Below are 288,358 nucleotides of genomic sequence, written 5' to 3'. Positions count from 1 at the left end.
GCTCAATGTAACATCCAAGTGTCAAGTAACCGGCTCCCATTGGAACAAAAGTCAAATTCCAGACGAGCAAACAAAGCTCAAAATCCTCATGTGAGTGAAATCCAAACATCCAAGTTACATTAAGTACATAGCCAAGAGCATAAAACCCAATAAAAGCTTCAAGCCGATAAGGTCATAGACCTCTGAAGCATCCAATGAAGTAGTTGATAACCAATGTCAAATGTTCTAAGCTCAAATCAAAGCTCAAATGCATTCAATAATATAATCAAGCATAGAGCTTCAATGTCATGCACCAATACATCTAATAGAATGCTCGAATAGCATGAAAGAGCATTAGGCATTTTCTATCCCTGTTAAAAGCTTACTATCCACTATATGTATAATAGTAAAATGATAGTCAAGTCTGAGCAAAAGTGAGCTCAATTGAAGCCCAAAAGCATTTCGAGAGCATAGCCAAGCATGTGGCATCAACCATAGACATCAATGTATCATCCCAAGTAGCCGGGAAGCATCAACAAGCAATAGGCATATGCTTTCATTGATAAAATAGCATTTAGTCCTACTTATTATAGCAATAAAAATGATAGTAAAGTTGAGCCAAATATGGGCTCAGATCAGTCCAAAAGCATTACAATACATTGGCTAAACATTCCCCAAATGTCCAACATCAAATGACCATCCTAGGAGCATCACATAAGCCAAGAGCATGACATTTCCCAGATAACTAGCATTCAACCCTATTATGATAGTAGTGATATCTATGAGAAAACTGAGCTAAAAGAGTGCTCGGATTAGTCTAATAGTATCTCAAACCAATGACATATAATCTCCCAAGTATCTAGCAACAAAACATATGCATATGAGCATCTCGAGAAGCATATACGAGCTCCAAACATTGAAGATATGGTTGCCCTTGTTTTATGACAACATGATGCCATGTTTGCACAATTAATAATTGAAGCTCAGTGACTCAAAACCAATGCTCAATATTAATGGTCAATGCCGAGAGGAATGGTAAACAATGCCAAAGCCTTTGTACAATGGCGGGGAGTGGTTGAGCAAGCGCAAGTGTTTGAAAATGGCCACATCTGAAAAAACGTTTTTGTATTTCTAGCCTTGAATATTAAGCTGAATACTCCCTAAAATAAGTTTAATGTAGGCTCAAGAATGCCTTGAGATAGTCCCAATAGGTCCTGAGAAGTCCTAGAGCAATGAGAGCTCAATATAAACCGTAAGAGGTGGAGCTATGGCTACCAATTGTGAAACCCTACTATAGGTAACTCGAATGAGAGCTGAAGCAATGTTGAATTCAGCTCAAACTCATGGAGAAGAAGGATTTGATACTAGCTGAAGGAAGAAGCCCAAGTGGAAGCATGAGCAAGCAAAAGCAAGAGAGGTGTGAGCTATGGTGGATGGATCAAGAGAGTAAGAGAGAGAGACTCAAGATGTGAGAACTCCAACAGCCAAAAATGTGTGATCAGTTTTTTTATTTATTCAAATATCACTGAAATAATAAAGAATGAAATGATAGTGATGGGTGCTTGTCACCTGCAGTGTGTAGGTGTGGGTACTGTAAGTGCAGTAATACACGAATGGCTAGGCATAGGCGTCTTTACCCCCAATAAACACAGCTATAACAACAACGTAGCGAGTCGAGTCAAGAATTTAGGTTGCCTATGTAGTAAGAGGGTAAGCCCTCTCAATGACAATTGTCCCAATGTCCGTAAGTGGCAAATTGTCCCAATGTTAAATTTGTAACCAAGTTGTCAACACTTTCCTTGAAATTGTCCCAATGTTAAATTTGTTGGGGGTAGAGGCGCCTCCGCCTATCCATTCGTGTATTACTACACTGACAATACTCATGCCTGCACATTGTAGGCTGCAGGCGCCCATCACCGTCACTTTATTCTTTATTCTTTTAGTGATAGATGAATAAAGGGAAGGCCGGTCACACATTGTGACTATTGGAGTTTCCACATTGTGAGTCTCTCTCTCTCTCTTGCTCTTGCTCTCCCGTCGTAGCTCTCCTGTGCAAGCTTCGATCCTTTTCACCTTTCAACTAGTATTAGAGCATGGTTTCTTGAGCATTCGAGATTGGTTCAACATTCATTCGAATCCCTACACCATTGGTTCTAAATCTTGGGGCATCTTAAAATATGTGGGATCTAGAGCATGGCAGATGCGGAAGCTATGGAGGTTGAAAGAGGAAGAAGAAATTCATGAAGACATTGACCTTGACAAATACAAATTGTCACACAAGTGAATTAGGTTTCAAGATTGAGACTTAGACTCATAAACACAATCTTGTGTGTGGACAGTGATATAGACACTTTACTGGAAAGAAAAGAGTACTATCATTGCATTAGAAAAAGAGTGCAAGTACAATGCTTTATAGGAATTGAGTGGTGGCACTTTCTCTTGCTGTGCATATCGAATTCTAGTCCTAAGCCCTCACTGCTCCTTACAAAGGGACCAAAGTAGGTGTGATTGCAAATATCTCAACACCCCTCCTCAATCACAACCAGAAGTACAAAGTGTGTAGAGGCTTTAGTGAGAGCAACACCTGCAAAGTGTGGGCACACCATAAATATGGCAAAAAAAAAAAAACTCTAGAGGCAATCGCAGAAAGGCTAAGTGTGGGTATCACAAACATAATAAACATCCAGAGGCTATAGCAGGGGCCTCACAAAGTGTACAAAGGCTGTAGTATAAGGCTACAAAAGGAGTTTATAAGTTTATATCCGAAGCATTAGGGCTAGGAAATACAAGGCTAAAACAATCTATCCGAATAGAAGGACTGATGAGGTTTGTTCTTCTCTTGGTGGTCTTCTTCTTCTTCTTTCTTTGCTCCATTTTCTTCTTCTTCTTTGATTGCAACTAGATAGGCCTTTTGGGACCTTTTTCTGGTGTGGCAGAACTTCTCGGTGTGTCTGATCCCTCTTACCTTTGTACTTGTTGCCAACATATAATGCATGTTCATCTCTAGAGGTACTTGTAGCTTCTTTTCCTCCTCTAACAGTGATGCCTGGATATCAACAAGTTCAGGATTTGGCATGTTGATTAAGGTTGTTGATACATTATTATATTCAAGAGGCAAACTCTTAAGTAGAACATCGATGCAAACATCTTCTTCCATTTTAATGTTGATTCCTGCAAGTTGGGTTAGAAGTCCTTCCATGCAATTTAGATGTGTGGCAAGTGATGTGCTGGACTTCATTTCAAGCCTGAAAAACTCAATCAAGAGACCATACTTTGATGACTTAGACTGTGCACCAAACAAAGTGTCAAGTCTCTTCCATGTATCCTGTGAAGTGTCACAATTATCCACATGGTGGATATAGCTATCATCTAGCTCCAGTTTGATAATGGCCTGAGCCTTATCATCGTTCTTTTGCCAAGTGACTGCAAGGTCCACATCACGAGGCTTCTTTTCTTTTCCAGTGGTGATGGCCTAGAGGCCCTTCTTCATCAGGATGAGTTTGGTGCGGGTTTGTCGGTGTGAAATTCGACTCCTTTGAAGCGAGCAGTTGGAGAGTATTTTCACATGCCAGAAGGCTAGAGCAAAAACAAATCAGCACTAGATTTCAGCAACAGAAGAGTTGAGCACAAGTGCCAAGAAGCACTAGGTGAGTGTCAATGGACACTATGTCTGTAGCTTCTTCCTTGAATCTTCAACCTTTCAAAAATCCTTCAAGATCTTTCAAACCTAAGTCTTCATAGTTTCCATCGAGAATCAATCTGAAACTTTTTAGCAGTAGAGTTGAATTTTAATGTGTCACAAGACACAAACATGATAGTGTGAAAACACACTATGTAGGTACTATGCTTGAACTTGATGTTAAGCTTAAATGTCTTGTTGCTTGCTTCAAGTCTGCAAGACTTTCCCTCCTTATTGATTTGTTGGTTTGGTTAGGCAGTAGTCTTGAGTGACAGGAGCTCTAGTTTGCTTGAGAAAGTGTAAAGGATGAAATTTGGAGCTTTGGCTATGGAGTCTGGATAAGGGTTTTTGAGAGGTGGCTATTATTTTGCTCTATGTGATCAGCATGAAAGGAATTATCATGAGTGACTTGATTAGGTACAATTTGAAACACCTTCAAGCTTGCCTTCATGGCTACCATAGCCAGCAGCACCCTGTCAGATTGAAGCTTTCATATCTCTCTCCATAGGTCAAATCTCTATGAAAATCATTCTATGGACTTTCTCCCCAACTCAAGATGCCGCTGGCTAGCACATTAAACCACGAGATTAGTGCTTCACAGGTCCAACATTGTCGTTTTTACAGGTTAAGTGGAGATAGAAAGTGAGTTCATAGGCTGAGACTGAGCTGAGTAGAGATGGACTAGAGGTGAAGAGTGACTAAAACGACCTAAGCCATGCTCAGCTGGGCTCTGATACCATGTTAAAATATGTGGGATCTAGAGCATGGAAAATGTGGAAGCTATGGAGGTTGAAAGAGGAAGAATAAATTCATGAAGACATTGACCCTGACAAATACAAATTGTCACACAAGTGAATTAGGTTCCAAGATTGAGACTTGGACTCATAAACACAATCTTGTATGTGGATAGTTATATAGACACTTTATTGGAAAGAAAAGAGTACTATCATTGCATTAGAAAAAGAGTGCAAGTACAATGTTTTATAGGAATTGAGAGTTGCACTTTCTCCTGCTGTGCATATGGGATTCTGGTCCTAAGCCCTCACTGCTCCTTACAAAGGGATTGAAGTAGGTGTGATTGCAAATATCTCAATAGGGCAGCCATATCTGACTCCTTTGAGCTCCCGGCTTCTCGAGCACCTACCGGGGCCCATTTGGGCACCCTCAGGGCATTCCTTCAGAGGTATTGAAACATTCTTTTGAGTGTTTATTTCAGTTTGCAGGGTACAACAGGAAGGGGTAGCCATAGCTCCAACCATTGGAGCTCCCCCATTTCATATATTGGCTCTTGCCTGATTAGGCTTGACGAGGCTTTGTGTAGGCCTTCTTTAGGCCCTAATTGAGCCTCCCTTCCACCCCATTAATGCCACGTGGACCAGTAGCATACCTAGCAACATCAACTCTATTTGGGCCAGCTTGAAGACCTGCAAAATTCATTTTTTACTTCAGCCCTCCCTTGGCACTCATTGGTAGCTTAAAAACACTTCATTTGGCACTTGGGAGCATCCCCTTAATGCTTGAAATTGGTGGTTTATCATTGGCATTGATTCGTGGGCCGATTTACCTCAGTCCAAGACTGTTTTCTATAGTCCATAGGTAGCCACAAACAGTGTTACATCAGCACTTTATGTTTATGCTTGGATAGCATTGACATTTGATTCCTGGTTGGTCCCTGAATGTTAGGGGAATGTATGTCTATTGATTGGACATAAGTTGGGGAGCTGATTTAGTGGCTTGAAATACCCAGTTTTACACAGTAAATCACTACTATACACTCCAGGGCTGAAGCTTATTTAGTCACCTTATACTTTGTCTATTAGTCATCACGGGTGCTTCCCGGGTGTTTCATATGACTATTGGGATGCAAATGAAGGTTGGAAAATTCTTTGGATGATTTCAGAATGCATTTTGTGCCTTGTTTGAGCTTCGTATTGGTTGGCATTTACTTGACATTGGTCTACATTGGCATGCTTTGTGACAGAGGTTATACCTATGGTATATGCATGACCCGTTTGGTACATGCTTGATGCTTACACATGCTAGTTACATTGTTTGGACTTGAATGCTACTGGAGCTTCATTTGGGCTTGACTTTGGATATTTTGGAGCTTATTTGGGTCTTGCTTTGGCTCATCAAAGATTGATTGGGATTGTCTTCATGACATTGGATGCTATCATTGGATACTTGACTGCTCATATTCTATGGATATCTTACTGATGTATGATCTTGGATACTCCATCACTGGTGCTTTTACATGCTTTGTTTGAGATTATTTTCTTGACACTTACGGCTTTTGTGCCAGTGGGAGTGTCTTTGTACGCTTATCAGACATTGAGCCGTGCGGGCTATGCATATTGAGCTTTGGATACTTGAGACTCAGATCTCCTTGTGGATGATGTATGGTTGATATGCCTTGGTCCTTGTAGATGTACTTAGGGTGATTCGGCTTTGTATTCACTGAGTAGACACCGACTTGGCAACAGTATGTACATTTTACCTTGTTGATTGGGGGGTGTATTGGCTTTACTGGCGATAGACTTTGTCTGACATGCTTGGGTGTTGGCTCATGTTAGTTTGATTGTTACATGCTTGTTGATGCTACCCGCTTGATGCTAGTTTTGCATTGACAGTCAGTGGTTGACTTGGAATATTATTTTTTGCCTACTATCAGCTCTAATTGTTCACTACTGCAAATTATTACGGCAAGCATATATCTCCGTACTGTGATTTATTTTTCATGCTGAATCATCCTCGATAGCCTCCGAGGTCAAGAAGCAGACCCCTAGACCCTCCCCTCAGAGCCAATCCTTTTCTCGAAGTTACGGATCGGTTTTGCCAACTTCCCTTACCTACATTGTTCTATCGACTAGAGGCTATTCTCCTTGGAGACATGATGTGGTTATGAGTATGACTAGGCGTGATCGGCATTCACTCCTCTAGATTTTCACGGGCCGTCGGGGGCGCATTGGACACCACGAGACGTGCAATGATTTACCAGCCATTGGACCCTATCTCTAGGTGATCTGATTTCAGGGTGGGCAGGCTATTAAAAAGAAATGAGAACTCTTCCTGGGCCCCCGCCAGCGTCTCCAGATTAAGCTATGTGAAAGTATCCCATGACTCGAGTAGAGTACCAAGTAGAAATAAATGATGCAAAGTATCCTTGAACTCAATCTCTTGTGAAGTTAAATGGTTGATGATGGAGTGAAATTCATTCAAGTATGCAAACATAGAAGTCCCTTCCTTCATGGGAAGGTTCATCAACTATTTCAGCTAATACATTTGAGATGTAGGACAACATGCTTGGTAGAAGATGGGATGGAACCATGAAGTATCGAGAAAGCGGGATAAGATAGAGGTGGAGGGTAAGAAAGCAAAAAAAGTTGAAAAGCGCAAGTTGAGACCTAAGAGAGGTGGTCCAGGAGGAAATCTGACACAATGGAAGAGGCAGGAAGGAGAATGACTAATAGAGCAAGGGCGGCCTAAAAAATCAAGTCAAAGGCAAAAGTGCATTTTTACATACAAGGCACCCCTAAAACTGTGTAAAAGAGCACTAGGCTCCCTATTGTGTAAATTGTAAAGGTAGATGGGTGGTATGAAGGAAGTTAGGAAGATATGAGGACAATGGGAAAAGGGGCCTGGCCGACCATGTGAAAAAGGGGACAATGGGATGACCCTCCAAAAGGGATTTAGGGTTTTGTATATAAAGGTGAAAAGTGGAGAGATCATTCTTTGGTATGTGGCAAAGTGGACTCTTCTTCTTCTCTCCTTCTCTTCTCTTGCTTGCTTGCTTGTGAGTGCTTGAGGGAGGGAGTGTGTGAGGGTGAGGGATCTTGGAGGTGAAGCCCTCCACCATCTCCTCTCTTCTTCTTCTTCTTCTTCTTCTATTCTCTTCTCTTCTCTCATCTCATGCGTGGCTATGGAGGATGGAGCTTGGAGGAAGAGGCTTGAGGATGCTTGAGCTTGCATCATGAATCGTGGAGCTATCGGAGTGCTTGATAGAGGAAGCAACTCAATCGAGCATCAAGGTAAGCTCACTACACTCATAGAGAGGGATAGCACGTCGGCCATGTGAGAGGTAGCCGTTAGTGCTCGCTTGAAATGCTTGAAGGAATAAGCGGTCTGTGGGTCTTGGCGGTTGAGCGAGAGCTCCCTTTACATTTTGGTTTCGTTTTGTCAGGAACAAGGATTCAAGATTGAGTGTCTACATGCTTCAAATCGAGCATCGAAGTAAGGGTCTGGAGCTTGAGATAGATATGAGATTTGTTGAGAAATCAAATGATGTATGCCTAGAAGAGGCTTTGTATAAGAGAGATGACAAAAGTTGTATGCTCCAGAAGAGATGTCCAAAATCCCATAAGCATAGAGAGGAAGAGTGGTACTATCCAAAAAGGCTATATAAGCATGTATTTGACACTCATTTCAATGTAATGGCACTATCAATTTGATTCACTCAAGATTGTGTTTATGAGTCCAAGCTAATCTATCTTGGAACCTAATTCACTTGAGTTACAATCTCTCATTTTGATAATGTATAGTGTGTTTGATTTGCGTCCACCATAGCTAACTAGCTCTAGATCCGTGTTTCTCAACATGGTATCAGAGCCATGGCTGAGCTAGGAAGCTAGTAGGTGGAATCTCTTCTTCTGTGCATGCTCTAGGATTTTCCCTCCTTCATTCTTCTCCTTTTACAAGCTCATTCCAATCCCAATCTTTCAAACCATCCAACATCCATTGTGTGTATGAGGAGAAGAAGCTTAAGGAAGGAGGTGCTACCAAAGGAGCTCAAGGAAGAAAGTGCTACTACTCAAGAAGATCAGTTTAGAGTTTATATTGAAGGGGCTGTTTTTTTTTAACAGAGAAATAGAGAGGAAGGAAGAGAGCTCAAGTTGAGAAGACTTGGTGTTTGGGTTGTTAGGTGGAGAGTCTGGAGCTACCTCAGATCGGACTGATCTATCTTGCTGCAGAGCAGGGCTGCTCTCAATGTCCCTAAAATCATCTTTAGGGAAAGCAAACATGATGGGGTAGACCTCTTCTTCTACTCCTTAGTTGTGATTGAGGAAGACAAAACAATCAAGACCAAGACCAGGTCACCAACACCAAGACCAGGTGTGCCTACACCCATAACTGCTCCCCCTCCTAATCCTGGTATTTCTGAGCCTGTTGCATATGCAACCCCATTTCTGTTGATATCCACTGCAGTCCCAAGAGGCTCCGGCTCTCTCCATGAGAAACACTCACCATAATGAAGCTCTTCACAAGGATAGAACGCAGCTCCATGTGGTGATGCATCTTCAAAATTCGCCTCTTGGACGCTTGACAGAGACTAGCAGGAAAGCAAGTTCTCTCTCTGGAAAGCACCAGTAATCAGCCATGTTGCAAGCTACAGGCAGAGGAGGATCTAATAGAGTGCCCCTTTGATTCCTGTTGGTCCAGCAAGAGATCGTTCGGCTAATCTACAGCCTGGCATTTCACGGCAACGTGTGCAGATGTGGGAGCTTTCACTCAACCGCCAAGACCCACGGACCGCTTATTGTTTCAAGCGTTCCAAGCCGAGCACTAATGGCTACCTCTCACATAGCCGATGCGCCATCCATATCTATGGGTGTAGTGAGCTTACCTTGATGCCGTTCGAGTTACCTCCTCTCTTGCACACTCCGGTAGCTCCACGATCCAAGTGCAAGCTTCAAGCAAGCTCCATCCCCAAGCTCCACGCTCCAAGCTCCATTGCCGCGAGCAAGACAAGAGAAGAGAAGAGAAGAGAAGAAGAGAGGAGAAGATGGAGAGCTTCTCCTCCTCGGTCCCTCACCCTCACACACTCACTCCCTCACACTCTCACACTCCCTCTCTCAAGCACAAGCTCAAGCAAGCAAGAACAAGAAGAAGAAGAAGAAGAAGAGAGCTACTTTTGGCCACACACAAGAATGAGCTTCTCATTCACTTTTCAACTTTATATACAAAACCCTAAATCCCTTTTGGGCGGTCATCCCCTTTTCCCCTTTTTACATGGCCAGCCGTAGCCTTGGCCCTTTTTCCCATTGTCCTTCTATCTTCCTAGCTTCCTTTCCACCGCCCATCTACATTTACAAATTGCACGGGTGAGAGCCCGGCGCTCTTTTACAAGATTTCAGGGTGCGCCTTTTTATTTTAAAATGCGCCTTTCCCCTTTTGCCTTTGCCTTGGACTTTTAAGGTTGCCCTTGCGATTTTGGCCTTTTCTCCTTTTCTTTCTTCAGTCGGGCTACCTTTTTTCCGCCTTTTCCCTGCGTCTTTTCCACTTCCTTTTGCTTTCTTCGTGTTGGGGTTAACATTACCCCCTCCTAGACGAGTGCTAGTCCCATGGCACTCACCGTCATAGGTAGCAGGCTGTAGCATGCACCGAAGACGTGGGTGACAAGGTCGCTTGTGGTTTCCGTGGAGGCGTGTTGGTGGTGGTGTGGCAGAAGGTCCTGGGGGCGTGTTGGTGGTCAAGGTGGCTGGTGGAAGGTTGTTGGAGGTGGTAGTAGGGCTATGCTGTGTTGGGGATTGCATTGATGGTCAACACACATGTTGGTTTGTTGGGGATTCTGCACATGTCGATTCTTTGCGGGCTTGTCGGATGGTAAGGGATAAGCATTCAGAGTTGGGTGTTGATGAAGATCGAGCGACACTTTCTGTGGAGTCTTCAACACCTGCAATTTGAAAACCTCTCGTGTGGTCTCTCCCTAAGGGGTAGTGCTAGTCTTCTCATCTTGCACAAGACATAGTTTGACTAGACAGGTCGAACTCTAAGCAAGCCTAGAGTATTGTCCTGCACTTGAGGACCCAAACTATGGATATACGTTGGTGCAGATATTATGTGAGTGCTTGTGCATACTTAGATATTACATAGTTAGAAGACCATGGGCTAGTTTCTCCTAACAATGCGTGGATGAAGCAAAGTTGTCCATGTGGAGAAGGAGTACATGTGAAGGTATATGAGACATCCTTTGCATTGTGACTGCACGATGTAGCATAATTGAATACAAGGACACTGCACTTTCAGTAGCTGGAACTATTAGACTTGCTTAATGAGTACGGTGTACTTTTCATGGGCAATCGTGCGGTGCTTATCACCACTGATTGCAATGGTACTAAGGCAGAGTGCAAAAGAAAATTGTGCAAGTGGGTCAGGGTGACAGGTCTAACCCTAGGCGAGACAAGGTCCCCAGGTATGTCCTGCCCTTGATGTGCCCTGAACAATTGTGGGTGAGTGTAAGGGGCTAGGGGACTAGGGACGAAGCCGGTCGACCAAGGTCACCAGACGTACCTAATTTGAGGACCCCTAGGTGCTGTGCTGTGATCGTGGGTGTTTTTTTTTTTGATTTGTCTGAGTACAACCATTGCAATATGTTGAGGCTATCAGCCTTTCAATGGGTTGGAGAATGTCAAGCTTCGAAGGCTCAGATAATGACTAGTACAATGATGATGGTGCCCTAGCCTCGTTGTTAGAGAAGCAGTTGGCGAAAGGGGGAGATACACTTGAGATATTGCAACCCTCCTTGCGGCACATGCAATGTGGGTACAATTGAGGTAACGACTGCCGTGAGCCAACTATAGAGCATGACCCAGAAAGGGGCGTGGCCCTGGAATGTTTGTTTTTGGGCCATGCAATGTGGCCGGTTGGCAAGGGTGCTTTCGACAGCATGGCTTTGCCGGCTCGTTGTGGGGTTGTGGGTGTTGCGATGATTGGGCATTGAACATTTTCGCACAAGGACCTGTATTATCCTGCATCCACTTGTCACTTCATGAGAGCATATGCACTGTGTATGCCGCAACTATAATAAACCTGTGCAATGCAAGGAGACAGCACTTATTTGAATTCTATGGTGTTGACTAGACATTTCACCTGCGCTTGATTAGCTTTTTCTTTTGCTCAAGGCATAGCATATATTAAACACAGATATGATAAGTTCATACAAGTCAGGAACATGTCAACATTTAACAAGTCGGGAACACTCAACCATTTAAAACAAAAAGTCCTGGCCAGTTATTATTTGATAAGTCCCTTATGCATTATGGGCTACTCGATTTGTACGAGGCGGGGCGAGTCTGGATGGCCGGGTGATTGGGGCTCTGCTGGTGTGGGACTCCCGTGGGGGTGAGCAGGGAACATGTCGGCCGGGATATGAATGGTGTAATCTCGGCTCGCTACCGTCTCCAGAATTTCTTTAAATAATTCATTAAATTATTCTCGTTCCCGAGCTGCCCTTTCTGCCTTTGAGCGTCTGGGGCCCGAGCAGGAGCTGGGAGTGCGCACCACTAGTGCTGTGGCCTGTTGCAGGTTTCGGGTCTCGACCTTCTGAACTCGAGGGTTCTTCGGCCTTCACCCTGGGCAATGTCGCTTAGGGCCCCGCTTCTTGGCATACCTCTTGATGGTGGGCACATAGCGCTCTGGTGGAGGGGCGCGTGCCACATGCTCCCGCCTTTTGCGAAGAGCGTCTTTGCAAGCCAACTCTTCATGATTCTCCATGCGTTCCGCCAAAAAAGGAAACCTACAAGGTGCGAACCAAGGGTTAGACCTTGATACAGGAGACCACTGTTTGCATGGAAGGGATTTTAGTGTGGTTTATGAAGCGCATATGACAAAAAAGGGAGGAGTGAGGCATGCGGTGTTTGTTGTAGGGGAATGGTCCCCATGCTGATGTTCACATAGCCTCCAGTCATTTGCGGACATTAGTTTATGCTAAGTCGTGTGGACTGGTTGTCATGGAGTGGGACAGGGTACTTCCTCGGGAGGATAGACCAAAAGGGAAGAAGGTGTATAGGAAGAGACTCCACCCTGTCTACACCATCAGAGTTGTTGGTCAAGGCCTCCTATGGCGGCAATATGGGTTGCATGCCCTTCACTTGGAGGTGGGGCTGGTCACCCGACTTTTAAAAGTGTGATATGAGGAGGACCTGAGGAGCTTAGCCTGTCAAACCCGACTCCTCTCCCTGCGCTTGACTATCATTGCTTGTGTGTGTTGATATTGTTTATACATGGTGACACAAAAATCGGTGTTTATTTATATACATATCTATGAATCCATGTCACATCACGAGGATAAGAACCAAGTGTAGAACTCGGGGTTGTACCGGAGCATGGCACACGCATCTAGTATTCGTGGCAGCTGACTTAATACTGATAGATATTTTGCCACGTCGAGTAGCATGGAACCTTGACCGAGTCTACTGGCAATATGTAACTCCTCTTCGGTGAGAACCTTATCAATCAAAGGGCCCTGTAGCCTAGTCCCAGCCAAGTCTGCACCCCGAATGTCAGTGAGCACTCGAAGGGAAGTTGGTGCCACGTAGGTTGGGTCTCTTTGAGACCGCCATTTGGCCAATCGCTCTTCTGAGACCGTCATGATCTGAGCCCCTAGTTCGGCCATTACGACGTGGCTTTCGCACCAATGCTGCTCAAATTGACTCTGGCCTGCTGACAGTCGCTTTAGTAGCTCTAGGTCTACGAGATTCGGTCGGCAGAGCACTTCATTGAACGTGACGGTTAAGCGTAGTTCATCAGCCTCCTCGTCAGGGATGAGTCGCATCTATTCATGCAGGAGCCTGTCGTAGTGCCCGTTAAGATGTTCTTGTTCTTCCCATGATAGAGGAAAGGTCAAGTACTCTCCGAGCTGCTCCTTGGGGATCGTGCCCACATTCGCAAGGACGTAGACACGTGCGACTACTTTGAGCTTAGCCTCCAACTCAGTTAAGCATTCTGCGACATTTCTATGTTCAGCGAGGGCTTGCTCGGTTGCTATTTCATGCACCGTTCTAAGAGTTTCCTTAGGCTTCAGCATGGCTGGGGGCTCAGGCCTAGATGAGCAAGATTGGTCAACGCTAGGATTCCTTGTGCCCTTGGGGTTCTCACGTTTCTCCTGAGGTTTTGTTGTTATTTCATCATGGTTCTTCTCGGATGTGACTGGTATAGATTTGTCACCCTGTTGTGACAGCGTTGTATCCACTCTTGATTGATCAATGTGAGTTCTATTGTCAGTGGATAGAGTGTTGCAAGCAACTGTTGATGGCAACGGTTGCTTTGGTTTCTCAGAACACACGGATGTGTCTGGGGTTTCACCGATATTCGGAGAGGCATCAATGAGTTCATTGGTGGATGGACTTGAGGCTTTATTCATCGGCTCTTCGGCGCTCTTCGTCTCAATGTTCTTGGGGTCCACAACCACCTGCAACAACTGTTGCTGTTTTCTCTGCTTTCTCCTATTTTTCTTGGTCAATGAAGGTGCCTCTCTCGACGACTCAGGACCCTGGGCTATATCGACCGTTGATGTGCTTGGTCGGGCCTCAGCATTTCCCTTCTCTAGTGTGTCCTTATGGGACATAGCCGCGGTTTGCTGAATAGCCTTGCCCGATTGTGAGGGCACAACTGCTGCCCTTTTCAGAGAGTCTAGCTCTTCAACCAACTCCCTTGCGTTTGACTCCTCCGTCCTAGGCTTTAGGCACTTTGAAAGCGCTGGAGTTGTTTAGGGATTTGGTTGCGACACCTCCTTCATAGGTAAACTACTAAGGACACGTTCCACAAGGGGCATTGTCACAGCTAAGGGCTGTGACTGCTGTGATCTCGGATTGGAAGCAGTAGCAACCAGTTCAGTGGGCTGGCTACCCTTGGTGGATTGTGGTGTCAAGTCCCTAGGGCAATCAGAAGTGGTTGTGTCTTTCGTTGGCCTTTGAGCACTCATTTGTGTAGATCGAACATGAGCTGATCTAGTCGCATTAGGTGGCTCAAGCATATCCTTGGGTCGAGAGCTACAGATGGCATCATGCCCCACCTCTTTGACGGTTGGAAGCTTAGATGGAGGTAGAGATTGGAATTGAGCAGTCGCCCTTGACAGCTGCTGTAGTGCTTCCTGTGTCTGTTTGGGAGAAGAGGGCGTAGGAGATCTAGGACTCCTAGGTGGATGTGGCACTAGCTGAATGATTTTCTCAAGGCTACTAGATGATTGTGCCTTTTGCTTTGTTGAGCGAATAGCCTTGCCATGAGCAATGTTGTGCCTATGATGTTTGTTCTCCCCTTGGGAAATCAAAGGCTCCTTGGGCACTAATGATTTTTGTGCACGCTCAGTGGCTGCATCTGATGTTCGCTTGTCAAGCACACTAGGCTGAGAATCTACTTTTTGATAGGCCATGTTTGGTTTCTTGATTTCAGTAGTGATGGGCTCAATCACTCCAATATTTTTGGTTTGACACTTGGCCGTTCGTTTAGTTTTCCTCCTACGCCTCTTTGCTTTGGACATAGTTTGGGCTTCTGATAGAGGTGGCCTAGCAGGGAGTTTGGGCACCCAAATCCATTGGTTACCTGCGGAGTATCCTTGAGCACGTAGCAACGCTTTGGATATCCATCGCGGTGTTGTGCTGACTCTCCATTGATGCCTCCGTCTATAAGGCTTGGGCTTCTTTCGTGGTCTTCTACGATATTTGTGAGTCCAAACCCTGTCCTTGGCCTTGTCTCTTGACCTTCTTGTTTCCGGCATGGCCTCACTCACTGGTTCTCGTTGTTCGATCTGTGCTTGTATCAACTCTTCCAACAAGTCCTTGCCCTCATTAGTAGGCTTGACTGTTACGACAGCACCTTCCTTGCCTTTCCCTCGAGGTTTGATGAGGTCACCCTTGCTAAAGGTTGTGACTATCCTCACACCCGGTAGTGTCAGGTGTATCCTCTGTGCTACATAGTCAGCCTCACACTTGGTCGCCCTTTTGAAAGGTCTTCCTAGGAGGGTTTCTTTCCCGCAGTCAGCACTATTTGGAGGAACATGAAATAGAATAGGCAAGCTTTCTGTTTCAATTGTCGCAAGGATTTTGCACTTCCCTATGAGTGCTTGTGGGTGTCCCCCATAAGGGCTAAGAGTTGCACTAGTCGGTGTCAGCTCTGGTTGGCCTAGTAGTGTCCATGATTCATAGGTCAAGATATTAAAATCTGCTCCTTCATCAAGTAGAGCATCAATAGTATGCTCTCTTTTTGCGGTGAGTTTGACCCTAAGATAAGCAGGTGGTACTATGTCTTCATCTTCCGGGTCCTGGCTTGTAAATTTAAGCCTTCTGACAGATGCCCTTGAGTTCTCGACTGCACGACCAGATGTGGATTCTCCACTGCTGTCTTGGATCGTCAGTGCAGTGCTATTCAAGGTGCATCTCTCGTCAAGAGTGTTATGTCTAGTCATATTCGCATTTGTAGCTTGCTGAAGTTGCATTTTGCTCTGACTAGACACAGTCTGAACACAATGTCTTTGTGTTCTCGTGGTGTGGCCTTTTCGCCCTTGATGGGGCTAGATTGGCCCATTGATGTTCTAGGGTCTCTGTTTCTCTCTGTTCGGGTATGGGCTTTTGGTTGCTCTATTACAAGTGAGACTCCATGCTGGTGTAGAGCCATTACTTCACTAGGGTCCAATTTGGAAGGCCTGTCACGGCGCGCGTTTTCTCTCCAACCTACTCGGGGGAGGTGCGGAGGGCCCCCTCTGCGGGGGTCTGGGGGGCAGTCCCCCCCGGCCCGCAGGGCCGTTACGGTAGACGCCATATGCAATTTGGAGAACCGTTTATAGCCAAATTTTGAACTACGTGCTCTAAATTTTAGCCCGGTTATGGATCTGTGATGTGCCTTTAGCTCTACGTAGCCTTAGGGATCAATCTCGGGGTTTAAATGTATCAGAATTTGTGTTCTAGACACGTGTCCGATTTTGACAGTTTTTTGTCCGATTCTCAGATGTCCGATTTTCAGGAGTCCGATTTTCAGGAGTCCGATTATCAGAATCGGACGTCCGATTTTGGGTGGGTCCGATCGGACCAGTGGTCCGATTTTGGTCACATCTGATCGGATCAAAAAGTGGTCCGATTTTCAAGTGGTCCGATTCTGGGAATCGGATCGGACAGGGTGGTCTGATTCTGGCTGGTCCGATTCTGGGAATCGGACCAGACTGGTCCGATTGTCAGTGGTCCGATTATGGACTCGTCCGAGTGTTCAAGTGTCCGAGTCGGACCGGTTGGTCCGAGCGTCCGATTCTCAAAATCGGACGGGTTGGTCCGAGTGCCACGTGGCACGTCCGATCGGGCTGGTCCGATTCTGGGAATCGGACCACAGCGAGTTGGTCCGAGTGCGTCGGCGGGCGGATGCGATTCCCGCTTGTTTGTTCCCTCCTCACTGTCTGGTGCACAAAATCACCACAGACTTTCTAAATCTGATCAGGGCACTTATTGGAAAACATCAGACTCACCTGGAACAGCACGAATCACCGATGCCTAGGAATCGGGGCAGCGCTTCCTCGTCCTGTGAACCAGAAGTTCTCTCTCTCTCTCTCTCTCTCTCTCACAAGGCAAACCAAGGAAATGAGGTCTGTCCTAGCCTCCCAGGCCTCTTAAGGTCCTTTCCGAGCACTGCAGAACCTCACAGCTAGTTCCTTGTCCCTATCTTACCCAGAAACTTGAATCTGGTCCCCTGTTTTCCTGTTTCAGCCTGTTATATAGCAACAGAAAACCCCACTCTTTGCCTATTTTTTTCTTCTTTTTCTTTGTTTTTTCCTACCCTAAATGCATCCAAATCACAAAATAAATACCTACACTACTCCATTCCACAATATAAATCTCAGAAAGCAACAAACCTACTTGCCAAGGAGATCGAATACCATCTTCAACCCCCTCGCTTCCTACCTATCTACCTCAAGCACCGGTTTGGGGGAAACCCCTTACTTTGATGCTCGATTCGAAGCGTGCAAGCGCTCAAGGCTTGAATCCATTGGTCCCGGCAACGGAACCAAAATGTGGGAGCTTTCACTCAACCGCCAAGACCCAGGGACCGCTTATTGTTTCAAGCATTCCAAGCCGAGCACTAATGGCTACCTCTCACATAGCCGACGCGCCATCCATATCTATGGGTGTAGTGAGCTTACCTTGATGCCGTTCCAGTTACCTCCTCTCTCACACACTCCGGTAGCTCCACGATCCAAGTGCAAGCTTCAAGCAAGCTCCATCCCCAAGCTCCACGCTCCAAGCTCCATTGCCGCGAGCAAGACAAGAGAAGAGAAGAGAAGAGAAGAAGAGAGGAGAAGATGGAGAGCTTCTCCTCCTCGGTCCCTCACCCTCACACACTCACTCCCTCACACTCTCACACTCCCTCTCTCAAGCACAAGCTCAAGCAAGCAAGAAGAAGAAGAAGAAGAAGAAGAAGAGAGCTACTTTTGGACACACACAAGAATGAGCTTCTCATTCACTTTTCAACTTTATATACAAAACCCTAAATCCCTTTTGGGCGGTCATCCCCTTTTCCCCTTTTTACATGGCCGGCCGTAGCCTTGGCCCTTTTTCCTATTGTCCTTCTATCTTCCTAGCTTCCTTTCCATCGCCCATCTACATTTACAAATTGCACGAGTGAGAGCCCGGAGCTCTTTTACAAGATTTCAGGGTGCGCCTTTTTATTTTAAAATGCGCCTTTCCCCTTTTGCCTTTGCCTTGGACTTTTAAGGTTGCCCTTGCGATTTTGGCCTTTTCTCCTTTTCTTTCTTCAGTCGGGCTACATTTTTTCCGCCTTTGCCCTGCGTCTTTTCCACTTCCTTTTGCTTTCTTCGTGTTGGGGTTAACAGCAGAATCGGCGGGCTCTTCCAGCACTTCACGACTAAATTTTTAAAGGCTTTAAAGAGCCTTATCTCTAAGGCTTCAATAAGCCTTTTTCAAATACCCTTGTTCACACTCTCTTGTTTCAAACCAACTCTCCCACACTCTAAGCTATTCACGGTGATCTTAGTTTCTTTAGACACTAGCATTTTGTGCCATTTCTTCAATATCTGAAGCACTTGTATGGGATTAGACACTGCCATTGAGCAAGATTGCCAATTGATAAGACCTTCCTGCATGAAATTATTTGCTTGCACAATTATCGAATCCCTTATCTTCTTGTAAAAAGGATAGACACTGCCCGAGAGTTCTCGTGGTAAGACCTCCTACTAAACATGACTGAAATGGAACATATAGCAAAATTTAATGGTGAAGGCTTCCATGCCTGGAAGGAGAAGACCATGTACCATCTTATGCGGAAAGACTTATGGGACTTGTTTGAAGATGATGCAGATAACAAGAAGGAAGATGATGAAGACTGGTTCGTTGAAGAAGACCAGTTCAAATCCAGAGAATGGAAGAAGATGAATAATAAGGCACTAGGCATCATTGCCTGGGGACTAAGTGATGATGTGCTACATCATATATCTGGCATAAGAAATGCTAGAACCGCCTGGGACAAACTGGATAGAATGTTTAGTACCCAAGTAAAGAATTCAAAGGTAAAACTTCTCATGCAGTTTTATAAACTGGATATCAAAGACAATGCTTCTATGACCATACACATGAATAAGTTTAAGAGTTTAAAAACTCAGCTTGCAACTCTTAAAAAGAATATTGATGAAGATGAAGCAATAGCCGTACTGCTTGCAAGTGTAAAGAAGGATCATATGAGAACCTTGTGTCCACTCTAAGTAATGTTCCGAGTCTCTCGCTCAAAGATATTGAGCACTCACTGCTTGATGGAGAAAGCAAATTTAAAAACAAAGATGTAAAAGAGACCAGCTCAAGGGAAAACCTCTTATACACTAGAGGAGCTACTGGACCCAAGGGAAGAGATCGAGGATTCAACACCGACAACAGGAATCGGGTGACATGTCATTATTGTGGTAAAACTGGCCATATTGCCAGTGAATGCTTTCACAAGAAAAGAGCACAGCAGATGCAGAATAACCACCACCAAAATCAATTCATGAATGAAGAAGAAGAAAAAGATACTTCTGCTACCATCAACAACTATGACAAACTGTTTTAAGGAATTTGTTCCATAGTGGATATTGTAAAAACTCTACCAAAGATGTAAAGTTTCAAGCCTTAACTTGACTAGGCTACCAAAGAGCTAGTCTCCTAGTCCATGTTTTCATGCAGGGGGCAAAAGCCAGCAAGGGTAGAGACTCATCATTTGAGGGGGGGTGTTGAGAAATCAAATGATGTATGTCTAGAAGAGGCTTTGTATAAGAGAGATGACAAAATTTGTATGCTCCAGAAGAGATGTCCAAAATCCCATAAGCACAGAGAGGAAGAGTGGTACTATCCAAAAAGGCTATATAAGCATGTACTTGACACTCATTTCAATGTAATGGCACTATCAATTTGATTCACTCAAGATTGTGTTTATGAGTCCAAGCTAATCTATCTTGGAACCTAATTCATTTGAGTTACAATCTCTCATTTTGATAATGTATCGTGTGTTTGATTTGCGTCCACCATAGCTAACTAGCTCTAGATCCGTATTTCTCAACAAGATTTTAGGTTTTTAATCCGTGCTACAAGTAAGTATTTTTTATTTTTGATGATTAGTTGAGTAGGAGAAATCATTTCAGTACTTTGCTTTTTGATTTTTGTTGCATTTAGAGTAGGTTAGGATCGAGAAATCGAATTAGAAAGCTTAGGGTTTGCTGCTATAAAACAGGCCTAAATAGGAAAAAAATGGAAAAAATGAGTAATTCGATGTGTTGGAATAGCAAGGGGAGTGATCGATGAGATTAAGGTTGTGCCTAGCAAGGGTTTAAGACCCCGAGAGGCAAGGGAAAGCCTCATTTGTGACCAGACATTGAGAGAGAGAGAGAGAGAGAGAGAGAGAGAGAGAGAGAGAGAGAGAGAGAGAGAGAGAGAGAGAGAGAGAGAGAGGGAGTGAGGGAGTGAGGGAGGGAGGGAGGGAGGGAGGGAGGGAGGGAGGGAGGGAGGGAGAGGGGGAGAGAGAGCTTGGAGGCCCCTACTTGGCAATGGATCGATCAACCTAGATTGGAGGTTTTTGTGACATCAAGGTATATGAGACCCTTCCTTTGCTTCCCTAGTTGTGTTATGGAAAATCTAGAGTGCTAGCTTTGCTCGTACCAGTAGCTTTTGGTTGAATCGTGCTCGAGTTGTCGTTTTGGCCACCGAAATCGGACGGCTGTAACAGTGTCCAATTTCAAGAATCAAACCTTCGATTCTAAGAATCGGACACTTGGATCACCTTTTTTGATTTTGAAAATCGGATACTTAGGATTAGACCTGCCACATCACCACTCGAACAACCCACCCCTGTCGTTCGATTATGAGAATCGGATAGGAGGGAATCAAACACACCACCTCATTCGATTGGACACTTGATCTGTCTGATCGTGACAATCGGACCATAGAATCGGACCTAGTGACCTATTCGAATCAGACACCAACCCAAATCCAACTGAGCGTCCCTATCCAATTCCTAGAATTGGACATATTCAAATCAGACCCACCCATGCTACCCGATTAGACATACCCTGTCCGAGCGTGACAATCGGGCTTGAGATTGTCAGATTCCTAGAATCGGACACATCCTAAATCAGACGTCCGATTCTCAAAATTAGACTCTGGTAAATCGGGCACAACCTGAGAGACAAAATCTAGAAATTTGACAAGCCCCACCTGACGAAGACTGTAACCCGCACAAGGAGAACTCACTGAACGCCTTATAGACAGTTACAGACGTAGAAATTGTAGTCGAACATCCACGAATCATGCGGCAACATATTTTTACAAACTTAACATGCTTAGTACTGAAGACTGATTGTAAGACCCCAAATTGGCCCTGAACAAGCTGAATGACACAACGTAGACCCTAACAAGTGGTAAGGAAGGCTAGGGACCGAGCTTAGCATCCCATCAGGCCACAAGCACAAGCGGGAGTGCGGAAGCTAAATAGCCATCTTGTCTTATTGTTTTCCAGCACACTTGAAGTTCAGTTATTGTTTTCCAGCACACTTGAAGTTCACGTGGTAAGAGTTGAAAGCTTGAATGTGCATAGTGCGCACAGAAAAGAGTACATCCACACACACTGAGTGACTGTAAGTTGAGAACTGCTTATAAATAACAAGGAACTTGCCCAGTAGAACCCAAGAACGAACCCACTAGTAGGAGGAGATCTGCAGACATAGTCGGGTGATCGAAACCCCAAGCATAGGACCAAGCAGAAGATGCAACAGGGAATCCAGGAGGAATAGTTACCATTGGAGGGGTGGATCTACCCGATCTAATCAATCTCATCAACAACTTGGCAGAAAGAGAGACTGCGGACATGGCAAAGACAAGCACAACCACGAACGGAATGAGAAGCTTGATCTAGGAAGTCTCCCGACCGAAATCTAGCGACGGCCTGGTCGCCAATTACGACCTACAGGCCCGGACAGACCACCATGGTAGGACATCCGAGGATGTTATAGCAGACCTAGGAGAGGAGAGGAGACTAGCACGCAAAGCTTTGCAAAGCCTAGTGACGTAAAATTAGGAATAGCAAGCTAGGAGCTTGTGGCAAAACATGGAAGTGCGTGAAATTCAGCAGAGGTGCAAGCGGTAGCAAGCAGAAATAGGATGGGTCCTAGTGCCGAGAAGAAAAGAGCGCTATAGGGAGATCTTACATTGAGTGAGCTTCTCATGAAGTGACTGTTAGACAATGCTTCTGCCGAGTAAAGTTCCATTGCAATGGCAACCTCGTTGCTTGCAGGATTAGGAGTTACTTAGGGCTCCAAGAGCCAGTCTAAAATCCCTCTAGTCGCAAAGCAGCTAGATAAGTACTAGCCTAACGATGACCCATATAGCATTGTAGAGCAGTTTGAGTAAGTCTGTGAGGCCAATGGCCTTACCGATCTTACTTTGTGCTTGTAAGCTTTTGGTATGTGCTTAGGAGGACTTGATACACGAGTCTAGATACTACCAAGGGAACTGACTTTAACAACCTCAAGAGTCTCTTCATTAAGAGATTCTTTGGGTACTTTGACAACCTGGTAATGCGACTGATGAATGCTAAGAAGAGGGATAAGGAGGATATTCAGGATTACGTGACTCGTGTGAGGAGTTTCTTCAAGAGAATCCCTACTCGAAAGCGACCAACCGAGAGAGCAGTGTCCACAGTATTCATTAATGGAATACGAAGCGAATAGCTCTACAAGGCCTTGGCTGGCAACTCGAGTTTATAGCAAGACATGTTGACAAGGTCTTTGAAGAGACCATTAGAGTAGAAGACTAGCTCAAGGAGAGAAATTCTAGGAGCTCGAATCAAGAAGAGACTACATCTAGGAATCCTGAGAGAGCTTCAATTCGACAAGCAAAAGATGAGGCCCAAGTACTCATGATAAAGGCAAGGGCATTGTAGGAGCTAGCGGAGATGAGGATGGAGCTAGCTAGATTACAAGAAATAATGAGACAACCGACACGCCCTCACGTCCAATGCGTATATTGTGGCGGAAACCACCTGCCAGTTGAGTATCAGGATCCTCGGTCCTGACCTTGTGCCAATTGTGGTAGGTTTAGCCATGATGCCATGCACTGCAGACTGTCGCCCGAGGAGACTCCTGTACTTGCAAACCATATAATCAACCATACCTAGCAAATAGACTGCCAAATTTCTTCAGAAGGGGAGCCCCATTGGCTCTCTTGGCACCCAATGATGCCAAGCCAGCCATTCTTAGGATGGAGATAAACCCTACGGGCATACCTAGACCACTTGGACCCTATGTGACCCATCCACCAAGCGATGCTTCAATTCACTACGTGGAAGAGCTGAACGATGAAGAGCCTTATGCACACCCTTATGTCTTGTATGACGAAGAGGCAATGTAGTCCTTATGGACTATCAACCAGTACCAGTGATGGCATTAGGTAGAGGGAGAGGTAGAGGCTTAGGAGGATAGACCCAAGAACCAATCACATGCTGGTGGACCCAAGACATATTTCTTCACATTGCCTTGAACGAGAGTAGGAAAATTGAGACAAGACCGATCAGAGATGCGCTCAATGTGGAATCACACACCTCTTTGTTGATTGCCCTAGATGAAAGTCCTCCTCTAACTTGGCAAACAAGCCATCAGTCCCATTGGGGTTGTTTGGTGTCGAGACACTCGACAGGGAGGCCACGCCCATCCCGTTGTATGTCATGGCCTGCACATAGACAAAGCATGCTGGCAAATCATTGTTAAGGCCTAGCAACTTAGACACAACCTCAATCGGAAAGAGAAACCTAGAAGAAGGAGAAAGAAATTGGATGCAAAGGTCACATTGAAAACAGAAAGTGCCACAACACTGCCTACGGGAAAGAAAGTGATGAATATAGAAGCAAAAACGTCAGCCCCAAGGATGACTGAGAAAGGAAGTGCAAGGGTCGGGGAGTACCCCAACCCAAAGTGCCAACTCAAAGCCATCGAAAAGGTGAAGGAGTGGGTGAAAGAAGCCCATGAACACCTAAGAGATGCTAAGCCCATATTGGAGGATGAGATTGATGATTTCTCAAGCGTAAGCATGTCGATGTCACCTCCACGACCAAAATCGAGAGATATGGCAGGACCACAAATAGTGCTGCATAAACAAAGCCTAAACGTTATAGGCGAATGAATCAACCAAGGCCATTGGCTAGGAAGCACATGGATAGGAGCACATCAAGGAGCTAGCAATCTCCTCATCTCATTGGTAAACACCCTTTGTGATGCCAAGCCTAGGAGATCTGCTTAGGCAGCATCGACCATTGTGGTAGGAGCTAAAACTATGGGTTGAAGGACCAACGAGGCAAGGTGCCATTGACTTGAATGAACACGATGCAAAAACGTAGATACCGAGTTTGACGTTGCATTCAGTGCCAAAATCCTTACACGTCAATGCTTTTTGGGAGGGCATTGAAATGCATGCTATTTTGCCGCTGGTGCTAGCTCTAGGAGACACCACAAGGAAAGGAATCATAGCCATGCAGTGCTCCAGACTTGGGGTAACCCACTAGTTGAGACAACCAGGTTTAACGTCACTCTGGCTAATGGAATAAAAGTGAAGCCATTTGGTGTGTTAAAGAATTGGCTAGTAAAAATCATAGGAGTCCAATTCTTGGTTGATTTGATAGTCATGAAGGGAGTGGACTATGATATCTTGCTAGGTCGACCCTAGATGTACAATGCAAGAGTCATAGAAGACTAGGGCAACGGGTTAATCTTCCTAGGTAATCGAACGGAAGCCATAAGAGTAGAGATGGACACCTGGAAGACCACGATGGTTGACCTAGACACCATCTCCTCTATGCTGAAGGGTGATGCTAGGCTAGGACATCTTACGGGCCATTGACTAACTATATCCCTTGCCCTGAGGATGAGAAAGACTGGATGCATGTCCTTGCTATAATCGACCTGTTGGATGATGAGGAATACGAGCAAGCTGTTAAAGTAGTTGGTGAGACCCAAGAAGAGCCCTTAGTGGCAATCCACATGATGGCTCGGAGTGTGCAGAGAGGACCCAACCTAATCTTATCCCAAGTATCGAACAACAGACGAGAGCTCCATGTGATCTTAGAGCACATGGCTGACAAGTTAGCTGGTAACTCATAAGCAAATCTTAAACCACTCGAAGATCTCTTGAATGAACCTGAGTGGTGATGGACCAAAGTGCACGAATTAAACTTGATTGTATAATTGGGCCTTAGTCACTGATGAGAAGAAGCCTAAGTATCGAGACTTAGGAGATGATGGGCAGTCAGAGATGAGGGTGATTCTGACGACGAGTATGAGGACTGCTACTCCTTCAGTGACAAGAGTGAAGGGGAGATTGATACGATAGAATATGACACTGAGGGATGCATAATCGAGCAAATATGAGGAGACTCCAAATCACACATGAAAAATGCCTTTAGAGTCGAAAAAAGAGTCATGCGCATGGATTTGATCAGACTTGGTTAGAGCATGTAGGAACAATGGACTATGAGCAAGCAAGACTAGTTCATCCAAGTGATGCGTCCATATATAGGATGGATTCACCTTTCGACCTACGACCACTAGGAGAGACTCTTTCTTCTAGCGAAGACCGAGAGTTTGATTCTGAATCAGAAGTGAGCTTAGATAGCGATCCCAAGATACCTCTACCTTCTAAGACGAGATGCACCAAAGGGGACTTACTTGTCCACCTTAGGCATCGAAGGTTAAAGGAGGAAAGAAGGGAGCAACCTAAGGACATGTAGGTAGAGGAGCAAAGAACACCGCAAGACCTGCCAAGAGATTCTCCAAGTTCAAGAAAGGCGATAGGGTAGTGATCTTACTGGGAGCCAAATGCTAGGGGAAAGCAAGTGAACTAGTAGAAGGACCCACCAAGGTCAAGGATCCTGAAATATGACCCTGTGGATCTCAACAACTCTCTTAGGTTGCCTATGCATTTTGTCTTCATGCAAGACTACATCATGACTGCGGATGACTTTTCATGCTTGCGGATCCCAGAGACGGTAACCCATCTTGCCTGCATCCCCATAACCAAGGAAAATGCATTTGACACTCTTGGGATCCAGCTTACTTCTCTTGTCCCTTGGCACACGGCAAAATGCCTCACATCCAAATACACAGAGATGCGCATAAGAGGGAGGTTTTCCAGTCCATACCTCCTCTGTAACCTGGAAATCCAAACCACTAGAAGATGATATGTTGATGACATGCATAGCTGTACTAACTGCCTCAGCCCAAAAGCTCTGTGGTAGGCCTGCATGACTAAGCATACTGCGTACACGCTCCTGCATGGTTCTATTCATCTGCTCAGCCAAACCATTCTATGGGGGGTGTAGGGGGCAGTCAACTGACGCTTAATACCCCTCTCATTACATAACTGCTCAAAAGTACGTGAGACATACTCACCCCCATTATCTGTCCTTAGGCATTTTAGCCTATACCCAGATTGGTTCTCGAACAATGCAAGCCATCTCTGAAACACAGCCAAGACATCGGATTTCAGCTTAATGGGATAAGCCCAAACTTTCCGTGAAAAATCATCTATGAACGTAACAAAATACTTTGCACCACCCATAGACTGACAAGGCATGGGCTCACAGACATCCGAATGTACCAATGCAAAGGCTCACTCATGCGTGGCCTATCAGACTTCTTATGCATAGACCTAGTTTGCCTGCCATAAAGACAATGCTCACATGAATCAAAACATGCATAATCAAGGGGCAGTAAGTACTGCAAACCAAAAAGCATTTTCATTCCCTTCAAAGACATATGGCCCAAACGGGCATGCCAAAGAGATACATGTGGGATAGAACCCACAGAAAAAACATGATCAAGGGAAGAAGCTAATACAATCAAGGGGTAGAGACTGCCAGCCTTGGCACTTCTCGCAATCACAAGTCTGCCACGAGTGATCTTCCATGTAGAGTCTCCAAAACATACATGATGACTTGCGTCATCAAGCTGTCCAGCTGACATGAGACTACGTGTCAAAGCAGGTACATGACATACATCCTACATAACAAAACTGCTGCCAGAGAAGGAAACTATAGCCTAACATCACCAATGCCCATAATATCAAGAGAGCTTTCATCACCTAAGCACCCAGAACCTGAAACAGTAAGGTATGAATGAAACCACTCTCGGCAAGGTGTCACATGAAAGGACACACCTAAGTCCAAGAGCCAACACTGTGCATACATAGAGTGTATCTCTGTCATCTGCGAAGCACTAGAAGAAGCTGCTAGGATATAATCATCATCATCAACATTCTTAGGCTGCATAACATTGATCTCTTCAATTTTAACACTGGACTTTGCAGGTACTATACTGCGATCAGAAGACTTATCCTGCACTTTGTCTTTCCCCTTATCTTTGCACCTTTCATTACGCGATTCATGGCATTGTGGCCTAATATGGGCCTTTTTCCCACAATGGTGACAAGTAACATCTGCATTTCTGCCACGGGATTTGCTACGTGACTTCCCACGAGAGTTGGATTGAGATTTTTGAGAATCCCATCCACGGCCACTACCACTGCCATGCTTTCCATATCCATCATTCCTGCCTCTAACTGTCATAGCATGAGACACACGAGAGGCATCCAAATTCTTACGGTTAACCTCATCCTGCAGAAGAGCACTCTGAACATTAGATAATTTCAAGGTAGCAGTAGAGGCATATAATGTAGTGCGGAATACATCCCATGACTCATTAAGAGTACCAAGCAAGAAAAGAGGAGTGACATCCTCTGTAAAAGTGATGTCCTGCGAAGTCAAGTTCTTGAGTATAGCATGGAACTAGCTCAAGTGAGCAGACATAGTCACATTCTCCTTCATGCGCAGATCCATAAGCTGCTTCAACCAATACATCTGACTCGCTGGACTTTTCTTGTCATAGAGATTTTTGATATTTTTCCACAACTGCCATGCACTCTGTTCTTCCTCAAAGACATTATAGTGAACCTGTTTTGTGAGAGACAATACAATTGTGGACTTGAATAACTCATCAAGCTCAAGCCATTCCTCATCTGGCATAGTTGCAGGCGGATGCCCGCTTAACCTCAAAGGTTTGATCTACGATTTTTGCACCAACACCTGCCAAATCTGGCTCTTCCAATAAGAGTAATTCATACCATCAAGCTTAGTGATGTTGAAAATAGCTGGACGAACTCGCCATAATGCAGGTTGGAAGACTGTAGACAGTTCAAAACTGCTTGTTGTTTACTACAGAAAATGACCAAAAAATCACCAAAATCGAGGGAAAATGGCAAGAAAACTGGAACCAAAGCTGCTGCCCACGAAGTACTAGTGAAAGTACATCATTTCAGAGTGTTTGAGCATGAAAAATCCATGTCAGTCCATGCATATATGCTTATTGTAATAAATTTCAGATTTCAGTAAAAGAGAGCTAACAATGCCAAAATAGGATCCCAAGGCAATCAGATACTGCCAAGACCAAAGCCGGCATCATGCAGGCATAGCATAAGCATATGATGTCGATAAGCATGAATCCAACACCCAAGTATGTCATACAAACATCTGCCAGTGAGTAGGCACACCCCCCAAGCAACGGGGCAAAGTGTTCCTGCCACTACCAAAACTTGACACAAGTAGATGTCAGTTCACAAAGATACGGATCCAAAACTGAGACTTAGCTCATAAGCATACAGTGAACCAAGACATATGATGTATCATCCCAAAAGGTAAGAAGTCCCAAAGTCTTAAGTGTCTGTAACTGCTCAATAGCATGTAATGGTTCAATGCATAAAAGTACCACCTGCTCAATGTCTAATAAGCATTCAAGAATGCTCGCACTGGCACAAAAGCCGTATGTACGAGCTCAAGAGCTCAAGCCAAGGCAAGACACAGTGCCAATGACATGAGTCCAAGACAATACATCAATAGTACATCCCCAACATGTAGGCGGTAGAGCATTCGTATGTAGCATTCATAAGCATGTAAGACATCAAATACATCCCAATCCAAACTCTGACAAGACAAGTAACATCTAAGACTACTCCAGATAATCCAAAATTCATCCAAGGTGGAGCTTCAATGAGCACTCAAGCTCAACGTATGCATAGGGTAATCAACCGTGACATGAGCATCAAGCCATAGGCAACGGGTATGCATAAACCCAAGAAGCATCACTGTCAAAGCATATACCAATGTCAATAAGTGTGGGCTGAAATAAGCTCAAGCTTCCAAAAGCATCCAGATTCGATGACAAGCTCAAAGTCGTCCCTCGATGATCAATACATCATAGCATAACCCAAGACATGCATCTGGAACCAATAGGCATATGTCAAAGCATGAAAGATAGCTTCATCCCAAGAGTATTCAGCATGCATTTACTGTTATAAACTGTGTATTTCCAGCCCCAAAATCAAGCCAAAATCATAGCATTACATGTAGCTTCAATCTCCCAATCAATCGGGATGCAATAGACATCAAACCGGTTATGTAGTCATGCCCAAACAAGCATAGGCATATAAATACATGTTGTCTCAGACGTGAAATCTGTTGTAGAAGATTCTGCCATTAGAATTTGGAAAATCCGACATCACCATTGTGTCCAAAGCATGCCAAAACCCCAACTTAGACTCTTACCTTGCTTGAATCAGGTTCCGAATGCCCGAAAAAGAGTGATTTTTGGGCCAGATTTTGAAATAGGTGCAAAAAAAACGTGAGCTGGCTGGGGGGGTTTGCTATCCCACATGTCAACAATGGGGCCCAAAGGGGGCACAAATGAGGGCCAAAGAAGGTCTACACCAAGCCTCAGCAAGCCTTGATAGGCTGGAAGCAAGATCCAGGTGAAGGAAGCTCCAAGAGGTGTGAGCTATGGCTGCCCACAACTTGTTTACAGCTTGTGAGACCTGAGAACTGAAGTAAACCCTAAATAAAATGATCAAATACCTCTGATGTAATGCCTTGAAGGTGCCCAACAATGTCGGGAAGGTGCTCGGGAAGTCGGGGAGTGACGGGAGCTCGAAGGAGTCGGATATGGCTGCCGGGAAGGAGACCCAATGCAAGTAGGGAGTCGACTGGATGCTGAGAATGCCACGAACCAAGCTCAAGAGTCGGAAAGAAAAGCTCTGATACCAATTGAAAGGGAGCGATGGATCGAAGGTTGGACTTGAGAGCTATGGCGGGAGAGCAAGAGCAAGAAAGGGAGAGACTAGAAATGGGAACTCCAATAGTCACAATGTGTGATCAGGCCTTCCTTTATTCAAACTGTCACTAAAAGAATAAAGAATAAAGTGACGGTGACGGGCGCCCGCCACCTGCAGTGTGCAGTGGTGGTGACTTTCAGTGTAGTAATACACGGGCGACTAGGCAGAGGCGCCTTTACCCCCCAACACACTCTCATTTGAAGCTAGACATCATAGGCTTAAAATAGAGCTATCATTTGTTCCATTTGGACTTGTATTCATCAAGTTATGGCCAAAACTGTGTCTATGGATAGTTGGGACAGCATGCATGTAGAGAATAATTTGGCAAGTGTGGCAAGCGATATTATGGAAATGAAGATGGGCATTGACAAACTCATTAATCTCTTTGATGTATGGCTACCACCTACAACAGTTTTCAATGTCTCAACTCCTTCCACTTGTGAGAACTATGGTCAGCAATGTCATGATACTTCAATGAATGAGTATGTATCTTATGGCAACTCAGCATATGAACCATGTGGCACTTCTTCCTCATATGAGCAACATTTTGGGAGATGTCTTGAACAAAATGGATGCTATACTTCATGTCATGATGAGAAAAATGGGTATCATTCAAACCATTTTGGTCAGCAACAAGATGATGTTTCTTATGAGATTTGATCAAGAATATCACGCATGTATTCCTTACCAAAGCAATGACTATCATGGCTACTTTGAGCAAGGATATAATGCTTGTGAAGATTCTTTTGCTTATAATCAGCATGTACATACATTTAGACATCAGCATGATGTATTTGATCAGCCTTCTCATCATGATTATCATGTTTCTCCTTCAAGGTTTCATCCACATGACTTTGGACAACATGCCTATAAAGATGCCTATGGTAATGTCTATGAGAATGTTAGCCATTATGATAAGCATGACATGGATGAATGTAGTAGTTATGATCATTTTTATGGATAGCATTATGGGAATGAGAGCTATGACAGTTACTATCAGCCCAACCACATGGGTTATGTACCACATGAGCCACCTAAAGCATTACAAGTTGAAGATTTCTATGAAGAAGAGCAAGTACATGCAGATGTGGACAACATAGATGGTAATGATGATAATGAAGAAGAGAAAATGGAGAACAATGATGAAGAATATGAGGACAATGAGGAGGACCTTCATGAGAACCTCACTAAGGGTAGCATGCAACATAAGGAGGACTTTCATGAGACCTCTATCCTTCAAGAGGGACATGATTATGCAAATTTTGGTTTCTATGGTGATTCTATTGATGATGCATATTAGCCCATAGGTGATTGGGATATGTATATGCTGGAAAATGAAGATCCTTTACATCCATTTGACCATGATGACTATGAGGCAGATTATGAGAATGTTCATTACCCTTTTGATCTAGGGGATCATTGGGATGATTATTCTTTTCCATTTGACCCGGGCATAGTCATTGATAGTTTTGGCAATTGTTTTCATGATGATGATCACTTTGATGGATTCCCATTTGATCAAGGAGGATTGCTATGGAAGAATGGATGGACTTTTTGATCCCTTGACCCGCAAATAAGATTGACATCTTGTCTTCATTGATTTTTATTTGGTTTATGGGAGAAATAGTTGAAGAAGCATGAGTTCACTGTTTAATAAAGCTTGCTGTATGTCATAAAAATAAATGGTCCAACATCATCAAAGTCAAGGATTTATGCTTGGATGTGATGCTCCTAGGTGTATTCTTCAAAATGACATCTCATTTGTTTGATTTGGAGCTATATTTCAGAAGTTATGACTCTTTTACTATAACAACCCTTTCTTGGATAGTGTGAGTAGTATGAAGATAGTCATGAACTTCTTGGACCATGGATTCTTCTTCAACTTGTGCCTTTGAACTTTTATGCTACATCCATTGTAGTATCTTCCCATTTATAGCTTTGAGGACAAAGCTAATTGAAGCAAGGAGGGTTTGTAATGAAGTAAATAAGGCCAATGATAGGCTAAAAGCCTTTGTAATAAGATTAGAGGTCTAGGGCTTAGGGTTTGCTATAAATAGGTAGCCCTAGCCAAAGTTAGGGGGCTTTTGTCATTATGAACTTGGAAGTCATGTAAGTTTTCTTGGTAGTCATGGAGGTGAGTTTCCATGGCACCAGCTTGTTTCAAGCATTTCTTTCATGTTTCCTTATAGGTTAATACATTTCAGCTTCTTTTCCATGTCAATTCCTTGTTGATTCCATTAGATTAGGCAAGTTTGATTCAGTTAGAAGATCCCTTCATTTCAAAGAGAGACAATTATCCATTTCCATATACTAAACACATGCTCAAAAGTGTAGCTAGTAAAGAAGCCTACAACTTCTTGGATGGCTTCTTAGGGTACAATCAGGTGCAAGTGCACCCTAACTCCACCTTTGCCACTGAGTGGGGAATCTTTGCCTACATAGTCATGACCTTTGGGTTTACTAATGCACCAGCTACCTTCCAAAGGCTCATGTGTGCTATATTCAAGGACAGGAAGGAGCACGTAGACAAGCTTTGATCTGTCTTTGAACAGTGGCGACTATATCATCTCTCGCTGAACCCTATAAAGTGCTAGTTCTGTGTGAAGCACAGATGCATCCTAGGGCATGTGGTGTCGAAGAACGACATCGCCACCGACTTCTCAAAAGTGAGGGTCATCATCGATCTCTCACCACCAATTGATTATAGGGAAGTTCAGTGCTTCTTGGTCCATACAGGGTATTATCAGCAGTTTGCGTTGAACTATGCATTGATCACTAGACCTCTATACAAGCTGCTGATCATATTCGAATGGACCGAGGAATGCCAGCGTACATATGAGCAACTGAAAAAGGCTCTCACCACTACACCAATCCTATGGGCCCCAGATTGGATAATCACCTTTCATGTTCACTTTGATGCATCTAAATTCACTTAGGAGCGGTGTTGTGCTAGCCTGGTGAACACGGCTTAGACTATCCTATGAGTTTCGCCAGTAGACAACTCACGGATACAAAAATGAATTATTCGACAATGGAAAGAGAGGGGCTAGCCATGGTATTTGCTGTGAAGAAGTTTCAGCACTATCCTTTGGCTATGCCCTTTACCTTCTTTGTTGACTATTAAGCCCTGCTTTACCTTGTTAATAAACTGTGCTCTATAGGACACATAGCTCGATGGCTACTTTTGCTTTTAGAATTTGACTTCTTTGTGGTTGTACGTAAAGGAAAGCAACATTATATGGTCGACCACATGTCTTGCATCTCCACAAGAGAGTCGTTGGGCAAGGCATTGCAGACAAACTACATGATGCAGATCTATTCAATCTATCTAGCGAAAGAGATTTGTTTAAAGATGATTTGATGCCTTATTGGGCAGAAGACATAGTCCAAGTGCTTGAGCACAAACTCCCTAATGACCAATAGAAAAACCCCGACTTAGACAACTCATTCTCAAAGTCCAACCTTATCAGTTTGATAGGAGGCCAACTCTATCGGCTAGGGCAAGACAGATTGCTGCGTAGATGTGTGTGCGAGCATGAAATGCATGATGGGCTAGAAGAGGCACACGGTGGAATAGCAGGAGGGCATTTCAATGGAGACACAATAGCCCGCAAGATGCTACAATCTCACCTATGGTGGCCTACTCTTTTCTGAGATGCAACATGATTTGTAAAGCACTGTGATGAGTGCCAAAGGACCAAGGTACCAGTTTACAAGGACAAAATGGAGTTAAGTCCAATCATTGCAAGGCAACCATTCGAGAAATGGGGAACCAAATTCATTGGGCCAATAAGTCTTGTAGCACAATACTCACAAGCAAAATACATCATTGTTGCCATAAACTATCTCACGAAGTGGGTAGAAGCACGAGCTATGAGAAAGAATGACGCTAGAACCATTGCTAAGTTCTTATGGAAGCATGTGATCTCACAATTCGACTGCCTCATCAAACTTGTTAGTGGCCAAGGCACACACTTCATCAATGAAGTGATAGCTCATTTCCTATCCACCTTTCTAATCATCCATCAGAAACCCTCACCATACTACCCTGAGGCAAATGGCTAGTACGAATAAAATCCTTGTAAATGTCCTGACCAAGGTGGTCTGTGCTTAGCGTAGCAATTGGGATAACAAACTCATGGCAGCCTTGTGGGCCTATCGTACGGCTTATAAAATGGTAGTTGATCATCCATCAGAAACCCTCACCATACTACCCTGAGGCAAATAGCCAGTACGAATAAAATCCTTGTAAATGTCCTGACCAAGGTGGTCTCTGCTTCGCGTAGCAATTGGGATAACAAACTCATGGCAGCCTTGTGGGCCTATCATACGGCTTATAAAATGGTAGTTGGTCAGACTCCCTTCAGGTTGACCTACAGAATTGAAGCAATTCTACCTGAGAATTGCTCATCAAGAAAGATGGGATGGAAAGGAGGCATGGATAGAGTGCTTAGTTGAGCTAGAATGCCTATCAAAAACTCAACTCCTAGCCACCCACACACTAATATGCCAGAAGGCAAGACACAAAAGCTGGTTTGACAAGCATGTCAAATAGCGAGATTTTGAACAGGGAGACTTGGTACTCTTGTATTCAGGCAAGGGTCATAAACAGAAGATGAAGTTTCGAGGGCTAGGGCCTTTCAGGGTCCGTGCCATCAACAGAACCAATAATGTGGAACTCAAAACCCTGGAAGGAGAGGGAATATGCTTCTTCAATGGCAGTCTCATTAAGAAGTATTACCTTCCCACGCACCTGTTACATGAGCCTCCAATGCTGGAGCCCCCTGTCACAACATACGAGTGGCCACTATCACTGAGATAGACGACAAGGATGAGGAAGCTGTGGAACCAACTTACCTAAGCATAATGGTCACTGCCAAGCAAGCACACATCTTCAATGCATTGATCGATGAGGGAGTTGACTTTAATGTCCTGACTCATGATCATTGGCTTCAAATCGACAAACCATAGCTATAGCCCACTAATACCAAACTCAGCCCCGTATGGGGGCCGATCATACGCACTCTTGGGGAAGTGCAAGGTTGCCATCTCTATTGAGTTTGAAAGCATGCCCATGATCTTCTATGTGTTCCCAAACACTAAAGATGCGGGTACGGAATCGCTGTTAGGATGCATGTTTAAAAATCAAACTCATTGCAATGTCGATTATGAGTCCTTGCGAATTCACCTCGCCATAGGCAACATATGTATTGTCATAACTTTCAGTAAGGGTTGCATAACTCCATCAAAGTCCACAAACCCATCGGTAGAGAAACCCAGTCAAGTCTGAGGGGGGTCGTGACTCGTCACAACCCACCAAGCCTCAATGCCATTAATTCACTAAACCCAAAGCTGATGCCCATGAACCCCAGTTTAAATTAGTACCTAAATAGCGAGGACCATTGCCTAGCAGCAGATACCTACGCCCTCGCAAGGCTAAGGACCCACACTTAAAACCTAGGAGTCATAGAAGAAGCTACCGGTATCAATGAACAATCAAGCCACGATGGGTCCTAAAGACCTTATTGCAAGTGCAAGGCTGCTATGAGGGTAACATCCGTATCTATGTGCCTAAGGCCAAGATGGCCAAAGGCACTCCTCAAATGCCACCCTCAAACTTTACCACACAAAAAATCCAGATAAGTTAGGCACTCAGGCTACAAGCGAACCAGGATGCTAAGTCCATAGAACCTTCAAAGCTTGGATTAGCAGGACTTAAACCAATCTATCAACCAAAACCGCAACTGGCTACTAACAAATTGCCCAAATTGAGTCCTGCTAGTGCCCCTTAGATCTCAAAAGCACCTAGTAGCATGACACCCGCAACTCCAACCAAACCCATCGAATAGGAGGCCAAGCCACAACCTCAGGAGCAAACCATAAGTAGCAACCATCAGCTTTGCTGAACTCTCTAGTTCTGTTAAACCTCAATCGCCTGCTGGCCTTAGACCCTCTTATGAGCAGCAATCAATTCTAACCTTACCTGTGGACTTAACTAAAAATACGAGGGATGACTTGGTTGCTTGCCTTAGATGCTTGGACACCACTTTCATGACCTTGGCTAAAAGTTATGATCGACTAGACTTAGGTCTTTTGGAAGAGCCTATAGCAACGGAAGTGCACACACTCCCTTGCTCTTGGGAGGAGTCGAAATTCGTATTCGTTAAAAACCTTCCGTAGTAGCTGAGGAGTTAATCGCCATTGAGATATCTAGAGAACAGGCAATCAAACAGCGTCTCATTACTTCGTATAACAAGAACACGACAATGGCCCACAGAGACTAAGAAATCGAGGAGTTGAAATAGCTTGTTGGCAATGACTCCTCTTTCTTGCAAAAATGGTACGCTCTTCGATTACAATGGGAGCTAAAGGGATGCCAAATAATGACCAATGCTGAGTACCGACATGCAATCAAGGTATTGAAATATGACTCGACCTATGTAGCTCTAACTTCCTATAGGGTGTTGACTACCATCCGTAATCAATCCCTAGAAGAACACATTAGGGACATCCCTATCTAGATCACATCCTCATCGAGGAGGAGCTGCATACTGCTAGTAGAGTGGACTCCAATGACTTCTTGCTTGATGTCCTTACTTACATTACGCATGTAGGCATCCACCCTTTTGACACGGACAGCTATGCTAATTTAGAATATAATCCAAATATCTATGCTTGGCTCATGTGAAAGTAAAACACTAAGATTATGTGCTGAAGGCCTTTCATCCTCTAGCCTGTAATCCTAGGAAGGATTCTTCTCATTTCAGAGGGGGGAGGGGGTAAGGTGGTGAATCAAACCAAACACATAAGGAAAACAATAAAGGAAAGTATACATTAGAAACCTCAAATCAATGCCTGAAAACAAAAATGGAAGGATGAAACAACTTGTGATTGAGGAAAATGTCAATAAAGTTTGAAATCAATAGACTACTCGAAGGAAAAAGTATATTTCTAGCAATTCAGTTTAGCAACAAGTATGTAATCGTTTCCTTCTATCTGTAATTATTTTGAAAAGCACTAATGGTGAATATGGCTTCATGACATGCACCCATCATGGCAGGCCAAGAAAAGGCTGGCAAATTTCTTTTTTCAAAAGAAGATTATAGCCTTTCGGTGGAAACACGGGCCTTTAACCAGTTTAAGTTCTGGCATGTCTTCAACCTAGAGGATGTAGCCATTGAGGAACACGCTGTGAGGCAAATCATAGACTGATACCAATTGAAGAAATACATGGAAGTAGTGAGCCAAGGAGTCGATTATATCCACTGTGCGAAATTTCTAATAACTTTTAATAGGAACTGTGGCACCGTCACCGTGGGAGAGGGGGAAGCAACTTGCTAAGTACAGATTGAGCTATCCCCAAACCTGGTGGAAAGGGCCCTGGGATTGGCCAATGAGGTGGAATGGAAGCCAAAGAGAGATGTGTACACCATGCTGGGAGTGGACAAGATAAAGGTCCATACCAATGATGGCATTAGCTTGGCAGATATCCCCGACCCTGAGATTCAACTCCAAGCAAAAATGATACACACGTTGCTCTCTAGTCAGAGATACAACACCATCATGAGCTGCATTAATGTCCCTTTGCTAGAGAGCATTGCAACACGATCACTGGATGAGGTGAATCTCAATGGTTTCATGAGAAAGACCATCGAGACCTCGTCTAAGGCCCTGGCAATAGGAGGAGGGCCAACAGGAGGAGAGTCCCCAGCTACCAAGGCCAAAAGGAAAGCCTCATCTTCTAAGGCCTCAACCATTGGATTCAGTGGGGTCCTTATGGCCATTATTAGAGAAGCCTTGGGGCAAAGGTAGAGAGAAGGAGAAGAAGAAGGAGTTGGAGAGACACCACTTAGATCACCTCCTCAACAAGAGTAGTAGACGCAAACAAGTGAAGAGACAAAGACTAATGATGAAGGGGAAGGAGAGCTGCAAACTAGTCGACAGAGGTGCAAGGAGCAAAGGGTGAAAGCTTCACAAGGAATAAGGGAAGAAGAAAGGAGAAAAAAAGAAAAAGTAGATTTGTAGAGGGCTCGCAGGGAGTCTAAAAAGACCAAATAAGAAAGGAAGAAGAAAGCATAAGAAGAGGCAGAAAGGTTGAGAGAAGAATCGAGAAGGTCGAAGAAGGAGAGAAAAAGGAAGGAAACCGAAGAAGAGGTGGAGCTAAAAAGAAAGGAGGATGAGGATATGGCTCTAGCTACGCGTCGATCAATAGAGCAGTAGAGCAGGAGAGATGAGTTGAACACCATGAGCCCGCCAAGAGAGGAAGGGCCAAGCTCGAGCACCCTTGTGCCGAAAATCACACCGCCTCCTCTAAAAGAAGGCAAGGGCAAGGAACCAATCATGCCCATTCCTACCCTCCTAGTGCCAACCATGCCCATAGTCACAACCACCTCTGTATCCATGACCCAAGGGATTAGAGAGGGTACCCCTAGTGCCAACCATGACGCAAGGGATTAGAGAGGGTACCCCAGTGACAGGGACCAAGAGACCGTGCCGAGTCCAATCAAGATCCGAAGAGGCAGAAGGTGGAAGCCTCTACCACCTCTATATCCATGAGAGAGCTACCAGCTAAGGAATACGATGAATACGTAAAACAGCTACTGTCGCAGTTGGAAAAAGCCAAGGAAGAAAAGAAAATAGCAGGCAGAGCTTGAAGTCGAAAAGGAGGCCATGGCTGCATTCCAGTTGGAGAAAACATGCCAAATAGCCATGGCCCAAAGGGAAATTAATGAGTTGAAGGAGCAGCTATGGGGGCTAAAGAGGAGATGGAAGCTGAATGGCAGCTAAGACACTGGATGAAGAAACAGAGGCCATACGGCACCTACGAAGACACAACAAAGAGATTGTGGGGCTTTATGAAAATTTGCAAGATACAAATAAGAGGTGGAAAAATTGACACAAGAGGTAGCCTTGGCATAGGAAGATCAGAAAAAACTGAGAGGAGAAATGGAAGATCAAGAACGGAGGATGACAATGCTAGCTCAGAGCCAGGGGGAAAGCCTTGAGGACATGAAGAGGAGAGCATAAGAATGGGCCAATCAGAACAAAATAAGAGTTAAAACCTTGGCGCACCGTCTAGCTCAGGTGGAGAAAGACAAAGTATTGGTTGAAAGCAAAGCAGTGGCCATCCACATGAGTTTCGAGGCCCAGCAATGTGCCTTCCTCAATATGCTAACGTCACTTAGATAGAGGAAAGGGAGGCTGTTGAGACATCTAAAAAACAAGTGTAAATATCCATCCATCCTTAATGTGTTGTTGCCAAGATAGTTGGATCCTAAATAGTAGCTCAATATGTTTAAAATATCTATGAAGGATGCTTAAAGTGGACTAGATTTGGTGCATAGAATAAGATCTATTGGGAATCTAGTGCAGAAAACTTGTAATTCCTTACTATCTGGCATAATTGTCTTGTTTCATCTTGAATATGAAGTTAGTTGCAACAGGTCGCTGGAGGTAGCAAAAATAGTATAGGTTGCCAGGCTAAAGGATTGGTTCAATTTTTTTTTCAAGCCAATAAACTTATTTTTAGTGAAACTATTCATAATTCTGCGACTGGAGAGCAACCAACAAAGAAAGATGGAGATCCGGTGTGATGCTTAGGGTGACAGGTCTAACCATAGGAGAGTGCTACCTCCCTATGTATGTCCTACCCTTGATGTTCCCTAAGCGTGAAGTGGGGGATCAAAATGAGGCTAGGGGGTTAGGGATGGAGCGGTTGACTGAAGCCAATGGATGTACCTAACTTGAGAACCCCTAGGTGATAGTGGCTTATGTGGGGTAAACTGCTGCTCGTTGTGATTTTTGCTTTTCATCTTTGCTTTCTTTTCCTTTCTTTATTTCTTTCTCTTTCTCATTCTTTTTCTTTTCTTCACACCTCCCTTATGTACAAACTGGGTCCTCAAGTGTGGGACAACACCTAGGCTTACTGACCCAACTCCTAGTCCCACTTGCATAAGCTTAATGCACCACATGGCAAAGCAGGCACACCCCCAAGTAGTGCACCTTCTTTTCTTTTTAGGTACAAACAAGGCTTCAATCCTCCAACTTTGGAGGCTCCATCATCCATGCAATGCGCTCTCGGCCTCCACCACCTTAATTGGGCAATCCGTTTCTTCCCAATACCAATTTCCTTGAGACCCCGTCATCATCGACTTACATGTCAGCCCTTTCTCATCGAACCTTCATCAGATCAAAACCACAAGTGTCTTGGAACTAGCACTCACCTAAGATGGGGGTCATCTTATGCGACAATGTCACCATGTAGGCAAATCCCAGTCAAAAAGTGAATGAAGAAGCTCATTTGGAACAGTACAGGAGACGAAAAGCTTAGAAAAAGAGGGAGCTCTAACTACGTTGGCAAGGTCCTCTCAAGAATGAGGGAGGCCCTGTCAAGGATGAAGAATTCTCTCTTGAGGAAGGAGATAAGCACCGAATATTCTAGCAAAGCTCTCTCAAGGATGAGGGAGGCCCTCCAAATGCTCTCGCAATCAAGGAAAGTGTGAGGCACAATGTAATTCATTTTATAAGGCATGCATGTTTCCTTCGGTGCAAGTGGTGAACTCTACATGGACAAAGCTAAAGGGATAAGGAAACTTGAAGGGAGTAGGGAAAGCCATGTTCAGATCACATCATAGCAGCCGCGAAGGACAAGAAGACAGATCCGTCCAACACCATCTTAAATTTCAAAGACAGATCCCTTCGTCCGCCAATCTCCTAGAGGGATCCGTCCAACACCATATTCAATTTTAAAAGACAGATCCATGCAAGGCTAGCATCAAAGAGAGACCTTCCCCAACTACATCTTCAATTTCAAGGGTTGGTCCATCCAACACCATCCCCCGTAAGGGCTTGTATACCAACTCAAAAAAGCCATCTGGCTACACACATCCCATCTTCCAACTACTAGACATCAGTGCCATGGGACTGGCACTAAACTAGGAGGGGGGGTAATATTAACCTCAGCACAAGAGGAAAGCAAAAAAGTGGAAAAGTGCAAGTGACCTAAGAGAGGTAGCTCAGGAGGAAATCAAACACAATGGAAGAGATAGGAAGGAGGACGACTAAAAGCCTAAGGGTAGCCTAAAAAATCAAGTCAAAGGAAAAAGTGCATTTTTAAATACAAGGCACCCCGAAAACTGTGTAAAAGAGTGCAAAGCTCCCTCTTGTGCAAATTATAAAGGTAGATGGGTGGTAGGAAGGAAGTTAGGAAGATAGGAGGACAATGGGAAAAAGGGCCTAGGCCATGTAAAAAAGGGGATAAGGAGATGACCACCCAAAAGGGATTTAGGGTTTTGTATATAAAGTTGAAAAGTAAATGGAGAGATCATTCTTTGGTGTGTGGCAAAGCGGACTCTTCTTCTTCTCTCCTTCTCTTCTCTTACTTGCTTGCTTGTGAGTGCTTAAGGGAGGGAGTGTGAGGGAGTGAGTGTGTGAGGGTGAGGGATCTTGGAGGTGAAGCCCTCCACCATCTCCTCTCTTCTTCTTCTCTTCTATTCTCTTCTCTCATCTCGTGCATGGCTATGGAAGATGGAGCTTGGAGGAAGAGGCTTGAGGATGCTTGAGCTTGCATCACGAATTGTGGAGCTATCAGAGTGTTTGAGAGAGGAAGAAACTCAATCAGGCATCAAGGTAAGCTCACTACACTCATAGAGAGGGATAGCGCGTTGGCTATGTGAGAGGTAGCCATTAGTGCTCACTTGAAGGAATAAGAAGTCTATGGGTCTTGGCAGTTGAGCGAGAGCTCCCTTTACACCCGCAAAGCAGACCGACATATCATTGCCTAGACCCAACAACTTAGATGCAGCCTCAATTGGAAAGAAGAGCCGTAGTTGAAGAAGAAAGAGAGCTGGTGCAAAGGTCACACTAAAAACCAAGAGTGTCAAGACACTACCTGCTGGAAAAAAGGTGACAGACATAGAAGTAGAAACATCAGCTCCAAAGATGGCCGAGAAGGGGAGTGCAAAGATCGAGGAGTACCCCAATCCGAAGTGCCAACTCCAGGCTATCAAAAAGGTCAAGGAGTGGGTAAAAGAAGCCCAGGAGTACTTAATGCTGAGCCCATATTGTTTGATGAGATTGATGATCTCTCAAGCATAAGCATCCTAGCCTTGTCTCCACGACCAAAGTCAAGGAATGTGGCTATACCATAAGCTGTATGGCTTAAAAAAAGCCTACATGCTATGAGCCAACAAACTAGTCAGTGCCATTGGCCAAGAAACACAAAGTTAGGAGAGAGGCAAACAATCAATGACCTCCTCACCACACTAGTGACTACCTCAATGACTCTAAGCCTAGGAGATTTGCTTAGGCAACATCGGATGCTATGGCAAGAATTGAAGCAGTGGGTTGAAGGACCAATGGATCAAGGGGCAGCTGATCTACATGATAATGATGCGGTAACTCAAATACCCAGCCGGATGCTACACTCAGTGCCAAAGTCCTTACACGTTAATGCTTTTTGGGAAGGCATTGAAATGCATGTAGTCTTACGGGTCCTAGCTCTAGGAGACACCATAAGAAAGGGAATTGTGGATACATGAGCAAGAGTTAGTGTGTTGAGCCATGCAATACTCCAGGATTGGGGTAACCCACCTATTGAGAATGCTAGGTTCAATGTCACCCTAGCCGATGGAATGAAAGTGGAGCCATTTGGAGTATTAAAGGACTAGCCCTTGAAGATCGCAGAAATCCAATTCTTTGTTGACTTTATAGTCATCTTCAAGTCTCACAGAATGTATTATAAGATGATGAGTATAGAACTAAGCATGATGCAGGGTCACATGAAAGGAAGCCCTTGAATCAAGTAGCCAACATTGAGAGAAGAATGGCTGAGTGTTAGTCAACTGGACATCATGGGAAGAAACAACCAAAATATATTCATTAAGACTATACTCCAATGCATTAATCTCAATCTTGACAGTAGACTTTGTGATGCTATGATAATCCAAAGTCTTATCATTATTTTGCAATTTTCCCTTTCCTTTATCTTTCCTATCTTGGTGAATTTTATGGTACTATGATCGAATATGATCGGAGGTCACATGTTTAGTGTGATCCTGCCCACGAGATCTAGAATTTGATGTCCCTTGTTGTGCATCTTTACAATGGTAGTCATTACCATATCTGCCATCATTATGGCCTTTAACAATGAGTGCATGAGAGGCGAGGGTTGCATCAATATTTTTCTATTTACCTCCTTAGTAAGCAAGACACCCTCTAAGTCCTTGAGGCTAAAACCATATGCAAGAGCATTTGTAGGTATGGTAGTGTAGAAAGTATCCCAAGATTCAGGGAGGGTAACAAGCAAGAATATAGCCTCGACATTTTCCTTAAAGGTGATCCTACGAGGTAAGTTGGCTGGAAATTGCATATTTTTTTCCATAACCCCCAAGCACCACAATCTCAATGACATTAAAGTAAACCTACTTTGACAAAGACAATATAGTAGTGAACTTTCATAAGTCATCAATATTAGCCCAAGTCTCTATCAAACTCTTTGGGCTTTATCTCTTTAGTCTTCAATGGTCTAACTTGCTTCTTTTGAACCAAAACTTGCCATATATGGGTCTTCCAATAATTGAAATTGTTGCCATCCAACTTGTTTGAAAATGACGCTATCCCTAGAAGCACTTGAAATAGATGCCATTGTAACTACAAAGCAAAGAGTGAATGGGCTATTGTAATAATAATGACGGTTGCAAAATCGGCCCAAAATTGAATATAAGAGGTGGGGTGCAATAGAATCTATGGTTGTCCACAAAATGAATGCACTATGGTGCTTAAACCAAGTGTCGGCTCTCAATAAATTGACTCAAAAACTAAATTTCAACATGGATGTCCAAAAAATTGTAGTAAAAGTGTATGCAATTGTAAGCAAAAGACCAAAATGACAAGCTTCCATTGCCACAAAAAATCTAGGTAGTAGTTGGGATATAAAATGCAACTAGCAGTGTCAAGAAGGAGCATACTACCAATGCATCGAATACTATCAAAGACCTAAGATGTTAGATACATAGATGCATTCCCAAGCAAAGAGTAACATGTACATAAGCTAATTTACATAAGAGATCTCCAAAAGCAACAGAGATCCACCAATTTGCAACTAACTCACTACACATGAATAATGAAGCTCAAGTACATAGCCAAGCTTGCATCCAAAGCTAACAAACTTGTTTGATAGGAGGAAGTACTAGGTTTAGAAATCAAATATAGATCAACCCACATTGATCAAGTCTACAAGGACAATGTATGCATAAACCAGCTAAGCATATAGACATAGGCAAGAGACTTCCACTACCTCTAATAAGCCAAGCTCTACAATGAAAATGCCAATGTACTCCCACTAGAATAAAATCTGGAATATCAAAGAACAATGCAAGATCAAGACATAAGTGCCATAGCATTTGGGAACCCAAAAAGCATCAAATGCACATTTAGGAGCATATACAAAACATAAGTGGCCAAGTTCATAATTAATAAAGCTCCAAAGCAAGTAGCCACTTAAAATATGCAAATATCCAAGTTCAACATCAAAGCTGAAGGCTCAACATAGGCATATCCATGCCTATGTATCAGTGGTGGCAAGCATCAATACAATGATGTGGCATACCTTGAAAGCATATAGACATCAAGTGCATAAGCATTCACTATGTATGCTTATTGCCCATAGGGTATTATAGTAGTAAACCTTCCAAATGTTGAGCTGAACAAGTTCTAATTGATCAAATAAGCTTTTCTTTGTATCAATACCTTATTTGGGCATCATAAACTTGATCCATAAGCATCTGTGCAACATTAAACAATCGAATGTATGATGTTCCAACTAAATAATAGTTTGTCCTAAGCTATGTATCAACAATTGACTTATAAATTCTCAAATGGTGCTCAAGATGGGGTCAAAGAAGCTGGGAAGAACTCCTGAATACCGAGCAAGAAGTAGGAGAAGGACCAGGGAGCAATGGCCGATGAAGGCAGAGCAGGAACAAACCCTAAAATTGCAATGCCGATTGTGGGGCTATTCCTGGGAGGGTTTCCCTATTGCGCTTGACCTTTGGGGTCACTTGACAATTGGAAAAGGTGCTCCAAATGCTAGAAACAAGTTGGGAAGGAAGGGGAGTTGACGTTTACCTCAAATAGATTGAAGTGAGGCTACCATGAAAGATTAGTTGAAGCTCTATTCTCAGGCTAAAATGAAGGTCAATGAAGCTCCTTGAATGCCTACTCTAATACCGGTTGAAAAATGGAAGGATTGAGCAATAATGAGAGCACAAGTAGAAGCAAGAAGCAAGAGCTATGGAGGTTGGAGCAAGAAGAGAAAGCAACATGATATGTGGGAACTCCAACAATCAGAAGGTGTGACATGCCTTCTCTTATTCTATTGTCATAAAAAGAATAAGGAATAAAGTGATAGTGATGGGCAATCACCACTTGCAATATACAAGTGCACTGGCAGTAAGTACAAGATCAATGCAAGCAGCCAGACACATGTGGCCTTTAGCCCCTCCACAGACTGCTACTAGTACTAGTCATAGATACAAACATTAGGGGAGTTTTGAGGTCTCAAAACATCCTTGTAAGAAATCCTAGAAGAGAATTTTTTTGGCAATTTTTTTTTGGTGGTTTTTCAAATGCCTATTTTTTAATAAATAAGCACATCTAAAATTGTGAAATATCATAATTGTAACATTCTTGTGGCTTCTATCAAGCCTAAAATCTAGGCCTCCATAAAAGTGATAATTGACAAAATAAAGATCCAAATTGTTTTATCATATACGTGACAATGAATATTTAATCTAAAAAATTTTCAACTTTTGATTGTCTCCATTCTCATTGCCCTCTTCTTTTCTTCTTCTCCTTGCTTAATGTCTTCCTCATGATTTTTTCTTTTTCAAATTCACAATTTTTTTCAAAAGTGATATTCAAGTCACATCCTTACTATGGATCAATCATCCAATGGTCTTTATATTTTTGGTAAAAGAGCTCTTTATTATCTTCATAATTAGCTCCAAAGTAAATGTGAATCTATTAGGAATCCAACACTGTTTTGAAGTCCATGAAGCATACATTGAGAGTCCATGAAAAGAAACATCTTTGATCTTTGGTCAGATGGGAGGTTATATCTCAAAGATCCTATCAAAATGAGCACACTTGCATTTTACAATTTCTTACTATTGATGAGGTTTCTTGGTAATGATTATAATGGTTCTTAAGGGTATACACTCAACCTTGTTTTAGAGAGAGATGTTCTAAGATTGGAGAATCACTTACTAACAAAACATAAAGATGAGTTGCAGATACTACATGATTGTCAATAAAAGATGCATTCATTGGAGAAATACATCAAAGTTTATCAATGAAGAAAAAACATTTTAGGTCTTTAAAAATGATAAAAAACTCCCAAGAACATTAAAAATCTCAAATGAGGAGGAGATGACTTCAATAAAAAGAACTTGAGTAATAATATACTCTTTTTTATACGAAAACTGTTCAATAAGGCTTTGTTTAACGTTATATTTGATTTGTGATACTGATACTTGTTTAGGTTTCTTGTTCAACCAAATATCTATGAGAGAGAGAGAGACTTCAAAAGCTTCTTACTTTTATTATGATATTGTGCCTTTAGCAGTTCCAAAGGTTATTTTGAAGGGAAGAAATTGACAAAAGTAAAGAGACAATGCTTAAATTCCTTTGCAAACATAATTTTTTGGGTAAAACTTAGGTGCAAAAGACTTTGGAGAGTATTGGTATTAATTGAGATGGATATACACAAAACTTTAAGCTAATGCAATGAAATATGAAACAAGGTCAAGTACACAATTGTTTTCTTCTAAGACCATCTTTGGTAAAGACTATCTGACAAAGAATCAATGGTAAAGTGATGGAGCTTTCAGATGATCCTTTTCATATGAGAGCCAATTTGAAGGATAAGAAAAAAGAGATTCTTTTCAATGAACTGAACAAGATTTTTTTAAACTTGAATACTATGCAATGCTGTTGCTTGATGATCAAATTCTATAATCTATCTTTAGAAGAGGCATAAGGAGTAGCCAAGTTTATATTAAGCTAGATGAAAGTGAGATATTGAAGTGTAAACTTTAAGGATGGAATTCATGTCTCCAAAAAACCATCTATTGGTGGGCTAAAAGCTAGGAGTTTTTTGGGCTTTCATGGAAACTTGGTAAAATAAACTCTAAAGAAAGTGTCTGAATTATTACTTACAATCAATAGAGACCTTTGCATAATGTTGTTAAAGATCATATTGATAATGGACATGCTCAAAATAGAAAAGATAGAGTTTAAAAACATTGGATAAATATTTTTTGATTGGGACAAAACTATATGGCAAGATGATGATATGAAACTCTTCAAAAAGACTAATCAAAACTTTTCAAAAGGCAATGATAGAAGCTTGGGGTGATCAACGCTTCACTTAAGATATGGTAAGAAACTTACATTGTTATGTGTCTTTATTGACTAACTCATGTAAGATTTCCAATTAAATTTAATTTTTGGTCAATTGTGTATCAAATTTTATACAGCTATGCTCCATGTTTCATTAAGCAATATGGAAGTCTCTCTATATGCTCAACTCAATGCATGAAAAATTAACATTGTCAGATAATAATAAAATATTTTAGACACACAAGACATGGAGGTGGAAAAGTCAAAGCAAAAAACTTGTTGGAGATCTTTCAATGGTTTTATAGATAAATCTAGCATAAACTTAAGCTTAAGGACATAACCAGATCATGTAGTACACCCTCTTTAACAAGAACTACACAAATAGTAACATAAAAAAGAAAAGAGGGATATGTAAACTCTTGTGCAATACATGGATTTTTACTTTGGCTACAAAAAGGTAGAGAGAAGACAAAAGATGGGTTTCAAGGAAACCCTGAATTCTTGATGGGTCTTAATCTAAATTTGTTGCTAAGGGGTCTTTAGTTTTATCCTACTAAATAAGGTCCCTACACTAAAACATTTTTGGTTTTCTATAGCCTTGTCATGATCTTTTATCTAATGTGGAATAAAGCTATGGAAAATTGAATCCTTCCACCTGACAATGACCTCTAATACCACAATTTGCAATCCTCATTACAAACATAATGATGAATAAACCATACAATTATAAATTCAACTTGTAAAAAAAAAAATCAAATGTACATGCCAAAGGATACATATGCATGCGTAGATAAGGTGTACAAATTGTCACATAGTCATCTTGGGCCACATATGTATATAGTTATCTTGGGCCATTGATCATGTGCAATCACATAGATGATGATGTACTTGACTTCCATATTAGAATATGCAAATGAAATGCACATGTGGCTTCTCTTTGCTCTTCCAATGGTAGGCTCTAATAATAAATTCTTCTCACTATCTTTCATTCTTGAAAACATAATGCCATTTTGTAATGGCTTGAGGGGGCATGGCCAATGAAATACAAAATATTTCTTTTCAATTTGGTTTTCATGTTTTGGATATATCATAGATTAGTTGCAAACATGCTCGATATTATTACATCAATCTTTGCCCTAGAATATATAAATCAAATGTTACACACAAGTTGTGTGTGTACATGATCTTAATTATTGTAACATTCTTCCCAACATGATGGCTAGAGGTTATGAGTTCAATCCCCATAAGGTGCATCATGGGCAGGAGTTCACATGGAATGTTTGTGCAATTGGGACTCATGTTCACTGAACACTCAAGGAAACCCTCCTCTTTGGCGGGTAGCCTAAGAAGGAGGATCAAACTCCAATCAAGCTTTGTTGTTTGTTTGGATCATGAATTATCCTTGGTGCCCATAGGAGATGCTCTCATTGTTTCATGCCTAATATTTGGAGGGGATGCTCCCTCTTGAGGGTGTTTGGGTGTGTAAATCCAAAGAAAACATTGCAACATTAACTAACAAAATGGACTTACACCTTCAAAAAGTTTCAAAAAAATTATGTCTTAATAACTACAATTGTAATGCAAATAAGCTAAATTCATTGTTTGGAAGTGTGAGGTACACTAACCATGTTTCAAAGAAAACCAAGCAATAATATGGGCAACCAAGCTCTTAACAAAATAAGTAATAAACTCTTCATTGTTGTACAACACATGAGTCAACAAAACATATCCTTTTCAAATGTCCAAGTAATTATTAACTAATAGTAATATAAAAAATCCCTGTAAGCATGTATATGTAAAATGATCATTTAATATACACTTTGTTGCTCAATTTTACGAATGGTTGGTACCATTCTTGAGTATGGGAGTTTTTTCCTAAGGTAAGACATAAAAAATTTCTTTAAAGAGTAGCCACACTAACATTATTTCTATAAACATAAAGGATAATTGGTGAGCCAAATGAAAACTAGACCTTCCTCCTTGGTAACCCTACAAAGGGGACCAATTGAAAATTCAAGTGGGCTCGGCATAGCACAAACACATCATATTGAGTTGATTTACAAACAAGGCTATTGATAAAAAAGTTAGGACTTAAGCTCTCACCCCCAAAATTGGTGTTAACAACAAGACTTTAGCCCATCCCCCCAAATTTGAATCAAGATTGCATACAATATGCCTACAAGCTTGTAAATACTCATATTTACAACTTCCATGCCCCAAAACTTTTAAGCGGCACAACTAACCAAGCATGTAGAATATAATGCCTTACTCAATGCCTCAAAATAGCTTTGATATGAGGCTAATTGTATGCAAGAGACCCCTTAGATCATAGGTATGGGTCGAGTGCTATATAGATACACACTACCCTTATACATTATCATCTTTCATGCTAATGCATAAATGAGCTTCTTAACTTGTGAAACCAATGTATTCTTTTAAGCTCATATATGAGAGAGAGAGAGAGAGAGAGAGAGAGAGAGAGAGAGAGAGAGAGAGAGAGAGAGAGAGAGAGAGAGAGAGAGTAGTTTATTATCGTCCACGGAAGGCCAAATTATGACCCATGGGGCCTTTCCACATATACAATAATTCTCCTCCCTTGTGGTAGGAAAGGGTAGCTATGGTGAAAGAACGATCAATGCAGCGTGGTTCTCCCAAAAACGTAACATGCGGGTGATGAGAGCCCCTAACTTTGATATAGGAGTAGTGGTCAAAAATTGGTGAAGTGGCCTCTGTAAAGGGATATCAAAGTCAGCTCGTATGTGTGCATATACTAGGCATGTCATAATCATGTGCTCCTCTGATTCTACACTATGTAGTCCACACAGCTTGCATAACCTCGTCTCTCTTGCCTGTCCACTCCATGCACCTGTCTCAATCAATAAAGTGTGTGATCGAGTTCGAAGTCGTGCAATACTCCATCTAAATACCATTGAGAGCGAATTGGCTATGTATGGCTACGCGTGTGCCTCTGCTTGCATGTAGGATTCCCAACATGAAGGATAGATATGCATACTGTAATAAGCAAGTTTGCCATTTGGTCCCTTGCTTTGATGTTTTGCTTGGTACGCTCGTAAGAGGTCTGATTGAAATGTGTCCATGCATATATCTTCGGATGCCATATCTAGATATCTATCCACTCCCCACCCTTTAAACCATTTTTGCATATCTAGCGCCCATCTTGTTGAAAGCACTTTACTTTTCCATGTTTTTTGTAGGCATTGCTAGCATCCCATGCCTGTTTGGGGAGCCTACTATCATCCATTTGACGTACTCGGGTGGCAGATCTAAGTACTCAGATCATAGCATGTACCTCAATTGGTCGACAACCAATTTCCAAAAGCATAAGTACATATGGTGTGGTGCTTTTGATGCCCAAATGTCTACGAATAAAAGCTTTCTGCAGCTTCTCAATGTCGTTCCATGCAGATGAAGAGATGCTCCCTCCCCATACTTCCACTCCATTTAATACCATCTGTAGAACATTTTGTAGAACATATGCATTAAAAATCATACAACGTATTTTCTAGCATTTAGTATCTATATGACTACAATCATTTTCAAAGTGATAATACTTGCTTTTCTCTGCCGCTAATCGCCACTCCACATATGTATGCCATCTGTAGTCTGCAGGTATCTCAATCCCCAAGTATTTGAAAGTAGATACTACCTCTATAGACTGTCCCGCATAGTGTACTTTTGGTGGGGTCTTTGATTGCTTGGTGCACACAACCATTAGCTTTGTTTTTGTTACATTCACCATCAAACCACTATCTTGACAAAACCATTCAAGAATCCCCATGAACTGATGCATACATTCCCTGGTATATGTAAAGAAGACCACATCATCTACATAAAGCAGGAGCAAGATGGCAAACATACCAATATGCGGGCTTTTGGCTTCCTCTTCATTCATAGCTGTGAGAAGTATTTCCTCTAGCTTATCAATGCATAAACCAAATAATGTAGGGGAGAGTGGGCAACCTTGTTTGACTCCCATATTACTCTCAAATACTTGTGACAGCCCATTGCAACCTCTGAGGTGGCACACCACTCATTGATATATCCTCTAAATTCCCATGCATAGATCATTTGGGACCCCTAATTCTTGCATTCGTTGCCATAAGCCAACCCTTGGTACGGTGTCAAAAGCCTTCTTAAAATCCACAAAACATCAATACAAGGTTGCTCCCTCAAGCGGACTCTCATCCACAAGCATAGGTAAAGTAACCAAATGGTTTATGGTGTTATGACTAGGGCGAAAACCTACTTGTTTTGTTATTACTTTCTGCCCATTTACTCAATTGCATTTTCGAGATAGTGCTGAATAGCTTTGCCATGGCTGAACTGACCATAATCGTGTGGTAGTTTGTGAGCAAATTGCGATCTCCTCCGTTATACAACGGTTGTATCCAATTCTCTTGCCATTCTTAGGAGAGAGAGAGAGAGAGAGCGAGAGAGCGAGAGAGAGAGAGAGAGAGAGAGAGAGAGAGAGAGAGAGAGAGAGAGAGAGAGAGAGAGAGAGAGAGAGAGAGAGAGAGAGAGAGAGAGAGAGAGAGAGAGAGAGAGAGAGTTCTCCTCCCATTCCTCCTCTTCTCTTCAACATTTTCTCACCATTAGAGCATGAAGTATACATGATTCAATAGTTAGAGTCCTTAGGATCATCCCCTTAGAGAAGGTCCACTTCTTTCTTAGGATCATTGCTGGCTTTTGAGTCCAACCCATGTGTTTCATGACTAACCAATGAAAATTCGGACCTTCAACCTTTGTGGTTATCATGGATGTCAAATGAAGCCACTGTTGATCCATGGATAAGATAGGGTTTCTCATTGCATAATTAGGAGCTTACAAGATCCTATGATAAAGTAGAGAGACTCCAATCAAAATCGACCTTTTGACATGGAAGATCTTGTCCTTATTATGGCATCAAACTATGGGTAAATTTGAGACTAGAGGTCATTCATGAATAACAATCAGTAAAAGGAAAAAGGGCCTCTAGATGTGTGTTCTAGCCTATTACTTCCCTAATCTGGATGAAGATGATAGGGAGTTCTCAAATATAGAGAAGGCCATCATCCATGATATGAAAAAAGCTTAAAGATAACTATATATGATCTCCACAATGACCTTGATCATATGATCTCCATGATAGCCTTGACCAGATGCTCATGCATTGTAAATCTACCATACTAAAGGACAAGACATAACTTTAATGAGTCATCAACATGTCATCAACTAGTTTGATTGTCAAATAATGTGAGAGAACAAGAAAACTTCACCCTCGAATAGAAATCCATGAGAGGCAATGACATGATGTTAAGACACATGATTGCATGAAATAAATGAGACAAGTGGTTGAGGTTAGAAGCATTCTTGAAACACAAAGCTTTAAAGACATTGACATTGTTCCACTACATGCCCATGAAGAAATCATTGATGATACAAAATCTGCCTTTTGGGATGAGAACACCTAAGCTAACTCAACTTTTATTCATTATCTTTATTGCAAAGTAGGCAAGAGGTTATAACTGTTCATACAAAATAAGAAACTTTAAAGATAGTGGCATCATTCTACTATGTGTCAAAACTGAAGAAATTGTTGACAAGGGAAACTCTCACCTTTTGAGACAAGCTTGACTTGTCAACAATTAACCATTGGTCTTGTGAATGAAATTAGTTGAGATGGGTTATAAATTATTATTGTATAATAGGCAAGATTCAACCCTTAACACAATCATTAGGACATAACACTTGGTCATTGACAAGACAAACCAACAAAGTTTGATATATAACATCCTAGCCCTCCACTAGCATACATATGAGCTACACCTCTTTGGCTACCATTGATGATTCACCACTTATGGGATATTTCATTATGGAGTATGGTTCTGAAGGAATGATGAGAGTTTTCAAAGAGATCAACTAAATTACATAAGAGCTATCATGTATGAACTCTCCATTACAACACTTGTGGGGCCAAGTAAAAAAGAAGCATCCTAAACCAAAACTACAAGTAGCTCCATTTGACAATGCTTAAGAGGCCAGGGAGCTCCTCTACATGTAAAGAACTTTGATCCATGTGGTTATCCCTCACCAACATCTTGCTTTTGTTCACTTCTTTTCCTCAATGAGAACAAGGTGTCACAATATCTTTGTCACATTCCTTTAAAAATAATAAAACTTTATTAGTTTATTTTTGGCATTCTTCAACAAGGCCTTAGTGTTGGGAGAAAGGAGGGGGACAAAATATTTATTATTAACTACAAAAAGAAAGAATATTTTCAAAAATAAAGAAAAAACTTTGTATTGGTTACAACTCTAAGTGTAATAAGTGGTCATAGGACCATAGTCTTTCTTCTAGTTATATGGGATCATCTTTCTTTGTCTCTTCATTGAACAATACTAGGTGCTCCATGCCTAGTTTCCTCTTGGCGCTTTGTGTTGAGGCTGTTGCTACTATATGCTAGCTTAAGTTTGCCACTTCACACCAAAGTTTGAAGCACCATTGTTACAATTAGTTAACTCATGGAGGCTAAGCACTTTTTGCTTCCAACAAAATGAATGTGTATCATATACTTGCTTTCTCTAAACATTTAAGGGGGCATAGGATTGTGATTGATGGCCTAAGTGCCAACATAGCCCACACCCATGTTACATAGATCCCTCGAGGGCACCCCTAAACTTTTGGCAAGGGGTGGATTTGCTAAATCTAGGTGATGGGGGAGAGGCAAGGAGGAAAGGCACATAATTTGTGATATTAGTCTAACACAACTAAGAGTGGATCATTCCGGATTATTATTGGAGTAGAGAGAGACTCATTTTATCAATTCAAAAATCAATCAATTCGTTTATAGTGAGCTAAAAGCATCGATTCTTGGATGGTATTGATTTTTTTTCAAGGGAGCTTGTGTTGGCCTTCGAATGCAAAGCTTTCTTTTTGAGAAAAAATCATGTTGTAGTGGAGGAGCTTGCTTGATGCCGCATCGCTAGCATGCCTTCAATATTAGCATAATATTCTAGTTTTGTGGTTCACACACCAAATCAATTTTATGGCACACTCTAAATCACACAAAAAGCTATCATAAGAAATCATATGTGTAATAAAAACTATATCATGCATGTTATATAATGTGTGTATGTGTATGCGTGATGCACATTTGTAACACTTAATTAATCTCTCATCTACTCTTTCTTCCATCTATTTATTCTTCCAACCATATACTCTTATTCTCTCATTCCCCCTTCCATGTGTGAAGAATTGGGAGAATGGCCATGGTTTGCATTGGTTTTAGTAACATTTAGGGCACTTTGCATTGTAATGTATATTTCATGTGGCAAACCTCTATGTGTGAGTATGTGTGATCGCTACAAACTTTTCAATACTTCTTTGTGAACGTTCGCAAGAGTAATGGGTGGTACAAGCACAAAGAAACCAAACTTAAGAGACCCCAAAGGTTTTCTCTAATTATTTCTATTAAAAAAACTTTGATGCCCTATGTATAGAGTACTGAGTTTTGTAGCTTTGAACCCCGACACATAAATATCAAGTTGTTGTACCAATTTAAGGAGGGGTTGGGATTTTTGGAAGGGCAAAGGTCAAAAAGCTTTTATATGGGAAAGGGGGTTGTGGGGGGAGGGGTGTGGGGAGAGAGGGTTTGTTGTAATTTGGGATTACAATTTCGGACATTAAGAGGTTTTTAGCTTAAGAGGGGAGGGGTTTGAGCTTTAAGGGAGAGAATGAGGATTTAGGAAATTATGGCTTTTCAAAGGAGATTTTGAGGTGCCAAGGGGTTTTTAGGCTCTCTCTCTCTCTCTCTCTCTCTCTCTCTCTCTCTCTCTCTCTCTCTCTCTCTCTCTCTCTCTCTCTCTCTCTCTCTCTCTCTCTCTCTCTCTCTCTCTCTCTCTCTCTCTCTCTCTCTCTCTCTCTCTCTCTCCAACATGCCTAGTCTACACACATCAACTTGTTGAAAGTGTTGATGCAAGCCACGCTTAGGAAAACTTTTATCACTTTGATTGCTTCAATCCTATAGTTATAATTTAATCGAATTTAAGGATTCTTGGATATTTCACCATGGATAACTATGCAACTTAAACATTGTCCAATTTAAGAATGTCCTTGATCCAACAATCTCTACATATTTCAACTTACTCAAACCATCAAAATTAAACACTAATTTGAATTGTAGGGGAGAGAGATAGTCACATTTAGATTATAATACCAAAGCACAATGGTAAGCAATGCATATATTTGCATCATTTCAATAGAATAGCAAGAGTAGGTGCCACACTTAAATACTCAAAGCACATGCTTAAGAGATTCTAAGTGCGCACTGGTGCATATTATATCTCTTAGCATAGCAAAGTGGTTCTATAAACTCTCTTGATGAAGAGGTAGATGGAAAAGCTAATGTATATGAACCAGGTAGAAGTGTCTCCAAAAATGCCATTACACATATAGGCATCATGTTTTGGTTGGTCCAACTATTACAATTGTCTTTGCGGCAAGAACATACCAAGGAGAGAGAGAGAGAGAGAGAGAGAGAGAGAGAGAGAGACTTGAAAGTGGTAGACCAAATAAATGTTACATATCTCATACACACACTTTTGAGAAATGATATACATTCATTTTAAATGTACAATGCTTCCAACTCACTTTCCTATTCTTTTCCTATGAGACTCTTGTCCTTCCAAATTATTTTTTAAAGGGATTAAGGTTCAGATAGTTGGGGGTCATAGTAGGCCCTATCTCCACTGAGAACTGCCTACATCCAACACGTCTTCTTGGAGATGGGCTTGAATTGTGTTCTTCAAGAATTTTTGATGGTACTTAAGTGGCAAGAAGATGGCAAAACCTTTTCACTCTCTCAATTGAAAACATGGATACTTCTATCGTTCCTTATCAACTCTTATTGAATATTTCTACTAACCTTCAATGTCACTCCCTCATTAGGTACATTGCTTCCACTTCCCTTGCATCACTAAATACTATCATATTTCCTTACAGTTATCACTTCACATTTGCTTACTATCTAACTCCACTTTGATATCAAGATTATATCTTGGTCATATCTTGCAGTCTCTTGATGGGCTCAATATCCTCATATTCTTATGGTCACGCACACACTCCACTTCAATTGTGTGTCACAATCTCTTGAACAAATGGAATTAGATACACTCTTGGCTTCCTCCTACATATTTGGGATTCTCACAGTGATTCTAAATTCACATCAAAATCCTATCTCCTTGAGGTCCTCATTGTCACATCACTACTTCTCAATCTACAAACCTCAATCCCTATACATGATCTTATCCTACCATGACATTCCATCCACACTATGTCTATTTATCTCCCAATCCATCAAATCATCATTTCTATCTATCCTACCCTATCCAATGATTCACACAGTTATCTTCCTCCTAAAATAATATTGCTCTAATTGTATACCTAAATCTCAATCATCCACCTACCTTACATGGCAATAACCTCATCAACAATCACAAGTATTCTCTCTTCCAATTTTCTCTTAGTATCATCATGAAATGGTCAACCACCTATCTTACTCAAATCATCATCTACAAATTGTATCTTTCTCAAATTGGCCAACTATCTTGGCCTTCCAAAGGAGGGAAAGGAATGGATAAAGTACAAAAAAATGCATGAGCACATTGGTACAAACTACTTTGTATGGAATAAAGAGCACACTGACACTAAGTATGCTCTTATTCAAGATGTTATGCCCAACTCTTGGAGTCCTCTCAAAGACAATATGCTTGAAATTCCTTATCAATCATTAGTTATTCATCAGAAATCTTCAAAAAGATCAAGTTTGTAGCACCTTATCAATCTCTCTCTTACTATGATATCTAGTCACATTGGGATCATATCTCCATCTACAAACATGATCTCACCATTGTTTGACTCCACCACTATCAAGTTCCAATTGCAATTTATAATCTATCTACAAGACACACTTATCTCTTATCAAGTCTATCATGAATCAAACTATGATGATCAACCTTCATCAATGTATCCATTAGCCAAAGCCCAAAGATCTTCACCATCAACTTATATCCCTTAAATGATTGCAAGAAAAGCTTGATGTATATCTTTTGCAACAACAAGGAAAATGTCTCATGCTATAGTCATCATTATAATCTTCTCTTGTAGCCAAGATGATTGGCAGAAAGTTTTTGTATTGCAAAAGAAAATCCTATTTTCTTTTGAGAAGGGAGGAAAAATGTTAGAAGATATTGTTGACATTTTCTAGAGAGGGGGAATGTTAGAATGTACTCATATGAACATGTATTTAGAGAATATCTAGGAAGACAATATATAGATATTTAGGAGAACCGGATAAGATAGATCTAGTACATGTGGATGATACTTCACTAAGAAGATCTACCATATCCACACCTTTATTGTCTATATATGTGTACTCTCACCTATTCCAATGAGAAGTCGAACTCTAGGAGCAAGAGGAGCCATCGAGCTATGCATCCTGTAGCACAAGGTTTGTTCACTAAATAGAGCAGGGCTTGATGGTCCACAAAGGAGATGAAAGGAGTGGCTAATAGATAATGCCGGAATTTCTTCACGGCGAACACCATGGTTAATCCCTCCCTTTCTATTTTGTCGAATAATTCATCTCCATCTCAGTGAGTTGTCTGCTAGCAAAGCTCACTGGGTAATCTAAGTTATGCTCACGAGGTTGGCACAACATTGCCCCCACAGCAAACTTAGAAGCATCGATGTGTACGTGGAAGGTAATGGTCCAATCTGGGGCCCGTAGAATTGGTGCTGTTGTTAAAGCCTTTTTCAATTCTTCGTATGCCCGTTGGCATGCTTTGGTCCACTCGAAGACAATTAGCAGCTTGTACAATGGCCTGGCGATCAACGTGTAGTTCAGCACAAACCGCCGATAGTATCTTGTGTGACCTAAGAAGCATTGAACTCCCTTGTAATTAATTGGGGGTGGAAGGTCAACAATAAGCCTAACCTTCGAGAAGTTAATGGCAATGCCGTTCTTCGACACCACGTCTCCTAAGATGCATCCGTGCTTCACCCAAAATTGACACTTCAAGGGGTTCAAGGAGAGACGATATAAGCGGCACCGTTCAAAGAGTGCGCGGAGTTTGTCTAAGTGTTCGATCCAGGTCGAATGGACACACAGATCGTCGACAAAGACCTCTAACTCCTTACAAAGCATGTCTTTAAAGATGGTGCACATGAGGCATTGGAAAGTGGCAGGGGCATTGGTCAACCTGAAGGGCATGACTATGTATGCCAAAACGCCCCATTGTGGCAAAGGCAGTCTTATGCCTGTCTGCAGGATGCACTTGCACATGGTTGTACCCTGAGAAGCCATCCAGAAAACTGTAGGCTTCCTTGCCTGCCACCCTCTCAAGCATGTGCTCGGTGTACGGCAAGGGATAGTTGTCTCTCTTCATAGCAGCGTTCACCTTCTTGTAATTGACGCACACTCGAATTTTGCTGTTCTTCTTCATCACAATGACGATGGGTGATACCTAGTCTGTGTGCTCAATTTCGTAAATGAATCCAGCTCTCATCTGCTTGTCAATCTCCTCTTTGATAGCATGAGCGTGTTTTGGATTCATGGGGTACGGTCATTGCTTGACCGGTGTTGCATCCGATGTCATGGGTATGTTGTGAGTCACAACACTCGGATCTACCCCCTGTAGCTCTTCTAAGGACCAGGAAAATACGTCTATATACTCCCGCAAGAGAGCGACAAGACTCAGCTCTTCTTCACCAGTCAAGTCATCGGCAATGAACATTGGTCGGGGTATCTCCCCTTCCAGGGCTAGGTTTACCTCCTTGACCTTGGCTAGTCCTTTGATTGGTTCGCTCATCTACCCTTGACGCTTGGCACCTAGCAACACCACTACCCTATCCCCTTTTTTCAATTTAGTGAAGCGTTTAGGGAGGTCTTGTGGCTTTCACTGCTCTTCTGATCGTGTATCCCTGGGGTGCTTTGCCTTATCCTGTCTTAACCGTCTGCGCCTCAGGTGGACGGGTAAGTCCCCCTTAGTACGTCTAGTCATGGGCGGCCTAGGGATCTCTGGGTCGCTATCTGAAGTAACTTCCGATTCAAAGTCAAACCCTCCATCTTTGCTAGAAGAGGTGGTCTCCCCTGGTGGCCACAGTTCGGATGGCGATTCGGTTCTAAGTATTGACATCGTTCCTGGTTGGACTAGGCCTGCTTACTCAAGGTCTACGGCTCCTATGCATTCCATCCAAGCACGATCACATTTCATGCGCATGACTCCTTGCTCCATTTTAAGGGCCTGCCTTTTCTGCGGCTTGGCGTCTGCTCGTATCTGCTCAATTTCTCGTCCTTCAGTGTCGTATTCTATGGTATCTACTTCACCCTTGCTCTCATCACTGAAGGATTGGCAGTCTTCGTATTCATCACAGGAATCTTTGTCATTCGACTGCTCGTCGTCTCCTAGGGCTTGGTATGCCTCGTGTCGCTGGTCAAGAACCAGGGCCCAGTTATACATGAGGTTCAATTCGTGCACCCTGGTCCATTGCCACTTGGAATCCTCTAAGAGGTCTTGGAGTGGTTTGAAGTTGGCAGTTGAATTGCCAGCTAGCTGGTCCGTTAGGTATTCCAGTACCCCCTGGAGTTCCCTTTTGTTGGATGGCACTTGGAAGGTAACAGGCTTAGGCTTTCCATGGAGACTTGCTGCCATCATGTAGACTGGTGTAGAGAGTGCTTCATTGGTCTTGCCGATCGTTTTGATGGCCTGCTCATATGCCTCATGGACTTTAAACACAACACAAATCGAAAGCAAAATACTGAACTAATTTCTCCATGTTTCCCAATCATTAAACAACCAGAATATCCCAAAATACTTACCTGTTTTGAAGATCAAAAACACCCAACTTCCTACCTATCTTAAGCTCCGTTTCGGGGATGAATACTTCAATGCTCGATATGAGACGCGCAAGTGCTCAAGCTTGAATCCATTGTCCCGGCAAAACGGAACCAAAATGTGGGAGCTTTCGCTCTACCGCCAAGACCCACGGACCGCTTATTCTTTCAAGCATGTCAAGCGAGCTCTAATGGCTATCTCTCACCTAGCTGACGCGCCGTCAATCCTACGAGTGTAGTGAGCTTACTTTGATGCTCGATCGAGTACCCTCCTCTCTCTAACACTCCGATAGCTCCACGATTCTTGATGCTAGCTCAAGCATCCTCAAGCCTCCTCCATCTCCAAGCTCCATCCTCCATAGCCGCATGCGCAAGAGAAGAGAAGAGAAGAGAAGAGAAGAGAAGAAAAGGGGAGGAGATGGTAAAGAGCTTCACCCTCTTGATCCCTCACTCCACACACACTCACTCCCTCACACTCTCACACTCCCTCTCTCAAGAGCACACACAAGCAAGAAGGAGAGAAGAAGAGAGGAAGAAGAAGAATCTTTTTGCCACACACCAAAGAATGAGCTTCTCATTCACTTTTCAACTTTATATACAAAGCCCTAAATCCTTCTTGGGCGGTCATCCCCTTTTTCCTCTTTTACATGGCCGGCCGTAGCCTATGCCCTTTTTCCCATTTCCCACCATTCTAATTTATCCTATTCCCAACTATTGCGTACACTTTGCACATGAGCGAGCCTGGCACTCTTTTACAAAGATTCGAGAATGCTCCCATATTTTAATAGTGCGCCGTTTTTCTCTTTTGTTGTCTCGGCCGACACCGAGGCTTTCTGAGGGTCGTGCCCCAACATTTGAATTTTTTAGGGACTGGTTACCAGTCAAGGTGCCTTTTTCTGCTTTTATCCTGTGCCTTTTTTGCTATTTCCATTTTTTCCATTTTTCGCTCCTCTATGCTGCGGGAAACACGGCTCCTCTGTGCTGCGGGAAACACGGTAACAGAGAAGTACCAAGCCCTATGGGACGTCGAACCGATTAGTGTAGAGGACTCTGATGACAAGTACGAAGACTGCCAACCCCTTGAGGATGAGAGTGGGGGGGAGCTAGATTCGATAGAGTATGATACTGAGGGACATGTAATAGAACAAATACGGGTAGATTCCAAGCCGCAAAAAAGAAGTGCCTACCAGACAAAGTGAGGGCTCATGCATGTGAATTGTGACCGTGCCAGGTTAGAACACATAGCAGCCATAAACCTTGAGCAAGCAGGCCTAGCTCAACAGGAATGACACAAGTACTTAGAGCAGAATCACTGTCTGAACTGCGACCACCTAGGGAGACCCCCTTCTCTAGCGAAGACGGCGAGTTTGACTCTGAGTCAGAAGTGAGCTCGAATAGCAACCCAAAGATACCTAGGCCGCCCAAGACCCGACGCACCATCAGGGACTTACTTGTCCACCTAAGGTGCAAACGATTGAAGCAAGAAAAGGCGAAACAACCCAGGGACACCCGAACAGATGAGCAACAAAAACCATGGGACCTTCCAAAACAATTTACGCAATTCAAGAAAGGTGATAAGGTAGTGATCTTGATGGGTGCCAAACGGCAAGGTCAAACGAGCAAACCAATCGACGGACCAGGCAGAGTCAAAGAGGTGAACATAGCCCGAGAAGGGGAGACACCCCAACCAGTCTTTGTTGCCGATGACTTGGCCGAGGATGAGGAGGCAAGTTTGGTCGCCCTCTTGCAAGAGTATGTGGACGTGTTCGCATGGTCTTTGGAAGAGGTTAAAGGGGTAGATCCGAGTGTGGTGACTCATAACATACCCATGATACCAGACGCAGCACCAGTAAAGCAAGGACCGTACCCAATGAATCCTAAGCATGCTCACACTATCAAGGAAGAAATTGATAAGCTGATGAAAGCAGGACTCATTTACAAAATTGAGCACACGGACTAGGTATCACCCATAATCATTGTGATGAAGAAAAACGAAAAAATTAGAGTGTGCGTCAATTATAAAAAGGTGAATGCTACTACTGAGAGGGATAATTATCCATTACCATACACCAAGCACATGCTTGAAAGAGTGGAAGGCAAAGAGGCCTACAGTTTCCTGGACGGCTTCTCAGGATACAACCAAGTGTAATTGCATCTTGCCGACAAGCATAAGACTACCTTCGGCAACGAGTTGGGCATCTTTGCATACATAGTCATGCCTTCGGGTTGACTAATGCCCCTACCACCTTCCAACGTCTCATGTGCACCATATTTAAAGACATGCTTCGCAAGGAGTTAGAAGTCTTTGTCGACAACCTCTGCGTTCACTCGAACTGGATGGAACACTTGAACAAACTCCAAGCAGTCTCTGATCGGTGTTGCCTATATCATCTCTCCCTGAACCCCTTGAAATGCTAGTTTTGGGTGAAACATGGATGCATCCTCAGCCATGTGGTGTCAAAGAACGGCATTGCCACTAACTTCTCGAAGGTCAGGGCTATTGTCGACCTTTCACCACCAACCAACTACAAGGGAGTTCGATGCTTCTTAGGCCATACGAGATACTATCGACAGTTTGTGTTGAATTATGCATTGATAGCAAGACCTTTGTACAAATTGTTGATTGTTTTCAGATGGATTGAAGCCTGCCAACATGCATATGAAGAGCTGAAGAAGGCTCTAACCACAACACCAATTCTACGAGTCCCAGACTGGACCATAACCTTCCACGTGCATATTGATGCTTCTAAAATCACGGTGGGGGCAGTGTTGTGCCAACCTGGCAAGCACAAACTAGACTATCCAATAAGCTTTGCAAGCTGACAACTAACAGAGACAAAAATGAATTACTCAACAACCGAAAGAGAGGGCTTGGCCATGGTGTTTGCTGTGAAGAAGTTCCGGCATTATCTATTGGCTACACCCTTTACCTTCTTTGTAGACCACCAAGCCTTGCTATACCTAGTGAACAAACTTGCGCTACGAGACGCATCGCTTGGTGGCTCCTTTTGCTCTTGGAGTTTGACTTCTCGGTGGTTGTACGGAAAGGAAAACAGCACTACATGGCTGATCATATGTCAGGCATCCCCACACCGGAACCTGCTGGAGAAGGCATCACAAATGAATTGCCAAACGCCCACCTCTTTAATCTCTCCAATGGGAGGGATTTATTCAAAGCCGATTTAACACCGTATTGGGCAGATGATGTAGTCCAACTGTTGGAGCACGGACTACTGGAACGACCAATGGAAAAGGCAAGACTAAGGCGACTTATTCTCAAAATCCAACCCTACCAGTTGATAACAAGCGAGCTGTATCGCTTAAGGCAAGATGGATTGATGTGCAGATGCGTGTGTGAGCATGAGATGCACGACATGCTCTCAGAGGCACACAGTGGGATTGCGGGAGGATACTTTTGCGGAGACATAATAGCCCGCAAGGTGTTGCAATCTCAACTATGGTGGTTGACGATGTTCCATGATGCCGCACGATTTGTTAAGCATTGTGATGAATGTCAGTGGTGGACAAAGGTCCCGATTCTCAAGGATCAAATGGAGTTGACCCCAGTCATTGCACGACAACCCTTCGAAAAATGGAGAATCGACTTTATAGGATCCATCAACCCTGCTGCATAGTATTCACAGGCTAAATACATCATTGTGGCCACAAACTACCTAACAAAGTGGGCAGAAGCGAGAGCGACCCGAAAGAACAATGCTCGAACGACTGCTAAGTTCTTATGGGAGCAGGTGATCTCACGATTTGGATGCCCCATCGAACTAGTAAGTGACCAGGGGAAGGGACACACTTCATCAATGAAGTGATAACTCATCTCCTATCCACCTTCCTGATTATCCATCGAAAATCCTCCCCATACTACCCTCAAGCAAACGGCCAGGTAGAATCCACAAATAAGATTCTTGTCAACGTCCTAACCAAGGTAGTCTCGGCCTCATGCAATGATTGGGATAACAAGCTAATGGCAACCTTGTGGGCTTACCGCACATCTTACAAAACAGCCGTCGGACAGACCCCCTTTAGGCTCACCTACGAAATCGAAGCAATTCTCCCCGTAGAATTCTTCGTGCCTAGCCTATGAATTGCGCTTCAGGAGCGATGGGAAGGAAAGGAAGCATGGATGCAACGACTAGTAGAACTCAAATGCCTCTCGGAGACCCGCCTTCTAGCCACTCACGCACTCATATGCGAGAAGGCATGACGCAAGATCTGGTTTGACAAACATGTCAAGCAACGTGACTTCAAACAAGGCGACCTAGTGCTCCTATACTTAGTCAAGGGGGCACAAGCAAAAAATGATGTTTTGGGGACTTGGACCTTTCAGGGTCCGTGCAATCAGCCGAACAGGCAACGTCGAGCTTGAAACTCTAGCTGGCAACGGAATTGGCTTCTTCAATGGTAGCCGTGTCAAGAAATAAGGTATCCCCCCACACATTCTTTGCATGAACCACCAATGTTGAAACCACCAGTCAACATCCGTGTAGCCACCATCACCGAAATCGACAATGCGGAGGAGGAAGTCGTAGAACCTATGTACCTGCACATCACGGTCACTACCAAGCGGACATGCATCCTCAATGCCTTAATTGATGAGGGAGCAGACTTCAATGTCCTAACTCACAATCATTGGACCCAACCTGGTAAACCACCACTACAACCCACTAATGCCAGGTTGAACCCATATGGAAACCGCTCCTATGCACTCCTCGGCAAGTGCAGGGCCGCCATTTCTATCGAGATCGAAACTATACCAATGATCTTCTGTGCTGCCAAGCACCAAGGATGCAGGCATGGAGACATTGCTAGGGAAAACCTTCAAGAAGTAAACTTGTTGCCACGTCGATTATGAGTCGCAATGCATTCACCTCACCATAGGCAACATGCTTATTGATGCACCTTTCAGCAAGGGTGGCGCGATGGAACAGTCCACACGACCATCGGTAAAACTATTTTAGCAAGGGTGGTGCAATGGAACAGTCCACACAACCACTGGTAAAACTATTAGCATCTGAATCTAAGGAGAGGGGTAGTGACCAGCCGCCTCCCACCATTACTGAAGAACCACTACTCGTGGCGACAAAATCTAAGGCTCAATATCATAGTTTCCAATGGAGGCCTAAACAACCACAACCGTCCTAGGAGTCACCACGCATGACTACATAAGACCCATGGCGCTAAAACTAGGACACCAAAGCGTAGTTACAAAAATCTGGGCATGATTTGGCACAGGTGGGTCCCCAAAGCTCTCCTGCTCGTGCAAGGCTACTATGAGGGAAACACCTGGTTGTATATCCCTAAAGCCCACCTGGCCAAGACCGCCATTCATATGCTACCCCCGAGCTTGATCGCCCCTAGCCTCATCAAACCTCAACACAACGAGCCGCAGTGCTCCCCAGGACCACGTTCAGCAAGCCCATCTACACATATGCTCAAGAGACTCGAACAAGCCTACTGGCCCAAATGACAGACACAATTACATGACCCAGCATGCACTAGAGTCCATCCGACGACAATGATCCACGCTGAAGGCAACAATCCATCCAAAGTAGCTGCCGCTCCACAGCCCTAAGCCAGGACGCCCAACTGCAACCTCTGGCACACCCGCAATCACAACTATTCGCTGTCAAAGGCTCTTGGGCCATCAAACCCCAACCACTGGCAGGTCTTAAGACCCCCTATGAGCGAAAGTCATTTTTGACACTGGCCTCAGATCTAGACGTAGATACAGGGGATGACATGGTTGATTGCGTTAGACGGCTCGATGCCACCTTTAGAGACCTGGCTCTAAGCTATGACCGCTTGGACTTAGGCTTGTTGCCCAAACCTTTCGCAATCGAAATTCACACGATGCCTTGTTCTTGGGAGATGTTTGAACTTGCCTTTGCAAAGGCAACAAACTCCGCGGATGTATTACTCGACAGCGAGGTTTCCAAAGAGCAAGCACTCAAACAGTGTCTCATAACATCATATGATCAGCGAACCACTTCTGCCATCACCAACCAAGAAATCGCACAATTATCCCAACTTGCTGGGATGGAATCCCCATTTTTACTGCATTGGTACACTCTTAGGTTGCAATGGGAAGTAGAGGACTGCCGAGTTATGACCAACGCGGAGCAGTGCCGTGCAATCAAAACAGCGGAGTATGACCCCACTTATATCGCGCCAACCTCGTACAGAGTGTTGACCACTCTTCGCAATCACCCCTTGGAGGAGAACATCAAGGGACATCCTTGCCTCCATTGCCTATTGACTGAGGAGGAGCTACACATTGCTAGCCGCAATGCCTTCGGTGACTTCCTAACAGATGTTCTCACTTATATAACGCATGTGGATACTCGCCTGGTTGATCTCGATCGCACAGCTCAGTTAGAGTACAACCCTGACTTTTACACTTGGTTCCTACATCGATGACTCCTAAGACCCATTCCAAAGTCCTCAACCCCCCACACCTTCAATCCTAGTAAGGATTCTTCTCAAGCTGGGAGGGACAGGGGAGTAAGGAGCATCAAGAGATCAATTAAAATCAGAATCAAGAGATCAATTAAAATTCGCGGAAGTCAAGCAAAACGCTAAGCATGTAGGCAACAAGAAAAGTAGAAAAATGACAAGAGAACTTTAATATAAAAGGCAAAAAGTTAAAGCTGAAAAGGGGGGCTTCACGTTGGATAGGATTTTAAGGCTTCCATTCAATAAATACGTAAATCTTTCCTTTTAAGTCTAGGATGTTTTTGTATTGTCAATTTGGAAGAACGAAAAATGTCACAACAAGACCATGCCCACCGAAGAGGAGATAACACAGTACAGCATCACCCTGGAGAGCCGCGCCTACAACCGACTAAAATTCCAAACTATTCACAACATAGAAGGATTGATGGCCAAGGAAGAGGCAGCCAAGAGAGTCGTTGAAAACTGCAACTTCAGCAGGTACCTGGAAAGATTCGTACAAGAACCCGACCACACAAGGTGTGTGGAATTTCTCAGGTCTTATGACCCCGACAATGAATGCGGCACCGTCACAATGGGAAGGGGGCAAAACCCCAAGCAAGGTACTGGTTGGCTTAACCCCCACCTTGGTGGAAAAGGCGCTGGGACTAGAACCCAAAATAGAAAAGAAGTAGAAGAGAGATCTGTATGCCATGCTGGGGATGAGAAAGGAGGACGTGCTGACAAACGATGGCATCAGCATTCAAGATATCCCTGATTCAGAAACCGGATTGCAGGCAAAACTGGTACACGCGCTCTTTTCCAGCCAGTGCTACAACGAATTGATGCACCGAATCAGTGTGTCGGTACTGGAGAACGTGGCGGCTCATACCCTGCATGAAGTCGATTGGAATAGCTATGTGCGTAAAACTATCGCGGCTAAGGCGCTGGCTTTAGGGAGCATGCTTGCAGGAGGAGAGTCTCCGGCATCTAAGGCTGCAAAAAGAAAAAAGGCCTCGTCCAAGGCCTTGTTTATCGCCTATGGAAGCATCTTAACAACAATCATCCAGGAGGCCGTGAAAGAGACGCAGGATGCAGAAGAGGGGGAAGGGGAAACACCCGACAAGTCACCCCCTCAGCAGTACCAGGAGAGGTCCAACGACAGGAATGAGACCGATAAGGAAGGACACGGGCAAGAAGAACGATCAAGCAAAAAGCAGGTCAAGGAAACCAAGAAGAAGACATCGCAAAAGAAAAAGAAACCTCATGAAGGCCGCAGGAAGGAAAATGAAGATTTGGAAAAAGCAAAAAGACAATCCCTCAGGGAGGCCGAGGAGAGGGAGAAGAAGAGAAAGTAGGAAGAAGAAGAAGCAACAAAGCAAGTCAAGTGGGATAAAAAGGCATCGAAGCAGGAGGCTGAAAAGAGAAAAAGAGAGGAGCAGGAAGAAAATGATAAATTGGAGGAAGAATATAGAAAGGCCGAAAAAGAAAGGCAAAGAAGAGCTACAAAGAAAGAAGAGGAATTAAGAACAAAGGAAGAGGAGGACTTGGCCGAGGCCACACACCGGTCCATCGAGCAACAATGCAAGGCGGATGATCCAGAAGCCTGGAGCCAGCTGTGGGGAGAAGGGCCTAGCTCTAGCGCCCAGGCACCAGAAGCCGCGCCGCTCGCAGTCTCAGAAGGCAAAGGCAAAGCACCCCTCCATCCTATTCCCACCCTCATGACACCCTCCACTGAACCCGCTATGCTCACCCCTAGCATCCCCACTAGCATGGAGGTTTCAAACATTGTGGCCTGGATGCAATACTTCATCAATAAACAAATGGCCCAAGCGAAGAGCACAGAAACCATGGCCACGGGGCAAAAAAGGCCAGCCGCGGATGCAGAATCGAGGCATGATCGGAAGCGCCTGCATGTGGAGGCCTTAACCATCCCCACCCACACAACAATGACGCCACCAGCCAGTTACGACGAATACGTTGCCGAGCTACTCTCCCAATTGGAGAGGGTGAAGGAGGAAAGGAGAATGGCGGTGGCTGAATTGGTGCCATAGAAAGAGTCAGTGGGGCCGCCTTCCAATTGGAGAAAACCCGCATCATAGCCATGCAACAATGTCAAATACTTGACCTCAAGCAAGAATTGAAAGCAAAAGAAGACATGGAAGAAAGCTAAAAACAAAAGCTTGAGGACAAGAATCAAGAACTTGTGCAGATGCAGCAAGAATACAAGCTCCTCCTGATGCAACATGGGGAACTGGAGGCGAAAACCACCAACATTGAGCAGTTGAAGGAGGAACTAAACGCCAAAGAAGAGGAGAGAAGATAAGAGAAGGAGCAACAACGAAAAGAGATCGAGTCCATGACCGATCAACTACACCTCGGAAGGAAAGAGTACGAGAGTATGAGCAAAGAACTCAAAGCCCAGGAGCAAAAGCTCGTAACCCTAGCACGGCGCCTCGCTTTGGTGGAAAAAGAAAAAATCTTGGCAGGAAGCAAAGCGGACGCTGCCCAGATAGCCTTCACTGCCCAGCAACAGGCCTTCCTCAACACATTACTGGACACAACCCGGTCGGAGGGAAAGGAGTCGTTGGAGGTGGTGCAAAAGAAACTGAGCATCGCATGCAGAGCCCTGCATGGGGAGCTACAGATGCCACCCCAACCTGCGGAGGTTAGGCTAGGCTTAGAAGAACAACGAAAGTACCTGCTATTGGTCAGCCTAACCCCCCAGAAGGCGGATGCACTCGGCTTTGAGGAAGGAGCACAGCTAGACGACTGGTAGGGGGAGGACACTGACATTGAATTTGTCATAGGAAGAACCAACGAAGAAATAATCCCACAACCCCCCTCGCCGCATGATCAGGAACAGCAACAACTCGACTCGCCCCCGGACAGACAAACCACGCTCAAGGAGCGAAGGAGAAAATCAGTGGAAAAACCAAAAGGCAGTTGCGAGCCAAACCAGTTGTGCGGCCATCCGCATCCCTCCCACCATGCCCTGATAACCTCCCAACGCAATTCCACGCGGAGCTGGTAATTTGGGAACAGCAGGAAAACGAAAAGGACCCTTTTACTTTCAGTTTCCTCATGCCTAACAGCCTGAGAAGGGTCCTGCCAATTAAGGTAATGGAGGAGGTGATCGCAGCTGACAGCCGCCTGGGGCCAAAAAAGGCTGGAAGACAAGGCAAAGACCCCCACTCTGTGGGGCACGGAGGAAGCAGAGTTTTGGCAAGACAAGGTGTTCGAGGTACCATACACTGTAAGGGGCTACAACTGCCAACCTCTCTGGAGAAGGCGAGTATGCGATATTAACATGCTCGCCTGGATGGCATTTTGCAACACCCTACCCTACGAGAGGAATGACCCCACATTCATGGCGTATCCTCATAGGGTAGGCATGGATTTTGTTGCCACCCTCCACGGGCGGCATGACTTCCCCATCATCTACAACTCCAATGCCACCTCCTTTGAGCATGCCCTTCTTTTTTATTTAGGAAGCCTCAGTGACTCCACGACGCGCTTTCTCGCAGACTTCTCCTCCTGTCCAAATCCCACCTTTATAACTACATGTAATTACCTTAGGCTTCTTAAGCTATTACTCAAGCAAGATCCAACACCACAAGAGAGTGGCTTGCCCCCCCTCTTTTTTGACCCCAATGCTATTGATAGCTACGGTATGGCACGCCTGATGATGAGAGCTAGCATACTTTCCTCCTTTTGCCTAGCTCTCCTAGAAGACATGAATGATAGCTAGTTTACTAGGTGCAACCACCCCTTCTAACTCGATCGGCATGGAGGTAAGCTCATTACACCCGTAGATATGGATGGTGCGTCGACTATGTGAGAGGTAGCCATTAGTGCTCGGCTTGAAACGCTTGAAGCAATAAGCGGTCCGTGGGTCTTGGTGATTGAGTGAAAGCTCCCACAATCTCTTATACATCTACAATGGGCAGTTTGATGTTTGCCATGATAGCCACTCATCCTGACATAGCATTTGCAGTGGCAGTTATGGCACGCTATGAACCTCAAAGCGTATATGCAAACCCGTCAATTTTTTAACAAATCCATTCGACCCCCTTCTCCGCCTCCATCAGACAAGGAAGATTAGGTACTGGCTGTCATTCTCCTAGTAATGGCCAAAAAAAAAAACTCTCCCTACACATGGAATACCTGTGCATCCTTACGCATGGAATAAGCCAAACAACTCACTTCCACAACCACTAAGCACCACATAAAGCACAATCTTTGCACCTAGGGATCCTCAAGCTAGGCGTGCCTGGTGGCTTCGATCGGTCGGCTCCACTCCTAACCCCCTAGCCCTTTTTTTCCCCCCCACTACATGCTTAGGGCCCAACAAGGGTAGGACATACCTAGGGAGGCCACTCGCCTATGGTTAGACCTATCACCCTGAGCCACTCACACTGCACACTAAGATAAACATCCCCCTCCTTACGGGGCGCACCACCCCCTGTTCTTCCAAGCACCACCACCGTGCCCACCCACCAACTTCGGAGGCCCCCATCAACATCCGTTACTTCTCCACCCAACCTTCCTCCCACACTTCCACGAGCACCTGAGTCTACATGCTGCCCTGCCCCCACATCATTGCTCCGCCGACTGCCTCTTCAACCACCAATAGTCTCGGAGTGGGGTAATGTTAACCCCAAGCCGAAAAGAAGGAAAGATGAATGAAAAAGCAGAAAGAAGATGGAAAAGGAGCAAGGACACGCAGGCGGACTCTAAAGCTAAGCCGAGGCCAAAAGCGTAGTTTTAAATAAAAGGCACCTCAAAAGCTCCAAAAGACTTTTGTAAAAGACCACCAGGCTCCCTCTTGTGCCACCTGTAAAAGAATACCCAAATATAGGCCTAGGGCACAAAGCAAAAAGAGGGAATTAGAAAAAGGGACCTTGCCACAATGGCCGGTCATGTAAAAAAGGATGGGTGCCCATGGGGTTTTAGGGTTTGTATATATAAAGTTCAAAAAGTGAATGGAAGCTCATTCTTTGGTGTGTACCCAACAAGAGCTCTTCTCTTCTCCTCTTCTTCTCCTCTCCTTACTTGTGTGTGTGCCCTTGTGAGAGTGAGGGAGGGAGTGAGAGGGAGTGAGTGAGGGATCAAGGGGGTGAAGCTCTTCATCATCTTCTCTTCCCTTTCCTTCTTTTGCGTGCACGGCTATGGAGGTTGGAGCTTGGAGAAGGAGGAGGCTTGAGCATGCTTGAGCTAGCATCTAGGATCGTGGAGCTACCGGAGTGTAGAAGGGAGGAGGTAACTCATATCGGCATCAAGGTAAGCTCACTACACTCTTAGGATCGAGGGTGCGTCGACTATGTGAGAGGTAGCCATTAGAGCTCGCTTGGAACGCTTGAAACAATAAGCGGTCCGTGGGTCTTGGTGGTTGAGCAAAAGCTCCCACACTTGCCATGTATGCATCGCAATAACCCTGCAGTCTAAGTGCACTCGGCCCATAGCAAATACACTTTCTTTGTGTACCCTTTAGATATCAAAGAATACACTTGACAGCCTCCCAATGTGGTTTGCCATGATTTGACATAAACATGTTGATAATTCCCACTGCATGAGCAATCTCACCATAGCATACATAAGAGACCCACAAGCTACTGCATAAGGGACTCCCTTCATATCATTGGCTTCCATGTCATCTTTTGGGCTGTTGGCTTTACTAAGCTTAAGATATGGAGGTAAGGGCATCCTAAGAGGCTTAGATTCAGTCATGTTAAATTTGTCTAGTACATTTTCAATGTACTTCTCTTGAGATAAGAATAGCAATTTTTGTATTCTATCCCTGCGAATCCTCATGCCCAATATATGCTTTGCATTCTCCAAATATTTCATGGAGAAAGTTGATTTTAGCTGATCTTTGAGAGCATCCAAACTAGTCTTTATTTTCCCAGCTAGCAACATATCATCCACATACAAAACAAGTATGATGGGGTTGCCATCTGTATCCTTTTTCATGTACAAACAATGATTTGCATGGCTACATGTAAACCCATGAGAGAGCATAAAAGTGTCAAACTTTTTGTACCACTACCATGGTGCTTGCTTCAGCCCATACAAGCTGCATTTTAGTTTACACACCAACTGCTCTTTTCTAGGAACTATTAAGCCCTTGGGCTGTTTCATGTAGATTTCCTCATCAATGTCACCATGCCAAAAAGTTTTTTTCACATCCCTTTGGTACAACTCTAATCCAATACAGCAGCAGTGAGAGCAAAAAGTACATGTAGAGTGGTCATCTTCACAACATGTGAGAAGACCACTTGGAAGTCAATCCCTTCCTTCTGTGGATACCCTTTGGCAACCAATCTTGCCTTGTACTTGGGTTTCCCATCAATTGCCTTTACTTTGTAAACCCATTTGTTTGGAAGAGGCTTTCTTCCTTTGGGCAATGACACAAGATCCCAAGTATCATTAGCATACAGAGATTTAATCTCTTCCTACATAGCTAGCTCCCACTTACTGCTGAATTTGCATGACTTGGCCTCTTTATATGTAAAAGGCTCACCCTCATCTGTATGCATCACATAGTGCAAAGAGGGACTTATGTGGCTGCCTTCTTAAGCATGTAGACCTACGTACCCAATGATCTACATTCTCAACAATCGGGTCTACATAAGGAGGTATGTTATTTTCAGCATTTATTGGCTGGTGTAAGCCATTTTCATCATGTTGTTCATGATACACATCACCTTCATTTTCATTACCAACACCTACATTTTCATATCGGCAAGTCTATCTTACTATCCATGGCATCCTTGTGCTTCTATTTGCTGTCCATCATCATCTGGCTAAAAAATAATCGGTTGTTTATTAGTTTCAGCATATGGTACAACATCATGAGGCTCATCATTGGAAGCAATAGGTGGTTGCAAATTTTAAAATTTGGCATTTTTCATGTCTTCATCAGAGGCCAAAGTACTTTTCAGCAACTTTGCCTCATTAAACACAACATTATGGCTATGAACAATTTTCTTGGAGTGTGGTAGCCAAACTCTATAGCCAAATTCACCCTCATCACCATAGCCCATGAAAATGCATTTGGTGGATATTTTGGGTCAAATTTACTCAGCTCATCTCTAACATGCAAAAAAGCATCACAACCGAATATCTGTAAATGGTCATATGAGGCCAATTTGCTAGAACAAACCTTCTCAGGGATGCCATTATTTAAGGACCGGTTTGGAGAGTGATTACAAATGTGAACTGTGGTTTTAAGTGCCTCTCCCCAAAATTCACGAGGGAGATTGGTAGTGGACAGCATGCACTACATTCTTTCACATAAAGTCCTATTGTATCTTTCAACCACCCCATTTAAAGAAGGGTTGTAAGGAGCTATAAGCTCCCTCTTTATTCCATGCAAGTCACAAAAAGACTTAAACTTAATAGATGTAAACTCACCCCCATTATCAATTCTCAAGCATTTCAGCTTTCTACCTGTTTGAGTGGTCACAAATGCATGAAAAGTTTTAAAATAGCAAACACTTCACTTTTCTTTTTCAACAGATAAACCCAAATCTTCCTAGAACAATCATCAATAAAAGAGACAAAATATGCAGCACCACCCAACGATTTCATGAGCATACTACGTACATCAAAATGCACTAAGTCCAAGACATTGGACTTACGAGAGACACCAGAGTAAAATGAATTTTTCATTTCCTTTCCAAACTGACAGTCATTACAAAAATCAAGTTTAGAGCCTTTTCCATCAACCCTCTTCAAAGAGATAAGGATATCAAGTCCTTTTTGGCTCATATGACCTAATCTCTTGTGCCACAACTCCAGATGATAGCCAATTTCAACAATTGCAAGAAACTTGCCATTCAAAGCTTTACAGTGCTATAGACAATACAAAGTGCCCTTCTTGGTTCCTTTTGCAATCAGCATGGAACCCTCTTTCAATTTCCACAAACCACCATCAAACATTGTAGTGTAACCATGCAAGTCAAGCTGTCCAACAGATAGTAAACTGTTCTTGATGCCAAGCACATATCTGACATCTTTCAACACAAGCTCTTGCCCATTATCCAAAGACAAGTGTACAGTGCCAATCCCATAAGTGCTGCAAGTATGGTTATTTCCAAGATATACTTTTCCATAGCTACTTGCATTGAACATAGCAAAACACTCGAAGCAAGGAGTTACATGGAAAGAGGCACCAGAGTCTACAATCCAAGTCTGAGTGACACCATCATCAACAGACAAAAGTGCATCAATCACATCAGCCTTGGTAATCTACATATCCTACATGTGACATACAAGGGCATCATAATCTACTACATATAGTACAACAGTCTCTACATCCGAGAGCTCCTCTATGACTACATTGGAGGCCACATTGGCCTTTTTCTTACCTTTGGCTACCTCAGATACATCTGTCTTATCCTCTTTCTTCTTTTTGTCTCCTACGTTCTTCTTTCTCTCTTGCGCCTTCTTGTAGTACCTGCAATCAAGCTTCTTGTGGCCCTTCTGACCACACCGATAGCAAGTAATATCACTCTTTTCCTTTCCTTTGCTCTTGCTTCTGCTTCTTCGTTCAGCATTTGCATTTTTCTTTTCAGCCCTACCTCTAACATTGTAAGCTGAGTTGTTGTCTTCTCCACTAGACTTACGTCTAATTTCTTCATTCAGGATTGAACCCGTCACACCATCATATGAGAGATTGAGGTTATTAATGAGAGAAACCACCAAGTTCTCCCAGGAATCAGCTAGTGTCATGATCAGAAAGATCGCCCTCAACTTATCATCAAAATTCAAATTAGCATCCTTGAGTTGATTTAAATACTAGTAAATGCACTCAAGTGCTCAGCTACAGGCTTGGACTCTTCTGGTTGCATATTCACCAACTTGCGTATTAAATGCACCTGATTAATAGATGTGGTGATCTCATATGTAGTTTTTAATGTCTCCCATATTGCATGACCAGTATCTAAGCCCTTAATGCCTATCAAAATGTCATCAGTGACACCCATCTTTATATAAGCCATAGGTTTTTTGTTGACTCTGGCCCAATCTGCATTAGACATTTGTGTGGGTTTATCTTCTTGCAAAGCATCCTCACAATCCTTTAAGAATAGTATGCCCTGCACATGGTCTTTCTAAAGGTCAAAACCCTAACCATCAAACTCTTGATGTTAGAATTGGAAGAAGTTGCAGCCATTTTTATCACAATTACAAGTGTAAATGCACTAAACTGCAAGAGCACAAGTTGAACAAGCAAATACATTGTTGTTCTTGCCCATCCAAAAATAAACCTCTTTTGTTTTTACATAAACCAACCAACACCACATGGGCAAATACTGCAGAAATTTACCAAAATCTGCACAAAATCCCAAATTTCCAGGTCCAACAATGCGTAAATGTCAGCCAATGTGACCCAGCTAAGTAAAATTTCATCAATATATAAAAAACCCCAAATTTTCTAAGTCCAATCTCAATAAATTTTACTTAGATGGCAAAATTCCAACAAATTTGGCAAAATGCCCAATTTAATTGAGGTCAACATGCACAATGTTTGCAATTTCTGACACAAATATCACTGTCAAGCATAAATAGCTTCGAATTTGGGAAAAGCCCTAAATTTTCGAAGCAAATTTGCACATATTTGTAATCTATGCTATGCGTGTGAACGTCAGGAAGAGGAAAAATAAAAATAAATGGACATTTCTGATTTTTTTTTTAATGGGGGGGGAGGGGGGATCGTTGACCTTGCCCATCACATCGTGACCTATCACGAGCACCTCCGTCACTCATGCCTCTTACGTTGCTTGTTACTGTTGGGGTAAAGGTGCCTCCGCTGTGCCGCCCCGTGCATTACTACACTGACAGTACCCGCCACTGCACATTGCAGGTGGCGGGCGCTCGTCACGTCACTTTATTCTTTACATTCATTTTAGTGACTAGTAAATAAAGGAAGGCCCCGTCACACATTGTGACTGTTGGAATTCCCATTTCTTGTATCTCTCTTTCTTGCTCTTGCTCTCCCGCCATAGCTCGCATGCAAGCTTCGATCCTTCTCACCTTTCAACTGGTATCAGAGCTTGGCTTCCTCTTGCTCGAGCTCAACTCGGTGCTTCTCTACCTTTGCATCGACTCCCTTCACGCATTGGGTCTCCATCCCGGCAGCCATAGCCAATCTCCCAAGCTTCCGACACTCCCCGACTTCCCGAGCTCCCTCCCGGCATTGTTGGGCTTCTTCAGGGCCTTGCCCTTGAGGTATTGCATCAGAGTTTGAAGGGTTTTACTTCAGTTCTCGGTTTTAAACAAGTGGAAGAAGAGGGGCAGCCATCATTTGAAGCTTCAAAGCTCCATATCTCCCTTGCCCTTTGCTTTAGGCATTCATGGCTTTGTTGTATGCCCTCTTTGGGGCCTCTTTGAGCCTCCCATCCACACCAACATTGCCACATGGAGCAGCCACTTCCCAGGACAGCCTGCGCTGAATTTGTGCCAGATTTTTGCCTGCCTACTCATCAAGTTTTCAGCCTATATGCCTTGGCTCCTAAATGAGCACTTAAACAATGGTTTCTAGAAGGCATTTGAGCTACTTTGAAAGCCTCTTTAGGCCTTGTGCTTGGCATTGAAGCTTTGGGGCTGACATTCTCTGATTTGGGACTGCCATTTACTATTATACAGTGGTGGAAACAGGGCAGCCACACTTGGCATTGGCATTTGATGCTTATACTCTACTCCGGTTACCTTGTTTGATGCCCGTATGCGGCCTACATGATGCTTAGTGCCTTGGGAATGTATGCACATGATTATGCCATGATTTTGGCCTGAAATATTGGCTGAAATTTCTCATTTTTGATAGTCAAACCTGGCTGTAATAATAGTGGGCTGAAGGTACTTTGGATGCTTTGTCACTTACCTATTGGTACCGGATGTATGCTTTGGGATTTGCCATCATGTATCTGACATTTGGGGACGACTTTGAGCTCATGTTTGAATCTATGGAATGTATTTGAGCTACACATAAGCTCCGTCTTGGTTCGTATTCACTGGCATTTGGACCGACTTGGCATGCTCTTGGACCGCTTATGCCTCATGTCTATGCTTGACAGTTAGGCTTCATACATTACATGCTTTGGTTCGTGATATATGCCGCTTGGTTCGTGTATGCTTTACCGACATTGGGAGCTTTGCCTTGGATGTATTTGAGCATTTCCGACTCAGTTTGATCATTTACTTGGTTGCTATCGGATGCCATTGAGTTGACAGATATCTTATTTTGGGATTATGTATTGCTCGTTGGTTGCTTCCATCAGTTGCTTCATGTATGTCATGCTCTTGGGATGCGTATGACGCATTGACTTGGTCACTTGTCACTGGTACTTTGTCTTGGGTTGCTTGAGCCCTTAACTCGTTTGTACGCCTTTTGTGCCAGTGGGAGCATCTTGCATGCTTACTTGACCTTGAGCAGGGATTACATGCTATTGGAGCAGTTACATGTATTGGAGCAGTCTATGTCATTGAGCAGTTACAGATGTATTGAGACTTTGGGATTATACTCCGACAATTGGATGTTGCATTGAGTATATGTCTTGGTTCATAGGATGCTTATGAGCTGAGTCTCAGTTTTGGATCCGCTTTCTTTTGAGCAGACACCTATTTATGTCAGGTTTTGGCAGTTGGTTCTACATTTTACCTAGATTGTCTGGCGGTGTGCCTCTTACTGGCAGATGCTATTTGACATCTCTCGATGTTATGCTCATGTATTTTCACTGTCATTTGGCTTTGCTTTGTCCTCTTTATGCGGGCTTTGGACCTAGCATGTTTAGTTGACATTAGATCCAGTTTTGGGACAGTTTGCTCTCATTATTGCAGTTCTAAAATTTATTACATTAAGCATTTATTGGTGGACTGAGCAGTATTTTTTATGTTGAAATATCCTAATTTGGTGTACCGCACCTAGTACTAAGTGGGCAGCATCTTTTGGCACACTTTTCTTGCCATTTGGAGCTCATTTCAGCAGATTTTGAGCATTTTCTGCAGTAAAACAGCCAACAGTTTTACATTGTCTGTGCATTTCCAGCCTGCATTATGGCATCCTCTTCGACTGATAATGCCATATTTAACATCACAAAGTTGGATGGTACCAACTACTCTTATTAGAAGAGTCAAATTTGGCAGGTCTTGGTGTAGAAATCTCAGATTAAACCACTTCGGTTGAGCGGGGAGCAGCCTGAAACTATGGACAATGACAACTGGCTTGAACTTGATGAGCTATGCAAGTCCACGATTGTATTGTCTCTCACTGAACAGGTACATTATAATGTATTTGAGGAAGCACAGAGTGCATGGGATCTATGGAATAAGATCAAGAATCTTTATGATAAGAAAAGTCTGGTGAGTCAGATGTACTGGTTGAAGCAGCTTATGGATCTGCGCATGAAGGATAATGCGACTATGTCTGCTCACTTGAGCCAGTTCCATGCTATACTGAAGAACCTGACTTCGCAGGATATCACCTTTGGAGAGGAAGTAACTCCTCTTTTCTTGCTTGGGACTCTGAAAGAGTCATGGGATGTATTCCGCACTGCCCTATGTGCATCTAGTACTACTCTGAAACTGAATGATGTTGAGAGTGCTCTTCTGCAGAAAGAGGTTAATCGCAAAAACTTGGATGCCTCTCGTGTTTCACATGCTTTGACAGTTAGAGGCAGGAATGACAGGAATGATCGTGGTCATGGCCGTGACTCGTAGAAGGGTCGGTCTAAATCTCGTGGAAAGTCGCGTGGGCGCAATGCTAATGTCACTTGTCATCATTGTGGGAAAAAGGGCAATATCAGACCACAGTGTCATGAGTTGCGCAATGAGAAGCGCAAGGATAAGGGGAAAGAGAAAGTGCAGGAGAAGTCCTCTGATCGCAGCATAGTACCTGCGAAGTCCAGCATCAAGATTGAGGAAATTAATGTCACGCAGACTGAGGATTCCGATGGTGGTGATGAGTTCATACTTGCAGCTAGTTCTTCTAATGCCTCACACTTGACTGAGACACCTAGTATGTATGCGCAGTGCTAGTTATTGGATTCAGGTGCGTCCTTCCATGTGACGCCTTACCGTGAGTGGTTTCACTCTTACCGTACTGTATCTGGATCAATTAGATTTGGAGATGACAGGTCTCTTGATATTGTGGGCTGTGGAGATATTCAGTTGCAGTTTTCCACTGGCAGTTCCTTTTTGCTCAGGGATGTACGTCATGTACCTACGCTTACGCGCAGTCTTATGTCTGCAGGACAGTTGGATGATGCAGGGTTTCATGTTTGTTTTGGGGATTCTGCCTGGAAGATTACCAGAGGCAGACTTGTGCTTGCTAGAGGCGCCAAGGCTGGCAGCCTCTATCCTCTTGTTGTATCTGGGTCTTTTGTAGACTATGTTTTGGCAGTGGGCTCTATCCCACATGTATCACTTTGGCATGCCCGTTTGGGGCATATGTCTTTGAAGGGAATGAAAATGTTATCTGGTTTGCAGTATCTTCCTCCTTTGGACTATGCATGTTTTGACTCGTGTGATCATTGTCTTTATGGTAAGCAGAATAGGTCTACGCATAAGAAATCGGGTAGGCCATGCATGAGTGAGCCCTTGGCTTTGGTGCATTCAGATGTTTGTGGGCCCATGCCATGTATGTCTATGGGTGATGCGAAGTACTTTGTTACCTTCATTGATGATTTTTCTAGGAAAGTGTGGGCTTATCCCATAAAGCAAAAGTCCGATGTCTTGGTAGTCTTTCAGCGTTGGCTTGCTCTTGTTGAGAACCAGACTGGGTATAGGCTGAAATGCCTTAGGACTGACAATGGGGGAGAATATGTCTCACGTGCTTTTGAGCAGTTTTGTGATGACAGGGGTATTAAGCGTCAGTTGACCGCCCCTTACACCCTCGCCCAGAATGGTTTGGCTAAGCGCATGAATAGGACTATTCAGGAGCGTGTCCGCTCTATGCTTAGCCATGCAGGCCTATCACAGAGCTTTTGGGCTGAGGCAGTTAGTACGGCAGTGCATGCCATAAACCGATTGCCTTCTAGTGGATTGGATTTCCAGGTTGCAGAGGAAGTTTGGGCTGGTAAGCCACCCTCTTATGCGCATCTCCGTGTCTTTGGATGTGAGGCATTCTGCCACGTGCCCAAGGACAAGAGGAGTAAGTTGGATCCAAAGAGCATTAAATGCATCTTTCTTGGTTATGGTGATTCAGGAGAGATGGGCTATCGCCTATGGGATCCGCAAGCGCGGAAAATAGTACGCAGCCATGATGTAGTCTTCCATGAAGACAAGATGCACAGGCAGCCTGAGAAGATGGTTGAGATTCGCAGAGTGATCTTTCAGGAGGAGCCTAGAGCTCCTGCACAACCAGTTGGACAGCCTATAGCTGCAGCAGATGCTCATGGTCAAGGTGTTGGACAGGCAGCTGGGCAGGCAGCAGAGCCTGCAGTGAGACGGTCTGCTAGAGACAGACGTCCACCTGATAGATTTCAGCCCTCTATGCATTATGTTTTGGTTACAGATACAGGAGAGCCTTTCACTTATGATGAGGCTATGCGCAGGGGTGACAGTCACTCCTAGGAGAGGGCTATGCAGTCTAAGATTGACTCCTTGCATAAAAATGAGACTTGGGATTTGGTTGCCTTGCCTAAGGGCAAGAAGGCTTTGCCATGCAAGTGGGTGTACAAGCTGAAAAGTACCCCTGGACACCCAAGCCGGCATACAAGGCTAGATTGGTAGCAAAGGGTTTTAAGCAGGAGCATGGTGTAGACTTTGAGAGGTCTTTTCTCCTGTGGTTAAGATGACCTCCCTGCGCTTGGTCTTGGCTTTGGTTGCTCAGCTTAGATCTATATCAGATGGATGTCAAGACGGCTTTCTTACATGGGGACTTGCATGATGAGATCTATATGGAGCAGCCTAAGGGCTTTGTAGAACCTGGCAGGGAGTACCTAGTGTGCAACTTGAAGAAAAGTTTTTATGGCTTGAAGCAGGCACCTAGGGAATGGTATCATAAGTTTGATGCCTTTATGCAGTCACAGGGCTACAGCAAGAGTGCTATGGATCCGTGTCTTTACAGAAGAAAGCCCGTGATGGTTCATTGCTTATTTTGGTACTCTATGTGGATGATATGCTGATAGCAGGGAAAGCTCATGATGAGCTAGATGCTCTTAAATCTCAGCTGAAGAAGAGCTTTGAGATGAAGGATTTGGGACAGGCCTCTCACATACTTGGTATGCGCATTAGACGCGACAGGCATCAGGGACTCCTCTACTTGTCACAGAGGGAGTATATTCATAAAGTCCTTGAGCGCTTCCGCATGGAGGACGTAAAGCCTATTGGCTGTCCATTGCCTTCTTATGTGAAGGTATCACAGGCCGATTGTCCGCAGACAGATGAGCAGAGGGCCGAGATGGCCCAGATCCCTTATGCTTTAGCCGTGGGCAATTTGATGTATGCCATGATAGCCACTCGTCCAGATATTGCCTTTGCAGTTGGTGTTGTGGCATGCTATATGGCTACACCTGGCAGGAAACATTGGGATGCCGTGAAGGGTATCATGAGGTACCTGAAGGGCACAACAGATATGTATATTTGCTATGGCAGCCAGGATACAGGGGTCGTGGGGTACACTGACTCCGATTATGCAGGACATGCAGATAGTAGGAAGTCCACTTGTGGCTATGTATTCATCTATGCTGGAGGTGTTATCTCTTGGATGTCCAGGGTTTAGAAGTGTATGGCTTTGTCTACTACTGAGGCCGAGTATGTTGCATCCACTGAGGCTTGCAAGGAGGCCATATGGCTAGGCCATCTAGTTGCTGACCTTGGGATTGATGTTATACCTACACTGCATTCGAATTCTATGAGTGCCATTTAGTTGGCTAAGAATCCGGTCTTCCATGCGAAGACGAAACACATTGAGGTGAGGTATCACTTCATACGTGGTGTCGTGGAGGACAAGTCTGTTGACCTTATCAAGATCTCCATTGACGAGAATCCTGCAAATCTGCTCACGAAAAGCCTCACTACCGAGCGCTTTGCTTTCCTCAGGAGATTGATGGGCGTTGGCTGAGATGTTGCCTTTCCTCATCCCTTGTATCTATGTACAGTTGTACTGTCTTTTTCTTTTCTTTTCTCTCTCATTGGGGCAGATTCGCCTTTAAGTGGGAGGTTGTTAGGGTAAAGACGCCTCCACCGTGCCGCCCCGTGTATTACTACACTGACAGTACCCGCCATTGCATACTGCAGGTGGCGGGCGCCCGTCACGTCACTTTATTCTTTACATTCATTTTAGTGACTAGTAAATAAAGGAAGGCCCGGTCACACATTGTGACTGTTGGAGTTTCCATTTCTTGTCTCTCTCTTTCTTGCTCTTGCTCTCCCGCCATAGCTCGTGTGCAAGCTTCGATCCTTCTCACCTTTCAGTTACTAGTCCACCCGTCGACTTGCCGTTGACCACCAATCCTCGTCACATCGCATTAGTCATGCAATGCCTCGCGTCGACTAGTTGTTGCAAGTAGTCCACCTTTGTGTGCTGGCTTGGAGTCACCGTTGACTAGCCATGCACAGCCTCCTCTGTCGCTTGCACATTGGTCGTTAGCCAGTAGACTCTGTCGCGTGTTGGTCTTGGTTTGGTCATGTGTGCCGGTCTGGTCACGCGTGCTGGTCTTGGTCTGGTCACGAGTGTTGTTCACTCCCCGCTGGTCCCATCAACCCCCATCGGCCCTATCGTTGTACCTGGTCACATGTTAGTCGCATGTGCCTTGGTCTCGGGAAGCGTTCATAACCTTCACTCTGATACAAGTTGTTGTTGTGAGTGGTGCTAATCTAAGCGTGAAGATTTGCAGAGCAGAGGAAGTGTGCAAGTGAGTGAGAGTGACAAAGAGAGAATACAATATGATTTGGGTGTACCAACAATGTGTTGGTACACAAAGAATAAAATGTATTTATACTTAGGGCATGTAAGGGTGCATTCACATGTACAACATAATAATATACGTGTATGATACACGAAGGTGAATAAAGGACCTTTACATCCCAACACTCGCACACCTGTACACTGCACGAGGTGATTGCCTATCACATTGACACTTTAGTTTTTATTTTTTACATGATAATAAAATAAGAGAAGGTAGGTCACACATTATGACTGTTGGAGTTCCCACATACAATCTTGCTCTCTCTTGCTTAAACCTCCATAGCTCTTGCTTCATTCTTGCTTTCACTTGTGGTTCCACTCTTGCTCCACCTTTCAGTAATCTATTCTTCTGACCAAGGCTATGTTTACATAAAGTATACACATTCCTTGGCTTGCTAAGATCTCCAAACTCTTTTAATATATTAGCTGCATTACATTGCCAAGCATTATGTCGGTTGTTGATTGGGACTTGTTGACACCAAGATTGCTGACAATTCCACTTTTCCTACAACCTTATCACCCGAATGTCAGCTAATCCAACTGTGTGCTAGAATAGCTTTGACACATCTTACTCTTGTAGCATCTTCTCAGATGAATCAAAGAAAGACAATTGATGGGAGATTGTCCTAACATTAAAGTCTCTTAGTAAGATAACATCTCCCTGCTTCGAAAACTCCCAAATATCCTCATCCAATGTTACATATCGTGATTGCCCCTTAGGTGGGCGTATCATGATGTCATAGGGGGGGAAATAGCATATGGCAACATGTAAAGTGCATTCCTCACCATACACTCTCACCCATATGTATCTGACCTGCTCATCTCTGCGGACTACTTGGATCATTTGCTGTAGCTTCTCTCTTTGAATAATACTGCCACTCCTCCCTCAACCCCCAATTACTGTTGTGTGTGCATGTCTCCTTCTTGCAAGCTGACTCCCACCTATAGTCTATTACTAGTGGAAGTGTAGTATGTGGTCCTTGATATGTCTCTAAGTAGAACACTATTATCTCTCCCTTTGAATGTCTCCTCAAAAGCTTCCACATCCAGTCAGAGGGCTCCGTTATAGTTCCAAACTGCCACTGCAAGGCTGGTCCCATAGGTCTCACACCGTCATTTGTGGCGCCTCTACATCACCACTCTTCCTCCTTTATAAAAGGTGAGTTTTCCCTCCTCCCTGGCTGCCTTAATTTTGGCATTCACTCCCTCATATGGGCTAGTTGGGTTGGTGTGAGGTCGACACCCAAGAACACACCGGTCCCCTTTAATATATGACATTGAGCTAAGAATCTCTCCTAGCTTCCATGGTGGGGAAGTTGAGAATGAGTGCACGCTCTTTAGAGCTCTCCCCTTCTGTGCTTTTCTTGCCCACTTTCCAAGTGGAGATATGTATGTCTTTCTTAATATTCATTAACGTGTATAGCTCCTTGGTGTCTTTATCCACTTTTTCATGCATCTTTAACCCCATCATCCAAACATGGTGTGCTCTTATTTTCCTTTTTTGTTCCTCCTCTAATGTGTCATTGATGAGAGAGAGAGAGAGAGAGAGAGAGAGAGAGAGAGAGAGAGAATTAAAAATCGAAGGGAGAGAGGTAAGAAAATGTGTATATATAGAGGTGAGAGAAGAGAGATGAAAATAAAAAAAATTACGAGAGAAAGAGAGGAAAAGAGTGAGGGAGGTTGAGAGAAGGAAGAAATTGAGAGAGAGAGAGAGAAGAAAATAGTTAGAAGCAAAAAGGGAAAAGAAGAGAGAGAAAGAGGAGAAATGGATTGTTGAGCGAAATTAACTTCGCTTACTGCTTTGCAAAGCACGAGATGCTAATATTATAAAATGTGATTTGACTCCATTTAGCTACTAAGTAAGATGGACGCCCCAAATGGGACCACATGTAAGAGTGGATAATCTTAACGGGAATCGATGTCATTTCGCGTCCAAAAATTTTGAATGTAAAGAAAGTTTAACTCGATAGTTGTAAGGTTGGTTCTGATATGGAAGGGGATTGACGCGGGCGTCGAGTGGGGAGGAGGAGGAAGGAGATCGATCAGCACGTGATCGACAACAACGACGACAGAATTCCAGAGGAGCGTCGGAGGTTTTCAATTGCAGGAGAGAAGAAGATCATGCAAGGATATGGAAGTGCGCGGACGGAAGAGAGAAGGTGAGGTCTTGGACTTGTGAAAGATCGGACTGATAGGTTCGCAGAAAGAAAGAGCAGTGAGGCACGTCGGTTCCACCAACAGAGATGTGAAATGCTGAGACTGAGAAACACACTGTATCTTCTCTTTGATTTCATTGCTCCTCATAACACCTTACCGTTCTCTTCCAAGGCCTCTTGATGCAATCCGCGACTGTTTCTTTTTCTTACAGTCGATGGCCATGAGGAGGATCAAAGTATTGGCAGAATAAGAGTTCTCAACTGGCCTTCTGAGTGGCCCGATTTTTTTTGGGGGGTTCGTCTTAGTCTGGACCTTCATTCCACAGTACTTGTGAATGCACAAAATCTGAGACGTGTATGTCTCAGTGTCGTCGCTAGAAGCGCATTGTCACAACCGCAAAGCGTGACCATAGTACACAACATTCAAACCATCATAATGCGTGCCCTTGGACAGGCAAACAGCCTGAGGATGGCGATGCACAGCACCAAGCAAGCAACACGCAAGTTGCAAGGCCTTTATTTATAGCATTCTCCACCAGTGTGAACGACGTTTTGATAATTTTCTCTCTTATTGTTTGACTTTGCATTGTTTTCTGTGTTGGGGGATTTCTCATTAGTTTGCCTTTTCTCACACCCCCAATCAAGAAGAATCATCATAATGATAGGAATGACGATTGCATCTGTAACTCACAGTGAAGATCAGGAGTCAGACTACATACGTAGGCAGGGTTGACCCTCTCTAAAGCTCACCAGTGTATCACACGGAAGTTGATCAGAAAGCAAGACGATTGCTGGGCGTCCTCTCCCTTCCCAAAATAAAAAAAATGCAAATAACAAATCAAATCACAGCCAACACAAAGTTTGCAGCCACCAGAGACGAAAACCAGCCTGAAAACATTGTCGCCTAGCTTTGCACAGGAGCAGAAAGTCAAAACACAGATGCTGAGCACAAAAACACAGGCAGGGACAACATCGAATGCGGTTGACCTGCATGAAAACTGGTCGCCTCAGCCTGCAAACACAAAATGCAGATTGCTGTAGCCAAAACACAGGTTGAGCAGTGTTAAACAGGCTGAAAGTCGGCAGCAAGGGCTGAAGAACACTGGCAGCAGTTCTAAGACAGGTCCAATCAGCAGCGGACAGTGTAAAACACAGGCTTGTAGTAGACGATATTGGCACCATAGGACGTAACATGGACGTCCAATACCATGTCAGAAGTGGGTGCAGTGATGGAAGTCTATAAACTTGCTGCGTAGACTGCACAAAACAAGAGAGAAGAGAAACACTACAAAGAAAAAAGTGTGAGAATGTGCAATGGAAGAGAGACACGAACATAGGGAGAAAAGGAGAAGAGAAAAGACAATAGGAAGAGAAGAGAAATTTGTACTGAATCTAAAATGAATGCTGAATACGAGGGTGGACTGATCAGCCCTTGCATGCAGCCCAAAGCATTAGTGAGGGCACCGGATCAGGCTGGAAAATGATGACAACATTGGAGATGGTGACAGCAACGGAGATGAAGAGTGTGCAGCCAGCAGTCCTTGACAAAGAAGGATAAGAATGTTGCAATATGTTAAAGCACTTGCAGAAGATAGAAAGGAATGATCTACCGAAAGCTTGATTGGCCATAAATAGTCAAATAATGCCAAAACTAGCTGACTGCATAAATGCAGTCTGATTGCATGTAATGGAAGGTGCAATGATGACATGGTAGATCTAGGGTTGATTGTAGCCAATCTAGGGCAAATCAATGATAGATAGGTTGCATAGTCTCTGGTAGGGCATAGGAAATGACTATAGATAGTGACTAGAAAAGGAAACGCACACAAAAGTGAAGGGGAAACATAGTCATAGCTCCAATGTTCTTCTTAGACTCTGACTAGGGCTCACAACTAGGAGATGACAAATTGATAGAAGAAAATGGTAGGCTAAGATCCCCTCTCAGATCTTGGGAGTATTTGAAGACCCAACCACCTCATGCGATGAAGCATGAAAGCCTTGGGCAAAGGCCGCTGGTAACTTAAAATCCACAATCCACTTGTAATGTGTCTTATTGAGGAACCCTCAGCGGCACAATTTAGTGGTCCATCAAGAGATTTCCTAAGTGACGCCGCTCGGTACTCCTTAAAATATCATGGGGTTTGTCACCTAGGCTTCTTTTGAGTCCACTCCACAACAGAAGTGTTTTGGCTGAATCCACTAGGATCCACTTGAATTTGGGTTTCAAAATTTGATACTAAGGTCATCTAACACCTTATTTGGCTTCGATCCTTGAGCCACTGCATTTGCAAGTCAACTTGAACTGAAGTGGATCAATGTCGCACTTAGTTCATAGTGAGTGAGAAACGAGGGGAAGCGATGTGTGTTGATCCCTTTACCTATAGGATGTAGTCTCAACTCTGGTTTCTTCACGGCATTGTTCGGGATCTAAGACACACTAGACAATCACACATTCGGTCACTTTCTAAATCTAGCATCTTGAAGTAAAACTCTTAGCTTATCGAGACCACCCATTCGTAGGACGGATCTGTTGGGGATCTTGTCCTCTTGCTTTCCTTGAGGGTGTGTTTTAGTTGTTTAATTATCCTAACACATCTATGTTTGACATGCAAAAATAACTTCGTTAATTAGCCATTAACATTGGTTCTTTTACATAATTTAATTGTCACAAACACAAAGACAATGCCAAACAATCCTTTGAAAACACTTGCAAAGCAATATATTTTTATCCCGCATCTTCTTTAAGGTGCAATGCCAACCCAGCATTCCATCCCTTAATTTGGAACTCTGTTCAAATCTCAAGCACACGATCTTCTAATCCGTCCTTATCTAGCATCAAGGCCTTCTAGAAAGTCCATTTGGGCTAGTAGGGGTTAGGTTGGTCTTGGATAGACCCAAGGGATTTACAACAAAACCCCCCTTGGTACCCTTGTTGCCTCCTAGCCTAAAGTCCTCTCTACGGAGAGACCTTTTGCATTTGGGGCTAGTCTTAGTCTCCAGTGCGGTCAAAACAGGCCCTTAGTGAAGGGCTTCTGCCACTAACATTGGGGGAGGTTTAGTACGTAACTAGAAATCTGTCCGTGAGGGTACAAGAACTTTGTATAAATACACAATCAAGCAATTAGCCTATCATCATTAGCTAGGAAAACATTCCTTTTTCATATTATCAATCCAGACAACCATTTTGAATATTCCATATGAATCAACCAACTTATCTTGGTTAGGAAGACAATCTCTTTTTTCCAAAATAACAAGTCTAAAAAAAAAAGGTAAATCAATAACTAAAACAATAACCTTCGGATACTTACAAAAGAAGATGTAATTTTGCAACAACTTATTCTTCCTTAGAGTGCAGTTACAAAGTGACACATGCTATTTTCATGAGACTTAGATCCGATATCAAAATAACACATCTCTAGCCTTTCTTTCACTTCACAAGCTTCTTTCTCGATGATTCTACACTTTACTTTATCATGCACAATCCGTGCGTACTCTCTTCATTTCTTACTTTATCATGCACAATCCATGCGTACTCTCTTCATTTCGGTTTCATGAATAGTCTTTATTTAAACAAGTGATTATTTCATCATTGCTATGCGAAAGCAAGCTAGCTTAAGTAAAATAAGATCAAACTAGCACCTCGACTTGCGTTACAATTGGAAAGTTATTATATTGATAGTTTGATACCTTGGATCTGAAGCACTTCTCTGGCTTGGATCAATAGTCCTGTCTTCGAAAGCTTTGATTCTTAATTGATGGTTTGAAACTGAAATGACATAATTAAGACTCTCTCTCTCTCTTTCTCTCTCGCTCTTTCTATCTCTCTCTTTTTGTCTTCCTCTACTTCTATCTCTCCTTTTCACTTCCTGTTCTCCTTCCCTTTTTCTTTCTCTAATTTCCCTTTTCTCCTCTTTCTTTCCTCTTTTTTACTATCTCCTCCTCTTCTTCTTTTACTTCTATCTCTTCCCCTCTTTTCTCTTTTTATTTTCTCTTCTACTTCTCTACTTCTACCTCTCACTTCCTCTTCTCTAACTCTCCTTCTCTATGTTACCCTCTTTCTCTTTTTTCCTTCTCTTGCCCTATTGCCATAAGAATGTGAAATTTTATTCCTTTGCTTAGCATTTGATTGAAAGTAATCAAATGTGCAAATGTGACATGTACATGTGAGACTTACGTCAATTATTTCACAATATGAGACTCAGGACCTTGAAATATAAGTTGGTGCCAAAGGCAAAAGTTGTAATAAGTTATGTCTGATAGATACTTGGTGATACCTAGTATTAGATTTTGGCCTGGATCAATTTATTAGCCATTAATGTCAGTGTGGTGACATTAGAGACTATGTATTAATTAACTAATTAATGTTGGTCTAAGGACTAATAATTACTTAGGGATACTTGAAACACAAATTGACCTAGCTTATTTAATTATTGATTGGTGGAAATTTTTTGAGCATTAGAATAACTATTAAATTAATTTTTAAAATTAATATTTTAAAAATTAAATTAATAAGTTGGATAATACTGAAAAATGGGATTAGAAGGTTGCTAGTTGGCAAAATTTGCCCACATAAGGGGAAATTATGTCTTTAGGGGCTAGTGGAAGTCTATTCTAGCCATTGTGAGAGAGGAGGTTATTAGAGAGTAAGGAGAGGTTGCTGATGTGATTTGCAACCACTTGGGATTAGTCCTACAGCACGTGACAACAGTTTGGAGCCCTCTAGGAGTAGATGACAGCAGCCCAAGGTCTTGGTGCACAATATATAGGGGATGACATTAGTCTTTTTGGTGGTCCTAAGTTGTAGATGACAGCTTCCATGGTGATTTGAGCATAGTAGCAGTAGCTTTTTAGTGTTTCTCGTGATGAAATTTTGAAAGTTCTCTCTCTACAACATTCTCTCTCATCCACCAGCCATCTCTCAAGTTATCTCAACATTTTCCAACATTTTAATCAATCTCTACTGTAAAGGCTAATTTATAGCAAAAATTATTAGGGTTTTGATAGTTACTTGGGGATGCGTGCTTAGGATTGAGGGCCTAGGACTTAAATTCTAGCAGTTGAATTTGAGGAATTTTAGGGAGATTTTAAGGCCAGTCAACTAGTATCAGATTTGGGGTTGATTTTGTCTTTCAAGGAGCAAGGTGTGTTAAAAGATGATGTACCAGCGAGACAGTAGGGTTTGCGGGGAGGAACACGGAGTGAACTCGGCAAACATGGAGAAGAGAAGAGAAGAGAGAAGAAACTCTGATGAATGAAATGATGAAGTTCCGAATCATGGAGTGAATGTGATACAAGGGACCAAGGGTGCCGTAGCACAAGGAAGATGATGAAGACAGCCACGAGCCACGAACCGCAATGTTCTCCTGAAGGGGTGTGAGGGTAGTGGAGAGGCTGGAGAGAAGAGGTGACGAACTGAATGAATTAGCCGTAAGGAATGAATGAGAGAGTGGCCTATAAATAGACACAGTCAGTCTAGGATGGCGCCCCTTTTTGGGGCTGCAAACCCTAAACGCAAAACGTAGAAACGCAAAAACGCAAATAGCAAGAGGACTTGGATTAATGGAGGAGATCAAGGGATCTTAGTTGTACTCCTTCCATTTGGTATATAAGATAAAGAATTATGGCAAGGGGCGCCAATTTTGGGGTCAACAAGCTGTCCAATGTTCAAGATTAAGTGGGAACACTTGCATTTTCAGTTTATGTGAATTTTATGCTTACTGTAATTAGTGTTAAATCAGGTTATTTACCATCCTATCTAAGGAGAAAGGTTGGTTTCAAGGTTTCATTGTTGGGATACCATCAATTTTCTCAAATTGATGGGCATGAGGCACCTGATTGAAGGTTAGAAGCTTTGCTCTAGTAGAGCAGGAATGTCTTCAGATAGTGAGATGGGATGAACAATGTAGTTACTATCTTGATCTATAGTGAATCTACTAATTTGGTCATCACGTCAAGAGAGATGCCTAAACAAGCACCCCCACTTCTATTGTTGTATCTGATAGTGTACCATGCATAATCTTTTGAGATTAGGTTCAAGTTTTACAAAAGCACTTGATCAATAGAATTCAATTCTTGTAGGCATATGACATTGGGGTTGATGGCATAAACTTTCAACAATTCCTTGATTGTCTTTGCCCTTTTTGGATCAATCAAGCAAGTTGTGTTGTAATTGATTATAGTAATTTTTGCATATTCATTTATTCTTTTTTTTCTTCATCCCTTTCTTCTGTGCATCTTTCCCCTACAAGAAGGGGTTGCTATCATTATGGCCTACCTCAGAATACCTTGTTTTGATCTGCTGAGAGTTTCCTCCATCTTTTTAAGGGCTAACTATTAGGATTGGGCTAAGTGGAAAATTCAGTCCCCCCTAGGAGCTCTTCTTCTTCAGTTGTGTGAACTCTACATCCTCATTCGGTTGGTCTATGTTAATATTTTCATGATTCTTGGGAGACTACCCCCTATTTTTTGGCTGAGTCTCCTCTACAATAACCTCATCACAGTCTGACTCTTCCTAGACTTTGTTTTTCCCCCTTGCTATCACCCTCTTCCCTCTGAAAGTTGTTCAGATCTCCCTCTACGCTCATCAAGAGGGCTATGTATCTATTATTGTTTTTTCCTTTAGTGTTATTACTATTTTTATTCCATAACTAAACCTTGTTTTAATTATTCCCCCTCCTAGTCACTATTTGGAACCCATCTTCTTGGGGTTTTTTAGTTTTGGGAGCAATGTCATTTCTTGGACAGTCGTCAGCAGTCGGACAACAGGCAGGTATAGGTGCCACGTGGGACAGCAGGTACAGGCATCCCAATTTGATGCAGTCGGACAGATTTTGCAGTATTTTATGTGCAGTCGGTTGCATTTAATGCAGTCGACCTGCTGCTGTGATTGCTATTCTTTTTGGCTATTTATAGCCAGTTGTTGGTACACTCCAATCATTATCATTATTCAGTGATTTCAGATTCTGATCTTGAAGATCTGTTGGCTGAGACAGACTGTGCTCGGACTGACGGAGATCGAGGTCATCAAGTCGGAGACATACGTAGAATTGGCTTCTTTTTGAGGAGAACCGTTTTGGCCTGCGATTGAAGACCTTGCGTTCAGATAAGGGAGGTGAATTTATGTCTAATGAGTTTGCTCGTTTTTGTGCAGATAGGGGCATTCACCAAGAGTTTGCTAACACCAACACTCCCCAAGAGAAGGGCATTTTGGAGTAGAAGAACCGAAGTGTGATTGAGATGGCACGCACCATGATGGAGCATCGACAGACACCTCAGTTTCTGTGGGTTGAGGCAGTGGCTACCGCTGTTCACATCCTTAATCGATCTCCCACTTTGACTGTTGACAGGATGACACCTTTTGAGGCTTACTTCGGGACTAAGCCTGATGTCTCTTATTTCAGGGTCTTTGGGTGTAACGCTTATGTACACATTCCGAAGACGCAGCGTGATAAGTTCGAGGCGGCTTCCTGACGACAGGTTTTTGTTGGCCAATCCCAATCCCAAGGTTATCGTTTGTTTGATCCCGTTAAGCGGGATGTCTACACAAGCCGAGATGTGGGGTTCATGGAAGTACCGGCCACAGAGGGAGGTGAGGAGCACCCCGTCTTGGGAGATCCAGGGGAGAGTTGGGCTCACGAGATAGTTTCTTTGGAGCCAGAGCCTCTTGATGGAGATTCTTCTTCGGATTCAGAGTCTTCTCTTCCACCGGCCACCCCCGAGGAGCCTCTGCCGGTGGATGTTCCTGAGTCTTCAGCAGATGGAGAGCGATGGGGAGAGGTTCGTCCTCCTCCTCGTTGGGCCCGTGACACCCTCCGAGATTCAGGGATTGAGGGGGTCCCTGAGGATTGGGAACCGCAGGATGGACCACGGAGGTCATGGAGAAACCAGGCACATTCTTCGGAGCTTGTTTGCTCCAACTATTGTTTGCTGACCCGTGTTATGTAGGATCGAGAGCCCACTCCGGTGAAGGAAGCTTTGCAGTCTGATCATTGGGGGAAGGCCATGGAAGCCGAGTTGGAGGCTATTGAGAGAAATGGCACTTGGTCTCTTGTGCCTCGTTCCTCTCACAAGAAGGTGATTGGTGTCAAGTGGGTCTTCAAGACCAAGTACCTTAGCGATGGTTCTTTGGACAAGCACAAGGCTCGCCTTGTTGCTAAAGATTTTGCTCAACGCCCAGGTATTGATTTCCATGATACTTTTGCCCCCACTGCTCATATGGCGACTATTCGAGCTGTTCTTGCCTTGGTTGGCCATAGGAGATAGCTTGTTTATCAGTTGGATGTGAAGTCGGCCTTTTTGAATGGTGACTTGTAGGAGGAGATCTATGTTGAGCAGCCTCCTGGCTTTGGATCCTCAGATAGGCAAGTTTACAGGTTGAAGAAGGCCTTGTATGGTCTCAAGCAGGCTCCCGTGCATGGAACGAGAAGATTGACTCGTTTCTTCAGTCGAAGTTGGGATATCGACGCTCCAAGGCTGATCCGCAGGCTTTATGTGCACACTTCCGAGGTTGGTCGTGTGTTGTTTGTGTTGTATGTTGATGATTTGATTTTGACAGGGGATCATGCATAGAAGGTCCGAGAGACCAAGACAGCTTTACATCAGGCATTCAAGATGATGAATTTGGGGCTTTTTCATTTTTTCTTGGGTCACGAGATTTATCAATCTCCGAGGGGAGTACATTCAAGAGCTCTTGGTGACATTTGCGACGGAGACTTATCGGCCCATTACTACTCCTATGGATCCGAATTAGAAGGCCACTTTACACTCAAATTCTCCCCTGATGGATGCTTCACGCTACCGTCAGTTGATTGGATCCTTGATTTGGCTTCTTAACACTCGTGTTGATCTTTGTTTTGCTGTGGTCTTTTGGTAGGGTTCATGACGGAACCCAAATAGGTGCATTGGCAGGCTGCCCTGAGGATTCTTCGGTATTTAAGGGGGACCTCTGACTTAGGGATTTCTTATCTCACAGGTACAGATGCTTCCGATCTGGTTCTTGCAGGTTGGAGTGACTCGGATTGGGCTGGCGATGTGGACCGCCGACGGTCTACTATAGGCTATTGTTTTATCTTGGGTACAGGTGTTATCTCTTGGAGTAGCAAGAAGCAGCCCACGGTAGCCCTTTCTTCTACTGAGGCGGAGTATCGGGCTGTGTCTTCCACCACATTTGAGGTTGTGTGGCTTCAGAGATTGTTGGAGGAGCTTGGCTGCCCCCAGACTCGTCCTACTCTTCTGCGGTGCGACAATGAGAGTTGCATTGCCTTGGTACGGAATCCAGTATTCCATGCTCGGACGAAGCACATTGAGATCTAGTATCACTTCATTCGGGAGAAACTTCTGGATGGGACCATTGATGTGGAGTATTGCAAGACGGAGGATAATCTTGCCAATTTGTTTACGAAGGCGCTTCCCCAGGCTCTTCTTCAGCAGCATTCCAGATTCCTTAGCCCAGGATCTGAGAGGGGGTGTTAGACAGTGTCATTTCTTGGAGAGTCGTCAGCAGTCAGAGGTACAGGTGCCACATGGCACAGGAGGTATAGGCGTCCCAGTTTGCTGCAGTCGGACAGATTTTGCAGCATTTTATGTGCAATCGGCTGCATTTAATGCATCCGACCTGCTGCTGTGATTGCTATTCTTTTTGGCTATTTATAGCCATTTGGTGGCACACTCCAATCATTATCATTATTCAGTGATTTCAGATTTTGATCTTGAAGATATGTTGGCTGACTCGGGCTGACGGAGATCGAGGTCATCAAGTTGGAGACATATGCAGATATTTCCTCTGCCCCCTTGTGTATTTCTGCACTCTTATACAGCATACTACACCGCAGATTTTCTGCGTTTACACTGTCTCCTTCTCTCTCTCTCTCTCTCTCTCTCTCTCTCTCTCTCCTCTTTGTGTTCACTCTCTCTCAGTCTTTGTCCTATGCTTCCGTATCGCTGCACTCTGACAATGTGGACATCAAGTTGATAATGTTGGTTTAGACCAAAATGTGGATCCTTCTAGGCCTTTAGAGGAAGAGGAATTTGATGACTGGTTTAAAGATCAATTGAGGACAACAATTGAAATGTTAATGCAATTGGCAAATGATCCTCAGTTCATGCACTTTTTGAACCTCTTAAAGGAGAGTAGCGAAGGTAAGAAGATGAAATCATCTTAAAGAGCTTTGGGACAACAAGATGTAACGAAGGAAGAGCCAATACAACAGCATGATGTTCCAAACATGGGTAGTGAGCATAAGCAAGTGATGCTAGTGGGACAATTAATGCATATGTAAGGCCAACTTGGAAGTGCCAATCCAATGTTTTTTGGATAGCAAGGCATGCATGCAACAATGGGACAATTGGGTTACTTTGGTGGTGGCACTAGTTTCCATGCTATGGTGGGCTAGGAATTGCATTCAGGGATGTATGACACAACTCCTTATCATATGGAGCAACCCATGCATGGTATGTAAGGCCCAATGTATCTAGGTATAGTTGATAAGATATATAATCCCATGTAGAGCAATGTTGGTATGACGTTGGGGCACAAAGTGGCAAGTTTGGCAATTTATATATGTAGCCATAATGTTTGGGATTCATGGTATTAATTGTGGTCATGCACATGCTATGTATAGTATTGGTCATGATGAAAAATGTAGCTATCAATGCTTGCATGAGCAAAAATACAGCTATTCATGAATGCAGTGCATGGAAAAATGTGTCTTGCTATGATTGGTAGTATGCAAATTCCCATGCACAATCACATTGCAATGGTCCAAACTATGCAAAAAGAATGTTTGCTAATGCACCTGGCGCTCCTAGCATATCAGGTACACATGAGAGACTAGTTAATTGGATGCAATGTTCCATATTAGTTAAGTTTGAATTGCAGCAATGTGAAAGTATAAAGCATCGCAATGCTTAAGGGAAAGTATAAAGCATCTCAATGCTTAAGGGATAAAAAAGCTTGCAACCTAGTGAAGGCTTTGATGCATTTGGTGCTCCTAGCATGTCAGGTATACATGAGGGGCTAGTTAATTGGATGCAATGTTGCATATTACTTAAGTTCGAATTGCAACAATTTTAAAGTATAAAGCATTTATGCTTAAGGGACAGAAAGGCGTGCAACCTAATGGAGGGTTTGAAGCAAGTAAAGTTAGAGATAAAGTTTCCATATTCTTCTTGGTGAAGCTTCAGTATTGTTTCACCAATAGATGCAAAGTGGATGGGAGAGGATAACTTGGCAAACCATCCTCAATTGTTGCAACTTAGTGAGAGCCTTTCAGTTAGAGTTGACTTTGGTTCAGGCTTAGTCAGGTCTAGTAGAGTAGGGGTCTAGAGTGGTATTGCTTGATACTCAAGGGGGTGGTAGAACTTCCACTCCAGTAGTTATGGACAACTCTCGTATTTAGTGGATCTTGGATGTACTTAGCATGCATCCAAGGTACTGTGATGACATTGTTAGCTTGTCTATGTTAGTTATATTAATCTATCATGGGGATGTGAAATTTGAGATACTTTAATCTTGTGGATAACATTTGATTAAGTTATTAATCAAATGTGTAAGGTTGTTTAGCACATATGATGCATATGGCAGTTATTTGATGGTAACCGGCCAAAGACCTCGAGGATGCAATGGATGTCAAAGGCAAAGTTGTAATAAGTTATTCATGACGTGTACTAGGTGGTACTTGGTGTTAGATTTTAACCTAGATCAATTTATTGGCCACTAATGTCAGTGGTGACATTAGAGACTAGGTATTAATTAAGTAATTAATGTCAGTTTAAGAATCAATAACTACTTAAGGATACTTGAAAGACGATTTGGTCTAGCCAATTTAATTATTGGCTAGTGAAATTAAGTTTTTGAGTACTAGAAATAATTATTAATATTTTAAAAATTAATTTAATAAGTTGGATAATGTTGGAAAATGGGATTAGAAGGCTATCACTTGGTAAAACTTGCACATACAAGTGGAAAAAACGTTTTTAGAGGTTGGTGGAAGTCTAATCCAATCATTGTGGGAGAGAAGAAGGTTGTTAGAGAGCAAGGAGAGACTATTGATGTGATTTGCAGCCACCAAGGATCAGTCCTACAGCATGTGATAGCAATGTGGATCCCCCCAGGAGCTGGTGACAGTAGCCCAAGGTCCTTTTGGTGCAAGTGACAACAGCAAACAGGAGGGGACAACAGTCTTTTTGGTGGTCCTAAGCTATAGATGATAGCTTCCATGGCTGTTTGAGCAGGACAACAACAGTTTTTTAGTGTTTGTCGTGATGAAACTTTGAAAGTTCTCTCTCTACAGCATTCTCTCTTATCCCCTAGTCATCTCTCAAGTTATCTCAACATTTTTCAGCAATTTGAACATCAGAGGAAGAAATTTCAGTCAATCTCCACTGTAAACCCTAATTTACAGTAGACATCAGGGTTTTGACAGCCGCCTCGGGATGCATGCTCAAAATTGAGGGCGTAGGACTTGAATTCCAGCAGTTGAAATTGGGGAATTTTAAAGAGATTCAAGAGGCTAGCCAACCAATATTAGATTTGGGGCTAAATTTGTCTTTCAAGGAGGAGAGTAAAGGCCAATCCCTAAGCAAACCAAGGGGCAAATTGGTTTGGAGGCTTGCTGGTTAGTGTTGACAGCAAGAGGCACTTGGATTAGCAGAGGAGATCAGAATATCTCAGTTGTACTCCTTCCATTTACAATATAGGATAAAGAAATATTTGCCTTCATACAATATACGGATTTGTTCGTACGGTATGATTCGTATGGTACGTATCCATACGAATTTTTAGGCCTATTTGGGCCACCTGGTCTGTGCGTCATCAATCTCGCGTCCCGCGTTTCCTGCGCCCTTGCCTTTACTCTTGCGCGTTCCATCTGCCTTTGTGGCACGTTTTGGGGGGATGGGAAGCCTTGGATACCTCATCCCACCCCCTTTTCCAGCCATGCACTCCCCCCCGGCCCTCTTTGGATTCCTTCGAGCTGGCAGCCCTCTCTTTGACCGTTGACCCCTCTTTGATTGTTTGAATTTTGACCCTTCTCTCATCTACAAAAGGTACTCCTCTCCTTCATGGTTCCACACCAATTCAGCAAGTACTTACCATTCTCATCTTCCTCTCTTGGATCTTGATTCTTGAATGGACTTGTGATTTGTCATTCTTGAATCTCACCTCCCATCCCCTCTTTCCCACACCCTGTCAAAGCATTTGCCATTCTCAAATCTCATCTCCCATCCCCTCTATCCCGCATCCTATCAAAGCATTTGCCATTCTCATCTCCCATGCTCTCTCTCTTACTCTTGCTCTTTCAACTTTACCCCAACCCTCAAGCCTCTCGAGTCTCCCTCCCTTTCAACTTTCAAGACTCAAGTTTCAAGAGTCGAGACTCAAGCATCTCTCTCTCTCTCTCTCTCTCTCTCGGGCCTCTTTATCCATCATCGGCACCATGACTCGTGAGAAGCACGAGGCCTTCAATTTGCTTGTGATCCATGTGGAGAGGGACACAAAGAAGTCAAACTCCCATCATTGGACATGCAAGTATTGTAGGAAGCGCTATACAAGTGGTACAACTCGGCTTCTCCAACATCTTTCCAAGACAGGAGAGCAAGTTGCTCCATGCAAGGAGATCCCTCAAAACATTGCGGAGGAGATTTTCGCCAAGATGAGAGGGGGATCCACAAGAGGAGGAGAAAGTGGCTTATCGGCACCAACTCCTATGCCTACTAATGAGGAAGCATCCAACGTATCTTCAACTGATGCAGGAGAGGCCTCTACCATTGGTGGTGGGGGTTCCACATCCACATCCGGCTCCGGTAAAAGACAAAGAGTGGAGGCTCATGCGGTGCGGGAGAGACAATCCTCTCTCTCTCAAGCTCCCAGTCATGTGCGTGGATCAGTTGCCCTTCTTAGAGAAAGGCAAAGACTTGTGCTCGGATATTGAAATTGCACGCACGATGATTGAGTGTAATCTCGCATTCAATGTCCTAAAGCAAGAGAAATGGAAGAAGATGGTAAAAGCCATTGCCAATGTGGGTCCATGTGAGGGATGGACTAGTGTTACATACAATGACATGACGACGAAAAAGATTGATGAAGAGAAGGAGAGGATTGATAGAGCCCTTGATCCTATTCAGGCCGCATGAATAAAATATGGTTGCTCCATTCTCACCGACGGATGGAGTGATTGTAAGAAATGGGACATCATCAACATACTCATCTCATGTCCACTCAACACTTACTTTTTGCGGGCCGTAGATACTGGCAAGAGGGGGAAAAAAATGACGGGCGTATTCATCTACCGCCATATTCGATAAGCTATCATTGAGGTATACATTGAAATTTGCCTTTTAAATTTGTTTCACTTTCTTTCATTATAATAATATCATGATTCATAATTGAAATTTGATTTATGCATAACTATCTATCTCCCTATTCTAATAATTAATATCTCTATAGTATCTATGATCTATCTCAATTCTCTCTTTTTCCCAGCCGCAAGGCCCTCAACCCCTAGCCCCCATCTCTTTTCATTCTTGAATCTTGAAAGTTGAAAGTTAAAACTTGAAACTCGAAGCTCAAGTTTCAACTCTCTCTAGACTCTTTCTCTCTCTAACCTCCAATTTCCAAGTATTGTTAGTAATAAGTATACTTGTAATTTATAAATTGTGGTTGTAGGTGGGCCCCTCAAATGTGGTGCAAGTTGTTACTGACAATGCATCGAATTATCGGTGCATGGGCTGTTTGCTTGAGGCCAAGTTCCCTACGATTGTGTGGACTCCATGTGCAAGTCATTGTTTGAACTTGCTCATGGAGGACATCAGAAAGCTCAAGTGGGTGAAGAGGGTGGTTTGCAAAGCTGCATCAATTGTCACATTCTTCACGGTAAAGGTAAAGGTGCTTGTGATGTATCGTGAGCATAGTACACTGGCGTTGAAGAAGCCTTCTTCAACTCGCTTTGCTTACATGTGGTTATTGCTGGAGCATCTTTATGAGGTGCGGTCTGTCTTACGCCATCAGACAGTGGTGTCCACTCTATGGAATGAGTGGGATGAGCATGAGACAAAGGAGGCCAAAGCCATTCAATGCTTGTGTCTTAATGAACAGTTTTGGCAAAAAGTTTGTGCCATTGTCATTGTCGTGACTCCCTTTTATAGGGTGTTACGTATGAGTGATTGTGAGGGGTCCACCATGGGCCTTCTCGTTCACTTCATTAGAGCGGCATTGGTGGAGGCATGTGCTTGTACAGTGATCACAGAGACACAGCGTGCACATGTTTTAGAGATAGTAGAGAGGAGATGGGCGTGGATACATAAGCCCACTATCCATGGTTTTGCCGCATTGGTACATTTGGCCTACAAGTCACCGGTGGTCATGGATGATAGAGAGTTCCGTTCAGACCAGCTTGCTTATTTGACTCGTGTGGTCCTTGTGGATGACCACAATGTAGTGTTAGAGGAGCTAGGATGCTATGGAGATCAGAGAGGGCATGTGGCTTTTGCTTCTCCCACTTTTTGGAGGAGAGAGTCACTTGTGAAACCTTTATTTTGGTGGCAAAACTTTGGATACATAGTGGAGACCCTTCAGCCCTTAGCCATGAGAGTCCTTGCCTAGGATTGCTCTTTGGATGCATATGAGAGAAACTGGAGTGCCTATTCTCTCATTCACACAAAGATTCGCAATCGGCTTAGCACACGACAGTTAGAGCAGATAGTGTATTGTTGCACCAACTTACGCATGATGAGAGCTATGATGAGCATGGGTAGTCCGAAGCAGGTAAAGCTTAAACACTTAACCATAACATTTAAACTTTGAACTTTGAAGTTTATACTTTACAATTTAGACTTTAGCATTTACAATGATCAATCTTACGTGTATGATACATCACTGCATTGTGTAGGTGAATGTTGATACATTCAAGTTGACGGGTGACACTCTTTCGAGGATACATAAGGAGGTGGAGGAGGAGGAGATGATTTTTGCAGAGCTCTATAGAGAGCTTATAGCAGCAGATACTCGTGACACTCGTAATCAGCATGCTCGTGGGTGAGGAGTTCGAGTAGGTGATAGTAGGGGCATGGTCATTCGATGCCCTCGATCATCGAGGAGGGGTGGTTCGAGTGGCTTGTAGACATATGTAAGGCGAGGCTCTAGTAGTTTACATCCTGTGCCTCATGATGACATCCCCTCCTTGCCTACTCAGCCGCTTCCTAGGGAGCCATCATTTGATGATAGTAATCTCATCAGTGAGGATGAGTATGAGAATGTCTCATCATCGGATGCCGAGGAGTCATCTTCAGACTCTCTTGATGACCACTCAGATGGTTTTGATGATAATGATGATAGTGATGCCTCATCATAGATTCATATGACATAGGTCTCTCTCTTTTTTAGTATTAGATATACTAGACTGTAGTTGTATTGCATGTTTTGCGCAGCCCATGCATTCGCCAACCGCGATGGTCACCCCATGTATTTATCTTATTCTGTAATGAAACGGCTATTTCCACTTTAAACATGTATTCTATGATCTATCATTTAATGATTTATGGTTTTTGTTATTTAAAAAATCATCTTAAATTTTTTTCGTACTAATATCGCACCGTACCTTATAAAATCATAAGATACCATTTAGTACTGTATTTTATTGTACCGTACCGTATCGTACATTTCGTACATGACAACTATGATTTTATGCTTGCTATAATTAGTGCTTAATTAGGTTATTTACATGCTATCCAAGGAGAAAGGTTGGTTTCATAGTCTATCATCTCGTGGCTATGAGCTCTTATCAGAGTTTGACAGAGACATAAAAGCTCTGGCACCTTAGGTGCATTTTCTTTATTTGTTGACTTTTTGTGTGCATTCCTAGGCAAGTTATTACTTTCCACAGTCTACTACACTTGCTAGACATTATCATTGTCATTTGGGATTTCCCCAGGATATTTTTCTCTAGTGACCAGCATTTAATGCTGGTCGGCCAGCATTTGTAACCTCTTCACGATTAGATCAGCTAGGTTTTTTTTGCTTTTGCTATTAATAGCCACATCCCCTAGTTGGCAGACACACACACTCTTCAGTCTTTGATTTGGTGCACTTTCGGATGCTTTGGGCTGCGTGCAAGGATTGATCGGTCCATCTCCATTGTATTAGCTAATATTCTTTCTTCATCTTCTGCTTCCTCTTTCTCTCTCTCTCTCTCTCTCTCTCTCTCTCTACTTATCTCTATGCTCATGTTTCTCTTCCGTTGCACACTCACATGGTATCATTGCCTAAGTGAACACAGTTTGGAGATTTCTTGTAGAAGAGCAGGTTTTCATTGTAGAAGAACAGCCCAGATATTCAAAATGCAGATTTTCAGCCTGCATTTATTGCATTTACAGCCCATATAGGTGGTTCAGAGTCAAGTTGACCCTTCTAGAGACCAGACAATATCATCTAGGACTAGTTGACCTTGTCCAGACATCAAGCGGCTCTAGTTTTCTATGTTTTGCAGCAAATACAAATTTGCATTGAATGCGGCAGCTTTTTGGTGCAAGTAACAATGCTCTTGGTGCAGGCGACCCCCTTCTGGTGGCAAGCGATAATTGTTCTTTGATATATGCAGCTTTCTAGGTGATTATAGGATTGAAGTTACCAGTTCACGCGCTTTGATGACTCAAAGGAGGAGCTTCTTTCCAGACACTCTTTTTAACGGAGATGTGATTATCACGATTATAGTTGGCGAGAGGAGTCCCCCATTAGCACTTGTTCCCCTTCTATTTCTATCACAGAAGGCTCCATCCTCAGCGAAGATGCCTTCCTTGATACCCTTGGTGCAGGTGCTTGTCTTACCTTCATTACCCAAAGAAGATAAACTCAATTGTTCGAACTATTTGTTGTGGTCATGTAAGGTGGAGTGCATACTCAACACCTTTGATCTTTGGGCTCTTGTTTTTGATTCCATCCCCCGTTCTAAGGAGGATCCAACAGATGGTGCTTCTATGGACCGAGTAGCCTTGTGAGATCAGCTCAAGCGATGTTTCCTTCGTCTTTCAATGTTTCAAAAGCCATGATCCATGAGTTTCTTGATTCCCTCTCTCTCTCCAAGGGAAATTTCACATGGGATTTAGAGGGGTTCATCTTTTTTCTTCGGAGGGGAATCCCATTTCTTCAGCTTCTCTCCATTACTGCCTATACCCCACTCGGAGGACATTGCAGTTCCTTGTCTCTCCCTATATGAAGCACCCTATCTTCCACACCTTCCAAGCTGCGTTTTGGGTTGCAAATTCCGTTTCTCCACTTGGCAACCATCTCCACCATTTGACTGTACCTGTGTTTTTGATCGTAGATTTTGTTCCTTCACGTGATGACCATCATCTCCATTTGGTGTTAGCAAGCACTTGTGCTTTGTTGCAAGATCACCTCTCTCTACTGAGCAACAATGGTCTCCACATGGGGTTAGCATCTCAGGTTGTGTTTCACAATTTGACACCTCTCTAGCATTGATGATAGCTCTAGCAAGTACCTGCTACCTCAGACACTTGTGTTTTTGTAGTTTTTGCTCCATCGAGGCTAGATTTTTTCATATGGCAGGCTGTCTTGTTGATCCTCATCTTCTAGAGTATGCGTTCGTAGTTGGTGATATTCTTCCTCGATTTTCATGGCATTTGAGGAGTGCATTTCACTCCCTTGATAGTTGTGCTTCATCCTTAGCATGCAGCATACATCTTCAACGTCCCACTATTGGAGGACTGCGTTTTTCTCCATTCATTGTGCAGATTCCCTTTAGGTACTGCCGCTTGAGTCAAATAGGACAATGTAGTTATCTTTAGAGCTTCGGCTCCGTTGTATCAGCTTTGTTCACTTAGCATGATTTAGTGCTTCATCATCTTTTTCTTTTGTGTTTTTTGGGTTTCTCTTTTCTCTTAGTGTTTGCCATACACACTCCATGTTTCTCTGTGCAAACCCTATGGTCTCTTTGGTTTGCTTTCACAACAGTCATTTCTTGACATGGTATCAGATCATACTCGATTTCTTGACACCTTCTACATCTATTAATAGATGGGTTGTGCACCATTTAATCCATCCTTGTCTTGCAAGTTTCAGCACATTAGTGCTCTTCCACTAGTTGTCAATCCCCCAACAACTGTTGCTGCTATGTGGTCTATAGCTGTCACCCAACCACCAACTACTACCGTGATCAGCTGCCATGATCTTCAAGTGGTTACATAGCTGCGTTTACCAGTTTCAGCGCCAAAGACTGTTGTGTTTTGGTTTCCAGCCTATTGCCCTTCCATTTCCAACATCAACCTAATTTGTATTTGCATCCAAATCAAGTCGTTTTTGTGTTTTCAACACCTTTCTTCATCAATATTTGCTCCAACTAGTGGTTACTGCACTCGCAATTCGTCTCTAGTGGACGATGTGCATTGACACCTCTTTCAACATGCTCCCATGAGAGCCACTAGTTGTTGGATAACTTTGCTTTTGAGCATTTTGTACTTTCTCTCATTCATTTACAGCATTGATACATTCAGTTTCAAGTTCTCTTTCTTCTCTATTTGTGTTTGAGTTTTTGTGTTTTGTGTTTTGGGTTTATTGTATCACTTTTGGAGTTATTGTGTTTTAGCCATGTTCACACATCCTGTGTTTTCTTTGTGCAAACCCTAGCATTTCTTTACATGGTATCAAAGCTAGTGCTCTTTTAAAAGAGTATCCTATGGTGATTGTGGAAGGCTTGGTTTTGTGCAAGATACATGAATGGCACGTATCCAATTCACGATGTCTCAAATGACTCCATTTTTGGATCCTCTGATGCTTTCTCTAGCTATTTCTTCAATGGAGGCCTTGAGGAGGCATTATGGTCTTGATTTGGAGGATGATGCTTCTTCTACTAACCTTTCTTGTAGGGGTCACTCATCGAGGCCCAACTTTTCTTCCACCTCATGCTCCTTCACAAGAATTATCTCTTGCTGGTTTTGACACATATCAGGCTGCAAATGATGTGTTTGAAGGGTTGTTACCCATTTCTTTTGGTGATGCAGTTGGAGTTTCAATAAATGAACAAAATGTTCAGCCAAGTGCTCCATTAAGCAATGCAGCAATTCAGCCTATGGCTGATTTGAATATTCAGCAAGATGCTGAAGTAGAGGTTCATCATCAGAAGCATGTACATAATCAGGAAGCTAGGCAAATGCCTAGATGGTAGTTGCATACCATGAAAGATAGTCATTTGGATACTCCTATTGCTGGTCATACTTGAAGTTAAGCACGTCTACATGATCATGCTAATACAATGAAGTTTGTTATGGCAACACACATACACTTGAAGATGACGAGTGTCATTGTTTTGAGGATGCATAATAGTGTGCATTGGATGGCAGCAATGCAAGTTGAATTTGATTTTATCATAAAAAATCAAACATGGGATGTAGTGATATTGCTTGTTGGAAAGAAAGCCTTCTTTGAAAAGAAAAGCGGATGGATCCATTGATATGTATAAAGCCAGGCTTGGGGCAAAAAATAAGTATAAAGTCAGGCTTGGGGCAAAATGCTATGTGCAAAAGCAGGGTATTGATCATGAGGAGATATTTGCTTCTCTACCATTCGGTGTATGGTTGCTTTGGCTGCCCACTATGGTTAGATTATACACCAACTTGATATTAATACTACATTTTTACATGAGGAACTTCAGGAAGAAGTGTATGCACAATAGCACATTGGTTTTGTAGTTGAAGGATTCGAACACTTGGTATGCAAGCTGAAAAAGGCTTTATATGGTTTGAAGCAAGATCCACGAGCTTGGTATGCAAAAATTGATGCCTTTTTACTTAGCCAAGGGTTCATTAACAATCGATCAGAGTCTACTCTTAACGTATGCAAAGAGGGGGGATTCTTTCTGGTCATATGTCTTTATGTAGATGATCTTCTGCTCACAGGGACACATGGTGATTAGATTAGCATTCAAACAAAGTTTGCAACAAACTTTTGAGATGTTAGACTTAGGGCCTTTGCAGTACTATTTGGGCATTTAGTTCATTCATGATGCTAGAGACATTGGATTGTCTCAATCCAGATATATTGGTAGACTTCTTGAGAGGTTTGGCTTATAGGATTGCAAGCTAGTTTACACACCAATGGAGGTTGGACTCAAGCTATCCTTGCATGATGATAGTGATTTATTTGACATCCATACGTATGCTCCAGCAATTGGATGTCTCATTTATTTATGCAACACAACTAGATATTCAGTTTGCAGTCTCAGTCTTGAGCAGATATATGCATAGTCTACGCATGTCACATTGGCAAGCTGTGAAGCGTGTTTTTCATTACTTGGAGGGTACTAGGACTCTTGGATTGCCTAATGCCAAGGGAGGACTGTTGCAATTACATGCTCATAGTGATTCAGATTGGGTTGGTGATTTTGGTTCAGGTCACTCTATAAGTGGAAACTATTTCTTTCTTGGCTCTTGCATTTCTTGGCTTAGCGAGAAACAATCCACGGTTCCAAACTCAAGCCAGATAAAAATGAATTTACTAAATCAAAATAGCGAGATTCTTAAGCCATCTCCATATGCACTTTTTACTCTCCTTATAAGATGTTTTTTTTCCCAATTACATTATTCTCTATTTTGCATGTTTATGTTACATAGTTTGGTCACTTACCATACTTTACACCTTTCGGGTGTGAATGCACCTTAACAATTCTAAGGTCTAAGGGTTGTACTTTGTACTTTCACTTACACTTGGAAATTGCATTGGGAATCATGGTGTGTCTTCACTCTCACTCTCTTTGTTGTCTATTGTGTACTTTCAGCTGAGAGCTTCCATGTCCCATCTCACATCTCCCACATTCACTTCACATTTAGATTCTTGTTTTTTCAATCTAGACCCTTACTTCAGACCTATAATAGGTTTCTCAGACTTAGCACACATTGTCTTTGAGCCACATTGTCTTTGATGCACATCAAGGTTTTATGCCATCACTAGACACTCAGAGGTATACCACTTTGTATCTTGGTACATTGTTAGTGGGAATGCCACCCTTTAACAGTGTGCCTTATACATCTGCAAGTGCGTTACTCTCTGCCCTCTCGTTTTGTTGTGTAGGGAATGTCCCTCTTGCACATTGTACTATCCTCCTCAGTTGCTCAAATGCATGAATCCCCATCTTGTGCTGATGAGTCACCTCCTTTGAAGGAAACAAGGAGTGGAAAGGAATTACCTTCACATTTAGACCTAGTTCCGTCTTCCCTGATTGACCCTAAACATGAACCACATTTCGATGTCGATGGTTAGTCTCCTTCTTTGAAGGAAAAAGGAAGCAATACACTTACACTCTCTCAAAAGACCCTCTTGGCACTTCTTACCTAAAAATAATAGTTTTTGTACATTTTGCCAGAAACTCGGCCATGTAGATGGTAATTGTCGCTCAAAGGCCAAGGTTCTCACATCCATGCCTAAAATCACCTCATCCCTAGCTAAGGGTCTTTTACCCACACCAAAGTTGAATCCATCCCCATTCCTAAACCGAACTTAGCCCCTTTCAGTAGTGGTAGTGCTGTAAGAGTGCGCAACAGAAGAGGAAATACAAACACGAAGAGAGAAGGGAAGAATAAGACTGCAAAGAAACAAGAAAATGGAAGAGGAAAATCAACATTGAACGATGAAAGAATGCTGAATACAAGGTGGACTCCCTGTACGCAGCCCAAGTGTTAGTGAGGGCACTCGATCAGACTGATGACGGATGGCAAGATTGGAAGACAAAGAAATGCCTGAATGTTGGAGTGTGCTGGAGCCTGCAAAAGTAGAATTTGATCTTATTGGGAATAAAGGCCCTCGCGCCTTTTAATGTGCTCGGGTGTGAACACACCCTTAGCACTTGTACTTACATATATATATCTATCTAAAAACCTAAAGTGGTACACTCGTCATTGTACCCCCACAAAACGTGCTCACTCTCTACTCTCTGCCTCTCCTCGTGCTAACAACCACTGACCGTCTCGATCTTCGTGTTCCCAGTCACTACAAACTAGTATTAGAGTGGGCAAGGAGTGTATTCTTCTCGAGACGTTAGAAGTGTGCCGGGTTGCAGAAGGTGAGCAGGTCGTGAGTTCGTGGGTGACGGTTGGTGCAGGCATGACAGGGCAGCTATCAGGCGAGCTCTCGACGGGCAGCAGACCAACTGACAGGCAACTTTTGGTGGGTAGCAGACTAACAGTCGACGAGAGTATTGACTATCAGAGGAAGGCAGCGTGGACCAGTGGGGTGCTGACGACGGACGCAGCACGGTCCAGTAGGCGTGACGGACTAGCGAGGCTCACAAGCTCATGGACGGGACGAGCGGGACGTGCCAAGAACAGGACCAGTGGGGCTCACGGGCGCCAATTGGCGGGTCAACGGACTCGTCACCCGACATCCATTTTTTTTTCAAAACCTTTTTGAAATTCCTCTTCCCCTACTGAGGGTTCACGCATGGAGGGATAGCTGTAAATTTTCGTGCAATCTAAGCCCAGAAAATCGGGGCTTCTCTAGACTGAGCACTGTTTATGCAAAATTGAGGCATCCGTATCAGAAATTGCAGACATTGTGTGCATTTCAATTGGGGATTTTGCCAAAATTATTGAAATTTTACTCATCTGAGTGAAATTTCTCAACATTGGATCCATAAAATTTGGGCTTTTACTGTATTGGTGAAATTGTGTTCAGCTGAGTTAGATTGGCTGACATTTGGACCCGAGAAATTTGGGGCTTTTGCAAAATTTTATGAAATTTTACTAATTTTGCCCGTTTTATGCTTTCGGGAACATGTATTAATGCAATTGGGACAGATTGGTCAGTAAAATTTGGGGGTTTGCTGAAATTGCTGTGTTTTGGCAAAATTGGCCTATTCTATGCATGTCAAAGGCAGTTCAGATGTATTGTTAATGCTTTGAGCACAAAATTTTTTTGGGGCTTTTGACCGTGCGTGTCAAATTTTATGCCCGTGGACACATGTACAACAGAAATTGCAGCTAACATTTGGGACTTCTCATGTAATGTGATGCATTTGTCCTTGGAACAGCTGTAATTAGTTGTGGAATGCTGTAGCACATGGTTTGATGCTTCTGAAAATTTACTTACAGATCTGAAATTTCTGCTTCTATGTGGTCATTTATTGCTGGTTGGTACAGTTTGGGCTTGCATTTACTGAATTTTTGGTCACATTTGGGCTGAAAATCATGGCTGGCAGTAGTGACAATAGTAATCTCTTGTACATAAAGAAGCTTAAAGGAGCACATAACTTTGCAGTTTGGCAAAAACAGTGCTACAATATCCTGCTGCAAAAGAATTAGGCAAAGCCGATTAAGACAAAAGGGGCAAAACCTGTAGATATGAAATAGGACGATTGGGATGAGTTAAATGAGCTTACATGCTCTTGAAGCTCTTGATTGATGAAGAATTTAAGGCTACGTTCTTGCTTTGCACTCTTCCAGAGAGTTGGGATACATTTAGGGACTGCTATGATCAATTCTAATGCGATTCTTTTGTATGCTGATGTAGAGAGTGCTCTACTCACGGAAGAAATGAATTGGCAGAACAATGCATTCAGTAAGTCTTCTAGTGCTTTGCATACTAGGGGTAGATCATAGTAGAAAGGCAAATGTGATAGCAAGGGATGCAATAAATCACGTGGCAAAGATGTTGGATGCCATCATTGTGGCAAGAAGGGTCACTTTAAAGGTGGCTACTACAAATGAAAGAAAGAGAAAGAAAAGGGCAAGAAGACACATGATAGCAAGGATGAGAAGAAAGAGGGTCAACCTAAGAAGAGTAGTGTTAAAATTGAAGTGGTAAATGTAGTCACTCATGACAGTGATAGTGGGAATGACGTACTCTTTGTCTCTTCACACTTTGGTGCACATGCTTTACTTGCAAATACAGACCATGACATGCATACCTGGATTCTCGATTCAGGTGCTTCCTTTCATGTCACCCCTTATCGTGAGTGGTTCTCTGTCTATACAGGGAGTCAACATGGTGTTGTCCATCTTGGGGACAACTATGTATGTGACATTGCAGGTATTGGCAGTGTGCAGTTGTAGTTTCAGCATGGCTATGTCTTTACATTTCAGCATGTACGGCATGTACCTCAACTCAAGAAGAGCTTGATTAGCACATGGCAGCTAGATGATGATGGATTTCATACCGCCTTTGGTGATGGGAAATGGAAGATCTGTAAGGGATCTAGAGTGATTGCTAGAGGTTGTAAAAGTGATACCTTGTATCCTCTCCATGTATCTAGTGTGAGTGATCATGTTGTTGCCGTGACCGAGTAGCCAAGTGTTTCTTTGTGGCATTGCCGGTTGGGACACATGAGTCAAACTGGAATGAAAGTGCTCTTTCGTTTGGGTTGCTTGCCTGGTCTTCATTATGCTGATTTTGAGCATTGTGATTATTGTGTTTATGGTAAACATGTACAGACGTCTCAGAAAAAGTCTCTTTCGCTAAAATCTTCTCCTCTAGAGTTAGTACATTCAGATGTATGGCAGATGCTAGGATTATCTTCAGAGGGAAAGAAATATTTTGTCACCTTTGTCGATGATGCTACACGAAAGGTATGGGTTTATCCTATTCATAGCAAGGATGAAGTGCTTGATAAATTTAAAAAAATCTTGGTATTGGTTGAAAATCAATGCAATTGATAAGACACTCAAGTGTCTTTGCTTTGACAATAGTGGGGAATATGTGTTTAAGGTCTTTCACTGCCTCTCATAATCCACCCCAAAATGGCGTTGCAGAGCGAATGAATCGGACCATATAGGATAAGGTCCGTACCATACTGTCTCATGCTGTATTACCCCATGGTTTTTGGGTAGAGGCTGTTATGATAGCTGCACACTTGATTAAACAGTCACCAAACAGGTCTTTGGGGGGGGGGGGGGGGGGTGGATTCCCCAAGAAGCGTGGTCGGGCAAGCTACCTTCATATGCTCACTTGAAAGTGTTTGGCTGCGAGGCTTTTGTGCACTTTCGTAAAGAAAAACACAACAAACTCGAGCCAAATTCCTGTAAATGCATTTTCCTAGGATATGGTGGCGAGGGTGAAATGGATATAGATTATGGGATCTCGAGAAAAGGAAAGTGGTACGTAGCAATGATGTTATCTTCCGGGAAGATCGTATGCATAAACAACCTGAAAAGACTGAGGAGGTCCGTAGGGTTATATTTTGGGAAGAAATACCTTTTGGACAGCAAAATGTGCCCGTAGTATAGCAGCAAATACTTGCTGTGAATGAACCAAGATGGTCACTTCTGGTTTCTCACCAAAGTACAAAGCAAGATTGGTTGCGAATGGGTACAAGCAGGAACATGAAATTGACTTTGATGAGATATTCTCTTCTGTAGTCAAGATGACTACCTTGAGAACCATTTCGGACTTGGTTGTAGCTGAAGATATGGAGCTCATACAGATGGATGTAAAGACTGCATTCTTACATGGTGATCTGCATGAAGACATATATGCAGCAACTTGAAGGGTTTGTTGAAAAAGGGAAAGAGAAGATAGTATGTAAACTCAAAAGGAGTTTGTATGTGTTGAAACAAGCACCAAGAGAATGATATCATAAGTTTGATACATTCATGCAGTCTCAAGGTTTCCATAGAAGTCAAGTGGATCACTGCTTGTATACCAAGAAGGCAGCAGATGGCAGCCTGATTATCTTGGTTCTGTATGTTGATGACATGCTAATTGCTAGTAGGGACAGTCATGCCTTGGACTCACTGAAGCAAAGTCTTTATGGTAGCTTTGACATGAAGGAGCTTGGTGATGCAAATCACATTCTTGGCATGAGAATACTCAGAGATAGGTCAAAAGGATTACTCTATCTATCTCAACAAGAGTATATCTCCAAGATTTTGTAGCGTTTCAATATGGAGGGGGGGAAAACAATTGGGGTTCCATTGCCTCCATATGTGAAACTCAGTGCGGAGGACAGCCCTACATTTGATGATGAGACGGTTGAAATGGCCAAGATACCATATGCTTCAGCTCTGCTGGCAGTTTGATGTATGCTATGGTTGCTACACATCCTGACATTGCCTTTGCAATGGGAGTGGTTAGCAGATACATGGCAAATCCTGGTAAAAAGCATTGGGAAGTAGTGAAAGGTATTATGAGATACCTCAAAGGCACAAAGGAGTTGTGCATCTGCTTTGGAAAGCAGAAGGCATCTGTTGTTGGTTTTACGGATGCAGACTATGTTGGTAATGCGGATTGCAGAAAGTCCACTTCTGGGTATGTGTTTACCTTCACAGGCGGAGCAGTCTCTTGGATCTCCGGGCTATAAAAGTGTGTTGCATTGTCTACTACAAAAGTAGAGTATGTGGCTGCCACTGTGACAGTCAGAGTGCTATCATATTAGCACGGAATCCCATCTTTCATGCGAAGACGAAGCACATACAGGTGAAGTACCACTTCATTAGAGATGTACTTGACAGCAAGAGAATTAAGCTTGTCAAAGTGCATATAGATGATAATCCTGCAAACCTTTTCACGAATGGTCTTCCAGCAGAGCGGTTTACTCATTGTCGACAGATGATGGGAGTTGGATAGATATATGTATTTCAGCTTTGTACATACCTAGATTTAGTTGATTCTTTTCTCCTCTTAAGGCACATTGCCTTTAGGTGGGAGGTTGTTGGGAATAAAGGCCCTCGTGCCTTTTAATGTGCTCGGGTGTGAACACACCCTTAGCACTTGTACTTACATATATATATCTATCTATAAACCTAAAGTGGTACACTCGTCATTGTACCCACACAAAACGTGCTCACTCTCTACTCTCTGCCTCTCCCCATGCTAACAGCCACTGACCATCTCGATCTTCGTGCTCCCAGTCCCTACAGATCTGCCCACCCAAGTGACTGCTATACATGTGGGAGAAAAATGCTGAATCTGGCTGACTGCAGCCAAAAAGTTGCCAACTGTGCATTCTGACTACTAATGTGGCAGATGATGTGGCAGCTGATGTGGCAAATGATATGGCAGCTGACATGGAGAAGCGGGGCTGATCGCTGGGAAAAATGCTGAAAATTAAATCAGCTAGTGTAAACACTCTTAGATTGTGACTAACATGAGAATTGCATGCTCTAAAATGAGTTGCCTTCTTCATCAAAACACATGACAAACATGTCAAAGCTCCTAATATTCTAGTTTGACTGAGACCGAGGTTCACAGGTAGGAGATGGCAGTGCATGATAAACATGACTGCTAATAAGTGCCACTCCAAGGAGATTGAGAGGGGGTCTTTCCTAGGGAGGTAGTGGAGTTTCTTTGCCCCTTGGTATCCATGTTCATTAGTGGCCTGTCATTGGGGCAGTGGATCTGGATTCCCCTGTTAATTAGTGCCTCATGGCATCTTTGACTGGTTTGGTCATTATCTTCCCCTAAGCTAGTTTCTTAGGCATCCTAGGTCATCCTTAGGAACCTTAGGCTAGTTTCCTTTAGGCTTAAATATACTTTTTTCAAGTCTTTTGCTACACACTTCCTTCTTTCATGTACTTCCATTGCATCTCACTCCATTGTAGGTCCTACTTGGGTTGAAGGTTTGTTTTTCAATTCTTACCTTGGTGAGTATTACCTCCATCAGTATGGAGTCGAAGATAGTATCTTCTCTCCTGAGATTGGGTCTTGGGCATGCTTCTTCTCTTGGCAGCCATCTTTCTCTTCTTTCAGTTGAGGTTTTTTAAATCATTTAACCATCATTTTCTACACTTAGTTTATTTCTTTTTCATGACAATTGGACTACTACTTTGGTGGTCGTGCCTTTGCATGCTTGGCTGGCATTGGAGCAGCCATCTTTCTCTTCTTTCAGTTGAGGTTTTTTAAATCATTTAACCATCATTTTCTACACTTAGTTTATTTCCTTTTCATGACAATTGGACTATTACTTTGGTGGTTGTGCCTTTGCATGCTTGGTTGGCATTGGAGCCATCTCCTAAGGTCGAGTTTCAGGCATGTCTATGACACTTGGTTAGCATTGGAGTCCTCTCTTGCAATTGAGTGTATGCACATGTCAACTGCCTTGGTGGTTGACTTTTCCTTGCTCTTCTAGTTGGGGAGGGTTAGGTCTTTCTTCTTCATCCATTAGATCTATTTGCATAGTGGAGTGCTATTGTGGTGCTTCTTACGGAGCTCTCTCCCAAGGTTGAGATTTGGGCTTGCCTATGCTACTTGGTTAGCATAGGAGCTCTCTCCCAAGATTGAGTATAGGCATGTTCCATATATTAGATGATTGATTCTCCTTTGGCTATTTTGGCTAAGGGGTGTTAAGTCTACCTTCATCATTAGATTCTCCATGGTTCTGGGTACCACACAAATACCAACATGAGGTTCCTCTTCCTCCTTCGGCATCTACATCTATGGTTGAGAGGGGTTTTCTACCTTTTCTTGGTTATTCTATAGGTTTCGGCATTTGTCTTTGACATCGGCCTTCTTTCCCCATTGCATGATCAATACCATCTTTCTAAAAGGGTGCTTGGGCAAGTGAACAATTTTCCACAAGGGACATTCACTTGTTGCATACATGTAGCATTACTCTATGCATCTCATTGTCGAGAGCACCCCTAAGTGAATCGTGAGTTGTTTCCATCGATGGTTCTTTCACCAGGTGACAATTCTAAAGTGCCATTTCATGATGTGGGTGCTATACCTCTATTGCCAAATTGCAGTGGGGGCCATAGGTCAGTTTATGAGCTTCTTTATGGTCTAGTTCAAGGTTTAGTCTTCTTTCTGGTGACCCCTAAGCTAGGGACCAACATGTTAGGCCAAGATGCTTTGACATCCAAGATGCGTGCCCATTGTTGGGTATTTTACTCACGCCTTACTTACGCCTACGCTCATATGGGAGTGTCGGTGATCAGTAGGACACTGGGGCACTTTTTACTCTCGGTAGGAGAGGTTTTTTCCCCCAGACTTATGGTCTTATTATCGTATGTACTTATGTGCTTATGTTACACACATTTAGGCACTTAGTGTGTGTCGGGTGTGAACACCCCCCTACAACCCTAAGGTTTAAGGGTTGTACTTTGTACTTTCAGATTACACTCATTCAGTCTATACTCTTGGGTGTCGTGCTTCAACTCTGTCTCTCTCACTCACACACTGTCTATTGAATCTGGCTGTACCTCGATCCTCTGCTCTCACATTTGGTATCAGAGCGGTCCTCAGTCAGCAGCCAGGAGTCCCCGCCAGTCTTGCCCCCGAGTCGCCAGCTCCAGACCTGTCCAGCTCTGCCCTGCGCGCAGCTCCAACAGTCAGCGACAACAACGTTTGCAGCCCGTCGCCTGTCATCCACGTCAGACCTGCCCAGACGACTCCTCTACCAGAGCCAGCCACGTCGTCAGCAGTCAAGCACCACCGGCTTGTTCGTCATCTCAAGGGCCACAACGACTGGGTCACCTCCATCGCTTGCTCCATCAACGACTCTGACAGAATCGTGTCCGCCTCACGCGACAAGTCTCTGGTGGTCTGGTCCCTCACGCCTGGGCGCATCGTCGACGTTGCAGCGCCACGTCATCTGCGTGCGAGTTGACTGTCCACCTAGTCCACGTCAGCTCGCGACTGCCCGCCTGCCGCCGTTTTTAATCTTCACGTCAGCAGCACGTCGCTTGCCCAGTCAACGTCCTGTCCAACCACGTCGCCTGCCCTGTCCACGTCGCCTGCTCGTCAGACCACCGTTTTTGACCACACGCCAGTCTGCACTGCAACAGGTAAAATTTTCAAAAATTTTTATTATTTCAGCCCAGAATAAAATTCTGGAAGCAGAGGTTCACACGCGGTTGGCACAGAACAAGTGGAGAAATAAATTTCATGCAAATTTCTGGACTGAATCGTCAGAAATTTTGGGGCTTTTGTGTATTTGGAAGACAGTTGCATTTGGACTGCTGATAGAGTCACAGAAAGACTGTTTTTGACAGAAATTTTGGCAAAAATTTTGGGGATTTATTCATAACAGTGTTGCATTGCACTGTTTGCACCTTGGGAAGCGTGCAGTAAAAGACAGTTTTCTGACAGAGTACGCCCTTGCATATTAATTGCAGAAACGTATTTGCTGCAATTTCTGGAAATTTGCAGATTTCCAGTTCGTACTGCTTTGACATTGCTAATTTTGTCTTTGGAAATTTGTCATCATAGCAAATCAGGGAGGTGATGTTTTTACGTATGTATCCAAGGAGGACAGACTGGACGGAAAGAACTATTCCCTTTGGTCATTTATGATGAAAAATGTATTAGTGGCCAAGAATTTATGGGATTATGTCAGTGGAGAGGAAACTCGGCCGGGAGTTGTGGCTCCCGCTACTCCTCCTCCCCATAGCGCACATGGACAACGGGGACCTCAGCCCGCTCCACCTCAGCCACTTCCTCCAAGAATTGCAGCTCAAAAAGCTTGGGATACCCGTGATGCACAGGCCTTGTCGCTGATTGCTCTGGCAGTTCAGCGGTCCATCATACCTCATATCCGTTCGGCATCTTCTTCACGAGATGCATGGTTGACTTTGGAGCATATGTTTGCAGGAAAAAATGAGACACGGATCTCTTTCTTAAAGAAAGAGTTGGAAACTCTGAAGATGCATGAAGGTGATTCTATGCAGGATCACTTAAACAAGATTCAGGACTTGAGGGAGCAGCTCATGAATGTAGATGAGTATTTTTCGGATGCACAGTTGATATCCACCACCTTGAATTCCCTACCTCCTTCGTACTTGTCTTTTCATACTGCATTGAACCTCACCATGAGGATTGCTGAGCACCCACTCACTTTTATTCAGCTGGTTAGCTTGCTTCTAGAGGAGGAGCAAACACGGAAAAATAGTGGTATGGATGCTATAGTCTCTGAGCAGGCTTTTGTGGCAAGACAGAAAGGCAAGAACAGCAAGGTGAAAAATGCTCCACAGAGTTTTGGCACTTCGGGCACATCGCAGAATCAGTCACAAGGGGGGACGCAAGCAAAGAAAAGAAAATGTCATTATTGTAAGAAGCCCGGCCACTATATCACTGAGTGCAGAAAGCGCATTGCCAAAGAGGAGAAGAAGGAGTTAGGAATGTCTGTTTCTACTACTCCTTCCACTGCTAGTGAGTCCGCGTCCTTTGTTGTGGACAGGGACTATTGTTTTTACACTTGCAGTTATGACATCTCTTGGGCCGATAGAGCACTTAGCTCTACAGAGGATGCTGACACTTGGTTCTTTGACAGTGGTGCTTCTAGACATATCACATCTCGTAGAGATTTGTTTGCTTCAGTTAGTGCACCTCCCGTTGGGAAATCGGTACAGTGTGCCAATAATGCATCATACCCTGTTCGTGGTATTGGGGAGATTCAGCTCACAGCCATTGATGGCTCTATTCTCCGCCTGCAGGATGCTTTGTTTGTGCCTGGAATAAAGAAGAATTTGCTTTCTATTTCTTCTTTGGCACGTTGTGGTATGCAGGTCACTTTTGATGATGACCGTTGCATGGTTCGAGAAAAAGAATGCATGACTTTGGTCTTGACTGGATCTTTGTGTCATGGTTTATATGAGTTGGATGCTCTTTCAGTAGATCAGTCAGCATACTTGACATCCACTCTTACTCCTACTATGATACAGGCGGAGTTATGGCATGCTCGTTTAGGGCATGTAAACTTTGGCAGCTTGATGCTTTTACAGCGTACTCAGATGCTGGATGGCTTACCTCTCTTGGAGAGACCTCCTGAGCACTTATGCGAGGGATGCATTTTGGGGAAAATGCATCGTTTCTCATTTCCTCGTGATGTTGCTTTCAGGGCAACAACCAGATTGCAGTTGGTGCATTCAGATGTTTGTGGGCCTATGCAGACCATGTCATTGGGTGGTTGTTATTATTTTGTGACATTCATTGATGACTTCACACGTTTTTGCTGGGTCTATTGTTTGAAAAAGAAGTCAGAAGTGTATGATGCATTTTTGGCTTTCAGTGCACTTGTTGAAAACCAATCTGGATGCCACATTAAAACTCTCCGTTCGGACCAAGGGGGGGAATACATGTCCTCTATGCTGAATTTTTTTTTGCAGCAGAAGGGCATAGTACATCAGTATACTACAGCTTATACTCCACAGCAGAATGGGGTAGCAGAGAGGAAAAATCGGTCACTCATGGAGATGGCCAGATGTATGCTGAAGGCAAAGAGCTTGCCTCATAGTTTTTGGATGGAAGCAGTCATGTGTGCTTGCCATATTTTGAACAGATGCCCTACCAAAGCCTTGAAGACCATCACACCATTTGAGGCTTGGAATAGCCGTAAACCTTCTGTTGGTCATAGACAGCTACCTAGATGGTATTTGCAGACTATGCAAGATAGTCCTTTGGATGCACCCATGGCTGGTCGTACTAGAAGGCAAACTCGTTTGCATGATTCAGCACATACTATGGAGTTTATTATGGCAGCAAGTACTTTTGATAATGAAGAGCCTGAATGTTATGAGGATGCACAACACAGTGTGCATTGGAAGGCAGCCATGCAAGCTGAATTAGATTCTATTACTAAGAATCAAACTTGGGACTTGGTGTCCTTGCCATTTGGGAAGAAAGCCATTGGAACAAAATGGGTCTACAAATTGAAAAGAAAAGCAGATGGATCCATTGATAAATACAAGGCACGGCTGGTAGCTAAAGGCTACGCACAGAAAAAGGGCATTGATTATGAGGAGACATTTGCTCCTACTTCCCGTATGACGACCATCAGGTCTATGATTGCTTTGGCTGCACATTATGGTTGGACAGTCCATCAGCTAGATATCAAGACTGTATTTTTGCATGGGGAACTTCAGGAGGAAGTTTATGTACAGCAGCCCATTGGTTTTGCAGTTGAAGGCTCAGAACATTTGGTATGCAAGCTCAAAAAGGCACTATATGGTTTAAAACAAGCTCCTAGAGCTTGGTATGAAAAAATAGATGCTTTCTTGCTTGGTCAGGGGTTTCTAAACAGTTCATCTGAGTCTACCCTTTACGTATGTAAAGAAGGGGGATCTATGCTGATTTTATGTCTTTATGTTGATGACCTTTTGCTCACTGGAACACATGCTGATCAGATTTCAGCATTCAAACAAAATTTGCAGCAAACTTTTGACATGTCTGACTTGGGAGTTTTGCATTACATAATGCTCGAGGTATTGGGTTATCACAGTCACGGTATATTGGGCAGCTTCTTGAGAAATTTGGCTTACAGGATTGCAAGCCAGTTACTACTCCCATGGAACCTGGACTGAAACTGTCATTACATGATGACAGTGATTTGTTTGATATACATACATATGCTCCTGCAGTTGGATGTCTTATCTATCTATGCAATACTAGGCCGGACATACAGTTTGCAGTTTCAGCCTTGAGCAGGTATATGCATCAGCCACGTATGTCACATTGGCAAGCTGTCAAGCGTGTTTTCCGCTACTTGCAGGGTACTCGTTCTCTTGGGTTGCTTTATGCCAAGGGGGGACCACTGCATTTACATGCTTACAGTGATTCTGATTGGGCTGGTGATTATGATACACGTCACTCTACTAGTGGCAATTGTTTCTTTCTTGGCACTTCTTGCATTTCTTGGCTTAGCAAGAAACAATCCATTGCTGACACATCGTCATGTGAAGCTGAATATAAGGCAGCTTTCACCACCACAGTTGAATGCGTATGGCTTAGACGCTTGGTAGCTGATTTGGATGTATCTGTTACTGAGCCTACTCCTTTGTTCACTGACAGTCAGAGTGCCATTGCAGTGGCACGGAACCCAGTGTTTCATGCTCGCACGAAACACTTTGAGATTCACTATCACTTTGTCAGAGAGAGGCTACATGCAGGTGATATCAGCCTTGTCTATTGTCCTACCACCAGTATTGTGACAGACATCTTCACCAAAGCTCTTCCTCGTGACAAATTTGAAGCATTTCGCGATGCTTTAAATTTGATATCCTTTGGTGGCGGATGATCCTTGTACTCTTGATCACTCTTCACTCCAGGGGGGTTTGTTGGGTATTTTACTCACGCCTTACTTACACCTACGCTCATATGGGAGTGTCGGTGATCAGTAGGACACTGGGGCACTTTTTACTCTCGGTAGGAGAGGTTTTTTCCCCTAGACTTATGGTCTTATTATCGTATGTACTTATGTGCTTATGTTACACACATTTAGGCACTTAGTGTGTGTCGGGTGTGAACACCCCCCTACAACCCTAAGGTTTAAGGGTTGTACTTTGTACTTTCAGATTACACTCATTCAGTCAATACTTCAACTCTGTCTCTCTCACTCACACACTGTCTACTGAATCTGGCTGTACCTCGATCCTCTGCTCTCACACCCATAGCACTGATCACAAGCTTGGGTTGCTTTGTGACTAGTCCTAGGCTCATTGTGGTAGGTGGAATCTATTTGGGTGTTTTGGCTTCTTTCATCATTCATTTGTTCATTTGTTAATGCATTCCTTTCCTTATTTTCATCCTTGCTTGTTTTCTTGCTTTCTTCCTTGTTTTCTTGTTTCAAACTTTTTACTTAATTTGCTTCCTTCCTCGGACCTCCCTTGCTTTCTTTCTTACTTTTGTTACTTTTTTTCTTGCTTTTGTATTTTCGCTTTCTTCTTGCCTATTTTTGTTCCTTCTCTCATTCCTTCTTTCAAACATAATTTGCAAAGGTTTGTTTTGCAAATGAGTTATTTAGAAGCTTGCTTGATACTATCTAATGATATATCAAGCTTTATAGGCACAAAAATAAGGAAGTCATACTTTGCTAGAGATCTTACTTCAATTTCACGCAACAAAGCTACATGTGTGCTGTATTGATTGGATGTTGTATTGGCAGTCCCAGAGTATTGCATCTGAGAATGCTAATTTAGTGATGGACAAAACAAAGTTTTACTCTCATTGGGTTCGATGCATTTGCTAAAGCTGGATTTGAAGGATTGTGCAACAACCTCCAAGAAAAATGTCGCACATGTAACCATTTTTCATACTTCATTTATTAAAAAACAAAACATGCTCAACAATTTTAATATCTTCACCTGGTTTCTAAAGTGATTTCATTTATGAGGTCAAAAGAAGTTATTACTGTTAATAAATTCTGTTCTGCACTCGATTGCCATTTAGCATTCCTCCAAACATTTCTGAAGCTCTAGTTATTTTGGGATCTTTATTGAAAAATGAAAAGGTTAAAAAAAACCTAACTATTGAAATTAGCGGAAACAAAAACCCTATCTGTGTGTCTTGCAAAAGAGAATCGTCAATTGTGCTGTGCATATGCACAATGGCAATACAAAATTGAAATTAAGTAGACCAGTTGCTTTGAGATAATCATATTAAATGAGGTCCCCATATTATTTACCTTACAATACATTTTACAACTGTTGGAAGATTCATGTTACAGATCATGACTGATTTTTTCATTGTATGTCATTGGGAGGCTGCTGAAAGTTTGAGCTTTACTAAGAGCCCACAATTTAACATTCCATGGTCTCTAAATGTTCTAGGGTATCAAGTAAATATTAAGAAAGCTTCTATAAGGTTTCTGATCAAATCCCCTAGAATTGCAGAGTTATGCGTGCTACTTGGATGAAGCAATTACACAATTGGCTAGGAGAAAACAGCTGGAACCACTTTTCATGATTCATCACTCATAAAGAATCTCCAAAATCTAAGATGTTTTTTCCAAAACAAGTTGGGTCTTGTACAAAATGGCTAAGATGCCTTTCTGAGGCTGCAATAACAAGCCTGAAAATGCCAGAAAAATATGAATGTTTTACCTACAGGATGGTGGGCCACCTTGTAGTAGGACGCTGTAGAGGAGACACATTGCTAGGCCTTGCCCAACCTCCTTTCAAGATGGGGAGGACCCTTGTCTCACAAGAGGAGTGAGAGAGCAGCTAGATGGAGGAGATGTAGACCTAAACATGGAGAGAGTCAGAGAGATGAGTAATAGCTATCAAGATGATGGAGAGTTGTCAGGGACCTGTGCCTTTTGCATATACAGATGCAGTTGTTGCTGCACCATTGGCATCTGTGATGGCAGAGGTTGCTATGCTCAAGTCCCCTCCTCCAAGGTCATCAGTTGCTAAGGGACAATGCAATTAGTAACATGTAGAAGTACTATAGGCACCAACACCTTTAGCATCTAGGCTTGCAGTGATGGATGCAGCTATGTCTCCTCAGCCAGAGCGTGTGGCATCTAAGACACTAACTAGGCTACCTTGTAACAAGGATCGGCCTCATAATTGTGGAGTTGCCAGACACAATTTGCAGCTCTTTAGCTATTTCCTTGATAGTTGCCTTGTCCTTCTCTGAAATTCTGACTGGTTTCTATCTTTCTCTCAAAGGGCATTGCCCAAATGATCTTTACAGTAAGATTTGACAACCAGTTCAAGAAGGACCTAGTAGCCCAAGAAACTTAGGTGGTTCGTATGCCTGAAGACTAGCTATTGAGAGGAAGATGGCAGAAAAGTATTTCATTTGGAATCAATTACTTTTGAAACAAGGCAAATTGTGTATTCCTGATGATCAAGATATTTGCAAGAAAATTTTATAGGGGTGTCATTGGATACCCTGGCATACATTGGACTTTGGCCTTGGTTATCCATTATTTCTATTGGCCGTATATTAAGACTATTGTTGAGTCTTATATGCGATAGTACCCACAATGTCAACTTAACAAAGGTGAACGACGCAGACAGGTGGGGATATTGTATCCTTTACAAATCCTTGATAGGAAATGGAGTAGCATTTCTATGGATTTTGTAATAGGATTGCCTCGTATGGATTTTGTAGTAGGATTGTCCCATACGAATTGAGATCATGATGCAATTTGGGTTGTGGTTGACCGATTGATGAAAATGGCTTGATCATTGCTACAAGGACAATCATGAAAAGCCATGAGTTGATTGGTCTCTTTGTCGAATAATTTTATAGACTTTATGGTTTGTCTGATGAAATAGTCAGTGACGGGGATCCTAAGTTCACTGGCCATTTCTGGCAAACGGTTTTTCAAAAGTTGGGAACTTGATTGTTCATGTTATCCTTGAAACATCCAGAAACGGATGGGTAGACCAAACGGACAAATAAAATCATGGAGGATAGGCTTCATATATATGTCTCTTGTAGACAATTTGATTGGGAGCATTATCTTTCTCAGATTGAGTTTGCTTATAATAGTGCTAGGCATTTCGCTATTGGTTATAGCTTGCTTATGCTTATGTAAAGTTACGAGACATAACCACTAATTGCCACAAAGCTTAGGGGGGTGAAAGTGCAATCTGTAGTTGATTTTTTGTACGATATGTAGGAGATGTTGATGATTGTGAGGAAACATCTTAAAACGGCTAGGTTCATACCATGATATGTAGGAGATGTTGATGATTGTGAGGAAACATCTTAAAACGGCTAGGTTCATACCATGTTTTATGCTAGTCAATGTTATACTCCTAGGGAGCTCCAAGAAGACATGTATGTTTACCTTAAAGTCCCAAAGGACTCCAATTCAATGACTACCGGAAAGTGCTATAAAGTGTCTTCAATGTATTGTAGTCCTTTCCAAATTATAAGTTGCATATTCTATGAGTTAGACTTATCTTCGGAAATTTGATTCTTCCTTGTGTTCCACATGAGTCATTTGAAAGAATGACTAGGACAAGGTGAGTAGATTGTTTCGATTAAGGAAGTGTTGCAGCTTGAGGATACTGGTTGTTATGTTTCACTTGAATCCGAATTGGTTCTTGAACTTAGGACTAAACAATCTTGTTGGATTGTTTATCCTAAGCATTTGGTCAAGTGTAAAAATTGCTCAGAGGCGACGAAGTTACTTTGTGTGAATGCACTAAGGATACTTTGGATTTAGAGCAATCAAGTCCTATAAATATGGCTTAAGGCCATATTGTGCACATTTCTTATGTGCATTCTTGGACTCTTGGTCCGTTGGCCAATGCATCTGTACACTAGGATGGTGCGTGCTGGTGGAATGGGACGCCAACCCTTAGAATATGGTTGTGACTTGGAGCGCTGCTAGCTCCCAGGTTCAAGGGTGAGCATGTTTGGCTCTATGGTTGGGAGGTGAGTCCTTTTATGGTGAGTTTGGCTTGTGTTGTGTCTTGTGTGCAGGTTGGATCCTAAGGAAATGTTTCACCTGTGGTTAGGTCACTTGGTTATAGACCTTGGTATGACTTTTATATTGCATTCGGACTCTGTGAGTGTCATCTAGTTGGCATGTAATTCGGTCTTTCATGCAAAGGCCAAGCATATTGAGACCTGTTACCACTATATCAAAGAGCTGGTTTCACAACCTTGAAACATATTTCTGTTTCCTCATTTCTACAACTCTAGGCAACTATGGGAGGCTTGACAGTTCTCAACGCACGGAGCTCGCCGTCACACAGATATATCATCTTAGAATATAAGAGGGCCTCTCATAACAAACTTGATAACAATGCTCTAGTTTTAGCTAGGTTAGTGATCCCATGCACTTTATTCCTCATCTTGTTGTACTTCTATATACACATTGTACTTTGTCACTTTTTTTTCTTGGTTTTCTCCATACACAGGCACATTCACTTTTAAGTGGGAGGTTGTTGGGGGTCTGTGCCTAGCCACCTACATTTACTTGTATTTACTATCTATACACCTATATATTGCAGGTGGTGGCCGCCCATCATTGTTACTTTATTCTTTATTTTTTCTATGACAACAACATAAGGGAAGGCAAGTCACATATTGTGACTGTTGAAATTTTCACACATCATCTTGCTCTCTCTTGCTTAATCTCCATAGCTCTTCCTTCTGCTTATGCTTCCACTCTTACTCTTACCTTTCAATAGTCTTAGGACCCCCTCACGTTGTACTAGCCCAAGGCCAACACAACACAAGAGAGGGACCAAGGGTAGTGTTTGGAAAGACTTTAGTACATTATGCTAGTCACCATGGATACTTTCCTAACTCCTTTGTAATTTGATATGCTAGTATTCATTTTACATATTGTTTGACACATGGTAAAAGAAGGAAGATATCCATGATGCAAAGAAATAGGGCAAAGATACAAAGAAATAAGGAAGGTACCTACGAGAACTGACATAACATGAGGGGGGCCTTGGACCAACACAATGCAAGAAGGGGCCTTCACGCCATCAAGGAGTCCCCTCTACATTGGAGTGTACTAAACCTTGTAAAGGAAAGCCTGAATGATGTGCCAAGTGTGGAGGCTGGCTATAAATAGCCAAAAACAGCCAAATCTAGCCGACTTGCTCATGAAGGCCATAGTTATGCTGGCTTACTGCACTACATAAATAAAATAGTCATGAAAATGCTGTTCGCCGTAATGAATGCCGGTCACTCCATCCTGGTAGGTGTGAACGCAGTCCAGACTCACTAAAAAAGAAATGCACTGAGCTAGAAAATAACTAACTAGTGTGAACACTCCTAAATTTGAATGAAGAAGAAACACATGCTCTAGAAACAATTGCCTCATCCATCAAAACACATGACAGATTGAGTGTCAGAGCTCCTAATGTCCCCATTTGACTCAGATTGAGGTTCACATTCAAGACATGATTGTGCATGACACACATGACTGCTAACACCCCATCTCAAATCTTGGATGTGGTTGAAGGCCGAAGAAGATGGAATGGATTCAAGGGTGATAGAAGAAGGGTTGATGCTCTAGATCAATGACCCCATGCACTTTGAATCTTAGCTATATAATATTTTATCCTAGATAACATTTTCCTTTACAAGTGTAATGTGCTAGGCATCCCTCGGCATGCAAGGCACATATGCCTAGGATGATTGTCTACAGTCATGATGGCGAGGAGCTGAGAAATAGATAAACAAACCAACTAATGACAAGGGGTAGAGTGTCCAATGCTCTAGGTCAATGACCCCATGCACTCTTAATCTTAGCTAAATAATATTATCCTAGATAACATTTTCCTTTACAAGTGTAATGTGCTAGGCATCCCTTGGCGGGCAAGGCACATATGCCTAGGATGTGTGTCTATAGTATGCATGATGGCGAGGAGCTGAGCAGTAGAGGTAAACAAACCAACTAATGACAAGGGGTAGTGTGTCCAATTTCTTTAAAGCTGATCAGGTAAGGACAATTACAAGCAACAACCTTATTTTCTAAGTTGCCAGTTTGGGGCCTCTTTAAAGCAACTATTTTCTGGTCTTTTAGATTAGTCCTCATTATGCTCTTGTGGTGCTAGGTGGACCGAAATGACCATGCCACAGCTCAATGTAGCCTTTATTTTTCTTAAACATCAAGTATGTATAGGCCATTTATCAATGTACCAGTCATGGCAATAACAACTCCATCTCCATGTTATGCAAAATGCAATTGTCATCCAAGAACTGCACCTCCTAATGATGAACTACAATTGTTGATACTAATAGAAGATGCTTCTTGATTTGAGGCAATTCTCTGAGTGAAAATATCACCATTAATTGCTACAATAATATGTGCATTGCCAATACCTTTAATGTGTAGTCACAGGGGATATCCACTTTTGGGACCCCATCTTTGTTCCCCATCCCCGTTTCCTGTCTTCGTGATGTGACTATATACTGATAGGGAATGGAAATTTATGGCCATCTTCATTCCCGTTCCCTATGCCCATTTCCTGTCCCATGTGACTATACTTTAATGGAATAAGAATATAATTTATGATATGACAATCCCTCCTTGGATGCTTTGCAAAGGCACAAATTATCTCTTGGATGAGGTAGTGTGCTTGGAAGCACCATTGTCATAGTACCATGTGTCATGAGGCTCAGTCATCCTTGACATATACGATGCATGAGCGGGATGATCCTTGACATATACGATGCATGAGCGGGATGCTTCGTGCATTGTCCACATCTGCACACATTTGCGGCATTTCACGTATGACCAGGTTTTGTGCATTGTCCACATCTTTTTTCCTCTTTGGTCATTATCTGTTGCATTGTGCACAATTTGTGGCATTTCACATATGACCAGGTTTTGTGCATTGCCCTTCCTCTTTGGTCATTATCTGTTGCATTATGAGCATTATAGACTGAGTTTTGCCCTTGGGCTTACTACTGCAACCTGTGAACACTGAATATGAGTTGCGATTGCATTCTGTAACAAAGAAAATGGCAGTAGCAAATTTCTAAGATGACTTAGCACAATAGACACAAGTGATGCATTAGGACTAACCTCATCTATGTTAACAAGCTGTTTTTCCTGAAGCCTTTTATATGAGTGATGTATGCATCCACTGACTCATTTAGCTGCTTACATAATCATGCAACATGTGCTTTGTTGTGCATCAGATACAAAGAAGTAACTACCTCCCATGCCTTGGATTTTTAGGGTACATGTGCTTTATTGTGCATCTGATGCAAAGGAGTAAGTACCTCCTATGCCTTGGATGTTTAGTATATGACCAGCCATCTAAGATTATTGATTGGTCATACATCCTGGTTGCATCACTTTGCTTGTGACAATTTGACAATGAAATATGAGGTCGAACAAGTAAGCAGTTGCCAGTATGCAAATGACAATATCAAACCCTCTTTAGACATAATTGAATACCACCCTCAACTATGTGTCTACAACATACAACCAGAATGATAGAATTGGGCAACACATCATATACTTCATGTTACTCGATTGAAAATGTTCTTTGTATAGTGATAAAATGAAAAAGAGAATGGCTGAAAAAAACAAGTATGAGATAGACTATAAAAGGACACTTGCCTCAGCAAAAAAGACCATAAGACTTTGCAGATTAAGAAGATTGTAAGTAGAAATTGTGTTTGCAAATGACCACTAAAAAATGTAGTAGTGTGATTCCTTTCACTTAGACAATGATAGTACTTTTTCAGCTACTATTTTTCAGTCAAATCTTGCTGCCTTCACTGTACTTCTAAGCACACTGCCTTAGGGTTTATGTGAGCCAGCTGATTCTAGCTAGAAATTTGGACAGAACTTTTGACATACAAGTTGAAGAAGCAATGCTTGAGCTTTCAAAGATTCTTGAATCTGAGGATCCAAAAGATAGCTTCACCTCAAAGAAGGTAATGTCTACTACATAATTCACATCTATTTGCGTTAAGGAACCAATGTTGTACGAACAAAAAACAATGTAGGTACAAATCAAACTGATATTGGCATAATGTTCAAGCTTAGGACAGTTATGAAAAGATTGTCAAAGTGAAGTTTTACTGGTAAAGATCATGCAAATTAAAATCGTAAAAACTGATTTCAGTTCACTCCTATAGACAACAACACTTGCATATCTTGTTTAGTCACAATAGGCAGCATGCTATGCTATGATAATTTCCTTTATTTCCTGCAGATCCTTGAGAAACACACTGAACTATGATCTTAAAATGAAATTAAGGTGCTTCACTGGGTTGATGCATGACTTGGAGACTGTCCAAAAGGAAGTGATGTACCAAATAGTTGCAAGAAGAATTTGGTTGATGGTGGCCACTACTCTTCTTGCCAATGAGAGTTTGGCTGAGCTCCAATAAAGAAGCTTCTGTCTTATGCTCGAGAGGAGAGGTGCCAAGGGCAGCTATGAGGATGTCAATCGCCACAATGCATCCAAGATATCTCATTGGGTTCTATGGGGAACCCATGTGAAATCCTCATGTGGTCGCCACTCCTGTTGCCCAGTGTTGCATACACAAAATCCGTAGGACGTGTGCAAATTAATTAAGGCACTTGCTGCTTTGCAAAATATCTTCATGGTTGTTACAAAGGCCCTAAAGTTACTCTCACCCCCATCTAGATAGATTGTTGTGTCATCTGCAAACTCCACACCAAGAGCTCCTCAAACTCAAGGGTGGGTAACTTGATGCCTTTGAAACTTGTAGATCTTTCTCTCAAGAAGAAGCTCATGGCCTCTGCTAAAAATAAGAACAAGAAGAAGGCTAGTCAACAACCATGTGTAATTAATCTTTGAATATTGAATACGTCTCCTTTCCCCATTGGTCATAACTTGGCTATGTGCGGAGGAGTAAAGAGCTGCTATCCCCCTGATCCACTGCTTTGAAAATCTCATCCTCAATGTGGTGCTCTCTAAGAACTCCCAGTCCATGTAGTCATATGCCTTCTCAAATTCCAGAAGGTGCGCAGTAAAGTTCTGGTTCCTGGATCGAGCCAAACTTGTGGACTACTAGAAAGTGAAGATGTTATCCAAGATGCTAAGCTCTTAGACAAACCTGTTTGGGTGGGATGTATCATATTTGGTATCTATGGGGCTAATTTGAGACTCAATTTCCTTTGCAAGCAAAATGATTGGTCTCCACTGTGCGATCTCTAGCTTGTCTCCACTTCATTTGGGAGTGAGGTGAATCAGCCTCTCAGAAAGTCTCTTTGGCATAATCCCCGATGCCATAATCTCCTAGAAAGCTGAGATGAGGCCTGCATTGATAAGATCCTAGTAGCTCAAAAAGAACTTATTGAGCTTGTCTTCTTCTGGACGCTTGCCTAAGGGTAGTGCCAGAAGTGCCTTCTCCAATTCCTTTGTAAAATGGGCCATCAGATGTTTGCTCATCCTATTTGTAATCACTCTCTTGATACTTTTTCATACTGTCTCTCTTTCCCTCTTGTAGTGTGAGGGCCTAGTGGTGGACTTCAGCAAAGCTATGTGTTATTGTGTAGCCACATGTGTTGCCTCCAAAGGGCCTTGTGCAATGGGTCCATCTACTCTCTTGAGTCTCTGAACACCTTGTCTCGTGTTTTTTGGCCCTGTGGTGGGGAAAAAGTGTTTGCTTACCCTGTCACTAGATTGTGTCGAGAAAGAAGCTCTCATGTAAAACCTAAAGTCTGATTTGGCTTCCTTCATAGCATCAAACTCTGCTTTGGCAATTTGCATCCTCTTAATTTTCCATCTGCACCTTGGCCATTTCTCCTCCCCCCTTTGTGTAGGGCAGCCAATGATGCTTTGGTGGATCTCTCCTCTAGATGGGATTGTCTCTTGCTTGTGGCTGCCTCCTTGAAGAAGAAACTGATCTCTTGTAGGCTCTTTTCCAAGTCATTAGTTGCTCGTCCAATCGAGAAGGGTCTAGATCTCCAAATCTGTGTGATTGACTCTCTAAGATCATCCTCATAGAACAAGTGCTTTGGAATCTTGACACTAGACTGAGGTCCTCTGACTCTCTCAAAGAGAAGTAGTTGAATTGGTGAGAGTTTGGAGAGGGTTGTGCTAAATATGATGCCTATTCAGCTGCCCTTACCACAAGCCTATTTATCTATATACTAGAGAAAATTTTAGCTCATACTGTGTTCTCTCTCCCGGACAATTGGAGCAAACCTATGGACCTGCCAAACTCTGTTGTGAACCATGGGACTTGACCTTTGATCCGAAATAAGAGCTCCTCCTAGGCAACTTGGTCTCCTCCTCTAATAGTTTTGTGATTTCTCAAGAGCCTCCATTGTATTAAAGTTGCCCACTACTACCCTACTATCTACCTGTAGTAGAGATTGAGTGAGGGTAATCCAAAACTCTCCTATCTTGCTGGCCATCTAGGGCATAAATGACCAACAGAATAATAAGTGCCTCCTCCACTCTCAGCAAGACCCACATGGCTCTTCTTGGAATCGCGATACCCCAGCCCTGTATTGCTAAGTCCACTCCTCTAGCCTTGTACCACATGGCTCTAGTCTTGTACCTTTGGGTCTACTGCTCCAGCCTTGTACCCACATGGCTCACCCTAGAATCACGATACCCGAGCCTTGTACCCATGTGGCTCTCCTTGGAATCACAATACCCCAGCTCTGTATTGATTAGGTCCACTACTCCATGATGCATATGCATACTCCAGCCTATATCGTTGTAACTTCCATGGTTGCTGCCCAGTAAGTGTGACTTTGATCTGGTAGTACCTTCCTGCAGCATTGGGATATTCTCTTTGTTCAGAGATGGTGCTCTTGCAACATGAGAAAAACAATCGATCCTTCCACTAATGGTCTGTGTAAATCTTGCCTCTCAGGTTTTGGCCCCACTTGAAGTGTTGTCCTCTAAATCCGTGTACATTCCATGAGAGTATTCTCGTGGGGTGTATCTCAGCCTCTCAAATTGGTGTGGCTTTGCCACCCCTGCTTGTCTTTGTTGTCTCCTAGCATACACCCTATCATGTGCTCTCTTTGTTAACTTTGTTACAAGGTGTAATGGGGGAAATATCTCATGCTCACTCTCTTGTATCTCAGCTTTCCCAACTTGTTGGGTGTGGGGTACCTAAAATGGGATCAGCTTTGGGATCTGTGGTTGGTGAGCTAAGAGTCTAGGAGATAGTGGTGCATTTGCATCTTGTGGGTGGTCGTTTTGATGTCACCACCACTGTGGGTTGTTGTCACATCATTTTGCGGTGCTGTTGTGATCAAGGGCTGTGGAATCTCTAGCTTCTAGGGAACCAGGGGAGTGTTTGTGGAAGTTGTATGAGACTAAGGTGGCATCATATGGGCTGGTGATCTAAGGTCCTTGACTACTCTCTACCATCCCTCCACTTGTCTTTGTGGTTCTAGGCCTCTCTGCTCTTGCTCCTATTTGATAATCACAAATGATGCTCATTTTTGAAAGCAGTGTAGATACTAGCTGACAGATGACTGGTTTGCTAGCTAGGATAGTGGCAAGTGGGGTGGTTGTGTAGTAGCTCATTGGCTAGGATGGTGGCGAGTGGGGATGTTGTGGCAGGTAAGGTGGGCAAGAGTCTTCGTGGGTGGGTAGGATTGTGGCTCGAGACAAAAGAGGGATCTAAGCTATTGTGAAGAAAGTTTTCACTTTTAGAGCTACAGTCATCGTGTGGCGAAGCTCCCCCCCCCTTTGATGATTGCTGTCACCCCACCACAACTAGGATGCGGCTGGCCCTCCTCCTGCCTTCTCCCTGTCAAGCTCCACTAGTCCCCCCCTCAGCGCTATGGCTTCGCTCCCTCCTCCCTCATGCATTGTCACTAGTTGTTGTTCCGACCTTGCTTCCTATCGCGAACTCCCCAATTGTTGCTTCTCCCTCCCCTTGAGGTAGCCTTCCCTCTCGATCAAATGGCAACATACTTGGAAGATCCTTAGTGAAGTCCCATAGTGGTGCTAGCCTGCCTCTTTTAGTGTTGTCAATTTGTCATCTCCCGATTGTGAGTGCTTGTTAGAGTCTGACAGAGACACAGGAGTTCTAGCATTTTAGTGTGCATTTCTCCTATTTTAGGCCCTTTTCCTATGTTTTCTAGTCAGTTTACACCTACTGCCAGTGCTTCCCTGCTTCGAGAATGCCCAGGATGCCACTCACTATTTGTTGGACTGTCCTATGTAGTTGGGCTGCATTTATTGCACCTCCATGGTCATTGGCAGCAGGTTGGTCTGTTTTTGGCCTATTTATGGCAGTCAGCTAGATTTGGTGGTCTACAACTATTTATAGGCGGCCATTCTTCACTTTGGCCATCATCTTTTGCAGGTTTCTCCGTCGGCTTTGGGCATTCTTCTCCGCCTTAGGTGCTGCTGCTGTCATCATCATTTCCAGACTGCCCAAGATGCCACTCACTATTTGTTGGACTGTCCTATGTAGTTGGGCTGCATTTATTGCACCTCCATGGTCATTTGCAGCAGGTCGGTCTGTTTTTGGCCTATTTATGGCAGTCGGCTAGATTTGGTGGTCTACATCTATTTATAGGTGGCCATTATTCACTTTGGCCATCATCTTTTGCAGGTTTCTCCGTCCGCTTTGGGCATTCTTCTCCGTCTAAGGTGCTGCTGCTGTCATCATCATTTCCAGTCTGATCTGGTTCCCTCACTGATGCCTCAGGTTGTGTGTAGGGGCTGATTGGTCCTCTCTTTGTATTCAGCATTCATTATTCAGTCAGTGCAGATTTATTCCTTTCTTCTTCTTGCTGTCAGTGACTGTAAGCAGTGTGAAAGCATTTGGGCTCGTAAAAGATTACTGGGCTTACAAAAATTTAGTGAGGGGTTCGGGAAACCCTGGAAATTTGCAGGAATCACAGAAATTGCTCTGATTTGACTATACAAAGTACAAGTTGAGTGGCTTTGCACACAGTGTGTGAGAGATGGATAATGTAGACAAATGCAAGCATCAAACCGTGGAAAATGAATATCTGGGAGACGAATCTGATCAAGAACTAACACAACCATCCATGGAAGCAATGTTCAACACCCCTTCTAAGAACACACGGTACAAGACATATGGACGTAGGGTTCGTGATTGGACCGTCTTCCCAACATCTGACAGGCATGGAAAGACCTCACGCACTATGAATGAAAAGAAATACGAAGAAATTCATCTCATGATTCGCTCTGAACTAAGAACTATGAGACAAGAATTGGAGAAAGAAATACGAGAGCAGATCAAAGCCGAACTGATGGTAAATCAGAGGGCAGAAATGCAAGACATGCACATAAAGATTAAGAATGACTTACAGGCACAAATGCTATCCGAGATGCACACACTGAAAATTGAAATGCTGAATGTTGTAGATGCCTACAAATCTGAAATCTTAGAACTGAGGGAAGAATTGAATACATTTAAGAAAAAAGAAATGAACGTGCAAGAAGAATTACAAAAAGAGAAAGAGGCTTTGAAGGCATGTGAAAGGGAGGTTCACTCATGGGCAGAAGTGGCAAAGACAACACAGAAGCAGATAGAAGAAGCCAGCCCATGGATTGAGGCAGTAAAAAAGAATAAGGGAACATCAGTGAACAAAGCTGAAGTAATGAATGCTACCTTGGAAGAAGAGGCTAGGAGATGGGCTAGGGTTTTACATGTACGGGTAGTAGGATGGGAGGAGAAGAGCAGCCCACAAGAAGATGCTAAGACACTTGCTGACAAAATTGGGGCTTCTGACGTACCTATCGTCAGTGCTTGGAGAGTGGGGAAAGAGGACTCTAAGTCCAAGGCTCTAATTCTTTGCTTTGGAGACATAGAGGAAAAAAAGGCCTTCCTCTCCAAGAGGAGAGCCCTCAAGGGTGAGACGATTTATTTGGATGAGGACCTTACCCCAACACAAATAGCGCATCGCAGAGAACACATGCCCAAGGTATTGGAGGCTCGCAAAGAGGGAAAGTGGGCTGTTTATAGGGATGGACGAGTCATCATCATTGACAAAAGGACTTCATGACGGTATGAGGCCTATGAGACACTTTGGATGTCAATATGGAATTGTAATGGAGCCCTACGCTTGGATGCTGGTTACTTCGAAGATAACTTCCGAAACATTGAAATAGCAATGTACACAGAAACACACCAATGTAAAGACAACCGACTATCAGACGTGCGGGGATACAGGTGGGAAAGTGCATTTCGCCCAGCAGCTAGAAAACCATGAAGCACTAGGGGTTCTGGAGTGTGGCCATACTATATCAGGAAGACCTCAAAGGGATAGTGCAAGTAATGAAAAGAGATGATGATGCATGATACTTATGGATTAGGATACATGTAGGAATACCACGGGATATATTCATCGCAATATGCTACTTTCCTCCTGCAAATTCTACCTATGCCACACGAGATGGATCACCCTTTGATGTACTTTATGAGGATATCATGAGATATGCTAGCATTGGGGACATATTATTAGTAGGAGATTTCAATGCACGCACCGGAAATAGACAGAGTGACTTCTATGTTGGGTATTTGACTCACGCCTTACTTACGCCTACGCTCATATGGGAGTGTCGGTGATCAGTAGGACACTGAGGCACTTTTTACTCTCGGTAGGAGAGGTTTTTTCCCCCAGACTTATGGTCTTATTGTCGTATGTACTTATGTGCTTATGTTACACACATTTGGGTACTTAGTGTGTATCGGGTGTGAACACCCCCTACAACCCTAAGGTTTAAGGGTTGTACTTTGTACTTTCAGGTTACACTCATTCAGTCTATTCTCTTGGGTGTCGTGCTTCAACTCTGTCTCTCACTCTCACACTGTCTACTGAATCCCAGCTGTACCTCGATCCTCTCTTCTCACATTTGTATCAGAGCTCAGCTCCTGTCTGCTGTGTGCAGTCCAGACCGCACCCGAGCCACTTGTACCAGCGCCCTGTACCTGCGTGCTGTCGTTGCACCTGCAGGCGCCGCCACCTCTGCCCAGTGTGTTCTCTGCCCTGCATTTGCCCAGCGTGCCCCTGCGCCTGTCAGTCTGCCTGCGCAGCCTCCTTGTGCTGAGCTAGCCTGCGCCATCAACTCCAGCCGCCAGCACGCAACTCAACCCACAGCTCGCGACTGTCCGCAGCTCCACGTCAGACAGTCCGCCCGTCAACGGACCTTCCACGTCAGACAGTCCGCTCGTCAACGGACTTGCCACTTCTGCTCGCCAGTCTGCTCGCCCGTCAGACGACTGTCCTGCGCCGCCAGTCCGCCCGCTCGTCAGACGTCAGCCAGCCTTGCTCGTCGTTTTGAAATCTCCACGTAAGCTCTGCTCCGACTGTTCGCCCGCTTGTCTGACCAGCACACGCCACTTTGCTCGCCAGTCTGCTCCACGTCAGGTAAAATTTTAAACAATTTTTTTTAAATTTCAGCCCAAAACACAGTTCCGGAAGAGGAGGTTCACACGCGGTAAGCACAGCACAGGTATGAGATAAATTTCATGCAAATTTCTGGACTGGATCATCAGAAATTTTGGGGCTTTTGTGTATTTTGAGGACAGTTGCATTTGAACTGCTGATACAGTCACAGAAAGACTGTTTTGACAGAAATTTTGGCAAAAATTTTGGGGATTTTGAGTTAACAGCATTGCAGTGCACTATTTGCACCTTGGGAAGTGTGCATTAAAAGACAGTTTTCTGACAGAGTACGCTCTTGCACATTAATTGCAGAAACGTGTTTGCTGCAATTTCTGAAAATTTGCAGATTTCCAGTTCATACAGCTTTGACATTGCTCATTTTGTCTTTTGAAATTTGTCATCATGGCAAATCAGGGAGGTGATGTTTTTACGTATGTATCCAAGGAAGACAGACTGGACGGAAACAACTATTCCCTTTGGTCATTCATGATGAAGAATGTATTAGTGGCCAAGAATTTATGGGATTATGTCAGTGGAGAGGAAACTCGACTGGGAGTAGTAGCTCCCGTTACTCCTCCTCCCCATGGCGCACGTGGACAACGGGGACCTCAGCCCGCTCCAACTCAGCCACTTCCTCCAAGAACTGCAGCTCAAAAAGCTTGGGATACACGTGATGCACAGGCCTTGTCGCTAATTGCTCTGGCAGTTCAGCGGTCCATCATACCTCATATCCGTTCGGCATCTTCTTCACGAGATGCATGGTTGACTTTGGAGCATATGTTTGCAGGAAAGAATGAGACTCGGATCTCTTTCTTGAAGAAAGAGTTGGAAACTCTGAAGATGCATGAAGGTGATTCTATGCAGGATCACTTAAACAAGATTCAGGACTTGAGGGAGCAGCTCATGAATGTAGATGAGTATTTTTCGGATGCACAGTTGATATCCACCACCTTGAATTCCCTACCTCCTTCGTACTTGTCTTTTCATACTGCATTGAACCTCACCATGAGGATTGCTGAGCACCCACTCACTTTTATTCAGCTGGTTAGTTTGCTTCTAGAGGAGGAGCAAACACGGAAAAATAGTGGTGTGGATGCTATAGTCTCTGAGCAGGCTTTTGTGGCAAGGCAGAAAGGCAAGAACAGCAAGGTGAAAAATGCTCCACAGAGTTCTGGCACTTCAGGCACATCGCAGAATCAGTCACAAGGGGGGACGCAAGCAAAGAAAGGAAAATGTCATTATTGTAAGAAGCCCGGCCACTATATCACTGAGTGCAGAAAGCGCATTGCCAAAGAGAAGAAGGAGGAGTTAGGAATGTCTGTTTCTACTACTCCTTCCACTGCTAGTGAGTCCGCGTCCTTTGTTGTGGACAGGGACTATTGTTGTTACACTTGCAGTTATGACATCTCTTGGGCCGATAGAGCACTTAGCTCTACAGAGGATACTGACACTTGGTTCTTTGACAGTGGTGCTTCTAGATATATTACATCTTGCAGAGATTTGTTTGCTTCAGTTAGTGCACCTCCCGTTGGGAAATCGGTATAGTGTGCCAATAATGCATCATACCCTGTTCGTGGTATTGGGGAGATTCAGCTCACAGCCATTGATGGCTCTATTCTCTGCCTGTAGGATGCTTTGTTTCTGCCTCGAATAAAGAAGAATTTGCTTTCTATTTCTTCTTTGGCACGTTGTGGTATGCAGGTCACCTTTGATGATGACCGTTGCATGGTTCGAGAAAAAGAATGCATGAATTTGGTCTTGACAGGATCTTTGTGTCATGGTTTATATGAGTTGGATGCTCTTTCAGTAGATCAGTCAACATACTTGACATCCACTCTTACTCCTGCTATGATACAGGCGGAGTTATGGCATGCTCGTTTAGGGCATGTAAACTTTGGCAGCTTGATGCTTTTGCAGCGTACTCAGATGCTGGATGGCTTACCTCTCTTGGAGAGACCTCCTGAGCACTTATGCGAGGGATGCATTATGTCCTCTATGCTGAATTCTTTTTTGCAACAGAAGGGCATAGTCCATCAGTATACTACAGCTTATACTCCACAGCAGAATGGGGTAGTAGAGAGGAAAAATCGGTCACTCATGGAGATGGCCAGATGTATGCTGAAGGCAAAGAGCTTGCCTCATAGTTTTTGGATGGAAGCAGTCATGTGTGCTTGCCATATTTTGAACAGATGCCCTACCAAAGCCTTGAAGACCATCACACCATTTGAGGCTTGGAACAGCCGTAAGCCTTTTGTTGGTCACTTTCGTACCTTTGGGTGTCTTGCCTATGCCCATATTCCGCAGGTACTTAGAAGAAAATTGGATAACAAGGCTGTTAAGTGCATTTTTATGGGATATAGCAATGAGAGCAAAGGCTACAGACTCTGTGATCCCGTTACGAAGAAGGTTTTTGTCAGCAGGGATGTTGTTTTTGATGAAAAATCAGAATTATCCTTGGCTGGTTTGGACACATATCAGGCTGCCCGTGATGTTTTTGAAGGGCTGCTGCCCATTACTTTTGGTGATTCAGCTGGAGGTTCACAAAATGAACCTAATGTTTAGCCAGCTGCTCCTATGGAAAGTGCAGAAATTCAGCCATTGGCTGATCAGAATATTCAGCATCATGCTGAAACTGAAATTCAGCAAGAGCTTGCACACAGCCAGGATGCTAGACAGCTACCTAGATGGTATTTGCAGACTATGCAAGATAGTCCTTTGGATGCACCCATGGCTGGTCGTACTAGAAGGCAAACTCGTTTGCATGATTCAGCACATACCATGGAGTTTATTATGGCAGCAAGTACTTTTGATAATGAAGAGCTTGAATGTTATGAGGATGCACAACACAGTGTGCATTGGATGGCAGCTATGGAAGCTGAATTAGATTCTATTACTAAGAATCAAACTTGGGATTTGGTGTCCTTGCCATTTGGGAAGAAGCCATTGGAACGAAATGGGTCTACAAATTGAAAAGAAAAGCAAATGGATCCATTGATAAATGCAAGGCACGGCTGGTAGCTAAAGGCTACGCACAGAAAAAGGGCATTGATTATGAGGAGACATTTGCTCCTACTTCCCGTATGACGACTATCAGGTCTATGATTGCTTTGGCTGCACATTATGGTTGGACAGTACATCAGCTACATATCAAGACTGCATTTTTACATGGGGAACTTTAGGAGGAAGTTTATGTACAGCAGCCCATTGGTTTTGCAGTTGAAGGCTCAGAACATTTGGTATGCAAGCTTAAAAAGGCACTATATGGTTTGAAACAAGCTCCTAGATCTTGATATGAAAAAATAGATGCTTTCTTGCTTGGTCAGGGGTTTCTAAACAGCTCATCTGAGTCTACCCTTTACGTATGTAAAGAAGGGGGATCTATGTTGATTTTATGTCTTTATGTTGATGACCTTTTGCTCACTAGAACACATGCTGATCAGATTTCAGCATTCAAACAAAATTTGCAGCAAACTTTTGACATGTCTGACTTGGGAGTTTTGCATTACTACTTGGGCATCCAGTTCATACATAATGCTCGAGGTATTGGGTTATCACAGTCAAGGTATATTGGGCAGCTTGTTGAGAAGTTTGGCTTATAGGATTGTAAGCCAGTTTGTACTCCCATGGAACCTGGACTGAAACTGTCATTACATGATGACAGTGATTTGTTTGATATACATACATATGCTCCTGTAGTTGGATGTCTTATCTATCTATGCAATACTAGGCCGGACATACAGTTTGCAGTTTCAGCTTTGAGCAGGTATATGCATCAGCCACGTATGTCACATTGGCAAGCTGTCAAGCGTGTTTTTCGCTACTTGCAGGGTACTCGTTCTCTTGGGTTGCTATATGCCAAAGGGGGACCACTGCAGTTACATGCTTACAGTGATTCTGATTGGGCTGGTGATTATGATACATGTCACTCCACTAGTGGCAATTGTTTCTTTCTTGGCTCTTCTTGCATTTCTTGGCTTAGCAAGAAACACTCCACTGTTGCCACATCGTCATGTGAAGCTGAATATAAGGCAGCTTTCACTACCACAGTTGAATGCGTATGGCTTAGACGCTTGCTAGCTGATTTGGATGTATCTGTTACTGAGCCTACTCCATTGTTCACTGACAGTCAGAGTGCCATTGCAGTGGCACGGAACCCAGTGTTTCATGCTCGCACGAAACACATTGAGATTCACTATCACTTTGTCAGAGAGAGGCTACATGCAGGTGATATCAGCCTTGTCTATTGTCTTACCACCAGTAATGTGGCAGACATCTTCACCAAAGCTCTTCCTCGTGACAAATTTGAAGCATTTCGAGATGCTTTAAATTTGATATCCTTTGGTGGCGGATGATCCTTGTACTCTTGATCACTCTTCACTCCAGGGGGGTTTGTTGGGTATTTGACTCACGCCTTACTTACGTCTACGTTCATATGGGAGTGTCGGTGATCAGTAGGACACTGAGGCACTTTTTACTCTCGGTAGGAGAGGTTTTTTCCCCCAGACTTACGGTCTTATTGTTGTATGTACTTATGTGCTTATGTTAGACACATTTGGGCACTTAGTGTGTGTCGGGTGTGAACACCCCCCTACAACCCTAAGGTTTAAGGGTTGTACTTTGTACTTTCAGGTTACACTCATTCAGTCTATTCTCTTGGGTGTCGTGCTTCAACTCTGTCTCTCACTCTCACACTGTCTACTGAATCCCAGCTGTACCTCGATCCTCTCTTCTCACATTCTATATGCATGATAATGCCATGTTCAAAGAGATCGACATAGATGAAATAGGCCTACGCAGGAGAGCCCAGGATAAAGGAGTGAGTATCTATGGAACACACCTATTGACTTTGGGAAGTGCACATAGACTAGCCATCTTTAATGGTTTGCCACAGTGGCCAGGATTTGACAATTTGACATGTTGGAATCACAAAGGAGGGGCAAGTACTGTGGACTACTTGATAGGCTCACCAGCATTGATACCAGACATCCAAAACTTTAAGATATCTAAGAGACCAATTAGCATAGCAGCAGATCATGCTATTTTGACACTGATGCTCTCTTGTGTACATATGAAGCATGAAACACCATGCCTCCCTAAACATCCCAAGTACTACTTTATAGAAGACACCTCACACATCTACAGTGGTTCTCTGCAGACCGGTTTTCATACTTTGGACTTGAGTAGATCGCTGGAAGAATGTACAAGGGATTTAGTAGAGGCCATACATGGATCAGCCATGTATGCATTCCCACACACCTTGCCCTGATGTAGGCCCACACGATCTACTGCTCCCCAAAATAGCTGGTATGATGATGAGTGTAGAATCACATGAGCTCGCCTACAGAGGGAAGTGGAGCTAGGCACTCAGGCACATCGCCAAGCAAAGGCGTTCTTCAAACGCCTTGTGCGGAAGAAGAAACGAGACTACTTAGTGAAAGTAAAAGCAGAGATATATTAGCTATTTTTGGAGCGGGATAGCAAAAGCGCATGAAAGATGTTCCATGAAAGACAACCCCCCATACAGATTACATCACCAGATACGTGGCTTGACTATGGGAGACAATTGTATAACCTGCCAAGACAGTCACCTATGCAGCCCCCACAAGCTTGTAGGCCAACACAATGGTCATTCTTCACATGGAAAATGGTTAGGGATGTAATTTATAGATTACAAAATGGGAGGGCACAGGATGAAGATGGACTAGTAGCAGAACATTTCTCACATGCTTGTGACATATTAGCACCCATATTAGCACATATGTTCAATAGAGCAGTATGTGAACGTTTCCCTATGAGTTGGTCAGACAATACTATAATCCCGCTATTTAAAAATGGTGATCCTCTGATTCCTAGCAACTACAGGACTATTATGATCGGTCATACTTTGGCCAAGATATATGGATCTATATTGGAGCATGAACTCAGTGAGTGGGCTGAAATGCAAGGAAAGAGAGCACAAGGACAGGCAGGTTTCAGACAAGGATATACCACGCTGCACCATATTCTCACACTTAGAGCCATTATTGAGGAGGGTCGAACCCGAGACAAGAGGATTTATTGTTGCTTTGTATACTTTCGCAAAGCTTTTGATACAGTGCCTCGTACACGCATATGCAGAGATTGCAAGACATTGGAGTACTAGAGGGTATACGATGGGGTGTCTATGCATTATATGAGGCAGTGACAGGTCATGTACGAGCACCTGGGGGGCTATCAAAGAGGATTGAGAGTACCATAGGAGTGAAACAAGGATGCCCACTTTCACCCACATTGTTTGGTCTATACATAGATGAAGTGTCTGATTACATAGACCGAGGAGGAGGAGATGGATCCAGCCTGGCAGGGGTGCTGATACCGATATTACTTTATGCAGATGATATTGTTCTAATTTCAGATTCACTGGAGGGATTGCAGTGCCATCTAGATGCTTTGCACATCTTCTGTAGAGATAAAGACATCACAGTGAACCTTGGGAAGACCAAAACCATGGTTTTCAATACTTCAGCAGCATGGGTGACTAGATCTATGTACTATTTCACATTTGGGGGAGACATACTGGAGCATGTGAGGGAATATGTCTATTTGGGAGTCACCTTCTATGGCCCACGTTTTTCGTTGAGAGGGGCATCAGAGGCACGTCTGGCACGTGGATATGTAGCACTAGGGGCACTCGAGAGTCAATGTGCTCACATACAGTTCCGGGAGCCCCGTACCAAACTCTGGTTGTTTGACACCCTAGTCACACCTACATTACTATATGGAGTAGAGGTATGGGGTTGCAGCTTGTACCACAAGCGTCTTAGCCCACTCACTGATGATCAGATTGGAATAGAGAGGGATTATTATGATGGTTGGGATAGCGTGGAAAGGCCATTGATCATGATGATAGCACGCATGATTAGGAGTAAGCCCTCCACTCTACATCCCATTGTCAAAGCAGAGCTAGGGGCAACACCTATAGTTACGGAGGCACTCTTCAGGGCAGTGACCTTTTGGCACAGACTATGGGAACTTCCATGCCATAGATACTCTAGATTGGCACTAACCTCATCTAGACAACTAGTAGCTGGAGGCGAGAAGAACTGTTGGTTTTCATAGATGACTATTTAGATAAGCCTACATGGTTTGGATATTGACTGTCTTCCACCTTGGGATTATAGCCTTGACTGCCCTACACTTTCTCTCAGCCGATGAGAGTTGATGAACCAGGTGATCAGAGCTGATATCTTGAGGATTGAGACAGCAAGGACATGGATCCATCCACCACTCCCTCTAGGATCAAGGATGGAGTTCTACAGGAGTCATTTCTTGTGTTTCTCTGATGATGGTTTCACTATTCGGCCAGCATATATGGACACTCATCTCTCCCATAGCGTACGGGTTGCTATCGGATAGATTCGCACCTCCTCACATAGACTTCGAATGGAGACAGACAGATGGACAAATACCCTAGCAGAAGATAGGACTTGCCAGCTCTCTGGTCGAGAGCCTGAGACGGAGGAGCACTACATATGCAGATGCACAATATACTATGATATATGAGGACGGTACCATTGCCTCTTCCGTGATGGATTTGGACCCCTTTGTCGCATCATGGAGTACGAGGACCAGAGATGCCTAGGTCTTTTCCTCCTGGAGCTTGAGAGGCACCGAACTGCACTACTACGAGACAGGAGCCTAGCTCACCTAGAGGGATACACACAGAGAGCAGTGACGGACTTCTTCTACAGAGCCGACCCTACTGACACTACTAACCTAGCAGAGACAGAGCCACCCTGCAGACACCTTACAGGCCACACCGTGGTGTCACATTGGATAGAGCCACTTCCCTTCGTCGAGCACACACCACAGTCAGATTAGAGCCATTATCACGAGACACCGTAGACTCACCACCAGGCATATCAGTGAAGCAGCTAGGGACCGCATCATAGCTGAGATCATGTGCAGATCTTGAGATCACCTACAGCCCATAGTCCCCACCACACTTTTGTACATGGTTCTATCAGATCTGGTTCTCCTTTCCTTTCCTTTTCTTTTCTATTGATGGAATAACACTACACATGGTTCAACCCTAGTATAGTCCCATCATATAGTTATTTTCAGTATTGTTTCATAGGCCACCCACTTATTTGTAATGTTATCTTTACCTTACTGATGAGATGACATTAGACATGGATGTACTCTGGATTTTGTCTCATAGGCCACATTGGCCTTATGTAGACGTTAAAATATATATATATATATTTCTTTCTTTCTTTCTCCATGTTCATGTCCTTCCATTGCATACTCTCACATGGTATCATTGTCAAAAGAGAGAACCTGGGGCTGATTACCATCAAGGAGACTTCTCAGACTGCTGCTACAGCCTTCCCAAGCTCTGTTCTGCTGAAACACAGCCCCTTTATAGCCAGGCGACAGCCATTGGCCTTCGTTTTGCTGCAAACGCAGCCCCACGGGTGCCTTATGGACTCCCTTTGGTTAGTGTTTTTGCTATCTGCATGGCGATTTTGTGCTTATGACAGGTTTTCTTCTCCGGGGGGACCATCTACGCCATTCCCTCTATGAATCTATAGCTATTTTTACCTCCTCTTGGGGAGCTGTCTATTGCAAATGCAGATTTTCCGGTCCTTTTGCATGTCCTTGAAGATGTCTTATAACCAATTTGAAGGCTTTGATGAGAGATCTCATGGCAACCATAGCATACATGAGTGAACCACAAGCTGAAGCATAAGGAACACCATTTATAGTACTGTCTGCCTTATCGTCTTTTGGGCAATCTGCTTTGCTAAGCTTAAGATAAGGTGGAAAAGTTACACCAAGAGGCTTAGCATCAGCCATAGAAAAACGATCAAGTACTTTGCTGATGTACTTTTCTTGTGAGAGAAGTAAGAGTTGTTGCTCTCTATCTCATGTCACACGGATGCCCAAAATATGTTCAGCTGCACCCAAATCCTTCATGGAAAAGACTGAAGTCAGCTGTCTTTTCAATGCATTAATCTAGCTTTTATGCTTACCAGCAATAAGCATATCATCCACATAAAGCACAAGTATAATAAGGCTTCCATCATTAGCCTTCTTAATATATAAGTAGTGATTTGCACTACTTCTTTTAAATCCATGTGAGAGCATGAAGGCATTAAACTTTTTATACCATGGTCTAGGAGCATGTTTCAAACCATACAAGCTTCTCTTAAGCTTACATACCAAATGCTCATTTCCTTGTATAACAAAGTCTTCGGGCTGTTTCATGTACAGCTCTTCTTCCAAATCACCATGCAGAAATGCAGTTCTAGCATCCATCTGATCAAGTTCAAGATCCATAGATGCTACAATGGCAAATAACACTCGAAGAGTGGTCATTTTGACAATAGGAGAAAACACTTCTTGAAAATCAATGCCCTCCTTTTGTGTATAGCCCTTCGCCACAAGTCTGGCTTTGTATTTGGGCTTGCCATCCACACATTTGATTTTATAGACCCATTTGTTAGGAATGGCTTTCCTATCCTTGGGCAATGTAACCAAATCCCAAGTATCATCTTGATACAATGACTTCATGTCTTCGTGCATAGCTAGCTTCCACTTTTCCTTTAACTCACATGATAAGGCCTCTTTATACGTAAGAGGCTCACCTTCATTTGTGAGCAAAATGCAGTCCAAAGAATGATCAAATCTTTCTATAGGTCTTCTGGCACGCGTAGACCTTCTTACCCAATGATTTGTGCTATTAGGTAATGGATCCTCATCCAAGGGAATGCCAATGACCTCATTGTTTGGCTGTTGAATTGCATGTTCAGGTTGTTGTAATACAATTTCAGGCTGCTGTAATTCATTTTCAGCATGTTGATTTTGGTGCTTAAGCTGATGTTCAACATCCCCTTGCTTCCCATTTTCATTTGGCTCAATAATGATACGCTGATTGTCATAATCAGCATCAAAAGGAGCTGAATTTTCAGTGGCTGATGGCTGCTCAAGTAACTGATCATGCTGAAATTTAACTTTCTTTGTGTCTGAGTCATTAGATGTGACATTTTTCAGCAGCTTTGACTCATCAAATACCACATCTCGGCTGTGTAGCACATTTTTTATGAGTGGAACCCAAACTCGATAGCCCATTTCACCTTCATCTCCATAACCCATGAAGATACCTCTATGAGATTTCATGTCAAGTTTGGTTCTGCTATTAACAGGTACATGTACATAGCATTCGCAGCCATACCATTAGATGATGGATTGTAAGGAGCTGTAAGCTCTCGTTTAATCCCATTGTCATCACAAAACTTATTGAATTCTTTAGACACATACTCTCCCCCATTATCTTTTCTTATGCACCCATAGCTTCCTAGAATGGTCATCAATAAAAGACATAAAATAACGGAAACTAATATGAGTTTTTATTGGCATGGTGCAAATATCAGAATGGACTAAATTCAAGATACATGCCTTCCTAGAGGCTCCATGAGAGTATGGGCTCTTTACATGTTTACCAAGAATACAATCATTACAAAAGTCAAGCTTTGAGTTTTTCACATCAACTCTTCCAAGTGAAGAGAGTGCCTGCAAACCCTTTTGACTCATGTGTCCAAGACGCTTATGCCATAACTCCATGTGTGACTGTACTTCAGCAACTGCAACAAACTTCCCTGGAAGTGCCTTGCAGTAGAGATAATATAGAGTCCCCTTTGTACCACCTCTAGTGACTAGCATAGATCCTTTCTGTATTTTCCACATATCACTACCAAAAGTAGTGAAGTAGCCTTTGCTATCAAGCTGCCCAATAGAAAGCAAGCTCTTCTTGATGCCAGGTACATACCTAACAGCATGAAGAATCAATTCTTGACCATTTTCTAGAGCCAGGTGTATGGTGCCCATTCCTTCAATTTCACATGCATAAGTGTTGCCAAGATAGACTTTTCCAAGATTACCTTCTGCATAAGTAGAAAAACACTCTAGAGATGGAGTTACATGAAAAGAAGCATTGTTGTCAACAATCCATGATTGTTACAAACCATCATGAGCTGACAACAAAGCATCTATCACATCTGTTTTAGGGATATATATGTCCTCCACCGTCATAGCAAGTGGATTTGAAAATGCAACAAGCAAATCAGCATCTTTATCATCTTCTATTTCCTCAATAACAACACTAGATACCACATTTACTTTTTCTATCTCTTTAGGGGTAGAGCTGCCATCCCTGTCATTCTTTTTACCTTTTGCATTAGCTTGCTTCTTGTGTTCTTGCTCCTTTTTAAAGTACCTGCAATCGGAGCTTTTTATGCCCTTTGCGACCATATCAATAACAAGTTATGTCTTGCTGTTTTTTCTTGCTTTTGCTGCGATTTTTTTTTAAATTTGTAGCATTATATCTTTTTTCAGTTCTTCCTCGTACATTGTAGGCTGGTCCATTGTTTTTCCCACTTGCCTTGCGTCTGATCTTTTCATTTAGAATAGAACCACGCACACCATCAAATGTCAAGTTGGGGTTATTGCTCAATGACACAACCAATGCTTCCCATGAATCAGGCAAGGTCATGAGCAAGAAGATAGCCCTTAATTTAGGATCAAAAGCTGGCAAATCTGCATCCTGTAAAACTGACTCAAAATACCAGTGAAGGCATTCAAATGCTTTGAGGTAGGCTTGGACTCATCAAACTTCAAGTTGATCAACTTCCACATGAGATGTACTTGATTGATAGGAGTTGTATTCTCATAAGTAGCCTTGAGTTTCTCCCAAACTATATAGGCAGTATCAAGCCTCTTTATATCAACCAAGTTATCATCTGTGACGGTCATTTTAATGTAAGTAATGGCCTTTTTATTCATTTTAGCTCAATCCTCATCTGACAAAGCAACAAGCTTATGTTCTTCTAAAGCATCATCACAATCCTTTAGAAAGAGTATACCTTGCATACGATCTTTCCAAAGATCAGGACCATTGCCGTCGAATTTACAAATCTCAGAGAGATTCTTTGTTTTAGATGTAGATGCACTGCCAGCCATCTTCAGCAATACACAGCTGCAATAAAGGGCTGAATGCTTTCAGCCACTAGCAAGGTTGCTGAATTGTAACAGCAAGTACACACTTTTGTACTTCCAAGATGTCCAAGAAGCAGATGTTTAGCTGCAAATTTCAGTCTCAAGTATTGATTACAACATATGCACAAATCAAATTTGATACATTTGCATTAAGGATGGCTCCCACTTCAGTAATACATCACCAAAATTCCCAAATGCAATGACCCAAATCCTATATTTACCATTGTTTCACTGTATAATGAGTATTCAGCAATACATGTACCAAGAGAAGCTGCCATTTTTTCAACATTTGAAGCATCTAAAACTCAAAAGGCTCCCACTCAGCAGTGAATCTGCTGCAAATTTCACTGTCTAGTCTCAAAACGACTCAAAAATACATCACCAATGTGAAAAGCCCAAAAATTTCCGTAGTGAATCTCCCCCAATTGCATCAATACCTCTTCCCGAGCATCATATACGGGCTAACGTTGCAAAAATTTCATGATTTTTGCAAAAGCCCCAAAATTTTGGGGTCCAACAGTGCACAATTTCCATGAAATTGGATCAAACAAGCAAAAAATTCACTTGCATCTGAAAATCCCCAAATTTTTGAGACCCGTCCACTCAATGTTTGCAATTTATAGGTCAGGAGTCATTGATACATGTATCTGGCACCAAATTTGGGAAAAGCGCCAAATTTTATGGAGCGAATTGGCATAGATTCGTGCTCTGTGCTTGCTCACATGAACACTTGCATGATGGGAAATAAATCAGACCAAAGATTTTTGATTTTAAGAAAGAAGAAAAAAGAAATATTGGGGCTGTTGACTTGTTGCCCGTCGTCCATGCGGCGTGACAACATGTCAACTCGTGCTGCCCTCTGTCACCCATTATGCGTGCGCATTTGACGCACGCCTCCAGTTCCGTTGCGTAGCAGTCCAACAGTCGGTTGCGACTGAATTTCGGGCAGCAGTCGCCCGTCGCAAACAGTCAATTGCTTGGCCTATTACCCCTGCACCCGACCTTGTCGCTTGGCGTCCGTCAGCTGTAGTGTTCGACTGTTGACGCCTGTTACCTGCTCGCCTACTCCTCAACGGCCCGACAGACTGTTACGCCTGTTGGTCCCAATGGTGAAAACTGCATTGTCAGCAGTGGCTACTAGTCATGATTGCCTGCTTGCATGAGCCATTAGCTCTGATACCAGTTTGATAAGTACGAGCAGAAGCAAAGAGGGCATGAACATCAATCGAGGTGCTGAACAGTGAGAGAGTGTGAGAGTGAAAGATTACGGATAGATGTGTACTAGTGTGGTACACATAAAGAATAAAAGAATGTATTTATACTTAGGGTACGGTACACTTACACCCACTAGGGTGAGTTCACATGTGTGAAGTAATATATACATAGGAGAGCACGTAAAGTGCCTTTATACCCAGCAGATTGTTGTGGAAAATTGTGTTAGTTGGTAATTGGGATGTTTTTTGTGCTGTGGAGCACAAACAACATGCTTTGGCAGAATCTTCTTATGTATACAAGGATTATACAGTGTTTTTTAGTGGTTGGGTTCCACATAAATCTAGAGTTATGTTGGTAGTTAGATATTCCTTGCAGCCATCCTTGGTTTCTCAGGACCCTTGCGGAAAATTTCTGATGCTAGAAATCATATATGAGGGGGAGGTTTTGTGGCTAATGGGCGTGTATGCTCCTTCTACTGCTTGAGGATGCCGCCAACTTTGGGATGATTTGCATTACCTTTCCATGGCTCGTCAAGGTTTTGTTATGGGTGATTTTAATGCACTTTTATCTGCGGATTAGGCAACTTCCCTGCACTCGGTCATGGATGGTCCTGAGCGGCAGGCTTGGGATGCATTGGCAGCGGTGTCTTTGAAATAGGACATGTGGTCCTGGATGCATCCTTCACAGTTTGGATATACTTATTTTTCTCTTTAGCATCCAAACACTTGGGCCAGACTTGATAGGATCTACATTTGTCAAAGCGATTCTTTTCTTCCTGCAGTCACTGATATGTGGGTGGAGCGACAACATGTCTTGTTAGATCACTATCCTTTGGTTTTGGATTTGACCCATAGACCTATTCATGCCTTTAAGGCTTTGCTTGCTCGTTTGCCTCTATGTTTCAACCAATCTTTTCTCCTGCAAAATCGATTTTTCGAATGTATCCAGCAATTGATTGCTTCTATTAGCTGAAGGGTCCTATCTGGAGGGATGGAAGCATGGGCTGTTTTTAGGGATAATGCACGTGCGTTGTCATGAAAGTATGGTATTCAGCATGCTTCTTCTTTTTGAGCTGAATTGTAGCATTCACAAACTTTGTTGGCTCACTCGTTATCTCTGTATCAGTTAGGGGATACTACGGATGACTTGCTCACATGCATTGAATGGTTGAAATGTAGAGTTCAATCTCTTCAGGAGGAGGAATATGCTAGATACAAATTGCTGGCTTGAGCGGAAGCTTTGCACGATAATTACTTTCAATCTCATCAGTTTTTTGCTCATTTACACTAGAATACGCTCGGGAAAATATTGTGCGTTTGCTGGATGAGCAAGGTGTTACAGTGACTGATCCTACTTCCATCATTCAAATGTGCATTGACTAATATAAATCTTTGTTGGGTCCACAGGAGATTCTTTTTGATACTGTTCACTCTGCTCGTTGATACATTTGCGATTTGATTAGTAATCAGGTTAAGCCTGAATGGATTGATTTGATGGAGGCTGATATCTCAGAGGTTGAAGTGGAGGATGTGCTGTCCCATTTACCACAAAGGAAAAGCCTTGGTTGGGATGGGTTTCCTAATGAGCTGTTTTTAGTCCATGTTGAGCAGCTTAAGGACCCATTGACTCGCCTGTGCCAACAAGTCTAGAATTCTGGTAGGATGCCTTTAGATTGGAAGATTGCTGTGATTCAGTTATTGCCTAAGGTTCCTTCTTTGATCTCTTTGAAACAATGGAGACCCATTTTTGTTATGGGTTCTTTATATAAAATCTTCTCTAAAATCATTGCCAACAAATTGTAGAAAGCATTCCCACACTTGGTTCATCCACGTCAATATGGTTTCATTAAAGGACGGAATATAATGCATAACATTTTGAATGTTTAACTGGGGATTGATTATGCCGAAGCCTCAAGCCAGCAAGTTGTGATGCTTTAGCTTGATCTTGAAAAGGCATTTGATCATGTCAGCTAGTCTTTCTTGTGGCAGTTGATGTCCTGGTGCGCAGATCGGTCTTAATCATAAATTCTGAACCCATTAAGTAGTGTTTCCACTGTCTTAATGCTTGTACAACTGCTAATAATTCTTTGTCATATGTGGAATATTTCAGCTCAGAAGGTTTCAGCTTACAACTAGAATAGGCTATAGGATGATTGTCTTGCATAAGTACAGCTCCTATTCCTGATCCACTAGCATCGGTCACTACTAGAAAGAATGGTCTATTAAAATCAGGCAACTGTAGAACAGGGGCATGGGTTAATGCATGTTTCAGTAAGTCAAAGGATTTCTGTTGATTTTCGGTCCATTGATAAACAATTCCTTTCTTCAAAAGTTTGGTTAATGGTAAAGCAAGTAATGAAAAATTACGTACAAACTTCCTATAGAAACTAGCAAGACCAAGGAATGAGCGTAACTCATGCACGTTTTTAGGTACAGGCCAATTCAATATTGCATCAATTTTCTTAGGATCAACTTTAATTCCATCAGATGATACAATATGACCTAAATACTCAATTTCTGTTTTAAAGAATTCACTCTTTTCAAGATTTGCATACAGTTGATTTTCTTTCAATAACTGAAAAACCAATGACAAATGCTCATAATGTTCTTTCTCATTTTGACTAAACACCAAAATATCATCAAAGAAGATAATTATACAATACTGATATTTTAGAAATATACGATTCATCATTCTACTAAACGTAGCAGGTGCATTAGTCAATCCAAATGGCATGACTAAAAATTCGTAATGACCAAACTGTGTTCTAAATGCAGTCTTGAATATGTCTGACGTATCTAGTCTCACCTGATGATAACCAGACTTAAGGTCAATTTTACTAAATATAGCAGAGCCTTGCAGTTTGTCCATAAGGACATCAACTCTAGGAATAGGATACCTATTCTTTACAGTGATCTTATTTAAAGCTCGATAGTCAATGCACATACGATAGGTATTATTCTTTTTCTTGACTAACAGAACAGGTGCACCGAATGGAGAACTGCTAGGTCGAATCAATCCTCTATTTAGTAATTCCTCAACTTGACTCTGGATTTTTTTTTGCTCTATCTGGTTATGCCTATATGGTGCTTTGCAAGGTGGTTGTGTGCCAGGGATCAAATCTATCTTATGGTCTTCTGGACGTGAAGGAGGTAAACCAGGTGGTAGGTCTTCTGCAAAACAGTCCTTAAAATATGCAAGAAATTCTTTATGCCTAGGGTGCATATGATTTTCTTTTACTTGCAATTCATTCACCCAAATGAGATAAGATTTACTACTCTTGCGTAATGCACGTTTAGCTTGAGTATGCGAAAGCAGTGGAAAAACATTAGATGCATGCATACCATATAATGTAATAGATTTTCCTTGAAAATTAATATTCATTGTGTGTGTGGAATAATCTATATCTGGGTTATGCTGGTGACGCCAAGGCATACCTAAAATAATGTCACTCGACTGTAATGGAACAACTAAGAAATTTCTTCTTTCAGTGTATTGTCCAATTTGAATCTCTAAGTCTTGCACTTCCTGTGTACCATTATACCTAGTGCCTAAGAATACAGCTTTGATGCGATAATGCGTAGGTACAGTCTGTAATTTCAATTCTTTTACTAATTTTGCTGAAATAAAATCATGAGTACTACCGTCATCATGCAAAATAGTCTTCTCCTTTCCATGCACCAAACATTTCATAGTCAATAATGAATGTGGAGTAGGCATACTTGGTAAAGTATCGGAAGTAGTAGTAGTGTCGTCCTCATCTTCAGTGAAATTAGGCATATCTTCATGTTCGTCTTCGTCCATTGCTTCAAGGTAGTTGATATGAGCTGGTGGCTTCTTTGAATGACAATTTGCTGCTAGATGTCCAGGCTGGTGGCATTTATAGCATACTATTGGCTTGGCTTTGGTTACATTATTTGCAATGGCGGGAAGTCTAGGTACATTAGGATTTGGCTGTGGAATAGGCTTAGAGTTTTGATTGACATTGGATGGTAATGCAGATGGTTTTGCCCAATTCTTGCGGAAAGATGATGAAGAGAAACAACCTGGATTAAATCTTTTAAAATTGGAATTGAATTGTTTAGATCCATAGTTACCATTGGCTTGGAATTGCTGTGGTCGTCTGTCTCTACCTCGTAGCTTATCTTCAGTGTCGTGAGCTAGTGAAATAGCGTCTTCAAGGGTAGCAGGCTTGAACATGTTAACTTCAGCGTAGTAATGTCCAAGAAGTCCAGACATATACTTGCGCTTATGTGTCGCCTCTGATACGTCTTCAAGCATGCGTAGCTGGAGTAATGCATTCAAAAAACGCTCTGTATACTGAGGTATAGGCTCACGATCCCGTTGCTGGAGAAGATTCCATTGCTTAATAGCTTTCTCATGAAATTGCTGTGGAAGGAAATTCTGTATGAACTTCTTCTTGAAATCTTCCCAAGTAGCAGGACATTCTATGCTCTTGCGTACTACAGTCCACCAAAGAGATGCTCTGTCTACTAAATGATTAGTAACACACTTGATTTTATCTTTTTCTGCATAGGTTTCCTCATGGAAATAGTCATCAAACTGACTAATGAATGCTAGAACTGTTTTTCCTTTTCGTATGTCATTGAAAGTACGGAATTTGAAACTTCGTTTACTTATCTTTGATTCCTTGCGAATGGTTTGAGCTTCGAGAGTTGCGTCGATGGTACGTCGAATCAGATCTTCAGCTTGAGGTTCTTCTTTGTTGGTAGACGCTCTTTGTAAATTTGCCAGTTGAACTTGCAATGCTTGCCTAGCCCTTCGTTCTTCTTCCAATTGCATCATGATTAAGTCCAGCTTTTGGTCCATCGTAGGCTCAGGTAGGTCGCCTTCAGCCATAAGATCATCCATATGTGGTTCCGTCATCCTGTAAAACTCAAAAGATCTTTCTCACTCAAAATCAGGTTAGCGGGATGAGCGTAGCTCAAGTTCGGGGTTACAAGGCTTATGTGTTTTTGGGTATAGCTTTCTCAATCTTCTGAAAATCTGCGATTTTTCCTTCTTCGTATGCTGAAAATGCTTCAGCAAACCTGCGTATGGGTAGAGTACCTTCCAATGAACAACTTTGCAGTTCGGAGTTTCTGCGCAGGAACAGTCCTTCTAAGAGTTTTGAGCACAAGTCAGTTCTGACTCCAGTTGACTAGTCTGACTTGCAGAGTTGCAGACTTATGTGACTTGCAGAGTTGCAGAACTTATTCGATTTACGAGACTTGCAGAACTTAATCAGAAATTACTTGCAGAACTTGACTTCTGTGGTGTATGGCTTGGAGTTTGGTGACTTGATTGATTGACTTGCTTGAGTAGAGTAAGCTTAATGGATTAAGCTTAAGGAGGCTTAAGGATGAAAACAGCGCAGATTCGTAGGGGGGGGGGGGGGGGGGCGTTTTTGAACCGTCGCGGAAAAAACGGACATCTTTCGATACCTCGCGGACCAGTTTTTGAAGCTATTAAGCTTCTTTTAAAGCTTATAAGCTTACTATTAAGCTTTTTGAAAGAATTAGCTATGGAAATAATAAAGCTTATCTCTGGTTGTCCACGACTTGATGAAGGAGATGAAGGAGTGGTCCTCCGCCTGTATAGCCCGGTCCTTCGCGATCTAATGACAGAAATAGGGGTTTTTGATCGCCAGAAGTCTGCCTGTATCGACGGTTCGCGACGAGATTGACCGTAGAGCCCGATCGTTCCAGGAGCTCCGCCTTCACACGAGATGGGTAGCGATTGGAAGCTCTTGATCTCAGCTCCGCTCTGATACCACTGGTGCGCAGATCGGACGCTGTATGCTCGCGTAGTGAATGCCGGAAGGTCCCCAAGAACAATGAACTCTACTTTTTGCACAAGTTACAAGGTAAAAAGCATGAGCGACAAGAGCAAGAGACCAATTGGGTGCAATCTCCCCCCATGCCTTGTGTGAGCGCTTCACAAAGCATGTATTTTTATGTATATTTCTTCCTCATGCTCAATAATAGCCCAATTTACAAAAATATATCAAGCTTTTGGCTTTTTGAGTTTGCTTTTACAAAAATAGGAATAAAGCTAAAGGACGGTGCCCAAAGAGTCTGGCACGCCCAATACAATGTCCAAATAGAAATAACATAACCATGCGCAAAGGCGCATACAAAATAATAATAAATAATCGATGCCTCAATAGACATGACAAAATATAGGCGTGGCGCCTATCAAAATATAATCCATAGATCGAATACTCGCTATTCTTCAATGCTTTCCTCCGCCACTGCTGCTATCTCTATACATCAACTGAAGCATTCACAATTGTTAGTAAAATAATACAATTAAACCGACAAAAGTGAATACCTAGCAGTCTTCAGCTACATAAATAAATCAACTGGTTAGAAATAAATCCTAACCTTAATTTATTACGAGTGCGGACTCTAAACTCATAAACGTTTATTAATTTAATATGCATTTTGCGGAATCACCCGCTATGGAATCACCCATGTACACACTAAATTAATGAAATGCCTGAAAAGGACAGGCGTCCCCATCAACTTTTCGCACAAAGAATCCACTTTGTGTATGAGCCCCGGTCATCAAAGTTTACGGAATCCATCGTAAAACCTCACGGAATCCACCGTGGCACGGAATCCACCGTGAAATATGCCTCCTAGCATCATGTCCACCATGGGATTTGGTCCTCGCATGACTTCTCTTGTTGATACCATTAGTTAGAGTGTTGTGGCTTGTATTGCACTTAATGGAAGGATCACAGATGAAATTGCCTTGTCTTGGTCTCTTCGGTAAGGATGCCCTCTCAGTTCTTTGCCATTTGCCTTGGTCACTCACCTGATGCTCTCATTGTTGGATAAGTTGGTTGATTAAGGGTGACAACTCTTCCATCCCTGTGTGAGGAGTGGGGACCACTTCCCTCTTACCCGATTGACATCTTTTTCGGCCAAATGCCTCTATGTACCACATTTGGGTTTTAAACTCTTGTTTGTTTATTGTCTTACATAGCTAGGTACCCAAGTTATCTTTACCTTGGATATAGTCACAATGGAGGATGCATCTTCAAGAGCTACTCTTCAGACACGTACACAGGAGGGTGGACTCTATAAAATCCCAGCCCTTGCTACATGGTCTTCCCATGAGCTTCGATTGTTTTGGCATGCTAATTATGGGCATTTGAATGTTGATGCTATTTGATAGGCTTCTTGAAAGAAGATGGTGGACGGACATCTAGATTTCCCTCTTGTTCATAGTGTTTGCCCTAGCTACTTGAGGGGCAAGCAACATAGACAGGCTCATCCATAGGTTGCTACTCGGAGGGTTTCTACACCGCTTGAATTGATATATACTGACCTTTGCGGACCTATGGGCATGGCCTCCCTTGGGAAGACCAAGTACCGTATGTTGATTATTGACGACTTTAGTGGTTATGTATGGCCCTATTTCTTGAAGTACAAGAGCGAGACGTACTTTCACTTTTGCGAGTGGAAGGTGTTTATGTGGAGATGCAAATCTCTTTTAAAGTTCATGGTTTCTGAGTAGGCCATAGCGATGAGTTTTGTTGTAACCTATTTTCTCAATTTTGCAGGGACCACAGTATTAGGGTGGAGTACTCCCATCTGAACACACCATCAAAAGATGGTGTGGTGGAGCATGCTAATCAGACCATGCTTGAAATGGCCCGATCAATATTGGAGCATAGGAATCTTTCCCATTCCTTATGGGGTGAGGCAGTGGCTTTTGTGGTACATATCCACAATAGGTCCCCTACTTTGACATTGCATGATATGACTTCCTACTAGCCTTTCTTTGGGAAGAAGCCTCTAGTTTTCCACTTTTGTATCTTTGGGTGCAAGGTATATATCCATGTGGACAAGAAGAAAAGAGGGAGGAAACTTGATCTCAAGTCGAAGAAGCTAATCTTCGTCGGTTATAACATGATCACGAAGGGCTATCGGCTCTACGACCCGAAGACTCAAAAGATCAAGGTGAGCAGGGATGTGATCTTCGATGAGGCTGTAGCCTCCGAAGATCTGATTGATGGTTCTTTTGTTACAAGTGGTCCTTTGTCAATCGACTATCACCCCACGCGCGCGCCTCCCCCCCCCCCCCAATACACACCCACCCACCCACCCACCCACACACCATTACCCCTTTCCTTTCTTCCAGGTTACCCATTAGCACTCCTTCATCGATGACTCCTCCCTCTTCTCCCTCACCTTCTTCCCTTTCAACCTTGACAACTTGTTTATCTACTACCTTGTCATCGAGTATTTCTACCCCTTCTCCATCTCCTTGAGTTTTCTGTGGGGGGGGATTGAGCCATTAGAGGGGCACCTTCTTCATCGGATAAGGAGGATCTACCTTCCTTTAGTGAGAGGGAGTCCCTTCCACAGATAGGTGTTTTACAAGTACTAGCAACCTCTCGGTCCCCTTCGTTGCCAGCTAAGCCTATCACCATTCCTTGGTGGTATTAGAGGCTCATGCAGGATTCTGAAATTACTCAATTGCTTGATATGTCTCTTGGACCACATAGATCAGCTAGAAATCAAGCCCAGCGGGATAGTTCACTGTGTGAGATCTTTGCCCTTATATCATATATTCTTCAGGACCATGAGTCTACTATAGTTGATGAGGTTCTTGTACAGGATGTTTGGCGTAGTGCTATGTAGACTGAGCTTGATTCTATCTAGTGGAACCAAACTTGGGAGTTGGTTCCTTGTCTGAAGAAGAAGAAAAAGGTGATTGGTGTGAAGTGGGTCTATAAGACCAAGTATCTTGCAAATGGGACCTTGGACAAGCATAAGGTATAGCTTGCTACCAAGGGATTCTCTCAGCGGGCAGGTTTGGATTACTTTGAGACTTTCACACCGACAGCTCGGATGTCCATTATTCGAGCTATCTTGGCTTTAGCTGCTCATCATCATTGGCCGGTTTATTAGATGGACGTGAAGTCAGACTTTTTGAATGGTATCTTGGAGGATAAGATTTATGTCCCTTAGCCTCTTGTTTTTCTTGTGTAGGGGAAGGAGGACCATGTTTATAGGTTGTGGATGACCCTCTATGGCCTAAAGCAAGCTCCTCGAGCTTGGTACTAGAGGATTGATCGCTTCTTCTTACAGAGTGGCTTCTATCCTTCGAATCATGATCTCAACCTTAGGTTGAGGGCGACAAGTGTCTGCTAGTCATCTTGTATGTTGATGACCTTATTATCATAGGAAGTGACTCACTAGAGGTTGATCGAACTCTAGAGATATTGCAATAGAAGTTTGAAATGATGGATCTTAGGATCCTACACTTCTTCCTTGGTTTGGAGATTTATCAGATGGCATAGGGCATCTTTATTTCCCAACATAGGTACATCTCCAAGTTACTTTCAGAGTTTGACTGTGGCCGAGTGTTGGCCTATTTCTTTCCCCATGGACTCGGAGTCCAAGTTGTTGGTAGTAGGTGATCTCCTTTCAAATGCCACCCAGATGTTGTATTTCAAGGAATGGAATCTCAAGTTATTGCAATCTTTAGGAAACTACAGATTGAGATAGGAGACTATGTAGATCATGGGATTTTTGTCATTGTTGGATATTTCACTCACGCCTCACTTACACCTACGCTCACATAGGAGTGTCGGTGATCAGTAGGACACTGGGGCACTTTTTACTCTTGATAGAAGAGGTTTTTTCCCCCAGACTTATGGTATTATTTCGTATGTGCTTATGACACACACTTACGGGCACTTACTGTGTTCGGGTGTGAACACCCCCCTACAACCCTAAGGTTTAAGGGTTGTACCTTGTACTTTCAGTTTACACTCTTTTAGTCTATCGTATTGGGTGTCGTGCTTCACTCTCATACTGTCTACTAGTTTTCTGTGCTGAGTTTCGATCCTGTCCTCCCTCACATTTGGTATCAGAGCAACATTGGCTCTGTTCAGCTGAAGCTTAGGTTCTCCTCAGCTCCGCTCAGCCTTCGGGGAGCTTCTTGCTCAGTCCCGACACAGACCTTTAGGTCACCAGTCTATTAGCAGGTCGCCTGCACCCACAAGGCCTCTTAAATGCCAGCTGCAATGACAACTCTGCTAGCTGCGACACCTGGTACATGTGATGCCCTGCGGCTGCCCTGCAGCCTCTGTGTGAGTCGCCCCTGTCCTGGTTGCGCCACTTGTCAGTCACGCTACCTGTGACGCCCAGCCTATCTCTTGCACCTCCTGCTCGCCAGCGACAGTGCTGCCCACTCCTGCAGCCCGTTTATACTCCCGCCACCCCTCACCAGCGACATGCACCTGCTGAGCGCTGCCCGCCCATTGGTCTGAAGCGCCGCCTCTGATATTGCCTGTGACCTCTGACCAGCGTCAGCAACATGCTGACCACACCCTCCCCACCACTGCGACGCCCAGCCTATCTCTTGCAGCTCCTGCTCGCCAGCAACAGTGCTGCCCACTCCTGCAGCCCGTTTATACTCCCACCACCCCTCACCAGCGACACACGCCTGCTGAGCGCTGCCCGCCCATTGGTCTGAAGCGCCGCCTCTAACATCACCTGCGACCTCTGACCAGCGTCAGCAACATGCTGACCCCCCCCCCCCCCCCCCCCCCCGACACAATCCGCCTGTGACCAGCGCAACCTGCCACCAGCCCGTCATTACTAAGGTATTAAAAAAACATTTTTTTAATTCCAGAATTAATTTCTGGAAGAGGGGGTTTCTACCCACGGAGACAAGAACAGAGGATACGTGTCACAGACACGGTGGATGCAAATTTCTGGCCAAATTTATCAGACATTTTGGGGCTTTTGTGTTTTTTCAGGACATTGGCACATGTACTGCAGTTATAGTCACTGATAGACTGTTCTGAATAGATCTGGGGCAATAAATTTTGGAGGTTTTGTTGGTACAGTGTTGCTGAACACTGATTGCACGTTGGACTGCGTGAATAACAGATAGTTTTGACAGAGTGCACCTCTGTACACTAATTGCAGAAAGTTATTTCTTGCAATTTTTGGAAATTTTCAGATTTCTAGTGTAGTCCTGCTTCGATATTACACTTTTGCATTTTTTGGTAATTGAAAATCATGGCTAATCAGAGAGGAGATGTTTTCACCTATGTATCCAAGGAGGACAGATTGGATGGAAATAACTATTTACTTTGGTCCTTCATGATGAAGAATGTACTTGTGGCCAAAAATCTTTGGGATTATGTCAGTGGAGAAGAAGCTCGACCTAGAGTTGTGGCTCCAGCTACTCCTCCTCCAAGAGGATGTGCACCACGGGCACCTCAGCCTGCTCTACTTCAGCCACTTCCCCAAGGAACAACAGCTCAAAAAGCATGATACACAGGATGCACAGGCTTTGTGGCTGATTGCATTGGCAATTCAGCGGTCAATCTCCCCCACATTCGTTCAGCAACTTCTTTACGAGAAGCTTGGCTAACTTTGGAACAGATGTTTGCAGGCAAGAATGAGACTCGCATCACTTTCTTAAAGAAAGAGCTAGAGACATTGAAAATGGATGAAGGTGATTCTATTCAGGATCACTTGAACAAAATTCAAGACTTGCGAGAGCAACTCATGAATGTTGATGAGTATTATTCGGATGCACAGATGATATCTACCACTTTGAACTCATTACCTCCTTCGTACTGAAGAATGCTCTGCAAAGTTCTGGGACTTTTGGCACATCATAGACAAACAAAAAACAAGGGGGAACGCAAGCCAAAAAGGGCAAATGCCATTATTGCAAGAAGCCAGGCCACTACATCAATGAGTGCAGAAAGCGCATTGCCAAAAGAGAAGAAAAACGAGTCAGGAATTTTTGTTTCTGATGCTTCTTCCACTGCTACTGATCCGCGTCCTTTGTTGCAGACAGGGACTATTGTTTTTACACATGCAGTTATGACACCTCTGGGGCAGATTGAGCATTCAGCTCTACTGAGGATGTAGGCACTTGGTTTTTTGACAGTGATGCTTCTAGGCATATTACATCTTGCAGAGATCTGTTCATGTAGCTCCAGTTGGCAAGTTTGTATAGTATGCCAACAATGCATCATACCCTGTTAGAGATATTGGGGAGATTTTGCTCACAGCCATTGATGGCTCTATTCTCCGCCTACAGAATGCTTTATTTGTGCCAGGCACAAATAAGAATTTGCTCTCTATCTCTTCTTTGGCACGTTGTGGATTGCAGTTCACATTTGATGATGACAGATGCATGGTGAGAGATAAAGAACACATGACTTTGGTCTTGATAGGCACTTTATGTCATGGGTTATACGAGTTGGATGCTCTTTGAGTTGATCAGTTAGCGTATTTGACATCCACTCTCACTCCTGCTATGATACAGGCAGAGTTATGGCATGCTAGGATGGGGCATGTGAACTTTGGCAGCTTGATGCTCTTACAGTATACGTAGATGCTAGATGGATTACCTCTATTGGAGAGACCGTCTGAGCACTTGTGCAAAGATGTATTTTGGAAAAAATGCATCATTTTTTGTTTCCCTGTGATGTTGCTTTTCGAGCAACAGCTAGGTTGCAGTTAGTGCATTCAGATGTATGTGGGCCTATGCAGACAAAGTCATTGGGAGGATGTTACCATTTTTTTACTTTTATTGATGACTTTACTTGATTTTGTTGGGTCTACTCTTTGGTCAAAAAGTCAAAAGTGTATGATGCATTCTTGGCTATTATTGCACTTGTTGAAAACCAGTCTGGTTGTAAAATTAAGACTCTCCGTTCGGACCGAGGGGGGGAATACATGTCCTCTATGCTAAATTCTTTTTTGAAGCAAAAGGGCATTGTTCATCAGTACACCTACTGCTTATACTCCACAACAGAATGGGGTTGCAGAGAGAAAGAATCGATCACTCATGGAGATGGCGAGATGTATGCTAAAGGCAAAGAGCTTGTCTCACAGTTTTTGGATGGAAGCCGTTATGTGTGCTTGCCATGTTTTGAACAGATGCCCCACCAAAGCTTTGAAGAAAATTACACCTTTTGAGGCTTGGAACAGCCGGAAACCTTCTGTTGGACACTTTCGTACCTTTGGGTGCCTTGCATATGCACATATTCCAAAGGTACTCAAGAAAAAGTTGGATAAAAAGGCTGTTAAATGCCTTTTTATGGGATATAGCAGTGAGAGCAAAGGCTACAGACTCTATGATCCTGTTTCTAAGAAGGTCTTTGTTAGTACGGATGTACTATTTGATGAAAAATCAGAATTGTCCCTGGCTGGTTTAGACACATATCAGGCTGCCCATGATGTATATGAAAGGCTGCTGTCCATTTCGTTTGGTGATTTAGCTGGAGTTTCAGCAAGTGAACTCAATGTTCAGCCAGCTACTCCTTTGGAAAATGCAGAAAATCAGGCATTGGCTGATCTGAATATTCAGCTACTAAGGTATGATTTGCTTGTAGAAAGATGCTCTCCTCTATTCACACAAGCCTTGTAATAGACTCACCCTTTGTGTATGTGTGTTCTTTTGGAAGTTTCTTACAGGGTTGTTGCTGTGCTTTGCCTTGGTGTATTTTATTTTGAGGGAATTTGTTAATAGAATCTTTCTTTCCTCAGGAAAGAAAGGTGGTGTCTAGTGTATTTAATGTTTAGACTGTTGTGAAAAACTTGTTTCAGGAAAGAGTATAGTTAAATCTGTTTGCAAGTATGAAATGCACTCAAAATATTGCATACGTCCTTTCTGATTTTCTTTTCACTGTATGTTTCATTGTTGTAGCTACTTTTAAGCACTCTTAATCATTTGAAACTGTTTTGGATAGGAGCCGCTAAGTTAATCTTATGAAACAAACAGGGCTTACAAGAACAATCTTTTTTGTATGTCAAATATTTGCAATTATACAAGAAACTTGAAGAATGTTATGATCAGGTAAAGAATCCAGAAAGGCCTATCTTAAAGATGAAATTATCACATATTTGAATTTGACAAATTCACATTCATACAACGGTAAAGATGATGTTGATTAAAAATATGCGAGCTTCTTTATCACTTATTTATTAAGAAATACTCTTGAAGATATGAATGTGAGGCAAAAAATTAACTGCATTAGCAATGGTCCAAATATCACAGTCTTTAGGCTTCAAATGCTGATGTGTAATGACCTCCACAAAGTAGATGAATTAGACCATTCCTTACATGCCTTTGAGCACAGATCAAAAAATGAAATGAAGATGCATAACCATGGCCAATCTTCCTCTTGCTCAGCTGATTTCGAATTTCTAATCCTTCCACTTGAAGCTCACTAGAACACCATGTTTAAAACTAAATCTTAGAAGGTCAAACATTTAGCAATGTCGGCTTCAACCTGCTTGCTCATCTTTTGAGCTGAAAAATCTTATGTTCATTCTGAAATATAGTACCATGCTTTGTGCTCATCAAGGGGGGGGGGGTTTGGCTAACGGTCAACACATATTGCATCAAATGGTCCCAAAGGCATAGTAGCCAGAAGTTTTGGAAATGGCAGCATAGGAAACGAGTTTCATACAAGTTTCCTATAGGATTAATTTTTAGGAAACATTTGAAAAAGGTTTCCCACACACATAGCAGAAATTATGGTTTGTAGAACTTGTAATACATGAAATATTTTGAGAAATAGACCTATTCATTGATTATGTGGATGATCAATGGTCAAATTCTACAATTTAAACCTCCAAACAATGTCAGATTTTCGAGAATATAGGCTTTATTACCATTTCTTAGCCATACTATGTTTTATAACAGCATGATCAAAGACACGATATTTAATAGGAAACTTGTAAATATCAAAAATCGATGTAATGTATCTCCTTGATACCTTAGACATTATGTAATTTAGTGATAAAAGTAATCAAGGATGTTGCATGTTTCATCACACATGAGTGAGTTTCAAGAATAATAATGATGGCGGTATTGAAGGCCTCACTTTTATTGATTTTTTTGAGATATTGGTAGGAATTCTTGATAGTAAACCATGGAGATTGAATTCGGGCTTTTAAAAAATTTCTCAAACATGTAAGCTGATTTATGAAAATCTCACAACTTGTGGCTGGGTCCTTGATTGCAATGGTTCAAATGGATCCAAATTCTGAGTTTTGGATCAAAAGTTATAGCCATTTTAATTTTTGTATAGTATGTAGGAATTTTTATGTGTGAGCCAAAGCCCCTATCTATACTAGAATTGAGGGGGTTAAGGGGAAGCTTCTAGATGATGACATCATTGATGACATAAGCATTGGCATAAGTGATGACATAAGCAATGTTGATGTAAGTGTTGATGCAACCTATTTTATAATTTTGCAAAGAATTATCTGTAATCTTCTTAGAACCATCTAGTACTTGAATCTTCTAGAATGTTTTGGAGTATTCTAGAAACTTCATGGAATCAGGGGCCATACCAGCTTGCATACGAACCAAGGGTTGTCCTTGCTTGAGCGTTCATTATATTACCCCCCTTCTAACATTGAGTTCCATGAGGGGGCAATAGTGTGCTTTTAAATAGGCCTTGGCTTGGTTGGGTGTTGAATATGAATTTTGCAAACCTTAATAGGAACTGTATGAAGATGTGAAGCTAGTTCTCATGTTTGTTCACTTGCATTATAGCCCTTCCAATGGACAAGATATTGTAATCTGTCTCTTGAAATTCTTGAATCTAGGATTTTGTCTATTCTACATTCTTGGTGATATTCAATTACGATTGGAGGTTATGGCTTTGGTATTCTTCTAGGGATACTAGATGTATGACATAACTCCAAGACTGAAACATAGAATACAGGATGGATTTTCATGGACGGGGGAAGTTGGAAACGATAGGTGGTTGGATTTACTTAGCCAAGAATCTTGAAGGGATCAAGTCATTGATAATCCAATTTCTAGGAGGAGCGAGAAGAACATAGGTCACGTCGAAGAAGCCAAATATGATCTCCAATGTTTTATAATGGGTGTTGCATGTGAAGCTTATCCACATTTCTCTTATATTTCTCTGGAGCTTGTTTGATATGTGCTTACAACTCTTTATGAATATCAAAGAGGTGTTGAGCTAAGTCTGTAGCAACTGGATTCTTCTCTTGTGATCTTATACAATTGTCTATCCTTGGTTGTTGATCATAATTAGCAAAGAATGGTGTGAATTCAGTAGAGGCATGGGAGGAATTATTATATGCGAACTCAGCAAGGGGTAATAGATCTACCAATTGTCTTAATGATAGTTGATTGTGCATCGAAGGTATTGCTCCAGCCTATGATTCACTCTTTTTGTTTATCCATCACTTTGTGGATAATTCGCAAAGAAGGATTCACTTGTACTCCTAGGAATTTAAAGAGGCTTCTCCAAATCCTAGATATAAACTAGGATCCAGGATCACAAACAATATCATCAGGTAACCTGTGGTGCTGATATATCTACTCTAAGAAGAGCCTTGTTGTCCCTTCCCCATTGATACTCTTGGTTGTTGGGATAAAGTGTGTCAGTTTTGTGATTGAACAACCACCACCAAGATGGAATCATACCCTTTGGAAGAAGGTAGTTCGGCAATGAAGTCCATGGATAAAGATGACCATGGCTTACTTGGAATAGGTAATGGTTGAAGAAGACCATGAGGTCGATGATGAGAGACTTTAGCTCAATTGCACGTGTCATAAGAATGCACAAAGTCCTTGACTAGTTTTCACATTTGTGGCCACCGAAAATTTCGTGAAACCAGTTTGATTGTCTTGTTAATCCCAAAATGCCCTGTTGAGGTGAGATCGTGTCTCTTTTTTAATATATTTACTTGCAAGGACTGGGAGGAATAGAGAAGTGCCCTTTATAAAAGAGTAACCCATCAATATCTTGGAAATCCCTTTGAGTTTGTTCTTGGCCTTGATGTAGATGTCTCCTTATCTCCTTGGTGAATGAGTTCTTTGTAATTTCCTTCTTAACCTTTGATAACAATCCAAACTCTTCCAGGGCATTGTTGTTGTTGATAACTGCCCTTAACTTCAATTGCTTAGGTTTCAAGACTACTGAATTTAGATGGTCATGGGCTTCATTGCCTTCTTTGGGTGCTAGGTAGGATCTTTGAGATAAAGCATCTAGCATCCCTTGTTGGTTGGTGACCAAGCCTATAGGTAATGATGAAGTCAAAACTGGATAGGAAACCACTCCATCTTGCTTAGCGACAATTCAAGACATGAGAAGTCATAAAATATTCCAGATTCTTGTGATCCATATAGATAGTGATTTTATGAGGGGAACCTTCAAGCAGGTATCACTAGGTCTCTAAGGAGTCCACAATAGCTAGAAGTTATTTATCATAAGTTTCCTAGTTGATTTCTACAGCAAAGAATTTTCTTGAGTGGAAAGCTACTAGATTATCATCGATCTGGAATAGAATAGATCCAAGTGCAAAATCTAAGGCATTTGTCTCCATGATAAAGGGCTTCAATGAATTTGCATGGATGAGAATGGGTGCTGAGGTGAAGGCTTGCTTTAATCTTTGAAAAGCTTATTCGGCTTTTTGATCCCATACAAACTTGATCTTTCTAGTTAGGTTGGTTAGAGGGGGTAGCAATATTAGAGTAATCCTTAATAAAGATTCGATAAAAATTTGCAAATCCTGAAAATCATTTAATATCTTGCATAAATGAAGGAGTCTTCCATTCTAGAATAGTTTATACCTTCTTAGGGTCCATAGAAATTCCCTTCTCAAAAATGTACCCCAAAAACTCAACTTCAGTTTGATGGAAAGAATGCTTTTCCAGCTTTGCATACAAGCCTACTTTCTGCAATTGATTTAAGACTATTTTGACGTGATACTCATGCTCTTCTTGGTTCTTGGAAAAGATCAAGATGTCATCCAAATAGATCACAATAAAGTCATCTAAGTATTCTCGAAAGATATTATTTATTATATGTTGGAAAACTGTTGGAGCATTCGTGAGGCCAAATGGCATGACAACATATTAAAAATGCCCATACTGTCGAAGATGCACATCTAGAGCATGGCTATGGTGGCTTGTAGGCATAGATTGAACTCATGACGACATTGACGAAGGACTGAAGACCAACTGTTACACAAGTGAATTAGGTTTCAAGATAGAAGCTTGGACTCATAAAGACATTCTTGTGTAGGGAGACAATGATACATACACTTGACAGAAAGAGGCAAGTACTATTGCATTATCATATTATATGTAAGTGATAGTCAAGTACATCATTTTATAGAGTAGCTTGGTAGCACTTTACATCCACTGGGCATATGGGATTCTGGTCTTGAGCCCTCACTGCTCCTTACAAAGGGACTGAAGTAGGTGTGATTGCAAATATCTTAACACCCCTCCTCAATCACAACCAGAAGTACAAAGTGTGTAGAGGCTTTAGTGAGAGCAACTCCTACAAAGTGTGGGCACACCATAAACATGGCAAAACTCCAGAGGCTATCGTAGAAAGGCTAAGTGTGGGTACCACAAACATGATGGACATCCAGAGGCTGTAGCAGGGGCCTCACAAAGTGTACAGAGGCTGTAGTACAAGGCTACATGAGGAGTTTACAAGTTTATGAAAGGAACATTTAAGGCAGTTACAATGCTTTTTTAAAACAGAAAATGAGAGACAAGGACCAATAGGCCCTTGTGGTCTTTTTCAGTATAAACATTTTCTTTGTCAGCATGGAAAATCTTCTTGTCTTTCATCTTTGGCTCTTCTTTTTTTCATGGTCTTTTTGGTCTTCTTCTTTATGGTGAACTTTGCTTGTAGTGATCTTTATGTTCATGTCTATGTCCCCCTCAAGCAAAGACATCATCATCTTTGAGTTTTGCACGATGACCGAAATAGCTGGAGTGTCTTCAAAATCTTCAAATGGAAACATGGATGGGACTTGAATGCTCACAACTCCATTTTTCCCTGCATCAATGGAGTTGCGGAGATGACATAAACATGCATAGCAGCCCTTTGTTTGAGGTAAAAGAACATGATTTAACTTGGGCAAGCCATTCTCCTCTGCAAATTTCTGACTTGATAAGCATTTCTCAACTTTGATATCTCTCTTCATTTCTTCTAATCTCTTTTCTTTTCTTGGACGATCCTCCACTAAAATCACTTCTTTCATATCCTTCACTCCAGCAATGTGCAGACATTCATTGTCTTCCATCTTTTTTCCTTTAAACAAAAGCCGTTGCTCATGAGGCTACAAACCAATTTCCTGAGCCAACAGCCACTTCAAGTCACTGAAGGTTGCTTGAGCTGGAATGGTGATATCATGGTGATAAGCCCCATACGATACCTTCACTTTTATTAGAGAGCCAGATGATGGAGATAGAGCTGCGGAAGAATCTCTTCTCTGAACCAGCATGCCACCAGGCCGCAGCTCCCAATCGATGACTTCCGCCTTCTCGCGTGCCACCATTGCACACAGGCTTGGCTGGACTCGCTTTTGGTGTCTGCATGTGAGCTTTGTCAGAGTCTCTACGGTGGGCATGCTCAGTGTATGTGACAGCGTTATAGATAACATTCTCCAGAAAGATCTTGAGGACTCTACGAGTTTCTTCATAGATGAGGCTACTTATACGCTTCACACCACTCCTGCAAGCAAGCTGGCGGATGGAAGGCTTGGTGATACCCTGAATATTATCGGAAGGACCTTGCGGTGGTGCTTCGCACCTCCCTTGCCAAGCCTCTTGCCTCCTTTGCCCCTCCTAGACATGGATGTCTATCTGCACTTGCATCTGCGACTGAATCTGCTTGACTCTTCTGTGCGATTAGAATAGAGTAACAGAGGTCTTTCTTAGTGGCTCCCAAGTCTTTATTGAGTAAGGAATGCTTAGATGATGATGGTGATAATGATGAGAAATTGGGCAGAGATTGAGAGGAACCAAGAGAGGAAGTGCCATGCCCGACTGGGCTCTAATACCATGTTGAAGTTGCGGATCTAGAGCATGGCTATGGCAGCTTGTAGGCATAGACTGAACTCATGATGACATTGACCAAGGACTAAAGATCAACTATATTACACAAGTGAATTAGGTTCTAAGATGGAAGCTTGGACTCATAAAGACATTCTTGTGTAGGGAGACAATGATACAGATACTTGATAGGAAGAGACAAGTACTATTGCATTATCATATTATATGTAAGTGATAGTCAAGTACATCATTTTATAGAGTAGCTTAGTAGCACTTTACATCCATTGTGCATATGGGATTCTGGTCCTGAGCCCTCATTGCTCCTTACAAAGGGACTGAAGTAGGTGTGATTCCAAATATCTCAACACATACTTTGTGCAAAAAGCCATCTTTTATTCATCACCTTGCTTTATCCTGACAAGATTGTAAGTGCTAATGAAGATCTATCTTGGTGAAGACTTTGGCTTTCCCAAGTCATTTAAGGAGTTCTAGAATCAAGGAAAGAGGGTAGCGATTCTTGATAATAATCTTATTGAGCCCTCTATAATCCACACACATACAGAGAGATCCATCTTTTTTCTTGATAAGTAAAATTGGAGCATCCATTGGAGATTTTGAATGACATATAAATCCCTTGGAAACATTCTCATCAATATATTTCCTGAGCTTTGCTAATTCATCTTGGGATAGCTTATAGATGGGGCTGAAAGGAGGTTGAGCTCCTTGTAAATCTATTGCACAATCATAAGGTCAGTGTTCCGGTAGCATATCCGCATTCTTCTTTTCAAACACATTCTTGAACTCTACATATTGAGCTAGGAGTGTGTCCAGGCTTTCATTCTTTGGCTTCTCCATTGGAATTGCATAAATAAAAAAGGATGGATTCTTCTTTGCTTGATGCATGAACACCTTTGCCCCTAATGTATATTATTTTGCACTGGCCTTGGTTCAATCTTTCTAGACCTTCAATTGATATTGGGATTAATTCTAGCCATGGTAGCCCAATAACAATGGAACTATATGGGCAATGGATAATATTGACAGCTATATCTGATACAAGACTCCTTAGGGTAACTTTTATGGGTTCAGTCTTGTACCTGACATCTCTTGAAGCAAGAGGTCGACCATCAATTACTTCTGTACGTACCAGCTTTGCTTTCCTTAGAAGCTGTATATCATGTTGTTTTGCAAGTCTCTCATCCATGAAGCATGATGTGGCTCCAAAGTGTAACAAAGCTTGTTCGTCTATTTGTCTTCCCTCTAGGTGAATCTTTATTGGTAACATAAAGCTAAACATTGGATCTACAAATAGAAGGAGACCTTCTTTTGGGTTTCTTGAAGCTTTGTCTAGCCGTATCGTCTCTACTGAGGTTGGGGACGCCAACATTTCTCGACAGTGATGGAGTAGTGGTGCCATGAATTCTCATCCTTCCTTTGTTAGGACAATATTTAGTTATGCGTCCTAATTGGCTGCAATACATACATGATCCATTAATGTGGTGCCTTTGTTTTTCTTGAGCTGTCAATGCCTTAAACTGTGTCATATCAATTTACATAGGCTTTGCCTTGGATACTTGGTCTTCTTGGAAAGTTAGGTCTTCAAAAGTCTTCATTATGCTTGAATTCAAAGTGGCTCCTCGACGTCTTTCTTGTCTTCTCTTAAATAGGCGGTTGTCATATTCAATTGCTGTAGAGATATATTCACTAAGTGTATGTATCTTTGGCATAGTGAGCAAAAGATCTTTAACATTGTCTTTCATCCCCAACGGAATTGACTAATAAAATAATCATTATGCCATGTTAAACTACATATGAGTTATCGGAATTCTAATGCGTAAAATTGATCGACCCTTGGTATAGATTTCTAATCTTTGTTTCAGCTACTCTTGCTCTGTCTACTTCTCCAAATGTGGCAGAGAATTCTTGTATGAAGTGTTGAGAAACATGGACCTAGAACTAGATCGGCTATGGTGGCATGATGTATTATCAGAATAAGGAATTGTAACTTAAGTGAATTAGGTTCCAAGATAGATTAGCTTGGACTCATAAACACAATCTTGAGTAACTCAATTGATAGTACCATTTCATTGAAATGAATGTCAAGTACATGCCTTTATAGCTTTTTGGATAGTACCACTTTTCCTCTCTGTGCTTATGGGATTTTAGACATCTCTTCCTAGAGCATACATCATTGTCTCTCTCATACAAAGCCACTTATGGGCAAGCCTCTTTTGGGCACACATCTAGCCTCTACGGGCATTCATGTTAAGTATCATTTGCTACTCTCAACACCCCTCAAATGACGAGTTCCTACACTTGCTGGCATTTGCCTCCCCTACATGCAGACATGGACTAGGAGACTAGCTCTTTGGTAGCCTTAGTCAAGTCAAGCTTGAAACTTTACATTTTCGGTAGGGTTTGTTACATCCACTATGGGAAACAAGATTCATGATGGAAATTTTTGCAAAACATTTTGTTTGTAGTAGTGGAAAATATCTTCTTCTTCATGCTTCTTTGTCATTCTTCCAATTTCTTCTTTGCCTTCATGCTTTTACAAGTGAACACATTGATGGGTACATGGACTTGGTTTGACAAACTCTCATACATGAGATGAATTTTGGGATACATGAATGTTTGGATTTGATTTGGCTTGATAACATATTCTTTCATATCAGCAGCAATCTCATCATTGGTAATGGTTTCATCATCTTGGGTTGATATTAACAAAGTGTGCACATGAAGAGGAATCATTTCACCATTATCATTGTTGTACTCAACACTGACTTGAGTTTTCCCATTAGGATGAAGCTAGGCACAAGTACCATTCTTTTTTCTTTTTTTCTTTAAAAATAAAAAATAAAAATACCTCAATTAGCTTTGCCCCAAGCTTGGTAGCTAGGACATGACTTAGAGGCATCAATTCTTCTGTTTCATCTGTTGCATATCGAAACATGTGATCTTGGTCACTGTATCCTTGGCAGCATCTTGAATGTTGAACTTGTCCGCCACCTTGAGCAGCTGGTCGGCCTTTTGGGCTGTCCTCTCGGCTCCGTTGTTGCCCGGCCCCAGAGCCAATGCCACATCTGCATCTCCTCTGGGCATCATCCCAAGCAATGCCACTCCCATCAGCCCTCCCGCAACAACCCTCGTCAATGCCTTCTGCCTCCCACCACCATTAACGCCATCATTTTGCAGACTGCACTTTGCAGACACCGCCCCAACTTCCAAGCGCTTCCTTTGGGCAGGTGCAGCTAGGCAAACTTTAGGGGAATTCACAAAGGAAGAAGATGCCGCTGACAATACCTCCTAGCTCGAGCTGGATGCCACAACAATTGCTGTTGGGGTGCACGCCATTACGTTTTTTTTGTGGTGCAGAGATATGGTGCGAATGCAGGAGTTGTACGATTGTGGGAAAAGAAGCAAATATGGTACATTCGTGCAAGATTTGTGGAGTAGGATGGGGGCAAGTGCGGCTAGGTGGACTCTGGGGGAATTCACAAAGGAAGAAGATGCCGCTGACAATACCTCCCAGCTCGAGCTTGATGCCACAGCAATTGCTGCTACGGTGTACGCCGTTATGTTTTTTTTGTGGTGCAGAGATATGGTATGAATGCAAGAGCTGTACGGCGGTGGGAAAAGAAGCTAATATGGTTCATTCGTGCAAGACTTGTGGAGTAGGATGGTGAGTGAGTCTATGTCTGTGCGGGTGCGCACACTTCTGCTCCCCCTTTGAAGATCCAGGAACTTGCTAACCCCTGATCAGTTACAGTTACACACGGGACCCTCCCACAGCAGAGGCGACTCCTCCATAGACTACAAACCAGATGATCACGACCCTCTGTAAGGCGGTGGTATTTTGCTTCCTCCACCTGTCATCACGATATTTCCTTTTAAGGCCCTTTTTGATAAGGCTCCTTCATACTTCTCTTCACTTCATACAAGACAATGGATGTGTGGATGGCTTGAAGAAATTGAGATGAAAATAGGATTTTGATGGCATGTACAAGGAGAAAAATTGAAATAGGAAGGATTTAAAGTATGCAGGGAAGAACTAAGATGCGTCCACTAGCTATCTAGCTCAGCCATGGCTCTGATACCATGTTGAGAAACACGGACCTAGAACTAGATCAACTATGGTGGACGCAAGTCAAACACACTATACATTATCAGAATAAGGAATTATAACTCAAGTGAATCAGGTTCCAAGATAGATTAGCTTGGACTCACAAACACAATCTTGAGTAACTCAATTGATAGTACCATTTCATTGAAATGAGTGTCACGTACATGCCTTTATAGCTTTTTGGATAGTACCACTTTTCCTCTCTGTACTTATGGGATTTTAGACATCTCTTCCTAGAGCATACATCATTCTCTCTCTCTCATACAAAGCCACTTATGGGCAAGCCTCTTTTGGACACACATCTAGCCTCTACGGGCATTCATGTTAAGCATCATTTGCTATTCTCAACATGAAGACCTCAAAATTATATAGCAATGAGGATTCCTTCTCAAGCGAGGGGGCAAACCAAGAGGGAGTTGTATTTGAGAGGAGAGTTTCTATGAGGCCGACCCAAGAAGTATCATTTGGGTAACGATATGGTTGCATACATATAAACAATCGTGCTTGTTGGAGAAAACCTCTGAATTTTAACCTTGTGCTATCAATTTTCTTTGGAAAACTAACCTTTGATTCTTTCCTATGTTGACCATGAAGGTTGCCATGATGGACCTCTCTGGCTTGATGTAGGCTTGTCTCTTGAATTTCTTAAAGTTAACGTTGTGGGTTTTGCACAACTAAGCCCAAAGCTTGTGGTTGTTTTACTTGTAGCTTTGCATTACTTTCTTGAATCTCTTGGATTTGCTATTGGATGCTTTGTAAAGAAGCAACAATACCTTCCATCATGGGCTCCATCATGACTAGGAAAAATTGTGGTAGGAGAGTCTTGCCAAACTGTTATGAGCATGGCAAGTGTTTTCGAGAGTGAGGAGATTGTTCTCACAGCTTACAAGAAAAGAACTTGAAAGAGAAATTGATAGATTGTGAAGGTCACTTGATGGAGGAGGAGTGCTGCCTACTGTCGCCAACAGCCAGAAGCTGCAAACGCAGAGAACACATGAGGTGGGAGGTGTTGGCGATGAGGAATGGGGCCAAACGCAAGAGGAGGGATGGCGCCAGACAGTGGGCGACAGTTGGAAGAAGGCGCCAGGGCACTGCAAGGCTGGATGGAGTGGTGGCAGTAGTGTCATGAAGGCTGGATAGCCACGTGGAGGTAGACTGATGGCTGAAATCTGCATTGGAGAGTGTGAAACCTGCACAGACGGAATGAGGCTGAATGGGGGCAGGCTATCTATTTATAGATGTGGAAGGGTGCCCCAAAAATTAGGGTTTCCACTGAACTCTCTCGAACCGCTCCCCGTTTTAGGGTTTTACTCTAAAATCACATTTTTTAGTGTGTTTTGGGGCTGTTTAAGAGGCTAATTAGCAAGTAATGCATGTTTTAGCTCAACACCCCCTCCAGGCCCAAAACTAAGCTGAAAGGTTAGGCCAACCACTGTGATGTTTATTGACCCCAAGACATCCCATCCCAAAGGAGCCAGGGCATCGGACAAAGGATGCACGTCGACTGCCCAGTGGCCTACCAAGACTACAGAGGTGATGGTTATTTTATCAAGGGAATCCAAGTAGTAACCCAAGAGGACAGGGCATTGGACAAAGGGTGCACAGTGGTTGCGTAGTGGCCTACCAAGCCCTACAAAGGCGGATGGAACCACAAGGATTATTTATTTATTTATTTTTTGAATAAGTGAGGTAAATTTTATGGGATGCGGCAGATTGAGTAATAGTGACCCAAAAGACGGGAGTAGGGAGGGTACACCCAACACATCACAAAACAGTACAAGCTAATCCATCCACTCAGGGTGTTGATGACGAGTTAAAATAGGTGATGAGGTATCCATGTGATGGAGGATGGTGGTGTGGTAATAACATCCGCTGGTGGAAACAGCTTAGGATCCGTTCAAGTGGTGCTCTGCAGAATGAGATGCAAAGTATACTACATGCTGAAGAATGCTCATGCAACAAGTGCCACTTGGACAGTGTCCCTCATGGAAAAATTGCTCACTTGACTAACCGCCCTAGTACAAAGATGATGAAATCATGCAATGCAAAGGGTAAGGTACAACGAGGGGAAAAGCCGATATCGAAGATAAAGTGCTGAAGCCTATAGAATACCAAGAAGGGTAGGAACCTCCTCTCAACCTGGATGTAGATGCCGAAGAAGGAAGAGGAGCCTGATGGTAGTCTTTGGATGGTTCCGAGAACCATAAGGAATGAAAGAAGAGGAAGTGGATGAAGCACCTTGCTAGAAAAGCAAGGTAGAAGGCAACGCTATGATAGCATCGAGAGAGATGTTGCACGATCCGCCTCGAGAGGGGAAACCACCATGGTGGAAGAAGAGCAAGCACTCCTAGGATGATGAAACCATGAAAGGAACGGTGCGCATCCCCACATCTCTAGCCCAGGTAGGACCAAAGCAATCTGCAAGTTAGCTCTACATTGAAAGACAAAACCCTGCAAAAGAGATGAGAATCTGCAAACACAGAGGTTAGTGGTGAGATGCTCCAAAGAAAAACATAACAGAATGAAAATCTAACTCAAAATAAATGCAATGAATGTATGTGTGTGAGTAAATGCAACGAAAGTCAAAAGAATGGAAAAGCTAAGGACAATGAATCCTATGGGACCGACTCTAAGAGTGCGAAAAATGAATGCTAGATAGACCTAGGGTATCCGAAAGGACCTAGAGACATGCTAGTCTAAGAAGGTGGCCACCATCGCGTACATCCAGTAGCAGGGCTCTGCCAAGGGAACGCCTGAGGAGGTGGGGAGGAAGGTGAGATAGATGCATGAAGTGCAACAGGATCGGAACTTGCAGACCAATCAGCCAATCCCTTAGGGGTGGTGAAAGAGATGGGCTGCTGAGGTTGTACTCGAGCCACATGTCCAGCAGCAATGGCGGGTGCTGAAGGAGCAGATGAAGTAGAAGTGGAAGGCGTAGCCCCACTGGATTGTGCAGTCGCAGAGGTTTGTTGAGGATTTTTAGGTGGAAGACCTTGGGCCTTGGATCGACACTCCTCGTCCACATGGCATGCTCTCTGACAGTGTGTGCAAGACTGGTTTTTCTTAGGGAGTTGCTGCCAGATAGGTCTAGATTCTTTGGTTCCATTTGAGGAAGAGGAGTCAGCCTTTGATTGGCTTGCCTTCGCATCTTGCAAGTTCTTGTTCATCGGTGGTTTTCCGTCTCGAAGAAGAGGCAACCAACCCCCTTTGCTCTGAATAAGGCTGTGATAAGGATTTCTTGTGGACTTGATCATGCAGCCTCACGTAACGCAAGAACTGGCACTCAAACTCATAGAAGGTTGGCAATCGAGGTTGGGAGATGATGTGTTGAATGAAATTAAGGTATTTTTCGGGCAACTTATTAAAGAAGAATGTAACCTGATCGTCATTTGACTTTGGAGAGCCAAAAGTGGCAAACTCGGCAAGTAACCGCCTATATTCAGCTAGCTTGACTTTCAAATCATCCCCTTCCTTAATAGAGAACTTTTGAAGCTCAAACTCGAGATTGATGCGCCGAGTACGATTACGAGCTGCATAGCGGTCGAGAAGGTGACTCCAACGCTCTGATGCGAGCGGGAAGTGCTACAACTGAGAGTGAAACTCAAGAAGAAATCCCTGCATCAGCTCAACATTGGTTGTGGCATTGGGGGCTCTCCATTGACGGATGTAATTAGGGTGAGCTAGTCGAGGGTCTGGCATAGCCTCTAGACTAAGGACGAGGTCCCAAAGACCCTAAGACTCGAGCACTTGTTGCATGAAATTAGACCAAGTGGTGAAATTTGACCCGTTAAAACATGTCTTATCCATGAAGGCATTCATGACCGTTGCAATGGGAGTGGTAGTGCTCGGAGATGGATAGTGTGAAAAAGTATAGTGTGGGTCGGGGGGGGGGGGGGGGGGGGGGGGGGGGGGAGTGGAGTACACTTGGAAATGGGCCCCAAAGTGCCCACCAAGCATGCGGGTAGTGTGCAAGGTGGATCCATAGGTAGGGATGGGTTGACTAGGCATGGACATGGTAGCCACATGAGGAACCCAAGGAGGTGGGACGGGAATACGAGGAGTAGAAGATGGGAATCCTTGCATAGGTGTAACCCAAGGAGAGTGTGAAGACGCACCATAAGTTGAGGATGGAAACCCCTGCGTTTGAGTGGTCATGTGAGATGTGAAGCTGGGGATAGTGAGGGGGATGCCCATCACAATCGACCCAGGAGTTATGGGTGTGCTCATTTGCTGAAAGGTGAGAGGCACAGTGTTAAAGGGTAGCATTCCCCCTAACGAAGTACCATGGTGCAAAGAGGTAGAGAATGGGGTGGAGAAGGAAAAGGCGCCAGGAGCGGAGATGGAAGATCCAACCCCTAGGTGTGTGATGCAGATGTGCAGTGTAATCCAAGGTTTTGGAAAGATGATGAGAGGTGATTAAGGTGTGATATAGAAGAGGGTGGGATGGGAGGGAAGTGAGAAGTGTGTGTGATATGCTCAAATGAAATAGAAGCTATAGATGTACCTGAATTCCATTTGCTTCGTGAGCCCCCTCTATTGAAGTTCACATACACAAAGCCATCCGGATCCTGTACCTCAAAAGAAGAAACAGGCGAGGGTTTTGATTCATGCAACACAAAAGAATTGTACAAACCTGACATTGGACCTGGCTAAGATGATGAAGATGGATCGCCAAACGTTTCGAATGCCGTATGTCCTCCATGATCCGACAGGTGGTCAGCCTCACCAACCAGTGCGAGTGTGGTAGCAAAACTAGGAGGGGTGTAAACATCACCGCACTTGTTGCAATAGTACTCCTCAAAGTCCTCCTCTGTCATGTTAGTGAAATCTGGTGAAGGTGGAGTGTTGTCCTCCTCACCGAGTCCATAATGCGATCTCAGGGCCTCCAATGATGGAGAATCCTGATAAGACATTATAGGAACTGGAGAAGAGAGTCGTATTATGAGCCTTGCATAAAAACGAGCTCTCCACAATATCCACAGGATACTTTTTACAGGAGCATCGACTCTGATACCATGTGAAGAAAACTGCTAGGGTTTGCACTAAGGACACACAGAGTGTACGACCATGACAGAAACACAAACACAGAGGGCAAAACTCAAACCCTAAACGCAAAACTCAAAATTCAAACATAGAAACTAAACACAAACAAAAAAGGGAGAGAGAGAACACAACTTTGAAGTGAATGAATGTTGTAAATGAATGTAAGAGTGTACAATGTGCTCAAGGGTAGAGCAATGTCAGAGTGTGACGTCCACCGGAGACGGATCCCAAGTCTGTGACCACCAGTTGGAGTATGAGGAGAGAGGAAACTGCAAAACGACGGTACCAAAGGTTGCTGGAGAATGAAACGCAAGCTGTAGAAGATGCAGAGGGTGGAGGGTGCCACCCAGAAGGCTGCAGATAGAGTGTCGCCTGATGGAGGAGAGCATCAACCAGCAATCGCGTGGTAGTGGATGACCAAAACGCAGGGTACTGAAGTTCGCTTGATGGAGGAGGAGTTTTGCCTACTGTCGCCAATAGCCAGAAGCTGCAAATGCAGAGAACAGATGAGGTGGGAGGTGCTAGCGATGAGGAACAAGGCCAAATGCAGCAGGAGGGATGGCGCCATACAGTGGGCGACAACTGGAAGAAGGCGCCAGGCCACTGCAAGGCTGGACGGAGTGGTGGCAGCAGTCGCGAAGGTTGGACAGCCACGTGGAGGTAGACTGATGGCTGAAATCTGCAATGGAGAGTGTGAAACCTGCACAGACGGAATGAGGCTGATTGGGGGAAGCGTGTCTATTTATAGATGTGGAAGGGCACCCCAAAAATTAGGGTTTCCACTGAACTCTCTCGAACCGCTCCCCATTTTAGGGTTTCCATTGAACTCTCTCGAACCGCTCCCAATTTTAGGGTTTTACTCTAAAAGAGCATTTTTAGTGTGTTTTGGGGCTGTTTAAGAGGCTAGTCAACAAGTAATGCATGTTGTAGCTCAACAGAAGCTTCTAGATGATGATGTCTTGACATAAGCATCATTGACATAAGTGATGACATAAAGAATGTTGATGCAAATGATGATGCAAGCACGTTTTAGAACTTTTCAAAGATTTATCTAGAACCTTCTTAAAATCATCTAGTACTTTCTTGAATCTTTTAGAATGTTCTAGAATCTTCTAGAAACTTCATGGAACCAAGGTGTACTAGCTTACATAGGAACCAAGGGTTGTCCTTGCTTGAGTGTCCGTTACAACTATGGTAGTGGGCTAGAGTGATGAGGTATGGCAATGGTGGTGTGTAGGGGATATGTTGGTCAACAAGGCTAGGAGTTGTGGGAGATGTTGGGCTGCAGCTAGTAGAAGAGATATTAGGCAACTGGGATCTTGGCTGACTAGGTAGGACGACCAGGAAACATTAGGCCAATTAGGCCTCAACTTCGAGGCAGGTGTCATGCGATAGTCAATAGGCATGAGGTATGTGCTATTGTCAGGTGTCATGTCAACGCTCCTATTGGCATCCATGTCAAGGGGCTGCTCCAAGGAGGGGGGCACTCATTTTGACTCCTTTATTTGCAAGAACAAGAAAATTTTAAATCTATTTCTAATGTAGAAAAAAATTGTATATCGGTCAACTACAAAATCAAGCATACTTCACATATTTTTATCCATAAGATTTTCTAATTCAAGTGATAAAAACTTGAGAATTTGGTACATTATGTTCACCCTGAATTACAATAGTTTTCCTATTTTTTTCAAATTCTAGTAAATTATGAGGAAGCTCCCTATATATGATGGCTCTAAGGACCATAACCACTCTGCCTAGTGCAAGATCACATATATGCATATTCATGACTTGAAAATCAAGGCAATCTCTATAGTCCTGTATCTCAATTTTCAAATATGGAACCCCATATTTATTTGTTTTCTTCTTTCAATAGGAGCACAATTGCTAAAATTATGAGTGGTTGAGTCATCAATCATGAGTCAAATATGTCTTACTTGCACAAACACATGTATTCTTACTGATTCATGTAGCCAAAGAGTAGGCCATTGATGTTGACATGCAACAACATTTTTTCCTAAGGGGATATATTAATATAATCACTCTTTTCTCCAAACAAATGCATATATTTTCAACATACTTGCATCCATATGTGGTACAAACTATCCATACATTACGATAGGTCAGATCACTGATGTATAATGTATGATGTATCCACTCCCTTCTATCTACTTGTAAGTTGTAGCGCATGCATAGTCACATAAAACGGGAATTGGGATGAGGAATGGGAATGGGAATGGCCATGAATCGCCATTCCATGTGACTATATAGTCTATCATTTGCAGTCCAAAATAGTTAATACTTTTTTCGTGTTGTAGCTTAGAAAATATTAAGGTACCATTTAGTAGCATCTTTTATTCTATCGTTCCTTTCTTGCCTCACAATTATGATTTTTAATTGCTATTTGGAAAGAAATGCTTGTTTTCTTCCAAAACCTTGAGCTAGTAGTGTATTCAAATTAGTATTTGCAACTCAGAGAAATCATGAAACAACTTGTGACCATCCTAGTCAGGCCATGTGATATTGTGTGTTTTAGAAGGAATGTATAAACATGTTTTGCAAAGATAATCTGTATTCCTAGTTTGTGTCCAAATTCTCTGTTATGAATATTCTTGGGCTTTCTGTTCTCTAATCTTTTAATCAGGAGTCCATAACAATAGCATCTGTTTCCAACCATGTTAGATCATACATGCACAAAAGCGCATCGATCTCAGAAAGACTCTTGAGGCTTGCATTGGCAGAATCTTGGAGCTAAGACATGTAGGTGCACTCTTTTCGAATTCTCTTTTCATGAAAAGGAAAAAAAAGGTGTGATATTTTGAATGTAAAGGATTGAAAATGACTTACACCGTGACTACAAAAAGATCATGGTAGAGTTGTAAATCTCTATTGCCTTCTTTCTATTCTTTGGGTAAGCTTGTTGAGTTGAAGATGTACAAGAAATTGTCTGGCCAACATGCAAAATGCATATGCACAACTAAAAGGAGAAAACCAAAAAAAAAGAAAGCCATATGATTGCTTGCAGAAAATTGAAGCAGATTCAAACCGTGAATACTTAAGAGTGTCCTGCGCTATAAGACACACAGAATTCTCAATCATTTGAGCACCCTCTTACCATGGAATAGCCACATCATAGATAACACCCACTAATACAATAGAAGCCACTTGCCACAATAATAAGCCTCTAATACAAACAATATGACCATGAGCTGTAGAGGCCAAGTCAAAGATAAAGGCATTTCTAATGCATCTGACACAAGAAATAAAACAAATGAGAATGTTGTGACTACGGTGCACTGGTTTGAGGCAATCCTTAGAAGACTATGCTCATGTTGAGAATATGCAAGGATAGATTAAGGCTTTAGATCGATTAATGACTATGCCATTGATGCTGGGAATGACATAATGTGTAGAAGAGGTTTAGTATGAATAGGAGTCTACAAAGCTATCGAGAGCTGGAGAGAATCCAGGGGTGCATCCATCCAATTAGGGGAGGTGATATGTGATTATGGGTTGGCTTTGGGGACATCCACTAATTCATGTGTCAAATATATATTATATTATTTTAGTTGTGGATTTGGGGACAGTCACTAATTCACGTGTCAAATCTATAGTACATTTTTTTAGTGGCTTTGGTGATCCCAAGTCTCCAGACCTATTCCCTCCCTCCTATACCTCTCAAATTTGAATTAAGGCTGGTAGAGTTATGATATCTCTTCCACCTCTATCTTCCCTCATCTCTCCACCCCCCCCCCCCCCCCCCCCCCCCCGTGTGTGCGCAATGATTTTGTGGAAGCAACTTCACATGTATATAGTACTGCTATATATGCAAGATGCATTGAGGAAGCTAGACACATAGGCCTCTCTGGATGAGTTTACAGGACAGTTGCCCGAGATAATAAATACTTCAAAAGCCTATGGTTTCCCACACACTACACCGTCAGATAAGCCTCCACGAGGTAATGCCCCACAGAATGGCTGATATGATGATGAGTGCAAAGAGACACGGGCACGTTTTCAGCAAGAGATGGCACTTGGCATATGTACACACAAACATGCTCGGACACTCTTCAGACGATTTGTACACAAAAAGAAGCAGGAATACCTGAGCATACTAGAAACAGAAATGTATTCCATGTTCTTGGGATAGGACAACAAGAGAGCATGGAAAAGGATGCATGAGATCCAGCCATCTATACAAATTACTAGACCGGATGATTGGCATGAATATGATTGCACACTTTGTGATGTTCTTGGCCAAGAGCCTACACCACTCCCCTTAACCTCAAGATCAGAAAATTATAGATTTTTCATAGAAAAAAAAGTGAGGAATGCCATATGGAAACTCAAAATTGGGAAAGCCCAAGATCATGATGGTTTAGTAGGAGAACACTTCACGCATGCTTGTGATATCTTGGCACCAGCGCTGACTCACATCTTTAATAGGGTAGTCTGTGAGGGAATTTCCAACCAATTGGTCAAACCATATTATTGTGTTGCTCTTTAAGCGTGGAGACCCTGTGCCACTTACTAACTATTGAACTATCATGATTGGACACATGCTGGCCAAAATATATGGCTCTATTGTGGAACAAGCATTGAGTGAATGGGCTAAGATGCATGGCATGAGATCAAAAGGCCAGGCTGGCTTTAGGAGGGGATATACAACTCTAGACCATATCTTTACATTGAGGGCAATCATTGAAGAAGGCTAGACATTCAAGAAAAAGATCTACTATTGTTTTGTGGACTTTTGCAAGGCCTTTGACACAATGCCACGTGCTAGACTCATGAGAAGAATGCAAGACGTTGATGTGCCCATAGAGATACAATGGAGCAGAGTACAACCACCTGAGGGCATCTTCTAAGCCTTCGCTTTTGCTCTCCTAGCCTTCCTCGCATTTTTTCTAGCCTCCCTTGTGAAGAAATACCCTAACATAGAAACACAATAAGACCGTACAAAGCACACACTAATAGAAGAACACGGTTTGGGTTAGGGTAACTTAAAGACAATGAACACAGAGAATGAACGAAGTGATATGATTATTGAATATACAATGCTCATGCAGCAAACACACTATAGTAAATGAATACTGTACCTCAAACTCCTATATCTCAAGGATCAGGGTAGGGGTAATGAGCTAGAGAGTGTGTTGTACTCCGAACAGATCTTGAATCGCAACAAGGCAGCCTCCGGATGTCAAACACGAGTAAATGCAGCCAAGGAGGGTTGAATCTAATTCAAACGGCAGTGCAAGAGAGAGAAATACTATAAACGCAGGTGAGGAGAGAGAAAGACTTAAAACGCAGGAAAAACCAGCAGTAGCACTCAACATACTGAAATCAGCTCTAAACAGTGTGTGGTAGGCTGGAAACAGACACCAGATTGTTGTAAACAGCAATGGCCAGCTTGGACCATGATGTCCTTTGCGTCCAGAGTGTGGGCAGCAAGTTGAAATACCTGAAATCTACAAAAACGAGATTGAGGCTGAATGGAGGGAAGCATACCTATTTATAGAAAGTTTAGGTCCTCCCAAGTGGATTTATGCTTATGGGATACAGACACTCTCTAGGAATGCATTTCTTTTTAAATAAACAAGGTTTCTTTCGTAATTAAGCATGTTTTGGGGCTGTTTAAGTGAAGCTAATGTGTTTTTAGCTCAATACCCCCTCTCAGGCCCAACAACGGTGCCACAAGAAGTAGACCAACCAAGCCCCTTTTAAAAATATATGAATTTTACCCCAAGGCATCCCATCCCAAAGCAGTCAAAGCATTGGACAAAGGGTGCACGTCAGCTGCCTAGTGGCCTACTAAGACTATAGAGGCGATGGTTATCTTACCAGAGAGCCCAAGTGATCACCCCAAAGAGGTCAGGGCATTGGACAAAGGGTGCACGTCGATTGCCCAATGGCCTACCAAGTCTTGCAAAGGTAGATGGAAATGGCTAAGGACTTTTTTTAAAAAAAGGGCTTTGTAGTTTTGATAGATTTAACATTAAGTGAGGGTTTCAAATCAGTTTTTGTCCTATTGACTATCCGTACCCCAAACGGGAGACTGATAAGGAATGGTCAGATCCAAGACCTTCACAAAACAAGCATACTATCCCTACCATTGCTAGGTGTCAGTGAGAAAGGAATATGGCTAAGGTGTGGGTGGCACAAATATAGCAAAGATGTGAAGCAAGCAAGACAAGCAAAGCAAGCAAGCAAGCTAGGGAGAATTGCCATGGAGATTGCCATGTGCAATGATACGAATATGGTGGATCGAGAGTTGAGCACTCCAAAAGACTAAGAAGGGATAAATATGTACAGATGCATGTTTACATGAATAGAATGCCAATGCATGGGGTAATGCAAAGGGAGATGTAAGATGTCATGCTTACGCAAAATGCAATGCAATAGTGCCACTTGGACAGTGCCCTTATAGGGAAATTGTTCACTTATCCAAGTGTCCTTTTACAATCATGTCATCGTGACAGTGCGGATGAAGTTACAAATGTCCATAAGTACAATACAAAAGAATAAGTGAATGAATAAATGTCTAAAAACTATAAGCGTCATAACCATCACTATCAAGAGAAGGAGCCGTTCCTCTCACAAACTAGAAGGAAAAGCAAGAGGGGAGCACCCTCTTCCCATCAATTTGAAGAAGTATGGGAGGGTGCCGATCCTGGGTAAAAGGCAGTGAAGAACCGGCCGGTTAATCGCTTTGGTTAAAATGTCTGCAAAATTGTTTGATAAAGGCACAAACTCTATGCGGATAATGCCTAGCTCAACTTACTCTCTAGAAAAGTGGAAGGGGACTCCCACATGGCGCATCCGTGGTGGGATGATCGGATTGCCCGCAAGGGTAATGGTACTCTGGCTGCCGCAATAGACAACGGTGGGAGAGTCACAAAGGAAAGTGAAGCACCACCAGTAAGCTCCTTAGGTAGATGGCCTCGGTGGTATTATCGAAGAGAGCCCTATACTTAGCCTCGACCGTGGAAGCCGCCACCGTCTCTTGCTTATGGCTAGACGAAGAAATGGGAGCCATACCCAAGGTGAAGAGGTAGCCGTCATGGGAATGCTAGGTGTCAAGATCTCTTGCCCATTTAGAATCAGTGTACCCTTACAAAAAGAAACTAGAACCATAAGTGAGGCCATAAGAATAAGTTTATCGTAAATAATGCAACACACAAAGACGTGCAATCCAATATGACATCCTAGGTGTTGTGAAATACTGACTGAGAATGTTGATTGAGTAAGCTAAGTCTGGCCTAGTATGAATTAATCAAAGAATTTTTCCTATTTTATCATTAAGTGTGTATGTGTGTGTGTGTATGAACAACACCTGAAGGCTCTAAAGTGGAATATGATAGGCTGAGAGCCAAAGAATGCCTTGTACGGGGACTTCTGAGGAAGAGTCGTAGTCGGCTACCGGTTGAGGATGTACACCGTAGTGTTAGCAACCTCAACCCAAAGGCGCATAGGGAGCTCCACTGCGAACAACATAGAGCATACAATTTCCATGGCTGTCTGGTTTCAACGCTCTATGACTCCATTCTGAGAGGGGGAGTTGGTAGAGCTGAGCTGACGAGAGATACCATCTTGCTATAGAAACTCGAAAAACTCGTGGAAGATGAACTCACCACCACTATCACTCCTCATGCAACCAGCATGATGACCCGTTTGGTTATGAACCAACAGCACCCAAGCAGAGAAATATGTGAAAGCATCGGACTTATGCTTGAGGAAGTACACCCACATGTATCTCGAATGTGTCAGATGGGAGAGGATCGAGGTGCAGCTGAAGTGCAGTAGACAGTGTGAGAGTGAGAGACAGAGTTGAGCACGACACCCAATGCAATAGTACTAAATCGAGTGTAAGCTGAAAGTACAAATGATAACCCTTATACCTTAGAGTTATAAGGGGCTGTTCACACCCGAACACAGTAAGTGCCCGTAAGTGTGCACCACAAGCACATACAAAATAGTACACATAATCTGGGGGAAAAAACCTCTCCTACCGAGAGTAAAAAGTGCCCCAGTGTCCTAGTGATCACCCGCACACTCCCATATGAGCGTAGGCGTAAGTAAGGCGTGTGAGATACCCAACAAACCCCCCTGGAGTGAAGAGTGATCAAGTGTACAAGGATCATCCGCCACCAAAGGGCGTCAAATTCAAAGCATCGCGAAATGCTTCAAATTTGTCTCGTGGAAGAGCTTTGGTGAAGATGTCTGCCACATTGCTGGTGGTAGGACAGTAGACAAGGCTGATATCACCTGCATGTAGCCTCTCTCTGACAAAGTGGTAGTGAATCTCTATGTGTTTCGTGCGAGCATGAAACACAGGGTTCCGTGCCACTGCAATGGCACTCTGACTGTCAGTATATAAAGGAGTAGGCTCCGTAACAGATACATCCAAATCAGCAAGTAAGCGTCTAAGCCATACGCACTCAACTGCAGTAGTGAAGGCTGCCTTGTACTCAGCTTCACATGACGACGTGGCAACAGTGGATTGTTTCTTGCTAAGCCAAGAAATGCATGACGAGCCAAGAAAGAAACAATTGCCACTAGTGGAGTGACGAGTATCAAAATCACCAGCCCAATCAGAGTCACTGTAAGCATGTAACTGCAGTGGTTTCCCCTTGGCATAAAGCAATCCAAGAGCTCTAGTACCCTGCAAGTAACGAAACACACGCTTCACAGCTTGCCAATGCGACATACGAGGCTGATGCATGTACCTGCTCAAAACTGAAACGGCAAACTGTATGTCTGGCCGAGTGTGGCATAGATAGATGAGACATCCCACTGCTGGAGCATAAGTATGGATATCAAACAAATCACTGTCATCATGTAATGACAGTTTGAGCCCAGGTTCCATGGGTGTACAAACTGGCTTGCAATCCTGTAAGCCAAACTTCTCAAGAAGTTGCCCAATGTACCTTGACTGACATAATCCAATGCCTCTAGCATCATGTACAAACAGGATGCCCAAGTAATAGTGCAAAATACCCAAGTCAGACATGTCAAAAGTTTGCTGTAAATTATTTTTGAATGCTGAAATCTGATCAGCATGTGTTCCAGTGAGCAAAAGGTCCTCTACATATAGACACAAAATCAGCATGGATCCCCCCTCTTTATGTACATAAAGGGTAGACTCAGATGGGCTGTTTACAAACCCCTGACTAAGCAAGAAAGCATCTATCTTTGCGTACCAAGCTCGTGGAGCTTGTTTCAAACCATATAGAGCTTTTTTCAGCTTGCATACTAAATTTTCTGAGCCTTCAACTGCAAAACCAATGGGCTGCTGTACATACACTTCTTCCTGAAGTTCCCCATGTAAGAATGCAGTCTTTATATCCAGCTGATGCACTTTCCAACCAAAATGTGCAGCCAAGGCAATCATAGACCGAATGGTCGTCATACGGGAGGTAGGAGCAAAGGTCTCCTCATAGTCAATGCCCTTTTTCTGTGCGTAGCCTTTAGCTACCAGCCGTGCCTTGTACTTATCTATGGATCCATCTGCATTCCTTTTCAATTTGTAGACCCATTTCGTACCAATGGCACGCTTGCCAACTGGCAAAGACACCAAATCCCAAGTATGATTCTTATGAATAGAATCCAATTCAGCTTGCATGGCTGCCATCCAATGCACACTATGTCGTGCATCCTCAAAACATTCAGGCTCCTCATTATCATGAGTACATGCTGCCATAACAAACTCCATGGAATGTGCTGAATCATGCAGTCGAGTTTGCCTTCGAGTACGACCAGCCAAGGGTGTTTCCAAATGACTATCTCTCATAGTCTGCGTGTACCATCTAGGCACCTGTCTTGCTTCCTGACTGTGTACAAGTTCCTGCTGAATTTCAGTTTCAGCAATGTGCTGATTTTCTGCATGTTCCATAGGAGCAGCTGGCTGAACATTAGGTTCATTTGCTGAAGTACCAGCTGAATCACCAAATGTGATGGGCAGCAGCCCTTCAAAGACATCACGGGCAGCCTGATATGTATCAAAACCAGCCAAGGATAATTCTGATTTTTCATCAAATACAACATCCCTGCTGACAAAAACCTTCTTGGTCACGGGATCATAGAGTCTGTAGCCTTTGCTTTCGCTGCTATATCCCATAAAGATGCATTTTACAGCCTTGTTGTCCAACTTCTTTCGAAGTACCTGTGGAATATGGGCATATGCAAGACACCCAAAAGTACGGAAGTGGCCAACAGAAGGTTTGCGGCTGTGCCAAGCCTCAAAAGGTGTGACGGTTTTCAAGGCCTTGGTAGGGCATCTGTTCAAAATGTGGCAAGCGCACATGACGGCTTCCATCCAAAAACTATGAGGCAAACTCTTTGCCTTCAGCATACATCTGGCCATCTCCATGAGTGACCGATTTTTCCTCTCTGCTACCCCATTCTGCTGTGGAGTATATGCAGTAGTGTACTGATGGATAATGCCCTTCTGCTGCAAATAAGAATTCAGCATAGAGGACATGTATTCCCCCCCTCGGTCCGAACGGAGAGTCTTAATCTTGCAACCAGACTGAGTTTCCACAAGTGCACTGAAAGCCAAAAATGCATCATACACTTCTGACTTCTTTTTCAAGCAGTAGACCCAGCACAAACGTGTAAAGTCATCAATAAATGTTACAAAATAGTAACAACCACCCAATGACTGTGTCTGCATGGGCCCACAAACATCCGAATGCACAAGCTGTAATCTGGCTGTTGCTCTAAAAGCAACATCACGGGGAAAAGAGAAACGATGCATTTTCCCCAAAATGCAACCCTCGCATAAATGCTCAGGAGGTCTCTCCAAGAGAGGTAATCCTTCCAACATCTGAGTACGCTGTAATAGCATCAAGCTGCCATAGTTTACATGCCCCAAACGAGCATGCCATAACTCTGCCTCTAACATAGCAGGAGTAAGAGTGGATGTCAAATATGCAGACTGATCTACCAAAAGAGCATCCAACTCATATAACCCATGACACAGAGAACCTGTCAAGACCAATATCATGTGTTCCTTGTCACGGACCATGCAACGGTCATCATCAAAGGTGACCTGCAAACCACAACGTGCCATAGAAGAAATGGAAAGCAGATTCTTCTTAATGCCAGGCACATACAAAGCATCATGTAGGCGAAGAATAGAGCCATCAATGGCTGTAAGCTGAATCTCCCCAATACCACGAACAGGGTATGATGCATTATTAGCACACTGAACAGACTTCCCAACGGGAGGTGCACCAAGAGAAGCAAACAAATCTCTACGAGATGTGATATGCCGTGAAGCACCACTGTCAAAGAACCAAGTGTCAGCATCTTCTGTAGAGCTAAATGCTCTATCAGCCCAAGAGACATCATAACTGCAAGTGTAAAAACAATAGTCCCTGTCTGCAACAAAGGACGCGGACTCACTAGCAGTGGAAGGAGCTGCAGAAACAGACATCCCTGACTCCTTCTTCTTCTCTTTGGCGATGCGCTTCCTGCACTCAGTGATGTAGTGGCCAGGCTTCTTGCAGTAATGGCATTTTCCTTTCTTGGCTTGCATGCCCCCCTGTTTCTGACTTGTCTGTGAAGTGTTACTATTACCAGAACTCTGCGAAGCATTTTTCCCTTGGCTGTTTTTACCCTTCTGCCTTGACATAAAAGCCTGCTCAGAGGCTATACCATCCACACCACTGTTCCGTCTAGTTTGTTCCTCCTCTAGAAGCAAACTGACAAGCTGAATGAAAGTGATGGGCTCTTTCGAAATCCTCATAGTGAGGTTCAAGGCAGTATGAAAAGCCAAGTAAGAGGGAGGCAGTGAATTCAATGTTGTAGAAATCAGCTGCGCATCTGAGTAGTACTCATCCACATTCATGAGTTGCTCCCGCAAGTCCTGAATTTTGTTGAGATGATCCTGCATAGAATCACCCTCATTCATCTTTAGAGTCTCTAGCTCTTTCTTCAAGAAAGAGATGCGAGTCTCATTCTTTCCTGCAAACATCTGCTCCAATATCAACCAAGCTTCTTGTGAAGAAGCTGCTGAACGAATATGAGGAATGATAGAACGCTGAACTGCCAATGCAATCAGCGACATAGCCTGTGCATCCCGTGTATCCCAAGTTTTCTGAGCTGCAGTTCTTGGGGGAAGTGCTGAGCGGGGTGAGGTGGAGGGGGCTGAGGTTGCCCTCTTGCACGTCCTCCTGGAGGAGGAGTAGCGGGAGCCACAACTCCCGGTCGTGCTTCCTCTCCACTGACATAATCCCACAAATTTTTGGCCACTAATACATTCTTCATCATGAAAGACCAAAGGGAATAATTGTTCCCATCCAATCGGTCTTCCTTGGACACATAGGTGAATACATCTCCTCCCTGATTTGCCATTATTTCCCAAAAGGCAATAGAGCAATGTCAATGCAGTACGGGCTGGAAATCTGCAAATTTCCAGAAATTGCAGCAAACACAAGTCTGCAATTAATGTGCAAAGGGTACTCTGTCAAAAAAAAACTGTCACTGATGCACGCTTCCCAAGGTGCAATTAGTGCTCAGCAGCACTAGAACATCAAAAGCCCCAAAATTTTCTGCCCAAAATTTCTGTCACAAATGTCTGTTACAAAATCCCCAAAATGTGCATTCAATGTGTCACAGACAGACACAGCATGTTTCCCAATGTGCAAACAGTGCAGTGCAACACTGTTATGAATAAATCCCCAAAATTTTGCCAAAATCTCTGTCAAAAACAGTCGGTCTGTGACTGTATCAGCAGTTTAAATGCATCTGTCCTCCAAATACACAAAAGCCCCAAAATTTCTGACCATTCAGTCAGAAATTTGTATGAAATTTACTTTTCCAGTAGATCTGTGCCAACCGCGTGTGAACCGCCGCTTCCAGAATTTTATTCTGGGCTGGAATAACAATAATTTTGAAAATTTTACCTGACGTGGAGCAGACTTGCGTGTGCTGGTCGACGGGCAGTTTGGCGCAGGACAGGCTGACGTGGTCGTCAGACGAGCTGGCTGCGCGTGGTCAAAACGGCGGGCAGGACGGGCTGATGTCAGACTTGCGGGCTGCACGTGACGTTGACGGGCGGGCGCAGGTCAGTCGCGTGTGACGGGTGGACTGACGGTGGTCTGACGGAAGTCGTATGGGCTAACAGACGACTTAGGCGGCGCCTGGGCTGACGAGGACTGCACTGTTGGACAGCGCGCTGGCATACGTCAGCGCCTGCAGCTGACGTGAAGCAGACTGATGTCAGACGTGACTGACGAGACTAACGTTGACGGCTCCTGCTGGTGGCGCGCTGATTGTTGGAGCTGCACGCTGGGCAGAGGAGTCGTCTGGGGCTGCGCGCTGACGGACTGAGCAGGAACAGGCGGCTGGGGCAGAACTGGCGGGGGCTGCTGACTGCAGACTGAAGACTGCTCTGAGCCGAGCTCTGATACCAAATGTCAGATGGGAGAGGATCGAGGTGCAGCTGAAGTGCAGTAGACAGTGTGAGAGTGAGAGACAGAGTTGAGCACGACACCCAATGCAATAGTACTAAATCGAGTGTAAGCTGAAAGTACAAATGATAACCCTTATACCTTAGAGTTATAAGGGGCTGTTCACACCCGAACACAGTAAGTGCCCGTAAGTGTGCACCACAAGCACATACAAAATAGTACACATAATCTGGGGGAAAAAACCTCTCCTACCGAGAGTAAAAAGTGCCCCAGTGTCCTAGTGATCACCCGCACACTCCCATATGAGCGTAGGCGTAAGTAAGGCGTGTGAGATACCCAACAGAATGATCATCCACTATCAAAAAGAAGTATAGCGTGCCACTTAAGGCAACAATGAATGTGGGCCCACAATGATCAACGTGAATCAATCTAAGAGGTGCCTCAGCTTTATGTGTAGGTTGCTAAGGAAATGGGGTACGGTGCTGCTTCTTGAGCTGACATGCTCTACAGACATCTCAAGCTAGAAGTTTCTCCTATAAGGGTAGACTCAAGAGATCCTACGCCACGCCACAAAGTTTGGAAATTCCTTGGGAGTGCTAGATGGATTTACAAACTAAATGTTCTTTCCCTGGAATAGCAAAATCTTCTGGTTGTTTCGTATATAGCTCTTCATCCAAGTCACCATGAGGAAAAGCATGAAGGGAGGTGAGCCGTGAAGTGGAAGCACGAGCGGAAGCAAGAGCTATGGTGGAAGGAGCAGGAGCAAGAAAGAAAGAAAGAAAGAAAGATATATTAACGTCTACATAAGGCCAATGTGGCCTATGAGACAAAATCTAGAGTACATCCATGTCTGATGTCATCTCATCAGTAAGGTAAAGATAACATTACAAATAAGTGGGTGGCCTATGAAATAATACTGAAAATAACTATACGATGGGACTATACTAGGGTTGAACCATGTGTAGTGTTGTTCTATTGATAGAAAAGAAAAGGAAAGGAAAGGAGAACCAGATCTGATAGAACCATGTACAAAGGTGTGGTGGAGACTATGGGCTATAATAGCCGATCTCAAGATCTGCACATGATCTCAACTATGATGCGGTCCCTAGCTACTTCACTGATATGCCTGGTGGTGAGTCTTCAGTGTCTCGTGATAATGGCTTTAATCCGACTATGGTATGGCCTCCTCGGACGTGGTCTTGGTAGACGGGGTCGTGGTGCTCGGCGAAGGGAAATGGCTCTATCCAATGTGACTCCACGGTGTGGTGTGTAAGGTGTCTGGCAGGGTGGCTCTGTCTTTGCTAGGCTGGTAGTGTTAGTAGGGTCAGCTCTGTAGAAGTCGTCTGTCACTGCTCTCTGTGTGTGTTCCTCTCGGTGAGCTAGCCTCCTGTCTCGCAATAGTGCAATTCGGCGCCTCTCAAGCTCTAGGAGGAAAAGACCTAGGCATCTCTGGTCCTTGTACTCCATGACACGACGAAGGGATCCAAATCCATCATGGAAGGGGCAGTGGTACCATCCTCGTATGTCACAGGATACTGTGCATCTGCATATGTAGTGCTCTTCCGTCTTAGGCTCTTGACCACAAAGCTGGCAAGTCCTATCCTCTGCTAGGTTATTTGTCCATTTGCTAGTCTCCATCTGAAGCCTATGTGAGGAGGTGCGAATCTGTCCGATAGCAACGCATACACTATGGGAGAGATGGGTGTCCATATATGCTGGCCGAATAGTGAAACCATCATCAGAGAGACACAAGAAATGACTCCTGTAGAACTCCATCCTCCATCCTGGAGGGAGTCGTGGATGGATCCATGTCCTTGCTATTTCAATCCTCAAGATATCAGCTCTGATCACCTGGTTCATCAACTCTCATCGGCTGAGAGAAAGTGTAGGGCAGTCAAGGCTATAATCCAAAGGTGGAAGACGGTCAATATCCAAACCATGTAGGCTCATCCAAATAGCCATCTGTGAAAACCAACAGTTCTTCTCGCCTCCTGCTGCTAGTTGTCTAGATGAGGTTAGTGCCAACCTAGAGTATCTATGGCAAAGAGTTTCCATAGTCCATGCCAAAAGGTCACTACCCTGAAGAGTGTCTCGGTAACTATAGGTGTTGCCCCTAGCTCTGCTCTGACAATGGGATGTGGGGTGGAGGGCTTACTCCTAATCATGTGTGCTATCATCATGATCAATGGCCTTTCCATGCTATCCCAACCATCATAATAATCCCTCTCTACTCCAATCTGATCAGTGAGTGGGATAAGACGCTTGTGGTACAAGTTGCCACCCCGTACCTTTGCTCCATATCGTAATGTAGGTGTGACTAGGGTGTCAAACAACCAGAGTTTGTTGCGGGGCTCTTGGAACTGTATGTGAGCACATTGACTCTTGAGGTTCCCTAGTGCTGCATATCCACGTGCTAGATGTGCCTCTAATACCTCTCTCAACGAAAAATGTGGGCCGGAGAAGGTGACTCCCAAATAGACATATTCCCTTACATGCTCCAGTATTTCTCCCCCAAATGTGAACTGGTACATAGATCTAGTCACCCATGCTGCTGAAGTATTGAAAACCATGGTTTTGGTCTTCCCAAGGTTCACTGTGAGGTCTTTATCTCTACGAAAGATGTGCAAAGCATCTAGATGGCATTGCAATCCCTCCGGTGAATGTGAAATGAGAATAATATCACTTGCATACAGTAATATCGGTATCAGCACCCGTGCCAAGCTGGCTCCAGCTCCTGCTATGTAATTAGACACTTCATCTATGTATAGACCAAACAATGTGGGTGAAAGTGGACATCCTTGTTTCACTCCTATGGTATTGTCAATCCTCTCTGATAGTCCCTCCAGGTGCTCGTACATGACCTGTCACTGTCTCATATAATGCATAGACACCCCATCGTATACCCTCTGGTATCCCAATGTCCTGCAATCTCTACATGATGCGTGTACAAGGCACTATATCAAAAGCTTTACGAAAGCCTACAAAGCAACAATAGATCCTCTTGTCTCGGACTTGACCCTCCTTAATAATGGCTCTAAGTGTGAGAATATGGTCTAGTGTGGTATATCCTCGTCTGAAACCTGCCTATCCTTGTGCTCTCTTGCCTTGCATTTCAGCCCACTCACTGAGTTCATGCTCCAATATAGATCCATATATCTTGGCCAAAGTATGACCGATCATGATAGTCCTATAGTTGCTAGGAATCAGGGGATCACCACTTTTAAATAGCGGAATGATAGTGTTGTCTGACCAACTCATAAGGAAACCTTCACATATTGCTCTATTGAACATATGTGCTAATACGGGTGCTAATATGTCACAAGCATGTGAGAAATGTTATGTTACTAGTCCATCCTCATCCTGTGCCCTCCCATTTTGTAATCTATAAATTGCATCCCTAACCATTTTCCATGTGAAGAAAGACTACTGTGTTGGTCTACAAGCTTGGGCAGCATAGGTGGCTGTCCTGGCAGGTCATACAGTTGTCTCCCATAGTCAAGCCAAGCATCTGGTGATGTAATCTGTATGGGGGGTTGTCTTTTATGAAACATCTTCCATGCGCTCTTGCTATCCCGCCCCAAAAATAGCTGATATATCTCTGCTTTTGCTTTCGCTAAATAGTCTCGTTTTTTCTTCCGCACAAGGCGTTTGAAAAACGCCTTTGCTTGGCGATGTGTCTGAGTGCCTAGCTCCACTTCTCTCTATAAGCGAGCTCAGGTGACTCTAGACTCATCATCATACCAGCTATTTTGGGGAGGAGTAGATCATGTGAATCTACATCGGGGCAAGGTGTGTGTGAATGTATACATGGTTGATCCATGTATGGCCTCTGCTAAATCCCTTGTACATTCTTCCAATGATCTACTTAAGTCCAATGTATGTAAACTGGTCTACGGAGAAACACTATAGATGTATGAGGTGTCTTCTATAAAGTAGTATTTGGGATGTTTAGAGAGGCAAGGTGTTTCATGTTTCATATGTACACAAGAGAGCATGAATGTCAAAATAGCATGATCTGCTGCTATGCCAATTGGTCTCTTAGTTATCTTAAAGTTTTGGATGTCTGGTATCAATGCTGGTGAGCCTATCAAGTAGTCCATAGTACTTGCCCCTCCTTTGTGATTCCAACATGTTAAATTGTCAGATCCTGGCCATTGTGGCAGACCATTAAAGATGGCTAGTCTATGTCCACTTCCCAAAGTCAATAGGTGTGTCCCATAGGTACTCACTTCTTTATCCTGGGCTTTTCTACATAGGCCTATTTCATCTATGTCGATCTTTTTGAACATGGCATTATCATCCATATAAAAGTCACTCTGTCTATCTCCAGTGCGTGCATTGAAATCTCCTATTAATAATATGTCCCCAATGCTAGCATATCTCATGATATCCTCATAAAGTACATCAAAGGGAAATCCATCTCGTGTGGCATAGGTAGAATTTGTAAGAGAAAACTAGCATATTGCAATGAATATATTCCGTGGTCTTCCTGCATTTATCCTAATACATAAATATCGTGCATCATCATCTCTTTTCATTACTTGCACTATCCCTTTGAGATCTTCCCGGTATAGTATGGCCACACCTCCAGAACCCCTAGTGCTTCCTGGTTTTCTAGCTGCTAGACGAAATGCACTTTCCCACGTGTATCCCCACACGTTTGGTAGTCGGCTACCTTTACATTGGTGTGTGTTTGTGTACATTGCTATATCTATGTTTCCGAAGCTATCTTCAAAGTAACCAGCATCCAAGCGTAGGGCTCCATTACAATTCCATATTGACATCTGAAGTGTCTCATAGGCCTCGTACCGTCATGAAGTCCTTTTGTCAGTGATGATGACTCGTCCAACCCTATAAACAGCCCACTTTCCCTCTTTGCGAGCCTCGAATTCCTTGGGCATATGTTCTTTGTGATACGCTATTTGTGTTGGGGTAAGGTCCTCATCCAAATAAATCTTCTCACCCTGGAGGACTCTCCTCTTGGAGAGGAAGGCCTTTTTTTTCTCTATGTCCCCAAAGGGAAGAATTAGAGCCTTGGACTTAGAGTTCTCTTTCCCCAAAGAGAGAGAGAGAGAGAGAGAGAGAGAGAGAGAGAGAGAGAGAGAGAGAGAGAGAGAGAAATGAAATGAAATGATATATTTAACGTCTACAAAAGGCCAAAATGACCTATGAGACCATGAGTTACAATCATGTGTATGATGGTACAACTGTTTGGGCAAAATATGTATGTAGCACAAAGCAAAATAAGAAAGGAAACTAACTATAGCTGTGTGTAAAACATAGAGCTCTATCTAGTAACAATGAGCTCCAAATGGTACAATCTCATGTGGTTATGAAGAACCTAGCTGTAGCCTGAGCAATAATCCCCTGTATCCGCCTATGAAGGTGTCATCGGTGTCTGTCTCGAGGCCTAGGACGTCTGGATCGGCTAAGCTGAACGGCTCGATCAATCAGTACTCCTTGTCTATGTGTGGACTGTGGCAGTGAGAGAGGCTCTCGTGTGGACTGTGGCTGTAACTGTATTGAAGTCTTCTAAGTCTCCTTTGCAAAGAAGTTTGTGAGTTGTCTCTGTGAAGGGCCTCGATGTCCTGGGGCAGCTGTACTCCTGAGGCGCATGTCACGAAGCCGTCGTATCTTAAGAAGAAAGAGGCCAAGGCATCCCTGATCCGTAAAATCCATGACTCTGGATAGTGGTCCAAATCTGTCTCTAAAGAGATAGTGGAAATGACCACGAACCTCATAATACGCTGAGCAGCGGCAAATATAATACTCCTTTGTCTCTGGCTCTAATTGGCATATCTGGCATATACACTCCTTTGGTGGGATGGATCTATATCTGTTAGTCTCAATCTCTAGCTGATGTGAGGAGGTGCGCAACTGACCAATAGTACATTTGATCCCATGGGAAAGGTGGGTGTCCATGTATCTCGGGCGAATAATAAATCCATCATTTGTAGTATGAAGGAAATGCACACGGTAAAAAGCCATCTTTGTACCTAGCTCCTACCCTTGTATCAACCATGTCCGCCTGATATCCAACTGGGTAAGATCCATCCTGATGATCTTGCGGATCTCTAACCTGCTCAAATCAAGAGATGGTGCATCAAGGGAGTACTGGAAGGGGGGTAACTTGTCCATTCTAAACCCATGCAGCTCAAACCAGGTTGACATCTGTGCATATCAACATGAAGTATCACCCTCTCTGGCAAGCTTCCTGGAGGACTCAAGGGCCAACTGTGCATATCTATGTCTGGGTAAGTCCCATAGGCTATGTATGTATGCGACCAATTGGGTGAGGGCCTCTACCACAATCAGTGTAGCTACTAGCTCGGCTCTGATGATCTCATGTGGCACTAAGGCCTTACATCTGATCATCCTGGATATCATGGACACTAGGGGTTTCTCCATCGACCTCCATCCATCATAAGTGTGCCCTAATCTGCTACAGTGGTCAAGATTAGGCCCCCATATCTACCCCATATAGAAGCCAATATTTGAACTTAACTAATTAAAGTTAAATTAACTTTAATTTTGGGCTTACGTGGTCTATTATTAGCCAACAGATTGTCTGATGGGCAACACACGTGGCTAGGCTAGGCAGGGATAGGAACGTGGGAGTCAACAGGTAGGCAACAATCATGCAAGGTTGGTAGCTGCACGAAGATGTGTAGTTGTGCAAGTAAGGCAGGTCAATTGGTGGGAGAGGGCAACTAGCAGGCACAGGGTAGATACATGTTTTTTTTTTCCGTTAAAAGGTAAATAATACTTATGTTAAGTGCTACCTCATTAAATTTTGATGATGTGGCTTGCAACTATAGACACCAATGATCATACACAAGATAGGATTTGGCATGGCAAGGTATATCTGACAGGTGCAAGTGACCAGATAGGGAGCGTGCAAGTCTGAGAGGTCATGGGACAAGATACAAGGCACGCAGCAAACAAGAAGCACAGCACAACACTTCACTTCCTTCTGAAAGGTGAGAAGGATCGAAGCTTACTTGGAAGAGCTATGGCGGAAGAGCAAGAGCAACAAAGAGAAAGAGACTAAATGGGAACTCCGGCAGTCACAATGTGTGACCGAACCTTTCTTTATTCAAACTGTCACTAAAAGAATAAAGAATAAAGTGACGGTAACGAGTGCCGGCCACTTGCAGTGCGCAATGGCAGGTACTGTCAGTGTAGTAATACACGGTCGACTAGGCAAAGGCACCTTTATCCCCAACAACCTCCCACTTAAAGGCGAATTTCCCCAGTGAGGAGTGAAAAGAAAAAGAAAAGACAGTACAATGTATACATGTACAATAGGATGAGAAAAAACGTTATCTCATCCAACGCCCATCAATCTCGTAAGGAAGGCAAAGCGCTCAGTAGTGAGGCTTTTCGTGAGTAGATCTACAGGATTTTCGTCAGTGGAGATCTTGAGAAGGTCAACAGACTTGTCCTCCACGACCCCACATATGAAGTGATACCTCACCTCAATGTGTTTCGTCTTCACATGGAAGACCGGATTCTTGGCTAGAATAGCACTCATAGAATCCGAATGCAGCATAGGTATAGAATCAATCCCAAGGTCATGAACCAAATGGCCCAACCATATGGCCTCCTTGCAAGCCTCAGTGGTGGCTGCAACATACTCAGCCTCAGTGGTAGAGAGAGCCGTACACTTCTAAACCCTGGACATCCAAGAGATAGCACCTTCAACATAGGTGAATACATAGCCAAAAGTGGACTTCCTCCTATCTGCATGTCCTACATAATCGGAGTCTGGTACCCCATAACTCTAGTATCCTAGCTACCATAGCAAATACACATATCTGCTGTGCCTTTCAGATATCTCATGATACCCTTCACGACATCCCAATATTTCTTGCCATGTGTAGCTATATAGCGTGCCACAACACCAATTGCAAAGGCAATATCTAGATGAGTGGCTATCATGGCATACATCAAACTACCCATGGTTGATGCATAAGGGAGCTTGGTCATCTTGGCCCTCTACTCATCTGTCTGTGGACAATCAGCCTGTGAGACCTTCACATAAGAAGGTAATGGATAGCCAATAGGCTTCACGTCCTGCATGCTGAAATGCTCAAGGACTTTATGAATGTACTCTCTCTATGAGAGGTAGAGTACTCCCTGATACCTATCGTGCTTAATGCGCATACCAAGAATGTGAGAGGCCTGTCCCAAATCCTTCATCTCAAAGCTCTTCTTCAGTTGAGATTTAAGAGCATCCAACTCATCATGAGCTCTCTTTGCTATCAACATATCGTCCACATAATGAATAGTCAAGGGGCGATAAGTACTGCAAACCAGAAAGCATTTGCATTCTCTTCAAAGATATATGGTCCAAACGGGCATGCCAAAGAGATGCATGTGGGATGGAACCCACTGACAAAACATGGTCAACAAAGAACCCATCAACTACAAGAGGATAGAGGCTGCGAGCCTTGGCACCTCTAGTAAGCACAAGTTTGCCACGGGTGATCTTCCAGGCAGAATCCCCAAATGAAACATGAAATCTAGCATTATCAAGCTACCCTGCAGACATAAGACTGCGTATAAGCGAAGGTACATGATGTATATCCTGTAATAGAAAAGTACTATTAGTAGAGAATTGCAGCCATACATCCCCAATGCCAACAATAGCAAGTGACCTTTCATCACCCAAGCGAACTGAACCACAGACAAGGCGGTAGGAATGGAACCACTCACGGCATGGTGTAACATGAAATGAAGCACCAAAATCCAAAAGCCAGCATTGCGCATACATAGAGTGAACCTCGGTCAATGGCGTAGCATCACAAGAACTAGCTGCAAGTATGTACTCCCCCATCAGAGTCATCAGTCTGCATAACATTTATCTCCTCGATTCTCACACTGGACTTTGCAAGCATAATGCTGCGATCAGAGGATTTTTCATGTACTTTGTCTTTTATCTTCTCTTTGTGCTTTTCATTGTGCAACTCATGATACTATGGGGGGGTGTATATGACCCTTCTTGCCGAAATGATGACATATTGCATTAGCATTTCTCCCTCGAGACTTGCTGCGCGACTTACCACGCGACTTAGACCTAGACTTCTGCGAGTCTCTGCCATGTCCATACCCACGGTCATTCTTTCCATTACCATCTCTGCCTCTAACAGTCAAAGCATGCGACGCATGAGAGGCATCCAAATTCTTACGGTTGATCTCTTCCTGCAGAAGAGCACTCTCTACATCAAGCAAGTTCAAAATAGTAATAGGAGCACATAAGATAGTGTAGAATACATCCCATGACTCACTCAAAGTTCCAAGCAAAAACAATGGAGTAATGTCATCATTAAAGGTAATGCCCCGCGAAGTCAAGTTCTTGAGAATAGCATGGAACTGGCTCAAATGAGCAGACATTGTCATATTCTCCTTCATACGCAAGTCCATAAGCTACTTCAGCCAATACATCTGACTTGCCGGACTTTTCTTGTCATAGAGGTTCTTGATCTTATCCCAAAGCTGCCAAGCACTCTGTGCTTCCTCATCCACATTGTAATGCACTTATTGAGTGAGAGACAAGATGAGGGTGGACTTGCATAACTCATCAAGCTTATCCCATTCGTCATCAGTCATAGTTTCAGGCTGCTCACCATGCATCCTTAGTGGCTTGATCTAAGATTTCTGCACCAATACCTGCGAAACTTGGCTCTTTCAGTAGGCATAATTCGTATCATCAAGCTTAGTGATGTTGAAGATAGCACTATCAGTAGAAGAAGATGCCATACTGCAATCCAAAATGGTGCAGACAGTTCAAAATTGCTTGCTATTTTCTACTGTAAACATCCAAAATACCACCAAAACCAAAGCAAAATGACCACGAACTGATAGCTAATGTTGTTACCCACCAAGTACTATCAAAAGTACATAAAATCAAGATGATTCAGCATGAAAATTTCACATCAGTCCATGCATAACTGCTTGCTGTAATAAATTACAGTCAGGTACAATGAGAGCAAACTATAGGCAAAATGAGTGCACCAAGTCAACCACTGACTGTCAAATCATAACCGGCATCAAGTGGGCATAAATCAATAGGTGACAGTCATACGGACATCGAGCAAACACCCAAGCATGTCAAATGAATCCTTTAGTAAGCTGGCATACCCCCTGTGTAATAGGGCAAAGTGAACACTGGCAAGACCTGACACAAAGAGGTGTATGCTTAAGGAGTGCAAAGCCCAAATCAGCCCAAGTACATCTGTGAGGACCACGGCATATCAACCATGCAACATCCAAGTGAAGATCCTAGTCTCAACTATTTGAATGCTCAAGTAGCATAAACCACTTGCTCAATGTCTGTCAAGCGTATCAAGATGCTCCCACTGGCACAAAAGCCGTAAATATCAAGCAAAGAAGCTCAACAAGGGCATATGATAGCACCAGTGCTAGAAGTTCCAAGATCAAGCATCAATAAGATCTCATGAGCATATAGGCTGTGTAGCATCCGTACATAGCATCCATAGACATCAAGTACAATCAAATTGTAACTCTGGCAAGCCAAGAAATAGCCAAAGTAAGCTCCGGACAATCAAATGTCAAGCCAAAGCAAGGCTCAGTAGCATCCAACTCCAAACAATGTAACGGACATGTAGTAGTGGCATAGGCCAAGCATGTCAAGAGCAAAGTACATGTCATAAGTACAACAGAGATAAAGATCCAAATGCTATGCGAAGCGATAACCAATGATTCGAGAGCAAATCCAAGCTCTATGTCGATCCCCGAGAGTCACTACATCAATGTATACATCCAAGACATAGCCCGAATCCAACAGGCATATCCAAACATAAGCAAATAAGCTTCAGCCCTGAATATTCCAGCAGCAAATAAACATCCAAAATTGAGGAAACAGTGGCTCAATCCAAGCTCAAAACCATAGATAAGCCATAGGCATACTTTCCCGTATGTATGGGTATCAACTGGGCATATTTGGGCATCAAATGACTATGTAACATGAGCATAAAGTGTAATGACAGAGGGCTGCCCTGTTTTGGGCTGCATGTGGACTGTGTAAAATTGTCAATGACTGAGTAAATTCTGCCCCAAAAGCATCTCACATCATAGGCATACATTCCCCTAGCATTCAGGGCACATTCGAGACCAACCAAGCCACCAATGTCAATGCCAACCAATCATAAACATAAAATGCTGATGTAACACTGTTTGTGGCTGCTTGTGGACTGTGGAAAACAGTCCTGGACTGAGGTAAATCAGTCCAAAAATCAATGCCAATGATAACCACCAATGTTGAGCATCAAGGGGGTGTTCCCAAGCCAAATGAAGTGTTTTCAAGCTGCCAATGAGTGCCAAGGGAGGGTTGAAGTAAAAAACGATTTTTTTTGTAGTTCTTCAAGCTGGCCCAAATTGATCTGGGGTCTATGGAAGGGCTAGGCAAGGTCAAGGCAAGGTTAGGGAAGTAGTCAAGGATCCCCAAGAGCTCCCTCTTGAAGGGCAAAGTCACCAGTAGAGAGTAGGCATCACAAGAAGCAAGAGGACATGGTTGCCCTGCTTCACAAAACCTGTAGACTAAAGTAAAATAACATAAGAGAGCTCCAATACCTTTGAAGGAATGCCTTGAGGGTGCCCAAATTTGGGCCAGGTAGGTGCTCGGGAAGCTAGGGAGTGACCGGAGCTCGGGAGAGTCGGCTATGGGAAGGAGAACCAATGAGTGTAAGTAATCAATAGGAAGCTGAAAATGCCACGAGCCAAGCTCGAGTAGTCATGAATCCATGCTCTGATACTAGTTGAAAGGTGAGAAGAATCAAAGCTTGCTTGGAAGAGCTGACAGAAGAGCAAGAGTAAGAAAGAGAGAGAGACCAAATGAGAACTCCAACAGTCACAATGTGTGACCAGGCCTTCCTTCATTCAAACTATCACTAAAAGAATAAAGAATAAAGTGATGGTGACGAGCACCCGCTATAACCAGGCTGTTCACTGGGAAGGGCGGTAGTGTACAACCAAAATATATAAATGCTTTCACCCAATTCACAGTCGCCCACTTTACGTGAACTTAAAGACACATAATCAAAAAGAAATACAGGAAGCTAGAATGCTCCTGTTGCAACACAGACACCCTGTTGGCCCCTAAGTTAGGCGCCCCTTGTGGTATTTCTTTATTTTTAAAAAGAGGGAAAATACAATGGGCTGTCTTTCACCTATTCTGGGTGAAATTTGGCAGCATAACAGTACAATTACTGACCCAAAACAAGCCCACCAGGAGGGAAAACTCTGCCCAAGTCTGAATCTTCTGGTTGGAGTGCAAAATTGACCATTTCAGTCTGCTGTAATTACTGGTTCAGACCTGTTCTGAGACCTGTTTACAACACATACTGTTCCCTGTACTGTTTTGCCCACTGTAATTACTGGTTCAGACCTGTTCTGAAACCTGTTTTCAGCTCATACTGTTCCCTGCACTGTCCTGCATCATCTGGGCCAAGTGCCCCTTGATTCTGACATCAATTGGGCTCTGAAATAACCTCTGAACAGTCCAAAATCTGTACTGATTTAGAGCTGTTTCAGGCACCTGCTTGGTGAGATTACCACCCACACCTGTTTCCTGCTTGTGGGCAGCAAACAACTGCTCCTGTTCCTGGAGAAAAGAGGCTCTTGCCTCATGCAAAAACAACATATTCCACACAGCTGTACCTGAATCAGAAGAAAGGCCCTTGATTCTGCAGCATAACCATACTGTCAGGGAGAGAGAGAAAGAGTAGGAAGCAAGCTCAGTCTTTTGTGCATCATAGACAAGGTAGACCAGCTCTCAAGAGCTCTCCATCTGCAGCAATCCATCTCCCTTTCACAAAATGAGCCCCCCATGCATTGAAACTCGTTTTTGTGCTGCCCTCTCTCTCTTTTGGGAATTTATGCCCAAATTGTGACACATGGCATACATGTAACAATTTTCCTGTTTAAACCTTTCAGTCTAAAATTCTCCATCCTCGGTTCAAAATTTGACCTCGGCACAGACCAGAGGATTAATCCTCGTGCAAAAACGAAGATAATGACACGAACAGATTCTGGGATCCGAAAATAGTAACTCCCTAAATTTTAGGAGTTGCTTCCATTGCATCCCCACTAGTCTTCTGACCATCTTTGCAGACTATGGCTACATCCAAATCTGTAATGTAGCTCAACTGAAAGTGAATTTCCACTGATGATCCCACATGGACTAATCTCTTGCAGATTTGTCCATCTTCACTTTGAACTAGCCTCTTCCAGGCTAGTTCTTCAACACACTTGTCCATATACACTTTCACAAGTCTCTTCCAAGCTTGTCAATCTACAGTGCCCCCAGTCTCTTCCAGACTTATACTGGACCTTAATTGTCCAATCTTGACTCACTAGACATTCCTGTCCGTTTCACAAACTGGCCATGCAACTCAGGCGTTTAGATTTCAAGAGGGATCCTTCCAAAAGGAAAAACCAAATAAAATATGTAATAAAGAAATCAACAAAAAGGTAATAGTTGTCACAGTCTTGTGACACCCGCCACGTGCAATGTGCAGTGGTAGGCAGAGACGCCTTTACCCCTAACACCTTCTTCTTCTTCTTCTTTTGTTGTTGCTCTTCTTCTTTAGTAGTGGTGGGAAAACACGACAAACACACAAGATGGATACGCAAAGAGAACCAGCAAAAGATTGGGCAGCCATGGGCGAAGCTAAAGTCAAACCCAAAGAGAGAGAGAGAGAGAGAGAGAGAGAGAGTACTCTTGCACATACACAAACTAAAAGATAAATTGATAATGATAGATGAGATATGTGTGATGTAAGTACAAGTAATAGGGCCTAAATATATAGGCTAGGATATGTAGCTGACCCTTTGACTTATTTAATGCTAAATGGCATAAAAGTTGTTCACATCTAAACACGCATTTTTACACACAATAATGTGTGTTCACACAAGAATAAATAAAGCTAACACCCACATCCATTAGCTGCACTCTCCCCCTTGGTGTCCACTTGCTGCCAGCTGCTACACCTGCTGCCAAATCTACTGCCACCCCCAGATCTGCTGTGTTTGCTGTCTGTGAAGCTGCCCTACTACCGTACAGGTGTCACCCTGCTACCTCCTCTTCTCCTAACTGCTGGCAACCTGTTTTGGAGTTGTTTGTCCAGTGTTTCTAGCATTGGAACAGCTGTGTTTTGCTGTTTTGACCAGCCTAGCTAAAATCATCATGGACAGAGTTTGTTGCCTGCGTTTTCTCCTGTTCATGTTGCTATCCACTTTCCGGATCATTCAGACAACCGCATTTTCTGCTCAAAGGATGTGTTTACTAGTGCTTAGCTAGCATTATTGCTTGGTACATATGGACCAGCTGATGCTAGCATGCCATAGATTTATTGGACACATCTAGCACAAGAGCTGTTTGACATCTCAAATCAGCCTTTTGTTGATAACTATTATGCCCATCCTATCCAAGTGCCTTGCATTGAAACATATGAGAGCTATGTGATCACAAATATCAGAATGTCAGTGTTGTGCACTTGAAAATGGGGGACCATGTTATGCCCAAACAATGAGAAACTTGATGGAGATCCACCTAGCAAAATTATGCCCAAGTATATAGACAGAATTGTCTACATACAATTGATGATCTCTTTGTTGCTCAGAGGTTTCATGCAAAAGATGCTATGAATAGTTCACATGGGAGACCATGAAGGAGACAGAGAGAATCAGTAAGCACCTTTTGAAGCCAAAAGAGACTGCAACCGTGTGAGGTGCTTCTACATCCTACCATTTTCACATCACCGTGTCTATATCAGTCGTATCATGTAGCTTGAAAGATAGTTACTTAAGGATTCGAAGTGTATGTCATCATAATTTGGTTCAGCAAGATATTTTCTTCATTTAACAAGCTGCCAAGAAGCCAGCTAGCAATAATTAATGGCTTTGAGCTCAGAAAAAATGCGACCAAATAATTTATTTGTGAGTAGGAATGAAGCAGTGTTACTTCCACATGGATAAGTGTCTTGTTTCTCTTTTTACAGTGGATGGTCTCTTTGAACCATGGATCGGATTCCATTGATCTTTATCCTGTTCTGGCAAGTTATTAATCCCTCAAATATTTTCCAAAAAGGAGAAAAGAAAGAGACATTAGAGAAAACTGTTGAAAGATTATTTTCCAAAAAATTGACTTTACTCTGTTGTTTTTAAGTGCGATCAACCAGAAAGATTTAAAAATGGGCCCTGAAGCTCTTGAAATTCCTTATCCACGGTTCATGAATGATGATAATGCTGCCTCACTTGAAGCTCGGCAAAAATTGCTGGTTAGTCTTATGTTTCCACTTCCTGAGATCTGGTTACTTTAGACAAGGACCTCACATTTAAAATCAAATTCCTTAGCTGAAAGTGGTAATATAAGGGTTTTTATAGCACAGATACTTGAATGATTTGAAAGGTTTGGCAAAGTCTGTAACAGCTAGTGCTAAATTTGTACGATATATGTTTGCATATATGTGTATACTAGTCTTAAATGCATACATTCTTCATAATTTCTATCCTGTTTGATAAGGATGTGAATGTTATTTAGTGGATATCTTTTTTTTTTAGGGAAGCAATTGTAGGCCCAACTCAGGCAATAAGTTAGTAGGACCCCAATCTGAGAGGTTGTGAGCAGATTAAGAATGAGATAGAGCTTCAGAGAGTCCCAAACCTTTTACACAATAAACATGCATGGATAATTTCCATCATCTGAGTTTACCACCTTTTCTGTGGAAATGCAGAAAAGTCTGACAGACTCTCATCTTTTTGTACTCTTTTCAAGTAGGTTGGCCAAGGATGTGGGCCATTGTGTGTCTAATATCCCTCATCTAGTATTGGCCTATTGAGGCAGATTGTGTTCTCTATGCTTAATAGATAGTCCTAGTTTCTCTCTTGCCATTTTCTAAGCTCCCTCCTCACATGGAAACACAGGCCTTTCTTTTGCCTTCCGATCACAGGCATTTCCTTTTCATCCCAAAACATCATCTTTACAGAGATGACAATATATTGAGAGATGTGTTTGTCTTTGATTCTTGAAACATTAATCTACTCCTAACCTGGTCTATAGAGAAAGTAGAGCACTATGGCTACTGAGGAGACAGATCAGAACCTTAGCCTGTATGTACTCACATTTAATAAATACAAAGGAACTTTCTTCATTGATCTTTTTTCTCCTTCCCTCTTCCTTTCCTGGCATGCCCTCTTGTGTGTGTCTATTAAACAGCCAGCCGTTGCCCCATTTCCTCCTCTTCCTAATAGCCAGGCTCTCATACATACCCCCAACTAAAAGATCACCTCAATCTCTATTCTATCTTTGCTTCTTCCTCAGGGTGTCCAGATGTCCCCCACCAGCCAATTGCCACCAAAATGGCATTGAGGTTGTTATGAAGTCCCCCCCTTCACTAGCCAATTGTCCAAGCCGGACCTACTGTTATCCTGCTCCACGCCACATGAGAGATGTGTCTCAGCCTATAAAGGTTTGTCTTTCTTTAGAAATCATGTTTTTGTTCAACATCAGGGATTTCTCGAGAGACTTGGTTAAGTAGAGACTAGGGAACTAATGTGGCTCATATTTTGGTGAGGAGATTATTAGGTGGAGTCACGTAGATAAATTAATTTTATATTTTATTAGAGGTGCATTATGGTGCACAGGAATTATTATTATTTTTGGGCCTTCTCAATCACCCACTCGACTACATTTGCTGAAGAGGTGCTAGTATAAAGGGTGAGTCCAAAATAGGAGTGACCACTCTTAATTGGGTTTTCAAAGCAATAGAGAGCATGCATGAGAGTTTCTGTGCAGGTTTCATCGCCATAACTATGGTTGTTCAAAGGAGCTTAGGAAGATTACCAGGTTGGTTGCAAAGTGCTACGTCATCTCCCTGCCTTGCTCCCTGCGCATCTTTGCTTCCTTTGCAGTTGTCTTGGATCCAGACAGGTATTTTGCATATTTGCCCCTATTGGTCTTGTTGGCTTAGCAATTTTTTGCAGATCTAGCATTTTCTGTAGGCTTAACAGCACACATGGATTTTTTGTAGACTTAAGAGTCATGCATCTCGCTCTCTTCTCCAGCATTTCTCTCTTTTCTTTCCAACATTTTTGTAAGAATTTCTCTCTACTCTCCAGCATTACTGTAGGTGGGCCCTCTATCAGACTTGCATTTTTTCTGGTCTTGAATGCCTCTTGGGCTTATCTTTTGGACTTAGCAATTCTGTAGACTCGCATCTCTCTCTGGATTTAGGGACTCTCTGCAAACTCAGCATTCATTGGAGCCTTCTTGTAGAGCATTTGCATAGTAATTCAAGAGACTTCAAAGAGCTTTTCTTGCCTAGCAAAGGTCTGGTACAGTAGAGTGAGCATTGAGCATACTGCTCTGGGGAACCTGCCTGCACTGCACAACAGCTACTTGGCACCCTCCTTGTATTTGATTTCAAGGTTTGAATGGTGGGATTCTTATTAATTAAAGAGGCTCAAAGAACTAGCCAGTGCCAAGAGTTACAAATGGTCTAGCACTACAGCCTGCCAGACTTGCTGTTTACTCAGCCCTTCTATCTCTAATGTACTTTATGGTCCTTTATAAGGCTTATTTCCTACTTCGTATTTTACCTCAGGGATGGGTATCACTGCACCCTTCCTAGCCTTCGCAAACACAAGTGCATTAAATTACTGTTTCCTCATCTTCTCATGGTCAATTCGGCCAATAGAGTGCATCCCAGGCCCACTCTGGTCTCTTAATAGGACACCATTTACCATTCCACTTTGACTCTAGATCTCAAGCTCCATCATTCCCAGCCCACAAAAAACTCTGGACCAATGGTCTAAGCTGTCAAAAATCGCATGAAGAGAAGCATGAAGAAGAAACAACAAACCATTGATGAGTTACCAGCACTTTAGTAACCACAAAAGGTTTCTTTGCAGTTGAGAGTTTAGTGGAACTTAAGGTGGTTGAAGAAGGAGATGGCAGCTATCAGCTCAACACACAGTGTAGACAGTAGAGAGAGTGAGTGTAGACACAGCTTGACACATGATTCAATTCCAAGTGTGTAAGTGAAAGTACAAAGTATAACCCTTAGACCTTAGGGTTGTGTAAGTGCCTTAAGGTGCATTCACACCCGAAAGTGTGTAAAGTGCGGTGAGTGACCGAATTGTGTAACATAAACACACAAATAAATAATAATGTGAGTAGGGGAAAAAACCTCTCTTATGGAGAGTAAAAAGTGTCCCAATGTCCTAGTGCAGATCACCAACACTCCTCTATGAGTATAAGCATGAGTCAAATCCAACAAACGCCCTTGGAGTGAAAAGTGATCAGCATACAATGATCGTCCACCAAAGGAGATCAAAGACAAGGCTGATATCTCCTACATGTAGCCTCTCTCTGACAAAGTGATAATGCATCTCTATCTGTTTTGTGCATGCATGAAACATTGGGTTCCGTGCCGCTACAATGGCACTCTAGTTGATAGTAAACAAAGGAGTAGGCTCCATGACAAATACATCAAGATCAGCCAACAAACGTCTCAACCATACACATTCAACTATAGTAGTGAAAGTTGCCTTGTATTCAGCTTCACAAGATGATGTGGCAACAATGGATTGTTTCTTGCTAAGCCAAGAAATTCAAGATGAGCCAAGAAAGAAACAATTTTCACTTGTAGAGTGAAGTGAATCAAAATCACCAACCCAATCTAAATCATCATAAGCATGTAATTGCAGCAGTCCCCCCTTGGCATAAAGCAATCCAAGAGTCCTAGTACCCTAACGAAAAACACACTTCACAGCTTGCCGATGTGTCATGTGTAGGCTGTGCATATATTTGCTCAGGGCTGAAACCGCAAACTGAATATTTGGCCTTGTATTGCATAAATAAATGAGACACCCAACTGTTGGAGCATGTGCAAAGACAGCTCGAGTCTAGTCTCCAATCAGTGTGCTAACTGACTTACAATCGTGGAAGCCAAAATCTCTCAAGGAGTTTACTAATATATCTAGACTGTGACAATCCAATGCCTCTAGCATCATGAATAAATTGAATGCCCAAATAGTAATGCAAAGGCCCCAAATCTGACATTTCAAAAGTTTGCTGCAGTTTTTCCTTAAATGCTGAAATCTAATTAGCATGTGTCCATACAAATAGAAGATCATCCACATAAAGACAAATGACCAGCAAGGATCCCCTCTCTTTGCATACGTAAAGAATAGACTCTGATGGGCTACTAATGAGCCCTTGACTGAGTAAAAAGGCATCAATTTTTGCATACCAAGCTTGTAGAGCGTGCTTCAAACCATACAAAGCCTTTTTTAGCTTACATACCAAGTGTTGTGATCCTTCAACTGCAAAACCCATGGGTTGTTGAACATACACTTCTTCGTGAAGTTCCCCATGTAAAAATGTGGTTTTAATGTCAAGCTGCTCCACAATCCAACCATAACAGGTAGCCAAAGCAACCATACATCTAATGGTGGTCATACGGGATGTAGAAGCAAATGTCTCCTCATAATCAATACCCTTCTTTTGTGCATAGCCTTTTGCCACAAGCCTGGCTTTGTACTTATCAATGGATCCATCTGCTTTTATTTTCAGCTTATAGGTCCATTTAGTACAAATGGCTTTCTTTCCAACACACAATGTAACTAAATTCTATGTTTGATTCTTCATGATAGAATCAAATTCAACTTGCATTGCTGCCATCCAATGCACACGGTATTGTACATCCTCAAAAGAATCAGGCTCCTCATCATCAAGTGTGTGTGCTGCCATAATAAACTCCATTGTATTAGCATGATCATGAAGATGTGCTTGTCTTCTAGTATGACCAGCAAAAGGAGCATCCAAATGACTATCTTTTAAACTCTACAAGTACCATCTAGGCATTTGTCTAACCTCTTGATTATGTACATGCTCTTGATGAACATCAAGTTCAGCATCTTGCTGAATATTTAGATCAGCCATAGGCTGAATTCTGCATTGTTAAAAAAACTCCTATTGTCGCATTACTGTGCTACGCTATGCCACCGCCATCGCCTGTGCTTCCCCTTGCCAACTATCCGTGGCCGGCCCAACGCTTCCTCCCCCCCAGTGACACAGCATTTCCGCGCCCCTCCCCCCCCATCCGACTGTCGCTTCAACGGCTCCCTCGTCCAGCGCCACTTCCAACTCCCTCACCAGTCCGGCTCCCTCATCCAACACCACTGGTCTGCCTACTTCCCCCCCGCCTTCTACTCCGCACCCCCTCCTCCCCCCCAACATTTCCGCCTAGCCCTGATCCCCTCCACCTGGCCACCCGCCTGCTCCCCTAGCACAGCCCTCTGCCTGGCCCCCCGCAACAGCCCCCCGCCCCCACCTGCCACCCTACAACATATAATCAATGAATTTGTTTTATTCTGATTGTATGTCCATGAGTAAATTACGCAAATGAACAATTGTGCATAAAAGAACTCTTTTTAATTAATGAAGCTCTTTTTATACGTTTCACGTAATCAGAGCCGGCCTCGCGCAGTGTCCAGCACCCCCCCTCCCACCGGCACAAAATAATCTGTTCCCCCCCCCCGCCCCCCCCCCAGTTGCTCCCTCCCTCTGCAGCAACCTCCCTCCCCCCATAGCACAACAGCGAGATTGGTAGGTCCTTAGCAAGAACACGCAATAAAAACCTCTAGTCAGACATCGGTGCATTCTACGAGTGCCCCCCAGTTAAACACCTTGTGCATCATTCTCTTTGAGGAGCAGCTCTTAGCCATCCGAGCTAAAGAGCTGGAGCTAAAGGAAATAGCGATATATGGTCAGGTAGTAGGACATTCCCGAGCCAGGGCCCAGCTTCGGGACTGGCTTCACTCCACGCTGCGCATCGGCACAGCGCAGATCATGGAGGCGGTCCTATTGGACCAAGGGATCTTCATGGTTCGGCTCAGCTCTATAGACGCAGCTCGTGAGTTACTTACCAGTTCACCATATATGTCCACGAAGGGGGTTATATACATGGTCCCTTGGTATAGTGGCTTTACTGTGGAGGCATTTGCATTCCACAACAAGTTTCTTCAGCACCTCGTCACCCTTCTTTTCCCCAGCTTCGTGATAGAGTATTGCCAGTTAGTGGAAGACTTAAGACGGCTCTTCGACATTGTCCTTCCCGTGTCTTTCACGAACGCAGTGACAGCCGCAGGAGTCCCAAAGGTCCGGGGTGGCAATGAAGAAGGTCAAGAGTATCCCACAGTTTCTAGAGATTGAGGTGGGCAAGCACTCCTTTAGGCAACAGGTCATTGTGACTGGGCAGCAAGGGCAGTGCTTGCGTTGCCATGACTTTGGGCACCAGGCAGCAGAGTGCACAGGCTTCGGTGCAAGGGCGGCTCCTCCTACAGGCCCACAGGTGGATGCGAACGGTTTCACATGAGTACAAAGATGACAGAAAGAGAGACGGCAGGGGGGACTATAGGGAACTCCTCAGACACAACCACGGCAGGGTGATGGATAGCAACATCCCCCCCTCCGGCAGAGCACCATTCGTCCTCCCCCCCTCCTCGCCCCGCCCAACAGGTCCATAGATCTCCACATCCACCCCCCACAGAGGTGTCTCAAGCCGCCTCACATGAGGGCCCACAACCCCCACCCCCTCCCCACGGCCCCTCCATGACCCTAGCATACACCCCTTCCCAGAGACAGACCCCCCCCCACGCCCACCAGGTACCTCCATCCCCCCCTACCGTCTCTCGATCCTCACCTCCCCACCATCACCCTTGCTGCCCCGTGCCCCCCCCCCACAAACAGGAGATGAGGAGCCCCAGACGTCGACATCCTCTACCCATCGACTCTCTAGCCCCACCTACCTCCCTCACACAACCACCAATTCATCTTTCCATGCCGCACACCACACTTACCTAAGACAAGTGCAGCTGCTACTGCAGGTTTTTTTTCACAGTGGGCCGTGGTCTTATTTGAGAAGTGTAGAGCACGGAGTTTTCCCACTACCCCTAGACGTGGGAATCTTCATGGTACCCAAGGCTAAGAGCGGTAAGGTCCATTTACTAGCACCACCGGATGAACCAAACTACGCCTTCTTTTGTCAGACCTCTCACACAAGAGGATGGACGACGACTCAGGTAGAGGAGGTGAAAAGCCAATCTCCCAGTGGATGGGAGAAGGGGGTTTGACACTTTTCTTCCAGCAGTGGCCAGGCTGCATGATGGACATCAACTGGTGGATAGGGGCCGAGGTTCCTCATTTGAGCATTATCTTTCGAGCCCCCTGTAATGGAGGGCACCAACAGATGTGATTGAGTGGTCCCTGGCACAAGTGGCCCGTTTCTACCAGTGTACGGAGTCTCGCCTCTCTCAGCTTGGTTGTTTGATGCCTTGGTGGTACCACCAGGCGTATCCATCACCCCCATGGTACGACGTCCTAGGGCTACCATGGGGGAATGGAGTTCACCATCCAAGCCGGTAGCAAAGCACATCCGCATGCCCCACAGCTCTTCTTCATCTGCAACGTCCACACCAAACAGATGTTTGTTTGGTCAATCACAAATATCCCCATGAGTATACACCTTGCATCTTGGAACGTGAATAGCCTCCACTACAGTGGGGCACGTGGTTCCAGGAAGTTGAATGTTTGGCAAGAGCTGTAGCCTGCCCTTGCCGGGCGGATCGACATCTTACTTCTACAAGAGCACAAGCTCACTCCCACACCCAGGCTCGTAGGGTTGGGAAGGTACTTCCAAGCGGCTTGCACACTTACCAGGAGCACGCCATCGGTGCCCATGGTAGGAGCGCAGGCGTATGCACCTCTATTGACCCAAGTCTCAGTGCCTATGTACGAGACCACGGGACAATAGTGGCAGGGAGGGTTCTATGGATCAGATTGGATATTGGGGACTCATGCCTTGGAGTCCTCAATGTCTATGCCCCTACTGAGGTTAGGGCACGCAGTAGGTTCTGGATGGAGATCGCGGATGGACTCCTAGAGATGGACTCTTGGATCGTTGGAGGAGACTTCAACAACCTGGAGGCTTTAAAGGACCAGCAAGGCAGAGGCAAAAACTACCATGGCATGACTGGGGAGGAGCAAGTGGCATGGGAGGTCTTCCTACTGGCAGTAGGAGCACGTGATGCCTGGAGAGATCCTGCCTTCCACAGGAGGGAGAGGTCGTTGGATTTCTCTTGGGGATACAAACAGCTAGGTGGTGTCTTGCTAGAGCGGTTGGACAGGTTTAATGTGGGAGAGTGGGGTTGCTCTCGCGAAGGCTAGATTGGGCAATTGGCGGGCACCACGCTGTCCGCCGATCATTTCCTGGTTCTCTTGACACTTGATCCTCCAATATCTTCCCTTGACGCCGCACGATCCTGTTGGATCCTGGACTCGATCTATAGGAGGGAGGAGGTGATGAGTCAGATTGAGAAAATTTGGACCAAGGAGTGGGGCAGGAGGAACCGGACCGCAAAGGAGGTTGCAGAGGTCCTAGCTGAGTCGAGCAGAATCTACCAAGAGGCAGCTATACAGGCCAGACAGCAGAGCTGGGAGGAGGAGAGAGCACTCTAGCGGGACATTGCAGCCACACAGAAATTATTACAGGAGGCACCAAGGCATCCCACCCGCCACGCACAAGAGGTGTGTACACGAGCAGCCATTGCTGGCCTAAAGGACAGGTGCTCGGAGTCTCTTTCCGTACTTTAGCAGCCTTCTAGGCGTGGAAGGGGGACTCGATGTGCAGGGAGTTCTTCCAAGTGCACCAGCCTCGCACCGTTGGAGAGCAAATACGCAACCTTCGAGATCAGTTTGGGAGGACTCGTTCTAGCCTAGAGGTGATGGAGATTGCCACCGACTACTACAAGCGCCTTTTCCAGCAGGAGACAGCCTCAGCTAGAGGACTGCAATGTAGATAGTAGGTCTGGGATCATATCCCGTTCCTCGTCATAGAGGAGATGGGACGCTCCCTCCTAGTCCCCCTTCACAGAGAAGGAACTTGAGGAGGCTTTTCATACACAGAATGGGTAGAAATGCCCGGAAGAGGATGGCCTCTCTAAGGCCTTCCTCACTACCTACCGGGAAGTGGTGAAGGATCCCCTAATGATGGCCTTCCAGGAGATTTTCACTTCAAGACAGATGCCAAGGAGTCTTTCGGCAGGCCTTATCAGTCTTCTCCCCAAAGGGGGAGACCGGTTGGAGCTTTCCCAGTGGAGATCGATTACCTTATTGTAAGTGGCCTATAAGGCACCGGCAAAGATGATTGATAGGCGACTACGCCCCGTGCTCCCAGACATCATCCATGACACACAAATAAGCTTTGTCCAGGATAGGAGCATCCTAAACAATGTATTTACCTTCTTTGAGGCAACAGAGTGGGCTCAGCACAGTGGGCAGAGATTGGCCGTACTACTCTTGGATTTTGAGAACGCTTATGACAGGGTGGACTGGGATTTCCTAGAGGGCACCATGGTGAGGTTGGGTTTCCCCCAAGTTTGGATTTGCGGGGTCTTCGCACTTTACAAATCGGCCACCAACAGGGTTCTCAAAGGTATAAGGCGAGGGGAGGAGTTTCAGCTGGAGAGATCGGTCCGACAAGGCTGCCCCCCGGCCCCATACCTATTCCTACTCTTTGCAGAGGCGATGTCCCACTTCCTCAAGTCACGGGTGAGCGGATTACGCGGCCTCCGACTTCCAGTGAGCGAGGAGACTGAGTTGTTAGACTCAGAGTATGCAGATGATACAGCACTCTACATAGAGGATGATGAGTTGATGCTGGAGAGAGTGAGGCTAGCTATTGAGGTGTTTTGTTCTCTGTAGCAGGAGCGAAAATCAATTGGCGAAAGTCTGTTGGTTTCCTCACAAACCCGGACTCTAGCACGGAGTGGGGTGTCCACCTGGGATTTAGATGGGTGAGCAGAGGGCAGACCGTCCGGTACCTAGGATTCCAGGTGGGACTCGACATCACTCCTGCCCAGTAGTTTCTTCCTGTCCTTGACTCTATTCAGAGGAAGTTGACCTACTGGAGCACAAGTTGCCTCTCACTAGTAGCCGGCCGACCCCTGGTGGTTAACCAGATCCTCCTAGCGACGGCCTGGTATATCGCCTTGTGTTGGTGCTTCTCCTCATCCTGCATAATGCAACTTCGCTGCCTAGTGCGGAACTTCCTGTGGTCAGGGTCAAATGGCTCCAAGGATTCCAGGGCCAAGGTGGCATGGGCGACCATCATACGGCATCGGTTAGAGGGAAGGCTTGGTATCATAGACCCAAAGTATCAGAGTATGGCCCTCTTGGGCAAGCTAGTTGTCCGTAGCCTCACACCAGGCGAGCAAACCTAGAAGATCTTATTGCAGGAGGGTCTTCAGGATTGTAGACCGAGGCTTGGCAGTGAGTGGAGGCCATCCTTGAGATGGATCTTCACGTCAGCTCAGATCACCCCCCCTCAGATCACTTTTCCTACGCAGCTTACTACGCTGTGGCAGGGCCTCCATAAGGCCATAATCCAAAGCCCCCCATGCTGCTAGGAGGAGATAGACCGTCAGCCAATGATCTGGAACCCCCAGGTCAAAGATCGGGAAGGGGCATAGATCGCCGAACGCCCCCACATCCAGTGGGCTGGTTGGGAGGCTGGCCCGGCTCGTATCATCAAGACATGGCGGGAGGTGTACAGGACGGCGAACGAGGTGCTGCAGCAAGCATCAGGCTGCCAAAGAGGAGTGGAGTTAAGGAAAAGGGAGATAGACCCAACAATACCTCTGGAGTGGCTCGCTCTCCCGATATGAGAGCCGATAGAGCCCGGGGAGGTACGGGCCGCAAGGTTTTCACCAGCAAGCATCCCCCTACAAGTGGCAGGTAGAGTGGGCGGCGCCTCGCAAGGGACTTTCTTCACCGTTCAAGAGGGGGGGCATCTGGCCCTTGACAGAGAGCAGCAAGATGAGGGGATAGCTGCCCTTTCATGGAGAAGAATTCGGGTGGTGGGTCTTTAGGGGAAGTCATGGGGACCCCTATGTTTTCTAGGAGGAGCTCAGGGAGTGGCGCTTTTGGATCTGGAAGGGCGGACCACTTGATGAGCTGGAGTGGGATCTAGGAGAGTGGCTATGGCCGGCCACTGCAGTTGCCAAGAAGCCACCGAGATTCCTGGAGTACACTGCCAGGATTGGCAGACACATATTGATGCAGAAGAATATGGATTGGGCGCCTTCACATAGCAGGCACTGGGTGGAGCATAGCATCACGGAGCCTTTTCGACGGACCTTCTGGCGCCGCCTATGGGATAGCTGGAGGCCGAGGAAGGTATCGTATTTCTTATGGCTGGTGGCACATGGAGGCGTGCCGGTGGGAAGTTGGCTTGCCCAAATGCAGGAGAGAGGTTGTAAGTGCTGCACACAGCAGCCTCTGGAAACCCCAAAGCATTGCCTTTGGTCATGTGAGGAGGCACAACTCGTGTGGAGAGGAGTATGCTGTATCCTTCGTCGTATAGCACCCATCCTTGGATGTATCTCATGGGGAGCTTTCTGCTGGCACGTAGTTAGCCAGGGCCGTCACCTTTTGTATGAGGCTGGGATGCAGGACACGATATTCATCATCGAGGCAGGGTCGTGCACAAAGGTCGGTTTAGAGGCTCTACCCATCCGCCAGGGATTGGAGCCCATAGCAGACCGCTTTGAGGTATGGAAGATCATAGGGAGTCTTATTGGATGGCATATCTGGAAGGCGCAGTGTCAGGAGGCTTTCGGCTGAGAGAGATTTTTAGTACAAGCGACCTTGACAAAGCTCTGGACCTCCATCATCCACTCCCTCTGCGGCCGATGGGACTGGGTACAGGGCGAGTCTAGGGCTCATCAAGAGCTCCGTTGTCATTTCATGCATGTTGGGTATCTCACACGCCTTACTTACGCCTACGCTCATATGGGAGTGTGCGGGTGATCACTAGGACACTGGGGCACTTTTTACTCTCGGTAGGAGAGGTTTTTTCCCCCAGATTATGTGTACTATTTTGTATGTGCTTGTGGTGCACACTTACGGGCACTTACTGTGTTCGGGTGTGAACAGCCCCTTATAACCCTAAGGTATAAGGGTTATCATTTGTACTTTCATCTAACACTCTATTCAGTACTATTGCATTGGGTGTCGTGCTCAACTCTGTCTCTCACTCTCACACTGTCTACTGCACTTCAGCTGCACCTCGATCCTCTCCCATCTGACATTTGGTATCAGAGCTCAGCTCTGAGCTCAGCTTCTGCTTGCAACGTGCAGTCCTGACCGCACTCGAGCCACCTCTGTTCTGCATCTGCCCTGCGCGCAGCTCCAACAATCAACACGCAACACTGCCCTGTCCCAGCGCGCCACCAGCAGGCACGTCGCGTCAGCTGCAGGTGCTGACGTTTGTCAGCGCAGGCTTCTCACTACAGTCGTCCACGTCAGCAGCTGCCCGTCAGCAGTCGCTCGTCAGCTCGCGAGCAGCTCGACCAGTCCGCCAGGGCCCTGTTTCGTTCAGGCGCAGTCAATGCCTGATCGCGACCTGCCTGCCCGCTTCAGATTCGCGCAGCCCGCTAATCTGCCTACCGCCGTTGTAAAGCTCCACGTCAGCCAGTCCGCCCGCCCGTCAGACGACCTGCTCCACGTCAGTACTCTGCCACACGACCAGGTAAAATTTTCAAAAATTTTATTATTTCAGCCCAGAATAAATTCTGGAAGCGGCGGTTCACACGCAGTTGGCACAGATTTACTGGAAAAGTAAATTTCATGCAAATTTCTGACTGAATGGTCAGAAAATTTTGGGGCTTTTGTGTATTTGGAGGACAGATGCATTTAAACTGCTGATACAGTCACAGACCGACTGTTTTTGACAGAGATTTTGGCAAAATTTTGGGGATTTATTCATAACAGTGTTGCACTGCACTGTTTGCACATTGGGAAACGTGCTGTGTCTGTCTGTGACACATTGAATGCACATTTTGGGGCTTTTGTAACAGACATTTGTGACAGAAATTTTGGGCAGAAAATTTTGGGGCTTTTGATGTTTTAGTGCTGCTGAGCACTAATTGCACCTTGGGAAGCGTGCATCAGTGACAGTTTTTTGTGACAGAGTACCCTTTGCACATTAATTGCAGACTTGTGTTTGCTGCAATTTCTGGAAATTTGCAGATTTCCAGCCAGTACTGCATTGACATTGCTCTATTGCCTTTTGGGAAATAATGGCAAATCAGGGAGGAGATGTATTCACCTATGTGTCCAAGGAAGACCGATTGGATGGGAACAATTATTCCCTTTGGTCTTTTATGATGAAGAATGTATTAGTGGCAAAAAATTTGTGGGATTATGTCAGTGGAGAGGAAGCACGACCGGGAGTTGTGGCTCCCGCTACTCCTCCTCCAGGAGGACGTGCAAGAGGGCAACCTCAGCCCCCTCCACCTCACCCCGCTCAGCCACTTCCCCCAAGAACTGCAGCTCAGAAAACTTGGGATACACGGGATGCACAGGCTATGTCGCTGATTGCATTGGCAGTTCAGCGTTCTATCATTCCTCATATTCGTTCAGCAGCTTCTTCACAAGAAGCTTGGTTGATATTGGAGCAGATGTTTGCAGGAAAGAATGAGACTCGCATCTCTTTCTTGAAGAAAGAGCTAGAGACTCTAAAGATGAATGAGGGTGATTCTATGCAGGATCATCTCAACAAAATTCAGGACTTGCGGGAGCAACTCATGAATGTGGATGAGTACTACTCAGATGCACAGCTGATTTCTACGACATTGAATTCACTGCCTCCCTCTTACTTGGCTTTTCATACTGCCTTGAACCTCACTATGAGGATTTCGAAAGAACCCATCACTTTCATTCAGCTTGTCAGTTTGCTTCTAGAGGAGGAGCAAACTAGACGGAACAGTGGTGTGGATGGTATAGCCTCTGAGCAGGCTTTTATGTCAAGGCAGAAGGGTAAAAACAGCCAAGGGAAAAATGCTTTGCAGAGTTCTGGTAGTAGTAACACTTCACAGACAAGTCAGAAACAGGGGGGCACGCAAGCCAAGAAAGGAAAATGCCATTACTGCAAGAAGCCTGGCCACTACATCACTGAGTGCAGGAAGCGCATCGCCAAAGAGAAGAAGAAGGAGTCAGGGATGTCTGTTTCTGCAGCTCCTTCCACTGCTAGTGAGTCCGCGTCCTTTGTTGCAGACAGGGACTATTGTTTTTACACTTGCAGTTATGATGTCTCTTGGGCTGATAGAGCATTTAGCTCTACAGAGGATGCTGACACTTGGTTCTTTGACAGTGGTGCCTCACGGCATATCACATCTCGTAGAGATTTGTTTGCTTCTCTTGGTGCACCTCCCGTTGGGAAGTCTGTTCAGTGTGCTAATAATGCATCATACCCTGTTCGTGGTATTGGGGAGATTCAGCTTACAGCCATTGATGGCTCTATTCTCCGCCTACAGGATGCTTTGTATGTGCCTGGCATTAAGAAGAATCTGCTTTCCATTTCTTCTATGGCACGTTGTGGTTTGCAGGTCACCTTTGATGATGACCGTTGCATGGTCCGTGACAAGGAACACATGACATTGGTCTTGACAGGTTCTCTGTGTCATGGGTTATATGAGTTGGATGCTCTTTCGGTAGATCAGTCTGCATATTTGACATCCACTCTTACTCCTGCTATGTTAGAGGCAGAGTTATGGCATGCTCGTTTGGGGCATGTAAACTATGGCAGCTTGATGCTATTACAGCGTACTCAGATGTTGGATGGATTACCTCTCTTGGAGAGACCTCCTGAGCATTTATGCGAGGGTTGCATTTTGGGGAAAATGCATCGTTTCTCTTTTCCCCGTGATGTTGCTTTTAGAGCAACAGCCAGATTGCAGCTTGTGCATTCGGATGTTTGTGGGCCCATGCAGACACAGTCATTGGGTGGTTGTTACTATTTTGTAACATTTATTGATGACTTTACACGTTTGTGCTGGGTCTACTGCTTGAAAAAGAAGTCAGAAGTGTATGATGCATTTTTGGCTTTCAGTGCACTTGTGGAAACTCAGTCTGGTTGCAAGATTAAGACTCTCCGTTCGGACCGAGGGGGGGAATACATGTCCTCTATGCTGAATTCTTATTTGCAGCAGAAGGGCATTATCCATCAGTACACTACTGCATATACTCCACAGCAGAATGGGGTAGCAGAGAGGAAAAATCGGTCACTCATGGAGATGGCCAGATGTATGCTGAAGGCAAAGAGTTTGCCTCATAGTTTTTGGATGGAAGCCGTCATGTGCGCTTGCCACATTTTGAACAGATGCCCTACCAAGGCCTTGAAAACCGTCACACCTTTTGAGGCTTGGCACAGCCGCAAACCTTCTGTTGGCCACTTCCGTACTTTTGGGTGTCTTGCATATGCCCATATTCCACAGGTACTTCGAAAGAAGTTGGACAACAAGGCTGTAAAATGCATCTTTATGGGATATAGCAGCGAAAGCAAAGGCTACAGACTCTATGATCCCGTGACCAAGAAGGTTTTTGTCAGCAGGGATGTTGTATTTGATGAAAAATCAGAATTATCCTTGGCTGGTTTTGATACATATCAGGCTGCCCGTGATGTCTTTGAAGGGCTGCTGCCCATCACATTTGGTGATTCAGCTGGTACTTCAGCAAATGAACCTAATGTTCAGCCAGCTGCTCCTATGGAACATGCAGAAAATCAGCACATTGCTGAAACTGAAATTCAGCAGGAACTTGTACACAGTCAGGAAGCAAGACAGGTGCCTAGATGGTACACGCAGACTATGAGAGATAGTCATTTGGAAACACCCTTGGCTGGTCGTACTCGAAGGCAAACTCGACTGCATGATTCAGCACATTCCATGGAGTTTGTTATGGCAGCATGTACTCATGATAATGAGGAGCCTGAATGTTTTGAGGATGCACGACATAGTGTGCATTGGATGGCAGCCATGCAAGCTGAATTGGATTCTATTCATAAGAATCATACTTGGGATTTGGTGTCTTTGCCAGTTGGCAAGCGTGCCATTGGTACGAAATGGGTCTACAAATTGAAAAGGAATGCAGATGGATCCATAGATAAGTACAAGGCACGACTGGTAGCTAAAGGCTACGCACAGAAAAAGGGCATTGACTATGAGGAGACCTTTGCTCCTACCTCCCGTATGACGACCATTCGGTCTATGATTGCCTTGGCTGCACATTTTGGTTGGAAAGTGCATCAGCTGGATATAAAGACTGCATTCTTACATGGGGAACTTCAGGAAGAAGTGTATGTACAGCAGCCCATTGGTTTTGCAGTTGAAGGCTCAGAAAATTTAGTATGCAAGCTGAAAAAAGCTCTATATGGTTTGAAACAAGCTCCACGAGCTTGGTACGCAAAGATAGATGCTTTCTTGCTTAGTCAGGGGTTTGTAAACAGCCCATCTGAGTCTACCCTTTATGTACATAAAGAGGGGGGATCCATGCTGATTTTGTGTCTATATGTAGACGACCTTTTGCTCACTGGAACACGTGCTGATCAGATTTCAGCATTCAAAAATAATTTACAGCAAACTTTTGACATGTCTGACTTGGGTATTTTGCACTATTACTTGGGCATCCAGTTTGTACATGATGCTAGAGGCATTGGATTATGTCAGTCAAGGTACATTGGGCAACTTCTTGAGAAGTTTGGCTTACAGGATTGCAAGCCAGTTTGTACACCCATGGAACCTGGGCTCAAACTGTCATTACATGATGACAGTGATTTGTTTGATATCCATACTTATGCTCCAGCAGTGGGATGTCTCATCTATCTATGCCACACTCGGCCAGACATACAGTTTGCCGTTTCAGTTTTGAGCAGGTACATGCATCAGCCTCGTATGTCGCATTGGCAAGCTGTGAAGCGTGTGTTTCGTTACTTGCAGGGTACTAGAGCTCTTGGATTGCTTTATGCCAAGGGGGGACCACTGCAGTTACATGCTTACAGTGACTCTGATTGGGCTGGTGATTTTGATACTCGTCACTCCACTAGTGGCAATTGTTTCTTTCTTGGCTCGTCATGCATTTCTTGGCTTAGCAAGAAACAATCCACTGTTGCCACGTCGTCATGTGAAGCTGAGTACAAGGCAGCCTTCACTACTGCAGTTGAGTGCGTATGGCTTAGACGCTTACTTGCTGATTTGGATGTATCTGTTACGGAGCCTACTCCTTTATATACTGACAGTCAGAGTGCCATTGCAGTGGCACGGAACCCTGTGTTTCATGCTCGCACGAAACACATAGAGATTCACTACCACTTTGTCAGAGAGAGGCTACATGCAGGTGATATCAGCCTTGTCTACTGTCCTACCACCAGCAATGTGGCAGACATCTTCACCAAAGCTCTTCCACGAGACAAATTTGAAGCATTTCGCGATGCTTTGAATTTGACGCCCTTTGGTGGCGGATGATCCTTGTACACTTGATCACTCTTCACTCCAGGGGGGTTTGTTGGGTATCTCACACGCCTTACTTACGCCTACGCTCATATGGGAGTGTGCGGGTGATCACTAGGACACTGGGGCACTTTTTACTCTCGGTAGGAGAGGTTTTTTCCCCCAGATTATGTGTACTATTTTGTATGTGCTTGTGGTGCACACTTACGGGCACTTACTGTGTTCGGGTGTGAACAGCCCCTTATAACCCTAAGGTATAAGGGTTATCATTTGTACTTTCATCTAACACTCTATTCAGTACTATTGCATTGGGTGTCGTGCTCAACTCTGTCTCTCACTCTCACACTGTCTACTGCACTTCAGCTGCACCTCGATCCTCTCCCATCTGACAATGCATACTTGGGGCGGCTAGGACCTGTTTTTCGTGATGCAAGCAGGCAGCCCCAGATAGTGATACACCCCCCGTCCATGGCTTCTTGCCCCCATCCTCCCAGACCGCCTTGAGAGGCTTGTATACATGATGTATTTGTGACTTTGCACCAACTCCAGCTAGTCTGTTGAGCATGAGCACTCCGTTGTAATCAGTTTTTTGAGTAATATAATCAGTCACATTTGACTTGCAAAAAAAAAGAATTTTGCATTGTTTAATGGAGCAACTGGCTGAGCATTTTGTTCATTTAATGACACTTCAACTATGTTACCAAAAGAAATAGGCGGCAGCCCTTCAAACACATCATTTGCAGCCTGATATGTGTCAAAACCAGCAAGAGATAATTCTGATTTTTTGTCAAAAGACACATCCCTACTAACAAAGACTTTCTTGGAAACAAGATTATACAATCTGTACCCTTTGCTCTCACTCCTGTATCCCACAAATATGCACTTGGCAGCCTTATTGTCCAACTTCTTTCTCAATACTTAGGGAATATGAGGAAAGGGACCAACTAAAGGTTTACGGCTGTTCCAAGCCTCAAAAGGTGTGACATTTTTCAATGCCTTGGTAGGGCACCTGTTCAAAATGTGACAAGCACATATAACTACTTCCATCCAAAAACCATGTGGTAAATTTTTAGCTTTTAGCATACATTTGGCCACCTCCATAAGTGATTGATTCTTTGTTTCTGCAACCCCATTCTATTGTGGAGTATATACAGTAGTATATTGATATGCAATGCCTTTTTGCTTCAAAAAATTATTCAATAAAGAAGACATGTATTTCCCCCCTTGGTCCAAACGGAGAGTCTAAATCCGACAGCCTAATTGTTTTTCCATAAATGCATCATACACTTCTGACTTTTTCACCAATGAATAGACCCAACAAAAGCAAGTAAGTCATCAATGAAGGTAACGAAATGATAATATCCACCTGATGACTTTGTCTGCATAGGTCCACATACATCCGAATGCACAATCTATAACTTGGTCGTTGCCTTAAAAGCAACATCATGAGGAAAAGAGAACCGATGCATTTTCCCTCACAAATATGCTCAAGAGGTCTCTCCAAGAGGTAAACCAACTAGCATCTGAGTACATTGCATTAGCATCAAATTACTATATTGAACTTGCCACATGCAAGCATGCCGTAACTCTGCTTGTGACATAGCAGGAGTAATAGTAGATGCCAAATAGACTTACTGATCGATCAAATGAGGATCTAATTCATAGAGTCCATGAAATAATGTGCTAGTCAATACCAGTGTCAAGAATTCATTTTCCCTAACCATGCGTTTGTCATCATCAAATGTGACTTGCATTCCACATTTTTCTAAAGAAAAAATAGACAACAAATTCTTCTTTGTTCCTAGCACATATAATGCATCCTGCAGACGGAGAGTAGAGCCATCAATGGCTTTCAAGACAATCTCTCCAACACCTCTAACAAGATAAGATGCATTGTTGGCACATTGCACAAATATGCCAACAAGAGCTGCAACAACAGAGGCAAACAAATCCCTATGGGATGTAATGTGCTTGGAAGCACCAGTATCAAAGAACCAAGTGCTAGCATTCTATGTAGAGGTGAATGCTCTATTTTCCCAAGAAGAATCATAACTGCAAGTGTAAAAACAGTAGTCACAATTAACAACAAACAGAGTGGACTCTGTAGCAGTAGCAGTAGAAGGTGCATAAAAAACAAACATCCCAGACTACTCCTTTTTCTCCTTGGCAATGCGTTTCTTGCATTCTATGATGTAGTGACCTGGCTTCTTACAATAATGACACTTACCCTTCTTGGCTTGCATGCCTCCCTGGTTCTTGTTCTGTGAAGTACCTGAACTTTAGAACTCTACAGAGCATTCCAAGACTGACTACCCTTACCCTTTTGTCTTGCCATAAAAGCCTGTTTTGAGGTTACAACATCCACCCCACTGTTCTTCCTTGTTTGCTCTTCTTCTAGCAATAAACTAACCAACTGAAGAAAGGTGAGTGGCTACAGAGAAATTCTCATTGTAAGATTCAATGCCATATGAAAGGCCAAATAAGAAGGTGGCAAGGAATTCAAAGTAGTAGAGATCATCTGTACATCAAAATAATACTCATCTACATTCATCAACTGCTCATGCAAGTCCTGAATTTTATTAAGATGATCCTGCATAGCATCACCTTCATTCATCTTCACATTTCCAAGCTCCTTTTTCAAGAAAGAAATACGTCTTATTTTTTCTAGCAACATTGGCTCAAGTGTAAGTCATGCTACTCGTGAAGAAGTAGCAAACTATATATGTGGGATTATGGATCGCTGAATTGCCAAGGCATCCTAAGTCCCAAGCCTTTTATGCAACTATTCTTTGGGGTAGTGGCTAACCACATCCTCTTGGGGGAGAAGTTGCAGGAGCCACAACTCAAGGACGGACTTCTTCACCACTAACATACTCCCAAAGATTTTTACACATTCTTCATCATGAAGGACCACAGAGAATAGTTATTGCCATCCAATCTATCCTCTTTAGATACATAAGTGAATATATCACTCTATCCTTGATTGAAAGGCACAAGAGCAATAACCAAAGCTGGAATAACCTGGAAATATGCAAATTTCCAGAAATTACAACAAACACCAAGCTGTAATTAACAAAACTGTGTCACACTTGATCACTACTGTCCGATGTGCTGAAGCTTTTACAGATCTCAGCAAATAGCAGGCTGTCCAATGCACCAACAGTGCTCAGCAGCACAAAAAATGCAAAAGCCCGAAAATTTAACTGTCCAAAGTGCAAAATTTCAGTCAATTTCAGACTGAATCTTCAGTACATGTGCCAATGTTTGCCAAACATGCAAAAGCCCCAAATTTTCTGACTGGAAATCCAAGAAATTTCTATTATTTGTGTGCCCAAAAGCACTTTCTGAAGTAGAAATGCACCTCTCCTTGTAGAAACCCTTTGTTATAGCTCTGATTTTTCAGATAAAAATAATGAGATATACCTGTGACAACTGACAGCAGGCAGAGAACGAGCAAGATTGCCAGGTGTAGAGGTGGAACTGCACGAGCTGGCAGGCAGCGGCCTGGATGAGCTGGAAGACCTGGCGGCAGCTGGCGAACAGGCGGCAGAAGCTGGCGGTGCTGGTGGCGCTGGCTGGGACACAGACAACGCAGTATAGGGTGGCGGCAGGACTGGACAGGGCACTGGACCAAGGGGCAGCGTAGTTGGATAGGAAGGCAGGAGGGGACCACTACAGAGCAGTTAGGCGGTGCTAGTTATGCTGCTTGCTGGCAACTAGTCGGAGGCAACAGCAGCACTGCTCAATAGGGAGGCGAAGGTGGCTACTGAGCGACAGCCACTTCAAGACGGCAGTGCTACAGGCAGCACCTGCTGACTAGTCAGGGGCAACAGCAAGTTGGCAAGCCTACTGGTAGACTAGGAGGAACTAGACTTGATGAGGCTGAGCTGAGGAACCTCGAGCTGGGCTGATGAAGAGCTTGGAAAACCTAGGAGCTCTGATACCAAATGTTGAAGATGGAGATGGCAGCTATCAGCTCAACACACAGTGTAGACAGTAGAGAGAGTGAGAGTGTAGACACGGTTTGACACACAATTCAATTCCAAGTGTGTAAGTGAAAGTACAAAGTACAAACCTTAGACCTTAGGGTTGTGTAACTGCCTTACGGTTTGTTCGCACCCGAAAGTGTGTAAAGTGCTGTAAGTGACTGAACTATGTAACATAAACACACAAATAGAGAATAATGTAAGTGGGGGAAAGAACCTCTCTTATGGAGAGTAAAAAGTGCCCCAATGTCCTACTATTGATCACTGACACTCCTCTGTGAGCATAGGCATGAGTCAAACCCAACAAAGGTGAGCTTTTGTTGGATGGAATCCACCACATGAAGGATTTGTTTAGTTGGGTTGATATGAGCCACCTTATGGAAGCAAAGGTAGTGCACTGCCTAGGGAACCTACGTGCAGCCCCGACTGCAGTCCCGACTTGAAGTAGGAGAATCCAACTAACACACGCCAATTTGATGCAAGCCCCAAGAGTAGAGGATATATAATGTCTTTAGCCAAGATTTGACACTAGGCACTGACACTGAACCACCACAACTTATGCCACTATCCCCCACTGTTGAAGCTTGGGCCTGCTTGCCACTGTGACTCACATTTCAACTTACTTTTGTTAGCAAGCTTCTACTTGGCATCATTCTGTCCAAAGGATCCATAAGGGAATTCCTGAAGTGGGGGATGAATGCTTCTGGTAGGCTTTCAAATGAAAGGTTTGGCACACACCAAATCTATGAGCAGCCTGATTGTCTGTCAGCATGTTTATTTAAAGTCTTAGACCACCCCACTTCTCACCTCATGAGGCTTCTTTGTGTTAGTGCCATCAGGGCATCAATGACCTGTAGCCTTAAAGACATCCCCTTGTAGCAGAAACTCTAGCTGAGAGAAGGCTTCCAATCTGTATTGCATGGCTTCATGCACTATTATGTCTCGTATGCTTTCGAATTATCCAGAATATAGGGCATTCTCCACTATTCATATTAATTGCAATCATCTACATACATATGAAATTACACACATGCACACTACCACATGCTTGTAATGATGCTGTCGATAACCATGTGAGGATTATTCTGTTCCACACAAACTGACACATAGATATGAAATTACACACACACCACATGCTTGTAATGATGCTGTCAATAACCATGTGAGGATTATTCTGTTCCACACAAAATGACACATACTCTACTTTCATCTGTCAATAAAAACAATTCAGTTCTAATTGTCAGAGTGGGGGACATTGATCAGAGTCGGATGGAGGGTGTGGACCCATCTTTACACTGTTTTCTATGTGAAGCTGGAAGAAATCCCCACACGCAGGCTGTTGAAACAGAAGTGTGATTCCTTTGAGGGAAAAATATGAGAGAGAAAGATACATAGTGCATGCATGCTTGCATATACACATACAAAATTACACACATGCACACGATCACATGCTTGTAATGATGCTGTCAAAAACTACTTTAAGGGTTTTCCCTATTAATTGCTGTTTCTTTTCTGTCAAACATTAAAAAATACAACTCGGCAGGCAGCTGTAGCAGAGAAGTCTGAAAATGATCAAATTGCTGTTGTTGAATTGCAAGTCCCCATGCCTGAGGAAGCTGCTATAAAAATTATACAGGTTAGCTCATTTAACAAATACCATTTCATGAATTATGTTTGTGAATTCATAGTTATTATTTAGGCACTAAGCTAACTCATCAGGAGTGAGTTCACCTCTTCAGGCAAATGAAAGAGGACGCCAAAGCCGACAAAGGATTGCAGAATTAATTAAGATAAGGTGATCATTTATTTTCATAATCTGTAGATCGTGCGTGTTGTATGCCTGGTGAATATTTTCTCTTCAAGAGTCCTGTCAATTATACCTGAAGGTAGTACTTTTTGATATCTTGTTTGGTACTTTACCTTGTGGTATCTACCTACTCTGTTTGAAAGGAAAATGCAAGAAGAGGAACTTCATCACAAACACTCCGGAGGTGAGGCTCTTTCCACAGAGGTTGCTGTTAGAAAAATTCAAGCTTTGTATCCAATGCATTATCAACAATTTCTTTCACCCTCTGAGATAAAATTTCTAGTTGGCATTTTTACGTAAGCTCAGGTGGTCAGACGCATGAATGTGACTTATGGGGTTACCCTGAGAGAGATTTGTGCTGTGTAACACTGTCATCTTTTCTATGCAAGCTAAATGGTACCTACATGGACAAGATTGCAGAGTATATAAATGCACATGCATTTTCTTCAAGTGTTCATGAATTTCCACTTTTCTTTAATATGTGCATGCTGCAATTAGCATATACACATCTGCGTTTTTTCAGCTGAAAGGTTGCAACTTGGTCTCAGAATCTTCACAGAACACTGGTTTCAAACTTTCAGTCCACAGTTTCATAACTTTAACCTCTTGCAACCTTGACGTTAACAAAAAAGAGCCCGAGGATTTATTGTTAGACGTCATGTGAAGCATAGTGCAGAGGATGAACTTATATTAATAGGTAGAGTATCTTTCTTGTCAAGCTTATTTTACTGGTCATTTTTATGTGGAGAAGTCATCAATAGTTATTTGCAATATTGTAACACGTTGGTTTCACTAGAAGGAAGGTAGTAGCTTTATAGTGATTGAAATAAGTGAGATTTTCAAAGTTCAGCTTAACAAAAACTGCAAGACTCAGGAGGTTATAAATTACTGTATAGAAGGTAGAGTAAACCAGCTGACTTTGCTTCCCCTATTCTTTCAATTTTCACCAGGAACACCCAAAACGTCAGTCCCCCTAATACATGAATCACCAAACATCTATGACTGTGTCCCAATGGACACATACACATATTGACATATGAATCAATAAAAATGGTACATATTACCTGAGAAAGTGATTAATGACAGAAATCATATGTATGCGATATATCAAGCTAAATCTTTTTTTTTTCCCCTTGGGACAATGTATGTCAAGGCAAAATATAAACTGCAAAACAGCTATGCAAGGGACTTCCATACCAAAAATATATATATATAACAAAGGGAGTTTATTACAAGGCGTGAATGAATAACCAGTGGAAAGGTCTATAGTGCCAGACCATATGGGGCTATAGTGAATGAATAACCAGTGGAAAGGTCTATAGTGAATGAATAACCAGTGGAAAGGTCTATAGTGCCAGACCATATGGGGCTGCAATGAAAGAAAGTGCCAAAATCCCAAGTCTTGAGAAAAGCATCTCTCCTCCTAATAGTCTCCAAATTGCAGTGTAATCCTCTCTCATATTCCATGCAGAGTGTGGACAATCTCTGTCCAAATCCTGGAGAGAGAATCTGCAATAGATATGTCTAATAAATCTGTGGCATGACTGCATATGGCTGTCCATGTATACCAAGCAATAATGCTAGCTGTGAGCTCCCATCTGTGACAATGCCCACAGGTCCACAGTGTTTGTGACAAATCTGGCATGGCAATCCTACTCACAAGTTTCCCTGAGACAAGGAAAGCATGATACCCCTGTACATCCTCACATCCACAAGCTAGGCCTCTATCCATGACCCAAGCGATCATCCCCCGTGTAACAATAATAGAGTTTGGACATCCCCCATGAGCAGGAACAATGATCAGTAATCTCCATAGCAATAACTTCTTCCATGCCTCCTCTCCAGGAAAAAGGCTCCTCACAATAAGCTTCATCATCAGCGCTCTTCTCTAACTGTCTGGGTCAATGATCCCCAAACTGCCTCTAGATCTGGGCTGAATAATGACATCCCAAGCTACACCTTAGCCCTCGTAGGACTACCATCTCCACTTCCCTAAACGAAGTTCCTGAGCTGCTTCGCATGGCCAATGCATGACCTAGAGAAGGCCCAACAAGAGGTAATATGCCACATAGTAGCAAGTAGAACACAGCTAGCCACTACCACCCTCCTTGCTAGTGATAATCTCATTGTGCTCCAATACAAAAGCTTCTGCCTTATGCTCAACAATAGGAGTGCCAGCTACTTCTCTAATGTGATATCAGTACCAACAGGTACCTCGCTGAAGTACCATGAATGATGAGGAACCCAAGTAAAATGCTTATGTGACCTCTAATCTGGCTGCTGAGTGTCACAAATCCTAAATCAGTAGGATTTGTGCCAATTGATAAGAACCCGTAAGCTCTAAAGAAAATCTCCATTGCAGCCACGAAAGCCTGGAAGTTCTTCTTATCCCCATCCAAATAAATAGATGTGTCATCTGCAAACTCTACATTCTTTAACTCCTCAAACTGTGGGATGGGCAGTCTGATGTCACAAATACCTGTCGCATATCCCTCAAAAAAGAGCTCATGGCCTCTACTATAAATAAAAAGAAGAAGACAAGGGGGCACCCCTATATCACCGACCTCTGTATGCTAAACCTGTCACCCTTGGAGCCACTGATAAGAACCTCTGAGCCACTTTTGGAAAACCCCATCCTCAACAAAGTAGAGAGCCGCTCCACCTCTGACCTGCTCCTTTGGAAAACCCCATTCTCAGCAAAGTGCCCTCTGGAAATTTTCAATCAACTGTATCATAATCTTCTCAAAATTGAGAAATAGCACAATGAGGTCCTGCTTCCTGAGTCACACGAGAGCTGTGGATTCCCAGAAGATAGCAGTATTGTTCAGAATGCTATGCACCTGAACAAACCTATCTACGTAAGGGAGGAATGATGTTTGGCATAAGAAGAGATTGTCTAAGACTGATAAGTTTTGTTAGGATGTTGTATGCAGTTCCAAGCAAAGTGATTAGTCTCCCTTGAGTAAATCTCCAGTCCATCTACATTGCCCTTGGAGATAAGGTGAGTCAATTTGTCAGATTGTCAGTTTTTTAACATGATCAGTCAAAGTCTTAGTATAAACTTGTGTGTGAGACAGTCTCGGAAGTAGAGATGTGCTGCTTCTCTATAGCTCTCCACATGTACGAGTAAATCTCCAGTCCATCTCCACTGCCCTTGAAGATAAGGTGAGTCAATTTGTCAGATTGTCAGTTTTTTAACATGATCAGTCAAAGTAGTAGTATAAAATTGTGTGTGAGACAGTCTCGGAAGTAAAGATGTGCTGCTTCTTTATAGCTCTCCACATGTACCAAGCAATAATGCTGCGAATGATCTCCCATCTATAACAGTGTCCTCATGCCCCCTCTGCCTAAGAGAAATCAACACCATGGATGGCTCTCAGCTGCAACTCGATATATGCAAGGCAATGCTCCTGTGGAAGTCATCATATCCACAAGCAAGTGCTTGATCTGTGAACTATGCTACTGCTCCACAGGTCACTATAATTTCTTGGTGTGACTTGTCTAGGGTCTCTCCTCTAGACCTCCTAATTCCTAGGGAAATCCTAAGTTATAATGCCTCTAATGTCCCATCTATAACAGTGTCCTCATGTCCCCCTCTGCCTAAGAGAAATCAAGAGCATGGATGGCTCGCAGCTGCAACTCGATATATGCAAGGCAATACTCCTCTGGAAGTGATCATATCCACAAGCAAGTGCTTGATCTGTGACCCATGGTACTGCTCCACAGGTCACTATCATTTCTTGGTGTGACTAGTCATTTCTTGGCCACAACCTCCTAATTCCTAGGGAAATCCTAAGTTATAATGCCTCTAATGTCCTATGTTGCGCAAGCCACTGCAGCTCTGCCAAAACCTAATCAAAACCTGCTGCCAGACTTCTATATGGCTTTAGCCAAAGGAGGAGAGTGACTTTCCTCAGCCTAAACCTGTCAAGTGTGTTCTCTTCAGGAAATTAGGCCCATCAATCCCCCTGAAACTTTTCTGCCGATTGATCCCATGAACTTTTCTTCGTTATAAGACACAGAAGCTTATTCTAGTGCAAGCAAACTTCTTTATATTTTAAAAAGTAGCATTTTTCAACATAAGGCAGGCTCCTAAGTATCCATTGCCTTTACCAATTATGGTCAACATGTAATTTCTTAGCCCTATCATTGTGTGCTGAGATTTTTCCATTTTCATATATAGGGCTGTGACTAGCCATGAAAAACCCTCAAGTCCAATCTGCTTATTTGGTTTCTCTGTAGACAGGCATGAATGACTTTTGGCATGATCCTGAGAGGGTAAAAGTTTACGAAAAACTGAAAGAGAACACAGAAAGAAGGAAAAACATCCAAGCATTGAACAAAGTAAATTATGATGAGGCACTTGTATTTGCTAAGGAAAAGCTCAAAGAATTAGAAGGGCAAGAAATGCGTGAAATCATACAGGAAGAAATCAATGCATGGCTGCTTCAAAACCGTGATCCAGCTTTTCCCAAGCCTGATGAAGGGGGGAGCAAATATATTCTTAGACCTCCTCCAAGGATAGATTTTGTGGAAGATAAAAAGGAGAAATCAAAAGATGCTAAAGCCACAAAGAAACGGCCATCTATGCTAAAGAAGGTACCCATACCAGAAGGGGAGGAAGAGACACAACCTACTTGCCCTTTGTTCTTCAGAAACCAGATAACGAAATGTGTAGAAGTGTTTAACACTAATTGGCATGATAAGGATGATTCTTCCAATTTACCTCAGAAATATGATCCAGATTTGCTGAAATCATTTTTGCGGCCAGTTGTTTTTGAAGAGGTAATTATCAGGAAGTTTTTTTGTAGAAAGGGGGGCTTATCAAAGTCTTGATGGCTTTTTGTGCCTCCTTATAAAAGGTGAGTTACTTTGCATACAGGTAAGAATTGAAGTAGATCGGGATACAAGGGTCATCCTTAATAATGTCAAGAGAAAACTGCTAGCTGAATCTAAGGCTTTGAAAAATAAAGATCAAAAGAAAGAAACGAGGAAAGGTGAAGAAGAGACTGTGAAGTTCACAGTGCTTGACATGGGCAATAAATCAAAGAAGAAACCACCAAAAGATAAGACTGGCCAAAGAACTGTTGAATCAATATTCAATGAGCTTGCAGCAAATGGGATTGTTCAGCTTTGTCGAAATAATTCATTTCAAGAGTATGTTGGCTCTGATTCGGTTAGACCTCCTAGTGCAGATGATTCTACCTCTAAGCAGGATCCCTCCATGGCACAGGTTAATCTAAATCTACCAAATTTCTCTGCTGTTAGAAGATTTCAAACTTTCAGCTCCTCAAAATTGCCATTTCTAGCATTAGTCAGTTTCTAAACTGCCTAAAAAACCCTTAGTGAGGTTCATTGCCTAATCCAAATCAACTAAGCTCTTCAAGAACTGCAAATAATGTTATTTTACTGTGTCTTGCTTATTCATGACAGATCAGACAACTTGTCCTTGAATATTGTGTGCTTCCATTGGCCTCCGATTTTGTCCACAAAAATGCACCTTTTGTCAAGTCCGTGCTTCTCTATGGAGGAGAAGCCAATGGCAAGACTCTGCTTGTAAATCAGTAGCATTCTGCAACACCACCAATTCTAAATATAAATCTTCTAGACAACTTCATATCACTGATGTTTTTGGGAAACGTTTTAAGTTACCACTTGTGCCAACTTGCAAGCATTTTGCAGGTCCATGCAGCTTGTTCTGCAGCAGGAGCAACCTTCATTAATCTTTCACCAAGAAATACAGATGGCAAGTATCCAGGAAGTCAAGCAGGGAAAATGGTGCAGATGGCTTTCAAAATTGCTAAGATCATGGCTCCCTCAATAATATACATTGATGAAGCTGAATTGGTTAGTAGATATGTCCTCTTTCTGAAAGGAAAACCAATTAACTCATTTTTCTTTCAGTTGCTACTGCACCATTTCTTGTTGTCATGTGCATTGTCTTCTTTCATACACGTTGCTTAGTCCCCTTTCATTGTCTTAATTGTGTCTGGCAGCAAATAATCTTCGTTAGCTATGAATATGTCTAATATTGTTTACTTTGCTGTCACTGTCTCATGTTTATGATGATCATATCGTTGCTATTCCTGCTGCTTCCACTGCCTATGTTGGGAGTGACTACCACAGTGCTGCTATATCTCAAAATGCCTGGACTCCCATACCATTGTTTGGCCAGAATTTATCTTATTTAATGTTTTTGTGTCACGTTCTGACAAAGAGTCAAGTAAAGAGTGTATTTTTGTGCTTTGTCAAGTAAAGAGTGGGTTCTTTATGAAATCTAAAATGGCTTGTTTATATCTTGTGATCAATATGGGTGCTTTGGTCCCTTTTATCCAACAGGTCTTCGTTAAAGACAAGAAGAAGTTAAAAGCAAGTGGGTTGAAAGATAAGAGCAATAAGATAAAGAAATCCCTTCTGAAAGAAATGGCATTGATTCAGCCTGGAGACCGTGTTTTACTCATTGGGACATCCTCTAGGCCTCAAGTAAGATATGATCTCCTCAAACAAAGCACGAGTCTCCCTGCTGCTCCTTTTTACCACACCATTCGTTATTCTAGGTGGGGCGGGCTGGTTTTTACTCCTTTCTTTTTTCTTTTTTCTGGATTCGGAAATCAAACAGGATGCTCCTGCAAAACCACCTAACCTATTCACCCTCTTCACAAAGAGAATATATGTTCCTTACCCTGATTATGCGAGCAGACTATTGCTATGGCGTGCACTGCTTGAACGGCATGGGGCAGTGCTTTCTTGTAACTTCAATCTATCTATACTAGCACGCCTCTCAGCAGATTACAGCCCTGGTAGCATTGAAGAAATATGCAAAGCAGTTCTTACAAAGAAGCGCCTCCGCAAGGTATGGAGATTTGGTCTTGCAGCATCTCACATTGTTGCTAGAGAGAGTAGAAAGATGGAAGCATGAAATATTTCAATTGGTAGCACAAGTTGTGAAAAGAACCTTATTGGTAATACTCTTGGCACAATCAACTAAGATAAGAAGGCACCACAATGTTGAATAAAATAGTTTGATCAATTTCCATATGCTATGTAGTGTGTTAGACCCAGTTATGCTATGTACAGTGGTAACACCATAGGTTCTTTTCCTTGAGCTTTTATAATGTGAGCTTCGCCTGTTTCCCAATGGATGTAGTTGCGTTACCATCCACTGTCATCAGAAGAGTTGATTGACCATTTATATGAAGTCATGCCACTGGACAAAGCTGTTCATGCAGCCCTTCGTGTAAGTATGACAGGAGGACATTCAAGGCATCTTTCTGTTCATATCACATAATGGCGGCACTATAGTTGATGTGATTGTAACATCATTCTTCAAGCAATCATTCCTTTTTTTGGAATTGGATAACATAACCATGACATCTCTAAGGCACACCGGTACATACAGTGAATTTTGCCCACAGAACAAAAAATTTGACAAACCCTCATTTTTTATTGTGTGGCAGGATTGGGATAAATCAGAGCCAGAACCAGCAAGTGATGTTAAGGATCCTGCAAAGAAGCCCGACGCCAAAGTTCCTGCAAAGAAATAAAACATCTCTAGAACAGCTCAGTTTAGCCAATTGGGAATGTATAGTTTCTAAGAGGAATTAACAAGGAGCCTTGGTTCATGCATTAAACATCACCATCTGCCTTCCAGCACAACCGAGTATAGTTTCTAAGAGGAATTAACAAGGCGCCTTGGTTCATGCATTAAACATCACCATCTGCCTTCCAGCACAACCAATTGTCTTGCACATGTCCTTTCATGGTTGCAAAGATCTTTAACAAATGAACCCTTGAAAGAAGATGCAAGTGGTGGTTCTTTTGACAAGTCCACCAGTTGCAATTTCCATGTTGAAGTGGTCACAACTAACTTTCTTACATAGGTGTATTGCTGATCCAAGGCCAATTGTGTGGTTTCCAGTTTCATCTTGTCGTAGACATCTTGGACATTGTTTGAGGAACTTGAATGTGCATCTAAATGTTTCTATTTGAGCAATGCTTGGCGTGGTTATTCCATACATACATCGGAGCACCGGAGAAAATGAACACAAGGCTTACTATAAGTCCAATTAGGTTCTTCCAAAAAGTCCTTTGCCCATATGACCACGTCCCAAAGAGTTCGAATATTCACTATATGAATCCCTCTAAGGAGAGAGATTAAATTAAACTAATGCCTTCGCAAGATTATCTATCTAAACTAGGGGGCTCTTGACTTGATTTTATGCTTACCATAATAGATCAGATACTTTATATTTTTTATTCTTGCTATTTTGTATAAAGCATGGACAACAGTTGCAAACCTCTTAAGGTATGGACTTGCCTATTGTAATGACCCACCTTTTGGTTGATGGCTTAGGACATTGTTGGTTGCTAGTTCATAGTCGGCAACAATGTGGCTTCAATGTAAGCAAAGCTAGTGTGACTTGATGTTGCATTAATAAGCATAGCAATAGAAACATCCTCTCTTTGTGGAACTAAATTTGGATGAAAGGAAGTGGTGATATGAAGTCTTCCCTTCACCTCATTACCAAAACTTATGAAAGTGGTATCTCAATGACTTGGTGTCAAGCATATCCTCTCACCTTTCATCAATAAATAGAATGGGTTGCATGATTGACTCAAAACTCTATAGCATCTCTCTCCTAAAGCAACGCTAGAATTGTTACATACTAATTTTTCGTGTCAAGGTGATTTGCCCAAGTCTTCTAAGGGCCACAAAGTAAAATGGAATTAGCCTTGAAATTATTTGTCCTCATGGAAATAGTAGTGCACCCTTCCATTTCCTTTTGGAGGAAATTCTTCAAATATGTGTTGTCACATGCACTCCAATTCTAGCACTAGTTCTTTGTGATTTTAAACATCACATGGAAGGAAGAAGCTTCAAATGTCATAATAACAATTGAAAGTATTGATTTAAATCAATGGTAAGCACTAACAATCCTTGCTTAACAAAGTTCTAGAAATGACCAAATTCTTTTGCAAGCTTTATCAAGAAAAAAGATCATGTAACTACTTATCTACATGAGAAGTTGTGGGGGAATATGTATTAAGACAATTCTTATACATAAACACATACTTTTTAAGCCAATATTAAGTTTAAACAATTAGATACTGTTAGATATGATCAATGCCCCACCCTCATTAGGTGCTACCAATGATCCATGGTGCTCAAAGTTGTAAGGCCCCCATTATGAGGAGAAGCCAAATGTGAGCCCGGACATTGGTTGAGTCCTGACTTGTATATCAGATGAGGTCTATGTGACCGGATGGCAAAAAGGTGACTGTTGTGGGTCTAATCTTTGGGTTAGACAGAGTGGTTAAGCTGGTAGCAACTCGAGGCACATTGCATTGAGTTGCGTGGTAAGGGAGTTAAAAGGGGCCCCTATTGTGGGGTCCGGGGGCCGCGGAAGCGGCCCCTGGCTGGGGGGTCCCAGGGGGGCCAGCGGCCCCCCTGGCGGGGGTCCGGGGGCAGCGCCCCCGGCCCGATGGTAAAGGGAATATTCCTTGGAATATTCCCTGGCCGACTAGTGGAGGCTCATATGGTAGGTCAGTCAGCAGGCCGACCTAACGACCTTCGCGGGCTATAAAAGCTAAACCCCTTCGCAGCCATCTCACACTCATCTTTCACCCAGTCAGAGTTGTTGTTCGAGCTAGCCTTAAGCTCTTCACCTATCTTCTGTCTAGATCGCCATCTAAGCTTCACACAGTGGAAGCGCACGGGTGGACAGAGCCATCTTTGTATCAGTTGTTTGGAGTTAAAGAATTTTACTGATTCTCCTCTTATCTGTTGTGTACTCTCTATCTCTTTCTCAGATTCTGTTCGCTGCGCCGTGTAATATTTTACATGGTATCAGAGCCCAGGGGGCTCTAGAGATCGGAGAGCGTGCAAGAGGCAAAGGCTTCAACAGCAAAGAGAAACAATGTCGACTCCGGGAAGCAGTTCTGGCGCATCAGGAAGCGGTGCAGGAGGTGGTGCTGCTGTACCGGCTATTCAAACACTGAGGATTCGTCCACCAACCTTCAGCGAAGGCAAGTTAGATGGTACAAACTACACCTTGTGGAAGTTCAAAATTACAACTATCCTTGATTCTTATGAGCTTCTGGAGACTGTGCTGGGGACTGACGCAGAACCACAGCCTACCCCCGACCCATCAAATCCTAGTGTGATGATTCCTCCGAATGCAGATCTTCTACGAGCTTGGAAACGAAGGAATGCAGATGCATTGTGTGCCTTAGTTACAAGCTGTTCTGACAGTGTTTTGACTCTGATTCAGCATACAACCAAAGCGTCAGAGGCTTGGAATGTACTAAGGAGTCAGTATGAAACACGAAACCAAACAAGGATTCAAAACTTGGAGAATCAACTAGCAGCGGAGAAGTTTGCTGAAGGAGAGACGGTTGAAGCATTCATCACTCGGATTAAGAATCTGCGCGACCAGATGGCTGGCGCTGGGATACAAAAGACTAGCGAAGAGCTAGCTCGGAGGTGTCTTCGGATTTGTCCACAAAAGTTTGATGGACTAGTAACTGCCCTTAATACTCAGGTGAGACCTCAAGCTTTGACTTTTGAGGAGTTTTGTGCATTATTAATGGAGGAGGAGTTGAGGCTGAAAGCCCGAGAAGGAAGCAACAATGGAGATGCTGCATTCTCTGCCAATGCAAAAGGCAAAGGTGTTTCCTCCACCAAAAATGATGGTGACAAAAAGAAAAAGGGCGGCAAGAAGAAGTTTCAAGGAGAGTGCTTCTACTGTAAGAAGAAAGGACATGCAATTGCAGATTGTCGTGTCAAGAAGGCAGATGAAAAGAATGGTACCCTTAAAACTAAAGGGAAAGAGACAGCCAATACGGCTGAAGCAGAGTTGGAATTATTCATGGCGACCATTGAGGAAGTGTGCTCCTCGGCGCAAGAAGAATCTACCACTGACTCTTGGGTGTTGGATAGTGGGGCCTCCCGTCACATGACCAACAAGAAAGGTCTATACAGTTCTATGCAGCCTCTACAAGAATCCATCACTGTGACGGTTGGAAATGATGCTAAATGCCCTGCTGCGGGCACAGGTACTATTTCTTTTGTTGCTGCAAATGGTGAAGTCAAAAAGCTTTCAAATGTGTTGTATGTTCCCGAAATCAGGAGAAATCTCTTATCAGTTGCTGCCATAACTGATCTTGGTCATGAAGTGAGGTTCAAGAAGACAGGTGCAGAAATTATTGATAGTGCTGGCACAATTGTTGGCAAAGGAGAAAGAAGGAACAACCTGTATGAGCTAAGTGCTCTTACAGCCACCGCTGGAGTGGGCACAAGTAAGCTTTGGCATGAAAGGTTTGGACACATCGGATTTGCAGTATTGAAGGAGATGCAAAAGCAAGGTATGGTTGCTCACCTACCTACAATAACTGAATTGAAGGAACCATGTGAAGCTTGTATGATGGGCAAGCAACAGAGAAAGGCATTTCCACAAGAAAGCAAGAATAGAGCACATGCTCCTCTAGAGTTGGTGCATGCTGACTTGTGTGGTAAGATGCCTACACAGGCCTTGGGGGGATCTTATTTTATGTTGATTGTCGATGACTACAGTAGGAAGATGTGGGTGTACTTCCTTCGTGATAAGGCTCAAGCTTTTGGTAAGTTTAAAGAATGGCTAATACTTGTTGAGAATGAAACAGGGAAAAGTGTGAAGAAATTTAGAACAGATGGTGGTGGTGAGTTCAACTCAAAGGAGTTTGAAGGCTTTTGCAAGAGCAAAGGGATCAAGCGTCAATTGACGACGCCTCACACACCTCAGCAGAATGGTGTTGTGGAACGCAGGAATCGTACCATTGTGGAGATGGCAAGATGCATGCTAAAGGGCAAGGGATTGCCTAACCATTTTTGGGCTGAAGCTGTTAATACTGCAGTCTACATTCTAAATCGGAGCTACACAAAGGCTCTCAAGGGAAAAACACCTCATGAGGCTTACACTGGTAAGAAACCATCTGTTTCACATTTCAGAATTTTTGGATGTGAATGTTATGCACATGTTCCAGATGAGAAGAGAAACAAGTTACAACCAAAAAGCAGAAAATGTATCTTCTTGGGTTATAGTGATGAGCAGAAGGCTTACAAGTTATATGACCAAGAGGCAAAGAAGATCATCGCGAGCCGTGATGTGGTGTTCAAGGAGGAGCCGCATACAGTGGAGGAGGAGAAGGCAAGGTCTTCCACTTTATCATCAAGCGAAGAAGTAGTCCACTATGAACCTGTCCCGAGAGCTATCCCTATCCTTAAGGAGGAGGAAGCATCATCTTCAGATGATGAGGAAAAAGTTCACCAACCTGACATCACCCCACCGGAAAAGCCATTGCCGCGCTGGGTGAAGCAGCTCTATGACCACAATAATCCTAGGCCTGCATCTGTTGAGGAGAAGGCAGACGGACCAAGGAGGTCTCAGAGAATAGAGGAGCAAAGGAGGGCTTCTGCTCACATAGTCAACATGGCCTTGATGGTTGAGATTATGAGAGAAGTAAAGGAGCCAACTGACTTAGAAGAAGCACTTGCAGATCCATCATGGAAGGCTGCTATGCAGGCGGAGTATGACAGCATAATGAAGAATGACACTTGGGAGCTAGTGGATCGGCCAGCAAAGCGGAAGATTATTGGCACCAAGTGGATCTGGAAGGTAAAGTACAAGGCTGATGGTACCTTAGAAAAGTACAAAGCTAGACTGGTTGCCCAAGGATTTTCACAAGTTGAAGGGTTTGATTTTCAAGAGTCATTTGCCCCAACTGCCAGAATGACCACTATTCGCACGGTACTTGCAGTGGGTGCCCACAAGAAGTGGCCAGTGTACCAAATGGATGTTAAGTCAGCGTTCTTAAATGGTGACCTCAAGGAGGAGGTGTACGTGGCTCAGCCACCAGGGTTTGAGGCCCCCCATTCTGAGAACAAAGTGTGTAAACTGAAAAAGGCATTGTATGGGCTGAAACAAGCCCCCAGAGCATGGTACCAGCGGATAGATAGGTTCTTTTTAAACCTAAACTTCAAAAGATGTGCCTCAGATGCTAACTTGTATGTTTACAGGGATGGTAAAAAGTCTGTAGTGATTGTCCTATATGTGGACGACCTTCTTATTACAGGTGACTATGAAGATATGATCAACCAAACTCGAAAGGCTTTGAGTTTTGAGTTTGAAATGACAGACTTGGGCTTGCTGCACTATTGTTTGGGGATTGAAGTCTGGCAAGAGCCAGGAAAGATCTTCATCTCTCAGAAGAAGTATGCATGGGAGATCTTGAAGGCATTTGGCATGACCGAGTGCAAGGAGATAGCTACACCTATGGAGGTGAATGTAAAGTTATCCGTTGAGGATACATCAGCACTAGCAGACATTGGGAGGTATAGGAGGTTGGTCGGCAGTCTAATCTACTTGTGTAACACCAGACCAGATATCAGTTTTGCTGTTGGTGTTTTGAGCAGGTTCTCAAACAAACCTCATGAGAGTCATTGGAAGGCTGGGATGCGGGTGCTCAGATACTTGAAGAAAACTCTTGACTATGGTATCACATACAGTTTCGGAACTTCTCTTGTGGGGAACTGTGACTCAGATTGGGCAGGAGACATTGATTCCAGGAAGTCAGTTTCTGGTTATTGTTTCTCTTTGGGTTCAGGAATTTTCTCTTGGATTAGTAAGAAGCAACCAACAGTTGCATTGTCTTCTACCGAAGCAGAGTACAAGGCAGCTTGTTTTGCTGCATGTGAGGCCGTATGGTTGAGAAGGATTCTATGGCATATGGGAGTGCAGGATGAAGAACCAACTGTGCTGAGATGTGACAATCAGAGTTGCATCGCCATTGCCAAAAATCCAGTGTTTCATGCACGCACCAAACATATAGAGATCCAGTATCACTATGTGCGTGATTTGATGGAGGATGGGATAGTGGAATTGGTCTACTGTCCAACAGAGGAGAATGGAGCAGATATCTTCACCAAAGCACTTACGAAGGATCTGCTTCAAGTTCATCTTCAGAGACTCGGCATTGGGCCGAGGAGATAGTTCACCTATGGGTGGACATTGAGGGGGGGTGTTAGATATGATCAATGCCCCACCCTCATTAGGTGCTACCAATGATCCATGGTGCTCAAAGTTGTAAGGCCCCCATTATGAGGAGAAGCCAAATGTGAGCCCGGACATTGGTTGAGTCCTGACTTGTATATCAGATGAGGTCTATGTGACCGGATGGCAAAAAGGTGACTGTTGTGGGTCTAATCTTTGGGTTAGACAGAGTGGTTAAGCTGGTAGCAACTCGAGGCACATTGCATTGAGTTGCGTGGTAAGGGAGTTAAAAGGGGCCCCTATTGTGGGGTCCGGGGGCCGCGGAAGCGGCCCCTGGCTGGGGGGTCCCAGGGGGGCCAGCGGCCCCCCTGGCGGGGGTCCGGGGGCAGCGCCCCCGGCCCGATGGTAAAGGGAATATTCCTTGGAATATTCCCTGGCCGACTAGTGGAGGCTCATATGGTAGGTCAGTCAGCAGGCCGACCTAACGACCTTCGCGGGCTATAAAAGCTAAACCCCTTCGCAGCCATCTCACACTCATCTTTCACCCAGTCAGAGTTGTTGTTCCAGCTAGCCTTAAGCTCTTCACCTATCTTCTGTCTAGATCGCCATCTAAGCTTCACACAGTGGAAGCGCACGGGTGGACAGAGCCATCTTTGTATCAGTTGTTTGGAGTTAAAGAATTTTACTGATTCTCCTCTTATCTGTTGTGTACTCTCTATCTCTTTCTCAGATTCTGTTCGCTGCGCCGTGTAATATTTTACAGATACATACACATGTATTAGTCCTTAAGAAACTCCTCCATTAGGTAATATTATTGGTAGTTATTTGAAAAACATTATTTGAGTTAAATGCACATGTATATGCATATTCACATTGGTGTAGTGTTAGCTTATGTGCAACTATAGACAAATATCATGGATTTTATAGGTTTACTTTGTGTGTGTTTGAATATAGATATAGGTAGCATGCATGAATCTACCTATGTAATGTAGATAGTATATAAATGTGTGAACACGTGTGTGTGCGTGTGTGTGCGTGTGTGCGTGCGTGCGTTCGTGCGTGCATGCGTGTTTATGTACTTAGTGGTGTGTTGTTGTAAAACAACTTGCAAAGGTTAAAGAATTTCAAATAGACATGGCAATTTGTAAAGACTTTTAGAAGGTATAAACAATAGCCTTGCAACTAAGAAAAGTTAAAAAGTTGAACTGAAAATTGTGGCCTTGTCCAATAGGCTAAAAAACCAAGTCAGATGTTTTAAACCATTTTGAGGTCCATTAAATTTTAATATGTGATGTATCATCATTGAAAACACTCTTCGTGTACATGCTTTAATATATCATTTGGGACCCATATCCATTGCTACTACGTCTCTTTGCTTTGTTCTGTTATAGTAATATCAATGATTGTTGTTTATTCCTCTTTACCATATGTAATAGCAAAATCAAGTCCCCTCTAGTTGCTACTTGGTACCATCATTTCCAAAGTATCGCTATCATTTGTAGCAAGTCATCAACTTTAGGTGGTGGTCACAAGAGTCTTCTTATTGCCTTGCCACACCTAATAGTTGGTTTAGATTGTTATCACCATCACTTTCAACCTTTTATTGTTGGTTGTTGCTTGGCATTTCATTTGCAATAGGTTAATACTATTCAACTATTATCATGCCACAAGCCTCAGGGATCAATTCTAAAAGGTAGAGCCTAAGTGGAAGCACATAAGTAAAAGTAAGAGCTATGGCAGATGGAGTAAGAGTAAAAGAGAGAGAGAGAGAGAGAGAGAGAGAGAGAGAGAGAGAGAGAGAGAGAGAGAGAGAGACTATATAGGAACTCTATCAATCAATGTGTGACCCATCTTCCCTTATTAAATAATCATTGAAAAAATAAAGAAGAAAGTGACAATGATGGGTGAGCCTACAGTATACAAGTATGCAGTCACGATGTATGTAGTAAATAAAGAGCAATGCAAGCACATGTGTCTTTATTCCCAACAACCTCCCACTTAAAGATGAATGTGTCTTAGAGTGAGGAGAGTTAAAAAAGTGACAATATATAAATGTATATAAAGTATAATATGATGAGGAATAGATGTCAACTCATCCTATGTCCATCATATTTTTAAGAAATACAAAATATTCTAATAAGAGACTCTCAATTTGCAAGATTCTCATCAATTGAGATCTTGAAAAGCTCAATAAACTTGTCCTCTATCATCTCCTTGTTGAAGTGATAGTGCATCTCAATATGCTTTGTCTTTGCATAGAAGACTAGATTCTTAACCAACTAAATAGAACTCATAGAATTTGAATGCAGTGAAGAAGTAACAGTAATACCAAGGTCTAATGGCAATCATAAGGTCTCCTTATAAGTCTCAATGGTTGCAATATGCTCTATCTCAATAGTAGATAAGGTCGTGCATTTCTACGCCTAAACATCCAAGAAGCAGCATCTCTCATCTAGTAAAAGTCAAGACATAACCAAAGATGGACTTCCTACTATTTGCATGTTTTACATAATCACAGTTAGTGTAATCCACAACTACAATATGTTGACCACTATGTCAAATACTCATGTCTGTTGTGTCTTTTAAGTATCTCGTATAAAAAAAAGTCCTTCATAATGTTCCAATGTCAGTGATCAAATGTAGCCATATAACATGCCGTCACAACTCTTGTTGCAAATGCTATATCAAAGCGAGTGGCTATCATGGTATACATTAAACATCCTTATGTGGATGCATAAGGGATCTTGGCCATCTTGGCCTTTTGCTCACCCTAACCAAGGACAATCGGCTTGATAGACCTTTACTTGGGAAGGTAAAGAATAGCCAATAGGCTTAACATCTTACATGCATCCAAGGTAACGATGCCATAAAGATACATGTGGTATGTCAACCACAACCAAAATATGGTCAATAGACCTAAATATATGCAAGGAATAAAGGCTACTAGCCTTGGCACCTCGAGCAAAGACAAGATTTTCATGAGTAATCTTCCACATGAAATCACTAAAAAGATACATGATATCTTGCATCATCCAACTATCTAGTAGAGAGTAGGGTTTTCATCAAAGCCAAAACATAGCGTACATCATAAATAAAGGTGTTACATGAAGCAAATCTAACATCACCAATGTCAATAATATCAAATTTCGAGTCATTTCCTAGTCTCACAGATCTTGTCGTGTGATAGGAGTGAAACCAATCCCTATGCAAGGTAACATGAAAAAAAGCCCTTGAATCAACAAGCAATCAACATTGAGAAAGAGTGGGCAAGGCATCAAATACCTAGCCAATTGTATGAGATCAAGCATAGAAATTTGATTCTTCATCATCCTGATGCCTTTGCCATTTTCTTATGCATTGTATTCAGCATCGTGAGGGGGCGTGTTAACCCTAGTGTAGGACCAAGAAAATGGAAGCAAAAGAAAATTTAAGAAAATTCAAAAATACAAAAAAATGCGGCCCAATGGAAGGAGTGAGGAGAAAATGCCAAAAGCACAAGGGCAACCCTTAAAATACAAGGCAAATGCAAAAGGAGAAATGGGCCCCTAAATTTTTATAAAAGAGTAGCATGCTTTCTCCTGTGCAATTTGTAACATATAGATGGGCAGGGATAGTGTAAATAGAAGGGAATAGAAAAATAGGACCTAGGCAAGATGGCCGGTCATGTAAAAAAGGGAATGGGTGCCCAAAAGGGATTAGAGCATGTATAAAAGCCAAAAAGTGAATAGAGAAGTTCATTTTTAGTATGTGGCATAAAGTGGCTCTTCTTCTTCTCTTATTCTCTTATTCCTGTTATTGCTTGTGCTTAAGAGAGTGAGTGAGGGAGTATGAGAGAGTGAGGGAGTGAGTGTGTGAGGGTGAGGGTGAGGGATCATGGTGGAGAAGCTCTTCATCTTCTCCTCTCTTCTTCGTCCTTCCCTCTTCTCATCTCTTATCTCGCACTGCTATGGAGCATGGAGCTTGAAGGTAGGGGATTGAGGTTGCTTAAGCTTGCATCTTAGATCGTGGAGCTGTCGGAAGGTTCGAGAGAGAAGGACACTTCATCAGGTATGGAGGTAAACTCACTACACTTGTAGGGTTAAGAGTGTGCATGGCTATTTGAGATGTAGCCATTAGCATTTGACTCGATATGTTTGAATAATAAGTGGTCCGTGGGTCTTGGTGGTCAAGCGAGAGCTCCCACATATTGCTTCTATTGCTAAGACCAACGGATTCGAGCCTTGAGTGCTTGGACACCCGAATCAAGCATTGGAGTAGCATTTTCCCCGAATTGGTGCTTGAACTAGATAGGTAGAAGAAGGGGCATTTGATTTTCATTGTAAGTAAGTGTTTTGGATTCTTGAAGTTTAGATAGGTCAGTTTGATTAGCATCAGTATTTTCTTGTGATTTGTAGGCATTTAGGCATGAAAAAATAAGGGAAAAATAAAGAAAAAATAGTAGGATTTTGTTGTAACAGTAGATATAAATCAAGATGCAAAGAGGAAAACGGGGTTAGAATCTGAAAAGAAAGAGAAAGGGGCATCAAAGGAGTGTTGGCAAGGGGGTTTAAGTCCCTGAGGAAGGGAGAGAGAGCTCATATTCACTTGCAGGTTTGAGGGAGACAGAGAACTGACAGGTTGTTGTAGGAGACCAAGGGAGTGGAAATCACATCGATTCGCACGATTCGAGTGTATACAACGCTTGTAAGTGAGCTACCTCAGTTGTTTATGTGTCATAGATCATATCTGGAGCTTGAGGGACACTAGGGTTGGGAATCAAGTCCAAACAAATCAAATTTGAGCCGCGCTATGAGTTCGCACGATAGGCGAGGTCGGACGATTTGATTCGACCAAGAACATCCAGTTCTTGAAAATCAAAATCGAACACGAAATCGAAATCAGACACGAAATTGAAACCAGAATTGGACGTCGGAATCGAAATCGAACGTCAAATAGTGTAAATCGAAAATTGGATTCCCGATTCTGGGAATCAAACAAAAACTAGAAAAATCAAATAGATGAAGAGAACCCAATTTTTTGACCTACTCTAACCTGACCAAACCCAGATAGGGGCCAAATCCTAGCCGTAGGACACCCAGTGTGCTCCCAAGTAAGTAGATAGGACAAAGGGCGGATTCTCCCAAAGATTTGGCACTCGATAATCCAGGATTGACTACAACCACTAACCGGGCCCAATAGAGACCTTGAGCAGACCCGGCCATAATTCGTGCCTCAAATCCTCAGTGGGCCGAAATTGAATGAAAGGGGGGAGGTGAGACTTGCATTGAATTGGTTGCATTTGCACATCACATTATTTAATAACTTGAAATGCACATAAAAAGTTGAAAGCCTGATTTTACACACGGTGCACAGTCGAGAGCACTACTCACAAGGCAATTGCTTTAATTAGAGGATTGTTTCAAATAACAAGAAACTCATACAAGATAACGTTAACTAAACAAACCCACCATTAGCAGAAGACCCCAAGCTTCCAGGCAAGAGGCTCAAGGAGCCAAATCGCTTGGAGAAAGGAGGAACATCACCATTAGGGACTCGACGTTACCTAACCTAATCGACACCTTAGTGGCTCAAGAATCAGCTATCTCACTCTAGCACCAAATCATGAAATTGATGAGCTTGACGTGGGAGATTTTCCAGTTGACATCCAGCAGATGATCAATAGATATGACCTACAAAGCAAGATGGAGCATCATGGTAGGCCAGCTAAGGACATCATAACTGACCTTGAGGAAGAGCGAAAATTGGCAAGGAAAGCATTGCAAGACATAGTCGCTTACAATCAGGAACAAGGAACTCAAAGGCTAAGGCAAGAAAAAAAAATGCGAGAGGTCTAGCCCATCTTAGCGCTTGCTAACCGAACTAGGACATGAATAAATGTGGAGAGGGAGAGAGCACCAAAAGCTGATCTTACGCTAAGTGAGCTTCTCACAAAGTGACTCTTAGATAACACGACTACAAGCAAAACGGTGCGGCCCTAGCAACTTCATTGCTAGTGGGACTAGGAACCACTCCGAATTCGAAGAGCCAAACAAAGATACCCATAGTTGCTAAGCAACTTGACAAGTATTAATCCAATAACGACCCATATAGCTTCGTAGAGCAGTTCGAGCAGGTACGCGAGGCGAACAATCTGACGGACCTTGCTCAATGTGTGCAAGCTTTTGGTTTTTGCCTTGGGGATAAAGGACAAACATGGTAAACTAGTTTATGAACACAACAACTTCAACAATCTCAAGAGTCTCTTCATCAAGAAATCCTCTGAGGCAAGGTACTCGCATAACCTTATTTTCTAACTAGTGAATGTCAATCAAAAGGACAAGGAGGATATTCGAGATTATGTCACCCATGTGCAAAGTCTCTTTAAGAGAATCCCAGCCCGCAAAGCAAAACCTAGTGAGCGAGCGGTCTCTACCATGTTCATAAGCAGAATTAGGATTGAAGAGCTTTACAAGGCCTTGGTGAGCAACTCAAACTTGCAAAAGGACCTGCTAGCTAGGGTCTTCGAAGAAGCTATACGTGTGGACGACCTGCTCAAAGAGAGGCTCAAGGGCCACAAGTCAAGAGAGTGCAACCTCTAGAACCTCAGAGAGAGCTATGACTGTTAGCGAGAGATCTAGCCAGAGTAACCAAGAGAAAGAAAAGAGTGTTGACCCTAGCTAAGTGTTAGCAGATGTAAAGCTAGAGTTGGCCAAGCTCCAAGAGATGATAAGAAAGCCTACTCGATCTCACATGCAATGCGTGCATTGCAAAGGGAACCACCTCCAGGCCGAGTGCATGGATCCTAGATCCAAACCTTGTGCCAACTGTGGTAGGTTTGGTTGTGATGCTATGCATTGTCATTTACTGTGAGGAGATTACAATACTCACAGCCATATAGCCAGCCATACTACTCGGGAAATAGACCACCAAACTTTGGAAGGGGGGCTCCATTAGCTCTCCCAATGCCTAATGATGCCAAGCCAGTTGTCCCCATGATAGACATTAACCCCACATGCATATCTAGACCACCTAGACCCTTTATGACCCATCCGCTGAGCGACGCTCCGATACACTATGTAGAGGAGCCGAACAAGGACGACATGTACATAAACCCTTACGTCTCTTACAACATGAAGAGGGTAACCCCATTCTGATGGCTTTTAGACCAATATACCGATGATAGCGTTAGGTCGGGGAAGGGTTAGAGGTCTAGGAGGACAAAGCTAGGAACCAATTGCATGTTGGACTTGTAGCCACCCAGGGCACATCTCATCTTGCTACCCTGAATGAGAGCAAGCCAATCAAGAAAAGGCCAACCTGAGATGCCTTGAGTGTGGAATCACTCATTTGTATGCCGAATGCCCTAGGCAAAAACCATCCACTAGCTCGGCTATCATGCCATCTGTACCTTTGGGACTATTTGGAGTCAAAAGACTTGATGACAATGCCACTCCCATCTCATTGAACGTCCTGACCAGAGCACAAACGAAGCAGGCCCGCATTTGATTACTAGAACCTAGCAATCTAGATGCAACCTCAATAGGAAGAAGACTCGTCGATGACACCAAAATAACACTAAAAATTGATAATGTGACCACACTGAGACGAGGGGAAAGCAAGTCACAGATACAAAGGCTGAGAGTTCAACACCCAAGATAGAAGAGAAGGGGAGTGCCAATATTGGAGAATATCTTGAACTAAGGCACCAATTAGAAGTGGTTGATAAGGTTAAGGAGTGGGTGAGAAGCCCAAGAGCATCTAAAGAATGTTGAGCCTATCCTAGAAGATGAGATTAACAAACTCTCCAGTGTGAGCACGCATGTCTCATTGACATGTATAGAATCAAGAGATGCATCTACACCTCATGTAACACCACGAAGACAAGGCTTAGATGCCATAGGCAGGCAAAATACCCAAGATCATTGGCAAAAGAGTGTAGGGCATGACAAAAGGCAAGTGGCTAGCAGTCTGCTTACAACATTGATATCATTCCCTATAATTTTACCAATGGAGGATCTACTTAGGCAAAGTCCCTCATTTTGACAAGAGTTAAAGCAATGGGTAGAGGGATCTAATGAGTCGAGAGCAGCTAACTTACACAAACATGACGTAGCCACTCAGATACCTAGCCTAACACTAAACCCAATGCCTAAACCATTGCATGTAAATGATTTCTAAGAGGGCACAAAAATACACACAGTCCTACCATGTGGTAGCATTAGGAGACATCATAAGAAGGGGGATCATAGACACAAGAGCGGGAGTCAATGTGCTTAGCTATGCAATCCTACAGGCTTGGGGTAACCCATTGGTGGAGACAACAAAGTTTAATGTCACACTGGCTAATGGCATGAAATTTAAACCATTTAGAGTATTGAAGGACTGGCCCTTGAAAATAGCAAGTGTCCAGTTCTCCGTGAACTTCATAGTTATGAAGGGAGTAGACTACGATGGATGCGGAATGCACAAGTAATCGAAGACTAGGGTAACGGTCTTATATTCCTAGGTAACAGAATTGAAGGCAGTAAGAGTCAAGATGGATACATGGAAGATCACATCGGTCAACTTAGATGTCATCTTCTCTATCTTGAAGGGAGACTCACAAGCCAGGAACTCTTATGGACCACTAATGAAGTATATTCTCTGCCCTGAGGACGAGCGAGATTGGATCAGTCTCTTGCGAGAGTACATAGACCTTTTTGCTTGATCCTTAGACGAAAACTCGAGGGAGTCGATCTGAGAGTCATAACGCATAATATCCCAATGACTCCTGATGCAACCCCAGTGAAACAGCAACCTTACCCGATGAATTCAAAGCATGCTCATGCCATAAAGGAAGAAATCGATAAACTATTAAAGGCCGAATTCATTTACAAGATTGAGCACACGAATTGGGTGTCATCCATTGTGATTGTCCTAAAAGAATGGTAAAATTCGAGTGTGTAAACTATAAGAAAGTCAATGCAGCAACTAAGAGAGAGAATTACCCATTGCCTGACACAGAGCACATGCTAGAGAGAGTAGCATGAAAAGGAGCAAACAGTTTCTTGGATGGCTTCTCAGGTTACAACCAAGTTCAAGTGCACCCTAATGACAGGCATAAGACGGCATTCGCAATGGAGTGAAGCATGTTTGCTTACATAGTAATGCCATTTGGACTAACAAACGTGACTGCTACCTTTCAACATGTCTAATGTGTGCCATTTTCAAGGACATGCTTTGGAAAGAGGTGGAGATAGTTGTTGAGAATCTATGTGTACACTTCAGTTGGAGGAAACACCTAGACAAGCTTCACATAATCTTTGAACGGTATAGATTGTATAGTCTCTATTTGAACCCCTTAAAGTGCCAGGTCTAGGTGAAACACATATGTATCTTAGGGCATGTGATGTCCAAGAAAAGCATTGCCAGTGACTTCTCCAAGATGAGTTGTTGACTTGCCACCTCCAACAAACTATAAGGGAGTTTAGTGCTTCTTAGGACACAAAAGGTACTATCGACGCTTCGTCCTAAATTATGCATTGCTAGACCACTTTACAAGTTGTTGATCGTATCGAGTGGATCGAGGAGTGCCAACGTGCTTATGCAGAGGAGTTGAAAAAGGCTCTTACTACGACACCAATCTTACAAGCCCCAAATGGAACATAACATTCCATTGCTAGACCACTTTACAAGTTGTTGATCGTATCGAGTGGATCGAGGAGTGCCAACATGCTTATGAAGAGGAGTTGAAAAAGGCTCTTACCACGACACCAATCTTACAACCCCCAAATGGAACATAACATTCCATGTGCACATTGATGCATTGAAGTTTGCCATGGGAGCTATTCTGTTAGTATCAGCCTAGCGAACATAACCTTGACTATCCGGTGAGCTTTGCAAGCAGACAACTCATAGATATTGAGATGAATTACTCTACGATAGAGAGAGAAGGCCTAGCCATGGTGTTTGGTTCTATGAAGAAATTTCGATATTATCTTTTGGCTACGCCCTTCACCTTCTTTGTTGACCCATCAAACCTTACTTTATCTTGTGAACAAACCTTGGGCTACATGAAGCATAGCTCGATGGCTGCTTCTACTTTTAGAGTTTGACTTCTATGTAGTTGTACGTAAGGGCAAGCAGAATTACATGGCAGACCACTTATCCCACATACCCATAGGAGAAGCCGCTGGACAGGGCATTGTGAATTACCTACCTGATGTACATCTTTTTAGCATATCCAGTGAGAATGACTTATTCAAATCCAATTTAATGCCTTATTAGACAGATGACATAGTCCAAATCCTAGAGCATGGATTGCCTGGAAGACCTATTGAGAAGTCTAGGCTAAGGCAACTCATCCTTAAGATTCAACCTTATCAATTGATCTCCGGCCAGCTCTATAGGTTAGGACAGGATGGCCTGTTGTGAAGATGCGTATGTGAACACAAATTGCATGATCTGATGATTAAAGCGCATGGTGCACCCTATTCCGTGATGCTATTAAGTTTGTCAAGCATTGTGACAAGTGCCAAAGAACTAAGGTCCCTATTCATGGAGTTGACCCCAATTATAGCACGTCAACCCTTCAAAAAATGGGGCATTGGCTTCACTAGGTCAATCAGCCCCGCAGCAGAGTACTCCCAAGCCAAGTACATCATCGTGGCAACGGATTACCTCACGAAATGGGCTGAAGCTCAAGCCACTAGGAAGAATGATGCTAGGACTATAGCTAAGTTCCTTTGGGAGCAGGTGATCTCACAATTTTGCTACCCCATTGAACTAGTTAGCAAACAAGGCACTCACTTCATTAACGAAGTAATTCCCCATGTGCTTTCCATCTTCTTGATCATCCATAGGAAATCATCACCATACTACCCTCAAGTTAACGGTCAAGCAAAATCCATAAACAAGATCCTGGTGAATGTGCCAACTAAAGTAGTCTTTGCCTTGTGCAGCAATTGGGAGGACAATAAGCTCATGGCAGTGCTATGGGCCTATAGGACAGCCTACAAGATGGCAGTCAGAAAAATACCCTTTCAAGTTGACCTACGATACCAAAATGATTCTGCCAATAGAGTTTTTCATTCCTAGCCTGAGAGTAGCAGTGCAAGAGAGATGGGATGGAAAGAAGGCATGGATGGAATGCCTAGTAGAGCTAGAATGTCTCTCTGAGATAACGACTCTTAGCCACTCACATGCTAGTTTATGAGAAAGCAAGATGCAAGAGTTGGTTTGACAAGCATGTTAAACAGCGTAACTTCGAGTGAGGTGACCTAGTGTTGTTATAGTCAATGAAGGGTAATAAGCAGAAGATGAAGTTTCAGAGGATTAGGGTCTTTCAAAGTCCGCAACATTAGTCAAACCAACAACCTAGAGCTCAAGACTTTAGAGGTAGGATTCTTTAATAGTAGTCATCTCAAGAAGTACTACCCTCCAACCCATCCATTGCATGCGTCACCAATGCTACAACCACCTGTCAACATGAGAGTAGCCACCATCACTGAAATCGAGGATACAGACAAGGAAGCAATGGAACATGCTTACTTGCGAATCACAGTCACTACTCAAAAAATGCACACCTTTGATGTGCTTATCCATGGGGGAGCTGACTTCAACATCCTTACCCATGAGCATTGGTCTCTCATTGGTCAGCCCCAACTATAGCCCACTAACACGAAGCTCAACCCATTTGGGGGACAATCCTAACCACTGCTAGGAAAGTGTCAAGCAGCAGTCTCTATCAAGACTAAAAGCCTACCTATATATTGCCTAACAACTCGAAGGCTGCTGGTAAGGAATCGTTGTTAGGATGCGCCTTCAAAAGTAAACACATTGCAATGTTGACTACAACTCACAACACATTCACCTTACCCTTGGCAATGTGTGAATAGTGACAGCTTTTAACAAGGGCAACATGGCCCCACCTAAGCCCACAGTGCCACCGATAGAAGTACCTAGCACAAAGTTGAAGGAGGGAGGTCGTGACTCGTCCCGCTCTGCCAAGACCGACCAACTGCAACCCAAAGAAAACACACACAAGCCCATAGAGAAATAGTTCAAATGGGTGTCAAAACGATAGCCCCAACTGTCTAGAAGCCAAAGAGCATGAATTTGTAACCATAAAACATCACACCCCATGCCAAGGAGATGCAATTGGCACTATCGAACCAAAAAACAAGCAAGCCATGATGGGTGCCCAAATATCTCTTGCATGCTCAAGGCTACTACAAAGGCAACAGTTGGGTTTGGTTGCCTAAGCCCACAAGTGACATATGTGCCCCTCAGCCATCTACTACTAATCCATCTCCAAGACCTTGTAAGTCACCTAGAACTGACAAGCCACTTGAGCCAAAAGTGCCCAAATCCATAGAGCCGCAACAGGTCTCTTGACCAATACGGAAACTTGCTGCCCCTAAACTAACTCAACCCAATGCTGCTAATATCCCAACAACTTCACAAGGAGCAAGCAGCACAACATCTGTGTCGCAACCAATGTCTATCACACAAGTGACTAACACATGTCCTAAGGGTCAGCCAAAGCAGTAGAGCCACCGGCTATTACTAAGTTATCTAGCCTAGTCAAACCCCAACCTCCTATTGCAAGCCTTAGACCCTCTTATGAACGAAGATCCATTCTTGCTTTGGCCTCTGATCTAGCTGAGAACACGAGGGATGACTTGATCACATGCATTAGACGCTTGGATGCCACCTTCACCATGCTTGCTAAAAGCTATGACCGGTTGGACTTAGGTCTCCTAGACAAGCTGTTAGAACGAAAGTACGCACGTTGCCATGCACCTGGGAAGAATCAAAATTTATGTTTGTTAAAGTCCCCATGGTAGCTAAGGAATTGATTGCCAATTAAATTTCTCAAGAGCAAGCTCGTAAACAACGACTAATCACATCCTATAGCAAGAGCAAGGTCTCTACAACCAGTCAAGAACTAGAAGAGCTAAAAACACTAGCCAATTCTGACTCTTCTTTACGAAAATGGTATGCTTTCCGCCTTCAATGGGAACAAGAGGGCTGCCCAATCATGACCAATGCTGAGCAAAAATGCACCGTCAAAATCACAAAGTATGATCCAACTTATGTGGCTCCTACCTCATGAAGAGTATTGGCCATCACCAGTAATCGACCCTTAGAAGATCATGTTATGGCCATCCTTACTTGGATTGCATCCTGAGTGAGAAAGAACTACATTTTGCTAGCCGGATCAACTCTAGTGACTTCGTAACTAATGTCCTGACCTACATTACATGCATCGGTATTAGACCTCAGAACATGGACAGTCATGCTACCTTAGAGTATAACCCATAGTTTTACATTTGGCTCATGCAAAATTAAAAGTATCACACCCATGCACTTAATGCCCTTAACCCTTCATCCTCAATCCTAGGAAGGATTCACATAATTCTCGAGGGGGAGGGGATAGTAAGGTGGAAAGGAAAGGGGTACACTGGAAAAGAAAGCCTCATAGAAATATAAATAATAAAAACACAAAAAGGGAAAGAAACATGAAGAAAACTTTAAAATCAAAACCCAAAAGCAAAAAAAACGGATAAAGAGACTTTGCACTTAAGAAAAACATTGAGGAAATGCTTGCTTGGACTTTACAGACTGTTTGAAGCAAAAAATTTACATTCTATCTTTGAAGTCCTTGCAAGTGAGCTAATAGAAGTCTCATTGTAGACTACTTCATTACATAAAGTTGCAATCTTTTTATCTTCATGTTGGAAATTGGCCTTGCAAGTAAGCTAATAGAAGTCGTTGTATCTTGGCATGAACCCAAAAATGGTAGCACAAATTCCATTCTCGAAAGAAGAGCATAATAGATACCGATTGGCTGTCAAGACAAGGGTCTTCAACCAACTCAAATACCATAGCATCGGCAACCTAAAAGAATTGATAAATGTTGAAGATGCAGTAAAGAGGATGATTGACCAGTACAACCTTCACAAATACGAGGAAAAATTTGTCCAATAAATCGACCACAACCGATGCACAGAGTTCTTGAGGACCTTCGATGCAAGCAAGGGCAGTGGCACTGTAACTATCAGGTGAGGAGGCTCTCCTAGGAAGGTTGAAGTTGCATTAAGACCAAAACTGGTGGAGAAAGCATTAGGGCTAGCCAATGTCCAAGGAAAAATACTTTTAGGGATGTTTACAGCATGTTGAAGATGACGAAGGCAAGGGTGTATACTAACAATGGAATTATATTAGCGGACATTCCTAATGCTACTGTCCAATTGCAAGCAAAAATGTGCATGAACTCTTCTCCAGTCATAGGTACAATGCACATATGACGAGAATCCAAGTGCCCATGCTTGAAAGCATCACAGCATGACTGTAGAGGAAGTCAACCTGAATGCTTATGTCAAAAGGACAATTGAAACTTCAACGCTAGTGTCCAGCCAAAACCGGCGGGGAGTGAGTCACCAGCTGCCACCTCTGAATACGATACACAGAATGCATGCATCCAAAGCATCAGCCATAGGGTTTGGTGGGGTGCTAATAACCGCCATTATCCAAGAGGTGGTGGGAGAGGTGGAAGGTGAAGAGGAGGTGGGGAAGACCCTTGAGAGATCACCACTCCATGAACAGGATCAATCAAGTGAAAGAATAGTGAGTGAGGGCGGAGAACAAGAGACACCACCTAGCCGAGGAGGGCCAGAGAAGCTGCAAATTAAGATTCCTCTGAAGAAGCAAGAGGTAACCAAGGAGAGAATGACAAGGAAAGAAAAGGCTAAGCTATAAAAGGCGCGAGAAGAGTCAAAAAGGGCCAAAGAAGAGAGGGTGAGGAAATTAGAAGAAGAAGCTGAAAGACTATGCAAGGAAGAGGAAGAAGACACAATGAAAGCTATTCACATGTCAATAGAATAGCACGCCAAGGAGGAGGAGTTAACCACCACGAGCCCACTAATAGACAAAGGACCAAGCACCAATACTAAGGCTATAGATATTGAGCAAGGAAAGGGCAAGGGCTTGCTACATCTGATCCACCAATTCTCATGGCTCCAACCACAGCCATAGCAATCACCCAAGGCACCACAAACACACTAAACTAAAGTAATCTAATGGCCTTGGTGTAGTATTTGGTGGGGTAGAGTGCAAGAAATAGCCTCAGACTCAAGTGGAGGAGCTCCAACGGCGGGAATGAAGAGATCGGCAGCTGTGAAAGTCAAATCACAGCATAATCCTAAAAAGCAGAAAGTAGAGGCATCAGCAATATTGATACCTACAATAGTGCCACCGTCAATGAAGGAAAATGAGTATGTCAAGGAACTCCTTTCGCAATTGGAAAAAGCAAAAGAAGAAAAGAAGATGGTTGTGGCTAAGCTGGAGGCCAAAAAGGAAGCCTTTGCAGCATTCCAGTTGGAAAGAATGCGTAAAGTGGCAGGGTATCAAAAGGAGACCTATAAGAAGCTAAAGAAAAAACTCAAAGCCAAGGAAGAAAAAGACAATTGGCAAGAAAAGTTCGAGAAAGAAAGACAAGAGCTCATAGGGCTACAAAGAGAGTATAAGCTCCTTATTGTGCAATAGGATGAATTGAGAGAGAAATTGGAAACTATAGAGGAGGCAACAGATAGGCTTGCAGTAAAAAAACACCTTAAAAGCTCGCGAAGAGGAAAAGCACCATAAAGAAATGGAGGAAACGGAGAATAGATTGTTGTCATTGGAAGAGCAAGAAAGGCTGAAAGGTGAGATTAAGCGCTTGGAAGAGGAGAAAGGAAAGGCTACCCAAATGTGGAAAGAGCAAGAGCCAAGAATGGTAGCCTTAGCCAAAAGACAAAATGAGAGTCTAGAAGAAATGAAGCAAAGAGCCGAAGAATGGCTAGCTAAGAGCGAGGAAAGAGTGAAAGACTTGACAGGCCATCGAGCCCATGCGGAGAGCAAGTGAATGCTAGCAGAGAGCAGGGCAGAGGCCGTGGAGACAAGAATGGTGGGCCAACAATGTGTATTGGGAAGATAAGGTCATGGAAGTGCCCAAGATTGTGAAGGGGTATGAAGCACAACCCAAGTGGAGGAGAAGAATTTGGGATACAAACATGGATGTGTGGATGTCTTTTTGTAGCACCCTACGCTACGAGAGAAATGACCCGACCTACATGCCATATCCACGAATAGTAGGAGTGGATTTCAATTCCAACATCCATGGCTGCTATGACTTTCCCAAAATATATAATGTAAATACCACTAAATTAGAAGAAGCACTCATGTTCTCTGTAGATGACCTTAGGCCTCCATCTCCCACTTCCTTAGTGAGTTCTCCTCTTGCCCTAACCCAACCTTCATTAAAACTTACAATTACATTAGGCTACTTAGGCTATTGCTCACATAGGCTCTTGCCTCTCAGGAATATTGCCTATCGCCCCTCTTTTTTGACTTGAATGTCGGCATAGATAGCTACGCAATGGCTAGACTCATGATGCAAGCCGTGTATCCAACTAGTGTCAAGGGCTTATCTTTCGCATAAAACAACCCATAATCTACATTGGAATTTACATAACTTATAATCCGCCTAACAGCATCTAAGTGTGGCTTTCTAGGCTTCTACATGAACTGACTTATGAGCCCAACAACATAACTCAAGTCAGGCCTGCTGATGGTCAAGAAGATCAAACTTCCAACCATCTACCTGTACATAGTCACATCATCAATTCCAACTCCAGTGCTAATGTCCAACTTGAAATTCTGATCAAGAGGTATATCCAATGGTTTACATTCAGCCATGCCATATTTCTTTAGCATTTCCATGGCATAGTGTTTCTGCATCAGCCCCATAAACCATTTTCAACCTCCTTGATCGCCTCAATACCCAAGAAATACTTCAATTCACCTAAGTATTTCATATCAAATTCAGATTTCAACATCTGCATAACTTGCTGTATCCCTAACTCATCACCATCTATGATTATCAAATCATCAACATAGATATCTAGCATTACCAGATCTTTGTTTTTCTTTTTCGTAAACAGACTATGATCAATCCTGCCAACAGTGAATCCCAAACTCTGCAAGTAACTATTGATCCTTGCATGCCAGGCTCTCTAGCTCTAAAGGCAGAGGCTCCTGGCAGAGCAGGGGCCCATATGACAATCCTAATAAGGATAAGGATTGTCACTACTATGGAAAGTACAGTCATATTGCCAAGGACTGCTGGAAGAATCAGGGTGAGCAACATGGACATTATGCATCATCCAATCAGACAGATGATGCTTCTAGGGATAGACTGTTTGCCATAACATATGTGAAATACAAGGCTGCTGAGAAGTCTACTAAATGTTGTTTGGTATATTGATTCGGAGGCATCGAATCATATTATGCCTCATGGTGATTGGTTTATTGAGATGGTGCCTAACGGGAATGGCTATGTATGCACAAGGGATGACACGTAGCATAGCATTGAACATAAAGGCAAAGTGCCTTTGGTAATCCATGATGGCAAAAAGAACTTACATGATGTATTGCATGTCCCATCAATTACTAAAAATCTATTGTCTGTGGGCTAGATGACTGAGTAGAATTTATAGGTTAGGTTTAATAAGCATGGTTGCTTCATTGAGGAGTTTGGTAATGGCTGCAAATTGATTGCTCATGGTCATATGAATGGCAGGATGTTTACCCTTGATGCCACTTTGCCACAACTGAAATCAGTCATGTTTGCCCATGGCTCTGGCATGGTTAGAGATTTAGAAATATGGCATAAAATAGTGGGGCAAGTTAATCTTCAACAGTCGGTGGCTGCAAATGATGCAGAAAAAACAGTTTGTTACAGGTCTACCCAAGTTTGCTTACACGAATATTGATCATGTCTGTGATACTTATCAGTTTGGTAAACAGTTAAGGTTGCCATCTTTCAAGCATGTAAGAAACAGTATGCGATTGTTGCAATTGGTTCACTCTGATGTGTGGGGCTAGCCCATAATGCATCTATGGGAGGCTCTAAGTATTATGTGACATTCATTGATGACTTCAGTCTTCTATACTTGGGTTTATATACTGAAAAAAAAGGATGAGGTGTTTGCTATTTTTTAGCAATTTAAGTAGCATGTTGAAAAGAAATTTGATTACTATATCTTTTGTTTGAGATTTGATAGTGGTGGGGAGTATGTGTCAAATGAGTTCGACAGTTTTTTGGCTGAAAATGGCATACGTAGGCAGCTTACATGCAACTACACTCCACAGTAGAATGGAGTAGCTGAATGGAAGAATGGGATCTTAATGAAAGCTGCACGTGCAATGATGAATGAGAAGAATATGCCACTCTATTATTTGGCTGAGGCTGTTATGATAGCCATGTATATCTTGAACAGGACTCCCACTGCAGGTATTCATAATATGACGCCCTTTGAGAAGTTGTATGGCTATAAGCCTGATTATCAATCACATGAAAGTATTTGGCTGCCTTGCTTATGTGCATATTCCCTGATGAGAAGAGGAAGATGCTGGATCCGAAAGTACATAAGTGTGTCTTTATTGGTTATTCACAAGAGAAGAAGGTATATAAATGATATGATCCCTCTACTTGGGAGAACTAGTCACAGCAAAGATGTTATCTTTGATGAGATGGCCTCTTAGTATGCATCACCAGCTACAATGCCATCAGATATGTCTTCTGCACAGGCTTCTACAGTTGATTCGCAGTAGACTATTGCATTGACAAGTCCTAGTGGTACAGTAGTATCTCCTTGGACAAGGAGGTTGTGGAGCTCTAGCTCATCATCCACTGACACCAGTATGTCAGTGAGAGGGAGATATGATGTGGTGGACAGCAAAGGAAAAAAACACGCTTCTGATGATACATGTGGTGTGATGACACCTGTCTAGATGGCTTCAGGCTATGACTCAGCGACAGTCTAGATAGTGAGCTTGGTATTTCGATTGTGTATATGCATGGCACTAGGCAGAACAGGTGCATTCTACCTCATGAGAGAGGGGAATCGAGTAGTGCACCATTAGCTTAGACGCTCGTAAAGAGTTAGGTACCGTGTGGATAGGCTGACTTACAGTGGTTATTCTACAAAGCATTATGCTTATATGACAAAGGTGACGGAGATCAAAGAACTTGCCACATATGCTGAAGCAGTGATGGATAAAAATTGGTACACAGCTATGGATGAGGAAATATCTACCTTAGCTGAAAATAGAACATGTGGGATCTTATGCCACTGCCAGAAGGAAAGAAGACCATTGACTACAAATGGGTCTACAAGATTAAATGCAAGTCGGATGGTAGTGTAGAGAGGTACAAAGCCAGGCTGGTTGTTAAGGGTTATTCCCGGCAGTATGGGTTAGATTATGAGGAAACATTCAGCCATGTTGCCAAGATGGCAACCATACAAACAATTATCACATTGGCTACTACTAAAGGCTCGAAATTGTAGCAGATGGATGTTAAATGTATGCAAGTTGAAAAAGGCATTGTATGGGCTGAAGCACACTCTGAGAGCCTGGCATGCAAGGATCAATAGTTACTTTGCAAAGTTTGGGATTCACTATTGGCAGGGCTGATCATAGTCTGTTTACGAAAAAGACAGGGTAGTGTTGGTTATCTATGTTGATGATTTGATAATCACATGTGGTGATGACTTGGATATAGCATGTTATGCAAATGCTAAAATCTGAATTTGATATGAAAGACTTAAGTATTTTTTGGATATTGAGGTGATCAAGGTTGAAAATGGTTTATGGCTGATGTAGAAATACTATGCTATGGAAATGCTAAAGAATTATGGCATGGTTGAATGTAAACCACTGGATACACCTCTTGATCAGAATGTGAAGTTGGGCATTAGCACTGGAGCCTTAATTGATGATGTGACTATGTATAAGCAAATGATTGGAAGTCTAATCTCCTTAATCATCACCAGGCTTGACTTAAATTATGTTGTTGGGCTCATAAGTCAGTTCATGCAGAAGCCCAGAAAGCCACACTTGGATGCTATTAGGCAGATTATGAGATATGTAAAGTCCACTATAGATTATGAGTTGTTTTATGTGAAAGATAAGCCCTTAACATTGGTTGGATATACGGATGTAGATTGGGCATGATGCTCATATGATCGCGAGTCTACGAGTGGTTATGCCTTCAGCTTTGGAAGTGGAATGATCAGCTGGAGCAGTAAGAAGCAACCAACGATTGCATTGTCTAGCAGTGGATGCTCCAATGACTTTGTTATGTGACAATCTCAGTAGTGTACTCTTGGTAATGAATCCAATATATCATGCCAGAATAAACACATTGAGGTATACTACCATTTTATTAGAGAGATCGTTCTTGCAGGGAGAGTAGATCTTATGCATGTGAAGACTGATGAACAGGTTACAAATATCTTTACCAAGTATTTGGGTAAAGATAAGTTAAATATTTTCTAATAATTACTTGGTGTACAGAGGTTGTCTTGAGCTTGAGGGGGAGTGTTAAGATTTCAAGCTCTTTTATCTTTAGTATATGTGTAACCAACACTCTATCTCATATGTCCAGCTATATCAGCAAGTGTGGGACATTAAATAATTCGGTGACTTTAGGCTGTGTGTGAATGGTCTGTAGACCTTAGAGTGTTGTATTCACTTCACTTATGTGTGATATGGAATGATGAAGGAAATGAGATGAGAGCACACTGCGCCTCTCTGTTGCTCAACCCTTCTCTCTGTCGAAGGGGGACTGTTAAGACTTCAAGCTCTTTTATCTTCAGTATGTGTGTAACTGACACTGTCTCCAACAAGCAATGTCATAGAATGCATTCCCTATTTGTAACCAGCCAAGATAATATCAATGCATTTGTTTCCAACTTCATGTCAAGATTGTGGGAGAGAAGGAAGGAGTCTCACTTGTAGCTTTCTTGCTTGCACAATGGGGGAATACACACAGAGGTGGAGGCTGAAAACAGTTTTCCTCTTCTTAGTTGTGTAAGCCAAAAAAGAACACTCATACAAAGAAATAGAAGAACCCTATATATGGGTCTCAAACCAAACTCAACTAACTAAGGTGGCATACTAACTGAGCCACGAACTAGAGTAGATAAGGATAGCTATCATGTAGCTATTATTCATGGGCGGTGTACCAACCGCGTCTGCAACAACTGACAAGTCGGTGACATAAATACACAACGGTCACCCTGGCGTATCACGAGTGGAGCTCGATATCTCAACACTCCCCCTCGAGCTCAATCCCAATTCCTGCACACCAAGCAGGTCTCTGAACTTGCGCAGCTTCTCTGCGCCCAATGCCTTCGTGAATATGTCAGCTACCTGATCCTCTGTGCTAACATAAACTAGATCAATAAGACCTAGTAAAACCCTCTCTCGCACATAGTGATAATGCACCTCAATGTGCTTTGTTCTAGCATGATAGACTGGGTTATTTGCCAAGTATATACTACTCATGTTGTCACAATAAATGACAACTGGCCCATCTGTAGACTGATGCATATAATAAAGTAGCTTATGCAACCAAGCTACCTCACATGCAACCATTGCTGCACCCCTATACTCAGCCTCTGTGCTCGACAAGGCAACTGTAGGTTGTTTCTTGCTGCTCCAAGTGACTGCAGCACTCCCAAAAGAGAACACATATCCACTGGTAGATCGTCTATCAGAAATGCTACCAGCCCAATCAGCATCAGTGTATCCATGCAACTGTATCTGAACCCCAGTCTCATAAAATAGTCCATACTGCAATGTGGACTTCACATACCTGAGTATGCATCTAGCCGCATCCAAATGCGGTTTCCTTGGAGCCTGCATAAACTGACTTACCAATCCAACAGCATAGCTCAAATCTGGCCTGGTAATAGTCATATAAATCAAACTTCCTACTACGCGTCTGTACATAGTAGGGTCTTCCAGAAGCTCACCTGCATCTGTGCTCAGCTTCACATTCTGCTCCAAAGGAACTGAAATAGGCTTACAGCCTGTCATCCCATATTTGGACAGCATGTCCAATCCGTACTACCTCTGCAAGAGCTGTATCCCACTTGGTGATCTAATCACCTCAATGCCCAAGAAATAACGCAGCTCTCCCAAATCCTTCATCTCAAACTTCTGCTTCAATAGCATTTTCACATGAAGGATATCTTCATCACTATCACCTGTCATAATCAAATCATCAACATAAATGACAAGTAGCATAATACCTTTCTCTGTTTTTCTCACATAAAGTGAGAAATCTGCCTTGGAAATCTGAAAGCCAATAGTGACAAGATACTGTCCTATCTTGTCAGACCATGCTCTAGGTGCTTGCTTCAAGCCATACAAGGCTTTCTTCAACCTGCAAACAAACTCAGGATGAACAGCATGCACATAACCTGGTGGCTGCTCCATATAGACCTCTTCTTGCAAATCACCATGCAAGAAGGCATTCTTTACATCCATCTGATATAAAGACCATCCCTTTGATGCAGCCATAGCAATGACTGCTCTTACGGTTGCCATCCTTGCAACCGGACTGAATGTTTCTTCATAGTCAATGCCATATGTTTGTGCATACCCCTTCACTACTAATCTTGCCTTGTATCTGTTCACAGAACCATCTGCATTGTGCTTCACCTTATAAACCCACTTACAGCCAATTGCATTTTTACCTTAGGCAAAGGTACAAATTCCCATGTAGCATTTGCTTCCAAGGCATCCATTTCTTCATCCATGGCTTTCTCCCATTTTTCTTTTCCCATGGCTTGCTCAAAAGAAGTGGGTTCTGGTTCCTGTATCACCTTGACCATATATGCATAGTGAATGGCTGTAAATCCATCATATTTCAGCCTATCCATAGGATACCTAACTCTGGTAGACCTGCGCAAAGTGGGTTCACTCCCAGGTGCTCTCAAAACATCCCTGGTCTTCCTTACTCCAGGTGTAACAATAGAAGGAATACCCAACTCATCATCAATGCTCTGTTCTGACCCACTGGATTCACCATCCACATAAGAGTGACCTGCATTCACATCAAACATGGACTGATCATCCTTCTCTTTTCCTTTTCGTGATACCTGCATACCACTATCTGCATTACTTTGAGAAGATTCTCCTGATCTCAATCTGCCTGTCCATGGCGAAGAATGTGAACCACTGCTAGAGGACGCTCCAGGTCCACTAATATTTTGTGACTGCTGCTGTGAATTCTGTGCAACATTACCATTTTGTGCATCTACATCATCAATCACATTTACTGGTTTATACCAGCTACTCATCTCATAAAAAACATCTCTGCTCACTGTAAACTTACGAGTAGAAGGGTTATAGCATCTATACCCTTTTTGCTGCAGAGAGTAACCAATAAAGATGCACTTCTCAGCTTTTGGATCCAACTTGGATCTCAACTCATCTGGCACATGTACATAGGCAATGCAACCAAAAATTTTCAAATGAGAAATATCTGGTTTCCTACTAGTATACCTCTCCTCTGGAGTCATTCCATGTATTGCTGCAGTGGGAGTCCTGTTCATTATGTAGACTGCTGTAGCAACTGCTTCAGCCCAATAAAAATCTGGCAGGTCTTTTTCATTAAGCATGGCACGAGATACCTCTCCAATATGCCTGTTTTTTCTTTCTGCAATTCCATTTTACTGTGGGGTATGACTGCATGAATATTGCTGCTTTATGCCATGCTCCTGCAGGAACCTTGCAAACTCATTTGAGAGGTACTCTCCCCCTCCATCTGACCTTAGGCATTTTACTTGCAGGCCTGTTTCTTTTTCAACCATAGCTTTAAGAGTTTTGAAATGCCCAAAAACTTCACTTTTCTTTTTCATAAAATACACCCAAACTTTTCTGCTATAGTCATCAATAAAACTGACAAAATAATGACAGCCTCCAAGAGATGCAGCTTTAGTAGTCCACACATCAGAGTGGATTAATTCCAATGGCTTCTTACTCTCTTGAACATGTCTAGGAAATGGTTTCCTTGCCTGTTTTCCAAACTGACAGGCTTCACATACCTTATGCATTTCTGCAACCTTGAATTTAGGCAATCCTGCAACAATATTTTGGGCCTGCATTGATTTAAGTCGCTGTACATTAACATGACCAATGCGTTTATGCCAGATATCAATATCTGCAACTACACCGGTCCCATGTGCAAACATTGCTGTACTCAATTCAGACATGTCTGCATCCAACGTAAACATTCTGCCCTTCTTCTTTCCTTTTGCTATCAAGCGACCTTTATTTTTCATATCCTCAACAAAGCATCCATGAGGATTAAATCTGACCTGCAAGCTCTATTCAACCATTTGACCAACAGAAACCAGATTCTTGGTGATATTCGGGACATGAAATACATCGGACAGGTATTTCTTTTTCCCATCCTGCATAGACAAAGGAATTTTTCCAATCTGCACAATCGGATGTGCAGTATCATCACCACTCTCCACAAATCCTGGTTTTTCCATTTTCCTTGCATCCTCCATCCATTCTGCATGACCTGTCATGTGGTTTGATGCACCTGAGTCAACATACCACACATCGTTGCTTTCTTCTGCACTTGTCACAGAATTGTTCATGTGCTGCACCATAAACAAATGCTCATTTCTGTCATCACCCTGTCTACTAGAAGATGCATAATTTCCTTGTTGCAGTTTTCCATTCATGATGTCATTCTGCTTTTTATAGCAGTCTTTAGCCATATGACCCATTTTACCACAATAGTAGCATTCAACATTACTGTTTGCATTTTGGCCTCTTTGCCATCCACCACGACCTCTTTGGCTCCCCCTGCCTCTAGAGTTACCACATCCTCCTCCATAGGACTGGTTTTCTTGAGTTTGCTGCATATTCTGATTTCTACCACGGCCTCCAAATCGGCCTCCTCTACCTCTGCCTCTACCTCTTCCAGCATTTGAGTAGAAGACAGCTTCTTTTGAAGTTCCTCCTGAAGAAGATGCACCACCATTTCTCTGCTCCTCAGAAATTAGAAGAGCAATTAACTCCTCAAAATCAGGAAATCTTTCACGAACTGAAATGGATGTTCGAAAATGTGCATAATCCTTTCCTAGACCATTCAAGGTCACGGAAACTAAATCATCATCTTCCACTGGCGACCCAATGGAAGCAAGTGCATCTGCAATCTTCTTCACCTTCATGTGGTAGTCATTGATGCTCATATTTTCTCTTTGCACATTATGCAACTCTTGCTTGAGCTGCATTTTCCTGGCTTGAGTATTTGTGCTGTACATTTTTGACAAAGTATCCCATGTCTCCTTTGGCGTACTTGCATCCTGAATATGCACAATCATAGAGTCTGAAATACTGATAGACAGCCAGTACATAACTTTCCTGGCTCTCTCATGCCATGCTTTGAATGCCTGCATTTGCTGTTGATTGGGAACATCAGGAAGAACTGGTTCTTCTTCATTTCCTGCAACAAATTCCCAATATCCTTTTCCCATAAGGAAATTCGTCATTCTAAACTTCCATGCTTGGAAGTTGTTCTTGTCAAGCTTTTCAGTTACAATCTGTGAAAGAGAATCAGACGCCATTACAGAATCCTGCAAAAAATTCTGTCACTACAGAGAACACAGCTTCAGCCTCACAAGGGCAAATCTGCAAAACTGACGAAAGTGGTATTTAACCACACAGTCACTTCCTAGTGACGATTTTGCATATACAGGAACCAAGGATGATTCTACAACTCCCAATGTCTCTGCACACAAGTGTACGATGCAATTTCTACAGTAACTTTTCACCGACCTGTAGAACAGTGGCTGCACAGCATAAAACCGGGCCTTTTCCTGAGTGCGTGCAGAAAACTTCCGCCTCCAAAACAGGCCCCAAAATGGCCTCAAATAAAAAAAACAAGGTCGTCAAGGGCTAAAGCCCTTTCCCGCAGCATATACTGCTCTCTTGCTTCACCGCGAAGGGCGTCTCAACCTGAGGCAATGCACTCTTGCAATTTCCGGCTGTGCTACCTGCAGAGATCTGCTCCCAAAACAGAAAATGAAAGCAACACTACTCCTCTTACCAGAACACCGCGAGCTTGGCTTGCTTTCTTGAGCTCCTTACCACGAACAAGGCTCTGATACCATGTCAAGATTGTGGGAGAGAAGGAAGGAGTCTCACTTGTAGCTTTCTTGCTTGCACAATGGGGGAATACACACAGAGGTGGAGGCTGAAAACAGTTTTCCTCTTCTTAGTTGTGTAAGCCAAAAAAGAACACTCATACAAAGAAATAGAAGAACCCTATATATGGGTCTCAAACAAAACTCAACTAACTAAGGTGGCATACTAACTGAGCCACGAACTAGAGTAGATAAGGATAGCTATCATGTAGCTATTATTCATGGGCGGTGTACCAACCGCGTCTGCAACTGACAAGTCGGTGACATAAATACACAACGGTCACCCTGGCGTATCACGAGTGGAGCTCGATATCTCAACACTTCAAACTTCAGCTTTCATGAGCATTCAATGCTCATCTCAATCCTCCAGACATTCAGCAAACATATGCCATGTCACACATTTGACGAAAGCCAACCGATGTTATGTAATGCTTCAGGACCAATGAGTGCTTGCTATTGACAGTTTGATGACAGTTTTCAACCTGTCATATGCTTCCAGATCTAAGTATTTTCTTCAAGAAACTACAACTCAAATGCATACGACACAATACATATGTCTTCTTGAGCATATCTATGCTCTAATGGGACCTTCCAAGCATGTCCAAGAACTCCAAGTTCTTTCCAATGTTAGTTTATGTTGTACATTCACTGTTTACAGGAATTCATGCTCTGTTCCAGGTCTGTGTACCTGTAAATCAGTTCATATCTCATCTCCAAGTCAAGCATTGGCATGTTAGGTCATCAAAGTATCTTCCAAAGTATGTATGCAAGACGTAGATCACTTGAGTAGTGATTATTGTCTTGATTAGCAACCATGGAGATCCATTTTGATAGCAAGCACAATCACACAGACCTGGCAAGAGTGTGCTGCAACATGTGTTGATGAAGAAGACCCTTGTGATGGCTTACGTATGCTCTATGGAGCCTTCAACTACTTCGAGACAAGCCTTAACCAAGTTTGTGAAGCAATGGAGGCATATGAATCAATACATACCTTGAAAAAACAACAATGATAGGCAGCTTGCAATTCACAGGAACCCTTGGCCTTCAATCTTCAAGTCTTCTTCCAAAATGCTATCCACCATAGAGCCCATCCATGGCTCTGATACCATGTCGAGAGAGACAGAGAGAAGGGTTGGAGCAACAGAGAGAAGCAGTGTGCTCTCATCTCATTTCCTTCATCATTCCATATCACACATAACTGAAGTGAATACAACACTCTAAGGTCTACAGACCATTCACACACAACCTAAAGTCACCAACTTATTTAATTTCCCACACTTGCTGATACAGCTAGACATACGACAGAGAGACAGAGTGTCAGTTACACACATAGTAAAGATGAAAGAGCTTGAAGTCTTAACAGACTAGTTGTGCACCTCCACAAAAAACAAAAGGAGCAGAGAAAAGGAAAAGAAAACCAAATAGGAAATAAGAAATATATCTCACTTTTGATGAGCGCCACAATCACCGCACTTAGGGTGCATCCAGTGGCCTCAGTCGTGGCCTTGGTAGGCCATAACCCCCTAGCCCCTTTTGTTCTCCTACTTCACACACTTAGGGTGCATCAAGGGTAGGAAGCACTTAGGGAGGTCACACTCGCCTATGGTTAGACCTGTCTCCCTAAGCTGCACCCACTACACCTCCCCTATACATGAACTTGGTCCTCAAGTGTGGGACAACACCCAGGCTAGTCGACCCAACTCCTAGTTTCACTTGCACGAACACAATGCACTTCATGGTAAGGTAGACACACCCCCTAGGAAGTGCACCTTCTTTTCCTTTTTAGTTGAATCTGATGTGCCACGCAACCAACCACCGACTTTGGAGGCCCTGTCTCCTGGCCTCCACAACCTCCACCATTTTGAAATTCTTCTTCTCCACACCAAATCCCCACAAGGCTAATCATCAATCCACATGGCCACCCTTTAACTACTCGAGCCCTCATCAACTAACCATAAGTGCCATGGGATTGGCACTCGACGAGGAGGGAAGTAACATTAATCCTAGTGCATGACAAAGAAAATGGAAGCAAAAGAAAATTCAAGAAAAATCAAATATTTGAAAAAAGATAGCCCGATGGAAGGAATAAGAGGAGAAAAGGCCAAACGTACAAGGGAAACCCTTAAAGTTCAAGGCAAATGCAAAAGGGGAAAGGCACATTTTAAAATGCAAAAGTGCCCCTAAATTTTTGTAAAAGAGCACCAAGCTCCCTCCTGTGCAATTTGTAATGTGTAGACATGCATAGGTGAAGGGACTATGTAAATAGAAGGGAATAGGAAAAGAGGACCTAGGCCATATGGCCAATCGTGTAAAAAAGGGGATGGGTTCCCAGAAGGGATTAGGGCATGTGTAAAAGCCAAAAAGTGAATAGAGAAGCTCATTCTTGGTGTGTGGCAAAAAGTAGCTCTCTTTTTCTTCTCTTCTTCTTGTTCTTTCTTTGCTTGAGAGAGTGAGTGAGGGTGTGTGTGAGAGTGAGGGAGTGAGTGTGTGAGGGTGAGGGACCGTGGTGGAGAAGCTCTCCATCTTCTCCTCTCTTCTTCTTCTTCCTTCCCTTTTCTCATCTCTTATCTCATGCGGCTATGGAGCATGAGCTTGAAGGTGGGGGATTGAGGTTGCTTAAGCTCACAACTTGAATCGTGAAGCTATCGAAAAGTTTGAGAGAGAAGGGTACTCGATCAGGCATGGAGGTAAGCTCACTACACTCGTAGGGTTTAGGGTGCACAACATAGCTATGTGAGAGGTAGCCATTAGCATTCGACTCAAAATGGTTGAGCAATATGTAGTCTGTGGGTCTTGGCAGTTGAGGGAGAGCTCCCACAGGGCCCCTAATCACTTATCTTCAACTAGCCCACTAACTTAGGGATAAATTTGATTAGCCCTTTATTTATCTCACTAGATACCTCTCTCTTCATCTCAAAGTTATACAGTAGTCTACATAGGTCTGCCACTACCGCATCCCAAAAGAATTTGTAAATTTCTACATGCACAAACTCTAGCTTAAGCTCTGTGAAGGGCCTCTCAAATAGAAGAGCCTTCACAATTGGCAACCTACATTGCACAATAGACACCGATTCTTTTATTTTACTATGGACTAAAACCCCCTTCTCAAATGGACCGCCTACAATTCCCGAGAGGAGTTTGTCGAATGCGTGGATAGTATCTCCATCCAATATGGGGATGTTACCTCCCTCATCTTCTACGCATACCAATGTTTCATTCTTTTGCTTGCTTTTCAATGGATCAAAGTAGAATTTATTTAGAGCCTCTCCATAGATATCCCACTTGAATCTCAACTATGTTTTAGTTGCTTCTACTTCAGCTTTCTCTTGTAGCTTCATGAGTTTTTCAGTGTCTAGCAGTAACACTGTAGAATCAAGTCACCTAAGCTACTTTTACAAGACACCTCAAAACACATTCTCTAAACTTCACTACTGCATGTAAGTATTTCCACCTTCTCCATGATTTTTTAACTATACCCTTTGGAGAAAGACCTCATTCATGTAGCATTCCTAGTTAGCTTGGGATTCAAGTTTCTTATTATTAGAAATTTGTAACCAAATTCATATGATTGTATTGCAGTAGATCTTCTCTTGCAAAAGAGAAATTTAGTATGAAGAGAGGGAGAGACCCTACCCCTTGACCTCTTAATTATTACCAAAAATGTGACTTGTGCAAGGCAATGGCTAGAGCTAGAGGTTCCCATCTCCACCACCTACTCCACTCTTGCCTTTCATCCTCAATCATCCTATCGAAGGTACGCGACTGGTCTTCTGGGGACATCGTCATGTTCCAATCTCCCACTAAAATGGTATGCCTTTGATCAAGTTCTACATCTATCCCTAGACCTTAGCTCTAGACCTCAGCCCTTTCATTGCAAATGTTGGAAACATATATTGATATAACAAGAATGTCCTCTTTCTCTACGGAACCTTTCACAACAATGGCATAACATGTCACACCTCCCTATTCAATCAATGTTTTGAATTCCTTCTTGGCATACAAGGGGGTACCTCTTAACTAGGCTTCCACATGTAGATCATATCCATCAATAGCTAGACTTGATGGGCTTCCACATGCAGATCATATCCAGCAATAGCTAGACTTGATGGGCTTCCACATGCAGATTAATGCAACAACACTTTCTAGTTAATTTCAAAGAACATCCTTTTAAAAATCAAGACACACTCAAACTCGCGCTGCTTGACATGCTTGTCGAACCAGCTCTTTCGTCGGGCTTTCTCGCAGATAAGTGCATGGGTGGCTAGAAGACGAGTCTCTGATAGGCGTTCGAGCTCGACCAGGCGTTGCGTCCAAGCCTCTTTCCCTTCCCATCGTTCTTGAAGCGCTATTTGCAGGCTGGGGACAAAGAATTCTACTGGTAGAATTATCTCAGTCCCATAGGTCAGCCTAAAGGGGGTTTGGCTAACAGTTGTTTTATAAGCTGTGCAGTAGGCCCACAAGGCTACCATCAACTTGTTGTCCCAGTCGCTTCGTAGGCTGAGACTACTTAGTCAAGATGTTGATAAGAATTTTGTTAGTTGATTTAGCCTGGCCGTTAGCCTGAGGGTAGTATGGCGAGGATTTGCGATGGATGATAAGAAAGGTGGAGAGGAGATGTGCTATCACTTCGTTGATGAAGTGTGTGCCTTGGTCGCTAACCAGTTCGATGGGGCAACCAAAGTGCGAGATCACTTGCTCTCACAAGAACTTGGCAGTCGTCCTAGCATCGTTTTTTCGTATGGCTCTTGCCTCTGCCTATTTTGTGAGGTAACCCGTAGCCACCACGATGTACTTGGCTTGTGGGTACTGCGCCGTAGGGCTGATGGGTCCTATGAAGTCAATTCCCCATTTTTCGAAGGGTTGGCGAGAAATAATTAGGGTTAACTCCATTTGATCCTTACGAATCGGGACTTTTGTCTGTTGGCACTCGTCACAATGCTTGACGAATCGCTTGTCGTCGCGAAAAAGTGTGGGCCACCATAGTTGGGACTGCAGCACCTTCTATGTTGTCGTGTCTCCGCTAAAGTGTCCTCTTGCAATGCCGTTGTGCGCCTCTGAGAGCACATCGTGCATCTCATGCTCACACATGCACCTACGCAGCAATCTGTCTTGCCCCAACCTATAGAGTTGGCCTGAAATCAGCTGGTAGGGCTGGATCTTTAGGATCAAGCGCCTAAGTCATGCCTTTTCTATTGGTCGCTCAGGTAGTCCGTGCTCGAGCACTTGGACTATGTCGTCTGCCCAATATGACGTCAGATCCGCCTTAAATAGATCTCTCTCACTGGACAGGTGGAATAAGTGGGCGTCAGGTAACTTGTCAATGATGCCTTGTCCAGCGGCTTCTCCTGTGGGTATACGGGACATGTGATCAGCCATGTAATGTTGTTTCCCCTTTCGTACCTCCTCTACTCAGTTAAAGGACATAAGCAAAAGATGAAATTCAAAGGTCTCGGACCCTTCAAGGTTCGGGCAATCAGCCCAACCGACAATGTTTAGTTCGAGACCCTAGACGGTGAAGGAATAGGCTTCTTCAATGACAGTCGTGTCAAGAAGTACTTCCCTCCCTCTCATCCTTTGCATGAGCCACCAATGCTAGAACCGCAGGTCAAAATACGAGCAGTCACGCTCACTGAAATCAATGATGATGATGAGGAAGCTGTAGAACCCGCTTACCTCCGTGTCACGGTCACTGCCAAGCAAACATGTGCTTTCAATACCTTGATTGATGAGGGAGCAAACTTCAATGTCTTAATGCACAAGCATTGGATTCAACTTGGCAAACCATTACTTCAACCCACAATTGCCAAATTGAGCCCATATGGGGCTCAATCGTACGCACTTCTCGGCAAGTGCAGAGTCACCGTTTCTATCCGAGTCTGAGACTATTCCAATGCTGTTTTACATGTTGCCCAGTGCTACAGATGCAGGCATGGAGTCGTTGCTCTAGCGAACCTTCAAAAAGCAGACTCACTGCAATGTTGATTATGAGTTGTAGCACATCCACCTAGCAATCGGCAACGTGCGCATTGTCACGGCTTTCAGCAAGGCTGCGCGACACCATCACCGTCCGCAGGGCCACCAATAGAAACATCCGTGGGAAAAATTAAGGAGGGGGGTAGTGCGCCCCCACCGCTCCCCGACTTCCACAAACCGCAGGCCGCAACAACCAAAACAAGGACCCAACAGCCTCGCTTTCAATGGGTGCCTAAACAGCACCAACAACCGCCTAGAAGTCGATGCATCTATCCGCGTAAGCCCCAGAACTCTAAATCTAGGAGGCCAAGATGCAATCACCAAGAGCGCCACGTGATTAAGCAAATGTGGGTCCCTAAAACCCTCTTGCGTGCACAAGGCTACTATGAGGGAAATGCCTCACTATGGATCCCTAAGGCCCCTACGACCAAAGGCACTAGTCATATGCCACATCTACGCTTCGGCCCAAGAGACTCACACAAACCTATCGGCCCAAGCAACAGCCACCATCACAGGTGGCATCATTCGACCAAGTCAACCCAACTCTCTGCAGCAAAGCTGACTGCAGTAGCCCAGCTGCTGTGACTAACCCTAACCCACCCACCTTCCAAACAGCCCGGTTGTAGGCCCAAGGAGACTCCCAACCACAACTATGTATGGTTAAAGCCTCTAGTCCTAGCAAACCTCAGCCACCCGTCGGCCTTACGCCCTCTTATGAACGGAAGTCATTTCTAGTGCTAGCCCTTGACCTTGCGGAGGACACCGGAGATGATGTGGTGGACTGCATCAAATGGCTCGATGCCACCTTTGTGTCGCTAGCCCTCAGCTACGACCACTTGGACTTAGGTCTATTAGCGGAACCCCTTGCAACAGAAGTGCACAGTATGCCTTGCTCTTGGGAGACTTTTGAATTCGCCTTTGCACAGGCCTCTCGCTTTGTTGCTGAGTTGCCCACTAGCGAGGTCTCCCAAGAGCAAGCCATTAAGCAATGCCTCATCACGTCACATGATCCATGAACCACTTCTGCTATCACTGACCATGAGATTGCAAGGTTATCCCACCTTGCTGATACTGGATCACCCTTCTTGAGGCACTGGTACACTCTTAGGTTGCAATGGGAGGTTAACGGATGTCGCATAATGACCAACGCCGAACAACGTCGAGCCATCAAAAAGGCAGAGTATGATCCCACCTACGTCGCGCCTACCTCGTATAGAGTGCTAACCACTTTTTGGGACCGACCCATGGATCACGGGGCACCCCTATCTTGACCGCCTCTTAACAGAGGAAGAGCTCCACATTGCAAGTCGAGTTGACTCTGGTGACTTCCTCACAGATGTCCTCACATACATCACACATGTAGGGATTCGACCCTTTGATCTGGACCGCGCCACTCAACTGGAATATAATGCGAGCCTCACGGTGGAAATGCGAGCCTTCAACCAGTTAAAGTTCCGCCACATCTTCAACCTTGAAGACATGGCCATCGAAGAGCCGGCGGTACTCCAAATCATAGAGCAGTGCCACCTGCAAAAGTACCTGGACGCAGTGGGCCGGAGGGTGGACTACACCCAGTGCGCGGATTTCTTGAGCACCTTCAATAGGAATAGAGGCACCATCACAGTGCGCGACAATGAAGCCACCAGACAGGTGCAGATCGAGCTGACCCCCGAGCTAGTGGAAAGGGCATTAGGGCTATCGAATAAGGTGGAAAGGAAGCCGAAAAGAGACATCTATGCCATGTTGGGGATGGACAAAGTGAGGGTCCATACCAATGATGGAATTAGCCTAGCGAACATCCCTAAGCCAGAAATTCAGCTGCAGGCAAAGATGGTGCACGCCATGTTCTCAAGCCAGAGGTACAACAGCATAACGAGTCGAATCAATGTACCTTTGCTAGACAGCATCGCGGCACAAGCGCTGGATGAGGTGAACCTTAATGGGTTTGTAAGGAAAACCATCGAGGCTTCGGCTAAGGCCCTGGCAATAGTAGGAAGAGCCGTGGGAGGGGAGTCCACGTCGTCTCGATCAACCCGTAAGGCATTATCCTCCAAAGCCTCAACCATAGGGTTTGGAGGTGTCCTTACGGCAATCATCCACAAAGCACTAGGGCACGGATGAGAAGGAGAAGACAAGAAGGGAGGTGACGAAGGAAGTGAAGAATCACCATCACAATCCCCGCCTCACACAGAGGAGCAGTAAAGGTCGTCAGATGAAACGGAGATAGACGCAGATGAAGAGGGAGAATCCCAGAGCACCCCACGGAGGCATGCGAAACAACGAACTAAAGCTGTGCATGGAAAAAGAGACGAGGAGCGAAAGAAGAAAGAGAAGGAAGATCTGGAGAGGGCTCGAAGAGAGTCAGTCAAGGATGAGGAGGAGAGAAAAAAGAAGACCGAGGAGGAGCTGAGAAGGAAGGAAGAGGAAGAACTAGAGCTGGCCACCCGTCGCTCCATCGAGAAGCAGCAAAAAAGAGACGAGGAAGGCGTGGAGAGTCCATACCGAGCACAAGCACCTGGTTCCAGCATCAGTGTGCCGGAAATCACACCCCCACCCCCAGCAAAAGGAAAAGGGAAGGATCCGATGATGCCAACTCTCCCCCTCTTCCCTCCCATGCCAGCCACTCCTATCGTGATGACACCCACTGCCACCGCCACCCAAGGTTCCACCCCAAAAGTCAAAGCTGAATGCCCATTCTATCACTGTAAAAACACAGCTTCAGCCTCACAAGGGCAAATCTGCAAAACTGACGAAAGTGGTATTTGACCACACAGTCACTTCCTAGTGACGATTTTGCATCAACATGCAACAAGAATGATTTTGTACCTCCCAATGTCTCTGCGCATAGGCATACAATGCAATTTCTACGGTAACTTTTCACCAACCTGTAGAACAATGGTCGCATAGCAAAAAACAGGGCCTTTTTTTGAGTGCTTGCAGAAAACTTCTGCCTCCAAAACAGCCCCGAAATGGCCTCAAATAAAAAAAACAGAGCAACCAAGGGCTAAAGCCCCTTCCCGCAACATATGCTGCCCTCTTGCTACACCGCAAAGGACGTCTCAATCTGAGACAATGCACTCTTGCACTTTCCGATTGTGCTACCTGCAGAGACTTGCTCCCAAAACAGAAAAATGAAAGCAACACTGGTCCTCTTACCAGAACACAGCGAAATTGGTTTGCTTTCTTGAGCTCCTTACCACGAATAAGGCTCTAATACCATGTCAAGATTGTGGGAGAGATGGAAGGAGTCTCACTTGTAGCTTTCTTGCTTGCACAATGGGGGAATACACTCACAGGTGGAGGCTGAAAACAGTTTTCCTCTTCTTAGTTGTGTAAGCCAAAAGAACTCTAGTACAAAGAAATAGAAGAACCCTATATATAGGTCTCAAACCAAACTCAACTAACTAAGGTGGCATACTAACTGAGCCACAAACTAGAGTAGATAAGGATAGCTGTCATCTAGCTATTATTCATGGGCGGTGTACCAACCGTATCTGCAACTAACAAGTCGGTGACATAAATGCACAACGGTCACCCTGGCATACCACGAGTGGAGCTCGATATCTCAACAGGGTTCAAGGCTCAAGGCCAAGTGGTTAACGGAGCGAGAGGCCCACCCAACTGCTTGGGGGGCCGAGGATCGCGACTTTTGGCAGGATAAAGTCCTCTAGGTGCCTAGGTTGGTGGAAGGCTATACTTGCCAACCCACCTGGAGAAGACGCATTTTTGACATCAACCTAGATGCGTGGATGGCATTTTGTAGCACCCTCCCTTTTGAGAGGAACGAGCCTACTTTCATGTCGTATCCTTGAAGGGTAGGGGTCCCGTCCATCCACGGTAGGTTCGACTTTCCCATTATCTATAACACCAATAGCACCTCCCATAGGGACGCCCTTCTCTTTACCCTCCCTGATTTGTACAGCTCTATAGATAGGTTTCTTAGCGAGTTCACCTCCTGCCCTGACCCCGCCTTTATAACCACTTGTAATTACCTTAGACTAATTAGGATCCTAGTCCACCAAGAACCCGCACCTCAAGAACGTCACCTCCCACCCCTCTACTTCGATCCCAACGCCATAGACAGCAGCACCATGACTCGACTCATGATGCGTGCTTCCCTTTTGCCATCCTTCTGTGTTGCTCTGCTCGAAGATATGAGTGATAGCCAATTCACCCAGTGCAACCACCCCTTCCTTTCTACCACACTCTCAAAACTCGCCTCAACCTCAAGGGCTACTTGTTGAGTCATAGATTCCTTAACAAGGCCCCCCGCCCTCCACCATCTCCTACCCGCCATTCCGATGACGAGGAGTAAACTCTCGTCATGCCCTGGTATCCCATGTCTCCATGTATGCACCTCTATGCGTTTATTTATGTTATTATTATTTAAAAAAAGAAAAAAGAAAAAAGAAAAAGAAAGAAAGAAAGAAAGAAAGAAAGAAAGAAAGACAAGAAAAAGAGAGAGAAGCACCACAGTCACTGCACCTAGGGTTCTCCCTAGCCCCTTCCCCACTTCACGCTTAGGGCACATCAAGGGTAGGACTTCCAGACCTGTCACCCTAAGACTTGCACCGCACCTCCAATGAAGCATGAACTGGGTCCTCAAGTGTGGGACATTACCAAGGGCTTGCCCAAGGTTAGACCCATCTCCCAGTTCCACCGCCACGGGCACCACGCACTACATGGAGAGGAAAACACACCCCTTAGGGAGTGCACAACTTTTCTTGCAGGGTATATTCAAGTTCAAGAAATGGCTACTTCCCTGCAGAGGATCACCCACCGCATCCTCTGAATAACCAAAATTTTTTGGCTTGTGCCGGGGTCCAGCCGTCCACCTGCTATTGATGGCTACCATGATCAAGCCAAGCCAAAATACATCTGCCATTGGCATAGATCTTGGAACCTTGCCTTCCAAAGAGGCATGCCGACGCCTTAAGATCCACGGATCGCTTATTGACTCCACATGCCCGAAGATCTTCAACTCAAGAACTGAAGACCTTCAACTCAAAACTGAAGACCTTCAACTCAAAACTGAAGACCTTCAACTCAGAGCTGAAGACCTTCAACTCAAAGACAAAGATCTTCAAATCAAAGACACAGATTTCCAATGCAACAGTTCGGGGGGGCTTCTGCACTATAAATCCCTCCAATACCATCCTCCTAAGGGATTGCTTATTGCTTCAAGCCTTTCTGATACTCGAAAGACGACTGGCTACATAAGGGGCACCACAACACTGTGAAAGATGCCGAGTAGCTTCGTGGAGCCTAAAGCACGCCGGAATCTTTCCTGGTCATTGTCCTTAAACTCCATCACCTATCATTCGCCCAACAACATTGGAAGCAATGTCACCCACTTATCTGTTCCGCCTAGTAGCCGACCTAACTAGCCATTATGTTCCACAGCCGTGCCATGGGACTGGCACTTGGCTAGGAGGGGAGTAATGTTACCGTGTTTCCCGCAGCATAGAGGAGCCGTGTTTCCCGTAGCACAGAGGAGCGGAAAATGGAAAAAATGGAAATAGCAAAAAAGGCGTAGGATAAAAGCAAAAAAAGGTGCCTTGATCAGTAACCAACCCCTAAAAAATTCAAATGTTCGGGCACAACCCTCAGAAAGCCTCGGTGTCGGCCGAGACAACAAAAGAGAAAAAGGGCGCACTATTAAAATGTGGGAGCATTCCCGAATCTTTGTTAAAGAGTGCCAGGCTCGCTCCTGTGCAAAGTGTATGCATTAGTTGGGAATAGGATAAATTAGAATGGTGGGAAATGGGAAAAAGGGCCTAGGCTATGGCTGGCCATGTAAAAGAGGAAAAAGGGGATGACCGCCCAAGAAGGATTTAGGGCTTTGTATATAAAGTTGAAAAGTGAATGAGAAGCTCATTCTTTGGTGTGTGGCAAAAAGAGTCTTCTTCTTCCTCTCTTCTTCTCTCCTTCTTGCTTGTGTGTGCTCTTGAGAGAGGGAGTGTGAGAGTGTGAGGGAGTGAGTGTGTGTGGAGTGAGGGATCAAGAGGGTGAAGCTCTTCACCATCTCCTCCCCTTTTCTTCTCTTCTCTTCTCTTCTCTTCTCTTGCGTATGCGGCTATGGAGGATGGATCTTGGAGATGGAGGAGGCTTGAGGATGCTTGAGCTAGCATCAAGAATCGTGGAGCTACCGGAGTGCAAGAGAGAGGAGGGTACTCGATTGAGCATCAAGGCAAGCTCACTACACTCGTAGGATCGACGATGCATCGGCTAGGTGAGAGATAGCCATTAGAGCTCCCTTGAAATGCTTGAAAGAATAAGCGGTCCGTGGGTCTTGGTAGTAGAGCGAAAGCTCCCACATTCTCTTATCGCTACTCTAGGACCAAGACCCAATTGTACATAAGGTTCAAGTCATGCACTCTAGTCCATTGCCACTCGGATTCGCTTAAGAGGTCTTGGAGAGGCGTGAGGTTTGCTTTCTGAGTTGTTAGCTAGCTTGTCTGTTAAGTATTCCAGGGCCTCTTTGAGTTCTTTCTTATTGCTTGGCACTTGGAGGGTGACTGGCTTAGGTCTCCCAAGATGGGTTCCTTCCATCATGCACACTGGTATAGTGGGCATACCGTCGATCGTGCCCATCATCGTGATGGCTTGCTCATGTACTTCTTCATCCGAGAATGGCAAGTCGATTGTAGCAAGGACATGCATTCAATCATGCTCATCTTCTGGACATGGGATATACTTGGTCAAGGGCCCATAAGACTTCTTGACATGATTGTCGGCCTTGAGCATCGAGGAGATGGCATCCAAGTTGACCGGTGAGGTTTTCCAAGTGTCCATCTCCACCCTCACAGCTTCCATCCTGTTGCCTAAGAAGATCAAGCCGTTACCCCAATCTTCAATAACTCTGGCATTGTGCATCCAGGGCCAGCCTAATAGAACATCATAGTCCATCCCCTTCATGACTATAAAGTCGACCGAGAACTGGACACCTGCGATTTTTACTGGCCAGTTTTTAAGTACCCCAAATGGCCTTACCCTCATGCCGTTTGCTAATGTGACGTTAAACTGAGCGATCTCAATAGATGGATTTCCCCAGGTTTGTAGTACCGCATGGCTCAACACACTAACCTCGGCTCCCATGTCTATGATCCCCTTCCTTGTTGTGTCTCCTAAGGCTAGGACTGGTAACACTGCATGCATCTCGGTACCTTCCCAGAAAGCATTAATGTGCAAGGATTTTCGCACAGAGTGTAGCGTTAGACTCGGTATTTGTGTTTCTGCATCCTGATCCTGCAGATCCAATGCCTGCTCCTATGATTCCTCGACCCATTGCTTAAGGTTTCACCATAGGGTGGGGTGCTGCTTAAGCAGGTCTCCTAGGCTTAATGTCACTGGGTGGTCACTAGTGTGGTGAGGAGTCCGTCGGTTGCTCATCCTTCTCCTATGCCAAACTGCCCTAGCCAATGGCCGTGACTAATTTGTGGCCCTTCAGCCTCAAGGCTTGCCCTCAGGGGTGCTGTCTGGGGTGCAGTTGCCCTTCCTGGTTTTGGTTGAGGGGGTAAGTCTACCAAGGTCATGCTGATGAGATCCTTGCTCCCATCCTGTAGGATGGGCTCAGCGTCTCTCAAATGTGCTTGTGTCTCTTTTACCCAATCCCTCACTTTCTCTATGGCCTCAAGTTGGCTCTTCGGACGAGGGTACTCTCCTACCTTGGCACACCCCTTTTCGGCCATCTTGGGGGCTGAAGTTTCCGTCTCTGCATCCTCGACCTTCTTTCCAATAGGTAGAGTTGTAGCACTCTCCGTCTTCAGTGCGATTTTAGCCTCCAGTCTCCTCTTCCTTTAATTACGGCTCTTCTTTGCCGTCGAGGCTACATCGAGGTTACTAGGCCCTGGTAGAGATATGCCAGCCTGCTTGTCTGGGCATGGGTCATGACCCGCAATGGGATGGGCGTGGCCTCCCCATCAAGGTTCTTGATGCCGAACAGCCCCAATGGGATAGATGGTACTTTGATTGGATTTGGACGGTTTCCACTTTGGGCAATCGACGAAGAGGTGGGTGATTCCACACTCTACGCACCTTAGGTCAGCCTTATCTCTGTTTTGGTGCTCCCTTTCTTGGCAACGCGATGAGACATGACCTGGGTGTCCACAGGTCCAATAGATGATTGGATCCTGCATCTGCCCCCCTAGGCCTCTACCTTGTCCCCTTCCTAACGCCATCACTGGTACTGGTCGATAGTCCATGAGGACGGTGTTACCCTCTTCGTTGTGAGAGACATGGCCTGGGTGTCCACAGGTCCACAGATGATTGGATCCTGCATTTGCCCCCCTAGGCCTCTACCTTGTCCCCTTCCTAACGCCATCACTGGTACTGGTCGATAGTCCATGAGGACGGTGTTACCCTCTTTGTTGTGAGAGACATAACGGTATAAATAAGTCTCTCCTCATTTGGCTCTTCCATGTAGTGGACTGGAGCGTCACTTGGTGGATGGGTCACATAGGGACCGGGCGGCCTCGGTATACCTGTGGGATTTATGTCCATCCTGGGGACAGCTGGCTTCAGGTCATTAGGTGCAGGAAGGGCCAATGGGGCTCCCCTTCCGAAAGGTGGTTGCGGTCTATTGGCTAGGTAAGGCTGGACATATGGTTGGGAGTACGGAAGTCTCTTGGGCAATCCGCAGTGCATAGCGTCGTGACCGAACTTGCCGCAATTAGCGCAAGGTCTCGATCGAGGGTCTTGACACTCGGTTGGCAAATGATTTCCGCCACAGTATACACATTGGATGTGTGGCCGCGTTGGTCATCTCCACAGGTCTTGCAGCTTGACTATCTCCATCTTGACATCAGCCAGGTTGTGGCTCGTCTCGGTGGCCTTCCCCTTATCTTGGGATGATGGTGTGGGTCGCTCATCAGAGGTTGGTGCTCTTTCCAAACTTCGTGAACTGGTTTTTTCTGAGTTGGAGTTCTTGGAACCCCTCTCTTTCAGTTGGTCATCAACTCTGATAGATTCCTCAAAAACCCTAGCTAGCGCGTCTTGCTATAGGCTCGAGTTGGCTGCCAAAGCCTTATACAGTTTCTCATTTTGAATTCTGCTGATGAACACAGTCGAAACTGCTCTCTCAGTTGATCGTTCACCTGTAGGGATCCTCTTGAAGAGGCTCCTTACGTGGGTTATGTAATCGCGAATGTCCTCCTTCTCTTTCTGCTTGACATTCATCAATCGCACCAGTAGATTATCAGAGTGTCCAAGCTCAAAAAATCTCTTAATGAAGAGATCCTTGAGACTATTGAAGTTTGCCCACTCAGCAGCGTCTAAACTTGTATACCAGGTCCTGCCCTTGTTCCCTAAGTAGAGTCTGAACTCTTGAGAATGTCGAGTCAAGTAGCTGAGGCCGTTGGCTTCGCAGACTTGCTCGAACTGCTCTACAAAGCTGTATGGGTCATCATGGGGTTGGTACTTGTCGAGTTGCTTTGCGACTATCGGGATTTTAGACTGGCTCTTAGAGCCTTGGGTTGCTCCTAACCCTGCAAGCAGCGAGGTTGCTAACACTGTAGCACTTTGCTCTGCTGCGGTGTTGTCTAACAAGCGTTTCATAAGAAATTCGCTCAGCATTAAGTCTCCTTCTAGGGCTCTCTCGTGATCTGTTTGGTTTCGGCCAGCTAAGTTCAGCACTCGCTGTACCTCACACAATTCCATGCTTTGCCTTTGGCCCTTGACCTACTGGTCTCTATTATATGTGGCTATTCCTTGCAACGCCTTATGGGCTAGCTTCCTCTCTCCTAGTTTGCGATGATAGCATCTGTTGCTCGACTGCGGTGCTCATATCGGGCTTGCACCGCTTGCTTGGTCCCACTCTGTGTGTTGATGGTTTGTCTCCGTCCATGGGTTTTCTCCTATTTGTGGGTTCCTTGAGTGGCTTATCTGAGTGAGTTCCTTGGCTTATTAAATGCAGTTCTCAAGTTATCTCCACTCCGTGCGGGTGTTCTTTCTGGTGCACATGTGTTCAATCAGGCTTTCAATTTTTCTCAAGTGCCCTTCAAGTGCGAAAATTCAAGGTGAGTGCAACAACCAGCCCCTAAGCGCCTCATGCACCCTTGGGCGCTATGTTGCCTTGCCATTTCTTGTGGGCTCAATCAAGGTTTTACGGCTCGGCGGGTTACCTCTAGGTTTCTGGGTTTCTAGGTATCACAACAGCCCACTCGAATTGTTAAGCGGTCATCTCTTACGATTTTGTCTACTCAGTGCACCAGAATCAGGCTTCAAGCGTCAGGAAGGCTTATGACAAGTTGCATCATTGGGCTCTAGTTGGGTTAGGTCAAATCTCTGAGACTGAGTTGGGGCACTCACTCAGCCGAACTGGTCCGAGTTGTAGGGGCCGAGTGGGTGACTCGGACGCTGTCCGAGTGCAAAAGGTTTTTTGTAGGCTGAGGGCCGAGTGGAGTAACTTGGACAGCCGACCCAGGTGTTGGGCCGAGGGTCGAGTATCGTGTCTTGGGCCGAGTGGACCTGGGTCCGAGTACCGTGCCCTGGGCCGAGTGGACCTGGGTCCGAGTGAGAGTTTGGTTGGATGGGCCGAGTTGAGTGATTCGGACGGGTCGAATCGAGTGATTCGGACGGGCTGAGTTTGAGTGATTTGGACGGGCGAGTCTGAGGGCCAAGTAGGATTTTTGGATCGAGGTCCGAATGGCCGGGTCCAAGGGCCGGGTCCAAGGGCCGAGTCCCAGAAGGGCCATTTGGATGGGCCAAACGCGGTGCGATGAATGCCGCACAATGCCGATTTCGATCGAATCTCCCTAGTTAGGCAATCATTCCCTCTATAAACTTCCAGATCCTGGCTAAGGCACCAAGGGAAGTGATTGGCATACCTGGGGTGAGCTATGAGCTCTCCGATGGCGTGATAAAATCGAATCTTCGCGGGGGCTCTCTCTCTCTCACTCTCTCTCTCTCTCTCTCACTGCAATGGTTGCAAATGAGCTCTCCCTTGGCCTCCTGACCCTTAAACCCCTTTCGGGGTAGGGCTTTGACACTCTCAATCATTCATTTGCCGACATTAAGCATTCCAAGCTAGTTTTTTGCCATTTTTTGCATGTTTTATGCCGTGTTTTGCCCTGTTTGCAACAATAAACCCTACCCTTTCCCGGTTCGATTTCCTAATGCTATCCTACACTAAATGAAACCAGAATCGAAAGCAACAAACTGACATGATTTCTCCCTATTTTTCAATCATCAAACAAATAAACAAACCCAAAATACTTACTTGTTTCGAAGATCAAAACAGCCAACCTTCCTACCTACCTCAAGCTCCATTTCAGGGGAGAATCCCTTACTTTGATGCCTGATATGGGGGGCGCAATCACTCAATCTTGAATCCGTGGTCCCAGCAATGGAACCAAAATGTGGGAGCTTTCGCTCAACCTCCAAGACCCATGGACTGCTTATTGTTTCAAGCGTTCCAAGCAAGCTCTAATGGCTACCTCTCACATAGCCAACGCGCCCTCGATCATAAGAGTGTAGTGATCTTACCTTGATGCCGATATGAGTTGCCTCCTCCCTTCCACACTCGGATAGCTCCACGATCCTAGTTGCTAGCTCAAGCACGCTCAAGCCTTCTCCTTCTCCAAGCTCCAACCTCCATATCCATGCGCGCAAAAGAAGGAAAGGGAAGAGAAGATGATGAAGAGCTTCACCCCCTTGATCCCTCACTCCCTCTCACTCCCTCCTCACTCTCACAAGGGCACACACACAAGCAAGGAGAGGAGAAGAAGAGGAGAATAGAAGAGCTCTTGTTGGGCACACACCAAAGAATGAGCTTCCATTCACTTTTTTGAACTTTATATATACAAACCCTAAAACCCCATGGGCACCCATCCTTTTCTACATGACCGGCCATTGTGGCAAGGTCCCTTTTTCTAATTCCCTCTTTTTGCTTTATGCCCTAGGCCTATATTCGGTTATTCTTTTACAGGTGGCACAGGAGGGAACCTAGCGCTCTTTTACAAAATTTTTTCGGAGTTTTTGAGGCGCCTTTTATTTAAAACTACGCTTTTGACCTTAGCTTAGCTTTGGAGTCCGCCTACGTGTCCTTGCTCCTTTTCCATCTTCTTTCTGCTTTTTCATTCATCTTTCCTTGTTTTTGGCTTGGGGTTAACAGCAAGTGACTTGGACATTCGCAGGTCCAC

The 288,358-nt window shown here is 43.6% G+C and overlaps 2 protein-coding genes across 5 annotated transcripts; both read left to right on the top strand.

The window, feature by feature from the left end:
* Window positions 1-85,698: 85,698 nt before the first annotated feature.
* Window positions 85,699-238,772, top strand: LOC148040939 (dynein regulatory complex protein 11-like). Of its 4 annotated transcripts, none has more exons than XM_087674810.1 (18): window positions 85,699-85,904; window positions 128,835-128,925; window positions 163,388-163,462; window positions 181,296-181,373; window positions 207,052-207,102; window positions 207,229-207,330; window positions 229,931-230,023; window positions 230,127-230,182; window positions 230,338-230,424; window positions 230,827-230,891; window positions 234,441-234,979; window positions 235,077-235,427; window positions 235,628-235,750; window positions 235,877-236,041; window positions 236,534-236,677; window positions 236,814-237,047; window positions 237,342-237,431; window positions 237,652-238,772. In XM_087674810.1, exons 1-18 carry the CDS (start codon window positions 85,867-85,869, stop codon window positions 237,736-237,738), a joined length of 2,469 nt encoding a protein of 822 aa, XP_087530936.1. In that variant the 5' UTR covers window positions 85,699-85,866; the 3' UTR covers window positions 237,739-238,772. The 4 variants fall into 4 exon arrangements, with proteins under 4 accessions (XP_087530936.1, XP_087530945.1, XP_087530952.1 ...); XM_087674819.1 differs by lacking the exon at window positions 85,699-85,904 and adding an exon at window positions 121,710-121,845; XM_087674826.1 differs by lacking the exons at window positions 85,699-85,904; window positions 163,388-163,462 and adding an exon at window positions 121,710-121,845 and having other exon boundaries at window positions 237,652-238,770.
* Window positions 134,162-134,981, top strand: LOC148040940 (uncharacterized). The gene has a single exon (XM_087687320.1). It carries the CDS (start codon window positions 134,171-134,173, stop codon window positions 134,975-134,977), a length of 807 nt encoding a protein of 268 aa, XP_087543446.1. The 5' UTR covers window positions 134,162-134,170; the 3' UTR covers window positions 134,978-134,981.
* Window positions 238,773-288,358: the final 49,586 nt, after the last annotated feature.

This window comes from Lygodium microphyllum, chromosome 1 (genome assembly GCF_053477565.2).
Source record: "Lygodium microphyllum isolate KBCC chromosome 1, Lygodium_microphyllum_v1.1.10, whole genome shotgun sequence".
NCBI lineage: Eukaryota > Viridiplantae > Streptophyta > Polypodiopsida > Schizaeales > Lygodiaceae > Lygodium > Lygodium microphyllum.
Note: the sequence above shows the minus strand (reverse complement) of the source record. Positions and strands in the feature narration are given on the sequence as shown.

Coding starts and splice junctions, on each gene's coding strand:
- LOC148040939 (XM_087674810.1), top strand. CDS start 85,867: ATGCAAGGATATGGAAGTGCGCGGACGGAAGAGAGAAG. Junction 230,425..230,826: donor GTTAGAAAAATTCAAGCTTT/GTATCCAATGCA, acceptor TTAACAAAAAAG/AGCCCGAGGATTTATTGTTA. Junction 236,678..236,813: donor GGACATCCTCTAGGCCTCAA/GTAAGATATGAT, acceptor GAAATCAAACAG/GATGCTCCTGCAAAACCACC.
- LOC148040940 (XM_087687320.1), top strand. CDS start 134,171: ATGAGACAAGAATTGGAGAAAGAAATACGAGAGCAGATCAAAGCCGAA.